The sequence below is a fragment of the Tachypleus tridentatus genome, chromosome 7 (genome assembly GCF_004210375.1).
Source record: "Tachypleus tridentatus isolate NWPU-2018 chromosome 7, ASM421037v1, whole genome shotgun sequence".
Taxonomy (NCBI): domain Eukaryota; kingdom Metazoa; phylum Arthropoda; class Merostomata; order Xiphosura; family Limulidae; genus Tachypleus; species Tachypleus tridentatus.
Genome location: NC_134831.1, coordinates 47,612,231 through 47,832,402, shown reverse-complemented (window position 1 = coordinate 47,832,402; position 220,172 = coordinate 47,612,231). Strand labels below are relative to the sequence as shown.

Here is a 220,172-nt window from a genome sequence, read left to right as displayed (position 1 = left end):
GGGCACCTATATATATGTCATAAAAACATAAAGTGGTATGTCTAAACAAAAACTAGCAGATGTATTTAATTATAAATTTAATTTATTGTTTTGTTTCATTGTGTGTTGTTTTAGTTTGACTAATTTACACTGTAAGTTGTGGCTTACCCGTGTGGTTATGCATACGTATTTGTTTGATCTACAATTTACATAGTGGAAACTTAATGGGCTTTAAACTATGACTTGTACAAGACGACTCTCGATTGACCTTTAGAAAAACTAACTAATGTATCACTGTTATTATGTTTACACGGGCCAAAACAAATTTCTACAGAGTTCAAAGTTTATTAACGTATTCCTGGAGCTCTAGACACGTCGCTTCACGTTTTTCTTTTTAATATTACGTAAGGCATAATCAGTTTAACTTATAAATTAATTATATGATGTTTTTTTCGTATTAGACCAAATATTTAAGTTGTAGCTATGTATCAACCAAACATTAACTAAAGTTGTAAGTCTAACTAAAAACAAACAGTAGATTATTTATTGAATTCGTAATAATAAAGAATGTGTTTGAATCAGTAAACATTAATATTTTGTTTCATATCATTTCACAATTTGTACAGCATACTTTAAATCTTACTTATTTATTAATTTAATTGCAGGCTAGTCCTGAAGATGACACATATTCCATATTAACACAAAACAAAACTTTGGAATATTAAACTTTATCAGAAAATCACTCTTGTTACAACTAAATACAGTAACACAATATTAATAAATATTGATAAATTGATAAATATTTTTTTATAAGCACGACATTCTGTTAATCAAATTACGATCATTTACCCAAACTTTTCATGTTTTCTATGATAGAAATAAATGTGTGTGATGTGTGTTTTCTTATAGCAAAGCCACATTGGGCTATCTGCTGTATCCAGGTGAAACAAACCCCTGATTTTATAGTTGTAACTCCGAAGACTTAACGCTATCCCAGCGGGGTACTAGAAATAAATAAAAGAAAAGAAAAAATACAGCACTTATCAGTTTTATATTAATATAATTGTTTTAACGATGCAATAGAACATTATAATTTCAATGGTTTTTCAGTATATTGTTTTGCTTTACGTATGTAGTATGAAGCACAGTCTCTTTACTAAATTATATGTGTTTACAAACTTTCTTCAAAAGACACTAGATAGGTTACATTACGAGGCTGTAGGTTACACAACTTGTCATTCTGCTTGCGGATAGAGCATTAGGCAGGTACAAAGGGCCCTGGTCCATGAGAAGTTGTTTTCTATTTATAATTGAACATGAAACGTAAGCTCTATAAAAAATGAATTTTGTCCAATTTCTTTCATTAGAGCTCAAGCCCAGCAGAAAGTGGCAAAATTTGTTTGCAAAGTTTCTATCTATCATTTCAATATTTACCTTATTTCTATAAATATTGTGGTTTTGGGGTGAAGTTCATCTCCTGTGCAATAAATTTACGCACCACTGATGATCTTATGATTGAACATGAAGAAAGTAAATGTGTCTCCCAACGTTTGGCATGTCAAAGTCGCCATTTGAATTTATCAATTTTTTTATATTGTAAAGAATTTATTTCGTCAAGGTTAGGGAAATGTGTAGTATAAGTTGAGTTCTCTATGCGTTACTACGTTACAAAATGTCAGAAAAAAATCTCACGTGAATGTTTTAAGGACGCAAATGTTTCCTACTCATATACAATATTTTGGAAAAGCTTACCAAGACGCAACACATCAATCCATTCATTATGTTCTTCTTGATTTGAAACGCCAATTCCAGAACAAATGTTTCTTAGGACATAACTGTTTCCTGAATGATAAAATTGAAGTGTATGTACCTTTATATGATAAAACTGAAACTTCATCAAAATGAGTAAATATGGTTATGATAAAACTAAAAGGATGTTATATAATTTACACTCGAAACCGTCGGTACTTGATGAAACTTCATAATTACAAAATTGAGAGAAAGCGAGACAATTGTACTCTTTGATAGATTGTTTAGACAGAGTATTCATCTTCAGGTCTGAAAGGCGATAGACTTTCAAAACGTCGTCTTCTACACTTGTGTCTCCACAACAGACATTTGCCGTCCATTCTGCAAAGTTTCATCAAGACAACTGTACCTTTCACAAATACGTAATTTATTCATAACAATGAATATTTCTGTCCGGCACAATCATATCTTCATAATATTAAAGCAAAAACTGGCAAACGATATGGAACCAACATAAAGAATGGAGAAGACTTTTCTGCTTCTATTATAACGTTTTTTATTCTATATTTTCAAAAGTCAATGTATTTTTGATCGATAAATTCACTTTTTCCTTTCAAAAGTTTTTTATGTATATAAAGCCTGCATTTAAATCGTACTGCGTTATGGTGTGAAAGTTAAAAAAGTAATTTAACTTAGCATATTTGAGTAATAGACATGGGAGGTAATTTTGACTTTAATGTTGTCGATAGTGTTGGAATATAAGATCGATACAAAAAACACATGATAATGGGAAGTGTCGAAAAAGGTTTTTCGAAATCAATAACTGACAAATGAAAGCATATATAATATTGATATAATTTTATCAGTCACACGTATGAATTTTGTACAAGCTATAATTTCACCTTATTCTGTTTTCTTCCTTAACTTTTCCAAAACTACTCTTAGAGAGTATTAAAAACATCTCAGTGAGGGGTTAGTAACCCAATTTATATGATTTTATTAAGTTTTCATGAATTTTATCAGTTTTATTATTGTTTTTTTTTTAACATACAGCATCGTTTTTCGTTGTTTGTTTTCTTTCTCCCAAACGTTTTAACTAATCATGGTACTTGAAATTTATTTCTAGGTTTAAGCTTTGTTGTAGACCGTTTACTATGAAACTTGAGCTGATCCGTTTTGAGTGCTTTATCTTATTTTGAAATTTGAACCGTAATTTTAATGTCACCTTGACGTATTAGAAACATCAATGAATTTGTGATATAGTCATGATGTAGAGAATAAACTAAAATTGTTAAAAAAAAAGATTTAAGTAGGAGTTTGATATAGTTTTAATAAATTTATATAAGTCATAAACTCTGATGTAATGCTATTCTTTTACACTGATTAAAATGTAATATATATATATATAAGCCAGTTGTAATTTTGTGTACAAATTATGAGCCATTTTTAAGTTTGCGCTGTTGTTACCGATTTTTGAGAGTATGCTTGAAAATTATTTTTGTTCTCTTACATGATGAAGGGGGGAACTTGATGAACAAAACTCGCTGTAGTTACAGAATATACATTGTTAATGAACTTTATGATTTTTTTGAATTTGAAGAACTAGCTAAACATCCTTATCAGCTCATACAAATCCTAAGATAAGATGACCCAAATATTTAATTTTTTTTCACGAGTGATAACGTTAAAGAAGAATCAGTCTAAACTCTAACAAACTTCAAATATTTTTATAGCAGTACTTTCATACAGAAAATGTCAATATTATTGTTTTCTGTTAGGTCAGCTTATAATGCTAAAAACAGGGTTTCGATACTCACGATGGCTACAGCATAGATAACATATTTTGTAGCTTTGCGTTTAGCAACAATCAAACGTAAACCATCCGTGTACTTCAACGCCACCTATAGAACATAGCGGCAATATACTATAATACTAGCAATTGTCTTCCTCACACGAATAATAAAGCTGCTTGTTATCTGAATATGTTATCAGGTACGAAATATAGCAAGTTGAATGAGAGGTGTAACAAGGTTAGGTACAACGTGGTACCACCACCATATTATTCCTAGTATCTGGATGCTTCTTGAGACAAATGTGGTATCACGAGTAGTTGAAATATTTAAAATAATCTATTCTGATAATTAATTATTTGACCTTCTTTGTTTCTTTTGTTTGTGAAAGAACAATAAGAGCATATTTAAAGGATGATGACAGTGCACTTTCGATTGTGTAATATCGTGTGATTCTTTGTTCTTGTTATTATCACTAAAAGTGACTTGCATGCGCAGTGTTTTAGAAATATATAAATCCAAGTATACGTATTATGCTCTTTATTAAGCGTCCATTTTCACAATATGCTATTTCTTAAAAAAATAAAGAATGGGTTAAAACTTTAGAAATATATTTAACTAAAACAAGGGTAAGATCTATTATATGTGTGGTGTTTGGGGATGTCTATAGCTGCATATTCTTGAAATCCCATACAAAAAGACGTACTTTAAAACGTGATGAGTTTATTTGTTTGTTTGCTTTTGAATTTCGCGCAAAGTCACTATCTGCGCTAGCCGTCCCTAATTTAGTAATGTAAGACTAGAGGGAAGGCAGCTCGTCATCACCACCCACCGCCAACTCTTGGGCTACTCTTTTACCAACGAATAGTGGGATTAATCATAACATTATAACACCCCCACAGCTGAACGCGCGAGCATGTTTGGTGTGACGAGGATTCGAACTCGCGACCCTCGGATAACGAGTCGAGTGTCTCAACCAACTGCCCATGCCGGGCCACGTGGTGAGTAAAACACGTCTCAAAATGGCATATAATGTACATTCCAGGGTCATACACTTGTTTTTTTCGATTTGCTTTCATCGTGGTTACAAATAACGAGTGGAATTCCCTGAAATCTGTATAACTCGATAACAAGTGGTGAATCGAATGATAGATTAGTGTTAGCCTTTGTTGTTTAGTACTTTAAATCACTTGTTAGGTAAATAATTCATAAGAATAAATTAATAACATGAATGAGGCATACTCCTCAAATCCCATATGAAAATAAACAACCCAAAACCAAAGATAAAGTAATGATCTGTTCAGTGCCTGTAATCTGAATTCAAAATTACTAACATGAGCTAAAACTTAAGCAATCAGTTCAAAATCGATTGCTGTTGGACATACAAAACCGTTTAATGTAAGTTTTATTACTTAGTTTATTTTATGACTTTATATTTAATGAGCAGTGTAGAAGACTGATTGTTTTAAAAGTGTTGGTTGTAACAATTTTTTGTTACGAATCTCTTCCGCAAGTCGTACCATGTGTTTGCAATTACTCTGTTGTCTTGCTTTATTAATATTTTAACAGAGTATTGTTAAATCAATCACATCGTGTAGTTTGTAGAAAATTCCAGACCTAAATAAACATATGTATGTTTATATATATATATACACACACACATAAATATAGATGATTCGCTAGCACAAGCAGAATTGAATAAAATTAAGTCAGAAAAAGTTAGAATGCGTGAAGTTAGCCGAAGTGTGAGAGATTAGCTTGTGAGTTTCACAGTTTAATAGAGATAATGAGAATAATTTGTCTTGTTAAAGGGTGTTCTAAAGTAATTGAGCCATCTGTGTAGACTTTGACGAAAAGGAGACAAATACTTAAAATATAAGAAACAAGTGTGGTAACCCACCGAGTAACGTAAGTGAATATATCGCAGACTATATGGTAAGTAAGAAAGCAAAGATATATATTTCGTCTTGTCGATTGGATCCTAAAGTAATTGAATGAGCCTGAGTGAATTTTTAACAAGAAAAGAGAATTATACAGCGTTTTAGATACAACTCTGATATCCTATACTGTAAAGACTTCTATACGTAAGTGTGCCTTGTATTAAATATATCATTTTTAAACAAATGGATTATGTGCTGTTTGTTTATTGTTTGAATTTATCTTCAACAAGTCACACTTACACACCTATCGCGGAAGAATCCTCAGCTCTCTTATACATAAAAACCTGAAAGTTATTTACAGCTATTAACAATAGATTACTTACATCAAAATACTCTCTCCTCTATCGTCATGCTATTTCTGTATTTATAAATGAATAACGTTTAGGCTATTTAGTATGCGTGTGTGTGTGTGTTTTTCTTATAGCAAAACCACAAAGGGCTATCTGCTCATTTAGTATGCGAAAAATAATAACAATGACAACTTTAGAAGTGTATGTAAATATGTGCAGTGAATACAACATTCATTTAATTTATTTTTAATTTAACCTATTTACGCCGAAGAGTATCGAGTTAACAACAATTTGAAACGATACAAAACAAAAGAAAATTTGTCAGTAACAACAGATTTCGCTGAACTTTGATTTACTATCAACTTTCTTTGACCTATACAATAAACCGCTGTTCAAAAAGTCCGGTGGCGTTAGAAATTTAAGCAAAATAGGTGAAACGTTTGGGACAAACCAATAAGAAATATGTTATGAAAAAAATATTATACAAAAAATAAAGAAACACCATTAAACCTATATACAATTCAAACGTTTTCCATTATTCCTATCAGTTTATCTGTTTCTGTGTGGTTATTTCGTAATTTTTTATACTTTATCGAGACTTTCCAAAAATTATTTTATATCCTGTTTTTCTTCTGAATCCCACGTTACGTATTTCACGCAAAAAGTGGAAACTTTTCCCACAAAAAATGGTAAATTATAAATAGAAATGTTAACGTTCATCACTTTTGAGATGGGATGTTTTCCTTTGGTAATTTAAACATTAATGGAAAATAATATTTGATACCAAAAAGGGTCATCACAATATATATGTATATGTATATACACTGAAAATTTATACATGTTGATAAAGTTGAGTAAGCAAAATCACAAGAAACTACTGCGTTGAAAACAGCAAATCCAAACCTCTGACTAATCATATTAGTTTTTATAACTTAAAAACAAGCCCAAACAAAAATAAATTAAACAAAACACGCTACACTAATTGAAAAGATACCAGGGTACAAGTTACATTGTGGGATTATAAAATGTGTCTTTGATAAATGACACTGCTAATCTCATACTCATACGTATTTTACGTGACACTAGGATGGCTCAGTTATTGTTGGTAAAAAGTGTATTACCTATATATTCGAGTTCTGCCACTTGTGAGTCTTTTATTGCTCAGAGTATTGAGAATGTTTTTTAATAACATTTGTTTAGCATCAGACCTAGGTTCGAGACCATTTGTGGTTGGAGAAAAACGTACTCTGCCAGTTAAGGATGTATCGTTACTGTTGAGAAACGATTTGACTTGGGGAAAGTTGTTACCGAACCGAAGGTGCTTAGTAAGCCGATCACTATACCATTTAAGGATGAAGTTGTTGTTGAAAAGAATCCAGAAGTGTTTCCCTCATGTGCTATGACTCGAACTCAAGCTAAGAAATTAAGCCAGAACAAATGATACAGACTTGTCCAGGGAACGATATTACAGAATCCATCTCAGACATTTTTGGAAACAACAGGGATCTTGTGAATAGCTGTCCTACTAATTGGTGAGTGACAATGATAGATGTGATGGATCTGGCTCACCTGGTGAAATTCCATTTTCAGAAGCAGACTTATCAATGAGCAAGAAAGGGATCCACAGATCTCAACACAACTTAAATATGCACTCCTAAAAAATGAACTTAAAAAGTTTCAATTGGTTACTTTTTTTCAAATATGGTGTCCTGATGAAAAGATAACGACTACTAAATGTACCAGCCTCAGAGGACTGGGCTATAGTTTATCAAATTGTTGTTCTTAAAGCATATCATTCTGATATATAGTGAGTGGTCCATGAACTCCCAACAGGAGGTCATTTAGGTATCAACAAGATGTGTAACAAAATTATGTAACATTTAGTTTTGTTCAAAAATTTGGCAAGATATTTCCTGATTTTGTAAAATTTGTCATACCTGTCAATTAGTTGGAAAACCTAACCAGAAAATTCTCATTCTTCCTTTGAGACCTATCCTAGCTTTCAATGAACTATTCAGTCGTGTGATTATTGATTGTGTTGGGCCTTTACCAAGAACACGATCAGGGAACTAGTATTTGTTAACTATCCTGAAGCTATCCATTTAAGAAACATTTCAACCAAAAAATTTCTAAGACTTTGATTACTTTATATACTTTTGTTGGCTTGCCCCAGGAATTCAGTCTGATCAGGGATCAACTTTTATGTCTGGTTTGTTTCAACAGGTTGTTTATCAGCTAGGGGCCAAACAGATTAAATCTAGTATATACCATCTTGAATCGCAAGGTGCTCTTGAGAGATTCCATTATACTTTGAAAAACATGCTTTAAACTCGCTTTTTCGATAACGAGAAATATTGGAATGAAGGAGTTAAATTATTATTATTTGCTGTTCGTGAGTAGGTTCAAGAGTTTTAGGGTTTAGCCCATTCGAATTGGTGTTTGGCCATTCAATGCGTGGTCATTTGAAGTGCTGAAGGAACAATGGTTGGAAGATGACCAGAAAGAAATGCACTTACTGGATTACGTTTCCAAGTTTCAATCCAGATTGTTAGGTGCTTGTAAATTGGCTCAAGAAAACTTGAAGTCGTCCCAAGCTAGAATGAAAAACATTTATAACTGTAAAAGTGAAGAGCATACGTTTCATCCTGATGGCATGGTCTTAGTGTTGTTACCTACTGTAGAATATCCACTCAAAGCGAGATACCATGGGCCCTATAATATTTTTTCAGAGAGTCAATAATATAGAATGGAGGATTGTGTTGATAAAATTATAAAAGACAGAAAAAATCACAAAATATGACTTGCTTAAGAAATACTGGGCTGTTTCTCTAACTGACAGAGCAAAAGAAATCTGCTGTTGCTACCCCTCATAGATTATACCAGTACAATGCAATGTCATTTGGGATGAACAATTATCAGTTAACTTTTCAGCGAATGACGAATCAATGTTTCTACAATCTGTCAGTTGTTTGAATTTATGTTGATAATATTATAATTCACAGTAACACCTGGGAAGAACATGTATCTGTATTACGTGGGGTTTTGAGAGGCTCGTGAAAGCCAATCTCACTGTAAATTTGGCAAAAAGTGATTTTCGTAATGCCAAAGTTGTTTACTTAAGTCATGTGGTAGGTCACGGTGGACTTGCTCCAATTCAAGCAAAGCTCATTGTATACTAACATTTAATTAACTACTAACTTGAAATCAAACTTTCGATTATTTAAGATAATAATATGAAATGTACATAACGTAATAAATTGGAGACACGTCTGAAATAAATAATAATAAGTAAAAATACTCATTAATCCATTCACCGACACGCGTTGTCACGCTTGACAACAACGATGCGCATAACAGGTTTTTTTTTCTCTCCACATCAATACTACACATGTATTCTACTGAAGTATCTATCTTCGCTTAAACTAAAAATCAGGAAATGACATATTATTCTTGAGACGTTAGTAAATGGAAAACATAATTTTCACCGCGTTACTTTAAAACGCGATGTTAACTTAGAAAAATGTCGTGTTTCTTCTTTATTTATCGACATCATGAACATATCACCCTATTTTATGAATTTTTATTTTATGAAGAGCTAATTGCTGTAACTGGAAAATTGAACTCTAACAATATTTTGTTCGGTTTGTTTTGAATTTCGCGCAAAGCTTCACGAGGGCTATCTGAGTTAACCGTCCCTAATTTTGCAGTGTAAGACCAGAGGGAAGGCAACCAGACATCACTACCTACCGTCAACTCTTGGGCTACTCTTTTGCCAACGAATAGTGAACTTGACCATCACATTATAACGCCCCCATGCCTGAAAGGGCGAGCATATTTGATGTGAAGGGGATTCGAGTCAACAACCATCAGATTACGAGTCGAGTGCCTAAACAATCTGGCCATGACGGGCCTTATATTTCTTTATATTGGGAATTTTTTTCATAAGTTATTACTTAAAGATAGAGATTTTGTTTTATGAAGATAAAGAAGCAAGATTACATAAATTATTTAGAGTCGTCAAAACGAAGTTTGTAGTACTTAACTAACAACGTAAAAAGTTATGTGTTGTCTGTAAAACTTTACATCGCTAGTAAATTTGCAGACGTGATTTGGTTGTTAAAGTTATGTTAAACACAACTTATTAGTCGCATAAACGAAAAAATTGAACGGGTTAGCTTTAAAATTTCTATTTTCTGACGAAACTTTTTGTTCTGATCATCAAAATAGTAGCTAATATTGTAAAATATATTTCTAAATTGCAGCTGAGGTACGTGGACATGCCAAGTGTTTCTTTAGTTTTTAATTTATAAAGGAAAATATTTATCATATACTATAATTTTCAAATATTTCTCGGTCTTACATGCATATGGTTCACGTGTTGCACATATAAAGGCCGCATAAGATATATTAAAATGAATTTGGAGTCTCACACGTCATTATGGTTTATTTCGCCAAGTGCGGTCATGTTCTATCTGAATGCCCTGCATCGTAGTTTCTATTATGAAAGCTGCGATGTAACTAGTATCATCAGTCTCTGCCTACTTTCCCTAATCCATCTAGTTTATAAGAACGATGGTTTCCCAATACCTGTTTCAACAGTCCACTTGCACAGAAATCCATAACTTCTACGTCTGATATCTTCATATGCATTAACAAGAACATGCGTTTCAAATTCTATGCCGTGGAAGTAAACTGTGTACAAGTAACTTGTATCGCTTTTCTAGACAAATATCCTTCTTAATTATGTTGAGTAGTATTGCTAGTGGCACAAGGATAGTGTTCGTTGATTATTACTAGTTACATTTGGCTTATTATGGTTGTTGTATGACTTTTTACAGGTCTCTGCCACAAGTTTGTTCACTTTCTTTGCTTTTCCAATGTCATTAATTATAAAGCATATCCCAATCTTCGAAATTCTAAAACTCGATTTGAATACATCTTTATGAATTGTTATATATTCTTCCCACAAAGAAACAGATTTTGCTACTAACGATACAGTCAACAATACCAAAGTGTAGTTCTCATACATCTGTTACACAACGACTTTACACGTGCTGTAGTTGTCACATGATTTGTTTATTTGTATTTTCAAAATCGTTTTAACATAATGTATTTACTTCTTTGTAAACAGTACAGCAGCCAACCGTTTTTGGAAGGTGCCGATCTCATTCTCGTCCTAGTCATACTTTTTTAATAAGTATTTCTGGATTAGTAAACAAAATGTGGTACTAAAGAGTATCTTAAAATTGTGCTGATGTATTTTTTTACAACACCAATTGCGTAGAAATTTGAAAATGCCTGAAGACTGTCTTCTCTATCATGAAGAACTGTAGCAGTTCATAATAAGAATTTCCTATTTGTTTTCTTTGTTATTATGTGATATTGTTCCACCAGCCTTCAGCAAAGTGACTGTGAGTATTGTAATAAACTCTGTGCAATATTACTAAATGTATCTCTGTCTACTGTGCAGGGTAGATTTTAAGTTAATTTGTCCATCTAATAAATAACAGAAGATAAATAACCATTGACACTTAATCATTTTAATTTAATCTATAGTTTATATTGTGTGTCATAATGTGGCACATGTATGTGCATATAGCTGCATTGAAGTCATGGATGTGATTTAATATTCATACGGAAGGCAAGACACATGTACCATAGCGATTAACTTACTGTTGCAACTACAGGGTGTTCGGAAAGTCACTGTGCAGTTTTGAAAGCAACGATAACAGCATTCATTCAGTCTCTTTCAAGCCAGCAACTGTTAGCGGTGTTTAGAAACAAAATAAGAAGGATCCAAGCCTGTATTGATGCCAACGTGGGTCACTTTCAACATTGTTTATAATTGCCATTCATATTTACCTCCTGTATTCTATATTGAAACATGTCTGTTAATAAATATACAAGTGCACATTCACTTTCCGAACACCCTGTATAATGATGTCGCGTATGATCTGTTTATACATAAGGTTCCCGCCCTTCCGAATACATTGATGCTGATGAGATCACAAGTTTTTTATACCACTACATGATCAGTTTGAGCCATGTTGTCTCCCACAACAAAAATCTTTAAGCTGTAGTTTTAAAGATAGCACCTAGCTCAATTTGAAGCATCGGATAGGCAATCATGGTGATAATTGATGGTAAGTGTCGAATTATAATTAACTCTACGTGGTTGCAAATGTTATGGATACTGCAGATACACTAGCCATCATTGAAGTTAAATAAGGAGTGACGAAATTTATACAAACAGGAAATAGCGAAAATGGAAGTGATTCAAGGCAACAGTGAGGCAAAAATTGTGTAACTAATGGGGGTGGACCCCTTGAAAATGTTAATATGATATATCTTTTATTAGGTGACAGAAAAATATGTAAAAGGTATATGTTTTTAGAACAAACTCGACGAGATCTGTTTAAATATGGCCTCAAATCCTAATTTTTAACACTAACTTTCGTAAATACCTGAACTTTTCATGATTTTAATTACATTTGCTCATAAAGTGTTGTGTACCTGCTGTAGTTTCTTAGATATTCTTATCCTAATTAGCTTACAAAATGATCAAACAAGATTATCTACAATAATCGATCATAAAAATACCACAAACCACTTTTATAAGTTAATATTTAGTAGATATTCTCTTGAAGTTTAGTACTGCTTCACATCGACGTGGCATGCTTTCGATGTGCTTGTGCACGTATTCCTGAGTAACTGACTGCTACACTTCTATATATGCTTCAAAAAATTCATCTTCCGAGTTTGGTTTGCGAATTTTCGTTAATCGGCTTAACTCAGCCCATAAATTTTCAGTCGGAATCATATCAGGTGATGAACCTGGCCATTCCATAACATCAGTTCTCTTACTTCTAAAATATATTTTAACGACTCCACAATTTATTTATTTATTTATTTCAGCTAAATATGAAATTTGAGGTTAGGATATACTGAGGTGTATATGTGTTAGGACTTGCTTCATCTTCGGTAGCTGTATATCTGTTTTTCTCTTATTTAAGAGCGGGTTTAATATTATACAGTTTCTAATATTAGTTTTGTATATTTTATACAATTTTAAAGGAGAATATTTACAAGTATATCTAAATAAAGAACAAGCCAGAAAGATAATACTATTAATATAAATAACAAATTTTAATTCTAGAATGTAAATTTTATTGTTCAATGTATCACTTTACAGCTTCTTCAAGAGCGATTTATAACCTATAACTTTTTAACTAAGTTGAGAGCGAAGTAGAACGTAGTCCCCAACTGATGAACCAAGATCATTCAAGGAATAGAACCTCAGTTAACTCCACAAATCATCCATGACCTCCCATCAACAGTATCCACTCACAGCCCCTTTAATCATTGAGCATAAACTTAATAATATATAGTTTTAATGTCATAAACCTATTTCCATAAACTCCCTGTCACGAAGTTATACAACTAACAACCTAAATCATTATAAATTTATTTCCACAAGCCCCTGTCACAAACGTCTACCATTAACAACACATTTTTTATAAACCAATTTCCATAAAACTTACAATGAAAATATGAAACTAACAACATATATTAAGTAGACATATTTCCACAAACACCTTGTAACAAAGCTATACAACTAACAAAACACCTTATTTACTTCATGAGATGTAAACAGCAGAATTTAAGCAAAACCAGAAACGTTGATCAATAATCCCACAACAGTTTCCAGTACAAAGAACAAGACTTTCTCCAGGAACGTGAACTAAACTTGCTTCCAAGCACGTTCATTAACAACAATAGTTTTACACACTATACAACTTTATTACATAAATCAATACTCTGGCTCAGATACGTTGATGCTTTTTTTGTTTGTTTTTGCAGTTTTAATTCGGTTACAGATTTACTATCATATATCTATTTTAATATCGATGTTTGTTAAACTTCTGTTGTTAAATCAGTATTGCAAAACACCAGCCTAAAGTTGTTGAAAATTCTCGAGTGTAAAAATCAAAAATATATGGCTGTATGAGAAAATTAGCGTAGTTTATATTGTTGTGCAGGCTGAAATTCCCAGAAACTTTCCTCACGCTTATACATATATAGGCACAACAATACAACAAATAATTACCCATTTAACTTCCTAAATGTTAACATCACATGGTTTCAAAGCGCAGAAAGCAAATGCACTCAAATAGTTACATTAACTGACTTTCCGATCGTGTAGTGCACCAGAAAATATACACATTTAATAGTTTAACACCCTCACATCACTCTATGGTCACCAGTGGCAACATTACACACCTCACTAAATAATTTCATGAACAAACACATCCTACCACCGTAGATCGTCAAATAAGAAATCAATTTCTTAAAAAACACAAATCACATTATAAACCAACTTAACACAAAAGAACGTGTGTGTATTTTCTTATAGCAAAACCACATTGAGCTACCTGCTGAGTCCACCGAGTGTAATCGAACCCCGGATTTTAGCGTTGTAAATCCGAAGACTTATAGCTGTACCAGCGGGAACAACAAAAGAACGTTGCACAAACCCAATCTACCAATATAATCAATAAGATACAATTTCCTGATAACCTCAATAATCTTTTAACAAAATTCAGAAAAAAAATTAACTTTTAAACAGCATTTGTATGAATACCAGATTCATCATTACCTCAGGAACCAAAATGGAATAAATGTTGACAAAGATACACAATGTATAACGAGTCATCCCACCAGGAAGCATTTACAATAGTGTATGAAACAGATGCTCTGACTTTTATCTATTTAAAATATAACATCCATTAAATATACCAATAAAATAGCAAAAAACTCCTCACACGTGCACAACCACATGTAAGCCAATAAATATGAACCTGATATAAACAAATTGAACCTTTACAGCAAGAATGAATAATTTTAAAATTGGTGTGATCATTCTCAACTACACAAGTTTTAGCGGTAAAGGTTTTAGTACATGAACATAATAAAATTATAATCACAATAAAAACATACACACATCTACACTTCGTTATTGTTACTAACACAAACATTACATGGTCTTGATTTATAGATATCTCTGTTGGTAACTACTGATATAATCACAAATCTTATGCTTTATAAGTTTCTAATACAATTCTGTTAAAAGATTAAATCTGTAGATCTGTAAAACGGTATTGAGTTTTAAGCAAATACTAAATAACGTAACAAAAACCCCATATTTTGAATATATGAGGCCATCACATATATTTATAGTAAATGAAACAGCTATATTGTGTTGTTAGACAAAAGTGAGTAGTACTGCCCACAAGATATTGCCTCACGCTAGCTGTCTGCTTCAGGGCCTCCCCTGTGTATTCTGAAATATACTTTGTGAATTTTGAAGTGATGTTTGTTATGTGTGTAAATATCCTGTTTTATGTATCATTAAATCTGCATTCACTGTTTCAAAAACATCATATTTGCTATGACAATTACCTAGAAATATAACAGTGTCAAAGTTTGACTAAAATGTTACTGAACTCGAATCATAGAATTTTATGCATATTTAGGGAATTTCAATGACACAGAATTATGTTTGCTATGTTTTGTGTTTTATTTGTATTGTATAATTTAAAAGTGAATAATGTATAGAAAATGTAAAAATTTATTTCAAATTTTAGTAAACTAACTGTTTAAAAAATACTATGTGACAATCCTCTAAAACAGTGACAGCCTCTTTGTTCTAACTACTGATGACGTCATCAAGGTATAATTTCATCATTGCTTGTTTATAGCATAAGTGCCCACGTGAACATCTTTAACACATGTTCGAGTTTGTGTTTATGAGTTAGTTTCGATATTTAGTGAATTTTTAACAGAAACAGTGAGTCATTCACTTATTACACTTAGTTGTAGCAAAAATGAATCACTATACCAATGACAAAACGGTTAAAGAGTATGTTTTTTGTATAATTAACATGGTGGTGTGTATTCACCAAGATAATTTAGGCAATTATTATGTTTTTGTGTGTAGTGGTAATATATTCTGATGGAGATGTTTAAGCAAACAAAACCTTTGATGAAACTTTGTAGAATGAATGGCAAAACTGTCTGTTGTGGAGATACAAGTTTAGAGGACGGCGTTTCGAAAGTCTTTCGCCTTTCGTCTTCAGGTCAGTGTGTGTAACGAAATAAAACCTTGGCAAGGGTTTAGTTTAGAGAGAAAGAAGTCTGATAAATTCTATCCCCAACAGGGGTAACGTAGTAGTTTCTCTTCGTCCCCACTCGTGGAAGATTATTTACCTTTATGTGGGATTTTTCCTGTATTTTGATTTGACTTGTTTAAGGTGATGAAGTAAGGTGGGGCAGTATGAAAATGACGGGTGACAAAGGAGAGTGAGACAAAGGCGGCCCAAGGGAAGTAGGTCAGGCAGGAGCCCGTAGTCCAAATAGCCAGTAGGCAGATGAGACGAAACATCAACTCAAATGGCACGATTCGGGGCTGGGAAAGGATGTTGCCTTGGCTGGGATCTAAAGACCTGATCGTTGAGATTTAGTTGTGGAAAAACGGGAGTACCCTGAGAAAACCCACTTTTATGGCCAGGGTGCCAAATAATCTACCCACACCGTGTCCAGAAGTAGCTGGAAAGAAAATCAAGTTTATTAATACATATTGGAATAGAACACATGTGGCTTAAGGCGAGAATGTAGAAGTAGCTAGTTTGATGGTGACTTAGAAAACTACTTGCTAAGGTCTTTTAAAGCAGGGAGGAACTTCTGGTTGAACTTGCATTCACATATGATACCCAGAAGTTACGGGAAAAATGACTCAGACCATTCAATCTAAGTCTGGCTGGTGGTTATATTGCATGAAGTTACAATTGAGGTCTGGTAGGAGCTATCACATGTCTTCTTTGAATTAGTGAATCTTGGAATGTTGCTGGCAGTGGAAGTTGGTTGTGTGTGTGTGTGTAGGTGTTGTCGGTCTTTTATAGTGTCCTGGTGGGTTGTTGAGAGCATGTTATAATTGGTGGGATTATCACTGTTTCTGGTTGGAGGAGAGATTTCCTGTAGATTCAACCAATGACAGCCACAGGCTACTCACCTCTAATCCGAAATCTCTGTTTAATGAAGGTTTAATAGTATTAATATAAAAATGACTCTTTGGTTTTTCTTATCTTCTAGAATTTGTCTGTGTTGATGGTTCTTGTTTTCTCCCAGTTAATTCTGTGTCCAGTTGACGTGGCGTGCTCTGCAATGACTGAATTTTGTGTTTTCATGAGTTTTGTATTATGTTTATGTTCTTTTATTCTTATCGCGAGTTTTCTTCCCATTTCTCCAATGTATGTATCGTTACATGAACACAGAATTTCATAGATGACGTTTTTGAGATTCTCTCTGGTAGGTTGCTGTTTGAAGGATGGTTGAAATCTTACAATACCTTAAGGCCCATTCTGATAAAAACAATGTTGAATTTTTTGGCTATGCATTTGAGTTTTTCACTGAAATGTTGTAGGTATGGTAGGTAAATGGTAGTAACTTTTTGATCTGTTCTTTCTATCAATGAGTTTACAATGAAGAAGGAGGTGTAATCATTCTGTTTAAAACTCTACGAATTTTTGCGTTCTGTTTCGATGAATGTTTTATTGCAAATATTTCTGCTCTCTTGTTTAGGCATTGGATTATGCCACGTTTTATCGAGGTTGGATGATAAGACTGAAAGTGTAGGTATCTGTCTATGTGGGTGGGATTTTCTGTATGCAGTTGTGGTTATTTGTCTTGCTTGTTTGCTGATGAGTATGTCAAAAAACGATAGACTGTTTTGTTCCTCTATTTCCATAGTGAAGTAAATTCTTTTGTCTATGAAATTGAGATGTTGGTAAATTTCATGACCATGGAGCCAAATAACTCCTTGAAGGTCACGACAGAAAGAAAAGATCAGAAAGTCACCACCACTATCACTCTTTACCTACAACACCAACAACATTTCGTGGCACTTCCGTTCCCCCCACAAAAAAATCTGGGGCACTTGGATTTATAGATCCCAGCCACTTTGTGGCCCTGATCACGGGATATTCCACTGATTGATGTGGAGTTGGTCTTCAGCGTGCTTCTTTTCTGCTGGCGAACTTACGACTTCTTCACTTTCTTTTTGAGGCCCTTGTCTCTCTCTCCTTTCTCACCCGTCATTTTCATACCGCCCCACCTCACTTCATTGACTTAAAGAAGACCAAATTAAAACACAGGAAAACACTCACATACAGAGAAATAAACTTCCACGGGCAGGGACGCAGAGGAACTACAACATTCATGAATACCCCTGTTACGGAGATAATTACTCAGACTTCTCTCTCTCTAAACTAAACCCCTGCCAAGGTTTTGTTTCATTTACACACACTGATCTGAAGACGAAAGGCGGAAGACTTTTGAAACATTCTCTAAACTTGTATTTCCACAACAGGCAGTTGCCATCCATTCTACAAAGTTTCATCATGAATACTCTACCTAAATAATCGATCAAAGAAAAACAAAACATTTGTCCTATATCTGATTTAAAAAGTATCGTAAAATAAACTTATAGCTGCTGTTAGATTGATCAAAACTAGCCATTGTCAATTATTTAAAATCTTCCTCTAATATACAGCAATGTTTTAAAACATTAGATAATTAAAATATTAATGAAATATTCCATATTTAAGTAGAATCGATTTTTCATTTTGTTCTAACCCGACTGATACAGTCTGACCATTTGCTGTATGTCGGGTGCATTATGCTATAATTGTATGCTAACCCTTCAAACAATGAGAATACACAGTGTTTTGTGTAACTATGTAATGTACGTATATAGGTTCGAACAATGTTTCATCATTTATAACTGCAGCTTAGAAACGTATAGTTTAATTAAATGCTAAAATTATATTTACAGTAAGCCATCTATTTTAATTGTTTGTGTTGAATTAAACACAAAGCTACACAATGGGCTATCTGTGCTCTGCCCACCACGGGTATCGAAACCCGGTTTTTAGTGTGCAAGTCCGAAGACATACCACTTTGCCACTGGGGGACTTTATTTTAAATGCTTCCTGCTAGAACAGTGGTAAGTCTACGGATTTACAATGCTAAAATCAGAGGTTCAATTCCCCTCGATGGGCTCAGCAGATAGCCCAATGTGGCTTTGCTATAAAAGCGAACACACAATATATTTTAAATATATTGTAAATACAAACCTTACGACAGCGTGTTATAATTAACTTTTATTTTAATAAAAGTTGGCCTGTAAACATTAAATATACTGCAAATACGTAGATAACATGTTATAATTAACTTTTATTTCACGCCCAGCATGGACAGGTGGTAAAAGCATTCGACTCGTAATCTAAGGGTCGCGGGTTCGAATCCCTGTCACACCAAACATGTTCGCCCTTTCAGCCGTGGGGGTATATAATGTGACAGTCAATCCCACACTATACGCTGGTAAAAGAGTATCCCAACATTTCGCAGTGGGTGGTGATGACTAGCTACCTTTCCTCTGGTCTTACTTACACTGCTAAATTAGGAACGTCTAGTACAGAATAGTGGGATTGATCATCATATTATACCGTTCCCATGGCTGAAAGGGTGAACATGTTTGGTGCGACGGGGATTTGAATCCATGACTCTCAGATTACCAGTTAAACACCTTAACCCACTTGATCATGTGGGGCTAAGATAAATACCTTTTTATTTTAATAAAAGTTTCCATAAATATAAATGTTTAATAGAATAAAACATTCATTTTATTCTAAATGGACTGAAACTGATAGTTTTTCGAACACAACATGAATATTATATATAATCACAGGATATTATTTTGTAACTTATGTATAAAGTAAAATAATTAAAATAACCGTAATACTTGTTATGTTCTTTTACGTATTTGAAAAACAACTACGTTTAATTGTACAAAACGTTTTGAAAAATGCAGAAAGAAACATGTAAGGTTATTTTAATGTGACTAATGAGGAAAGATCATCGACTAGTTAAACTAAGTAACATTCCTGCACTGAATTTTTGACCACCTGATACCCTTCATGAATCTTGTCATGACGTCAACATCCACAGTGATTATGCCTTACTTTTGTAATTCTTAAACTTCAGTTTCAAGATTGTATGTATGTGATTTGCTATTGGTGTCTTAACTTTAGATAATCTGAAAGTTCTGGCATTTTAAAGGATAGCCTTGATAATCTGTGTGTATTGGTGATGTCAGTATTTCCAAGGTGCTATAAAGAAAACTTTACATTTGATCACGTGTTGATACAAATAACTGTATACATGCGTATTCTAGTTTGACATCAGATACGGGTTCCTTTGTTTCATGAACTTGTGATAGGCACTTGAAGAAATGTGTGTGTGTTTTCTGATAAACTGTTGGAAAATTATGGTATTCTAAATACTAGTAATCAGTAACTCATTCATTTATTATATTTAGTTGTAGGGTAATTACACCATGTAAAAGAATTTTACTTTTTATTGTTCCTGAGCAGAAAGAGTTATTTCACAATTGCTTATGCCTAAAGTAAGTGGAAAATACCTATTTTTCTCTTCAAACTTTGCTTTTGTAACCTGGGTAATCAAATTTTCAAATTTACCAATTTTCCAGGTAGATTCAGTGCTGAGTAGCTAAAAAGAGAACCTTGTCGAACTTACAAAAATTTTCATAAACTTTCTAGAATGTTGTAGAATTTACGTGAATTTTCTAGAACTTTCCATAGTAATATATATATATATATACAGAAACTCACTACTCACCACTTCAGTTTAGTTCTATCTGCTTAAGTGAGCACAAAGACCTATCTGATTTTATCAGAGATGGCATCAAGAAACTGCAAGCATTCTCCAGATGTAGCCAGAAGCCTCAAAGCTGTACTGCTCCATGACAGGAATAAGTATTTATCTCTTTCCCTGGCTCATTCGGTGCACCTCAAAGGGGAATACAACAGCGTCAAGACATTGCTAGAAGCCTTAAAGTATAATGAGTATGGGTGGGAAGTTATCGGAGACTTCAAAATGGTAGCATTCCTGATAGGTCTCCAAGGAAGCTTTACCAAGTTTCCCCGTTATCTTTGCCTTTGGAACAGCAGGGGCACCGCAGCACACTACAAAAGAAAGCACTGGCCACAACAAACCGAGTTCTCTGTGGAGGGCATAATGTCAAGTGTGAGCCACTAGTGGACCTCCAGGTGTTGTTCCCACCACTGCACATAAAATTGGGTCTTATGAAACAATTTGTCCCAGCTCTTGATAAGAAGTCTGCAGCTTTTGAGACTTCTTCTCTAAGCTGTCTGAGGCAAAGGTCAAAGCTGGTGTCTTCATTGGACCACAAATAAAGATCTTGGAGTTCAAGAATTCCTCAAGCTCAGTAGGAAGGAAAAAAAGCTTTGGACAGCTTTGTTGCAGTGGTTTGAGGCTTTTGGGGCAATCACAAGGCTGAAAATTATGTGGAACTGGTTGAGGCTCTGATGAAGAACTATGGCAAAATGGGCTGCAGAATCTCTCTGAAAAAGTATATCCTTGACGCTCATCTTGATAAATTCAAGGAGAACATGAGAGCATACTCAGAGGAGAAAGGTGAGCTCTTCCACCAAGATATACCGGGCTTTGAATGCCTCTACCAAGGAATGTATAAAAAAGCATGATGGAAGACTATATTTGGGGCTGATACGTAAAAGTGATTTACGTTACAGTCGCAAATCTCAAAAAACTACTCACTTCTAAACATTTTTGTTCATTTTTGTATAACTTTAGTATAAATACATGTAAACCTTGATTCATATATTGTTTTATTCAGACCTTATGTAAATGCGAAATTTGCCGTTTTTACATGGATAAAAAGGTTAATTTCTGAATTCCATTATCCAGATCACAAAAGCACAGTTTGAATGGAATAATGGCCATTTTCTGTATTTTTACAACATAAGCAATTTAGAAATAACACATACTATCCAGAAACAAACTTTGTGTTACGTTGTGTTATTGGTTATGGATTACTTGTGAAATATTAAGTGTCTGTCCTACACAACATTGTTTGTTTGGAACTTTGTGCAAAACCACACGAGGGCTTTCTGCATTAGCCGTCCCTAATTAAGCAATGTAAGACTAGATGGAAGACTGCTAGTCATCACCACCCACTGTTAACTCTTGGGCTACTCATTTACCAACAAATAATGGGATTGGCCATCACATTATAAACACCACCACAGCTGAAAGAGCAAACATGTTTGGTGTGACGAAAATTCGAACCCGCGACCCTATAGAAAATTGTCTGAAAGAAGCTATAAATAGTTTAGAAATGTGTTTCATACTTTCACCAGTTTTGTGTGCGTTTGGAGGTGATAAATAGATGTATACAAAAAGTATTAAGTAAATTAATCATTTATTATTTTTATCACAGGTAATGAACTATAACATAGAGAAATCTAGACCTTGAGGATTCGTACTGTCTTAGTATATTTGTTAAAATCCAACTGTAATCATTATTATTAAGTATATGTGAAAGTTCACCTTTGTAAAGCATGTATAAATTATTTCGTCACAAATTAATTGATGTTATTACGTAATAAACATTTTATTGTCGATGTAAATTATTGTATTAAGTACAAGTTTTGATTATTGTAAGATATTACTATTTTAAGGTGATTTAAACATATAGTCATGTATTGTATGCCTAAGATTGAGTAAGTTGTAGGCTTTTTAGTACAGGAAATGAAATAATTTGGTAGTAAAAATCTTTAATCACTCAACTGCGTAACTTCTAACTAGTGTATTATCCTTGTAAAACATATAAATGATAAGGAAGTTTAACATCATTTTTTAAGGCTCAAACTTTGTAAAACATGAGATAAAGTAACATGTGTAAATTATATAATTATTTTGTCATAACTGGTGAGAGTTTTAATTGTGTAATAATCCTTTTACTCGCAACGTAAATTATTGTACAAAATCATTAATTACTTAATTCAGTAAATTTTAACTATTATGTGTACTGTCCTGGTAGGAATAGTTAACGATAAGGAAATTACTTCGAAAAGAATGATTTAAACCTATTGTTATGTATTGCATGCATGGTAAAAATGTATATAATTGTGATCATGTTACGTTAAAGAGTATATAATATCATTGAAAAACACTTGATTATTAAAAGAGTAAGTCTCAATTAAGACTTAGGACAGGAAATGTAACTCATGAATTAGTGTTAAGCATCCTTATTGTCATTAATTATAAATTATTTAATGAATTAATGTTAAGCAATGTTTTAAGAATAACTTAATTATTAATTATCAAGAATATGAGACATTGTATGAGTCACGACTGCCCAGAAAGATGTTCTTTGATTAGCATTCACCGTCTTTTTAGGATTAACTAATAAGTGTTTAAGCATTCTTTTTTAGGAAACTTAATTATAAATATTTTAATGAATTAATTTTGAGCGTCTTTTTAAGGATAGTTTAATTCATTAATTACTCACATGTACTGTTTAAGCCATAGCGGCCTAGAAATACGTTTCCTACTTTGTGACATAGTCATACATCAAGGCTGTCTGTCTGGTAACAAACTATAAATTCAGCCCACCACAAGTTTTGCATCCACTGGTACCCATAACAGTTGACCTACCAATGCGCCCCTTATGACTTGCCATTTGGTGAGAACATTTGTAGTATGGCACTAGCCCCCCTCCCCTTCCCTAAGGCAGCCAATCAACCTGAGGCAGCATCTTTTGGACAGTAAAGTGAGGCCTTTACTACTAATGTGATTTAACCTACCATTATTTTCCAGCCTATGTTCGAAACTTTAAATACCAAATGTGAATTAAACGTAGATAAAAAAATTCTTGTGATACTACGTTGTAAATTCGAGGCACACTTAAGCGTTTTTAACATAAACTTATCAATGTAAATGAAATTATAGCTTATTCTTTAGTCATACAAATGGTACAAATTGTGTACTTATTAATGAAGTTGCAATTCGATAAAGCAACAGTAGTGGAAAACGCTTCGAACCACATATGACCAAGTTTTTTTTTACATACTTTTATTACATACTTGACTAAAATAACATGCTTTAAACTCAGATAATATTGAACAATACTGGAGAAAAAAAACTGTTAAAACAAACATACAATCACACCTTATACAAAATTACAGATCCAAGCTAATAGGAAATGTATTTAACTTCATAATAATAAAGTTAAAGAAAACTTTAACTCTTAACAAAATATAACTTTTAAAATGATTTCTTCTTAAGGAAGATACATCGTTAAAACGAGATTATGTTAATCTAAACATCTCTGACACACACACACACACACGTACAGATTCTAAAAGTTACCAATAAAAGCACTTATTTAAACTACGTAGGGGTTATGTTTCTAAACACTTGTGCGACTTTATTAATCCCTTCACCAGTTAAAAAGAAATACAGATTAATACCAAAACTACCAATCCATGATCACGTGATCTTGTTTTTCAGATTTATCTTTTTTTTTTCTTTCTCAAGGTTAATTTTCTTCAATTCTCATATTTTCAGTATGTAATACCTTAAAAGGAATACATATTTATTAAAACTAGATCTTTCAAATACTTAAATACAACAACAACTGGAATGTATAACATGGGCGATTAACAACAGCACACAAGTAACTAAAAAAGGCAATAACGGAACTTTTCTTATTCTGATGGGAGAAATTTGGGATTTGGTAGTTAACTGCACTATGGTAATCGAGTGTGGAGGGGAACGTTCATATTATTTGTTTGTTTCTGAATATCGCGCAAAGCTACACGAGGGCTATCTGCACTAGCTGTCCCTGATTTAGCAGTGTAAGACTAGAGGGAAGGCAACTAGTCATCACCACCCACTGCCAACTTTTGAGCTACTCTTTTACCAGCCATTAGTGAGAGCCCGTCACAGCTGAAAGGGCGACCATGTTTCGTGTGATAGGAATTCGAACATGCGATCCTCAGATTACGAGTCGAGCACACTAACCACCCAAAGATAAGTGTGTAAGATAGACAGTCTTGAATAACCGAATTCTCCCTTGTAGGTTGTCATCTTGTATTCATTGCTGAAAAATGTTTTTTGAATTTGCTGAAAGGACGAGCATGCTTAGTGTGACGAGAAACATTCATATTACATGTTATACTTATGGTTTCGGGAAATGTAGTATTTCTTAGTGTATGTATTCTCATATTGTGGGCTGCAGTGTGAACACGTATAATTCGTATTATATCCATGGAAATTAGGATTTAAGTACTTAGCAAACTAAAATCACACCCATGAAAAAATTTTCTACGTGTAATCAAACGTACTAAATACGTTTCGGCATTATTTCACAGCTATAACCAGGAGTGACTTTACAAACAATCGACATTATTTCACAGCTATAACCAGGAGTGACTTTACAAACAATCGATATTGTTTCACTGTTAAAACCGGGAGTGACTTTATAAACAATCGACATTATTTCACTCTTAAAACCAGGAGTGACTTTACAAACAATCGACATTGTTTCACTGTTAAAACCAGGAGTGACTTTACAAACAATCGACATTGTTTCACTGCTATAACTATGAATGACTTTACACACACACACGATAACATCGAGAAATTTATACAAGAAACGGAGTATCTTACTACATGTATGGTGAAAGTAGCAGGTTATATATATGAGAGATTTTAGAATGTGAATCTGTAACTGTAAATAATTACTTGTTGGTCAATTACCTCTTCAGTGAAATTCTTAAAGTTAAGAACATACAACTTAAATCTACTAGACGTTAATGTTATTTGACGTGGTCTCTTTGTTTACCAAAGCCCTAGTAGAATAAGCTATTAATTGCTTTCAAGAAAGGTTAAAGCTTCAGTATCTTATATGGAAAAGACAAATACAATCAATTTAAACCGGACACAAGTCTTAATAAAAGTTAATGATAATTACTATCAACAAAAGACGGGATTGTCTACGAGTTCCCCTTTTCCCCACTACGTTTTTGATCATTATTTCCATAGATTTGAACGTAATGCATAACACTAATTAAAACCCCATCTTTGATGCAGCTACACGGATAACACGTTCTTCTTATGACGACACGTGATACCAGGCTGTAAAACTTGCTTGCTACTTAAAGACCGATGGCATGCACAAATCAGTTCACTTGTAACATGGACCAAAATAACTGTGAGGTAAACAGAAAATCATATCGGTCTCCATGACACCACACATAACATTGTCATTCCATTTCCCAAAACCTTGCCATTTTCCACGCCTTTGCAGAAAGATGAACGCACTGCACCACTAACAAAGTATTCCTAAATATAAGGCTTTAAAATCTACACGATAAAAAACATATCATAACGAAAATAAAACTGTAATAACATCGTGCAGTATAAGAAATTGGAAAGTGTGTGTGATAAGAACACCAAACAGTCAGTTACAAAACTTGAAGGACAAAACTGTGAACATTTCCAGAAAAACATGATCATATCCCTGTTTTGAAACCAATAACAAACATCAAAACATATTTCATATTATAACAAATAAAGTAGAAGTCTTAGGTAAAAAATAAAAGTGTAAATTCTATTATAAGCAAATGTAACAAGAAATACATAGGTCAAATTAAAACAGTTTGAAATGCTGTTTTAACAAAAGGGCTATAAATGCAAATCCTTTTATCTCCATACAAAACATGCCCACAACTCGGGTCAAATACATGAGTAAACCAAACACAGAAATGGAACTTAATGTTCCAGAATCCAGAAAACATTTTTGAATAGTAACCAGCAACACATTAATAAGTAGAGAGAACTGAGCAACAAGTATCTATGTACAGTTACGTCCCCAAATTTTGAATCTGTACGAGAAATAATAATCTTCCAGTCTCTCCCATCGGCGTAAAGATACAATCTGTATCTAGTATAATTGCTAAATGCAGTTGTTAGTGTGAAATGTCACTCCTGGTTATACATCAGCGAAACAATGCCGAAACACATAATTGCAAGTTGTAACTAATGTTTGATTATAGAAGGAAAAACAACAACTTGCTTTTAACCTATGTAAACTTCTACCTTTAACTTTGGGGTTGTGTAGTGTGCAGATTTATTAAATGTTATAACCTATAACGTTATATGGTGTAAACATGTATATAGTATATATGATATTTAACCTATTGGGAAGTGCTGTTGTATTTATTCTACAAGTTATAATCTATGGTGTAGGGTGGGATGAAGTATAAACATTTATACAATATGTAATAATATATGGTATTTCAGAATGTAGTGGAATATTTATACATGTTATAATATATAGCAGTGGAGAGTGTAGTGTGAACATTTATACTGCATATAATATATATAGTGTTGAAAAGCATTGGATGTATATTTACAGCACATTATCACCTACTGATTGTATTGTAAGTACTTACAGACTATGTATATCTAGCCTGTTGAGGAGTGTAGAGTACAGTTGAATAGGTAAACTACATGTCATAATCTATGGTGCTGGGAAATGTAGTGTGAACATTTATCCTATGTTATGTGTAATGTAACATTTATACTACATGTTATAATCTATAATGTTTAAGAATGTAGTGTAAACATTTATCTTTTATGTAATAATCAATAACATTAGAGTGTAGTGTGAAATCACACCACATATTATAATCTGTGGTTTTGTGGGGTATAGTGAAATATTTATATTACATATAATAATTTATGGTGTTAGGGAGTGTTGTGTGAACATTTATAATATATATATATATATTTATTTATTTATTTATTTATTTAAGGCATTTGGGAGCACACTGTGTACTTTTACAAGTAATATTTACAATGACTGGGAGAAACGGTAATAGTACGTCACCTATTCTCCAGGGCTAGTGTATATAGCCAAAGAATATACATCTTTGTAATTTTGCTTTTGTGGAGCTTGAACATATGTCTGCATTCTGTTTTACAAAGGGAAATATTTCATACAAACATGTATCAAATTATTAAACAATAATACTTATATCTGGAAAGACCTAATTCCATAATCTGTTATTTTATTTAATTAAACTAATTATTGATTGCACTCAATAAATATTTTTAACTTAAGTGATATTTTTAATTAGAAATCTATCTTTGCCAAAAAATATCTTTCTATTCTATAAGAATATTATTCAGCTATATAAACAACCAACTTGTAATATCAACTCTTTCACAAAAAATTGTCAACTGGAAAGAATCACAAGTTTTACTTTATGGAAAATAACTGAGTGAAAGTTAATGAAAATCCCACATTGTAATCACATTATTAGTCAAAGGGAAAACAACCAATCATATTTATACTTACATAGGATAACAAAAATTATGTGTGGAAATTATTTAATCATATCCATAACATATTTCAAACAAATTACTAAAATTACTACATCTTCATTTAAGTTGCATTAAGAACAGTAACTTAAACAGATTTTTCATGTTTCACGTTAAATTTTATTTTGTGGCATGAAGATTATATTCTCTTAAATCAGATCTCATCCTCTCAAAAAAAAAAAAGTCACTCTAGTTACCACACTATTGGCAAGCTGAATGTTTATAAAGTTTAGGAAAATATCAAAACCCATCCTAAGGAGAATGTTTTAATCAATATTACGCTTCATGAAAAAGGTTTTTAATCAAACAGAACTCATCCAGCTTTCAGCCAACTCACATATGGTTTGAAATTTTCTAGTTTTTTTAAAGAAATGTTTCATCAGTATTGCACTTCAAAGTTTTTTAAGACAGTTCATGGTATATTCAAGGATATTTTTTGGCAAATCTAGATTATGCTAAAATATTTTTATATATTCCAAATTACACTGAATTTTTTTTTATATGGTCCAGGCTCTATTAAAATAGTTTTTGCCTATGCTAGGTTATATTAAAAGAGCTTTTAGCACACTACACAAGGTTAAGGGAATATTTAAGCAGTCCACATTATGTTTAAATAGTTTTTATCTAGTTAAGATTTAAGTTAACATTTCTTATCCAGTCCAAGTTATGTTAAAATACTTCTCATGCAGTTGAAATTATAATAAAATAGTTTTAAACCAGTCCACATTAGATTAAAATAAGTTTTTATCTAGTCCACATTATGTTAAAGAAACTTTTAAACAATCAAGATTATGTTAACCTAATTTTCAGCTATTGCACATTATGTTAAAGAAACTTTTAAACAATCAAGATTATGTTAACCTAGTTTTTAGCTATTGCACATTATGTTAAAGAAACTTTTAAACAATCAAGATTATGTTAACCTAGTTTTTAGCTATTGTACATTATGTTAAAGAAACTTTTAAACAATCAAGATTATGTTAACCTAATTTTAAGCTATTGTACATTATGTTAAATAAACTTTTAAACAATCAAGATTATGTTAACCTAGTTTTTAGCTAGTGCACATTATGTTAAAGAAACCTTTAAACAATCAAGATTATGTTAACCTAGTTTTTAGCTAGTGCACGTTATGTTAAAGAAACTTTTAAACAATCAAGATTATGCTAGCCTAGTTTTTAGCTAGTGCACATTATGTTAAAGAAACTTTTAAACAATCAAGATAAGGTTAACCTAGTTTTTAACTAGTGCAGATTATGCTAATAGATTTTATCTACTCCACATTATTTAAAAGTTTTTTCCATACCACACTATGTTTTTAGTAAGCTTAGCTTAAAGAGTTTTTCCAAATAAATTTTATAATTTTTAAACCAGAACACACTTTTTGCAATAAATTTTAGGAAGACCACAAAATAACAGAAGTTTTTAGTAATTAAATTTAAAGGATGTTTAGCCAAACAACACTGAATTGAAGGATTTCAAAGCCAGGATAAGGTATTCAAAAGCAATATTTTGTTATTCTATTCCACCTACTATTCTAATTATTTTTTTATTATAGCACTATTTTTCAAAAAGTTTCATTCAACATGCATAACCTTGCAAATATATCTCAGCTAAACTATATCATCTTGAAGAATATCTCAAACAAGTATATAATGGCCTAAGAAAAAAAAACAACTAAACAAGTCCAGAACTGTGAAAACTACACTTATCAAATGCTCATATAAAGAAATAACTAATAAACATCAGGAGATATAAAAACAAATAAACTTTCTATGCTGAACTTCCATAATACTGATTTTCATATACTTCCAATTAAGTTTTACATGCTCATAAAATTTTTAATACTAAAAGGAAACTGAATATTACTTGTCATTTAACACACTTTGTGTCAAAATATTCATATACATCACACAAATCTTTAAAAAAAATAACAAATACCCTAAAAATGATGATGATAATATTTTATCTTCAATCTACTGATACCAAGTAAGTCATGAAGAAAATTTGTATCTTCTAAGCATTACTGACAAAAGTTCTGCATGGCATTATATTTCAAAACAAATATTTTTTTAGATCTCAACTTCCTATGTATTTTTTTTTAAATAAAACAATCACTTGGTCATACAGGTATAAGCATTTTATATTATCTTCCTTTTGCACACACAATAACCAAGGAACACAAAAGCTTTCTTTCAACTGATCCTCACAATTATAAAAACAAAAATTATTAAGTCTTATTAACACTAGAAAACACCCTAAAATTTACTCTGATATAAAATAATTTAAAATAAATAAGAAACAATTAAATGAAATGCTCTGCACTTTACAGCTTTTTCCTAGCATAAACTAATTTTCTGAGAGAGGCTATCACACAGTCCTTCTTGACATTTTTGATTCTGGTTATAAATAAATTATCCATTTATAATACAGGTCTTATGTAAAAAAAAAATTAAAAAAGACAGTGCAATTACACTCCACAAATGTTGGTGTGATCTTCTGAATAAAAAAGTGATATTTTACTGATTTGGGGATTCTTAGTAAGGAAGGATGATGTTTTCTTTCAGTCTTTTATTTCTTCGAATAACTTTCCTTCTGAAGACAACACAATATGCAGGGGAACTAGATGTTAATGCAAACAGAAGTAATTTCTTAATTGCCTAAAACACACTACACAAACACTTAAATAAATCTCAAAATAATGTTTCATATAAAAAAATCCAAAAGTATCACATGTTCATAACTCTCAATATTATTAATTAACACTCATAACAAAAACAAATTTATATAAAACATAAATAACAATATTTACCTCTTAACAGTACTGTCATAGTTAAATGTATTACTTCCAGCCTCTCCTTTAACAGTTAATCATTTCCACAGTCGAAGACATTTTACAAATCCAATAGCTTTCACTTCTTTGAATAAAACTAATACGAGGGCTGTTCAAAAAATACGGACTGACGTCATAAAACAAAATGTACCTTATTTAGAAGTTACAGGTCTGTGTCCCCTTCAAAGTACTCTCCTCCCCAATGCACACACTTATCCCAATGATGTTTCCACTTGTTGAAACAGTCCTGGTACGCTTCTTTTGTAATGTCCTCCAGTTCTATCGTCGCATTTGCCTTAATCTCGGGAATCATCTCAATTCTTCTTCCTTTCAAGGGTCTTTTGAGTTTGGGGAACAAGAAAATATCTCAAGGAGCAAGGTCAGGTGAGTAGGGGGGGTGGGGAAGAACAGTGATCGAGTGTTTGGCCAAAACCTCACAAGTTCTGAGGCACAAATTTCGCAGCAATGCAATGCATCTTCAATTTTTTGGTCAAAATCTCGTAACAAGATCCAACTGATATCCCACACTCTTCAGCAAGCTCCCTGACAGTCAGACGTCAATTTGCCCCGCACCAGGGTGTTGATTTTGTCGACATATGGGTCGTCAGTTGACGTGGAAGGACGTCCAGGACGCTCATCATCTTCAATGGACTGTCGACCATCCTAAAACGTTCATGCCACTTGAAACATGCCGTATGCTTCATAGCAACATCACCGTAAGCCGTGTTAAGCATAGCAAAAGTTTCAGTCGCAGAGTTTCCGAGTTTAACACAAAATTTCACAGTGAGTCGTTGCTCCTTCAGGTCATTCATTCTGAAATCCGCCAAACGAAAAAATCGCACTTCACTTAAAACCGCGTAACTAATACACAAATGAAGATATCTGCAATCAGGAAATGGCGTCGTAATCAGCTGATCTGTGCGAACCTAGCGACACCAAGCGGATTCCCCTGGAACCAACTGGAGCCGCGCAATTCAAACAGTCCGCGTATTTTTTGAACAGCCCTCGTAACTGTTTTACACTTAAACAAGATCACCTTGTAATTCTTGATGATAAGAAACCCACTTGAAATAAAAATGTATCTCAGAATGGCTGATATAGGTATTAACACTTTTATTGATAAGGAGAGAACAACATTTCAAATTTCCTAGGTCATCTTTAGGTTAAGAAGTGTTAATTAATACCCATACCACCCATTCTGAGATATAAGATCTTCTTGTGATTAACTTTCTGTTGTTCCATAGAAAATATTAATTAGACTGGAATTCTATTCTTCAACAGATAATTCTTCCAAACACAACAATTAAAGGACACCTGGAATTACTAATATCCTACACCAATAACCACTGTTGTAAAATAATGTAAATCAGCCTCTCAGTCAAACTTTATGGAAACCTAGCACTTAATGATCCATCATAATCTAAGATACAAATGATTGGTTATTTCACTCCTGCCTATACTCCTAAATGAAATTTCATTTCATAGTTAAATAGTTGTTTCTAGAACATTATTAGTGTTTAAGATCAACTGGTAGGACAAAGTATGTATCTTAAAAGTATCTTAGATGTACTTAAGGGATTTAAGCATATTGTGGATTCAGGTTACACCATTTGGTCGGTTCCTCCACTTTCTTTCAAAAAAAGCATCAACCAGATTAACACACTAGAAGTGGCATTTAACATTTATCAGGTTAATGTCAGATGTAACTATGCTAGCAGAGGGCAGAATTCAGTGTTATAGGATACAGTTCCAATAATGCTCCTATTCTACAGAATTAAAGACTGGTATGACTACACCTCCACTATCACAACATACAACATGCAAAGAAACCAAGCTGAATCTAATACCATATTCTTTCCAAATGAGAATATGTTTGCTATTTGGCATTAGGGTGAAGTAAAAACTTGTATATACAAGAAATACTGGTTCACAACTTGTTTCATGCCTCACTAGATAATTGGTGAATGACTTTATATAGTATTTTTAATAACTAACAGATATCCAGTTGCAGTTACAAACATCTGATTCATTACTGAAGAAAATAACCCAAATTTACAACAAACAGCAATAATCTTCTTCTGTTGTGGTTGTTCTTTACTTTGATGGTACTTCACAAACCCAAAACACCCACCTTATTCATGAGCAATTTACAGCAACTTTACACTTTGTGATTCAGTTCAAAGAAATAAAGTAGCAGGCCACTATGTGCATAATAAGATGAATGACTGTTAGATGAATAGCAATGAGCTAAATTTCATCTTTGTAAAGCCATAATTTTTTTTTATATTACAGTTTATCCTTTTTATAAAAATATATTTTCATAAATTAATTTATCATTCTAACTTTCATAAAATTTTATCATTTAAACAGAGTCATTTAAAATTAAATACTTACAATTTAAGAGTAAAAGAAATATTGTAACTAAAGCTCATTAATGAGATATCCAACATAATTCTCATGATCTAATTAATATTTCATTATTATAAAACCAAATATACACATCAAACATAATCAATATGCTATACAATCAATATTATACAGTTTAGAAATAAACAGAATAAACCAAAATGTATTTGCTACACAATCAATGTTACCTAACATGGTGTGAGTTTCTGTATGAACTTCTTGTATTGTTTTTATTGATTTTAAATTATATTTAAGTTTCATACTCAATCCTCCCAACGTATGTAATTTATGAAATGAAGAAAGACCGTAAAATAGCAGTGAAGCCCTCACAGAGAACTAGAAAGAACTAAGACTGGCCTTTGTAAAGGTTGTTGAACCATATTTTTGTTAGGAAATACAATAAATTAGAAGCTAAAAAACACATACTTGTGTAGCAAGGATTCACAACCAGAAAAACCTGATATAACTGAATAGTCCAACATTACAATATAGAACACTTTTTGAATTAGCTGATTTTAAGATGTTGCATAACAATGCAAACTTACATAAATTAAAGCTTTTAGAGTACACATAAGTAAACCTAAAGTCAACTACAACATAAACTGACAAACTAGCAATACTTGGAACCACATAACAGAATCTTGACAAAAACAGCACTGAAAGACCTTCTTAATGATCAATCAAAATCATACACAGCTGAAAGCTCTATGCGAGGACTGGGTTACTATTTTATTCTCTATTCCCTCTAATGAAGTTACAGACTTGGTGGTGGACTCAACAAAATGGTCTGAAATATCATCTTGAGATCAAGACAAACAGCAAAAGTACACATAAAATTCAGTCTAAATGTTGAAATCACTGACTAAATACATTTTACAAAAATGTTATATAATTATTTGGAGAAAAACATACCAATTGGTTAAAGATTTACCTATTACATAACTAAAGTTTAAAAATAGTTTAAGCAAATAATTCAAATTTGAGAACAACATTATTAAAATTTATAAAACAAAGAACTACAACAAATACTCACCTCAGTCTCCAATTGATGTTGGAGACTGAAGATTAGCTTGTACAAGACAAGCTTTTAACAACTCATCAACTTGTTCTGTATCACACTCTGGATCTATGTCAAAGTCCTGCATTGAAGAAATAGAAAGCTCAGCTTTCATAATGAACAATGTAAGATATTAACATCCCATTAACCTGTCACGTGTAGTGCTATGTCAATGTCCTGCATTAAAAACATGTAAAGTTTAACTTTCATAATGATTTTAATAACTCATCAGCCCATGTTCTATCTAGGATCTAAGTCAAAGTTCTATGTTAAAAAAAAGATAAATTTACGTTTTCATAATGAATGAGGTATAATTTTAACAGTTCATCATCCTGTTCTTTGACATTATCAGGACTTACATCAAAGTTCTGTATCATAAACACTATAAAAAAGTTGAATATCATAATGGAATTATTTTACAACTTTCTGAAGACTAAAGTAAAAATACATTATAAACAACAAATACATAAAAACATGTTTCCATTAGAGTGTATAATACAAGAGAAACAAATTTTTCCTTCACATGATACAAGAAACCCAAATTAAGTATTTTCCTAACATAGTTTTAAATTTCAAAAGTTAATATTGGTAAACTTGCAAGTATTAATTAATGGTATATAAAATTGTTTTTTTCTACATTAAAGGAAGCTCAATATAAAAACTTCAGAAGTTCAACCATAGGGGTTTTGAAGACTAAACACCTCTAACATTTGGTTTTTGTACTGATTATTAAATCACTTTAAAATGTGATAAAACAAAAAACAATACCAGTATATGTTTAATGCTCAAATATCAAACTATTATATAGTACAATATGTTTTCTATTCTGCTGAATTACTACTGCTTTTGTTTCCAGCTTTGACCACATTCTGCCATTTAGAGAATAAAAATGATGTAATAAATAATGGAAATATTTTACCATTCTCTTCAACCAAAGTGTTCGCAAAGTAAAAGAGATTTTACAGCAGTACAAATTTATAGGTCTTTTCTGAAAGCTAGTTTGCACATTTATAGTTTTAATAGTAAAAGCCGAGGTCCACCAAATTTCAACAATACTACATCACAAGATTTTACTTTAAAGAAAACCAAGTAATACAGTATTAACATGTTCTTGAACAAAAAGGAATAAAAATAAAAGTCTTTTGCAACTGTGGTAGAGAAACTATGTATTTGTTTGTTTGTCATCAAGCACGAAGCTATACAATGGGCTATTTATGCAATGCCTACCACGGTTTTTAAATTCTGAAGGAGAAACTAAGAGAAATAATAGAGAGGAAGGTCTTCCACATAGTCTAATGAAGACATAACAAAAACTGGACATTATTTTATGAAGTTTTAAATATATGCATTCAAGATAAACATTCTTAAAAACACTTCATTAATAAATTCTCACCTTATCAATGGTCTTCAGAAATTTGGCAACCAACTTTCGGTTGCTTGCCAATTGCTGTTGAGCTTTATCAGCATCCTCTTGAACTTTGTTTATAAACTGTGTTTGAAAAATAAAAGGATGTAGTGGAATAAAAAGCAGCAATAAATTCAGAACAAATTATTCTCTGTTCATACTAATAACATTGAACCTAATGTCACATTAAACAATACTGTTTTGAAACATCTTAGATGAGATGAAAATGTCATTGAAAAAATAAATCATTTTAAAATTCTATATATAATAAATAAAATGAAAGCAACACAGTAGTAGTTAAAAGTATTACAGAAATGGGATAAGTTATTAAATTAAATATCTAAACAGGAAACTAAGAACAGTAATCTATAACCAGAGCTGAATTATATCTATGGAGGCCAAAGCAGCTAATATATTTTTATGGGCCCATTAATGGTGGATGTATTTTGAGATATTTTTAAGTATTTTGGGAAGCTCGTAAAGCCTTTCTAGCCCTATCTGCCTCTGCATTAATCCAACATTGTCTATAACAGATCTTTAAAGTTTACCTTGTGCAGGCGTTTCTCATAATAATCAATAAAGTCTTCCAAAGGAAACTGTGTTAATTCTTGAACAGTTAAATTACTAATTGTTTCTCTGTCCATTGTCCAATCAGGAGGGAGAAAGAAACAAAGACAGGTCTTGAATGCTTGGGAAAGGTTTTGCTCCCTGGTGAACATACAAAATAATTTCTCATTCTATATAAAAAGGTCGTAAGTATTTCAAATCACAACCACAACTGCATAAAAAGTTAGCAGAAGTATAACAGTGTTTTATGAAACATTTAATGCATTCTAACTTAAAAAGGATGATACATTTATTTATATTTTATTCACATAATCACCTTCAAAGAACATAGCAACAATGATTATAACTTGTGTTACAGAATCATTTCCAACACATTTACTAACTGTACAAAGTGAGAATTGCACTGTGTATTTTTATAGCTCTTGTCACCTTTTGTCTAATCATAGAAAATTACACAAATGATTAACACGTTAGCTGCCGAGAAAATATACATGTGAGTGTTTAGCATTTGTTTGCATGAACATGTGCATCATAAATTAAAAAAAATTCAAAGATCATATATTTTAGCTTTCTTACTATTGCACTGAAACTTATAAGCACTTGCAAATTTTCAAAATGAGACCCAAAACACAAGCACTTCCAAATAGTTGACTCTTCTTCTTCAGGAGAAAAAAGGTTATGTTTAATGAGTGTGATGAAATGTATAGGTTAGGATGTTGATGTCACATTAACCAGATGTTCAATATGAGTTACCCTTGAGAACTAGTCAATCATAATCTGCTGTTTGTATCAGGTTTAGTTTTGTGTAAAGTTCATAATAGTTATAATAATTGTTAACTAATTTATATAAAGATAAAATCAAAATAAACAATAGAAATAAAATTTAAATAACGGCAAAAAGCAGTGGTAAATAGAGACAATAATAACACAGCTCAATATACAGGAAATTAAACCAGAAATTTTAAGGAAGAATAATACTAATAATATAAAGTAAGTTTAATCATAAATTTAGTTTTGGAAATCTTTTCAGACAGTTGCGAAGGTCAACAACCCCAGGATTAAGATTGATACCATTTGGTGTTACTGTATATTGTTTTGGTTTGACCTACATACTGAAAATTGATTGCATTTTAGACTCTGGATTAAGTAAATAACATTTTTTGTAGAGTAGTTTATGAAATTAGTGATTTTGAACTGCTTTTGGTTGTCTTTAGTAGGTGATCCTGTGTGCTAGCACTTACATAGATGGTGCCAAGTATTATGGATTTTGTCTATTGGGACTATTTCTCACAATGAAATATTCAGAAAAATTGTGAAGACTACATATCAGATTTGAAGTTTTTGGAAAAATACAGAAATGCAGACAAGATATTCTATCTATTCCATGCACTTCTAATTACACTGTTGTCTCTGGAATTGGATTTAATAGCTTTGGTTTTACTGACTATATTTTGAATAGCATTAAGAGAACAAAAGGAATTTTATTATATGAAAAACATTTACATTTACTTCTTTGCACATAGTTTTCACACATTATTTTAATTGTTCTAAAAATTTGTTACAATCAACAGAGTAAAGTGAATTCAAAATACAAACATCCATTAAAATCAAAATTCAAAGTGTTATATGCTAACTTTGAGAGTGTGAAACATAACAAGGCTTTATTACAAATTTTTCACTCCTCAAATTTCAACACAGTTACAACCAGAAGAATATTTGAGAAACATTCTGTGCAATATAATACTAACTCTATATAGAACATATTTATGACAAAAATCAAAACTGGCCAAATTATGCTTCATATTTTATATTCATTAAAATACACTCAAAAGTGTCATTCTCTACAGATGTGTAACTGATATAATTCACTGGTCATTCTTATTAGCCCAAAACCTACACATAATGAGAAAAGAAAATAACTTGTCCAAAATAAAATACACATATCACCTGTGGATTTATCTCAAGCAACAAACTTTACAAGATAGACTAAGTTAAACAAAATATCTTACATGTACCAACTTAACCTTTTAAAATATAAAGGAACAAACCTTATAATGTACAGCTGTAATAATTCTTACCTAACTGTACTAGTGCTGGAAGGACTATCTTGTGCAGACTCTGAATGAACCACTGAGCAAGTTGATGAAGGAAGGAGGGACAAATCAGGCTGGTGAATAATATTAATAAATATCAACTACAAATGTTTAAAACACATGATCAAGCAAAAATATTCTGCAGTTTCTATATGTACATGAATATTTAAAACATTACTGCTAAATCATCTACTCTAATATCTACAGAACTTTTCCAGTTTGGAAAAATCAACAATGTTAATCTTAGATTTAGGAGATCTGCTACCTATGCATAAATGGGATGGTGTGAAAATGGTTATTACACAATATATGAGTACTGGTGGTAGATATAAAACAAAGAATTTTAATTCACACATGTAAATTATAATAAAGTCTACCAAGAAAAAAAACAAGGAAAGACATACAACTGTTGCTTTGATCATTTACAAAAACAAATGTACAAGACACAGTCAACTTAGTTTAAACTTTTGTAATTTTCAACTCACCTCAATTATTTGTTTTTGTTTCCCACTCCACTGAATGATAAAAAGATATTATACATAACAGCAGAGGTAGTTCTGACCAGAACAAATCAGCCAATAAAAAACTTCTCATTTTTAATAATTTTATCATTATTGACCAGTCTTACAAATCACACATTTAGATAAGGCTATCCAATTGGTTTAATAATGAATAACATTGAAACTGTGAAATAAATTCTTCTTGTAATTCTCCAGCCAACATTAGGTCACTTACTCTTTCATTTAAAGAATATTTAATGATTGTTTAGATTGTGAGTTGTGAAGTGTCTATTTTTCAACAATACAATGGAAAGAATGTAGGTTGATAAAAAACAGATCAAATAAGTCCTAATAATGAGTAGCAGTTAGTACCTGTAAACTTTCACCCTCCTTCATGAACATTAAACATTTAAAGAATAGGTAGAAAAAATCTACAACAATACTTATAAGACAATGGAAGATTTAAGTCATGGTTGCTGGAAGAGCTACTACAGCATCTATACATAAATGAAAACTTTAGGATATGGGTTACAAGTTCTACTACAGTAGTTACATAATCATGGGTGTCTGCAATAGTACCTACATTTATATGACTGCAGAAATATTTCTCAATTTTGTGCTATTTGCATATAAACTTGTTATGTTTCTTACCTGGGTTGTACAAATGCTACTGCTTTTCTGTGTAGTCCTAATAAAATGAAAAATGAAATTGTAATCTTTTCTGGATGATATTCAAGTGTCACAAGCAGCTAAAAATAGTGTATCTTCTTTAAAGATAAAGAAATTCATATCTCAAGTGGTTCAAATGTTGTTTAAAAATAAGTAAAATATCATTTCAAACCAAAAAGAAATGTCTTAAATCTCTTGAAACAGACTTGGTCAATTTGACCAATCACATAATGTCTTTAAACTCAATTAAAGTCTCTATAGATTTAATACACAATGCTTTCAATATAGTGAGTATATTTTCACAAAGATTGGAAGTATTTCAGTTAACATTATCAAATATACACATTAAAAAATCATACTTTAGGAAGTATTTTCAATAAACTAAAGATTTGTCCATGCATATACTGAGTATTTGTTTTGAATTGTTCTTGTGCAAAGTAATTTTTATGTTAAGATTAAAAATACTTTCCTTCATCTCAAAAACCTTAAATTTTCTTTGTACGATCCCTAAAATCTCCTAAATACATTTCAAACGTTTTTTTCAAGTAAAAATTGGTATAAAAATGTCATTTTCTCTATCCTATCTCTATACAGGATCATTCAGTTTTATTGACCTAGTAACCATAAAAAAAATTGAAACTGATCTAAATTACCATTTTTTTCTTTCTAGAATAACTTCATATTGTACCATGAAACTACACTTGTTTATCCTAAGCAGTTTTAAGATCATAACAGTATATGTATTTCTAATTAAATTTTATTGTTCTATTGTCCTTTGAACTGTGTCTAACTACTATTCACACCATTATAAGTTGCAAATCTTTTGGGGGAATATGTAGCTCATGTTACACTATCAAAATACTTCACTCACAAGCTACTAAGAGTTGCTTGCATGCATGCCTTGTGAAACATTTTTATTATATTATTATTAATTTTACCTAACTTAATCTTAACTAACCTAAAAATATCCCTATTTTTACATTTTAATTACTTTTATAATAATAAATAAAGAATAAACATGAAAAATAAAAAATAAATTACTTTCTCAATTTTCTCTTTTTTTGCCATAGATTGTCAATGGCATTTAACCCTAGTTTTTTATGCTAATGATAGTAAAGCACTAAATCATTTTTAATTAAATAATACTCCAAAGAACACAGACTATTAAAATGCAAAATTATACAATTTCCCCTAACTCTAAATTTTTCTGGCTTTCTAGCTATGTGACAAGAGCTGTTACAAATTTATCTAAGCTAGTAGTTAACTTTTCCATGGAAAAGAAGCTTGTACTCTTAACGAAATTGATGATTATCTATTAAAAACACAACAGACTTTAAGACCCATCTAGTTATAACAGCTAACAGGAATTATCCAATTCATAGTTTAGGAGGTAGGCTGTACTACACTTAAAGGTAAAAATCTCTAGCATACTTCTGTTTGAGAGATGCTTCTATTTGATCTCATAAAAATGAGATAACACTTATCTGAAGTGGAAATCTTTCATATTGATCTCTTCTATTGAGTTAATATTGGGGAATAATAGATATGTCTACTCTATTAGAAGAAAATGCAAGAAAGGAATTTACATGGGGATGAACACTAGAGAGGAATATGAAGTGAATGGAATTAGTTTAACATCTGCATTAGTTACCAAACTGAAAGACTAAACAATGGATTAGTACAAATGAGAAGAAACCTGGACAAGAATGAGAACAGGGAGCCACACCTAGTACTTGTTTAAAAGCAGCAGTGTGGTCTGGCAAATAAAATAGATAAAATGTCAAAGTAATCTTGCAAAAAGCCCCATTTCAATAGCAGCCACTGAACAGTTACAAATGAGCTTAACACCTCCAGTTATAACCTACTAGATGTGGATTTCAGAAGAAATTAACATTCCCTGTGAGGTAACATCAGAAACAACTCTTACTGTTTATATTACTCACCACACTTGTCTGAGCTGGAAACCTGACTGGTTTTATTACCTTCCATCTGATATGTGAGAGCACTGCTACTCGTGCTGCCAAGTTTACATTCCAAGTGACCTGTCAAAGCTCTGTTATCCATATTGCCTATTTTACCTTCAAAGTGACTTATTAAAGCTCTGCTCCACATGCTGCCTGCTTTACTTTCCATGTGAATTGTCAAAGCTCTGCTCCACATGCTGCCTGCTTTATTTTCTATGTGAATTGTCAAAGCTCTGCTCTACATGCTGCCTGCTTTACATTCCATGTGAATTGTCAAAGCTCTGCTATACATGATGCCTAATTTACCTTACATATGACTTGTAAAAGCTATGCTACCCATGTTGCCTACCTCTACTTTGCATATAAATTTTCAGAAATCTACAACCCATCCTGTCTACACCAGACAACAAATAATTTGCAATTGAAAAAATTAAAGTGATTTCAAGGTAATCTCTACATTATGAGATATTGTAATATCTCAATATTTTATTAGCACTATTTGAAATTCAATGCAATAAATTCAGTACAATAAATTTATGCTGTGAAATTACGTTTACTTGGACAGCTTAATGGGTAAGACACACGTTTGATAACTTTGACCACTGACTGTATTTGGTGAAAAATTCCAATTATATTTTTCATTTATGCTATTTGTTCTCAATATTATTATAGCAAATTGCACCACTTTTACTTCACTTCCACCTCATCTGCTCCATCCAGGAATCATGGAAACTGTTCAATTTGCTAGAACATCTGAGAAGTCCTTGACTAAGCATAAAAGGAGTGGAGACAAATGCCTCTCTCTTATTCAGTTTGTTACATCACCACATTTATTGCACAGTAAAAAGTTTGATATTCTTTCTTGCTTTCATACCTGCAATATAACCAAATTCTGCAAAACTTTGTTTTTTATAATATTTTTAACTCCACTTCTGTAAACATAAATTCTTTTATATGTTTAAGAAGATCATTTGAAATGCTGGCTACCTCCAGTTCAAGTAAAGTTCAAAAGTGCAAAAATCACCCAAACAGTTTCTGCTACATTTAGGGAAACTGTATTACAGTTTTATAAAGGAAAAATACCACACACATGATAAATTTAGTTTAATACCACTATTTTGAGTATAAAACTGGTGACCAATTTGTGATGTAGAGTTTGCACATCTGGCTTGACACAATGGCTGAAAAAAAAAGCAAGTATGCCATTTGCAGTTCCCATGATATGGTATGTTAATGCTTGACTAATGTTTCTGGATATTCAAGAGAAATTAACAATATTTTATATATCCAGATATTGCACCTGCAACAAAACCAGTACCTTGTAGGGATGGTCTTAGATTGTCACCTCTACCAGCAAATTTGGAAACAGAAGACAAAGAATAAGCTTCATCTTTTTCATCTATTAATTCTATACCTGTGGTACCTTAACATAAACTGCCTCACTGCATAAAAATCAAACTAAATGATCAGACTCATAACCTGTCTTTATCAAAGCAGCATGAGAAACTCTTTGACTCTCATTTAGAGCAATGGAATTTATTAACTCCAGGAACAAGAGTCTCAATTTACAAAAGTCATCATCACAGTCTTGTTTTTCACTACAACATGCAGCATACTTAGTGTTTCTGTACAAATGTTGATACATATGGAAGAACCAAATATTGACCATCATCCTCATGAATGGAGAATTTTATCAACTCCTCTGAAGTTAGTCTGTAAGCTGTGTTTTTGAACAATAAAAAAATTAAACAATCAATTCCTGTAACTCATTCTATGAACATGAATGAAGCTCATCAAATTATGCACATTATACTTGAGGCCATCAAATATAATCACCATAGGTGGTACATATGTGGTGATCTAAAAGACATTGCATTCATGCTACACCTACAGATGGATTTACCAAACACTGCTACTTTTCTTATCTTTGGGACAGCTGAGATGATAAAATTGTTTCAGAAAGAAAGAACAGCCAGTGAAATAAAATTACTTATCAGGGAAACAGAATATCAATTATCGAATTTTAGCAAATCATCAATATGTGTTTCTGCTCACGCTTCATAGTAAACTGGTATTTATGAAGTATTTTGCAAAAGGAATGAACAAAGATGATAACAGTTTCAGATATTTGTCTGATAAGTTTCCAAAAATCAGTGAAGCAGAAATGAAAGGAGGTACCTTTGTTAATCTTTGTGTTTGAAAACTGCAAATGGATGATGATTTTGAAACAATACTCAATCAGGAAGAACTTTTTGCTTAGAAACCAACCAAAACCAGTTGTCAAAAATTTCTTAAGACAAACAGTGAAATGAAAATTATGTTGTGACAATTGATGATATATACAAGAACTACATGAAAGTGAAGTTTAGAATGCCACAAAAAATGTACTACTTACACTCCCATTTAGACTGATTTACAAATCATCTATATGTAGTGCACAATGAACAGGTTAGGTGCTTTAATCAAGACATTCCTACAATGGAACAGTGATATCAATGATGATGGAAGGTTACTGTTGGTACTTAAAGCATGAAACTGAGAACATTCACACATAAGGCATAAGAAGCCAAACAGAATTTTGTAACAAAACTTAAATCATGATGAAAGTCTTGAACACAGCCTGAATGCATATTTAGCATATAATCCTATGCTTTACTTAATGGTTTTATAAACTTGAATTGCTATTACGTATTGCTTTTATGTAAAGTTATTAAAAAAAGTTACTTTCACAATATAAAAGAATGTATTTAAATAAATCTATTAAAACTCAAAAACTAGATCAGTAATTTTAAACATTATTTTAGAATAAGCATCATCTGATTACATAGAAATATTTGCATTTTTTCTAGTAGCAGATAATATTTTTGTCATTCTTGCCCAGTGATTGCTTTAACTTTCACATAGCTTTTCAGAGTACTGCCACCCATGTTGCCTAATGAAAGAGATTTCCTGAACACTGAACTTCAAATCAAAGGCACTGAGGAAATTTTCTAGACATTTCATTGTTCTAAGTTGTAATGCACTCCAGTATTAAACATAAAATGACATGTTTATAATCATCATAGTTACCACATAAGCAAATTTACATGCATCTATCTACACTATTTAATTAAATGAATCAGGGTTAACCACAATAAATCATTGTGTTAATGTAGTTCCCCCAAACTTATCAACACAGAAGAGCATTATCTTTCATTTTTTTAAAGTTCATGCTTCAAACTAAAGACACTCAAAACTCTCCTTGTCAACAGTGAAATATATTTTGAATATCAACCAATTTACACAGTTTTGCAATTCCTTATGACATGAGACTGAAACCACTTTTTAATTATTTTACAAGCATTTTTGAACATCTTTCTCTTTACTGAATTTATAAAAGTGGTAATCTTACATTGTTGAAGATGTAATGTCATCTTGGTCATCACTAGAGTTTATTACATCTTGCTCTTCTTCTTTATCATCTAATACAATAAAAGAAATTATTTCACCTTTTCTGAAAGAGTACAGAAATATGAAAGACTTTCCAACATATTTTTATATTGAAAATATAAATGATTATTCAATACATGTGATAACCTAAGTTCTCACAAAAGTCTGAAAGATCAAAATAAATGGGATTAAATTAAATATTTATAATACATAGCTAGAGATTAACTAAAATGGAAGAAAATTGCATAATGTCTCAATTCTTCATATTTTTACCAATGTTAATGAAAGAAAATTTGCTGAATATCAGAAAAATCACTATATATACATATATAGTTTGTAAATCAATGGTGTTAACTGCAAGAACTGAACCAATATTCCTTAAATAGAAACAATAATTCTCTTAAAAGAAAATCTTTTCACCAAAAAACAATCTGAAATATAATTTCACTGTTGAGTTTTACTCTGTTTTGAGTAGCTATTTCTTTACAACCATAAAAGAAAAGCATAAGCTGTATTACACTAGATGCAGCTAAAACTTTTAGATTTATACAACAACTTGAGTATGTGGTATATAACATGCAAGCCCTCCAAAATGTGAAAATGAAATTCTCAAATCTTGTAGTCTTGAATGCAGCAGTGTGTGTGTTTTCTCATAGCAAAGCTAAATGAATTGAACCCCTGATTTTAGCTTTGTAAGTCTGTAGACATACTGCTGTACCAGCAGGGGACAAAATGCATAAGTGAACTTGAATACTTACTATGGAAGATAAAGGTTTATGCATCAATACACTCAGTAGCCACTTTGTTAGATACACCTGCTCTTTAACATAAAAAGCCAAACAGCAAGTCATGTGCCTGCAAATCAGACATGGTCAAGAGGTTCATTTGTTGTTTGACTAAACATTTGAATATGGAAGATGTCTGATCCAAGCAGCTTTGACTGTGAAAAGATGAGGCTACAGTGGGCACGTGATCACCAAAAATGGACGACTGAAGATTGCAAAACCATCATATGGGCTAATGAATCTTGATTTTGCTGCAACATGCAGATGGTAAGGTCAGAATTTGGTGTAAACAGTATGAATCCATGGATCCATCATGCCTTGTGTCAATGCTACAGGAGAGTGGTGGTGGTGTTGTAATGACATGGGGACCATTTTCTTGGCACACATTAGGCCCATTAATGTCAATTGAGAATCATTTGAATGCCACAACATACCTGAGCATTGTTGCTGACCATGTGCATTCCCTTTATGGCCACAGTCTACGTATTTTCCAATGGCTACTTTCAGTGGGATAATGTACCATGTTACAAAGCATGCATTATCTCAAGCTGGTTCTACAAATATGAAAGTGACTCAAGTGTACTCCAATGACCTACACAGTCCCAAAATCTCAATCCAATACAGCACCTTTGGGATTAGATGGAATGGGAAATTTGCAGCATGAATGTGTGGCCAACAAATCTGCAGAAACTGCATGATGCTATCAAGTCAGCATGGACCAAAATCCCTAAGGAATGTTTTCAGCACCTTGTTATATCTATGTTGCAAAGAATTTAGGCTATTCTGGTGGCAAAAGGGGGTCCCATCTGGTACTAGATAGATGCACTTAATAAAGCAGCCACTGAGTGTATATCTCCAGATAAATATAAATATACTACTATTTAACATGGTTTATGATCTGGTGTGTTCTTTTGGATTATGTGGAAAAATTAATGCTAAATCCAATCTATATAATGATAAAAATGTATTTATTTAATTGATAAGCATTTGCTTCAGTCACATTCACTCGTAGGTCTAATTTCTTAAGTAAACTTTACAACCCAAGCTCAAAAATTGATGTAGGCCTAACTTGAAATACAATATTTCAATAACAATTCCTCTAAGACTAACAATAGGTAAGTTTTACTTAGTTTAGATTGATAAACATCCTAACTCCCTGAATAACTTATCAAAAACACTGAACTGACTAAATCATCACTAATTACCCTTAATTACATCATAACCTTGCTTATTATTACAGGAAGCTTATAAATTCTTAACTTTTGTGATATTTAGTTTGGACCACCTGTCCTTCTCAATTATGTAGACCATATCACTAATTATTTACACTGCAGAATATGGCTCTTCCCACTATCTGCTTAACTTTGGAGATTTTTCTTTTCTTGCACTGGGGATTTAACAGCCATATTATGTCACCTTGTTACTATCCAGTCTTATGAACATTAAAATAATAAAAGCTTTTAATTTTATTACAAGCTGATTTAAGTCTTTTACAGGTGAAGTCATGCACAACATTTTTATTCTTCAGTTTCATGAGATCTTTTCCAGCCATCTGATCCTCAGGAAATGCTGGAGTGTTTGGTACCAATACACCCCTGGTCACTAGATGTAGATTTATTCCTCATATCTTTCAATACAAATATTTCATTTCTTGGTAATATAATGACCATTCTCCCTTTTTTTGAAATCCAAGCTCTTGTGTAATAACTTTTATGTAGTGAATGTGAACTTCCTGATGTTAAACTGTGAACTTAGCCTAACCTAGCACCAATGTCTCTGCATCAAATCAGTTCCCAATACACACTATTGATGTCACTTATCCACTCCTCCTGAAGTGCAGGAAATCACTCTACAGTAAGGGAATTTCTTACACTTTCCTCTTGTTCATCACATCAATCTCTTTTTCTTTCTTCATCTTTAGAAGCAATTTCCTATGTTTTATTGCTAAGTCAGACCAAAATATTCTGCCATACAACCAATGTTGACCAATAAACTGAAAGGCTTCCTATAAAATAAACCCATGGACTAGTGGACTGGTTTCTTTAAATAACGGATTTCTTAACTCAACTGGGTCATGTGCAGTATTCTCAACTGAGCTTTATCCCATAATAAAAACTAAACCCTTTTTTCCCAGTGTCTGCTTAGATCTTTGTTGTTTCTTTGATCTTGTTGGGTTCAATGACTCATCCTTTTGGTATTTTCTCCTTGGCTCATTAAGAGCTGTTGATTTCTCTAATTCTCAACTATACTCTTTCCAATATCCTTTGAAAGAAATTTTTATCCTAGTTAGCATTTTATCTACAGTTCATGACAACAGCTCCTTTCATGTAACACTTTAAACATCTGTTATCTTGTGGTATATTTCCTCCATGCTGTTTGACTAATCCTTTTCAGTTGTTAATTATTTATGTACGATTATGATGAATTCTAGTTTGATCACCAAATTAAGAGCTTCCTTTAACCCTACCAAAATTGGTTGGGTGAGATTCACCAGGCTCACCACCACAAAAGTATCCATAAGAGTAATTATTATTCATAGTGACAAACACTCAAGATCAATTTCATTTCTTATCCAAGATGCCTGAACTGGAAACATCCTACCAATTTTTGTTACCTACCATAGTTGTTTTTGTTGTAAACATTTCTGATAGGTTTTTTAGTTACCTTATCTGAGCTGTAAACATTCCTGATTGGTTCTGTTTCTTATCATATCTCTCTTGACTAGAAACATCCCTTACTGGTTTTCATCGCTTACTATACTTGTCTGGGATGGAAACATTCCTGACTAGTTTTCTCAATTATCATAACTGTTTGGGCTAAAAGAATCTATGATTGGTTTTCTTATCATAAATGTCTGAGGTAGAAACATTCCTCAATGGTTTTATTACTTACTGTATTTGTCTGGGCAGGAATAAAACTAGACTGAATTTATGAATTACCATATTTGTTTGGGATAGAGAAAACCCTGACTGGCTTTATTACTTACTACACTTTCTTTGGCTAAAAACATTTGTGACTGGCTTTCTTGGATATTTTCCTGACTAGTTTTATTAACTTGTTTGAGCAAATCTTTTATAACTTTTTCAAATTACCCAATTTATTATGGTTAAAAAATATCCATGGCTGATTTTACTGTTTATATGACTTGTTTGAGATAAGCATTCAAGTTAATTTTATCACTTTCCACACTCATATGGACTAGAATCATTCAAGACTGATATATGACTTTTCTACACGTCTGGACTGAAAACATCCATGACTGCTTTTAACTACTCAGCAAACCTGTCTGAGACAGATACACTTATGACTAATGTTATAATCTACTTGACATTTTCTGAATGTTTTTAGAATTTACAAGACTTGTCTAAAATTGAAATGTTCAATGACCAATTTTATTGATTATCTGACTTTATTGAAGCTAGATGCTTCCAGAACTGATTCTACTACTCTTTTAGCTTTTATGAACTAATAACATTCATTATTTGATCTATAACTTACCTGACTTATCTGGACTGGAAATATTCATGACTGGTTCTTCGACACTCACACGCTGCCGACGTTTTTTCCTTCGATAACGGGATTTATTGTTTTTACTGGATGGTACAGAAGATTTTACTGTTTGCTGCTTTTGTTTAAAGAATATTTGCTTCTTACAACTCAATTTCTGATAGCCACGATCATGGCTGAAATTTTCTCTAGACTTAGGTTCAGCTTCTTCTTGGGTCAACTGTCACAAAGTTGAAAATAATCATCATGAGTTTCAAAATTTGAAACTGAAATCAATGTTTGTGAATAAATCAAAAGACAGTGCATCAAAATATTACACATAACCTTTATTAATACACAATTATTTCACTCTCCAACAAAAGATCAACTTCAGAAATAAGATAGTCTAGAACAATAAAAGTTCATTTGATTAAAATTACAAAAACAAGTAAAATATAAGTATCAAAGTAATATCACCATTAGAATGAGTTTATATTTCAATATGCAATTAACTACACATAGCATGAATGCATATTAAGTCAATTTATTGTTGGAATACCTGGGATTTATCAACTTCTTTTGGATATAAAGGTCAAATTATGGAAACCAAATTAACACTTCAGGGCTCAATAACTCACACTGTCCATTTCCCCCAAAAAGTTCATTGCTCTGAAAAAGGAAAATAAATATGATGGTGTCTAGTATGCAATACTGAGTTGAGAATTTGGCTTCTGGGTAGCAGAAGGAGGGTTCCTATCACTTTCTCCTCAAACCCAATGAGACAGAACAAGAATTTAACTTCCAAATTTTAAAAGAATGAGGAAATACATTGTCTAGTCTTGTGTCAATTCAACACCAGACCAACTGGGAACCCAGCACTGTGCAACAATAGGATGGAGGAAAGCCAGCTAGAGGGTTGAACTATACTACATGTACAGTACACCATTGCCCTACACTGTATAAAGTGGAATTGGTCACACTCAGGAGGAACCCTCTATAGTCCTCCACCATCCCAGTGGTTAGAAGTTGGAAAGTGGCAGGGAGGTGAAAATGCATTGTTTTTAATAGCAAGCCAGCACCAGATTTTAAACTAAGCAAGGAGTGTGAGCAGGTATCCCCTGCCTGCTTTACTCACAATAGTCTATGAGTGGGTACTGTCTAGATAAGGCTTTATTTAAGATGATTAGCATTATAAGAAAACTTCAAGCAGCCTTGCAAAACACTCCATACCAAAAGTGAATGCTATATCAAACCAAGAAGACTCTGCACTGTGTGGATTTTGTACAAATGTATCCTTGAAGGTGACACTTACCACTGAGCAGGATTTTTTGAGGCATGAGAGAGCCCAGAAAAACATGGTAAAAAAGTAAGAAATTTAAAGTCAAAGTATGAGATACAGAGAACAGTGACTGAAAGCTGTCCATAGCTCTACAAAGAAGAAATGACCAAATGTAGACAGAGTTTAACAAAGGAGCAAGGGGTCTAGTGCATGCCAGCACAAATAATCTCCTCTAACAGACAATAAAAGCAAGCAGTCATAAAGTAAGTGAGATGGCAAATGTAATAAAAGGACACCTAAATGTGGTGACTTGTATTCCTGGCCAATGAAGAACATGCTAAACAAATGAACTGATAAAGCCAGCCAGTGAAAGTAAAGGTAGATAAATCATGAGTGGATGAGCATTCCATGGAATGAAAACAACAGAATTTGGAACTATGAAAGAGAGATGTACTGGCCAAATAACAACAACCTGCATGGGTATGAGAGAGGAGGCTGTTGCTAGTAGTAAGGCAATATAATGTTAAGTTGTATCTAGAGAAATGTTAAATACTAGTTTATAAAAGTTATAATTTCATTGTATAGGTCATGCTTAGACCACATTTGAAATAATGTGTTTAGTTTTTGTCTTTTTACTTCAGGAAACACGTTGAATTATTGGAAGAGGTTCATAAGAGAGCTTCTAGAATTGAGCATGAAAAGAAGAGTTTGTCATATAAGGAGAGGTTAAGATTGCTGAAATTGTTTTGAGTAAGAAGAGTTAGAGGGGATCCGATTGAGATGTTTATGATTAAGAGAACTGATTGTATTCATACAGCATTTTATCCATACATAAATATGAAAATAGCATTAGCAGGGAACACAAAGTGTTAAATTTCCTATACTGAAAATACATTTTTGATAGATACTTCCTCTATTCACAAGACTACCTAACTTCCTCTATTTACAAGACTACCTTTCTCATCTAGTACTGCCCTCTATATGCAATTTTTTCTTTATGCATTCCACAAGCCTCCTGCTAAACCCTAATGGAATTGAATGATTCTAACATGTCTTTCATGTAAAACAACAAGTGTCACATTAGTATGACCATGAAAGAATGGATGGGCAGCTTTCCCCTTCTGCTTCACCTATGAACTCCATGAGTGGTATGGCTGAGAATAGGCAAGTTTATAAAGCAATTACTTCATGAAGTTACTCACCTACAAGAGATCTTGTGGAACATCCCATCTCAACAATGAGCATTATGAAGCCACATACAAAATAAAGTGTAAGTCAATATGGCTGTACAGCACAGATTTTAAGTTAAATAATAGCTAGCCAAGCAACACTTGCAACTGAATTGGATCCATATAATGAGTAAATCAAACAAGTCTCTGAAAGGAAAAAAAAAGTTTAAATATAAACTTACACAGTCAAAGTAGAAGACAAGTACCTGATGAAGAAGAAACCACAGTATGGTGTATGTAAGGAGAGACAAATATATTAAATGTAGTCCACATTCCCACCTGTAAGATTTCTTCCAATGGCCAATGAAGATGACATGAGGGAAAAGGCAAGATGTCAAATCTGTTGAAAAGACACCTAGAACAAATTCCAGAAGACAAAGAGAAATAAGCCAATCAAATCAGGTCAAAACCAACTGGTGAGGGTAGAAAGGGAATGATCTCAAACAGAGAAAGACTGTCAAGGAATAAAGATTGGAAAAAGGTACCACAGGAGGATGCCATGCAGCCAATACAACAATTAAGAGTATGAATCAGACATAGAAGTCTCTCCAGACTTGGATGAAGTTACACATGAAAAAAGCAAGGAAGGGAAATAGGGAAAAAGGAGGAGTTACTCTTCCTAGCTATAAAGGTCTTTCGAAGGAAGAAATGACCCAGATAAAGGAGAAAATAGGTAGGGTGGTAAAGTGTATGTGAAACATCAATGGCAAACAAATCAGACCTTTAATATAGACAGGCTGAGAGAAGAAGGAACGGCATTTTATGGGGAAGGTGAAACATGGAATATGAGGAAAGTGGTTCAATTGGAGGTAATATGAAGGAATGAGGACCACATTAATATCCCAGTGTGGATGATTAGGCCACTTGGGGGAATGATGCACCCAAGAGGAACAAATTAACATGGTACAGCCAAAGCAAGCAAAAACTCTAAAATATGGGGAGGAGGCATGGGATAAGGCTGTCTGATAATCTGAGAGCGAGAAGACTGAAAACATCCCATGAAAAAATCCATGTGAGAAGCTCTGCCATTCAAGCCATAGTAGGTCAGTCAGTGGGGATTCAACAAGTCACAGAACAACTATGGAGCACATTTCATTTGCACTGATATACCTCCATTGAAAAAGAACATGTGGAATGAGCTTAAAGAAAAACTAGTTAACAGAAAAAACCTGATCTTCTCACCATGGAATATATAAAACCTAGGCATGAATGGTTGGATGTAAAACCAGTGATTGAAGTTGATGCTGAAGGAATGGAGATAAAGAAAGAGGTACTGGAGAGAAAAGTTGCAATTGTTGTAACTGCAGAAGCCTCGATTGAACTGATCAATAACACGAGTTCTGATCAGAAAAACTTGACAAGGGGTCGTATGGATGAGAGAGATCAATCAATAAAATAATCAGATTGGAGTATAAACATAAAGGAATTTGAGAGACCAATCCTGGCTGAAGGAACTGACAACCAGGGCCTAAAAATGAAATACGGGAGAACCAAAATAGGAATAACTTGTGATTAAGGTATGTAGCAATTGCATCTGCATGGGGAAAACCATACTAATTGCAAAGCTACTAGAAAATAATGAAATCTAAAGACCACACCATCAGATATATTTGTTATGAGCAGAAAAGATGATTCACTACAAGATTGAAAGCATCTGGAACATGATATGCAATGAGATGAATATGGTATGTGTGGATTCACTGTTGTAGATCCCAAGTTCAACAGAGATCTTAACCAGTGCCCACTTGGTGATTGATGTGTGATACCACTAGAGAATTGTCATAATGAATCATCGTCAGGTGAGAGAAAGAAAGTGATTCAAAGCCCAAAGATGTTGATGTACAAAGATCATTTATATACAGAACAATAACCTGAAGCTTCCTGGTGATTAATACATGCACCCTAACTCTGAAGAAATGCATCTGTGAAAATATATAAATAATGATGAGGAGGAAGAAGTGAGGATCCTAAAGACATATAGGCTTTGTCTAACCACTAATGCGGATCACCTTCAGAGTAAGAGAAGGGATAATTTTGAGCTGACAAGGGATCCTCTGCAGGGTTCCATTGATGGCAAAGAACCCACTGAAAGGATCACATATATGCATGAACAAGAGAAGCCAGTGATGTTATTGAAGGCCAGATCACCAAAAGTGACAGAGCCTCCAAGACAGAAAATTATGGACATGGCAAACTAATAGTTCCATGGAACAAAGTCATAGACAAGAAAGGCCAGCCTAACTAAGTCAAGTGTTGAAAAAAAAAAAGACTCCCAAAAGGACAAGATACAGAGTAGATTGGAGGAAAGACTTCTCAAATTTGATTAAACAGACCACCCAAGCAGTTCAGAATAAGCCAGTTGTCCATACAAGGATGGAATTGCAACCCCATTGCATTAAGATGGCAAGCAAAAGTTCTTACAATCTGACAGACAACATAAGAGACAGAAGCAAGCACAAAGGGTAGGGTGCAAATTTGATTAAACAGACCACCCAAGCAGTTCAGAATAAGCCAGTTGTCCATACAAGGATGGAATTGCAACCCCATTGCATTAAGATGGCAAGCAAAAGTTCTTACAATCTGACAGACAACATAAGAGACAGAAGCAAGCACAAAGGGTAGGGTGCAAAATTGATAAACCTCCCTGTGATGGACAAACTGGAGATAGGAACAAGGTCATGATGATAAATGGATGTGGAGATAAGAATTGGCAATATCCATCTTAGTCACCCATAAGCATGAAGGCAGAGGGAAGGAAATGGGCATAGGAGACACACAAGGTGGGTAAAACAAATTCACGAATTCTTTTGAAAAAACTTGAAGAAGCCAATAAGCCTTGATGAAAGTATGCCAGTGGTAAGAAAAAATGGCAAGCCAAGCTACCAAGGTAGTCACTGATGCTGTTGTTGACTTGACATGCATCATTGAAGAAAATGATGATATGAGGCACCCCAAGAAGGGTCAAGGAGAGGAAGGGTAAGGGAATGGAAAAAAACAATAAAATCTAAATTATGGAGGTTAGAAGTACAGGAAAGACAAAAGATGGAAAAGGAATGTAAGTTTATAGTATTGACTGTGGAGGTACACCCAACAAAATTGGTAAAACCAAAGAAAGTAGAGAAAGCTGTTCAGTAACCAGTAACAATCAGAACATATAATTACTGGCCAAAGAGAGCCACGTGAAGAATTCACATAGGATATGGATGGGCAAAAATATATCATTTTTGCTGATAGACCATAAGGATCCTCCCAGACACATCATATGGGAAATGAAGAAGATTATTTCATGAAAGTGAAAAACATCATACAAAGGACTGTATAAATTCAATAAGTGAAGATGGAGCAGCAAGTTGATTGAATGAATAAAAGTATGAGGCTGAATAAGAAGAAAGTAGAAGAAAAATGGGGGGGGGGGAATGTCAGAAGGCACAACAGAACAAACCACAAGTAATGCAGCCAACAGAACATGACCAGAAGTACCAAACATGGACTGTCCTAAATGACAGAAAGAATGAAAGGGAGGAAACAAACAAGGAGTAAGCATAGAGAAAGAGGTTAGACCAGTCCTGACTGAATATATCCACCTCTATTGCTGATGGATAGGAAACAGACCAAAGTAGAAAAAACCTGACACTGTTGTAAGTGGCAAACACATCAATGTGAAGGGTGCTCAAATGAGAGCAAACCCATTGAAAATAACAAGAAATATTGCACCACCCCATGAATAATACCTCACTGGGCACCTGGAACATGGCAGGCAACAAAGTAGACTTGTAGAAAAAGGGCTAAGAAGAGGGTTGGCTTATTGTTATGTTAAGTTGTGTGAATATATCATATACAAACAACCTCATACAACTAGAAGAATATTAATAGTCACTTCCTTTAGGTTTACTTGACTTGAATTCTCAAAAGAGTTGAGACAAGTAGCCTACCCCACAAGGAAGCATTTGTAAAAATATGAAGACCCAAACATGAGAATAAAGAAAAACACAATGTAATATTGGTCCTGTCAAGCCACCAAATGAAATCACCACACAAAAAAGTGGGAAGATAAAAAGGGAAGACAAAGAATTCTGAGAGATGTTTCATAGACCACGTAAAGTCTTTTGAAAAAAGATGCTGTGATAACATTTCAAGAGTATAAGAGGTTCCATGGAGCCCAAGTTTCCAAAAGAGAGATAACATTTCATACAGGAATAAAAAGATAGAAAGAGCTATGGAAACCAAACTATCCATGACTCAAACAAAGCAGAAAAGCAATAGCCTTGTTTATATGGAAATTGAAGGACATGCCCAATTAAACCAGATATTGAAAGGGTGTTAGATGAGACTTTTTCCAGCTTGATTAGCTTACCTAGACTAGTTGCCTTCTGAAAGACAAGAGTAAGGTCAGAAAAGCTCTGTTGGGATGGGGTTAAAAGAAGCTAGTTGTCCTAAGACAAAAGGTCTGACACTGTCTTGGAGAGATGTCAGTGGAAGACAAGGTCCTTTTGAGAAGAGAAAGGAATGGGAACAGAAGACAAGGGTGAAGGAAAGGAAAATGAATGGAATCTGTAGCCCCAATGGTTGCCTATAAAGGTAATCTATAATTCGAATAACAGGCTCCCAAATGTTCCAGAGTCCAGAGGGTATTAGCCAATAAAACTGTTGGTACTGAAACCTACAGATAGTTGAAAAACAGATGACAGGAATAGGATGGAAGAAAAGAGAGAAGAGTTGGGAAAATGGAAGACAGCAATTGAAACAGAATAACCTTGGGAGAGAGAGAAACAAGGGTAATTGAGGAAAAATGTTGGCAGGTAGCCTTCACCTGTGACTACAAATAATCAAGTACTGAGTATTCGAAAAAAGGAGGAGAAAAACATGCTTGGCAAAGAAGTGCATCCCTCTTCAACAAATCCCAGTAACAGAATAACAGAGTGAGAAGGGACAAGAAAAAGGAATAAGAATGTGTCAATGTTAAAAAAGAAGAAAAAAAGTGTCCACCAAAAATGCCTCAGAGTAACAGCTAATCGCTTCAAGATGAAAATGGATAGAACAGAAGCAACATACAAATGTAAGGATGGTAAAGCAAATATGAGAAAAGTGAGCTAGAGAAAGATAAACAGAAGGTAAATATCAACATTCCAAGACTGAAGAAGAGCATCTTAAGTCTGAAAGTTCCAAGAAAAGGTCATCAGTTCCATTGTAAACCAAAACATTTTTTCAGCATGGATTCAGGTATTGAGAGAAAATGAAATAAAAAGAAAATATCCTGAAGAAGGAGCTGAATGAAGAAGAGAAAGTATGAAGAAAATTAACATACCAAAAAATAAAAATCTTAGAAAAATGTAAAATGTTGAGATAGATTTACAACTGCACTGTAAGAACTGTTTGTAAACTTAAGCAGTGAAAAAAACAAAACCAATAATCCATACCTCATCGAATAAGAAGTACCAGATACCATTTTGTTAGTCAGTCGAAACAGAATGAACAGTCCTGATGTTCAATTCGAGACAACATGGAAATGACTGTCCTTGTGTAATCCATGTTGTGCAAAACAAGAGCCACATAGTCTACACAGGCAAAACTGTTTGCAAGTAAAAACAAAAAATATTTCCAACACAGTTGATTTTATAGATACTTCAACAAAAAATTGATGTTATTAAGAAAACAAAAACATGTCTGAATGCACGCACATATCCAAAATTGAGAAATGATGAATGAATAATCAGTACAGAGTGTTTCATACTGTATCAGAACTGAAATGAATTTCAAATATGTACATACTTGTGAAATATATTCTCATCCCCTTCTCCATACCCAAGAGATATTTGACATTCCATGACAACTACAACTATGAAATCTGAATTACAGTGGGAAAGCAGATCTTATACAAGTCCACTTAATCAATTTAGTTCTAAAAACTTTACAAACATGAGTTTGCCATTAATTGTGAATTTAGTAATGGCATACTAACTTTTCTCAAATTATTATCAAAATTAATTTGTCATTGGATTTCTTTCCCTTGGGGCTGTGAATTGCAGATAAGAAAAGAATTTTCCAGATAAATTCTTGAAAGAACACTTGTGACAACTAAATCAATTAAAAAACTTTCACTCATAACAAATAACAAAATAATAAAATTTTTGTTAAAATATAAGTCTGTTACAATCCTTTTTTTATTTTGTAATATAAATTATATTTTTCTTTTAATTCTATAGTGTATGTTGGATACACAACTGTGGCAAAGTAACACCAATACAGAAACAATCATTAACAAAACGTTTCATTTTAAGTAGCTAAGTTATTAAAAGAGACCAATGTTCAATGATACACAACAAATATTTAACCTTATTCCAAACGTACAAAAAAGATGCATTAATTTAATCTTGTTGATCAATGAATCTCATACCGTGGACTGATAAAAATCCAATAACGTTCTTTAGAGTGATTCTGGAATGCACACTTCATCATACAATATTGCTTATATGTACAATGTTTTACAACCAGTACACACTTCCAGCTATAACAAAAACACTGAGATACAAAAATATGCAATAATGATAATTTTGGAAGATTTTATGTATCATTTCTCATAAATAAACCATTGGTTACAACTATAATGGCTCATACTTAATTGTTTAATATATATCTACCCTAGTGGCAGCTTGTAGAAGAAGGAAAAGGAGACCATGCCTCCTTAAAGATTTAGAGTTAATAAAATAAAAAAATAAATATTTCTTATATCTATATTTTCTTTGTTTTTAGTGCAAAAAATTTTGAAAACTGCTTATTTTTGTAATGAAAATCTCAAACTTCTTCTTGTCCCACACAATGCCATTCATCAAGGTGACACCTCAAGGCAATTAACCACAAAATTAATACCTCATGCCACCACTGAAAGAATTTTCTGGATGTGCCAAGCCTTTAAATAAAACTCCCATCCTTACATATAATAGCATGCACTGCTCCCTTCTATCATGCTATCAACATTAGCCAATGCCTCTCCAAAAATAGGAAGGTGATACATCCTCCATGCACAGTACTTTCCTTGAACTCTGTGTATATACTAAACACTGATACTTGACAAAGCAAAAGAGATGCACTGGAAGAAGGAGAGAAAGGTAGGTATTTCTGTCAGAAATACATTTTCTGGTACAACACATGTTAATTTCTGAAATGATACTCACTTCTAGAATCTCATATTAAAAAGATGATGAACTCCTTTCTGAGTATGTAGTGATAGAAATGGAAAACTAAAAAGAAGTTGTATTTGAAAAAGAACCTCCTGAATGATGCTACAGTGTCATGAGGTCTGTATATCCTGCTGGCTGGCCACATGAATTTTCTATTTATTCAAATAGTAAAGAACAATCAATTCAATTCACGTATGAAATTGAGAAACATAATAGCTTACATTTTCTATATGTACTAGTCAAAACAGAAATAGATGGTAACTTGGAAAGATCAGTTCATAGAAAATCTTCTGCTGTTGTTATACCACCACACTGGGAACCATGTCAAATGAAAATGCAAAAAACTCTCTGCGTATTACACATGTCTATAGAGCTTTCAAAATATGTTCAAGAGGGAATATTTAAGGTATGAATTGTTATTAATTAAATATGTAGCTGTTGGAAAAGGATTTGAACCAAATATAGTAGATACAGCATTTAAAAAATTTAACAAAGGTTTAATATTGGTTAAAAATACTATAAAAGTACATTATATTCCAGAATTAACAGGTCAATTATTTTAAAGCTTTTAAGAAACAACATTTTATCTTTAAACATATAAACAAAGTTAAAAAATTGTTGGGGAATACTAAAGATAAAATAGAATTGTAATATAAAATTGGGATTTAGAAAATGTCAGGCTTTACTAAAGTAATCAAATTGTTACTGATTTCATTTCTTTCAAATCTTTCTTACACTATCATGTCAGTGATGTATTATATGTTCCTTTTATGACTAGTGTCACTGGAACTGTTTTTTAATGCATTACATTTGTATGATAAAAATAATTTATTTAATGGAAAAGCTTATCTCTAAATAGCAATTTATTTAGGGATTCTAGGCTCTAGTAAAATGATCCTCATGATATTTAGTAAGATGAACCAAACTACTAGTTATGTATCAATTATGGCTGCCTTCTTACTCCATAAAAATTAATAGTAAATAAAGAAAATCAATTAATTAAATTAAAACAATGAAAAACATAGTTAAAATGCTTTCTTCACTCTCACTAAATGTATTTATTTTGCAATGTTTTGGCTGCAGAAAAAATACAACTGGCTGAAACAATGCATTCTATTTAGTAACAGTGTAGAATTCATTTTAAATCTACTTCTTTCCATTGTTTTAAACCTATTAATGAATTCCACTTTTAAAGAGCACTATCTTTGATTGTTAAAGAAAAAAGATCAAGGTTTACACATAAATTGTGTACACTGCTTTCCTTAATGAGACAGAATTAATTTTATACAGCTTCTTGATGCTAGTCAATCGTTTTTGTATTCATGTCTTATGAGCATCGTTGAATCAAGTGAAATTCCCCAACATTTCTCAGTATTCATCCATAAAATGAAATTCCTTAAAGTCTGCATTGCCAGCAACACAAAATATAAAATTCAATGTCTTTTCCAAGATTCTCTGACCTGTAGAACTGAACTGTATTATATTGATACTATCTGTGACCAAGATTAAAATTTTGAAATATCATGAAGGTTAAAATGAGCTGTCACCAGAATAACTTTTATTATCATTGTCACATCACATAACTACTGATACTTAACTGGAAACACGGTTTTTGTACTTTATAAATTGTGATACAATCAACAATCTTCATCTAATAAAAAAACACCTCTACATTAGATAACATAGTACTGAAAGTATACATAACTACAACTTACCTGATCTACCACAGTCTCTTCACCTTCTTCAACATTGGCAGCTATATCCTGATGGCACGTCTCTACTGATGTAGCGGACTCTGTACTGAAATGCTATAAGCCGAAACTCTTCATTAAGAAAATTCAAAGATACAAAAGTCAGTATTATAAAAATTGTATATATATATATATATATATATATTTAACAGTTTCTGTAACATCATTTACTTAGCCATTGACATAAGAATGGTGAAAATTATATAATTAGATTTACTACTAAAACATAACTAAAATTATTGCAAAAACTTCACAAGAACTATGCAAAGTACTTCTATTACACAGCGTTACTCCAACTGATAAAGAGGGTGTATAAAAGATACTATCCTTCAAGGACATGATTAATGTGTTTGTACTTGTAATATCTCATGTCACTAAAGAAAACTGGTTACAGAGTTATCCACAAAATCTTTACACACATTAATTTTTAATTCAAGAATGAAGAAACCAGAATTTTTGTATGTGATATTTTTATCCTGAAAAGCACCTTATGTAATACATGGGATTAACAGTTACACCTGAGACCCATAAGGTTTAGGTACAATCATATTTAATACCATATGCTGATCACAGGAATGACACCCAGTCATCAGCACCTACTACATTTATAGCTACTCTTATTCAAACAACAGTATTAATTCTATAGTGCCTCCACAACTACAAAGTACAATGTGTGTTCAGTGGTATACTGTGACTTAAACCTTGCCTTGAACCTTCTGATGCCAAAAACCTCACATACTTACCAATCGGTCATGTGCAGCCCACGTTTGTAGTGTCAATAAATAATACAGCATGGGAATGTGATTTTATATCTACAATGTGGAAATATATTTTTGCATGGGTAGGTAAAAAACTTAAATATATACATTAAAAGTTATCTTAAAATCTCAGTCTTAATAATTATAGAATATATCAGGAAGCTCAGTAGAATTTTAATTTTTCTATTAACTCTTTCAATACAGGTTTTGTCAGTTTGAACAACCATGTAACCTTTTTGAATGCTTTTAAAGTTTTTATAGATTTAATACTTCTAGCATTAATATACTGTGTACATCTTCACAAAATTTGAGTCTTTCACATATAAAATATCTTATTTTTTAATAAAGTATTTTAATAAATTAAATAAACATTTGCCTATGAATAAATGGAGTATTTGTTATCAATAGTCTGTGTGCAAAGTAAATTTCATGTTAAGATTTAAAATATTTTTCCTCTTCATAAAAATCTCCAAAATGAATTTCAGTGATGTCGAGAAAACCCACTTGTAAAGAAATATATATGTAATTTTAATGGCTCGAAGAAGGTCGAAACGTTGTTCACTCCTCTCCGTAAAAAATTTTCTCAACCCAAACAAGCCATTTTTACATATATAAAATGAATTTCAATCTCTTTTTCTTGGTAAAGCTTTATATTTTACCTGTTACTTTCTCTACCCTAACTAAATCTGACTTCATAACCACCAAAAAAAAATTGAAAGGAATTTAAATTACTATTTATTTATTTCTAGAATGACTTCAAATTGTAACATTAAGTTAGAGTCATTTATCCTAAGCAGCTTTAAGCTTGAAACAGTATAAATCTATAAATATATATTATATTATATGTAAATTTATAATTAAATTTTATAGTTTTATTGCCCTTTGAACCATGTCTAACTACTATCCATACAATTATAAATTGTAAATCACTTGTGAAACATGCAGCTGACATCACACTATTGAAGTAGTGATGTCACAAACTACTACATGGTGTTCACACATGTGCCCCATGAGATGTTTTCACTATATTATTATTATTTTACCTAATATAACCCAAAGAGATCCATGTTTTTACATTTCAGTTACTTTTATAATAATTAATAAAGAATAAACATGAAAAACAAGAAATAAAGTGCTTATTAAATCAAAGACACTGTTCAATGTCAAGGATGAACCCATGGTAAAAATATGTTTAAAATAGTGCCATCACTCCTGATTGGAATGACAGCAAAATGAGGGTTATTGTGACCTGAGTGTCACACAGACCACACACTGGTGCATCAGTACCACATAAAAGAAAGTGATAAGTTAAAAAGTTATAATCAATGCATGGCCTAGCAAGAACAACTTCCTCCTTCCAATCATTAAAGAAGCAAGATGGCCAAAGAGCAATAGAAGGTTTTATCTGGAAAAGCTTGTTATCATGTTACTCACTCCAAGTTGACTGCCAACTGGCAAGGAGTTGAGTCTTGATTGCAGGACCATACTTCATGTACAGGACAGGAATGGAGGTAACAGTACCAGAGCAGACAGACTTAGCTGTGATGTCAGTCAGCTCATTCCACCAAATACCAAATTGTTCTGGTATCCAGAAGAACTGGATAGAATTAAATGATAGAGAGAAATAGGCCAGTCAGTTTTGAATATCTGTGAAAACTGACATAAGCAATTCCAGGGCCAATAAAGAGCTAAGCCAGTCAATATAAATAGTACAGTTTGTCTAAAACATAGCTTCTATGTGATGCAGGGCAAGAGAAATGGCATACAATTCAGTAGTGAACACAGAAAATGGAGAGGGGATTCTGTGTGCAACAACCAAATCACAATAAACCATGGCAGAGCCCAGACAGTCACCTGATTTTAAACCATCAGTATAAATGGAAATGGAAGGATGGTTAAATAGAAATCATACAGAAGTTATGCTAGTTGTGAACTTAATCCAAGATTTCTTCTGACTTTGATGTCTTACCCACCTAGCATATGCATGGGCCGCTGGAAAGCGATGTGGTTTGAAAGTGTAGGATATCTACGGAAATTATCCCAGGCCCGTTTTTGAGCCTTTCGTGCCATATGGCAGGCAGGATTCTACCACAGACGCGGATATAGTGGAAAACATGTTGAGGTTTTAGGAATACATTGTGCAGCTGCTTGTATAATACAGTCAGTTACTGCTGCCACACAGTCATCTATTGATGGCTAACAGACAATGGCAGGATCTAGTTCTGTGAGAGCAGTGAAAGTGAACCAGTCTGCCTGATTCAGCATCCACCATGGCACACGGGTAGGGTGGCATTGACCACGGCCAGTCTCTCTCAAAAGTACAGGAGAATGATCACTGCCTCGTGGATTATTGTCAACCCTCCATGAAAAATGGGAAAATAACGAAGAAGAGCAAACCGAGAAATCAATAGCAGTAAAGGACTGACTAGGTGTGTGAAAATAAGTAGAAGAACCATTATTCAAAAGAGGAAGGTTGTGATCAGAGAGCATACGCTCTACAGAGTGACCCCTCTCATCAATAACAGCACTTCCCCAGAGGGGATGATGTCCATTAAAGTCCCCCAGGAGTAGAAAGGAAGACGGCAACTGTTCAACGAGAGCATCAAGGTCTCATTGATCATATGTCTCTCCAGGTGACAGGTAGAGAGAACAAACAGTGATGGTATGACCCAAGGAAACACGGATGGCTACAGCCTCCAAGGGTGCATTGAGTCACAAAGACAGGGCACATGCTGATCAACCAACAGTGCCACCCCTCCATGTACTTTTCCATCACACAGCCTGTCATTTCTGTACAGAGAAAACTGTTGAATGGTGACTGTATCTGCAGGTTTTAGAAATGTTTCTTGTAAGGAAAGACATACAGGATGGTAGGAAGCAATCAGTGTTTTGATAACATCCAGATCAGAATGTAAACCTCGACAGTTCCATTGTATCAAGGTGGCCATTTTTAATGATGGGTAGGCGAAGTGGCTGAAGAACCCTTCAGTTTACGACCATGTCTTTTTCCTTACTGTCCTTATTCAGAGGAGGTCTATCAACCTCCATGGATCCTGCCCTGGGTCGATTGGGCAGGTCTTTGTTGTTGGAAAAAGATTCCAGTGACTGAGGATGTGAACAAATTATTGTTTTGCACCTTGGGGTGGGAGAAAAAGATGCATCTGAAAAATGAAGAAATGCCTGTATTTGAAACCAAAAGATGCAGATCTTGGGGTTTGGTGGAATGTATGGGAGGAACAGAGATGGGTGTACAAGTTGATTCATCAACCTTTATAACCATGGAGGTCAAAAGACTTTTCATTGGTTTTGAAAACGATTCACTTGGAGGCACAGAGAGATGTTTGCATTCCCACTGTAGTTGTGGAACAAAGTGCAGCAGCATATGTCCGAGATGAAATGGTGGACAGCAATTTCCAAGCCTCAGGATAAGTAATGTTATGAGTCATTTTCAAATGCTGCACCTCTTTTTCCTCCAACCATTTAGGGCAAGAACAAAAGTAGGAAGGGTGAGAACCATTGCAGTTGACACAATGTGGGTCCATTTCACACTCATAGGCATCGTGGTCCTTGCCACCACAACAAGCACATCAGGGAACCACAACATGACGTCTTTGAGTGGCCAAACCTCTGACATTGGAAACATCAGAGAGGGTTTGGAATGTACGGCTGTACCCTGCAATTTAGATAACATGCCTTGACGGTGGCAGGTGCACATGGTGATGTAAATGTCAAATGAGGATATTTGTTGGCAGTGTAACTCCATCTTTACAAGTGGAGATGCGTCTCACTGCAGAAACTTCTTGAATGGAGACACAAACGAGAATCTCCGACTCAGGGACGTTCTTCAAATCCCTCTCAACAATAACTCCTCATGATTAATTCAATGTAGCATGAGGGGTAACTTCAATAGGTAGATCCCCAATTGCCTTTGAATTAAAGAGGAGTTCACTGTGTTGGGATGTGGATGTTTCAACCAATATGTCTCCAGATCGAAGCTTCTTTACTGACTTTGGAGAGCCAGCAAGTCCCTCAAGTCCCTTCTGAATAAAAAAGGAGGACATTTGCTCTAAAGGATTTTCTGAAAGAGTATGTTGGATGAGAAAATGAAGTACAACTGGTGGTACAGACATTGAAGATTGCTGATCAGAGTCTTCAAGACGTGGCTGTTTACCTGTTGACTGTTTTTTCACTATTTTACTTAAATTTTTATTAGGAGGATCCATGGAGCACTACGAGGGGACACACTACAATGTCAAGTAAGGACATTGCAGCAACGCCAGGGTTTCGTGAGCACTGTACTCAAATACCAGCATAAGACACAATGTCCATAACACCTGTTGAGAACTTCCAACACTGGTACTTGATTGACTCTAACCCAAGTGCACCAGCCGATTGACCCAAAGGGGCCACCCAAAGGCTGCCCATCTACAGGAATTCAAGGCCAAAGTGGTGTGTTAGGGTTGGACCCTTCAACCACCAAGATCCTCTCCTCTCCTTCACGGGTCGCCATACACAGCAAACACTAGAGGATGTTTAGATCCCAAAGGAGGTAACCTGAAAGAACAGAACCTTACCTGGGAGGTCATCTCACCATGTACAGGAATCTACACCAAGGAAATAAGGAATGGAAAATTAGAAATCAAGGTACAGAATCTGATTGTGATGTTGACTTTTCAGCATGCATGGTGATTTTCCTATGTTTTTTTTTTCAAATTTTTCCTTTTTATTTATTTTTTCATAAATGGGGTATCCATAATAAAGATGTTACATTTCAGTGACCACTGAACCCACCCACCATGGAGCCCTATGAGGGGAAGCACTACAATGCCAAACAAGGACACTGCAGCAATGCCAGGGGTTTGTTAGCACCATACCCAAACTCTATTATCACACATAATTGTCCATAAGACCCATTGAGAATGTCCAACACTGGTACTCAGTTGACCCCAGTTCAAGTAGACCAGCTGACTGGCCCTGGGGGACCACCCCAAGGCTGCTAGTCTGCAATTATTCAAGGTCAAAGTGGTGTGTTGTAGTTGGACCCCTCATCCACCTTCATCCTCTCCTCCCCTTCACAGGTCGCCATGCATGTCAAACATGTGGGAAGATGTTTAGACTCAACCACTTATTTGAGTAGAGCTTTGAAAGATGAAAATAAGAAAAGGGAAAGTAAAAATAAAAACATATTTTAGCATTTAATAGAGAAAATGTGAACTCTATGAAATTAGCTTAAATACTGTGTGGTTTTCTAATAGCAAAGCCACATCGGGCTATCTGCTGAGCTCACTGAGGGGAATCGAACCCCTGATTTTAGCATTGTAAATCTTTAGACATACCACTGTACTAGCGGGAGGCAGCTTAAATACTAGCTGGTCAAAAGTTCAAGACCATACTGAAACAAAGCATTAATCTGTAAACACATAATGAAATTTAGTCATTTGTGTTCAAGCATTAGCATTGTCAACATCTCCCACTGACATCTCCTGTGTTACATTGGGTAAAAACATGACAGAGGCTAAAAGGTTGACAGAGTGTGAACGTGGCAGAATTGTCGAGCTGCAAAAGCAAGGTCTCTCTCAACGTGCCATCGCTGGTGAGATTGGGTATAGTAAAACTGCTGTTGCAAATTTCTTAAAAGACCCTGAGGGATACAAAACAAGAATTTCAAATGGTCGGCCCAAGAAAATTTCACCGGCATTAAGGAGGTTGTCCTACAAGACACTAGCCGATCGTCGAACCAGATTAAGGCCCTTATGGATGCATGATGCAGCTTAAGAACAATACGACTGCATCTATGAAAGAAAGGCTTTAAAAACCATAAACATCTACAAGGCCACTCCTCCTTCCACACCATGAAACAGCTCTGTTAAACTTTGCTGAGAAGCACCAAATGGAATGTAGAAAAGTGGGAGAAGGTTTTGTTCTCTGATAAGAAAAAATTAACCTGGATGGTCCAGATGGCTTCCAACGTTATTCGCACGATAAGCATATCCCACCGGAGACATTTTCTACACAACACAGTGGAGGAGGTTCCATCATGATCTGGGATGCTTTCTCCTTCCATGGAACAATGGAGCTTCAGGTTATACAGGAGCATCAAACAGCAGCTGGCTACACTGGCATGTTGGAGAGAGCATCCTTATTGAATGAAGGCCCTTGCTTGTATGGAAATGCTGCAATCCACAATCAGGACAAAGGACTTTTTCATGGCAAATAACATGATTATTTTGGACCATCCAGCGTGTTTGCCTGAAATGAACCCAACTGAAAATGTTTAAGGGTGGATAGCAAGGGAAGTCTATAGAAATGGACATCAATTCCAAACAGTACATGATCTTCGTGAAGCCATCTTCACCACTTGGAATAACATTCCAGCCAGCCTTCTGCAAATGCTTATATCAACCATGCCAAAGCGAATGTTTGATGGTATTTGCAAACAGCTGTGCAACTCACTACTGAGACCTCTTGTTGGGCATTTCCTACCCTGTTTAGGACTTCTTTTTGATATGGTCTTAAACTTTTGACCAGTTAGTATTTAGTTTCATAGTATTCACATATTCCCTATTAAATGCTAAAAAAGCTTTTTATTTTTATTTTCCCTTTTCTTATTTTCATCTTTCAAAGCTCTACTCAAGTAATTGGTTGAGTCTAACAACACAAAATGCATATTTTTTCTTTATGTTAATTGGCCTTAAGATTTTGGACAGCAGTGTATTTTCAGAAAATATTAGTTTCCAATATGATACCTTACCTCTTTTCACATAATAGCTAGAATCCAACATTAAAAAGGCAAAAGGACCAATGCAAGGGATATAGATAAGCATGCTTTGAAAGTGTCTGAAAAACACAGATGGAATATGAATCCTTGATGAGAGAGGAACACACCTGGTAGACCACATAACTTTTCTGTTCCATGCACACTCTTTACCAAGTGTGGTAATAAGTGTTGCACAAAAAAATGGAAATAGTGAGGAGAATATCCAAAAAAATGAGCTTAAAAAATCCAGGTTGGTCTTATCCCTCACCCCACTGAAATCTCTAGAATCATAGTTTAACCCTAGTACACACACTCAAAAAAATTACGTTGCCCACACTGGGGTCATTTTTGACCCCCACCAAAAATATTAACAAAAAATTTATTTTCATATAAGCAAAGTATAAATTTGGACAAAATATTTATTCTATACAATTTATGCATACACTCTGGGTAACTTTATGGTCATTGCAAGCCATTTTACTACATTTGATACACTTTGAAGAAGTTTTTTTCCTTGAATCACGTGCTCATATTTGACACCATTTCCTAACGTTCTCTTCAGCAACTTTTTGTCTTTTTGGAGGGATCACTTCATTTGTATCTTCTTCAGGCAGTAATTCATCAGTAAGCAACTTCAGAAATTCACGTCTTGCTCTTTTTTGGTACTTTGATGCGAATTCTGGATGGTGCTGGCGATAGAGAAGGTAAGCATTGTATGCGGCAGCATCAAGAATGTTATAAAATAGTGCCATTGGCCACCTTCTGGTCTTTCTTTTTGTGGAAAAGAATCTAACTATTTGGTCTAGTGTATCGACTCCTCCTTTGGTGGAGTTATAGTATGATATTATTTCAGGTTTTCCTGATTCATCATCGATTGAGGGCTCTCTATGCAATGTAGATAAGAATATTCTAGAATGCTCAAGAACATTTATAGAGTGTTCTAGAATGTTCTAGAACACAAAATTTCATATCAATATATTATTTGATTGTTTACCAGACATGTAATTGAGTTTTTTAAACGAGGGTCAAAAATGACCCCCAATGTGGAAAACGTGAATTTCGACATTAGACAAGGGGTGTAATACCCCATTTGCATAAAATACATGTTAAACATATTAGTATAGTATGTTATTAGTATAGATTAAATTAGGTACATTTTTAGGCTCGAAAGTCACACCTTTGATATTTCTATAACAACTTAAACACAAGTGGGCCCATTTTTTACCCCCACCGTGTGTATGAGGGTTAAGAGAAGAAAGAATATAGGGTTCCCAGTCACAGACCAGGTTTTTGTGAAAGCCGAAAAGGATATGCTCCTTGGTGTAGAATGGTTAGGTCATGACAAACTCTACTTGTTAGGTCAGCTCCAGTCCAAAATCATGGAGCATCAGGCATACTTCATCCAACCTTTGGTAGGAGAAAGATTCCACAACAGCTTCACCCCAAGTTCAGTAAACCAAGAGGCAAGAATTTTGTACAAGTCAAAACAACAGGACATGTGCACAAATCAATATCAGCCATCCAAAAACCTGACATCTAAATGATGGTAAAAAGGGGTGTGCAATTGTGGCAGTTCACTTCAAATCCAAAACCAATTGGCCCAGTTACACTTTGCACAATGTCATTCTCTGAGAGTGAACTTCACTGAGTTGGAGCACCAGAGGAACTACATTTCCCCATGCAATATCGTCCTCTGGATAGGACTGCAGAGAAGCTAAAATGCATGGAGGAATGGTTGACTCCTCAAGCAATTACAAACTCATGGCAAATTGAGCCAGATCTCTGTAACATCACCCTATGGGACCCACTGCATAAAGCTGGAGCTAGAGGCAAAATTCCATGATTGAGGTAGGAGGAATCACATCCAACATGTGTGAAAACTTATGTAAATGATCCTGCTCAAATAAAAAAACTGCTATTTGGAAACTAACATCCAAGCTATGGTATGATGATGGATCTCAATCAGATAGGTGAACTGCAATGTGTCAAATTTAGTCTATATGTTTCAATATATGACTGTGATGCATGTGAAGGATCTATGCTACTTACATCTGCTGAATGCCACCATCCATACTCTCTATTAAATGAAATTGAGCACATTCAGGAGTTTACCTACATGGCCCAATGGCTAAAAACTGGTAAGTGGCAAGAACTCCCATACTCTACTAGAAGGAAATGGGGATGACATAGTGGGAAGTCCAAAGGAATGCCTATATAAAAGACTGCAATGAGTGAGCATAAAACTCCTCTTTTGAAAAGCAGTCTCCCACTGATTTATTTAATCAAAGGAATGGCAGGGATAGACAGCAATTCCATTTGGCTTTACCCATGAAAGTCCAAATATTACTACAGTTTAAAATAATGAAGCAAAATACCATAAGGAAAACCTACTAGCAGTCTTGTGAAACACTCCATCTTAACCATCTGTTATTTTTCTATGGATGTACATCAAGATTGGAGGAATCAACCTTCTTTTGAAAACAACTTTTTTGTGACATTCTATCAACCTCACCACATCACCCTGTGCAACCATCATATTCTTGAGCTGAACCTCATGAAGGTGAATAGCCTGGAGTAGCAAGGTATAAACCACACATCATCATAAGCTGGAAAGGACTGCACACAGTCTGAAATGGAAAGTGTTATGAATATCCCAATCCAAATAAATTATTGAACATTGAGGTCAACTAATGTGAAGGGAATGCAATAATAGGGAAATGATAAGAAGATGAAAACACAGAACAGTACTTGGAAAAACAGAAGGTATTATACAAGTTTACATGATAAGCTGCAACATATGAACAAAAGCACCATGATCAAACAGCCAAGTAAAGAAATCTGCTAGAAAAGGAACAGTGGGCTGAGAAGGAGAAACTGTATGATGGAATGACCAATGGCAGAAGACCTTCCATATCTAGTGATAACTGAGAGGAAGGATGGATGAATGGAATGGAACAAAAGGGATGCTTCATGAGTGGATAAACTGGATCTCCTCAAAATGGATTGAAGAAATGTTACATACATGAGAATACAAAGTGTTTGAAGGCCAGGATGAAGGGCCAATGACCAAGGCTGTTAAAATGAGAGATGATGTGAAAGGTAAAGGTAATAGAGGAGTTGTTTCAAACTGAAGGAAGAGTATAAACCAGGGTTGTGCTGGCCAGAAAGGAGCATATATATATATATGTGTGTGTTGTGTTATGTTATAGCATGCCACATTGGGCTACCTGATCTGTCCACAAGGGGAATTGAACCCCTGAATTTAGCATTGTAAAGCCAAAGACTTACTGCTGTCCCACCAGGGAACAGAAAGGCTAAAAAAACCTGAGAGGAAATGGATTGAATGATTTAAATCACCCTGGAAAGAAGCCAGACTTGGGTAAAGCATATAGGCACTGGTTAGCCTAATTCTAACCAAGAACCTCCACATACAAGGCTTGGGGATAAAAAACTGGAGACAAAAAGAGGTAACTTGGTATTGAAACGAGTGGTAAAAGCATACAGCTGAGGATTACCACACTGAGCGTAAAGCCATCTGAAAACCTGAGGGTCTATAGACCATTTGATGGGATGAACTTAATCAGATCAAGAAAGACAGTTTGCCACAAGGAAAATGGCACCTGGAACATGACACATAAAAAGAGACATATGAAGTGTGTGGACTCAATAAAGGAGTTCTAATGTCTGAGAACAAAGCAAAAGAGAATAGGTGCCCCTTTGGTGGTCTATATTTGAGACAAGGGTGGAGTTGTTAAGTTGAATCATAACCAATTTGATCAAAACAAAGTCAAGGGAAAGATCCACATTACAACAAAATGTCAAAAGCTCCAATATGTTGATATGGAAGGGTTGTTTGACTGAAGACCACTGTCTGGAAACCTTCTTATTATCAACTCACTTCCCCAATCCCAGGGAGAAGAATCATTGAACAGAAGCAAATCCAGATAAGAAGGAAGTGGAATCCCCATCATAGTGTTGAGATTAACTAACTTCCCCAATTCCAGGGAAAAGAATTAGTAAACAGAAGCAAATCCAGATAAAAAGGAAGTGGCACTTCCATCATAGTGTTGTCATTCCCAACCACAAACACAGATCATTTAGAAGAGAAGTAGGAAGGGTAATGCAGAAGTCCAAGAAATCCCAAGCTAGATTCCACTGGTCATTCAATATTCATGAAGAGAACACATATATGTACAAGATGAGAGAATGATGTCTGTCTTGGAAAGCCAAGTCTCCAAATGCAAAAGAACTTCACATGCAGAAAGTAAGGAGAGAAAAGAACATAGAAAACTAAAAGTTCCATCAAATGCAGACACTAGGGAAAATAGTGAGCTTGAATGAGTTAAGTGTTTAAAAGCATTTCCAAATGAACAACTTATTGAGTAGGTACAAGAAAAGACTTCTCCATTTTGAGAAACCAACCCATAAAAGTTGCTTCAGCTAAAACCAAGCAAGTGAGGTGAAAAGCTTTAAATTCTGAAGAAGCTAATAGAAGCCAGTAATCTATGGAATGGTGGAAGCAAAGACCTCTAATGTGTCTAAGTTTGGCAAAAACACTGGCCACTCAACAAAAGGAATAAGGTGCCAAGGTAAGCTCAATCTTGGGACAATACAAATACTAGAAAACTGATATACTCTATAGCAAAGGAGTAGAGTCTGATCTGCCTCAAAAAGACAATGGTATCACTGGGATACCAAAGAAAAGGGAAAGATGCTTGATCAGGGTCTACGTAAATGAGGAGAAGAGCCACAGAAAAATTCTGAGAGTACCCAGGTCACCCATGAGTATGGAGTGAATTCTTGCAGCAGGAGGACAAAATTGGACAGTCACTCACAGGACAGTCAACATAACTCTTTGTGATGGATCCAAAAGAGAGCAAAACAACACATCACTGAAAGATGTAAAGAGAAGGTAGCAGATAAGGCTTGAAGCTGGAATGGAAGCAGGTTGAAACAAACAAGTAGCCAAAGAAAAATGGTTAAGTGCTGTCTCTCAGACTCCACACACAACTCTTAAAGAGTCAGCAATATGCAAAAAAAGAGTCATCTGCAGGTCATGTAGATGTGTGGATAGCAGATACATCTAACACAAAACAGTTTCTCCATCCAGGAGAACCCAGCAGCAAAAAAGACTCATCTGAAGGGATACGGCAGAGAAAGATAATCGTGTCAATAAGGAGATAGTTAGAACATGGATATCCTTCAAAAAACCCTCAAACGAACAGTTGATAGACTCAGAAAGGAGAAAAGGAAGTAAGGGTAAGGTAAAGGCAAAACACTGTGTCTGGTAAAAAACACACACAGAACTCTCAGTATCAGCCCACACACAAAGGCATAAAGAATCTTAAGCTGTTCAGAGTACAGAGTAGGAGAATGAGACTGATGGTAAGCCATGTTATTATCATTTGAAGCCAGTGAAAGTCAAGTTATGCAGGCCCCTGTCCTTAATTACAACAGGAAATGATCAGCATGGAAACAAGTATACAAAGAAAGAGGAAGAGAAAAAATACAGACAAAGTGGCAGCATTTCACAGTGGGATACAGGAAAAAGGTAACATATATGCAAAATCAAATTCAAGAAGGTTCAGGAGTGATGGGCTACTTCCTCAAGAGAGGCACTGGCTTGCAAGGCAAAGGGTGGAAGAAACAAGTTGTCAAACTCTCATAATTACGGATGGATTTGACTGGCACTGGAAGCATCTGTTCATCGTTGTAAGAAGAGAGATAACTCATATGAAGTTCAATCTTCTGACAAACAACAGCCAAAACATTCTCAGCTGAGATTCCTGTACCTGAAGCCTGTGTCACAACATTCTAGGTAGTAGTTACGCTAGTAGAAGTCACAATACAAAATTCAAAAGTCATACTTGACTGTGAACAAGTTGAGAATCCAAGAGAAGATTTTCAAAAAATGTCAAACCAGAGTAAAAAAAAAAAAAAAAACTAAAACAAGAAAAGTTAACTTGATAATAAATGATAGTTATCAAACAACAATAGCAATTTGAAAGTACAACTCTGAAAAGAAAGTATCACATAATTTTACAGAAAATTATGAAACCTCTAAATTCAATTCAATGACTGCCTAAAAAGAAGTAATGGATAGATGGAATCAAACAGAGAGAGTAAGTAGTAATTGTCAGGAGGGTTGCCACATGATAATTTACCTACTAAGATGCAGTGAACCATGTTGATCATGAGGAAGGTAAGAGTTTCAAAGTTAGTGACACGTAAATAAATTTCCCAGGTAGAGGGCAGCACTGAACAAGTAAAACTAATTTGTCATATTATATAACATTGCTTACTGTAAAAAGAATTGTTTGTTTCACTTCCAATTAAACTTTATTCCAAAAGGAAACACATCAATAAGTTTAGCTAAATTTTTAATGGCTCTTACTGTGTAATTAGAAAGCCATAACAACTGTAGTAGTTATTGGACATTGTCTGTTTTCTGTATATTTTTATTATGTATTCTTAGATGCATTAATTAATTAACCAAAAACTATTTAGTGCAGCAATACTGTTAGTATGAACAAGTAGGTTTAAGTGTCATTGACAATCAATAACAACAACAAAAAGACACAGATAAGGACTATATTTGTTATTTTTATTTGCATTATTTATTTATTATTATAAAAGTAACTAAAATGTAAAAAATTATTCTTCACTCATAGCATTCAGGACTCTGATTCCATATATTTATGAAGAAAAATTTAAAATACTTCATTAAAAATACTGATTTTCTATTTACAAAAATAAACTCTTAATGCTTACTGAAAGCTTGTGAAATTTCATGAAGGTCAATATGAGGTTACAAAGACAGTCTGTAGCAAGAGTGCTAAAATAGATTAAGAACTTAGAGATTAATAAAAAAAAATAGCACAAAAGGGTGAGTTGTCTGAAAATAGATGCTAGATCCAAGTTGAAAGTAAAAACTTTTTGTCTAACATTACAATATTCTCACATATCAAGAAATCTATTATCATTCTGAATTGTGGTTGTATGTTTCTTTCCATGCCATTGGATGTTTCATAACTCAGTACATACACAACAGCTATTCCATAAAGATCAAAATATGTAAGTAATGATATATTTTCCTCATAAATAGAATTAAAATATATACTCATACAAGACCTAATTTCAAACAACTGAAATTTTGAAATACATACATTAGACAAGAAAATCTAATAGAAATCTCTTAGAGATACAAATATAAAAATTCTGAAATAAGATTACTCTTTTCCTAGGCTTTGCTAGAACTGCACTGCTTGATTCTGACAATTCTTCCCAGCTTGAACTACGATGTCTATCAAATGATGAGGACTTGCTTGATGACACTGGTCCAGAATCTACCCTCTGACGTAATTTGCAGCCAAATGAAGATTTCTCTGGTACTTTTCCTCCCTCACCAGTAGATGTGACTAAGGGACTTTTGTCATCCTACCAAAGAAGACATGTTAGAATGACTTAAACAGAATCAATCTACCCTTCACAACAACTTTCAATATTTACACAAAAGAAGAGACCTTATGTAAGATAATCTTACTCTTTGGTAAAAGTGTCCAAAAGATAATAAAGTTTTTATCTAATAAATTAAGAAAATTGTTTGATTTATATATATATATATATATATAAAGAGAGAGACAAACAGACATAGAATAAAATTTTCTGTGCAATATATTTTGAGAATTTATATGAAAGTAAAGTATATATGTTGGATATAAGTATTATTCCAATACCAGTATTAACAATTCCTGAGTAAATTGGAAAACACAGGAAAATATTATTGTACAAAAGCTCACAGTAGCACAATGGTACATCTGTGGACTTATACTGCTAGAAACCAGGTTTTGTATACCCATGACGGACAGAGCACAGATAACCCTTTGTACATCTTTGTGCTTAGTAACAAACAAAAAACAAGATATTGTACAAAAAATAAGCTTTTCAAACTTACTTCAGTGTTTGCAAGTTCAGTCTTTTCACAAGAGCCAAATGTTATAAACTTCATATTTCAGTAATACAGAATTTTAATTAACAGATTCTATCAAAGATGAAACAATTCTAATAGTAGATGAATACACAATACTGTGTAATCTAAAAAAAAGCTTATATCCACTATTACTGCACAATCTACAAATTTGTATATACACAAGTTTTGACACTTTCATGTAAAGGCATCTGTCCAACTAGTACTTGTCCAAACAAAAGTTAGATGGAAAAGATCACTGAAATTGCATAAACTTGTATTTATATAAATTCGTGATTATTCTATAATAATGGATCTGAACATTATTAAAAACAATTCATTCTTTGTTCACAAAAGATTTTTTAAATACTTATAGAAGGATAAAGTAATATAAACGTTGCTAGATTATTTAAGTATCTGAAAATAATAATATTATTTATTATGTGCTAAGGGTGTAGTAAGAAATCTTCTATTTTTAAAGAAACATAAACTGTTTAAATTTCCTTTTGGTGAAATCAAATGATTCTGCATGGGAAGTAATCTAAATCAACCTTTCAACTTTGTTAGAAAATGTAGTCATTCAAATATCAATGTTCTCTGACAAATAAGGTGCAAAACATTAGCCATTAAAGTGTTTATGTTTTACAAGAAGTTTTTAATGTTACAAATTATGCTTGGACTAATATTCTAAATAAGTACAAAAACCACAAATGAATTGAAAACTCCTATTTCTTTTCTTTTCTTTTCTTTATGTTTCTCAACCTACCAATAAACAGTAATTAGGTTGTTGAGACTAGGTTAGAAATTTTGATTGCAAAATCTTTCTTTAAAAATAACCTATAACTTTTCAACACATATACAAACATGCTAAAATTATTTTGTCTAAATAAAACATAACTAGGAGTAAGAATAAAGGAAAATATCCTCTGTGTACTTGAGACTCACTGTTTAGACAAAAAGTATAACCACTGTAGCCTGACTTTAACTGATAAACAGCTTAAAGTTTCATTGTTTTATTGATCTAGCTGACAATGCCATTGTACTTTTGTAAAGTGAAATACTTAAAATCTATAAAAAACATATTTCCAGGCTAACTCTACATGACATGATTATTCAAGTTAAAGAATGAGCTTGATAGTTCATATCAACTGCAAAAAAACTGTCTGAAAGTAAATTGTTACAGGTTTTCCTTTACCTCACAATTATATCAAAAAGTTCCTTAAAAAATAATAAAGTAAACACTGTTAGGAATTTCTTACCACTCTTTCACACTATTTTTTTTTTTTTTATAATTACAAACATACACTTTACTACTTAATGAACCAAGACAGTAAAACCCCAGCTAATAACAGATTTAATACTACAGAAGTTGCAGTTGAACCTCATGAAAGGATAAAATCACTTTGCTGGAAAATTTTGTGACAATTCAAAATGACCTTAACCATTTCAGAATTTGTTGTCTCTGTCACAGAGCTGACTGCAACTTTAACTACTTTCTTTTGTGAAAGCCCATTAATCAGCAAATGTATCATCTCTCTGGCAGCTGTAATCTGTACAAAAAACACACCATGCAGCTCAATTCCTTGACTGATAAAAATCTGTTCTAAACAACTATAAAAAAGAATCTTCCCAATGAGATAAAGGAACTATTAAGATAACTAATATATTAGAGGATATAACATGGAGGTAAACAGGTTTCAAGGAAACAATTCAAGAGAAACAAAGAATATAACAAATAGTAGTACTGTTCAAATATTGAGCTGTCACAACACCTAGGATACAATACTTCTTTTCATCAAAAAAAAAAAGTGACTAATATATTGATGATAAATACAATATGAAATGTTTTATGGATAGACGTGGCATCATTACACCAAAATGCTAAATAAATATATACAATTATTTTATGTTTTCACTCAAGTATTTCCATATTAATATAGAAACCCTGCCAAATATAATTGTATATTTTTAATTTCTCATCCAAATAATACTTTTTATCTCTCAATACTATGATAGCATATCTGTAACATGCTATTTTTACAAACAAACGTCTTCAAATTTAATCAGTTATATATTTCTTTAAAACTTCTTAACTTCTGATGAATGATGGTCTATGAATTGGAAGGCTAGAAACAAAAATTAGCTTGTTTGTTTAACATTATCTATACAGGCTCTTTCACTTTGGCCAACCATGCAATCACTTTGTAATGACAAGATAACTATTACAGCACGTACACTATAATTTTTAATGTATTAAATGTATCTTCATGAACTTGCTTTTTTGAATACAAAAAATAACATTTTTAATTAATTCTTTTTACTGAAGATTTATCTGTGAATACACAGGAATAAAGCATGACAGAGACTCTAATTAGGCTAAATGCAAGGTAATTTTTTAAGTTGAGATCAAAAGTACTTTATTTTCATCTTACAGTTTACAAATGAATATAAAATTTCCAAAATTTCATATCTTAACACTGTACAGACTTGTTTGATTTGACCAACCTTCTAACCACCATAAAAATATGAAATCTAACTTTTTTCTTTCTAAAATGTCTGTATACTACAATAAAAACTACAATTATTTAACCTAAACAGTTTCAAATTTCTAACAATTTACTTGTGTTTTTATTTAATTTTATTCTTTTACTTCTCTTTGAACTACACTTAACTAATAATTTTGCAATAGAAGCTATAAATCAAATGGTGAACATGTAGCTTAAGTTATGGTAGGGAATAATGTAATCCATGAACTACTTGTGATCTATTCATAAGAAACAAGAAATTTAGTACATATGTTTAGGTTTTCGTACTGTTGTGTTTTAGTCAATCAATGAAACTTAAGCCTGTTCTTTTTTGTAATGATTGTGTTGGTACACCAAATTTATTTCAAATATGCACTTAAAAAACAAAGTAATAGCAGGCACAAAGCAAACAATGTTCGATAACCATTACACTTTTACTGGCTTTCTAACTAAGGTTTGACTATCTAGTTTATAATGCTTTAACCTTATGGTTACAGGCATCTGTTCTGCAAATGTTACAAGATTTTATTCTGTTACATTTAAGATTTAGTTAAGCAATCCTACAATCACTGTATGCCAATGAAATTAGCATTAAAATTTACATTATACCTGAAAGTCTTATAGTATCTAAGTTTTAATTCCTTAATTTTAAAAGAAACCTTTAAAAAAATCTTAAACTTCAGTTTGATTCAAAAGTTCACAAAATCTTAACTTCCAGGCTTTGTAACTTCAATATTCCTTCATGTACATTAACCTTTTAGACACATATAAAATCTAAGTTAATTGTTCTCTTTACCCATTTTTTTCGTGTTCCTTGGAGCATGTTCAGAGAAAAGAAATTTCTTGGAACTCTTGAAAGATCCCAAGTCCAGTTTATACACATAAAGTTGCTATTACCCAGCTAATTATATTATGAACAATAAAAATACTATATTTTAAAACACAATCTCCTAATAGTTATTTTGAAATTGGGATAACGAATTCCAAAGAGAACTTGTCAAACCACTCTTAGCATTGTTGTGGCTTTTATCCTCACTAGCAATTCAGTGTTGTTTATCACCTAGAAATATGTTAGTTAGATAGACTATTGAATTGAATTTAGGTTTTAGTTAGATAGACTATTGAATTGAATTTAGGTTTTAGTTCTATATTTTAGTTAATTATGGCTTATTTATATTTTAAAATGTCTATTAGAAAAGGCTAATAATTTTCAAAAATGCTTCAAATCATCAAGCTTGGTGTTTTAGGCAAATATCCCAACATTCTGAGAAAGGTTAAGGTGTGTCTGCTTAATATTGCCTGTTGACATGTGTCATGACAAGTAATAATGCTAAAGGACAGGAAAGGATAATGAAAAAAAATCAAATTATATGTGAAAAAGTAAAACTTACAATTAAGAATATTTTTAATTTTTAACATTTCATTGCACAATACAACAGTGATAATACTTGAAATATTCAGGGTTAGAGTTCAAATAACCATAACACAAAAATAACAAATATTTCATTAGAATCTCGTTGTTTTTGTACAAAATACTTGTAACTGTTAACAAAACATTACCAACTGTTGTGAAGATATGTGAGGAAAGCTCAGAGTTATTGCAAGTATTGATGAACTGTGTATCATTCTACACATAAGTAGCAATGAAATGAGTTCAACCTTGTAACCATAAGGTTAAAATCATGTTATACAGGTAAAGGGAGATTGAGAATTTTAATTTATTATATTAAGAAATTAGAATTTGTATTACAATTTAACTAGCCAATTTTTATGATACCAAGTTTATTGTTAACAATTGGTAATAAAGTATAATGATACCTGGTAATAAGTAATCTAATTAAATTTTAAATGTAACTATGTAAAAAAAAAATGACAAAATGCAAATTTCTGCCTACCTGTTTTGAGAGGGTAAAAGACAGTAAGAAACACCATACTACTGCAACCTATAAGAGGCTAATTACAGCTGTGAATATAATGTACCCATTTAGTGAGTGTTAAGATGGAAGTGAAAAATATGTGGATTGATAAATCCTATTACTCACTAGGTCCAGGTTTCATAGCACACTGGACATGATTATGTTACATCAGTGAGACAGAGTGAGTAGAGAATATTAAGGTGTTGTCTAGGTGTTACTGGCACATTCAATATGACTATGTTGTCTCATTCATGCTAAGTGGCTAGACAGTAACAAATTAGGGTCTATTTTTGAGTGCTTTAATTTAGTCTATTAGTAAAAGTTAAGAAAAAACATTCTGGAAAATAATTCCATTGATGGAAGGATGGTTCCCCTTTCAACATAATAAAAATATTCCACATCATTTGGTACAACTACAAATGGTTTGAGATAGAGAGCAATCACAACCTGCCTTGAAAAGCCCAGAGCTCCAGTTTCAATATCAATGAATCATTTAAGAGTGTACTGGAACACCAGACACAAATATGATACACTTTTCACATATCAGTAAAAATAATTAAAACATTTCTTCAGAAAAAAAAAAGGCTTACTAAATAAGTTAACCCTTTCATGACAGGTCATGGATCAAAAGCCATGTCATCAATTTGTAGACATGCATTATTGAACTGTTATAGTGTGAATTTATGTCAATAAGTTTGGAATCAAATTGTAGATTATACTTCAAACTTTAATATTACATACAAGTTAATTTCTTAATTTAAAAGTAAATATTAAAGGAATACATCCAAATATAAATTTTAGTGAGTCACATGGTATGTTAAATGCAGCACTGTTTAAAATCAGATTTGTAGTTCCATACAAATTAGGAACTCAAATTCCTTATATTAACAAGCTAGAATATCAAAAACGAACTTCATATCTTTTTACTTTGCTGAGATATGGCTTGTGCACTGAATCAAATACAGTGGACCCCATTCACATCTTTCCATTTTTTGAAATAGTCCATTACATACACTTACTTCAATATAAATCAAGTGAATAATCAATCAACAGCTTAGAATGTCCCCACAGTGGTTTTCTCAGAAATTTTAATCATTGAAAAGGCAACCATGTTATTTTGATCCAAGATTTCAACAAGGTAGGTTGAGTCTTTAGTCTGCTTGAAGTATCTTATTTTTCTAAATCTAAATACATCTTAGTTACTAAATCTAACCTGTTCAGTGCTGTAGACAAGATAACTCATCCAAACCAATCGGTAACACAGTGCCACTGACGAGTTATTGTTTCATGTTTTGTTAATATTTCTTTATTTTGTGTACTACTATAAGCTTGGCTTAGAGAAAAAATAGTATTTGTTGCTTATTTCCTTTGTTTTAAAAATTACTCAGTTTTGCTGAAAAAAACCCAGCATAGGAGCTGCCGTAGCAGCTGAAATACTTGGCAGTCAACAGGTTAATAAATTATAGTGAAATCTATGACATCAATGTAGTTATTAGTTGGTCAAGTGGCAGACCCCACAGAGTTATAAAAAAACAAAGTCCTTCTAAAAACAAATAGTTGAAATATATTTAGGATGTCTTACAGATTACGCAAATAAAATGCAAGATCTCTGGGACAAAGAATAGTTTTTTTTAATCATAATATGAAATCAATTTTCACTCGGACTAATAATGAAACAGACTCTACTTTCACAAACAAATCTTTAGTAAAAGTTTCATTAAAAGAAAAATTGATTTTTTGTGTACAAAATACATGTAATCTTTACTAAAGATCTACAAAACTTTGTGAAGATACACATGTTGTAACAAAAGTTATAATGTAAACACTTAACGTGTGCAAACATGTAGACAAACTTGATATATCATATTGATTGAGTAGCAAAAGAGTTAAATAAAATTAGAGAGAAAATCCTCAGTTGATCTCTTGAACACCCATAAATAATATTTATGTAGAGGAAAGTGTTTCTTTAATCTCTAACATAAAAAAAAGATGGATTAACCTAAAATCTATAAAGACAGGTTCACTAATTAGTCAATAAAAATAACGTAAATTAATATTTTTTTATCTGATGGCAAGTTTTTGAAATCCACCAATTAAGAATTAGAATTTTTATCACTCACAAATTGCAAATAATAAATATATAAAAGTTTTAGTGTCTAGAATTATAGTTACACAAGCTTTAAGGTATTACCACACACAAACACTCAAACTATGAACTCACCACTTTCTGCAATCTTCTCTTTAACTTGGCCATCTCCTAAAGAAATACAAATTTACATTACTTACTGAGTTGTTATTTGTGAATGAAGCATTCACTGTACATGCAATTTTTATTTTTACTTTATTAACTCTTATTCATCATTAAATAGGTAAATCACACAGAATTTTATAAATACTTTATGACTTAAAGCTTCTTAAAATAATAAAGATGCTTTCTGACAAAGGTATTCTAACTCCTTACTTTTTGTATTAACTCCCTTTGATCACATGTAGACTTGGAAATTTTGACTAGCTTTCCTTCTGGAATATGAAGTTTTTCCTCCACAACACTGCACCTAAAAATAAGGTAATAAAAATAATCATAAATTGGTGATAAAGGTAAAAAACAGAAATCAATTTTGGAATTTAAAAATGTTTTACATAAGATTTTAAAAATGGATAAGTTTCAGTGTTTATGCAAACAATGTTGTGAGTATTGTAAAGCAGTAATTGTTGTCCAATAAACAATCATCAAATCACTATATATTGTCCAAAAATTTTAGTCATAATTACTACTTTATCAAATGTCCTCCAATTACTCCAGTTAACAGATCTACATAATTTGCCAGATTAAAAATTGTACTCAACAATATTTTATTTTAAAACAGCAAAAGTACAAAGCTTTTATCAAGTGAGGAAGATCTGTTGAAAAAGTGAAATGTTCTTTTTTGTGATTTATTATCAGTTACAGTACTATGCAAAAGTGTTAGGATAAGAGAATATTTTGGTATTCTTTACATTTTATGGGACTAATTTTCCATGCAATTACAGAATGTAAATTTCAACACCATAGTAATGCTTCACTAATCCATGTTGGCAACTGAATGAGCCAAGGAAAGAATAGTTAGTTACCAAGGGTATGTCATAAGGGTTCTGCTTCAATGAACATTCTGATCAAATTTATGGTCTGAAATAACTGTTATGGTACCCCACGTACTGAAATTATTAAGCTTCGAAAAATGAAGAAGATATTTGGACCTACAATTTCATACTGTACAACTGTGTTTTTAAAGTATGCTAATTCTCAATAAAATAACCAGAATACAAACTCAATTTTTATATCTTGATGTTCATTAACCAAAGAAAAAAGAGACCAAAAGTTAATGATACTACACTATCCCACTCTTTACATTAATTATATGAAAATTAATGTTTTTCCAATACTGAAAATGTATTTATAATATATACTTACCTCACCTCACATGTTAACTTTTCACAATTTTCTTTATGCTCTTTATATAAATGTGCAATTCTTTGCTTGCCACTAGCCTTGATACCCCTACCTAAACTTGTGTTACTGCTGTGCCTGTAGCTTGAAAATGAGTATGAGACACCCCTCCACCAATAGGAGTGTGAATAAACTCTCTTAGTGCAGCTGACGTCCTCTATACTGATTGTTCAATCATCACTTCGAGATTAGGCAAAATGCATCAGAAGTGGAGGATGACAAATGGAAAATATGAGCAAGGGTAAAAACTATTGGAAATACACTTTCACTATTGGAGATTGTTAACTTCCAATACAATACCTAACCTAAATGGTGAAGGGACAGGTGTAAGAGTTACCTAGAGGAAGAACTTCAAAAAGCACCCAAAGGGAACTTATGGAGTGTGATACATTATACAAAGAATAAGTATAGGACACACCTGTGGGAGACTGCATCCCTCCTGTATCAGGGTATGCTCTTCACCCATAATAAATATATGTGATACAAAGAACATCAGGTTAAAGACTCAAATGAAGGAAGGTTAGGAAAAAAATACCCAATTCAGGTCTCAATCAGGAAGTACTACAAGACGAGAATGACAAATATGAGAATAAGAGCATAGAAAGGAGAGGATATGAGAATACCTGATGATAGCAGAAAAATATGAAAGAGTTGTTCAGAAAAATGGGGAAAGAGGGAAAGGGAGAAAGCTTGACACAGAGATCAACTATGGAATATACACTATTTTTATTGATAGACAAGGAGGGAGGAAGGAAAAAAAATGGAGAAAGAAAGAAAGCTACATATGAATAGATTCTAAAAAGTCTTACAAAGGATCAGACAAAACCCATAAGTTGAATCTGTAGGGAGAGTGACAGAGATAGAGAAAGAGGAGGATAAAAAGAAAATTCAATAGAGGAAGTCACAGCTGAGATGGTCAGGAGGACTCAGCACAGAGTATCATGAATGAGAGATAGCACATGATCGAGAAGAAGAATAAGAGGGTAGGCAGAGAGAAAAAAGGTTGGGCTAGTCAAAACTGAATGCATCCACAATTAAGGCTAATGATGAATGAGAAATAGGGGACTATAAAAGGGAAAGATTGGTATGGAAATGGAAATGAATTTATAAAAGGAGTGCATAGATGAGAGCAAAGCCACATGAATATCAGAGGATCAAGAGACCACTCTACAAACAGTATCTTGTTGAGACTTAAGAGACAGTTCACTTAAGAGATAGAGAAAGGAAAATGGTAGAAGACAAGGAATCCCATGCATGGTTCCATTCATCATGCAAAGACCACTGTAGACACTGCAAATGAGCACAACCCAAGAGAATAAAAATTTTATGGAAATCCAAGTCCTCTAAAGAATGAGAACCTCCATACAGTGAGAGAATGAGAAGATGTAGCATGGAAAATTAAATGTTTCATGTCTTTCAAATGAAGAAGAGAATGCTGGGCTTATGGAGATGCAAACTGAGAAACACCCAAATGATAAAGGTACACGGTAGGTATGCAATGCAACTAATCCAGGTTGACCAACCAAATTAAGACCACTGCCTCCTGGGAAGGGAGAAGAGGATGGCTGGAGGAGGCTAGTTGGGACAGAGCCAAATGTGAAAATAAGCATCTAAGACATCCACCTCAATCTATAAAAGCCCTGGAGCAAAAGACTACCATATCATGGAAAAGTCTTCATGGTAAATTGAAGAGGATTGCAAAACTCACAAAGACTTCTGCCATCAAGTTATATATATAGCTGAGGAAACAGTAAAAGGATGAGAATAAATTTTGAAGATAAGATGGAAGACAAGCCTGTCCAACAGTGTCTTTAAACATTAGATCACTACCATTAGCAGACACTAGTAAAAAACAACATACATTGAAGAAGAGAAAGGAATTGGACCATGAAATAATGGAGGAGGAGAGGACAAAAAGACAACAGGTAAGGTTCTATGGCCAAACTATCAGTGCCCAACAATCAGCAACTAATGGAAAGCAAATATCTGTAAACAGAACTAAATCGACCTTAATGTTTTTCAGCCTATAGGAAAATCACTGCACAGACTAACGTACTGAAGTCCACATGCTGTTGAAGGACAGATAAGAAAAAGAGTAATAGGAAGTGGGGACAGGGATTGTAATGGAAACAGGAGGAGAGGGGACAGAAAGAGGTAAAGAAGAAAAATGGGAAAGATAGGAAACAGTGAGTAAAATGTAAAACATAGGCAAGTAGCACCAATTTGTGATTCCAAAGAAACAAGCATTCCAGTAAAATCACACTGACAGAGTAAGGAAGCCAGAAGAAGGAATCAGAGATAAATGAGTTAGAAGGGTGTTTTTGCTCTTAAAAATTGTAGTAATAGGTCACCCAAATATGAAATGATGTGGCTAAGATAGATAATCACACCACTACAGATATGATAAGTGAACAAGTATCTGCTAAAAACCTTTAAGGTGAATGGTGGATTACTAACAAAAGAATATTAATGGAACATAAATAATTTAAGAGGGTAGAGATTGTAAGAATAAAGTGGGGAAAATTAAGCAGAAAAAGTCAAACAGTATATCTGACTTGCATATCTGAAGAAGTGACTCCAGAGTTGAGGAGACTAAGGATGATAATACAGATCAACGTGATAACCAGGAATGTAAGGTAAGAATGGAAGAAAACATGCATGCACCAAAAATGGGTTAAAAGCAATCAAAAAACATTGACTAGCATATCTCCAGAGGAAGTAAAAAAGATAAAGGTGCAAAGCAGGGTGCAAATTACAAAGTGATAGAGAAAGAAAATGTACCTGAAAAAACCCTGCCCTAAAATTATGAAAAAGGCTCAGGTGTAATTAGTGGAACTAAGACAGCATGAGTACAAGATAATGCACAGGTAGGTGTTGTGAAAAATCCAGAAAATCCTTTCCAGTTAAAGGAAAGAAAAGATGCAAAGGTATTTCAGGTTCAAAAGAAGGTACAAGTCTCATGAAAGATGTGACCACCTGCTACACAAAAGCTATCACTTCCCCAACAGATGAACCCTAAGTAATTTTAGATGTCAGTTTATAAACAATGTCTTGTTGACCCACACCAAGTAGAGTGAAAATTACTCATACTTGTGAATTAAAAACGTGCAAATAAGAAGCCACAAATTTTGCATAAGCATAAAATTTTGAAAAAAAAAATATTCCACAACAACAAAAAAAAAGCCTATAGCTGAAAAGCTTACAAGCAGAAAACCAAAAGACATATCACTACACATAAGTGTAAAGTAATATTTGAACAATCAGTATAGATGGATTCAATTGTGCTAAGATAGTATTGCTCACATACTCATGAAGGTTTGTCCCATGCTCATTTGCACACTACAATAAAAAATAGCATATAAAAGCATAAGTTTAGGTGAGAACTTCAAAGGCTAGTGGAAAGCAAAAAATTGCACATATGGAGAAGGCAGTACAAAATCAGGAAAAGCTAGTATGTGAGAAGGAGTAAGGTATCATAAGTATTAATTACAAAGTTGAAATAAAATACAGTTAATTATGTCTTTGTTAGACAAGATTAATCAAGTTACAGAAAACTGTAACTATACTTATTTCTTTGGACATCAGGGTTCATACTGCAGGTCCATTCGCCACTGATCTCAACATCTACATTCTTAGATGAGTAAGGTAATCGACGCCACTTCAAGCAAGAATCTACAAAATTCATAAAATTAAGGTTTCATCTATCCCACATTAAAAGCTACATTCTTGGATAATTATGATACCTGACCACTTCAATCATGTACATTCAAAACCTTTATGCTGCAATACCATAAAAGAAGTAGCAATAGACACACTGACCGGAAAGAAAAATCATGTGGAAAACAAGATTTAAACCATTATGCATTTCCAAGGTAAAACAGTTTATTAACAAATATAAATTTAGGCTGTGATAAAAGTAGACAAATTCTAAAAAAGCTATAAATACATTGTTTTACAAGTGAGTCTTTTCAGAGCTGTAATGGCATTAAACTAGACACGCACTGTCTAATGATGAAAATATCATTTATATAAAAGTTTTCAGTAAAATCACTGTTCAAATAGAGCTAAAATTACATTTTTAATCTTAATTTTTAAATCTGATATGGTACCCGAAGTTGCTTGTCAGTTCTGACAAGGTTAAAGATTTTTCTATCAAAGATCAATTAACAATAATGAGTGAATAAGGAAGATGATGCCACTTCAGTCACATTACAATACAAGCTTTTATATATCACAGATCAAAAATGAGATTCAATCACATTAGAACAAAACCCATAAACTGAAGTTTTTATCCATGAAAAAAAATCAATCAAAACTGATGATGCTAATGTAACTTCAACTCTGTTATTAGAAAATTCAAAACATTGACTTACACATAGGACAGATTAAAACCTATATAGTAACTTAAATAAGGCAACTAGTGCTATTTCATGCAAGTAGTTACAAAACACACAAATTTAAGCAATCACAAAACATCTAATTTACTAAACTGATTCACCTTTTAAACTATAAATAACTAATAAAATAACATACTGTGGTACTGCACCACCTTCTTCAGATTTGATTGTCTCTTTAATTTTAGGTAAGTATATGTTGTAAGATTGCAAGTTTTTCAAGAACTAGTTTCTACACAAAAAATGATTAAGGAAAAATGGGATTCACATAAGCTACTCCTACTGTCATGAACAGATCAAAGTGAACAAGTCATGCCTTTTTAGAGTTACTTCCAAAATTTAACTAAAATAATTCGTTATTAAGGCATACAAATAAACTTGATATCAAAATGTAGATAAATAAATAAATGTTAATGTTATATAAGTTTCAAACTTTTTAATGAAATACTTCAACAAATCATCAATCTCCTCCAGCATAAGAACTGACATTTATTTTCTAGGTCTTTCTTCTTTTCTAATTAATTTACCACCCCTCTGAGAAATACAGAATTTAATGTAAATTACTCACTATAATAGTTATTACTCAAAGTATATCTACAGCCTTCAATCTTCTTTATTTACAGAACAATTAGCTAGAAAATCACACCCATCTATCACATCCCACCTATCACAAATTGCAAATAGTTCTCTCTGATCTGTTATGCTGTTTATTTATAACCAATAGAAAGCAAAGTTTTAATCTATCAAACAATATATCATATTACATTGTTTTTAGCATGTGCTTAGTTGAATTTTTAACAGCTCTTATTGCATAATCAGAAAACCATAAAAATTATTTCATGTATAGGACACTGTCTGCTTTTTTATATTATTCTTTGCTCTGAGGTACATTATTCAGTTAAATAGAAACTATTTATTATTGTATTACCATTAGCATAAAAAAGTAAGGTTAAGTTTCATTGACAGCAAAAAAATTGTTTATTGTCATAAAAGTAACTAAAACAGAAAATTCAAACACTTATAAGGTTACATAAGGTTAGCTAAGACAAAGAAAAATAATAATAATAATTTTTCAAAAGCTATGTTCATGAATAGGCTATGCATTACATAATTCAACAGAGTAACATGAGCTACACTTTTGCCAAGTCATTAACAACTTGTAGAATTATTAATTAGACACTATTAAAAGGACAATAAAATTTAAGTAGAAACAGATGTATAATATTATGAGCTTTAAGTATTTAGGATAAACAAATTTATTTTTCTGTTGCAATTAGCGGTCATTCCAAACAGAAGAAAAAAGGGTGATATAGAGGTATTTTGTAATTTGGTTGATAAGAAGTCAGTCAAATTAACTAATTCATACAGAGTTAGGGCAGAGAACATAATAGACACCATACAAAATTTTAGTGAAAAGTGTGTGTTTTCCTATAGTAAAACCACACTGGGCCATCTGCAGAGTCCACCAAGGGGAATTGAACCCCTGATTTTAGCGTTGTAAAGCCCAAGACTTACCACTGTACCAAGACAATCACTTTGTACTTGGAGCAGTCGACACTTTGACTCCATATATTTATGAAGAAATTTTTAGTAAAACTATTTTATTAAGAATTCAGATTTTTTTTCTACAAAAGACTTATAATAATTACTGAACCTACACAAAACAGATTAGAATTTATAATATCAAAACTCTACATTTCAATTTGAGGTGACAAACTTTATCAAATTAACCAAGTTTGTAGTGAGAGTGTTAAGAAATACAATTATAATTGAAGGATAAAAATTCTTAACTCTTCCCACCCAGAGGTGGTGAGAGGTTAAAAGTGGTTCATATTTTCATTGATGTAACAATTTATTAGATCACCTAATTTTTCACACTTTTTTTAAATTCTTTGTTTAAGACCCTAATGCATGTAGATGCAAATGTGTTTCACAGATGGTGCAATACTGTCTAATGACTACAACACCAGGTTTATAAACTGTCTGGATATTGCATCAGCCAACTGTTAGCTATAAAAAGAGATTCTAACTGAGAGTCAGTTTAGAAGCCTATCTGTTACAACGCGCGTGTGTGTGAGAGGGATGTTACCATGGTCAAGAGTTGTGAGTTAACTCCAAGGAAAAAAGTGGTCATTCTTCTTTTGAGCAAAAATGGACTTTTGACAAGACAGATTGCTAGAATAATTACATTGAATTAGTTTAATACAAGACACTTAACGCAGAGATACAGAGAGACTAGTGGCATGGATTGGCAGAATGAAAGAGGTTGGAAGAAAGCTTTCACAGCAGCTGATGATCATGTTCTGAAGTGTATAAGCCTGCAGAGTTACTGACTATCATCCACAGATCTCAAAAGATTATAGCAGGAAACTTTAATGGTCAGTCACCATGCAAACAATCTGGTCTTATCTATATTCAGCCAATCTCCCAGGAGTATAAGGCTCAACTAGGCAAAAGAGTCTGAAGTAATGTATAATAAGATGATTTTCTTAAACAAATAAAAGTGCAACCTGCATGAGTCTGATGGGAAGCACTTTGTATAGCATTGATGCAGAGAAGAGTTTCATCCAGTATATTTGAATGTAACTGTGAAGCACATGCAGAGTGAGATGATATGAGGATACATCTCTGGCATGTCTACATTTTATGAAAGACACTTTTAATACCAATAATTAAACTGAGACCTCAAGTCCCAGAGAAATCCAGAAATTCAGGACCACTTCAGTGGAGCTGACCCATACATATTCCAGAATGATTCTGCTTCATACCACAGAGCTAAAACATTTAGTAAAATTCATGCATTCTGTGCAACAGACATGAAAAAAGAGGAAATTTCACTCTATGTATATTGAAAAAAATCATCTCAGGTTTTATTTCATTGCTTCAAATGAAGAACCATCATTAAAGAGAAAGGACCAAGACAACAATCCAGTTTTCAATTATATCAAAAACTGCAGGAAACAAAGTACAAGAGAATAAACAGAGATACATCTTGGAACTTTTGCAGGAAGCCCTAATCCACATGTCACATTATTAAATCACCTCTAGTTATATTTAGTCCTTCATCCACTCTATGCTATGGTCATATCAAGAAGTTATCATAGCCAGAGGAGGTTCAACCAAATATTAATCTATTCAATGTGACTGTCATGAGTCAAACTTTCTCTTCTACATACTGCAGCTGTGCCACATATGGAATTTCATTGACATTGGCATCATAAAGGGTAGTAACAAGAAAAGACAAAAATTGATTGACCCATTGTTCAGTAACAATAACAATGCTTTGGTAGACACTCATATAAATACCTCTTATCAGTTTCAATCACTGTAATATTCTAAACCACAAAACTATTGTCTGAACATCACTTTTAAATGCAAAATTATTATTATGAAACCAGTTTAAAGTGTTACTTAAGAATTCATAATAAATTACTTTATAATTTCTTACCAAACAACACATTCCTCCTATTCATAGTTCACATCTATGTGAAAAAAATGCTTGTGGATAAAAATCCCACTCACCACACTGTACAAACGTGTTCACCTGCATGGCTCTCATCTTCAAGTACTTTACATCATTACTTGGAGGATCTGACCAGGTTGAGCTAAAGTATCCAAAGCTTTCCCTGTACAAAAATTGCATGCAGTAAATTTTAATACACAGCAATTAACATAAAATTAATCAGTATATTCTAATAAATGTTAAATGTTCTAAATTTTGGCATTCAAACATGGAGAAAGAGTTGAACCCAAATAATAACCATGATTTATTTTTGTTTTTCATGGCAGTAATTGGATTTAATCCACAGGTTCACAGTCTGACACCTTAATTCCTGAGTTGCATTTGGCTTGAAAGACAAAATAAAAACATTAGCTTTTGTTACATTTCTTGGATGTTGCTGTTTTGATACAAATATATTTCTAACCTTAGCTTATACTTTTCCAATAATGTATTTCATAAAAAATTAGAAGTATTTAAAATATACTCACCAAAACTGGTCAATTTCTTGATCATCTAAAAAACAAGTACAATTACCTTAGTTTAATTTTCTTTTGACAACACAAACTGGTGATTCATACCTAATTGGTAATTAATTATCTGTAAAAATCAAACACATTAATTTCCTAATTGAAAATATATACGAATCAATGAACCACATAATTTATGAAATTAAAATTTCTGTTTAAATGGTATTATTAAAATTAAAAAAAAAAAATTTAGATTTAACACTTGTATGAAAACCAAAACTGTCATTTCATATCACTGTTTTTTAACATCAAACTTACAATGTGATTGTAACATTAAAGAACAAAATAACAAGTCTAAAGCAATCTTTATTAAGTCTTTGAGCAAATGTAGGTCAAAAAGCACATCACAACTTACACAGAGCTACATTCAAATTATCTTCAATCTATATCAATAAACTTAAATAAAAAACAATTTATAATTCAACTTTTAATGTTATACAAGTTTTAATCTTTCTTTTTTTACTTTCAAAAGGAAATATGTAGATAAATCATCAATTTTCACTTCACTGAGTCATGTAACACTCCAAATTCCCTATTTCAGATTTACTTTCCTTCACTATATTATTCTGCAAGTGTCCAAAGGAGTACATACTTATACTTCAGGCATCTCCAAGTGAAAATGTAAAGATATAACCTCTACACTTGCAAAATGTAAACACAAGCTAGAAAATCAAACCCACATGTCACCATTTCTAGTGCATCATATGTTTCAAAAACATCAGTAACTCTCCAGAATGTTTGCTTTTGTATTATTTACAACCAATTGAAAGAGAAGATTCTAATCACTTTTAAATGTTCCAACATTTTTTTCTTTGTCATCAAATTATGGAACTTTGCTTAACCAGGTAGGTGAATTATTTAACCAATTAGTAGCTTAATTAGAAAGCCAAATAAATAAATCTGATTTTTTGACATTCTATTTTATGTCAACAGCAATATTTTTAAGTTGTATATTTCAATTTAAATAAAAATAATTTCTGAGATCACATTAAAGTGCAAAAATTAGAAACTTACTAGGTTAGATAATAAAATTTAATAGGCAAAATAATCATGTAGCACACACTCAAAATGAGTAAGGTCGTATAACTTAATAAGTGTTTGCTAGTAATTTGATATTTCAATAATTCAAAGCTATTCCGTATAATAAATTGTTATCACCTAATCTTAAAGGGTCAATGTGCAATTCTAATAAAATAAAACTAATTATAATTGTATTAGTGCTGACTGTAAAAATAAATAGTGTATAATTGTCTATTACAATGTGCAGTCAGTTCAGAAAGAAAAAAGTTAACTTAGGTTTATTTCATATATTTCTGTTACATGGTGATTACAAGTCAGTCAAATTAAACAAGGACACTATAGGTACTGTTAGGATAGAGAATATAACAGACAAAGTATAAAGTTTTATTGAAATACATTTTAATTATTTATTTAGAAAGTTCAAAAGGTTAAGCAAATGAAATCTCAAACTAGTAAGATGAAAATCACATTGCACTTGGATTGACTCATTAAAGGATTTAAATTCTCAGAATTTTTCACAGAAATTTTTACTAAAAAATTGTATGTGTGTGTACAAGAGACTTGTAGCTCTGAAAGCTAGCTAACTTGTATAACGATACATTTGCTATTTTGAAATTTATAACATATATCGTTTCAAAGTTGCACGATAGTTAAAATGACTGAGCCTGCATACAGAGTTAAACAGCTGCTGTTAACTCTAAAGTTTAAAATTATGGGTAATTTGGGTACTACAACATATATTAACCCTCTCACCCCAGGTATCCTTGACTGTACATGACACAAGGTTTTATTGTCTTGTGATTGCCAGACAAAATTATCTGCTTTTTTCATACTATTGGTCTAGGTTCTTTACTGCATTATTTGGTTCAATAAAAATTATTTAATAGACTTCTACCATTAGTTTTAAAAAGTAGGGTTAAGTGTCAGTGATAGTTGGGAACAAAAAAAAGAATGCACAAGTATTCTATTTCTTGTTTTTTATGTTCATACTTTATCTATTATTAAAAAAGCATCTAAAATGAAAAATAGAGATCACTTTAGGTTAGTTAAAGTTGGATTAAGTAAAATATATAATAATATAATAAAAATATTTCAGGAAGCATGCATATGAGCAGTTTGTAATAGTTCCTGGGTAAGCTAATTCAACAGCATAACATGAGCTGTACATTCCCCAAGTGATTTACAACTTATAATGGTACAGATAGCAGTTATACATGGTTCAAAGGGCAAGCAAAAAGAGTAGCTTCCTATAGCAATTTTTATCCACTGTAAAGCAAGTTTTAATAGATACAACTGTGAAGCTACTTTTCTTTTCTTATCACAATGATCATTGAAATTAAAGTATAATAATGCTTAAATAACTTGGATATAACATTTTAAAACAAACTTTTAGTTTACTGGTTTTAACATACTTGCCATGAGCAAGCCAAAGCTCACATGTCATAACTTTCTGAAGAGTTCAATTTAAAATTTAATTAAACTACTTTACTATCATGGTATACAAACAACTATAACATTAACATTTGATAAATAAATCAGGTTTTGATATTATTTAAATTTTAAGTTGTTAATTTCATAAAAAAATATTTAAAATATCCTCAACCTTCTCTAGTACAAGAATTGTGAAATTTGTTCCCTAGATTCTTCTTCTTCAATTTACTTAACACCTTCCTGGGAATTACTGAATTTAACAGAGAATAATTATTAAAATAAAGTTATTACTCAGACAAACTATAAGTTTTATAGCCTTTAATCTTTTTAGTCTACAGTGCATTAAACTAAAAAATCAGACCCACTTGCCATATCCACCTGTAACAAATTGCTAACAGTTCTCTTTGATGTTTTATACCATATTATTTACAATAAAAAAAAAATAAAGATTTTAGTCTATCAAGTGATTTATTATATTATGTTGTTTTCCATTCAGAGAATTTCTATTTCTCACATCAATAAGCTTAACTGATTTTTTAAGTTTTTTTAATGACTCTTATCACATAGTTAAAAAGCCAGAAAATTTATAATAGTTGTAGGACATTGTTTGCTTTGTGCTTGTTATTATTAAGTGTTCTTAGGTGCATTACTTCATTTAATAAAAGTTATTTAGTGTAGAAATATGACTAGTATTTAAAAAGGTAGCTTAAGTTTCATGAACAAGATAAAAAAATAAGATGACTCAGGTAAATAAAAAATTTCTTGCTTTTCATATGTATTATTTATTTATCTTTTTATAAGTAACAAAAATAAAAAGTTTAAATATGTATTAGGTAACAAAGATAAAACAAAAAAAAATAACAAGTTTTTACATGGTATGCTCACAAACAGGGTGTAACTTGTGTAATTCAAGTGAATAATATGAGCTTTACATTTACCAAGTGATTTACAACTTTCATGGCAGGATTATTAGTTAGACATAGTTCAAAGTGTAATAAAATAAAAAAGTTAATTAGAAATATATATTGTTATGATGTATAAGATATTTAGTATGAATAAATTTAGTTTCCTCTTCTAATTTGTGGTAAGTCTAGACAGACAAAAAAGGTAATTTAGAATCATTTTATATTTCATTTTGGTAAATATAATGTTCATCAAATTAAGTGATTTCATATATAGTTAGGGTACAAAAAATAGCAGATAAAATATAAAACCCACTATTCTCAGGTAAAAAAGTACCCTAAGAATTGGCAGTAGGTGCTGATGATTAGCTGCCTTCCCTTTAATCCTATGCTGCTAAATTAAGGACACTTAGCACAGACAGCCCTCTTGTATCTTTGCAAGAAATTCAAAAAACAAACAAAATATGAATGTTACTAAAAAGAAAAAACATTTGATATTTATTTAAGAGGCTTTAAGAGATTATGCAAATTAAATTTCACAATTTTTAGATGAAGTAAAGGTTTTAAATCTTAAGAAATTCACTTTACACTTGCAACAATTAACACTTTGACTCTGTATTTTCAAGGAGAAAATTTTGGTGAAAATACTTCATTAAAACTTATTTGTTTGTGTACAAAATACTTGTAATGTTTATTAAAAACTTGTGAAATGTTGTGAAGATGTACAAAACATTAAAATTTTTAGAATAGAAATTATGACACTAACTTTGGAGTCAAAAACTCAGTCAAATGAAATCACCTAGTAAAAATATTGTTGTCACAACTGCAAATAGGTGGACAATGAAGCTAAGTTTCCTCACATATTTTATTTAATGAAATATATTTCACAGAAAATGCACCATCTGATGTTTAATGTTTGCAACACTGCAAATTGGGAGTGGCAAACCTCTTTATATGAAGCAATTTGCTCTTCTTTATTGGAACAGCACAACTTAATATCAACTGTGGATACTGCTAAAAATGAACTAAAAATATGCCACTTCATAATTCAAATAAGATAATTTATGTATGATTTTCTTTCTTTGTTTAATGAATATAATAGGAAACCTATTAGGAAGTTAAAACTTAAACATACACACATTTTTTCAGAGTTGGAAAAAGTCTAGTTACAGCTCCATAATTTTCAAAATTTTCAGCAAATCTTTCAACCAAAACTCTTCAAAGCCAAAATCAATATACAAAACAAAAACTTAGACTACATCAGTGTTTAAACCAGTACTCACTTAACTCACAGTCTCTGTAATATTGTTCCACATAATCTAAAAGTGTCTTCTGCAAGAATTTAAACTCCTTTGCATTAGCAAAATCCTGTTTATTATGAGTTGGTTCCAAGACTGTGTAAGGAATGTCAACAATCCCTAAAGAAAAAGAATACACATTATCTTTCATGAAATTTCTATCCCAATTTCTTTCTGAAAATCCCTCATGTTTCACTCTAAAGTGACAAATAATTCATTCTAAATTTACAACTGACTTCCTTTAAATATAGCCAAGATTTAAAGGATAACAGATTTTTTTTTACTACAGTGACCATTTCTTCTTTAAATAAAAACTTGAAATTGCATGTTTTATGTTGGAGAGCTTTATTTAAAAACTGAATAGCACTCACATAATTAATATTTATTTTACTATCTGAGTGTATTCTTTCAAAATATATGCCTCAGTAGCATTTCAAAGTTAATTGTCTCACATATGAATATTATTTAAATTGATTAGCAAAATATGAAGTTACTTACCTACTAAGCCACGGTAATTCCTACATAAGAAAGAAACATGTTCATACTCAATACACATTCTAACACGGTAAACCATTACATTTCACCTTATTCTTTATAAACTATTTTTATAACTTTACAATTACCTTCTAACCTATGAAATAAAAGTAAGTAAATAATTTTCTTTAAGTAAACCAAAACTTTTATGTAAACAAAACACCACTTGTCAAAGATATGTAGGTATATAATTAACAAAAAAATTCATAATTCCTTTCTGGATTGGGTTTTACTGAGAACTGTACACTTTTTGAAGCAAACTCTCTCTCTTACTGGTGTTAAATAATAGAGCATTCATAACCTGTGTATCTACATTCTGATAGCTTGATATATAAGTAACAGTGTACTAGTACATGATTCATGCTTTACACACTGGAAATAATACTAAGTAACCAGAAATATGATTCAGTTAATTGCTAATAAAGCTGCAAAAGTATAACAAGTACATAATGTTCATTTCTTAGTTAATCACTAAAATATCTATATCATATTGCTGATTTATATATTGAAAAAAAGCAACAGAAGGTTCACAGATGTTGTTTTTCTGATTTTTGGAAACTTGTATAAAGTTACATAAAGGCTATTAGTAGTAGTCATCCCTAAAATTTAATAGACTAGATAGAAGGCAGCTAGTCAACAGTACCCATGAAGAACTCTTGCACCACTGCAATCAAATGATGAGATCTGACCATCACTCTTACAATTTGCCTAAAGCTACAATGTAGGGATTATGTTTTTACAGCAAATGGAGATGAACCACAGACCATCAAATTAACAGTCCAGTACCTTAAACACTAGGCTGTTTATAAAACAGATGAATCTAAAAATAATCTATCATTATTGTTGTTACACAAAATGTATTCTTTGATTTCAACACATTACCACTTTTTGTATTCTCTGATTTCAACACATTACCACTTTTCTTTCCCAAAACCAGAGTGGTTGAGTAACAAAATTGATTATTACATTGTGAGTACACAAATGTAGTTAAAACTGTAGGCAACAAAAATATTAAAAATAACAGGTTCAAAAATTGCAAAGCTTTTATATATTTTTATTTAAAAAAGGATGACGTTTTGTGCTAGTATTCTTCATCAAATCATACAACTTACAACCTTATTCTGTTGATGCCAAAATCCAGTATTCTAATATCCTAAAAGTGCATCTCAATGGAAAATCTGTGCTATTTTATTTGATACATAATATGTAAAATATATAAAAAATGAAACTGCAAAAATCAAAATAAAATATTCTGAAGTAGATTGCTTGTGACATGAATGAATGTGAGATTTATACCTGAGTGAAAATTCAGTCATTTCTATAAGCCAAAATTAGTGGCACATCATAAAGTTGACATTTTCTATTTTCATAGTCAGGGTTGAAAGATGAGAAACAGTGGACCAGAAAAATAAAGAGTTGTGGCATCAAGCTCAGAGGCAAAAGCAACTAGAAAAGGAGTGCCCAGATGAGAATACAGTAACATGAATACCAGAGGACTGAGAAACCAGTCCATAGGTAGTAGTTTGCTGGACCTTAAGGGATGATCTATGACAAGATGCAGGGCACTAAGAGTATGACAAATCGTAAAACATGTATGCAAAGAATGGGCCCAGAAAAATAAAAGAGGTTAAGAATTTAGAAACAGAGAGAGAGTGAGACTAGGTGTCCCCTTGGCAAATGATACATGAGACTACATAAAGTTCACTGAATGGATCGTTACAAGATGTCCATGAACCGTCATAAGAAAATTATTCAAATTTCAACATATTGTCAAAAGTTCTAAGGGAATTGTAAGAAAGAATGACTAATTGTGAGGCCACCATCCAAAGATTTCAAGAATACGTCATAGATATCCAGACAAAGAGAAGGAAAAGGAACATCTGGTGAGCAAGATAGAAGAATGGTAGAGGACTAGGAATCCTAAATTTGGCTCCATTGTTCATACAGAATCCAAAGCAGACATTGCAAATAAGCATGAAGAAAGGAAATAAGGGATTCCATGGAAGCCCAAGCTCCCCAAAAAGAGAGAATCTATTTCACAGTAAGAGAAGGGGAGAATATGGCATGGATAAAACTAACTGCGTCATGTCCCAAAAATGCAGAGGAGGAGGCTAGGCCTTCTGAAGATGAAAATTAGATACCCCTAAATGAATGAGATACTGAGTGAGTATGAGATGAGATAACTCCAGGGTGACCAACCAACCAAGATCTGCTGCCCCCAAAAACAGGAAAAGAGAATGACTAGAGGTGACTAGTTAGGTTGGAACCACAGAAAAAATGTAGCATCTGAGCCATTCAGACAATGTTTTGCCCTTCCTAGGTCATCTGCAGGTGTTTTTTCTTAACACACTATGTTAAGAACCTGAAGATGACCTAGGAAGATCAAAACATTGTTCTCTCCTTATCAGTAAAAGTGTTAATACCTATACCAGCCATTTTGAGATACAAAGTTTGGTAACAGAACTACCAGTACCCAATAACTGACTGCAAATGAAGAGTAAAGTCCACAAATCAAACTAAATGGACCTTACTGATCCTGAGCTAATAGGCTAGTCACCACCAAGAATGATCGCATTGAAGTCTGTGAGGGATGGGAAGATGACTAGGAACAGGGAGAAAAGAGGAAGCAGGAGGATAACAGATTGAAAGAAGGAGAAGCAAGGATGAGATGGGAGCCAGTGAGGGTTACAGAATATCAATGTATGGCCCTAAAGTGTGATTCCAAAGAAATAAACCCTCCAGTTGAAGGTATAAGAGATAAAAGGGAGGCAAAAGCACTTGTGTAATAAAGGCACCTGTTTCAATAATTTCTACAGACAGATCAACCAAATAAGAAAAAGTAATGTTAAAGATAAAAATACCATTGTAGAGAAAATAAGTGAACAGGTATCCACTAGAAACCTCTTACAGAGTGAGAGATTACCACAAAAGAAGGCAAGTGGAGGAAAATATTATGTAAAATGATAGATAATGTGAGACTAAGTTGGGAAAAAGTAAGCCTAAAAAAGACAAACAAAAGACAGAGGCTCTGATCCTCAAATCTGAAGAAAATACTTTATAACTTAGGAGTTGCAGATAGGTAAAACAGGTATTCATAGGAAGTAACAAAGGAAGAAGGATAAGGCATGCATGCACCAAAGTTTGGTAGAGCCCAAAGCAAAAATAAAAAAATAAAAGTAATAAGCAGAGAACTAATTACAAAGTGAAGGAGAGAAAGAAACATATATTTGAAATCCTCTCTAAAAATTATGAGAAAAGCATGGTAGATTCCACATAGCATGTGCGTAAGATTAAGCAAAAGCAAATGGTGAGAAAAAACTGTTAAAATCCCTTCTGTCTCAAACATAAAAGTAGGTGGATATATTCCTGGCAGTACAAAAGACTCCACCACCCAACGCACCAAAACTATCAATAATCGCAACAGACAAAGATATATCTATTGCTAATGCAGTTGTAAGACTAGTGAGAACAACATCTTATTGTATCGCATTAGACAAAGTGAAGTTATTAACGCTTATGAAATAACAATGTGGAAATAAAAAGCCACAAAATCTGCGAGTACAGAAAATGCTGAAAAAATGAACATCCAACAACAAACATTTCCACATCAGGTAATATCTTTGCAGGTACTTTCACTAAAAAAAATCATATATCTGTAAAGTTCATGAGAGATAATAAAAAAGATACACTGCTACACACAAGTGCCAAATCAAGAAATGATGATTAAACAATCAATAAAGAGGCAGTCAGCTGTGCTAAGACGATGCATCTTGCTCCTATTGGTAGAAGGTTGGAGCATGCTTATTTGTATGCTAGAGTGCAGCACTAGTCATGTGGAAACACATGAATTTAGGTGGGAATCTTAAGGCTGTTGAGAAGCCAAATATTGTGCATGTGAAAGGAAGCACAAAATTGGGAAACGTCAATGCGTGCAGATGTAAGGTACTGTATCAGAATTGTATACTTCCAGTGCTTTAAGCAAAGAAAAAAAAAGCAACCAACTTTGTCAAAAAAACAACTGTAAATGTCACAAATACTTCTTCCTTTAAATAATGTTCTCTATGTTTATTGTTGTAGGTGATTCATTATTGACATTCAACAACATTTTACAATATTATGTTCATGGTTATAGTGGTTCCAGGATATCTAAAAAAAGATACTTGGTAAAGGAATGTTATAAAACTAATCAAAATAGGTTCACCATGTCACATATTATAATTTAGTTCCAATAAGTCTCCAATGTATTGTTACGTACATTAACATATTAATATTTCAAATAACAGGAAATTTGAATTTGCAAGTTAATTAACTGTTAATATGTATGAAATTTATGGTGTTTGCCAACAGAATGATACCACAATTTTCTATTTTAACACATATATTTTTTTTAATATACAAAAAATAAATACAGTTATAATAATGGGTATTACTAATAGTTAGTTCAAATAATGACTTATATACAACAGTTTTACAAACTTACAAACAATACTGATTCTTATATGCAGTCTAGAATTGAATATTTCATGGACAATCTAAGTCCACAATAAGCAAATTAATTTTGAGTTGATATTGTCACACACCTTGCTTAAGCTAGCTAGTTTGATTGACCTCACACCCTTACAAGGTGACTTTTACTGGTGATGATATTTAATGTCCTCATAGAAATTCTAATGCCCGAAATAACTCACTGAAGTTAAAAAGTTTGTAATGTTCTAAATTTATAAATGTTCTGGTCAAATTCTGTATTTCTCCAATTAACAGAGATTAATCACAATTATAGCTTTCTAGGCCTATAGCACACTTATTGTAGCTGTACAATAATAATAATACTCCTTCCTCTTGTTAGTTGGCACCTTGATTTATATATCAATCATGCAAGACTAGAACATTCACCAAAGTTGGCTTGCAACAATTCCATCAATCACTAGTATTACATACATACCTAGTATATTGTTGATTCTTATGCACAAGAACATTCTAAAAATTTTGAGAACAGGTGGGACTTGCACAAAATCGTAGTCCATAATATACATCACATGCAAAAAACGAAAATACACTAAAACAAATAGAGGCACTAAAATAAATGTATAATGGTAAATTCATTATGACTGTATGCATTTCCATCAGAAATACTAAAAATTATGAAACAACAGGTGCAGTGCATATCAAAGGCCAATAGAGCATTTTATACTGTGCTGAAAGCAAATAATTTTATCCATTGATATACAAAAAAAAACAAAAGGTCTGACCATACAAAGTAATCTGATTTTTCCAAATGTTGTACTTGTTATTAAACCATGACAACAGCAAACATAAAAACTCCAATGATTCATCTTTGTGCCTTACAAGGTCTGCTAGCAGTGATATCAATAACATCAGAACCAGATTTAACTTCAATATCTTTTTCTGATTCACCATCAAAATGAAAGAGTACAAAATAATAAAAAACCCTATAACCAAAGGAGTTTCAAAAGGTGGACCTTTCTTCTTCAGGGAAAAACTGGAAATGGTAGTTTAATGGAATGATAATATATAGAGGAAGTTGAGTGATATCATGAAGGTCAACTGATCTTTCAGGAAATATTTAGTATATTTTTCCATTTAGTGTTTTGTGTTCAATTTCCAGTACAGAGGCTGGTGGCTGGTGACAAGAGCATTATGTAAGGAGATGTTGGAAATATCTTGCTTTAGAAATAGTTAAAAAAGAAAGAAATAAAACCATACTTAAGTGTTTAAATAAAATAAATTTGACACCATGAGACTGGTTTAAAAAGAGATGCTAAGCTAATTGATTCATACAACATGTATGGAAAAGTAGATAGTAAGTTTCAGAAAAATCAGGGTTCATGCTGAATGGAAGAAATTAACAAAGAATAAAAACTATTTCTCTAACAGAGATAAAACCAATGATTAAAGATTAGATTAGCAATCCAATACACTTCTTTCATCTTTCCTTCAGCTTTAGTTTTTAATCCTGTTTCAATGCCAATGAGAGTAATATCATTAATGGAATGACTAGGTTGGTTAAAGTGTTGAGTAACAGGGAGATTTTTTTTTGGTGTTAACAAAAGACTAATGGTTGTTGAAACATTTTCTGAGAGTTGTTTGCATATGTTTTATATATAGACACACACACACATTTGTGATTGCATTTTTCACACTGTACAAGGTAAACGGTGTTTTGTGTTCCACCGTTTGTGTTCCACTGGAAATCAGATTTATTTCCAGATATTAAAGTTTCTTTGGTTGTGCTTGTCAGAAAATGAGTCAGTAGTTTTTATTAATGTGCAAGTTTGACAATGAGCTTTATTGCACGGATGACAACTATTTTTCGGTGTAATTCACTTTTATGTGAACAAAGATATCTTTCAGAGTTCTGCATTTTTGGAAAAAGACAAGGGGAACTTCAGGATATTATGTTTAAGGTAATCATTAAGTTATAGGAGATGAAAATCTTTCTTTAAAATTTGCAAAACATTTCTAACTTTAAACTGATAAGTAATAATAAGAGGAATTCTATTTGAAACTTTAGTGCTGCTCTGTTTCAGGATGTTTCTCCACTGAGTGCCTTTTCAATCTGTCTGTCCATTTCGATGTCTTTATATTCTCTTTGTAACATGATTTGTTTTAGATCCTTGGCATGTCTTCTATAATTTCTTTCATTTGAACGTATCTTTTTATTCTAGGAGCTTGACTGTAGGTAATTTTCCCAATTCCATGCAAACAGGATGACAGCTTTTATAGTAGAGGTTTTTTTGTAAATTCAGCAAGTAAATTCCATCATTTATAAAGACAATGACACCAAGAAAGCCAATTTGGGTTGGTGAGTAATTAAAAGTAAAATTTATTGTTTTGTGAAAGAAGTTTGCATGTGATATAAATTCTTGAAGTGATTCAAGATCAGCTTTCCAAATGAAAAATATGTCATCTATATAATGTTTCCATGTACAAGGTTTTACAGGGCTTAGTTTTAAATGCTGGCTTTCAATGTGCCCCTTAAAAATGTTGGCATAACTAGGTGCAGTTTTGATATCCATTGCAGTATCATTAACCAGAAGGTAATGTTCCTTACTGAATCTTAATTTGTTCAGAGTTAAAACAAGGTTGGCAAGATCAGTCACTGTTCAAACTTCTGGTATGCTAGAAAAATTTAATGCAAGAGTAAAAATAGATGTTAAAACATCATGTGCATATATATATATATAATAGAAGAGGTGAAACAGAATTTCATAAACATCTTAGGGACTTCTAAAATTTGTTTTGTTTTCATGAGTCATATACTAAGATAAGATTAAATAAAGGACTTAAGGTTCTTCAAGTCCTGTGTTGGTTCTTTAAACGAGTAACTATGACAATTCTAAATTGATGCAAACATTTCTCACACTTATTTTTATGAAATACATACTTATAAGTTCTCAAAGTACCTCACACACTGAAAACTTGCAATTATTTAAATCAACATAATAACAGTCTTTAGAAAAAAAACTGAGTTTATCATTTATTTCAGATTATTTCTGAGTATGACACAGACAAATCTTGGGAGGTAACTGAAGATAAGATACATTCAACACAAATAAAGATGAATGCCAACTGGGCTAAAGTAATTAAAGTAAAGATGAAATAGCTGTAAAAATTCTCATTGTAGCATAAATTTACATTCTGATATGCAAAAATAAATTCAGTATGTGTACTTAAAAAATTAGATAAATTTGGTAGATAAAGTCTTATTCAAGTTGCAACCAAAAATTAGTAAAAGTTATTTCAAATGTATAAACACTGATGTAAAACTTTTATAACATAACAGCCTACAACAGTACCTAGTAGCTATATATGAACTAAATTTTTTCTCCATGACTGCAATTTAGTGAGGTATATTTATTCTGAAATTTTACTTATTATGTACTACCCTACCCAAAAGATTTCGGATAGAACACATAGCTTACTCATTCTTCTCGTGTAGACACAAATGTTTCACTAATCTTCCACAGTTGTAAAAATATATTCCATCTTCCTTTCTGTTCATCAAGTTTAGTCCAAAAATAAATAGTAATTCTTTCTTATCTTTCAGTGATCTTTAAGAAAAAAAATAAGGGGTGGTTAATTAAAACAGATCACATTACATAGATCATAACTTATGGTTTTACTGCAACATAACAAGTTTTACAGTAAAAACAAAACTCCAAGGGTTAGAACAATGTTTGAGGTTTTGAAGTTTCATTTTCTAGCCAGGAATTTGAAGACAGTTCTAAACATTTAAACGTTCTTCAGAGCATTCAAGCAGTGTCAGGTTTGATTGTTTTCTCTTGTTAGCAGAAACGTTTTGACAATTCACAAATGATAATCACATATTAAATGTCATTCACATATAAAAATTTGATTTTTTTTTTACTTGTATAATGCCCACTACTTAAACCAAAGGTATTGTATTAAAACGCACACACAATAACAAAATGTAATACACAGCAGCACCTTCTATACACTGGGGCAGACATTTATGATGGAGCTCATGAGGTTACAATTAACAGCTGTATTGCTTCAGTAAAATGTACTTGATGCCTAATGATCAAAATGTAAGAAAAGTGTTTGTTTGTTTTCAATTTCACATAAAACTACACAAGGGCTATCTGCATTCCTAATTTAGCAGTGTAACACTAAATGAAAGGTTGCTAGTCATCACCACTTACCACCAACTCTTGGGCTACTCTTTTAAATATGAATAGTGGGATTGACTATCACTTTGTAATACCCCATGGCCAAAAGAGTGAGCATATTTCATGTAACAAGGATTCAAACCTGCTACCCTCAGATTGCAAGTTCAGTGCCCTAACCACCTGGTCATGCCAGGCCTAAGACAAGTGTTATGATGAAACAAGTACAAAACATAAACTATATACCAGCACTAATAAATTTCATGTTAAAAAGGAAACACTACTGTAACTATCCTTCCCCTCCACAAGGCATTTGTTTAAGTTAATCAACAGTGTTGTTAAAAAAAATGTAGTACTAACAATCTTTCTTGTAATTTTTTGTTACAGCTAAAGGTCTATGTTTATTTCCTAGTCAAAGTGCTAGTGTTACTGTTTTCCTTTCTACTATTTATCTATTATTCTTATTAATTATATTTAATTAATCAACAATCTTATGTTAAAAACACTATGACTTTTTACTTGCTTGGAATGGTGACTGCTAAATAAAAATTTTTTTACCTTAGCTCTCTTGCTATAGGTTTGGTCAAATTCTTGACCTAAAATTGACCTTTATGCTTTTCAAATCTTCACAAAAGTTCTCAAGCTATTAAGGGTCATTATGTCTTTTGTATACAAAAAATCTGAATTTTTAATAAAATATTTTCACTAAATATTTCTCCATGAATATTTGGAGTCAAAGTATTGACTGCTACAAGTGCATAGTGATTTTTATGTTAAGATTAAAAGTACTTTTCTTCATCTAAAAAATCTCAAATTTCATATGTGTAATCTCTAAAACCTCCTGAATAAACTTAAAATGCTTTTAAAGTAAAACCTGACACTTTACCTATTATTTTCTCTACCTTAACCTTATACAATGTTTGTAAATAAATAAAAATTACCATTTTTTCTTTCTAGAATGACTTCAAACTGTAACATGAAACTACATATATTTATCTTAAATAGCTTTAAACTTATAACAGTATATATCTGTTTATGTTAAAATTTTATTCTTTTATTAGTATGTGTAACTATGTCTCACTAATATTCTCACCATAAAAGTTATAAATCACTTGGAAAACATATATCTCAGATTAATCAATTGAATTACATAATGCACAGACACATTTGTACAATATTACCTGTACACTTTGAAAAAAAAAACTACAGTCAGGACAAGCCTGTAAAGGACAAACATGGACAAACTGTCAGCAAAAAATCAAACAAAAAAGCAAACAAACAAGCTAAATGTATTTAGTACTTTAATGAGATCCTCAACAGAGATATCTCTACACAATGCTCAACCACCTAACAATTGAGCTATTGAATGTCAACACTAACTTCCCAACAAATCAAGAGATTAATTATGAATGCACTTAAACTCCTGAAAAGTGGGAAAGCAGCAGTTCCAGACAGCATTCCACCAGAAGCACTGATGACAGCCATCCAAATTAAGACATAAATGTTTCATCAGTTTTTCAGGAAGATTTGGGAACAAGAAAAAATTCCAATGTAGTGTAGAAGGGATATCTGGTAAAGTTACCAGAGAAATAGAACCTTATAGTGCATGGGAACTGACAAGGCATCATGCTACTTTCAGCCTAGAAAGGTGCTCACCAAACTGAGCCTGGCAAGATTGAATGCCACCTTGGATAACAGAAACAAAGGTGAACAAGCAAGATTACATGCAGACAGATCATGCACAGATCAGATAACCATACTCAGAATTATCATTGAGTGATCCAATGAATGGCAGACACACTACACACCAACTTTGTAGATCTAGAAAAAGCTTTCAACAGCATTTGCAGAAAAAAAAAATCTGAAACCCACTCCAACACTATGGGATCTAAACAAAATTCATGATCATAACTAATTTTTTTCAACAAAGAGTCAACATGCAAGATCAAACACAATGGAAAGCTTTCAGAGCCTTCACAGTTCAGACAAGTGTCAGACAGGGATACTTGCTTTGGTCACTGATCTTTCTGATTGTGATCAACTGGGTAATGAAACACATTAATAATAACACAAAGACAGGCATTCAGTGGACATTCATGAAGCACCTGATAAATCTCAAAATTAAGGATGATCTCTATCTCCTATCACACAAGCAGCAAGATATGCAATCCAAGACTCAATGATATTCTGACCAAGATAATGAGAATCAATAAGAGACATCAAGACAAAGTGCAACTCAATGGTTGCAGTACAGAAGAAGTTGCCAAGTCTGTGTACTTTGGAAATGTTATATCAAAGAACAGAGACATAGACAAAGACATCAGTTGAACATCAATAAAGCCAGATTCACCTTCAATTCTTTCCAACCTATATGGCCTTCCCCATCTTACTCCCAGAAGACCAAAATCAGATTGTTCAATACCAATGTTAAATCAGTCATACTTTATGTTTATGATTCGGAGACAATGCAAGTCACCAAAACCATTACAGCCATAATCATACCTTTGTCAACAAGTGTCGCTGTACCATTCTGTACATTACATAGCTAAATGTTATTTCCAGTGTTTACCTATGAAAGCAGATACACCAGTAGCATGTCCAAGAAGAAACTAAAACTAAAAAATAAAAGTAGTTTGGACACACCCCCAAAAAGCCTATTAGCAATGTGACAAGACAAGTGCTGAAATGGAATGCACAGAAGAAAAAAAGAAAGTTTGAAGACCAAAAATGACCTGCAGGAGATCAAGACTGTTGAACTCTCTTGGGCTCAGGTAAGAAAGATGGTTCAAAATCAGGTCTGATGGTATGGAATGGTTGTAGTTCTATATTCCAATCAAAACTATAAAGAGCAAATCAAAGTCAACACACTACTCATGAATGTTCCTTGTAAAATATTTTTATTATTATTATTCTTTATTGTGCCTAATCTCACCTTATCTAACCTAAAACGTTTCTAATTTTTACACTTCAGTTTCTTTTACAATAGTAAATAAAGAAATAAAGTAATTACCTGGATCTTTTTTTTATGTTGATTGTCAATGAAAATTAACTCTTATATTTTTATGCTAATGATACTACTGCAATAAATTTTATTTAATTAAATAATACACAAAAGAACTCAAAATACTAATATGCAAAAGATAGATAATTATCCAGAACTGCCAAACTTTTTCTGGCTTTCTAATTGTGCAGCAAGAGCTGTTAACAATTAAGCTAACCTTGTTTTCCATGGGAATAAAGTTTGAACTGAAAGCAAAATATACAATCCTCTGTACAGAAAACAATGTAATATTAAATTCCATATTGAGTGATTAAAACCTTGGCTTTCTATCTGTTATAAATAATTTCATATTAAATGTCAGAACTATTTGCAATTTGTGAAAGAGAGGGTATGAGAGGTGGTTGTGGAAAAAGGGGCTTTATTTTCCAGTATATAGCTTATACTAAGAAAAACTGAGGATTTTTTTAAAAAATACTGTCTTATACAACTAAGAACTTAAAACACATTTAATAGATATGGATTACCAGCTATGTTTTCGTGAAAAGTTCATACGTATATTGTGATAATAAAGTAATTTAATTAAATTTTGAATCTATGATAACTCACTAAAACCTCATGACACCCACAGAAAAATATATCCATAGAACTGTGTTAAATCAATTGCAGTTCTTTTAATTAATGGCAAAAAGGAACTCTTAAAATGCGTGGTAATATATATAACTTGGTTTAATTTTCTTAATCTATATAATTTTACATTAAACTGCTATTTCTCAAGTAAGGAAGCACATTATGCTAATATAAGAATAGGTTGGTAAATTAACCTAATAATAAATTAGCATAAGGAAAAGTCTTATTAATGGACTTGTATCAAACTTCAAAACAGTGAAAAATATTATTTTAAATACAACCTATCACCTCTCAACAACACAAAATATAAAATTCTTGCATTCCCTTTTGTGCTAGAACTTGCTTAAAAAATTACTAGCCCCTCTAATAATTTGAGAATTGATGTAAAAACTGTATCCAAACTACCACATAAAATTAACATCTTACTACCTCACCTGAAAGAAATCCCATTAAATATTTTGCATCATTTTTCAAAACTCTGCAGCACATTATCCTTATTCAAGATATCTAAAAAGAGGCCATCAATTTCAAGTGCAAGTATTATATCCAAGAAAGTATGGTAAAGAACTACTTTGGATGTAAAACTTGATGTTTTGAAGAGGTTTGATGTAGAAAGAAAACTTGATTCTACTGCTAAAACTTTAGGGTTTGCTATCTCTACAGTGAGAACAATACACAATAACAAAAAAAACACAAGATCACAGTTGACAAGAGGCAGTACAAGGTGGTGAGTCTGACATTTTGTTAGAAATGGAGAGATTTAGTCAAATATCAAAATATAAAATGATAACTTTACTATGAAAAGGATATCACTTTTTATAGCTTTCACAGTATTGATTGCTCGACTTTCTGTCACTGTGTAAAAGTTTCATTTGTTGTATGTATGTTTGTAAACTTGTAACAACTTCAACTAACTTTTGTGCAGCAGATGCATTCTGTATCCAATCAGGTAGAACAAAATCTCAGCACATAGATAAGAGGCCTAGTAATTTCTCAAAGTCTTCCCTCTTCAAGTTAAAGTACTGAAGGTGCATATCAAGTTAGTCATTTTGACTTTTTACCATTTAAGAAAACAAAGTCTGCTTATTTTCCAAGTTTCTAATTCAAATTTGTCAAAATTTTCCTTTTGTTAATTTAAAACAAGTCACATATAAATATGCACATCTTTTCTATCTGCAAGATATCTTGGATGTGATTTTACTATTTGGGAACAACTTTTTAAACAGTTCATTTATTCTTCACTGCTTTTGTAACTTTACCGACTCAGGACCCACAAAATCTTCTTTTCAAACATATTATTCCAGCCTGCCCTATAATGAATAAATTACATAATGAAGCACAGAAACCAAGACAAAAATAAGTAAATCACCCAAAGACTAATTGCAAAATAACACTACTTTATTAAATTGTATTGCACTTTTGCTTTAAATCAGTGAGATTTAGCAAATGCTCTTTAATATTAAATTTAATTTAGAAATATTATTTATTTACTTGCTGGACTATGGAGTCATGTTAATTTGTCACAGCAGCAGGCCTAATTGTTGACTTTCTATCTGGCATTGGACTATATTCAGATGATATCACACTTCCTATGGCTGGCATGGCTGCAATTTATGCACTTTGGCTTCATGCTTTTTTCTCTTCATATGGCTTATCACCATCGACTTACTCACACTGCGAACACTGAACTTTTTATAGCACAAATTGTAACAAGTTCTTGATGATGTGCACTAATAACAAGCCATTACTTGCACTCATCCTTCAGAAGCCATATATTGTTAAATACACGTTTGCCCAGCATGTTTTACACAAGTACACATTCAAATCATTACCAAAGACACAAAAATAATGACACAAAAATGCCTGAATCAAAATTACATAAGTGCTTGAATGGTAGTGTTAAGATATTCAACCTTGTACTGCTGATGTAATTAAAACTGTTATTTATACATGTGCATGTACAACACGTTCATAACTAAAAGGAAACATGAAAGGCTCACCCAGAAGTTGTCATCACTGGATATTAAATCATCATCAAATAAATAAGTTATGGAAAACACTACTTCATAATAATGTCAGGAGAAAAGTTTTATTTTCCATGATTTTTCCAAAACCCTAGGGTGAAATCTCATCTTTCCAAAACTTTCCAGATCCTGGTAATTGCTTCAGCAGTTTTCCAAGACTTTCCAAAACCCACACAAGCTCTGTTACATTTAGTGTTCAGCTAAACATACTGTTTGATTTATTGTATATTATGCTTTTATTATTTAACTGATATTTTTTTATTGCATTCAAAAATACATATCATATCATGTTAGAAAAATTAATTCCTGGTGATAGTGGGGTGAGATTCATGGATTGCATATCAGATTGAATCACTACTACAATCATCACTGAGTAGTTAGTAAAGTACTAGAGAAACCTGGATCAATACTGCTGAATTTGCAGCTGATTTATGGCAAGAATTTGAAGCTGATAAGAACACCTTGGCAGTAGCTTTAAATCTGTAATATATTTATAATAAAATCCAGCTGTCTGTTCTTTTTGACTAAATACTCAGAACAGGCACTAGTGTAAAATGAGTAAGTTGTGCTTCACATCCTTAACAACATTCTGGTACATAGTACGCTCTAGCAGAACTAAAATAGAAAACAAGTTATGACCATCTCTCAGCAAGGTGAACAAATAGTGCAATGATACAATAACTGTCACCAATTTTACAAAAGACATAACCATATTAAAATCTACAAATGTTTAAAAATACACAATTGAAATCTTTATTTAAACCAATCAACAGTTGTAAAAGCATATAAGTAGTCTTTAATGAGTGATAAAACATTTACATCATTAAAAATTCCATAGAATTTATTGAACCAATACGTATGGCAAATATAAATTGTAATGATATGCTTGTGCCTTTTGAAATTACCTACTAATACAGTTATCAATTGTTTTGAATACAAATTATGTATAAGCAATGCACCACACGCTGAAATTTTAGACAATTAACTTGACAAAACCTTATGCTGAAAACTCGTATTTTCAATTTAATAATAAGTTATATAAACAAACTGAAGATATAGCCATAGGTCTGCTACTATCTCATTTGTTGTGTGATCGTTTTATGGAGATAGATTTGAAACTGATATTTTACAGAATGCCAACTTAAACCATGAATATAAATTACCTATGACAATGACACATTCATGATGTGGCTGCATGGTAAAGAGACTCTGTTTGAGTTTGCTAATTATATAAATAGCCTCAGACCCTCTATTTACTTTACTCACAAACTGAAAGAAACAAACATAATCTTACTCTTTTTGGAAATACTGGATAAGAAAACAAGAATAAGTTAGAAACTACAGTCTATTATAAACCAAAATGTCAGTTTTTTACTCTTACATTTGCAGGTCTTTACAAACTATATTTTAATTCAGTAGATTTGAAAAATAAACTGTTAATTATTAATAAACAGGTAATATTAGACAGATTTCTCACTTCAAATTGTTGGTAAAACGACAAGGAACTTTAACAAAATAAATGTTAACAAAAGTAAATTATGATTAACATTTGGTAAGATATATAAAAAACTAGTGTAAAATGAGTAAGTTGTGCTTCACATCCTTAACAACATTCTTTAGAATGTTAGAAACAAAAGCAAAAACTCTGCATTAGCTGAACCTGCAAGTTATACTGGACACATCATCTAGTAAACTAGCAATCACGACCTTGGCTTTTGTCCTTATATAGCACACACTAACTGTTTTTCACACTCCTGAAGATGACATAAAGCCATGTTGAAATATGTACAATGTCCTTTAAATCACTGAATGGTTTAAATAAAAAATTTAATTATGCATTATAAAATGTTGTTCATTTGTAGATTTTTAATATTTTAAATATGGACATAAGTTCCTTGAATTTTAACCTTTTAACCTACTGCTACTAGTCACAAGTCAAAGGCCATATCACATTGTGTTTGTTGACTCATGTTTAAAATTTTATTGAACTACTATTTTATGAATGCATGTTAAGTTTGGTATCAAGCTGTACATTGTAATTCAAATTTTCATATTACATATTACTTAACTTCTTAATTTAAAAGTAAATATTAAAAAAACATACTTAAACAATTGACTTTTGTATGTTATGTAGTATGTCGAATGCAGCATTGGTTCAAATTAGATGTGTGGGATGTACAAATACAAAGTATATAGTTTCTTATGAATTAGGAAGTCAAATTACTGATATTGGCAAGCTAGAATATAAAATAAAAACCTCCTTTCTCTTCTATCTGTTGAGATATTGCTAAATTTACTGAATCAAAACAGTGGCCTAACCCACCTCTTTCCATTTTTGAAAACTCTTACGTATACCTATTTCTATACACGATGTATGAATAATCAATCAAATGCCCAGAATATCCCACACATGGTTTTGTGAACCTTTTCAAAGTATTTGCATGGGAAACCCTTTTTTTTCATGGTAGATTTTAAACAATAAGGTTAGTCTTTAGTGAGCTCAAAATTTCATACTGTTTTTAACCTAAATAAAGTTTATTTACTAAGCATGATAAATTATAGTGGAATTATGTGGTATTGATATAGTAATTTATGATATTTTGTTTATTTCAAAATGTATATAGAAAACCTAAAAATATTATTTCATTTAACATCCTCCACATGCAAAATTTTATGAGATGCAGTTACCTAGAGCAAACAGCAAATACGTTCAAAGTTTGTAACTAGAAGAGATAGTTATTTTCTATAATTTTTTACTTACTATTCTAAGCTTTAAGAAAAAACTAAAATTTCAGAACTTATTTTAAATAGTTATAATGTATTAAAACTGAAATGTGACAATTTTACAAAATACTAATCCACTAAAACACAGCCAAAACACGTGACTTTGTAAAAGCTAGTTTTACATTCTTGTATATAGTAACATGAGTGCATGCGCACTATGTCATTGCAACTTCTATAATGTTAGCTCGGCACAGCCCAAAGATGTTAATATAATAAAAATAATAAATATACATAAATATATAATGTTATGACATTCAAGCTATTTAGACTAAACATTTGTTTTCATGTTATAATCTGTAGTCAATCTAGAATGAAATAAGCATAATTTCTATTTATTTCCTATTATTTTATGGAGGATACAAACCAGGTCAAATTTAATCAACCAATACAAAGATACAACAGAAAAAGAAGGGATGAAATATAATGCTTTTTTCTGGATTCTACCCAGCACATAATGGAAGGGCTATTAAGCCATAACCATGTCCTGCATACTCAAAAATGTACATGTTGATAAAAGTAAATAATGATAAGCCACCACCATTCCCTGTTAGCACATCCATCCCTCTGAAAGAAACACTGTAGATCAAGATATATAGATAATGAACTATGTTTAACTTTCTTAAAACAAAAAAGGATATACTACATTGTTTTCAAACTAAGGAGTGGTTGCTATCCAACATGCTTAATAGTGTTATTTCTTAAGATACAGCTGTAGATAATATGTGATAAATTTATAGATAAAAACTAAGGCACGTGTAAATTTGTAAAATTCTATAGTAATCATGATTTCATAAACTTAAAAATTAAGATATATACTGAATTTGCTTCTCAAACCAGCTTTTTAAAAACAATTTGAAAATGCTTTTCTTTGCTAAACATTATTTGAAATTTATATATATATAATTTAAAGCTATTCTCTACTGAAGTTGTCATTTAAAATTAGAATTATAAATCCCATAATTTAACTTACTTTTGCTTACTGTCTGAATGTAATTTCTTCAACTTATGCTCTTCAGCAATATTAGCAGCTGCCATCTGAGCTTTTCTCAGCTTGTACTGAAATACATATACCATTTCTGAAAATTGCAAAGTCTGCAACACTGCACATTCATAGTACATAAAAACCATACAAGTAACTAAATGTTGTTTGTGTGATAACATGATCAAATCCTTGCATGTGTTTAATATTTCCTACTATATTACAACAGTAGTGCTTACTGCCTGAATGGCTTTGTTAGTAATGTAAAGTATCTTGTCATTGAATCATATCCAAAAGTAATCAAAGTTGTGTTTCTATAGTAATACATGTACCAGCTTTTACAAATGTAGTGAAAGCAAACTAACTTTAGAAATATTCAATAAACGATTTACCGCATACATATTATTACTGTTTATATCACTAAATCTTTAAAACTTATTTAATATTCAAGAACATTACTTACCTTGGATAAAGTCTGAGCTCAAAGTTTACATTTCCACAGACCCTTATATATATGCAAGAAAGGTTACAAGTAATAAAATTTTAAGCTTATAGAGAATCCATTGATGATTTTAACACAACTGTAAATTTACTATTTCTACACAATTAGTGAATGGAGCAGTTTGAATTTTTGTAATTTCTTTAATATGCTTTAATAATAGTACTTTCAAACATTAAAAAAATCCATTAAAGTAATTTGTTCACAGAAATATTTCTGACATTTAAATTATCTGTAATTTTCAAGTTTTTATGACAACAACAATATATTGTAGACATTGTATTTAGAAAAAAATAACAGTTCATTAATTTCTTCCAAGCTCCTGCTGAACAGGCTAACTACTTATCGTTTAAATGTTTGATATATAGATGCTTGTTAAAAACTCTAGTATAGAAGTGAAAATCTCACAATAAACAAATGTTTGAAGCATAGATTCTTGTTAAAAACTCTGGTACAGAAGTGAAAATCTTACAACAGACATATATTCAATGTATAAATGCTTGTTAGAAACTCCAGTATAAAAGTGGTATTTTCACAGTAGATAAATGTTAAAATGTGGAGAAAAGTCACAGTATCTCATCTGATTGTAATCATTTGTAATTTACATAAAGGGAAAGTGTTATATGTAATCAGGACTGATGCTCTCTTTATTTATTTGTATACAACAACTGAATTGTTATTGTACTCTCTGGATATACAAATTTATTTTTTAGCAAGTAAACAATTGTCTCTGAGTTTAATTGTGCACAGAAACTTCCTTAATAACAAGGTTCTTTTAAGTTTTGATTCAAAGGTACATCTTACCAATACCTCTATCACATTTAAATTATAAAAAAAAAAATAATAATAATACTGTCCTCCATTTCCAAACATATTGCACCTTATGTCTATTGTGCATTTGCAAATTTTGATAACAGTTCAAGAACAAAATAAACAACACAACCAATCATAAGTACAAGAACAAACAAATGTCACTCACTCTTAGATTTTTTTCATGAAGTTTACAATCATAATCTTTTTCCAAATGTCTACAAACCAAGAAAAAATATACATATAATTATGCAAAATCTGACATTTCTAAATAAACAGTTCTCCTTCAAAACACATCACTAAAAGAACATCACTTCTAGCACAGTTATATTATAATGATTATACAAACATAACTTTTCATATAGTTTCTGATCACACAAACTTGCTTGAAATATTTTTGCAATATCTTACCTTCACTACATAGAGAAAAATCAAGAGGTTTTTACATTTAAAAAGATGGACTGTAATTGATGGTGTGATTTTAAATAAAAAAACAATTAAAATGTCTTTTATAAGTAAGAAACTTCTTATAAGTTTTTATTCAAAATAAAGTCATTTTAAGTTCTTAAAAATAAACAATGCACAAATCTTTTATATGGCTGAAAACAGTACTTTTAGTGACACTAATAGACAAATCATCAAATACCCAAGAGCATATGTGCATAAAAATAACACTCTGACATTAATCTTTCAATTATCTAATATACTTTAAACCTTCTGAAGTTCTTATATTGTTTTCTAACAAAACTTTTACCTTGCTTTGCTCTCAGCTTCTTTAAGTTTCATTTCAACTGAAAAATATACATTTGTAAGATTAATTAATCTAAAAGGCTTCATTGGTTTTTCACTTATTATTTATCAAAGTTGAAACATTATTTTCTAGATACCAGACCTCAAACAATTAATGAAACAGAATACCAAAACACAAATTTTCAAAAGTAATACTCACAAGAAAAAGAAAGAAAACAACAAGATATAAAAAATATAACATCTAATGAAATATGCTTCCATTTTCTTCATGTCACTTATGAGTAGAGCAAATGTAAATAATCACATGCATTTATAATTAGACTTGCTATCTAATTATGTGTACTTATTCTCTGAAATTATCTTAAAGAACAAAAAAAATTACATGTTATCCAAAATACAGCCATAAATGCTATTATTTTAAATGCAGCATTTAATATTGTACACTACTGACAAAAGCCACTCCCCTAGCAGACTATATGAATAAAGCCATAAAACAGATGATAAAAGACAAGCAATTTTATTCATATCTTTAGTTCATTTCTTTATTTAATGAACAGAAAAATTCCACATACCAGAATGAGCCTCTTGTAAAGCCTTTTTTGCATCCTGCAGAGATCGAGCTTGAAAATAAGAAGAAACGTACCAATAACAACGTGGCTTATACAGCTCTTGAGTGAGCTGTCGGCTTCGAACTTTCTTACCCTGTATTTTTATTTTCATGCGAGGGTCACAGTACAGAATGGAAGTGTATGCTCGAAAGGAATTCCATTCAATTCTGGCTTCACCTGCAGTCATGCTAAATTTATATAAAAAATATTTAATTAATCCAGTAATAGATATGAAGTGTATAATAAAAATGTAAACATTTCTTACATCATATGATAGTTCTTTCAATTTACAAAATTACCTTACACATTTTGTCACAAGACTTTAAAAGGAATGAAGCAAAAATGCAAATATATGACATTAGTATTTCACTTATGCACAGATGGTAAATGTTCTCTATTGCACAGTGATAGCAAACTAGAACTAGGGTGAACTCAGTCTACCTCCTATTAGTTAATCTAAAATAAGTGGAATAATAGAACTAGCAAGAAGTAACTCTATTACCTGTCTATTAATCTACAGTGAGTGTAATATAAAACTAACATGAACTAAGTCTAACACCTTGATATGTAAAAATGGCTCGTTTGGGTTGAGAAAATTTTTTCACGTAGAGGAGTGAACAACGTTTCGACCTTCTTTGGTCATCGTCAGGTTCACAAAGAAAGAAAGAGATAACTGACCGGAAGCTGACCACATGTTTGAAAGGGGTTGTGTAAATGAGTGTCAGAATGTAGAGGGCGGGCTTAGATGTTTGAATATATAATTCTATATTATTGATTTTTATTATTATTATTTATTATATTTTTTAATATAGGTATAAAGGTATTCCTTTGTATTGGTTTATTTTGGGCTTAAGTTGTTGTATAAGTAAGGCTTCTTTAATTTTGCATTTGTTTATGTTGCTTTATTTAGTATTTGAGTGTTTTCTATGGTTATGTTGTGTTTATTTGACTTGCAGTGTTTGAAAACGTGTGAAGGTGACTTTTTATGTTCTTTGAATCTGGTTTCCATTTTTCTACTTGTTTCTCCAATATAGAAGTTGTGGCAGTTATCACATTGTATTTTGTAAATAATGTTGGTGTGGTGTTTGTCAGTGTAGTTTTTACATAGTATAAACCTCAGTTTTGTGCCTGGTTTTTGAATAAATTTGGTATTAACTGGAATGTCATATTTTGTTACTAGTTTTTGGCAAATGTTGGTTATTTTTCTGCTGATGTCGGGAATATATGGTATGCAGCAGTATATGGTTTCGTGATTTTTTGATTCGTGGTGAATTCACCACAATGAAGACTAACTTCATGTTCAACAACCACAACTATATACAAAAAAATTGCCTAAGCATGGGCAACCCAGTATTACCAGTTCTAGCCAATATTTTTATGACACAAGTTGAAACACAAGCAATTAACACAGCATTACATCCACCACTATACTGGTACAAATATTTAGATGACATGGTTGCGGGATTCAAATCTACAGAACACACACTTAATTTTTTTAATCACATTAACTCTATATATCCCAACATTAACTTCACATGTGAACAGGAAGAAAGCAATCAAATATCATTTCTTAACCTCAAAATTACAAGAACCAATACACAATTTAAAATAGAAATCCACTGAAAAATTACCCATACTGGACTATACATCCCTTGGGACTCAGCACATGAAACAAAACAAAAACTCAACATACTAAGAAACCAAATAAACACAGCCATAAAACTATGCTCACCAGAAAAAATTAACAATGAATTAGACAAAATAAAACAATACTTCATCAACATCAATAAGTTTCCTCCACAAATCGTATAAAACATTATACGCACACACCTAGACAAAAAGCAAAATCAACTAACAAAAGTAAATATACCCATGATTTAAAAAATCACAAAACCATATACTGCTGCATACCATATATTCCCGACATCAGCAGAAAAATTACCAACATTTGGCTAAAACTAGCAACAAAATATGACATTCCAGTTAATACCAAATTTATTCAAAAACCAGGCACAAAACTGAGGTCTATATTATGTAAAAACTACACTGACAAACACCACACCAACATTATATATAAAATACAATGTGAAAACTGCCACGACTTCTATATTGGAGAATCAAGTAGAAAAATGGAAACCAGATTCAAAGAACATAAAAAGTCACCTTCACACGTTTTCAAACACTACAAGTCAAATAAACACAACATAACCATAGAAAACACTCAAATACTAAATAAAGAAACAAACATAAACAAATGCAAAATTAAAGAAGCCTTACTTATACAACAACTTAAGCCCAAAATAAACCAATACAAAGAAACACCTTTATACCTATATTAAAAAATAATATAATAAAAATCAATAATATAAAATTATATATTCAAACATCTAGGCCCGCCCTCTACATTCCGACACTCATTTACACAACCCCTTTCAAACATGTGGTCAGCTTCCAGTCAGTTACCTCTTTTTTTCTTTGTGAACTTGACGATGACCGAAGAAGGTCGAAACGTTGTTCACTCCTCTACGTAAAAAATTTTCTCAACCCAAACAAGTCGTTTTTACATATATATTTCTCCACAAGTGGGTTTTCTCGACATCACTGATTAAGTCTAACACCTGTTTATTAACCTACATTATGTGTAAAGTAGAGCAACATCAGCCTACTGAATGTTTACGAATACAGTTATTGTAAAGGAGAACTAAGTCTACCATCTGTTCATTAATGTACGGTAAGCTTGAAGCAGTCTGTGTCAGTATTGACAGAACTGACACAAATGCTAACATGCATAGTGAATGTTCTGCTAGCATAAGAAAAAGTCACAAAGACATTAAAGGATATAGTTTATCACTCAATATTGTTATTGATATTGAAAGGTATTGCTGGAATATTGTTTTTGCTGTATTATGTTTTGGAATTTCTGGTTTTCTTTATGGTTCTTTTTCCTGATTCAATTATTACTGATTTATTAATATTTATGATAAATTGTTTGTTAATACTGGTATGAAGTCCTGTGTTTTAGTAAGTGTTGAAGTTTCTTCTGAGTGTTGTTATGGTGAATAAATTTTTTGTTGCTGTTGATCCCTGACTGTGGCTACATGTTCATTTTAGACTGTTATACTGGTGCCAAGACAGGGATGTTTTCATAAAGATTGAATTTTACTTTGGATTTTTTTTTTCAGTTTGTTATTAAGTGCTTAAGTTTATCTGTCCAAGCATAATGTATTGCACATCATGAGCTTTTAGTGACTTACATTCAAAATTTTATTAAGCTACTTTTTATTTATGTTATAGGAATTACCATGGCATAAAATCTTAGCTAATAATTCATATCTTAATATTATATTAGTTTTAAGTTCTTAATTTTATAAGGCAATATTTTTTTAAATCCTGAATTTACCCTACTGTGACAAATATGGCATATTTTCCTCGGCATCCAATATTCTGTATTTTATTCAACACCCCTCCAGTAAGTATGAAATCAAATATTATTTACTAACTATAAAAGTATCATTGTTCAGTCAAACCATAATTCTTATAGCCTTCAATTTTGTTTTGGTGCAGAACATCATATAAAACATCAGACTCCTCTTGCCTTGCCAATCTATCTCATCCTCTCTTTCAGGATTTGTTAATAGTTCTCTCTTACATTTAATTCTATATTATCTACAACAAAGAGAAAGCCAAGGTTTTGCCTATCAAATAATGTATTACATTTTATGTTGTTTTCAGAATGAAGAACTGACAATTTTTCTGTTAGTACAAGCTCCATTCCCATGAGGAAACTAACAACTAACATGGACAAGTTTCTAACAGGTCTTATCACATAGTTAGAAAGTCAGAAAAATTGTGATAATTGGAGAAAATTATTTGCTTTTTGTAGGTTGTTATTCTATGTTCTTTGGTGCATTATTTAAATAAATTAAAATTATTCATTGCATTACCAGTAGTATAAGAAAAGGAAGATTAAGTGTCCTCGACAGTTGACAGCAAAAACAAAGAAGACTGGGTAAGTATTTTATTTCTTGTTTTTCATGTTTATTCTTTATTACAGAAGTAACTAAAATGTAAAATCAGGGATCTATTTAGGTTAGTCAAAGTTAGATTTGATAAAATAAGTAATAACAAAATGTTCCATAAGGCAAGCATGTAAGCAGCTCTTGGGTAACATAATTCTATAGCCTAACATAAACTCCATGTTTCTAAAGTGATTTACCACTTATTATAGTGTGAAGAGTAATTCGATACAGTTCAAAAGGCAATAAAACAATAAAATTTAATTATAAATAGATGTATATTGTTAAAAGTTTAAAGCTACTTAGGATAAATTAATGTAGTTTCATGTTACGATTTAAAGTCATTCTAGAAAGAAATAAAAAGAATAATTTAATTTCCATTTTTTTGTAGTTACATGGTTGATCAATTTGACCAACCTTGTATAGAATTATGGCAGAAAAAACAGCAAATAAAATGAAACGTTTTACTGATAAAACATTTGAAATGTGTTTAGGAAGTTTTAGAGATTATTCAAATGATATTTGAAGTTTTTGAAATAAAGAAAAGTATTTTAAATCTTACCACAAAAATCACATTTCAAATGAACTGTTCAAAACAAATACTCAATGCATTTATAAAAAATCTTTTGTAGTCTACTTAAAATACTTCCCTAGTAATATGAATTTTGGTGTGTGAAAGACTTGCAATGTTTACTGAAAGTCTGCCAAAATTTGTAAAGAAATGCAAATGATATTTAAAGTTAATAGTAACTAATGTATTAATACTTAAATGGGTACAAAGAGGTCACATAGTAGATCAAATTGAACAAACCCATGCTGAGAGAGTTAAGTTCAGTTAAATACAAGTTAATTTGTGTTTGAAAATAAATGTGTCACTGTGGGTGTTAGTGAATCTAGTGTGGTACATTTGAAGCATCAGTAGTAGCAGAACAGGTGGAAATACTAACATGTTGACTGATCTCCTAGTAAGGTGAGGTGATGCATGATTATCTGCATGATAGGCATGTAGAAATCTTGCATTTCCAATAGATGGGAGAATTGTGGCATGCATAAAGAAAAAGTCTGCATATAAAGGGAAGCACTGAAGGGGTTAATCTTATAAAAGGAGGTAAGTACAATATTGGAATTCAATTTTTTTTTAAATCCTCTTGTATTGTATCTAATATTTACTCTTCTCTACAATGAACTATTGCTAAGTCAGCAATGTATGGTAAAATGAACAGTTGATAACTCTGATACCAAATACATAATACCATACTGAATGGTATTCTGTAAAAGGCTATGGTATATGCACATTGACCTCGACCCATGCACACAGGATTAATGTAATTCAGCTAACACACAGCTATTACTATCTTCTGTACTACAAAATAGCTCACCTAATCTAATCTTATGTTTAACTTTTACAACAGTCAGCTAAATACTGTTACTAATCCTTGTACTAAAAATGTATAAAGCCAGTTCACTTTCCTCAAAACACTACCCTTTACATCTTTATTATCATTTGAACTTACCCAAGATCACTTCCATCTTTATTATAAATCAAAATATCCAGAGGATCTGTGTGTACATCAAGCTCAGGCTCTCCATTGTTTTGAAGCTTTATGTTATAGATGATTACTAATGTCCCAGAATCACCTTTGATTTTAGAAAACTGTTCAATCAGTTCCTCTTTTGTCTTGAAAGGTGAGTAATTATGGATAATGTCCATTTCTTTTGAATGCTAAATTACCCATACATAAAAAAACAGAATTACACATTTCATACGATCAAACATTTTAACAAGGCACTGTTTTGAAATCAATGAGTAATCATAATATGTGGATTGCTTAAGCTGACAAAACGTTTGTATTGCATATTTCACATAAATGCCTAATAAATAGCTTTATTGCCTTTGAAATACATGTATTTATAATATAACACTGACATCAAACATAAATTATAATTGCGAGTAATATCTTCCATTAAAACATACCTTTCCATATTATTAGTAACATTAATATATGTTTATTTTCATACACAACTACAAAACTGGACATGCACATTTAATAAACATTTATAACTCTCTATCCAAAACTACGATTTCCAAGGTATCAAATGTAATAATACAGAAAGAACTAACTTTCTTTGTTAACCTGAAGTTGACCTAGGAAGATCGAAATGTTGTTCTCTGCTTATCAATAAAAGTTATAATACCCATACCAGCTGTTCTCATATACAAAGATTAACCTTGTTGTCAGGACACTGTAACAGGGGTGTGTAGATTTATTTCCCACTATCTGACTATTCTACATTTGTTTTGAGCAAGGAAAATTTAAGAAATATTTTCACTGAAAAACTCTTAGCAAATATTTATAATAAATTATTTTCTGACAAACTGTTAAAACTACTAAATAGATCTCAGTCAGTGACTGTAGAGGGCACAACTGAAGAGGAAGGATATTGTAGATTTCTGAGAGTTATTTAATATTAATATTACAATTTGTAGTATTTTTGGTTAAACAAAACAATAATACCTAGATAGAGTAAGACTCATAAATAAAAGTAAGATGGTCAAAGTTTTAACTTGAGAGTTCAGAAATGTAAATTTTTCTACAATGTTAAAAAAGCCTAAAGTGCACGTAACAGTACCTTAGGTTTAGGTACATTTCAACTTATTGGTAAAATCATAAAACAGGATAAATACAATATAAAAAACAGTTTATTGTCATTTGACCTTTTAAGAATTAATTTACTTACTTGAACTTAGATCAACTGGTTTAAATTCAGTTTATAGGTATAGGTAGGTTATAATATAAACCAAGCTATATATATTTTATTTTTAATGTTACATACATTGTTCTAATACATTATTAAGTTGAGGAACTACTTGAGGGAAGAAAAACAAAAGGGTCAGACAAGGATGTGGATGATAAGGAGGTTACAGTCATAGGTGATTCCTTGACAATGCATGATGTAGGGAAAAGTAGGTCAGAGGAGTTAATTAATATGTACAAGGGGTTGATAAGGGCATTTAAAGGAGGAGTCCATAACATAATTTTGTCAGGGATACTGCCCAGAATTACCAATGGCAATAAAATTATAAGTCGGTCGTTAGGGCTAAATACTATGGTAATATGTAAGGATGAGCAGATTGGCTGGTTGAACTTGAAGGATTGGTTCAGTGGAAGAAGAAAGTTTTTTAGAATGTATGGTTTATATTTAAATAGGATAGAGAGTGGTTTGTTTAGTAGAGCTATTAACTCAGCTGTAAGATAAATTTTAATCTAGGACTAGATGGTGGTGAGGGACGGGAAAACTAAATGAAATGAAAAAAAGAACAAGAGGCAGAGAGAAGTTTAGCAAAAGAAATTAATGCAGTAATTTTAATTACAAAGGTAATTGTTACTATTATAATGCAAGAAGTATAAACAATAAAATGAATGATCTTAGAGCACTGGTAGGAATGAAACATTTTGATATAATGAGAATAACTGAAACACAGTTAAACAAAGATGATCTTTACAGCAAATTTCTTTAAAATACAGGGTTACAGACTATTGAATAGGGACAGAGTATTAAAGGTGATGGATGGCTTTATGTGTAAAATGTGAGTGACATCTTGTCAAAGTTAGGAATATCAAAAGACACCAGCAAGGAGAACGTATCCAATTGGGTTTCTATTAGAGGATATAAAGGGAAAAGGCTCTTAGTGGTAATTTGTTACAGAACACCAAATGATACTGATGACATTAGTAAGCAACTTTACAATGAGATTAAGATTTCAACTGTTACTGAAGTCGTAATTATGGGTGATTTAATTTCAAGCATATAAACTGGGAAGTTCTGTAATCAAACTATGAGGGAGAAAGGATTTTGGAAAATATTCAGGAAGACTCTTCACCAATTAGTCAAATATAGAAATGATTGAGAGGGTACAAATTGAGGAATATTTGGGGAAACAATCATTGATCTCTTTGGTTCAGTGTCTTGTTGCACATTGAGATCAAGAATAAGATATTTTGGTTACAAATTTCAGAAAAGCAAATTCTAAAAGGATGCAACAAGAATTATCTGTTGTGAATTGGGCAGCTGAATTATTTAGAGACACTGATCTGATGTAGCAAAATTTTTAAATATTCAAGAAAAATGTGTCCCTTACAGAAAGAAAAGAGTAACTTCAAGCAAAAAACCAGGTTGGTTCACAGAGGGTTTAATTGATAAAGTGAAAGAAAAGGATAAAATTTAAAAAATGAAAAATTGACTGGTATTACAGGATATTTAGAAAATTATGGAAAATCAAAAAGGTGGGGAAACAAGAAATTGGAAAATGCTCAAGGAAGTATGAGGAAAGGTTGGCTGAAAATGTAAAAAAAAATAACATTAAGGATTTCTTTAAATACATTAAAGGTAAACAAAATGTTAGGATGGGATAGGATCCCTGAGGGATGATAAAAGAAAGCTACTGTCTGATGGTTATGAGATAGCTGGATTATTAAATTTTTGCTTTTTCTTTGGTTTTTACTAATGAAGATTTAAGCAGTATTCTACATCTAAAACAGTTGATAAACTGAGAATAAACAAGGTGAGTACAATAATTCTGAGCTGGTTAAAAAAACAGAAAGTTTAAAAAATTATAAAGATTCTCAGCCAGATGATATTTTACCACAGGTTTTAAATAAGGTTAAAAATTGGATATGTGAGCCACTTGCCACTATTTTTTGTCAATCCTTGAATAGTTTGTAGGTACCAGAGGATTGAAAGTTAGCTAATATAACTCCTCTTTTTATGGAATGTGATAAAAACTATCCCAGTAATTACAATCCCATTAGTCTTAGATGAGTTGTGAGAAAAAAAAGTCTGCTAAAACATGCTTTGCAAAGTCATTTAAATAAAGTTTAAAACTTTATTTCATAGTCATAATGGTTTCACTGAGGGAGAATCTTGCCTTACATATTTTTTGACATTATTTGAAAAGGTTATTGCTTATGCAGAAGGGGATAAGGGTGTAGACTTGATCTAGCTGGGGTTTTAGAAAGCATTCGACAAGGTGCCACATGAAGCCTTGTATAAGAAATGATCTCTATAGGTGGTAGAGATAAGTTATCAAATTGGAAAGAAGAGAGTTTTTAAAAATGAAGTTCAGTCAAAATGGATTAATGTCACAAGTGGGGTACTTCAGAGATAGTCTTAGGACCTTTGCTCTTTTTTATTTACTTCGATGACACAGATGAAGAAATAGTCAAAAAATTACTCAAATTTGCAGATGATATCAAGATCTTGGGTGTTAATAGCTGTGAAGAGGATGCTGCTGATTTACAAAATAATTCAGATAATTTATAAAGTTAGGCAAATAAATGACAGATGGGGTGTAGTTATGATAAATGCAAGATAACTCATGGGTTATCATAATTTGAATTATAAGTATAATTTGAATGGGAGTAAACTTAACAGTGTTATGAAAGAAAGAATGTACTTTCAAAACGTCTTGTATAGGGATTAAAACTTTAATTAAAATACAGTACAGAACAATATTTTGACCTTGTTACGTTATTTTCAAGTTAAACAGGACCTCAGGTTGCATCTACAAAAATACTGAACACAAGTCTACAGAGGTTATAATTTAATTGTATAGGTCACTAGTTAGAGTACATTTGAAAAATTGTGTTCAGTCTTGAACTATTTATCTTAGAATAGACAGTGAACTGTTGAAAAGGGTTGAGGGAAAGTTTACTAGAATGGGATGTAGAAGCTGACAATTGAGGAGAGACTGAAATTTCTCAAATTGTTAGGAGAGATCTGACTAACGTGATTAAGATTCTAAAAGAAACTGATAGTGTTGATGTTAATGCATCATATTTTTTCATAATTAACAATGTGAATAGTTGGGCAAGGGTAAACAAATATAAATTTTGGCAAAATAGGAGTCATCTTCAAATAAGACAGTTTCAGTTTTCTAATAGAGTGGTTGGCCTTTAGAATGGGTTGTCTTTGGATGTTGTGCAGGCAGTAAAGTTAAGTGAGTTTAAGGAAAATCTTAAAAAGTGTATGAACGATAACAGTTGGCTTTAGAATATATTTTTTAATTATTTTGATTTAGTTAAAAGGATGGAACAGTTAAGATATACTAATAGTTCCAATGTTGAACCAAAACATGTTATATTAAGCCCTTACCTTTGTTTCTGCCTTGCTTCCTTCAACACCATAGGGCATTAGTGTGTCAGCATGAAAAGAAGGGATAGGTACAACAACCTGTAAAAGATGCAAGCAACACAAAACAACCAATTTTTCTTTATATTAATGATTATTACTATTCCAATGTATTCTCTTTAAAAGTTTTCATTAAAACTTGACAACTTTTAACATTTTACATTATTAATGTTTTTTTTACAATGCTTTTGCAATAATTTTAAGAAAATAATATTACATAAAAAATTAACAAATAAACTTACTAAAAGAACTATTTATTTATAATGCCAACTCTTACAAACCTTTTAATTTGTTAGACCCACATAAAATAACCCATTTACATGTACAAACATACTATTCAAATTATCATAAAACTTTTTCTTATCATTCTACAAAAGGATACAGCCACTGAAGTTGTTTTACTACATGTTTCTTTTTTTCTTTACATAGGTTTTAACTAAATTTTAGAAAAATTTAATTAGAATGTAATTTTATTTGTGTGTGTGCTAAAGTACCCAATACATTAATTAATACACAACTTACTCATACTTAGCTTACAAAACATGCTAATCCTTACTTGATAGGAACACTGAGAACTCAGATTTACAGACTAAATTCCAATATACTGTTAAATTACACAAAAATATTATATTGAGACTAAAAATAATTTACCTTCAAGTAGCTTCTTCAAAACACAATATGTATAAGGGAATGATATGACCTTACACAAAATAGGTTTTTCTGTCTTCCTGGTATTTATAGCAAAATTCACTCAGAGGTACTATTTCTAAATTGTTAGGTTCATTTAAATATTGTAGCTTTTATTGCAAGCACTGAAAAATAAGGTTCTTGTTCAACATATATATCAATACAGGAGGTATTGAGTGGATGGGAGAAAGGGGGTATGTATCTCCTCTCAAATAAATATTTTTAAAAAGTTATGGTCTTCCAAATTTTCAAGTTGTGATACACAAATATACAAGGCATTTTAAAGTCTGAAACAGTATTGCAATGAAAGATGTTGAATAAAGTCTGCTGTAAGATGACACACCGACTTAAAATTCAGCAAAAAACTGTAAAATGTTGCCTGATATACAGCTGCATTTTAGTAGTACCATATTTAGTTCATGTTTTTGTTGTCCAATGACTAATATCTGGTTTTATTACAGATTAAAATAGAATTTATTTCATATATATTAATTACAGTATTTATTATTAAAGATTTCTGAAATAACGTAATTGAATTAAAAAATAATACATCGTATAAGCATTATACACTGCTTAAATATTTTACTGGTTGCATTAATATTGTATATACAAAATACATTTTGAAGGTATTATGGATTTGATTACTATATGAAATACCTATGATAAAAATGTAATGAGAGTCAAAATATATGAACAGGACAGTATTCTCAAGTTGGCTGATGAGGATTTTATTCATCTGTGATTGGCAGTCAGACAAATAATTTCCTCAAACAAAATGTAACTTATAGATGTCATGATAATGTTACTTAATTTTTAAAAAAAAGCATGTTCAAACATTTACTTAAGTGTTCATTTTCTTTGAGACCAAATTTGTATATAAAGCTAAAGTAAAACTGATATACAATTTGATGTGTTACATGCAAAGGTGGATTAAGTACACTAGCTAAAAAAGATCATACACCATCCCAAGATGTTCAGTAAGTTGGAAAGAGGATAGATATCAATATATATATAACATCTGCTGAGATCTGTATGTTGATATATTTAAATTTATTGGTACATGCAACTGTTTCCTTTGATATACAGACATGATATATCTTCACAAGCATAAGGATTTTTCTATTAAGGTAATTTTAACAAAAAAATGGTGAAAGTTTCTTTTATATACATCTGTAGTTATACTACTATTTTAATATATTTATATTTTAATCTTCAGAGTTACTCAGATGAGAATTAGTTTCAATTATTTCCACTTTATTAATTTTCATTTTTAATAACAAAACATTACAACACATTTACCAATCAGTAAGCTTATCAAAATTCTAAGCCCACACCCTAAACATCCCCATGCTAGCATGTGATTCTGGAACTTCCCAAATTTGCATATAATTCTGGACTCCACCATGTTATCTTGTTGTTCTTTATTTTCTCATGTCAACATCTGGCTCTGGACCTCCCTATTTAAGCATGTGATATTTGGACTTTCCAACACTACCATATTAGTTTGTCTTGAATTAGAAGTACTTAATTCTTATTGTTCTCTTAATAATACTGTTTAACAGGTGACAAGTTTCATAAATGTATGTTTATAAACCAATGAATTAGTAACAGAAGAAACAACATCAATATAATTAATTTTGTTGTAATAAAGCTAATGAGGTGCATCTAATAGGGTTTGAAATCAGATCATTTGATATAAGCTTACTTACTAAGCACATTCAATTAAATTATATGCTAGAAGTAAAACCAAACTTTACAGTAAAGCATTCTTTTCACTAAATTTTATCTTTAGAACTTTATTTCCTCCAATATATTTGTTATGTACTAATTTTATTCTATCTTTTAAAGAAAAGCTTTATGCTCAGATTCCTCATATTTCTTATTTTCTTCTAAATTCAGAGTTTGTTCACATAATTCTCAGAGAAAAAAATACATACCTGTTCTAGATTTTTTTCTTCCAGAAATGTTCGACTCATCAGTACACTAGTCACAATTGAACCTTTCTTTGTGAATAAAATCATGTCATTCCCTATCCTCATGGAGCCACTGATGGTAAACATAAGTCATATGTATACATATACACACACACATATTAATAACAATCAGTAATGAAAAATCATATCATTAATAAAAAAAATAGTTTTAATTACTTTACTTCTTTAGATATTTTAAAAGCTTTTAAAATTCTCACTATACATGCAGGTGTCTAAGAGCTGTATAAGGCATGATTGGATCACATAACAGTTAGTACTTATTATATTTAAATTGTGTTTGTTTCTTTGCATTATTCAAGTTATTTTGATGTTCTCAAACAACAACACAATACTTAACTCCATGAGTATATCTCCTCACATGCAGTTCTGTGTAGTGGGTAAATCAATTAATCACCACTGAAGTAATGAGACAGGGTAATAGAGTTCAGTATGGACATGTAAAAATTCTTGATAGATATAATTAAGTACATCTTCGATTAAGTAAAATTATTCTGTTTTGTTAGAAATCTTCAATTTATAACTCACAAGCCTTAACCCTTTTGCACTCTGTATGTCAAAATGCACATATCATAACCTTTTACAGAGTAACATTCAAAATGTTATTAAACTATTTTACTATGAGTGTATATGATTAAACTTGTGATAAAAAATTAGTCAATACATCAAATTTTATTACTGTATAAATTTTAAGTTTTAATATTACATTGAAAAAGAATTCTTGAATTTTCAATTTACCCTTGTGTGAAAATTGTTACATTTGCTCTCTAGATCTTCTCTAACTTACATACCACCTTTCCAAAAAGGATGGACTTTAAGATAAGTTACTTATTATAATATAATTATTACTCAGCCAAAGCATAATTATTATAACTTATTTGATTACAGAACTATAAAGTAGAAAATCAGACACATGTTGCTACTGACACACATCACATCTTCTTTTTCAGAAACTGCCAATAGCTCTCTCTGACACTTTATACTGTATTATTAAAAATCAATAGAAAAACCAAGGTTTAAATTTATTAAATGATGTAGTGTATTGCACTGTTTTCTGCATAGTTCAAACGTTACTCCATTGGAAGCACACTGACAAGCTTAGCTGAATTTTTAATGGCCCTTTTAGCAAATTAGAAAACTAGAAAAATTATGGCAGCTATTGGATATTGTCTGCTTTTTACAAGTTCTTATCCTATGCTTTTATGTGCATTATTTAATATAAAAATAGTGTTAAGTTCCTTTGGCAGTCAAAAGTTAAAAAAAAAAAAGAGAAATACTTTATTCCTTCTTTTAATGGCTATTCTTTATTATATATTTAAAGATTACATAAAATGAAAATAATAACATAAAATTTCCACAATGTATGCTCATGAGCAGCTTAAGAGTGGCCAGTGTATTATGTAATTTGAATGGGTAACATGAGTTACTCATCAGCCAAGTTGTTAACATCTTGTATTGCAAGATTATTAGTTAAACATAGTTCAAAGGTCAATAAAACCATAAAATTTAAGTAGGATTAACAATTGTGGTTTCCTGCTGCAATCTGCAGTCATTCCAGAAAGAAAAGAAGAGTAAGTTAGAATTATTTCCTAACTTTTTATGGTGGTTTTGAGAATAGCAAAATTGACTAAACCTTGTATACAGTTAGAGTAAAGAAAATAAAAGATAAATACAAGGTTTTTCTAAAGAAAAACTAAAAACATGATATTTATTTAGAAAGATTTAGAAACTAATAAAATTTGAAAATTTTTAGATGAGGAAAAGTACTTTAAATTTTATCATGAAAATCACTTTGGTTCCACATATATGGAGATTCCATGGAGACATTTTAGTTAAAATACTTCATTAACAATTCTGAATTTTTGTCTGCAAAATGACCCTTAATGATTACTAAAAGCTTACAAAATATTGTAAAGATACACAAGAAATATTAGAAGCTATTATACAAAAACCATAAAAGGTCAATTTGGTATTACAAGTTCAGCTGAGCCCATTAATGAGAGAGTTAATTATATCAAACTAAAGTCATTAGCTACAGTTAATACTATACCAACAAATGCAAATATACACTCACGATTTCAACCCATTTCCATACTGGCCAATCATTGAATCAACTCCTCGTTTTAAAGATTTTCCAAATGTTATCACAGTTGTTGCTTCCACTAAAAATGTAAAGAAAAGTTCTATCACCCAAAACAAAATTTCCAGGTTCAATTTCTTGAAAATAAGATAAAAATAATGTTCTAATGAGAGAAAACTGTATATCATAATGTTCACAAATATTAAAAATGTTTGAGAGATATTTGAAGGAAATTTAAAACTTAAGTTGTTCACCGAATAATTAACACACAGGCCTCCAAAAATCTTGCATTAGCCTTCAGACTGCTTCTATCAATAACTACTTAGAAAAGTTATTGGAAAATATTAACCTTAAAATAAGTGATAAAAATCACACAATACATAAATGTCTTATCTTTGTAATTTAATTGGCAAAAATTTGTCAGTTTCACTTTTGTTGAGCTAAAATATTATTTCATACTGTTAAAATGCATTTCCAACAGATAAATCCTCTACACATGGAAAAGCTATTTCTCTTGCATGCATGTATATGAAGTTTGCATGTCATTGGCCTTGAGCTAACTCCCACCTCAATTCTCATGCTCTTTGTGAAATATTTGGTGCATGAAGACATCCATCACGTGAAACAGCCCTCCAGAAAATAAGTTGGTTGGTTGGTTGGTTTAGTGTTTTATGGCATAAAGCAGCTATGCTATCTGCACCAAACGTCCAGTAAAAAGTTAAAAGTAAATTCAGTAAAATTCATAAAAGGAAATTAAGGTAAAACAAAACAAAGTTTAAAAAAAACATAGATAGCATAAAACCAATGTTTACATCTAGTCTACAATGTCAAGAGAAAAACTGCAGTAATTCAAGTTGTAAAGATCTTTCTGTAGTGCAACTGTAATAATCATAACTCACCAGGAAGACTAACATTTAAGTACAAAAACCACCATCAGTCACCTGAAGTTGGCCTTTCCAGTTCTGGTTTCGAATTATTTAATGTTATGGCCAATTTCTAATTTCAAATCGAGCTAGATGAACTGTGATTTTTAAATGGGAGCCACATTAAAAAGGTATAATGTATAAATTAAAAACCATAAATGGCATTTAAAAACTAAAAACTTTACCAAAGTAGACAGTGTCGCCATCACAAATAACACTGTCTAACGTTATGGACAAACCTTGGGACAGAATATGGTGAAAACTAAACAAGATAAGCATTAACCATCCTCTCTAAGGTCTTACAGAGACAGCTCGTCAAAGCAATTGGATGGTAGTTTGAAAGAATCTTGGGGTCTTTCCCAGGCTTAGAGAAAAGTAAGATAATAGACTGGTGCCAGGCATCAGGAAAAACATTCTCCTGCCAGATGTTGTTAATAACAACGAGAAGGATAGAAAAGAAGCAGGAGATAGATGGCACAGCATCTCATAGTGTATATCATCAGGTCCAACCAATGTACTGCCAGACCGATGAAGGGCCAGTTTGAGTTCTACCAGTGTGAAGGAACGATTATAGTCATAAAGACAATCAGCTCAAAAGAAAAAAGGTGATTGCTCTGCCCGAGTCTTGATGGCTAAGAAGGTGGAAGAAAAAGCAGAAGTGCTAGATACCTGGCAAAAGTTTTCACCTAGAGTATTGGCAATCCTCTGGATATCAGCCACTTCCTGGCCATCAGAGAGCAAGAGTGAGAGAGTGACAGAATTATATTGCCCACTGACCTTTCGAATCTTGTCCCATATGACTTTGGAACTGGAAGAAGAAGATATGCTGGTTGTGAACTTAATCCAAGATTCCTTCTGGCTTTGACGTCTTACCCATCGAGCATGTGCAGAGGCCCACTGTAAAGTGAAGTGGTTCGACAGTGTGGGATATCTACAGAAAGTATCCAAGGCTCGTTTTTGAGCCTTCTGTGACATGTGGCAGGCAGGATTCCACCATGGATGAGGATATAGTGGAAAACATGTCGAGGTTTTTGGAATACATTGAGCAGCTGTTTGTATAATACAGTCAGTTACTGCTGCCACACAGTCTTCTATTTATGGCTTACAGACAATGGCAGTATCAAGTTCTGCGAGAAAAGCAAAAGAGGGCCAGTTTGCCTGATTCAGCTTCCACTGGGGCACACCGGTGAGGTGGCATCGACCACAGCCAGTCTCTCTCAAGATTAAGGAAAATTATCACTGCCTAATGGATTACTGTCAACTCTTTATGAAAAAGCAAATGAGAGATTAATAGCAGTAAAGGACTGACTAGGTGCATGGAAATAAGCAGAAGAACCAGTATTGAAAAGAGAAAGGTTGTGATCAGAGAGAATATGCTCTACAGAGCAACCCCTGCTATCAATATCAGCACTTCCCCAGAGGGGATGATGTCCATTAAAGTCCCCAAGATTAAAACAGGAGACAGCAACTATTCAATGAGAGCATCAAGGTCTGATTAATCATAGGTCTCTACAAGTGACAGGTCGAGAGAACAAACAGTGATGGTATGACCCAAGGAAACATGCATGGCTACGGCCTCCAAGGGTGTGTAGAGTGGCAAAGACAGGGTGGGCACACACTGATCAACCAATAGTGCCACCCCTCCATGAACTCTTCCATCACACAGCCTGTCATTTCTGTATAAAGAAAACTGCCAAAAGGTGACTGTATCGGCAGGTTTCAGAAATGTTTCCTGTAAGGAAAGACAAACAGGATGGTAGAAAGCAATTAATGTTTTGACGTCATACAGATTAGAAGGTAAACCTTGAAAGTTCCATTGTATCAGGGTGGCCATTTTTATTTATGTGTAGGTGAATTGGGTGGAGAACCCTTCTGTTTACAACCACGTCTTTTTTCCTTACTGTTCTTATTCAAGGGAAGTCTATCAACCTCAATGGATCCTGCCCCGAGTGTGTTGGACATGTCTTTGCTCTTGGAAGGGAATTCCAGAGACTGAGGATGTAAACAAATGATTGTTTTGCATCTTGGGGTGAGAGAAGAAGATGAATCCAAGGAAATGCCTGTACCTGGAACCAAAGGATGTGGCTCTTGGGGTTTGGTGGAATGTATTTTAGGGACAGAGATAGGTGTTGAAGTTGATTCAACTTTTTTAACCATGGAGGTCAAAAGACTTTTCATTTGTTTGGATAATGATTCTTTAGGAGGCAGAGAGAGATCTTTTTGCACTCCCACTATAGTTGTGGAATAAAGTACAGCAGCATACGTCGGAGATGAAGTAGTTGACAGCAATTTTTGAGTTTCAGGATTAGTAATGTTATGAATCGTTTTCAAACACTGCACCTCGTTTTCTTCCAACCATTTAGGGCAAGAACGAAAATAGGGCACCTGAGAGAAATTGCAATTGATGCAATGAAGATCCGTTTCACACTCGTAAGCATCATGGTCCTTACCACTACAACGAGCACACGCCAAGGATCCACTACATGACGCTTTGAGTGACCAAACCTTTGACATTGGAAACATCAAAGAGGGTTTGGAATGTATGGCCATACTCTGCATTTAAGATAATCTGCCTTGATGGTGGCAGGCGAACGTGGTGACGTAAATGTGAGAATGAGGACATTGGTCGGCACTATAATACCATCTCTGCGAGTGGATATATGCCTCACTGCAGAAACTCCTTAGGTGGAGAAATCAGTGAGAATCTCTGACTCTGGGATGTTCTCCAAATCCCTCTCAACAATAACTCCTCATTATGAATTCAAAGTAGCATGAGGTGTATCCTCAATAGGTATATCCCCAATTGCCTTTGAATGCAACAGGAGTTCACTGTGTTGAGATGTTAATGTTTCCACCAATATGTCACCAGATTGAAGCTTCTTTACTGACTTTGGAGAACCAGCAAGTCCCTCTAGTCCTTTCTGAATGAAAAAGGGAGACATTTGCTCTAAAGTTTTGTCTGAAAGTGAATGCAATATAAGAAAATGAGGCATGACAGGTGTTACAGATGTTGAAGATTGCTGCTCAGAATCTTGTTTACTTGAAAAAAAAAACTTCAGATGTGTTACTGTATGCCAATATATCCATACAATTTTGAAATAATTTATGAAACCCATTGTAATATTCTAATCAGCCTTTACCATATATTCTTACATCTCTGAATATGATCTTCAAAAAATTCAAGGTTGTGTAAAATAATAAATTATCAAATTTTAAGTGTCTCTGATATGTACCACTGAGCAAAGAAACACATTCAGGGCATTCAGTTCTTTCTTGTTAATCAGGAATCAGTCCTGCAGAATTGTGTAAAGTTTGATCTATTTGGGCACTATTAAAAATGCAAAACTGTGGCAGGTATTAGGTCACATCATAGCTTTATTCTCCACTCTATCAACAAATTGTATATGAGAAGGCTATCAGATGATGATGTGTACACAGTTGTAACTGTTGGTAGCAGCAGTGAAAGTGATGCTGCAGCAGCTCAAATAGTGTCTAATGATAGCAATAACAATTATCAGCCATGGAAATATGTGGCATGCATATACGATCATGAATGGTATTTGGGAAAGATAAAAGATAGATCAGATGAACATTCCAATGTGTTGGTGTCATTTATGAAGAAATCAAGAAACGAACTGTTCTCATGGCCTGCAAGGTCACTTAAAGATGAAAGCTGGATTCCTTTCCAACATATTCTTTGTCTGATAAGTGCACCTACCGTGCAAGGGAGTAGTGCTCGCCACTATGTTCTAAGTCAAAGTGGTCTCAACATAATCAAACTTGAATTTCAAAAAATGTATTCAAGCTGTCTGAACACAGCAATGTTTATTTGATGTTGTTAAGGCTAATTTATCACCAAAGCAGTTTTAGAAACATTTCATTGTCACGATTATTGCAGTTTGGTGTGACTATAATCTTTCTCAGTTATTCCCTGTTGTAGCACTGTGCTTTTTTGCATCCGATTTACTTTTGTATTTATTATATTATGAATCTTAAACTCAGCCATAGCTGCATAACTGTAATACATACACAATATATTTGCATTGCCATGTGATCTAACCAGTTATGTCAATAAACTTGTTCAGAAATGAATTAATTCTTTCTTGTTTCTTACAAATTCATTATTTAACATTGTAGAAGGCTGGTTAGAATATTTCAGTGGGGTTCATACAATCTGACAGGTATTTTTCAAAATTATATGGATATATTTGCACATAGTAACACACCTGAATTGAATTTTTTTTAAATAAAGAATGTATGGTCAGATGATACTTTAAAAAAGTATCAACTCAAAATGTAGGTTGAATACCATCCTGAATGTTTTTGTAGATCATATTCAGAGATATAAGAATATATGGTAAATATCTGAAAAGGCTGAATAACTGGTGACATGGTCAAACTGTGGCCTGAAGTAGGGCTATTTTTAGCTAAATCATAAAAAGTTGCATGCAGCTAAATTTTTTGCAGGAGATCTAACAGACTTTTAATTACAACAATTGCTGATTTATCAACGTATATGTTATAGAAAAGTAGAAAACAAAATTCAGCTTTGTATCATATTAAGTCTAAGAGCTATGGCTTATTACACAAACCAATGTTTTTAACGATTTTGGGTTTTCAGGAGATTTTACTGCCTCACTATGCAAATCCTATGAGAGATAAACTTGGTTTGAGACCATTTTTGAATTCTGTGAGATTAATTCAGTCAGTGTAGCAAATTTCAGCCTTCTATCATCATTACTCTTGCAGCTTTAAGCAGGCAAAGTTGCCCAAAAATTAAAAAAAAATTAATTACATTTTACAGGGCTGTAAATCAGAAACTATTAAAGATATTGATCTAATCTTTGGCAGTTTTTCATTATATAGGTAGATGAGCACATGTGAATTTTTTCAAGGAATTCTGTAGGGTTCACCTGCAGCCTGGATGATTTGACCCCATGACAATTCCTTGAAAAGAGAGAAAGTTCACAACTGAGAACAGTAGATCTTAGAAAGGAATCCATTGTTTCTACAACGTTCACTGGAAAAGGCATCTGTGTGTGTCCCAAAGGATTCAGTGTTGCAGGGAAACCATAGTCTCCAAAAGTGAAAGAACTTCTCAGACAGGACAAGGAAAAGAACAAATCTTGGTAACAAGATATTCAATACATAATACCTTGCAGGCAAAAAAGGAGAAGGCTGAGGAAAGCTAAAACTGTAGTTGAAGATGATGCCCAGATGTATCAAATACTGAGTAGAAGTGAACAAGAGTTTGAGTATCTTGACAAACAATGCCAACTGAACAGCCTTCTGTAAAAGAATGCACATATGAGAAAAGAATACATACTGAAAATGGGTAAAGAGAAGCCAATTGTCTATGTAGAAGTGATATCTCAGTTCTAAGTCATGAAGAAAGCAAGCAAAGATTTTTATGAGTTGACTGAAGACATGAAGGTCTGATATTATGCTGAAAGGAAAAGTTTGAAATAGGAAGACATTATTTTGATGGATGAAATGTAAAATCTGTGAAGCAATTGGTATATGGAGGAAGGAATCTGGAATGTTGGCCTTGACCATCCACAATGCAGTTGGCCAGGACCATGGAGGATAAAATTCTCCATCCAGAAAGTTACTGACAGAGGAGAGGTTGATTATTAGTAAAAACCTAAGAAAGATTATACACATTTTCAATGGCTAAAAGAGCCAATACCTCATCCTTGAGACTCTGAAGACAGAAGGAAAAAGGTTAATGTGTAGAGGAGAGAGAGGAAATGGAGAAGAGAAGCAAAGATACAGATTATGGGTAAGGACTTGAAAAACTGAACTTCCAGTAAAACACTGTGAACAAAAGCTGGCAAACCAGATTGGTGCCAAAGGGCCCTGAATTGACACAATAGTCAGCAATGAGATCTGCAATGGATCTGAAGATGGGCAGTGAAGGGGACAAGAAAAGAAGTTTGGAAGATGGAATGGAAAGAAGGGTAGGATGACCCATTTGAAGAAAAGGGGTTGAATAGTAAGGTTGTAACAGATAAGAAACTGGAAAAGATATTGAAGATTGGTGCCAAACTATATTAGTCATGGACTCAGTTGAGTTGAAAACACTTCTGAAGGTGTCAGAACAAAGAAAGGAAGCCTGACAAAGACCACACTATAAGAAGCATGTATATGCGATTTAGTAATGAGTTCATCCCTGCCTAACAACTTCCAACAGCAGAGGACCCAAGAAAGCAGAGATATAGCAGAAAAAATGGTACAGACCATAGTGACAAAATACAAAGAATCTCACTTAAACATTCAGCTTGAGCATAATAAAGCACCTCAAACATAAGAGAAGTAACTAAAAAGAATACTGAGATAAAGATGAACATATAAAACTGATTGCTTGAGATTAAAACAGAAGACAGGAGGTTCCACTTCTCAAATAGGAAATAGAAATTCCAAAAATTGAGAATAAAGAAAAAGAAAGGAAGACTGATTGTATGATAGTATGACACAATGAGAAAGGTAAGGATGATAAGTCATATGGTGACAGTTATGAAGTTTTTCAAGGAAAGATTCAGCATGAACCTGAACATCAGATGAAGAAGACTAAATAATCTCATGGATTAGGGTCATAGGACAAAGATTACAAAATTATAAGTTACCTGTGAAAAAGGAAAAAGACCATACCTAAGAAACATTGTGAAAGGCTGTGGACTTTCCTCACCCAGTAAGGAGGTATGAAGTGGAATTCTTTCTCTTTTTAAACTCATAATTAAGGGAAGGAATAAATGGGTAGTAAAAAAGGCTTAGTTTTGTTGCCATCTTATCAGAAGGTGAATTTAGTCACATGATGACTTCATCATGCATCAATGTAGCTCATACATTAAATACATGAATCAAGGCTAATTGTATGTAAACCTCATGTGCAGATGTATGAGGAAGATAACATTTCTTGTGCAAAAGTGACTTATTCTCTTGAAAGCAAAAATTGCTTTGCATCCAAGCTATATTTATTACCCAGAAACCTAATATTTACCTTACGGTTGTGAAAACATATATTACATGGCTTCATAAAAAGACATGCATACAATCTAGTGATTTTGTTTCATAAAGTGATATAAAAAGTTTTTAGCATATCTTTTCATTCTTAAAAAACATTTGTACCATATTATATTTCTGATTTAAGTACCATCTATTACAAAATTCTATACCACTCACCTGGATCCATTCCAATACCATTATCCAGAAAACAAAGCAAGAATCCACCCCGAACATTCTCACATGGTGCTGAACCAACAAGATAAACAATGTTTGATTTTATTTTTCACATTCATTAAAATCTTCAAAGAACTAGAAACTGATATTCATGCATAATATGATAATCTAAGCAATCTCAAAAAATAGATTCACAAAGAAAGGTATATTTTTCAAAAAATGTTCAGGTTTCCTGAATTTTCATTTCACCACCAGTTACTCCAATGTATGTTCTAAATAATTACTGGTAGAAACCAATTAATACTTCACAGATATGTTCCAGGTTATGCACAATCACAAGAATGATGTCCTATACATCCTATTACTGAACTTCAACATTCATAACAATGAAATATTAAAAATTGTTCAGATGTGACAAAGACAATTTTTAGAATGTTGCTAGTTAAAATGAAAAGCTGATCTAAAATCTTTAACTGATCAACTGTGAATATTACAAAAACTAAACACAAACATTTTTAGTATCCCATACAGTAAAATCTGTTATTAATTTTCATTCATTCAATGTTTTCCTATCAAAGTTATGAGACTTCAAAACTGAATGTGGATACATTTTCTATACACCATACACAATAAATTTAACAATATAGTCAAATATTACAACAATATTAACCCCTCTCACTACACATTTAATCACTGTAATCACCCTTATAACAGTAAAGTTACAATCAGATTTTCTGTACAAAAGCTTTCAACATGGTTTGTGTGTATGTTAACACTTTTTTCATCTCCACCTGTGAATCTACACATGCTAAGACATCAGTTCAACCTGCATATATATGCCAAATGTCTCACATTTCATTTACGTGTCTTGAGCCTTATTTGATGTGGTCAAAACGTTTACTACTCATGAGAAAATTTTATGCTCAGAGGCTGGCTCATTTACCCCAAAATCATGGATAGGAGATAACCCACATGCAGCTTCAAAGACAACAAACTTGAGGAAGATTTGTTCAAAATAGATGATAAGAAGGCATGCAATCAATGATGGGCTAAGAGAGAACATGTAGCTTAACAGATAATGACCACAAGTGAGCTTTATTCAAATAAATGATGATGAACCAAACAATCCACTTGACAAAGACATTAGTGGTGTTGCTGTGAAGAGTGACGAGATAGATGATGGGCTTTTAAACAGTGACAGCAAGTAAGCAAACATAAACTATACTCTGACTATCATGAGTGAAAGACACTGTTACAAGCTGACCTCCTATACACAGCTGTTTGATTTCAGTCCCTTTCACAAAGGCATTTCAAATAATGCAGGAACAAGTGGTAACAGCAATAATTAATGCTATTTTTTGAGTACATACTAATAAAGGTAATAGAAACAGAGTCAAGTAAACATTATTTATTTAAGAGAGAAAATATCACTATTGTATTTACTTAGGTAGAAAGATGAAAGAGTAAACAAATTGTATGTTTTTTTAAGATTGTGCACCATAATGTGATACCAAAATCATGTTTTCTCTTGATTCTATAAATGCTCCATTTTATGACAACTCTGTTCCTTCAACAGACAAACTACAGAAAATAAGATCAGTCTTTTCTTGCCTGAAAAAAACATTTTGAGCAGTATTTTATTTCTTCAAAAATGTTGTAAATAATGAAAGCCTGATCATATTCAAAGAGCATCTTGCATTAAAACAGTATATTTCAAGCAAGCAACATCATTTTGGCATAAAAATATTTTTGTGCAATAGAAAAAATTAGTTTGTGCTTGTCCTCATTAATTTCACTTGAACAACACAGATATACCATCTAAAAGCCCATTTTGGGTTTCTGGATTGGTTGTAAGATACATGATGGATCCATATTTTGATAAAGTGCACAACTTATTTGTTGATAATGTGTATACAAGTCCACAACTTTTCTATTTTCAATTTTCAAGAAATATTGGAGCTTTTGAGACTGTTTGCTCCAGTAGAAAATTCTTCACTAACCAGGACCAGTGTCAAGAGCAGAATGCTCCACTCTTCATGCACATAACACTTCAGCTACAAAACAAAACGATAAATATGAAATGAATATGTTAATAATACTCCACAAAGGAAACAAAGGTTGATACTGGTAAGAAAGACAGAAAAGCTAGTGAAAATATAAAGAAGTCTGACATGATAGTGAAATATACATATAATATGAAACTTGCTGACAAAGCTGATATGTTATTTAATTGGAATTGTGATCTAAAATTCATACATCTTACTGATAAAAACAGAAATGTAACTCAAGTATTGTATCTTTCATCTTTGTACCATAGGACAAATATCTGAAAGGTTTTACAATGATGTTCAATCACCAAAGTCAGGGAGATACGACACTGCAGAAAGGCCTAGCCCAAATAGGCTGTCACTTCACTTAGGTTACTTCATTAGGCCTCTTCCCAACACAGAGAGAAAAGCATGCTTAAAAACAATGTTTGTTTTTGCTCTACAATTTCATGTAGAATTCATGTGTACAAGGACATGGGAAAATTTGCAGTGTATGCAATGTTTCACTCTGTTACTCAATGCTTTGAAGACTACTACACCCTGAAAAATTTGTAGAGCATGATCTTGTTGCTCATGTATTATAACCATTGGATCCCACAGATTTTAGCTTACTTGAATAATTGCTTAACATATATGATTTTTATGCAGCTACCTTTTACATATATTCTGTAAATATGTATTGTTCACTATCTACGTGTGTTTGATCTTTCAATCTTCCTGAATAAACTATTTGAGTCTAAAGAAAAATGAAGAAATGGAGAGATTGTAAACATAGTGAACAGGATATTATCTGCATGTGATGGCAGCCAGAAAGTAGACACTACTGCTATCAACACAAATATAGCATTTGAATAAATTATCTGTATGTGTCATTGATAGCAATAGAAAAAATACTCATAATACAATAAAAAAAAAGAAAATATACATTAAATTTGGATGTACAACAACATATATAATAAAACAAGCATCACCAGATATGGTAGCAAGCATCCACTAATAAAGACTACCCAGGATAAAAATAGAGTAATCAGTGGAAAATGCAGGTGCAATTCTACACAATACTACATTATTGGTAGTTGTCAAAATGTATTTTTTTCATTCATTTTATTTATTGTAATAAACTATAAAGACAAAAATACTTTTTACTGAACTTCATAAACTTGAATTGTTATAGTACTGGAAAAAAAAAAAAGCCTCATTCAATGATAAAGGGTTAGTGAAATGTGGCAAACTTTAAGTAAACATTAAAGTCTTTTGTACATGAAAAAAATAAATATTTTTACTAAAAGTCTGTCAAAGTAATGACTACTCTGAATGCAAAGTTATTTTCATTATTAAAGTTAAACATACTTTTCTTCATCTAAAAATTGTAACATTTCATTTGCATAATCTCTAAAACCTCTTAAACAAAATATAAAATGTTTTTCACAATAGTACTTTATAACATATACAACCTTCTTTACTCTAACTCTAAATGCATTCCATCAATTGGATCTCTCTTGTCACTGCCATACAAAACAATAAAACAAACTTAAATTACTCTTTTTATTTTTATAATAACTGCAAACTCTAGCAAGGAACCACAGTAGCTTATCCTAAATAACTTAAAGTTCACAACAGTAAATATCTATTCACACTTCATTTTATTGTTTTGTTGCTATTTGACCTGTTTCTAGTTACTAATCTTGCCACATAAGTTATAAATCACTTGACAAATGTGTAGCTCACATTACTGTATCACTCTGCACAATACACATTTTAGTTACTTTAAAAATAATAAATAAAGAATACCTATGAAAAACAATAAATATATCACTATTGTATTTGCTGTCAATTTCCATTGAAATTTAAAACTGCTGCTTTATATCAATGGTACTTGTATCTGACTTTCTAACTACAGCATAACAGCCTTTTAAAATTTAGCTGTGCTTATTGATTTCAGCACTGCAAAAGAAACTTTCAAACTGAGGAAGATATAAACAGAACTCTAACAGAAAATAACAACACATTATTCATATATTAAAGTCTTGGCTTTCTATTGGTTATAAATACTATAGCATAAAAAACATTAAAAAGAATGTCACATGTAGGCATGGCAAGTGGGTCTAATGTTTTAGTTTGTGGTTCCATACACAAATATGATTGAAGGATATAAAATTATACTTTGCCTGTGTGTTATAAACATTCTAAAAGACATTTACATTAAATTCCATACTTCTTGAAGGGTTAATAAATAAATTATAAAAGAGGAAAGACTTTAAGAACAAATGTCACAATTTTCAGTATAGGGGAGATTATGATTTATTTAAATGCTTCCTTATAAAGTTTAGAACTTAAAACTCATATATTAAAAATACCTTATCTGAAAATACATTTACAACAGATACTGCTTTCCACTGCTAACCCTTCAACTATAATTCAGCTTTATATTACCCAAGTTTAAGTCCTTTATTTCAAATGAAACCCTAAAAAAAAAAGGAGCTTAAGATTTTAGTTTTGTTGTCACATTATGCATGAGCATACAAAAACGTTAATTCTTGGTTTCTATTACTTGAATAACACTCCATCTGCACATGTATATCTGAACTTAAAACTATGCCAACAAAGCTATTTAACCATCACTTGTTTAAAATTCTTTCAGGTCAATTCAAAGAACAAAGAAATAAACATTTCCACTCGCTGAAAGTAGTCACACCCACATTATGTAGTAAAATAATAATTCCAAGCTATATTTATTAAATAAATGTTATAACCAATAACAAAAGCTAATTTTAAGCTATAATTCCTCAATACTTATTTTAAAACTGGTATGCAGTATTCATTAACAATTGTATCAAACCACTCTTTAGCATTGATATCTATTAGTTTGATAGTTAAATTGTATTTAGGTTTTGCTTTCATATTTTAGTGAATAACACATTACTTTTGTTTGAACATTCATATTTAAAGCATTTAATAATTTTCTTTATATAAGTGAAACTTCACCTTGCTTTGTGAGGCCTATGCTACTAAGCAAGGGTAAAAACATTTTGCCAGAGGCTAAAGTATCTCTGCTTATGATACTGTTATATTACTCATGGGCATCCATTAATGTGTGTTGAGACAAATAATAAATGTTAAAGAACAGGAAGGGAAAATAAAATATTAAAAATAAACAATGAGCAAAATGATAAATATGTGAAATTATACAAATAACCAAAAATACATTTAGGAAGAATAAAAAAGTATGTACATACTTCCATTTCTTAATTTTAAACATTTCCTTGCACTGTAAGTTTATGATAATAGCTACAGTTAGTGATATGGTAGAAAATGAAAAATATATTTACTTTTAAAAAAATTTGATGTTTCATTAGGAGGTTCTAGAGGTTATGTAAATAAAATTTGAAACCTATAAGATAAGAAAAAGCACTTTTATTCTTAAAATGAAAATACACTCACTTGAACTGTTCAGCATCTGAGTTTAAATAAATTCAATAAATAATGAATTTTTGGGAAATATTAATACCCACAGCTATAAAAACTTTATATAAAAATAATCCTGTTTCTTGCTTCTTTAGAAAGCCTTACATTAAAAAAGTTTATTAATATGGAAAGAATGCATGAAATGACTTGTGGTCCATTAAAATTATTTTAACAGTGCCCTTACTCCCATTCGTAAAATAATGCTTACTGACACATTTTTTTAAGTTTACTGTAGGTGTTTAGGTATTTAAATAAAACATTACCTTAATTGGTTGTTTTGTAAGGATTCTACAGTAATTCTAAATCAATTGTGTATTTATAAACCTTACAATGGCTAAGTAAGAAAAAAAATGTTAGAAAATATTTATTTGCATACTCACTTGTATAAATATTCAGGCATGTGGATCCAGCATCTCTGATTATATAAATGACAACAAAAGTTGAAAAAATTAAGAATACCAAAACCAACAAGTTTCAAATTTTGTTTAAAAACCACTGAAATAACTTAAGTTAAAATAAGCAAAATCTATAGTCTTGCAACCAAACTTAAGCTTAATAGACTTTTATATATGTGATAGTTACAAAGATGTAAAGCTATCTTACTTAATTTCTTAGGCCTAAATAGCAAATGTGTTGATTTGACTGTAGGCATGAAAATTATATTTGAATAAAAAACAAGAAAGTTACAATTTTCTTATACAGAAAATGTATTTATGAAAAGTGGTTACCTCCTTACACATGATCAGCTATTCCTGTTCAGTTCTGTACCCCAATGGTAACAATTTCTTTATACATGCCCCGCTATTGCAATTGCTTGATTTTAACATGTCTCTCATACAAATAATGAATTATCACATCCTTACCAAATAAAGTATGATATACTCACACCACATGTAATTCCTCTACACTCCTCTATCTAACTATTAATTCAAAGTTTGGCAGAAGATGTCAGCACCAAAAAAAAGTGGGGAGGATAGGTAGAAAGTGTGTGTGGAAATTTGTGTTGCCTAGCTACCACAAAAGAGTAGCTGCTAAGTATGATTGGCTGATTCCTATTCAGAATGAGGCACAAAAAACAGTCATCAAGGTGAAAATAAAATCACAGCCACAGAGTATGGAAATAACGTGCAAGAGCCCAGACTATTCAACCAAGCATGTAAGGTGTTAAGGCAAGCCTGAAGAGGAAGGTCCATAATGCATACATCACCCCAAGATGGATGAACTGAAGGTAAGGATGACACTGAGGCAATATCGGGGTATCTAGATAAACATTCAAAACATACATTTTTGTCATCCACAACCCTGTTAAAAATGCCCATCTCAGGGTGAGAAAAGACTCAATAGTGAACTTGGCTAGTGATATGAAGCAGTTGAGTTGAGATTAATCAACTACTGGCTAGCAATCCCTGGTGTTCTTGGAAACAATGAAAAGACAGGAATACAAATGACTTGAAATATTGGGAACAGGTTCAACTGCCTGCTGCAAGAGCAATTTCTAAACTGCTTCTAACAGATACTGGCTAGTCATATGATCTTGAGAAGGAGAGAAGGAAAAGGGGAAAGGAGAATTATAACATCCAAATAACAATAAAAACATGTATGTACTGCCATATCCATAAATGAAAGATGAGTTAAAGTGGAACAAAACTCCTCAGGATGTCTGTGGAAAGCCTTAGTTAGATGTATAAAAGAAAGATACTGTAAAAGGTTAATAAGGGTAAGACACAGATAAGACTGACATTTGGTTCAGAAGCCACCCCCCAAATAGGTAACAATGAACCTAACAACTACTGATCTAAAAATGAATTGTTCACACAAAGGTAAGAAAAAACAAACTAATCAGAAAAATCCTGGAGGATGGGGATGGTATGATAATCTTCCCCCTTAATTGCAAAACAAATTGATCAGCGTGAACTCAAATATAAAAGGAGAGGGAAAAACCTAAAAGGGTTTGGAAACTTGTTTATGCAATAAGGAAGGATGAGGAGAATAGAAAACAGGTGAAAGGGATGAAATATCACAAACCTAAGACACAATATCCATAAAAGTATTGAAGATTCCTCAGGTTAGGAATAAAAAGGAACAGCAAACTGTGGAAGTGGAAAAAGACAAAGTTCTCATCAGCCTGAAGAAGCTCAGGAGGAGCCCGGCAATGTTTGGGGAGAAAGGTTGTTCCATGTGACATTCAAACTCTAAACATCAGTGATGTCGAGAAAACCCACTTGTAGAGAAATATATATGTAAAAACGGCAACCAAGTATCACCAGTTCTAGCCAATATCTTTATGACACAAGTTGAAACACAAGCAATTAATACAGCATTACATCCACCACTATACTGGTACAGATATGTAGATGGCATGATTGTGGGATTCAGATCTACATAATACACACTTAATTTTTTGAATCACATTAACTCCATACATCTCAACATTAACTTCACATGTGAACAGGAAGAAAGCAATCAAATATCATTTCTTAACCTCAAAATTACAAGAACTGACACACAATTTAAAACAGAAATCCACTGAAAAATCACCCATACTGGACTATACATCCCTTGGGTCTCAGCACATGAAACAAAACAAAAACTCAACATACTAAGACACCAAATAAACACAGCCATAAAACTATGCTCACCAGATAAAATTAACTATGAATTAGACAAAATAAAACAATACTTCATCAACATCAATAAGTTTTCTCCACAAACAAACATTATAAGCACACACCTAGACAGAAAGCAAAATCAACCAACAAAAGTAATATGTCACAAATCAAAAAATCACGAAACCATATACTGCTGCATACCATATATTCCCGACATCAGCAGAAAAATAACCAACATTTGGCAAAAACTAGTAACAAAATATGGCATTCCAGTTAATAACAAATTTATTCAAAAACCAGGTACAAAACTGAGGTCTATACTATGTAAAAACTACACTGACAAACACCACACCAACATTATATATAAAATACAGTGTGATAACTGCAACGACTTCTATATTGGAAAAACAAGTAGAAAAATGGAAACCAGATTCAAAGAACATAAAAAGTCACCTTCACACGTTTTCGAACACTGCAAATCAAATAAACACAACATAACCATAGAAAACACTCAAATACTAAATAAAGAAACAAACATAAACAAATGCAAAATTAAAGAAGCCTTACTTTTACAACTTAAACCCAAAATAAACCAATATAAAGGAACACCTTTATACCTATATTAAAAATAATAAAATAAATAATATAAAATTATATATTCAAACATCTACCAAAACCCTCTGTATTCCGACACTCAGTTACACAACCCCTTTCAAAGATGTGGTCAGCTTCCAGTCAGTTACCTCTTTCTTTCTTTGTGAACCTGACGATGACCGAAGAAGGTCGAAACGTTATTCATTCCTCTATGTAAAATATTTTCTCAACCCAAATGAGCCGTTTTTACATATATATAAACTCTAAACATATAAAATCAGACAATTCTACCACTGGATCACCCACAAGTGAGGTCTGAGTAAAAAATGCTGTCTCTTCATGTAACCCCCAATGTGTTAAAATTATCCTTGTAGAGAAAAGATTCACCAAAACTGAGTGCAGAAATAAAGCAATTAAAATTAACTGATAAATACTAATATAGGAAACAGGTTGAGTGAAAGCAAATGAAGTAAGAAAAAAAATCACTTCATGAGTAAAACAAAGTCAAATATTAAACATTTAGTACACAAAAGAGCACATCTAAGCTCAAATACTACCAAATGTGAAGTGATAGTTTGGTAGAAAGGTGCAGAGGGAGCCACATGCTTCACCTAAGTATGTGATGCTCCTATTGGTAAGGATGTACCACATGATGATTTACATAAGAGACTTATTGGAAACTTGTAATTTCAATAGGGGAGAGAGGAAGGCTTGTGGCATGCATAAAGAAAATGTAAGCACATAGTGGACAACACTGAAATATGAACAGCTACTCTTGTGATTTGAGGTAAGTACCATATAGGAACTTACAATTCATAATGACATTGTTCTGCACTTTTTTTAAGTTAGCAGCCATCTTTAGAACTTGAAACTCTTTCGTACAACCAAATATATCTTTTGAAATTCTACTAATTTACAAAACCAGAAAAACATAAACTACATATTTTTATACAATCAATAGTAATAATCATTTTTTCTATACTCTGAAACTTTGAAAAACATAAACAATTTAATAATTAGTTTGTCTATTCCACAAGTGAGGCTTTATTCTCTTTTTAATGTTACTTCAATTGACAGTATTGGTTAGAATGTTTAATATACTATTTTTACAATTTTGTATTTATTATCATTATTAGCAGAGACTCACAAAATGTTTGTTGTCAAATGAGTATCTTTACTGCAGCAGTTTTTGGAGAATAAAAAAATGAAGTGTAATCTTTTACACAAAAATATGCGAATCCACTTGTATTTAGGTTGTACTTTATTTATAAAACCTTAACTGATGTTAGGCCTATATTTGATAAAGAGATAGATTAATACTGTACCTTATATGTTTTTTACATTTTCTTAGTAAGGACTAAACCATACTGTTCTTAATAATATATACATATGCATAATGTTATAATGTTATTTTAGAGCCTAACATCAGAACTTTTGAAATCTTCAGTTTTTGATGTTATTGTACTAAATTTTTAATAAAGAATACTTACATACACATTTTTTATTATTCCTTCAGTCATAGAGCAGTTATAGGGACTTGTTGATTAAGTTTTCCACCTCTCTGGCAGAGGCAGGTAATTGCACTGTTTTTTTTTGTTAAAATTCTTACTGTGCATGCTTATAAGTCATTCTGTTTTTGTAGTATTCTAGAAACTCTACATTTAAAGAATAATTATTTCAATAAAGACATTAACCTGAGTACAAATGTCATGTGGGTTTCTTGTAGTATAATACTTAGTTTTGGTCTGTCATGATAATGTGTATGCACCTTGCTACATAAATATGCATGTGCACACACACCATTTCCAAAACAGACACAAACAAGGGTATTATCACACAAATAGGTTATTTTGTTACCTTAATGTATCAATTTAGGACTAACCTAAATCTCTGTTAAGCTGGCCAAGCCTTGCAGTATATTACTGCAGCATTTCCTAAACTTCTATCATCCATACCCCCTTTAATAAATATAATTTCTTGTGTGCCCCCTTTCTTTAAATCAAGTTAAAGAGCGAGTTAAGTAACAATATGTAATACACAGATATACATTAAAATGCTATATGTGTTGCAGTAAGTACTTACTATTTTATTAATAAATAATATATCAAAACAATTTTGCATTATTAAACTATTGACTTTACCCTAATCACATGACTCCTGTCTGAAGTCTGAAAAGTCACATGTACAAGCAAATGTAATTAATTTTGACTAAACATGAGATGTTAATTCTGTTAACTCCATATGCCTATGCATATCAGACTCAATGAATAACTTTCCTTAATCTGGTTGCCAATATTCTCACTGTCTAGTTAAGAAGCTAAGTGACAGAAACATGGGATTGAAAAGTGCAAACACTGATACTTATTAGTCCTTAGAAGTTATCACACTCCACCAGTAAATATTTTTAATGTCAAATTGCCTTTCTCATATAAAACAGTGACCTTCATTTATATTAAATGCTTAATGTTCTAACTGTTAAATATGATAAATACAAGAGCTCATGGTTACTCTTCTACTGCAGAAAGTAATGAAAATATTTATTTAAATACATTTACAACATTAAGAAAAAATCTATTCAAAGAAATACAAATATTACATCAAACCAAACAACTTCTCCAACAGGTTAGAGAAAGTATTATCCACAAAAATTCATAGATTCACAAATAAAATAATTATACATTTATACACAAAAATATATTTTAATTCTGGTTGGTGTTTGGCTGATTGAGATTTAACTTATTATCATAATTAAGATATAAACAGCTTTCTGCTTGAAAAAAAGACACATTTTGAGAAATATCATAATGAAATATTATTTGTTTAATTTTATATTTTTAAAAATAAAATGAATTTCAAACTGGTATTTATCTTCAAAATACTGAAAGCCTTTCATGCTGTCAATAATATATATGATTCAAATTTCCAAATATCATTTACACATATGTAGCATGTGTGTCACCTTCAATTTTCCACTCCCTTATTTTTCATACAACTGATTCATACATGATCGTGGTCAAATTTCTAAAAGTGGAAAAATGTGTAGGAAGCAAGTGAAAGATGGAAGGTTTTCCAACTTTCATGGTAGATATTTTTTTCTGTCCTGAAATCAAAATGATGCATTCTAAGACACTTTTAATTGATCAATAATGAAACAAATGAAGCACAATTACATTAAAGAATATTAATTTGTACTATACAATAACTTGCCTAACACATTTTTTTCTTCCCATTAAAGTGTAACACTGGTATCATTTACAAGAAGTTATTGACCACGTTGCAAGGCGTTAATGTCTATGTTAGTGGCAAAACTTCATAAAAAGCATTTAATTTCTACTTCACACCTATAAAAATTGAAACTATTTTTGTTGCTTAGGGTGAACAATTTTAGGTACTGTCTCCTGTTCAGCAAATAACACTAATGATAGTAGTATACTTAATAATACTATTAATAATAATGAGCTTTGGCTGTTCTGTAGAATAGCCTTTGACCTTTCAACTATGTAAGCAAATTGGCTGTCAGAGGGTGTGTTTGTGTTTTTCTTATAGCAAAGCCACATTGGGCTATCTGCTGGGCCCACCGGGGGGAATCGAACCCCTGATTTTAGAGTTGTAAATCCGTAGACTTACCGCTGTACTAGTGGGGGGGGAGGCTGTCAGAGGGATTACATACAAAGTATCAATTTAGCCTGATTAAGCTGTACTTTGATTGATCTTTCTACATTTTTTTTTCACATTTCAAAATATTATTACCTGTTCCCATGTTTTAAAGTGCTATATTAACATTATCGTGTAGTAATTCATATTTCACAAATGACATTGGCATTTCCAAATCATAAAATGCTGTGGCAACAAAGATAATACACAAAGTGAATAAGCCTAACAATAGGCTGAATAATTCCTGCTGCAGAAAACCAACCACCATATAAGAAATTCTGAAGTGAAAGTCTTGAAAGAAATCAGCTAGTCAACACTATCTACTAATAATACATAGTCTATTCCAACTGAATACTAGGAATTCTATAGTCACTCTTATAATTCACTCAGAGCCTAGAAGTATAGAGCTAAATTTGTTTGGGATAACATGGTGAAAAACACAGAACTACAGATTCAAAGTCAAACATACATATCAACCACAAGGTTGACCCAATTAAATAGGGTGCAAGATTCCTAAGTTAAAAAATTCTTTTTTTTTTTTTTTTACAGATTTGTGTACATGAAGTAAAATCATGCACAAGCTCATAAACTCATAAAAATTAGTGAACAAGTGTTAGGCAGAAAAGGAAAAAAAAAATCACCTTTTAATGATTCCCTCAAACTTAAGAGAATAATCACAGACAACAAACAGAATTCTGAGGTTTAAAAGACAGCAACATGCCCACCAAAAACATTGCTGTCAAATGAGTACCTTTATTGAACAGTATTTCTTCAAAATCTGTAAATAAGGCAAATTAGAAAACAATTTTATCTATATGTTGGCCTGCAAGATATTCTCTGAAAAGTAAGAAAAATGAGACAAAAGACATAGCCAAAATGCATCAAATTTGATTAAATGTGAACCAAAAATGTATTATGTAGGAAGACCCTATGATAATATATGTATAGAGCTGAATACAAGATGTATCAATAGAAAAATGTCTGACTATTTCCTCCCTAAAGCGAATAACAACAGAAAATATATCTTCAGAGAAAGATGCCATAACAAATACAATACCAAACGTTTCAAAGAAGATGATATTAAATGACCCAAGGTCAGACTTGAATCCTAAATGTCTAAGTGCACGTCAATGACATAAACAAAAAGCTCAGAAAAAGATATAAAAAATGTGAGGATAAGAAAGGCATATGATTTAATAGCAACTGAAAGTAGTGGATAGTCATTTACAAAAAGAAGCAAACAAGTGTTGAAATAAATAAATTTAAAAGAAGACAACCTATGGAAGAGTTGGCAAAAGACAAAAAACATTCTGCTGGCATCAACCACAGAAGACAGATCAATGACACTAAGCTACAATGGAGCAATACAGGCAACAATGTGAAAACATAGATGTTACCCAAGAAAAGAGCCCAACTTCTCAAACAAAGGACCACATAATACTCACCTGTGAAGCTCAACCTGAAAATGCCATTGTAGAAGATAAACTTTCAAAGCTAGCTAAGCAAATGATTTACTACCATTCCAAATGTAATGACCATAGTATAACCAACCTATACAAAACCTAACAGCACAACCACTGGAAAATCAATATGAGGACAAATCCCACCCTGATTGTTGATATATGTCATTACAGTTGAATTACCTGTGTGCACCAAAACATAACAGTTTGTAACAAAGGCAGGAGCTACTGATATGCTTCCTGAACTACCAAAGCTCCACAAAAGGATATAAAACTAGTATTCCTGAGTAAGTCACAGGCCCAAACAATTATGTTTCCCTAATATGGAAACCCTGCCCTGGAGAAAGGCATCAATGATCAAAACACAACCAGAAAAGGAGAACCTACAGTGATAAACTTGCAACTCAGCACCACCTGAAGGCAACTTAAGAGTATTCTGAGTTAGCAAGAACAATACAGTTGTCTAAATGATGATGTTACTCAATATGTAGTGTGTGCAGAATAGCAGCAAAAGCTTTCACTACACATGTGAAACCAGACAAATGAAGACTGAGCTGATAAACTACTATCCAATGTGCAAAACAAAGAATTGAATGAGAAGACTTATTTAAAATATGCAAATAAGCCTCTTTTATATCAACTTTTATCATTCAACAACCTTGATAAAGAAACTTCTTGAAAGAAGAAATATTGACATAATGACTGAGACAAAACATATCTAGAATCTTTTTCCAATCTCCTGTTTTCTTTGGCATTAGAAAAAGAGAAGATTAAAACCTCAGAGAAACTAGGCATAGCTCTTTGTTAGCCCAAAACAAAAGGTATGAGACTTTTTTTATCCAAAAGTTGAACTTAAAGTGGATCATATGGAAAGAAGAATTAAACTGAAAGCTGCAAAATAGGAAGAAACTATTGCAATTAGTAGTCTCAAAGCCAAGAATTTCACAGATGAGTGTTAAATCCTAAATAGCCTCCAAAAGTTTCAGAGGAGGAGCTGTCTTAAAGAAAAATTTATAATTTATTTCCTTACACTGAAAATGTATTTTTGATAGATACTTATCCACTATCACACAAAGCTATCTCAATCATCTCTTTGCCCTCTAAGCATTGCTAAATAAAAAGGAAAAAAAAATGTGGACAAGTGTAATTCATTCTGAGAGGTGCAAACCTAGTAAAAAAAAAAAAACTCAATTTTACTACCAACCCAAAACTATCCAAACTCAACTAGACAGGTGAGGTTCCATAACTCGTCCTCAAAAGGCTGAGGATTAATCAGATGAAAATAATTAAAGAGTAACATAAACATTGTGGCTGGGCATGTTTACATGTACACACGAGCCCAAACTATGAGTAAACGGTATCACTCCTCAAGGAACCAGAATTACAAAGAGGAAGTTGGCATGTGGTTAAAACTGGACAAACTCCCAACATCAACACAGGAGCAAGCATTACAACAAACTAAACTCAGCATTATGGGTGTCATGGAATTGCTTCAACTCAACTGTAAGGACAAGGTAATATCTGTAACCACAGTTAAGAGCAGAAATCTTAACTCACCCAACCATAAATGCAGGGAAGGCAACTGTTTACCAGGGAATAAGTGTCCAGGGGAAATGGAAGAAAGGAAATCAGCTTTGCCTTCTTCTCACTGAGTCGAAAAAATATTAAGTTAAAAGTCTACAATACACTCAGTAAGAAGCCTTCATGGTCCACCACCCCAGTGGCAGGAAAGTGGGAAGAGGTAAGGACACTCTTACTCCAGAGAGAGAAAAAAAGGGAATAAAGTAAATGCAATGAGGAGTCTAGAAAAACATCTTACAAAGAAAGAGCAATAGGTATCCACAATTCCCTATTTTGAAAAGCAGACCATTCCCAATATATTTGATCAAGGAGTCAGCAGGGATGGGCAGAAATCTTCTTTTGATTTACTTATGAAAGTTCATGAGTGACAGTCCACAATGAAGTGAAACTTATGGATATTGAGAAACGTACGTACTTGCCACCATTGGTCTGGTAGAGCATCCCATCTCTATACTGAACATTATAGTGCAACCAGTAAATAATATAGGATTGAGGCAAAGCATACCTGGCCAGGCAACATCTTTAACAGAGTGGGATCCCATTAGCAGTGGTAAAAAAGAAAGGGTTTCTAAAAAGAAAACATAAACAAAATGATGTGATTAGTCTTAACTCAATCAAAGTGAATAGACATGTGTAAAATTACCACAGGAAGGATACAACATTCATTTGAGGAAGATACAATCAGATCATGCACATGATGAGTGATGAAGATATTAAGAACAGTCCCATGTTCAGGCCTGAATGATCTCCTTTAATAGAAGGTGAAGGTGAGCAGTTAATGACATAAGTAATAAGAACATTTGCTGACAAGAAGTGTTGTGAAAGTGGTGACCTTTCATAAGTGAGTCAAAATATGCCTAATGAATTGAAAAACCCAACCAGTTAGTATGCCAGGGGATAAATCACAGGAAAGAAAAAGTCAGAAACATGAACTCTGAAAAGAGACACATACCACATAACATAAGGAGCAATCTGGACAAAAGAAGCCAACCTGGATCAGAATAGAAGTACAAGTGGGAAATGGAAAGTAAAGAAATAGGTGTGAAAGAAAAACAGCCTTCCAGGGCAGCAGAGGTCGTAGGAGGGAAGGACTGGTCTGGTTATAAAATAAGTGGAATGGTAGAGGATTTTAGTTATATTGATGGCATAATGATGTCTGAAAGTGAGAAAATTTTGGCCTTAATTGAAAAATATTATATCAAACACATCAACAAAGGTTCAAAGGAAGGATAGGAAGGGTCATAAGGAACCACACTGAGAACCCAATCAGGCAAATCAAATAATTTGTGAATGCATGACCCAAAAGGAGCAGAAAAGGAAGAAAATGACATGGGAAGACAAAACTTGGAGAAAAAGAAGGTAAACACAAGGCCACTTCATAGCTAGACACAGTTGCAGTGAAAAAGCCTTTGTCAAATAACCAAGTGAAGAACAGGAAAAGATTAGGAACAGAAGGATGTAAAGTATTGATACCATGTTGAAGAGACCAAAGGCAGAAGGTAAAGCATTGCTTTTGGTAAATGGACATCAAAAAAGGTCTTTTGGATCTGGAAAGGAAAAACATAAAGCATGGAGTCAGTCCCTAGCCTAAGACAATAGATGCATGAAGATGAAGGGTGGTGATATCTGGATGTACAATGTCTGACCAAGGTGAGAATAGAAGAGTCTGTACATGTAAATATTAGAGCAGTGGGAGAAATGGTTGTGCTGGCCAATACAGGAGGACTAGCAATAGAGTAATTTGAATTAAAGATAAAACTCTGAGGAGGAGTTGAATAGGAAGGTAAACATAAATGTGATGATCCCTCCAATATTGACTGAATGCACTCACTCTCAGAATACTGGGTGTAGAATGAAAGAACAAAAGAAAGTAATTTTGGTGTTCCAGTGAATAACAAACACATCAACATGAGGTATTCCCAGGTAATAATACACTCACTGAAATACATATGGATCAAAGGATCATTCGATGAGGAGAACTTTGTTGGGTCAAGATAAATGATCTGCAACAAAATTCAGGGTATATCACAAGCTACAACCATCATATGGTGACAGTGGACCCAGAAAAGGATATTCAGGGTCTGAAACTGCAAAGGCCTGAATTTGGTAACCCCCTCATCTGGTGATATAAATGACCACTGTGGAATTGTCAGTGTACCATAACCATGCTTTCCTACAGGAGAGGAAGAATGTGTGACAAAGATTTAAGTTATTGGATGTTAAACCATAAACTGGAAATATCCCAAGTATTGAGGTAAGCAAACCAACCTTCTAAAGATGTGTCCATAAACAGATGTAAATCTGGACAACAAGATAGAGGAAGAAGAAAACCTGCCATGGTCTGGTTGCTGTCTAGCCATCAAGACAGGCTTGCCCTGACTGGGAAAAAAAAGATAAAAGGATGAGCCAAAGGATCTGAGTAGAACTTTCATGGGTAAGGAGTGTCTGCTACAAAGAATACATATCAGTTTGACCCATGAGAATTAGAGTTTTCAGGAACCCAACATTCCCACAAAGAGATAGAAGCTCTTGAGCTGTGTGAGAATGTGAGGTAAGAGCCTTGCGAACTGCTTGAAAAGGATAAAGAGGAGATGGCTGGGCCTAACTGAAATTTGAATTGAAGAAACCCCCTTCAAAGGAACAAGGTACTGAGTGATGGGGTAATGATGAACTTTCCACCTTTATCAGGAATCCCACCCATTCTGCTTCTTGTAGAAGCAAATAAATGTGGTATCTGCTTTGTGAATGAGAAGAACTAGTTACCTATGTAATGATGATTATGAAGATTCATCAATTGTAGATCTCAGGTAAAAGTTCATACCACACCACAAAAGAATGTAGGAAGCCAAGGTTAATCCAAAATGTAGGGCCCTTGACTGGAACACTTAACTTCTAGCTATACATAACTGTTGACGATGTAAGCAGAGAACTGCAGATTACTAGGAGAAAAACTGGATTCTAGTATTAAGAACATACAAAATATAGCTGAAGCAAAGCTCAACCCTGATGAAAATTGGGATTATAAGATGAATATTTAACAATGATGAAAAACAATTATTCCGATAAAACAATAAGTTAGAGGTTACTTGTAGGAATGATATGTAAAAGTACAAGCTATCAAAACACACCTAATCAACATAGTACTCATTAATAAGAAAAATAATCAAAATTCACCCAGCCTACAAAGTACATAATAATAACAAATGTGTAAACCAGTTAAAATTACCTAGAAAATAAGGTAAAAAGCAATACCTAACTTGTAATAAATCTAAATTAACTTAGACAACATAGGACATAAACATCTAACACAAAGTCTGAGCACTGACAAAATGAAATACTTAATCATTCCATGTGTAAAGAAGAACAAAGCCACACAAAGGGCATTTGAGCCTTTCCTATCATGAGTATAGCAACCAGATATTAAATGCTCAAGCTGAAAAACTTACCACCAATCCACTGAGAGACCTGGAAGAAACAGGAATAAAGATGAAGAACAAAGTTCCATCAAAGTGAATGATTTGGAGGCATGGCAGCAGGAAAAAAAAGAAAACTAGCAAAATCACTCTTGTCTCGAACATACAGGAAAAACTGAACAAGCCATGACCATCAACCTGAACAACCAACTGTAAAAAAGGGTTTGTTTGTTTATTATATTTTGAATTTCACACAAAACTACATGAGGGCTATCTGCATTAACTATCCATAATTTAGCAGTGTAAGACAAGAGAGAAGGTAACTAGTCATCACCACTCACTGCCAGCTCTTGGGCTACTCTTATACCAATGGATGGTGGGATTTATCATTAACTTTTAATGCCCCCACAGCTGAAAGGTTGAATACATTTGGTGTAACTGAGATTTAATCCTACAACTTGCAAGTTGAGTACCCTAACAACCTGGCCATGCCAGCATGTAAAAAAAGGTGCAAAAGGTTAAATCACCTAAAGAAGTGTAGAATGTGACAGACCAAAATAAGAAGGTACCAAAAAGTGAGTCCAAACTGTCTTCTTGTTGATTGTATTCTTCTCCAGCAACATTTTCAGATTGAAAAGAAGAAACCACTGGCCAAACATATGAATCTATCTACCTTAATTGGAAAATTAAGGCCTGTACTTCTGCAGATAAAGTTGAACCAGATTCCTGGGCAGTCATACCAAGAGCACTGTTGACTGTAATGAAAACAACCATAGATGATGCACTGAATCAGGAATTAATATCAAGTTCTTGTATAATTCTGTAACAAGAAAACAAAAATTAAAATAACTGATTGTAAACACAATAAAAACAAAACTGTTAAAAACATTGAAATGGTAAATAAATACAATCATAAATGATAACCTATGCAGAAAAGCACATCTAAATGAAGCTGTGTCAAACAAGAAAGTGAGAATTGAGTAGGAATAGCAGAAAGAGCTAGCTGTGCCAACATAGTTGATAATATGTACATGTTCAACAGAGATGCAAAATTGGTAGGGTACATAGACTGGTGTGCTGAGTGTAAAAATGTTTTAGCAATACTTAAGAGGGCAGAAAGAAAGTCAAGGTAGCTTTGCATAAGAAGTAAAACTATATCAGAAGAAATCACTGTTTGGAATACATTGCCCCATCCCATGAGTATCTCTATTTTGAATATAAAAAAAGAGCAAAAACAAAGAGAAATGTTTAAAGTAGAAGACTGAGATATATCAGGAGAAGAAGAAGGCAATGCAGGAAGATGACCAAAAGTAATACATAAAAGCCACAACCCTATTAAACTTCACCTGGCACAAAAAAATAATAATTCAAGAGAAACATCAGCATAAAAAGCAAGAAAAAGTCCCATTAGCAGTCATTAGTAATACTGGGGGGAGAAAGAATCCCATGAAAAATAGTTGTATGAGTAAATACATCCAAAGAACATGAAAGCCACATGGCCACAGAAACCAATTCAATAAGTGTTACAGCTAGAGAAACATGTGCATCCAATATCTGGTCCTGAGAAGAAAAGAAAACCAAGAAAATATGAACAGTTTACAAAAAATACCTTGGCTTAAAGACAAAGCACAAGATTATCATGATCATGGTAAAAAATGATCTAACTGACATGAAGACAACAAGAATGAGCCCTCCTAGAACCAATAATAAGATCTAGTTTTAATTGAGAAACAAACAAGACTTTCCTGAGGGACCAAAAGAATGAAAAATGTATAGTAAGCATATACCTACCTCTGATTTAACCCTGTTCATAAAAGCATTAGCTGCAACATGTTAGCAGTAGAGAAAAAAAAAGACAGCAAAATGGCATTCTACAATAACATATCAGATCCCATAGGTACAAAAGAAATATGTTCAACATTTAAAATGTTACATATTTTAAAACAAATTCAGCAGAAGCTTTATCAGGATTATGAGTAACTGGTAAACTTTACCCCTACAACAGAAGTGAAAAAGCTTAAGTATAAAAAAAGAACCTGCTTCTTTGTAAGTACAAGAAAAAAGTAGGTACTAACCCAGGACACCCATCAAAACTTTCCATGAAGGGTATGAATGTGCAAATTGATAAATATGAACAACACAGTAACAGGAATTCCATGCACATCATGGGAAGACTGCTGAAATAATGCTTCAACAGAAGCAAAATAATTATTATCATTAACACAAACAGTAGAAGGAAGTATTAACTTCATAAGATACACACACTTTAGAATTATGTAACATCCTCTAGTACTTGTATAATAAGTCACATTAATGCAAGAGAACATAAAATTGTGTGTGACTCATACTTTACAATGCATAAAGGAGATTATGAAATTCTGAGCCATATTTTATTGTCATTCTGAGTTCAAACTCAACAAGGAAAGGATTTCAGCATTTCAGAGGTAAATCTACTTATTTTAATGGTTTTCTCATAATGTAGTCTTTTTATCTGAACAATATTTCAAAAAATACATAAAAGTTTACATTGTATTTCTAAATAAATTATAGGCAAATCTTGATAATTATTGTAATGACATAAAAAAGGCAAATACCATTTTCACACTACATGTATTCTATTCAAAAAATGGCATTTATTTCCAACTATTTTCATGTCACCTCTTGCTCTTATTATTAATCTTAAATACTGCAAGCATTTTCACGCTACTGGTTAACTTACTTAATTCAACAAATAAAATGTGTGTAGTCAACAAACCTGGCATTATCCACCATTTCTGCCAAGGCTCCAAATAAGAACTCATGAGTTGTCCTGCAAATAAAAATAGCACACTTGTAAAGATGCATTCTTACATATTGCAATTGTGGGTTTACAATATTTCTAGTGTCACTAGTTTTCAGTAACACACTGCATAGTTAATTCAACTACAGGTCTGCAAGAGAATCTCCAATAAATTAATAGGAAAACTTTTACACACCCAAAATAAGAATAACTTTGCCTAATTGCAGTGACTATTCATTTCTATTAAAGTTTAGGCTTATAATTACAACCTTCCATGGTTAAAACTGTAAGTTTCTTAAATGCAGTAAGTAGAGCATTCTATGAAAAGCTTTGCCTCGTATTCTGTCGCTAAGTGCAGCTTTTCATAATGTTGTATTTACAAAACATTTCTTTAAAAATTAAATTATTTTAACTCCTAAATAAATGGAAGACAAATTTTTGAAGTCCTTACAAAAACATGACATTCAGCATTACATGCTTAAATTTTAAAATGTATATTTACACACTTTAATATGTGTTTCTGTAAACAGCATCACAGCTACATGAACTTGATGAATAGGTTTAGATTTATTCTATAATCAATAAATAATATGGACAGCAAGACTCAGTGATCTCACTCTGAACTATTATTTAAATGGTAAAAAATTTAATGCTGATCAATGTTATGTTGTTGTGGCCTTAAGAAGACACTTTACCCCACATGTGCCAGAATACCCAACTTTATGATTGGAACCTAGCTGTTACTGGAAGTTAACCTGTGATGGACTAGCATCTCATGCAGGGAGAATGGGTCACCATTTTCATCCTTTTGTGACCTCAGAACTAAAGTTTAAAAGCATTGGCTTTATGTGTCTTCTAAAGGCAGTAAACACATATAACTAACCAATAAATAATAACAACACAACAAAAGTTACTCAGTTGGAGTTTCAGTTAAAGTAACAGTACCACTAAGGTTGAATCTGAAATAGAATAAAAAACATTTCAGAGAAAACAAATGAAGTGTTCCAACATTATTCATCAGTCATCATTATATTCCTAATTTCAAAACATATGCAACAACATTCAACATTTAAAAATGCACAATAATTTATTGTATAGAGTGAAATGTAGAATATAGAATTAAAAACTCTACATCAGTAGTGCACAAACGTTTTGAGTCAGGGACCACAAACAGACTTCTTGCAACCGTTGGGGACCACAAAAAAGTGAAGATTAAAATCATCCCACAGTTGTTTCACACAAGATGGACATCACATTTAAGAACACAAAAATAACGATTACATCAAAGAGTTTGCACATTATTCTAAGAAATGTATGATACGTCAACTGTCACAAAGTCAGTGCGATGGATGGTGCCACATGTCATCTTCGAGCTTAGAAATGTCCGGCTTGATGTTTAACGTTAAAATACGCAAGACTGCTTCTAGATGATCATCAATCAACTGATTACAGGTGTTGTTTTTGTTCAGTTTCACATGCGAGAAATCCTGTTTGCAGCAGTACGTGCTACCAAATTGCTGGTGTGGACAAGTACATTCTCTTTCAAATTAGCAAATGCATCTGGCAATGTTTTGTAGGAGTCAAGCAAACTGTTTTCTTGGTAAATAGCATGCAGTTCATCAGATGCCTGAAGATCAGTAAGTTCGAGCTGATATTCTGCTGACAAGTCATCCACTAACACACTGAACGGATCAGCAAAAGTTTCATCAACAATATGCATTGGTTAAAGTCATGAAACCGTAAGTTGAAGGATTTAATCAAGGTATCTAGCTTCCCAACATAAACTTGTGTGTCAATGTCTTGATTCTTCTGTTGCTGTGACTGAAAAGTGGGAAAGTGCACAAAGTTGCTTGATGCTGCTTGCTGCCGAAACAACTGCAACTTTGTCCTGAAAGCTGAGACGTGATTTGCAAGCTGACAGACAAGCTGATTTTTGTCTTGCAACTTCAAATTCAGATCATTCAAGTGTTGTGTCATGTCAACCAGAAAGGTCAAATCAGCTTGCCATGTTGGATCAGGCATGGAAATCACTTCTTTGTTTTTGTTCTTGCTTCTGAGTAATTATATCACCTCATCAATCAACTCCCAGAATCTTTTGAGCATCTTCCCTAGACTCAGCCAGTGTACTTCACAGTGATACACAAGGTCACCATAGTCTGAATCAATTTCTTCAAAAAGACTTTGAAACTGACAGTGATTGAGCCCTTGTGATTTGACGAAATTAATGGTTTTCGTCACTTATGCCATCAGTGCCTGAAAACCTAATTCTTTACTGCACATGTTCTGTTGGTGAATAATACAGTGCAACTTCACCAACTGTCTGTTCTGCTTTCCTCGATGCTTCATCAACACTGCCACCAGCCCTCTACTTTCTCCGGTCATGGCTGGTGCTCCATCAGTTGTCACACTTAAGAGTTTCGTGAAATCCAATGAAACACTACTACACAGTAGTAATGTCTCCTCGAATAGCATGCTGATTAGTTCCTCTGTGATATCAAAGAATAAGGATACACCACGAACCAAAACTAGAAGCTGTGCTGTTGAACTGATGTCAGTCGACTTGTCTGCTGCCAAAGAGAAGTAGACAAAGTTGGCTGCTTTATTTGTAAACTGCCTTGTCACATCTGCTGAGAGGTGTGAAATTCTTTGCTGAACTGTCAAAACAATTCAAAGCCATCAACTGTAGCTTGCGAACTGCTTCTGGACACTTTTCCGATGCAGTGATCATACATTGCTTGACAAAATCACCATCACTGAACGATCAGCAAGATTTCGCTATAATCAATGAAATATCATAACTGGCCTCACATGCTTCACCTAAATCTGCTGACTGCTTTGAGAAAACATTCTGCTGGTGATTCAGCAACCACCACAGAGATCCAATTCAAGCTGTTCATTAATCACCAATAATGTTGTGGAAATCTTTATGCTTCAATTCATAATGACGCTTTATATTGGATACCTTTGCCACTGCTACTGTCAAATGACACAGCAGACAAATCACGTTCTTCTGTTGTTGAACAAAACAGTATTAAGCAGTCCAATCATCATGACACTGTGGTTTTAATCGTCAACTTTTCTTTTACGATTAGCTGCCATTTTTGTTTCAAAATAATATAAAATAGGGCTCATAAGTAAATCTTGAGGAACAAATGGAACGCGTGAAATTTCGTAATTATGGAAATATTACGATACGTCAATGATTAAATGCCTATGCACTAACAAGATTTGCTAATAAAATTTTCTTTATTTCTCAACACAAATATGGAACCATCCAGTATCTAATCTAATGCATATTCTTCTATAGCGCTTAATCTTCGTGCCGATGCAAACTTTCAATGTTTGACTTTCCCTTTGAACATCGCAGGCGACTCGGCGTGGGCCGGACTTTGTGCACCACTGCTCTACATCTTTAGGAGAGCAGAAAAAAAGAAAACAATTCTTTTATACATACACACACACACACATTAAACATGAAAATTTCTGCTAAAAGGGGTGATAATGGTTTCACCTTAAACAAAACTTTATTCCATTTATAAATTTCCTCACCCATCATAAAATTAATATATGTGCATAATTTTGTTAAATTTAAAACATCTACTTCTAGATGTGAAAAAATTTTGCTGACTAGTAACATTTCCAAAATAGCATAGTACTTCTTCTATTGGTACATTTGTTAACAATAAAACTACACCAAATGATGCTACTCTATCATTTTCCTCTAAATTGATATTTTTAATTATATTAATAAATTCTAAAACCTTTTTAACTGTAAACCCATGAGAATTTGTTAAAAAAGAACATTCATAACAACAAACTTAGAAATCAATGATGTATACAATAATCTACGTTTTTAACAGTAAGACTGTATGGTATTCTAGTTTTATGCACTGTCAATAGAGCATATGAATGAGGTAAAATCTAGTAAGATTGTATAAGATTTATTTGTTCATTCAATTTTTAGAAATAGAAGAAAGGGCTGGTTGAATTTTTTTATGTTTTGATGAAAAAAAAAAAAGAGAATGATTTCCAGCTACTTCAATATACAGATAACCATTTTCAGTTTCCATGCTGCCACATGCAAGATCATGTCACCCATTTTCACAAAAAGTTGCAATTTTCCTAGAATGAAAATGTATTTCTAACAGGCTTAGTTCTGCTCATATACACTGCTGTTCTCATTTACTACTGCTCTTTATTTTTTACATGCCACAAGCTTTTCACTTCCACACACCCCTCAATTCACATTAACTGATTCTTACATGAAAATTATCATGTGACAAACCTCCATCGATAGTAAAACCACACACCCACGACTCATGTAACTACCTATTTCTTATTCTACCTAACTCTAATTTTTGTGTTTAGGCAAAAATGTAAGCACCAGTTGACAGTGGGGAAGAACAATGGTGTGGTCTCAAGGAAGTAAGTTCCTGTTAAAAATATATTTTTAGCATAGAAAAATTATAAATTTTGACCTTATACAAAGTTAGAATCCCACATTCAATGGGTGGAGGAGCCAGTACAAGGGAGAGAGTAGAAGCACCCTAAGGACACTAATAAGGGGAATCTTTAATAAAAAGAGACTGTGCCACTTCTGTATCAGGTTATTCTTCACTCTGATATGGAATAGGTGTAACAGATCCAGGCATAAAATTGTAATGTCCCAATGGGAGAGAAAATAGCTGGACAGTAATTCTAACCACAATACATTATAATTTCAATATTTCTGATGAATATAATGTGGATAAAATAAGTGATGTGCCTGTAGAATAACTAGGGAACTAACATTCATGCATGGGTAAGAACATGGATTACACTGTCTTCACCAAAAGTTCAGCTTATCAGAGGGAAAAATCCTACCATCAATCTATAAACAACACATGTAAACAAAGTGAAATAACATAAATGCATATTCCATTTAAATCAGACAGACTGGAACACCCTAAATACAGTAACATCATCTGCATAAAGTTATTAATGGGGAGTGTAAGAGAAAGAAGAGGAGCAACCAACAAGTGACCCTCAACACTGGACTAATGCCACCTGTGGTAAACTGAGAAAGGGACCAGAAATACTCTGAACATATGTGAAGACTTCTGTTGATTGGTTCAGCTCTAAGTCCAAAATTCAGCCACCAGGAACTGACATCTATACAGATATAGAATGAGAAATCCCAACTGAAAGTTGGGATTTTGTAGTGTGAGAACATCATGTCAATTGGTTCAGTTGTAAATCCAAACCTCAGCTGTCAGGAACCAGCTTCCATAAGGTGGAATGGATGAGGAATTCCAAACATTATGATGGCACACTCCAAAGCTAAAACCTTCTCTTGAAAAATCCTGTGCAGCAATGAAGAATCCACTTGGAGAGCATCTCATTATCTCCACCAGCAGAAAACCATCACTTAATGAGATCTTTATTGTCTGTATTGTATATCTCTCATTCTGGAGGATACTGTAAGAAATGGAGTCAAAAGAAAGAAATCTTAAAAGCAAAAAATCAACTCAGGTCATTTATGAAGCAGAAAAAGTCATCCAGATCTAACTGCAAATAAAGGTGGAAGATGGCAAGGAACAAAAATGACAAAGAGAATATTTACAATAGTTCCCAAAGTGTAGATTAGTAAAACAATTCACAGCAAAAATGAACATTTTAAGCCAAAACAGCCAAGAAAACCAAAGCTATGCTGGTCAAGAAGGATCAATTAGAAAGCCCTGATCCAGAATGACACAGATGTTCAAAATCATCTTTGGAAGAAAACTGACAAGAGGAGAAAAACTAAAGTTATAAATGAGATCTAATCATGTCTGGACACAGAAACAGCAATGGCAAATTAGTAATGAACCGGAGATCAAAAATATAAGAGGTAACATGGAATCTAGGAAAAAGTCAAACGCTTTCTGTGGAGCATTACCCCACAGGAGACAGAGCCACCATATGTGCAAAAACTGAGAAGCTACTCCTTGGAAGAAAGTCAGGACTGGAAAGGTGATCTGCAATGAAGGCAAAAGCATCTGTAAAATGATATGCCAGAAGACATATGTCAAGTATGTGGGTCCAGAAAGGGAGGGCCACTATCTACCACAAAGAAAAGAAGAATGAGTGCCCCTTTAGTGAGCGCTATAAGCCACCACCATCAAACAGGTGGAATGAAACATGAGTATTCAAACTCAAACATGAGGAAGATTGATTGATTGATTTAGTGTTTTATGGCACAAAGCAGCGAGGCTATCTGCGCCAGACATTCGGTAAAAATGTAAAAAAAAAAATAAATAAATAAATAAATGTAGTAATAGACATAAATGGAAATGAAGGTAAAACAAAAAAGTATAAAACCAATGTTGACACCTAGTCTACAATGTTAAGATAGAAGGCAGAGTATAAGAAGTTGTAAGGTATTTACTCTAGCAAAAAGGTAATGATCATAACCCGCCAGGAAGATTAACAGGTAAGTTCAAGAACCACCGTCAATCACCTGAAGTTGGCCTTTCCAGTCCTGGTTCCGGGTTATGTGTCATAGCAGCTATTATCAAAATGTAAAAGAATAAAAGTTTTAAAAGACACTCCATAAAATCGTAATAATGAGTAGCCAAATGTCCAGTAAAAGATAAAGTCAAGTAAATGGAGTAAAATTTGTAAAAGTAATTGAAGATAAAAGCAAAGGGCAATTAAAACAGAAAATGGCGTAAAACCAATGTTGACATCCAGTCAACAAAGTTGTAAGAACTACCTGTAGCAGAATGGTAATGATCGTAAACCGCCAGGAAGACTAACAGGTAAGTATAAAACCACTGTCAGTCACCTGAAGTTGGTCTTTCCAGTCCTGGTTCGGGTTATGAGTCAATATGGCCAGTACTAAAAGTAAAGTAGTAAAAGTGTGTATTGATATGCAGCAAAAGTATAATAACAACTCGCCAGGATGACTAACGAGTAGTTCAAACGGATAGTTCAAACAGGAGCGTTAGTCACCTGAAGTTGGCCTTTCCAGTCCTGGTGTACAGTTATTTAATGTTCTGGCCATTGTCCAATGTCAAATTGAATGAGAGATTAAAACTGTAAAAAGGAACCACAATTAAAAGGTGTAATGAATAAATATGCAACACTTAAATGAGATTAAAAGATTAATGGCCATTAAAAATTAAAAACATTATCAAGGTGGACAGAGTCACCATCACCAATAACTCTGTCCAATGTTACAGATTGACCCGGGGAAAAAATATGTTTAAAATATTGCCGTCGTTGAGAATTGTAACGATGGCAAAAAAGTAAAACGTGGCTGACAGTGATTTGAGTGTTACACAAACTACACATTGGTGCATCAGTTCCAGATAAAAGAAAATGATGAGTTAAAAACTGTGACCAATGCATAGCCTAGTGAGAACAACTTCCTCCTTCGAACTTTACGGAAGCTAGATGGCCAGTCAATTTTGGGTTTGATTTGAAAAAGTTTGTTGTCACGTTGCTCATTCCAAGTGGACTGCCAGCTGGCACGAGCCGAGCCTTGAAGACAACACCATAGTCCATATGCGGAATAGGCATAGGAGTGATGGTGCTGAAGCAGACATATTTAGCTGCCATGTTTGCAAGCTCGTTCCAGCGTGTAGCGATTCCAAGGCAAGTATAGAATACCAACATGGCCTGGTATCCAGAAAACTGGATTGAAGTAGCTGCTAATGAGAAATGGGCCAGTCGGTTTCGAATATCAGCGAGAATAGGATGTGAGCTATGCGTGTAGCGATTCCAAGGCAAGTATAGAACTAAGCGAATCAGTATAAATAATGCAGTTGGAGTACTGCTCAGCTGCAATATGATCCAGGGCAAGAGATATGGCATACAGTTCAGCAGTGAACACAGAAGCTGTAGAAGGGATTCTGCGACATAACTACTGACCCATAGCAAACCATAGCAGAGCCCACTGAATTACCTGATGAGTGTAACTCCATGTTGTGTCAGAAGGGTGGTCTGTGGTGGAGTGCTGTTGACGGAACCCACTCTGGGTGGCGAGAGGAGGTTGTTTGATTCAAGGAACCAAACAAGACGAGCATTAACCATTCTTTCTAATGTCTTACAGAAACAGCTTGTCAAAGCAATTGGACGGTAGTTTGAAGGAATCTTGGGATCTTTCCCTGGCTTAGAGAAAGGTAAAATAATAGCCTAGCACCAGGCATCAGGAAAAACATTCTCCTGCCAGATCCGGTTGAAAACAATCAGAAGGACATCAAGAGAAGCAGGAGATAGATGGTGCAGCATGTCATAATGAATATCATCAGATCCAACAGACGTACTGGCAGACCAATGAAGGGCCATTTTTAGTTTCACTAGGGTAAAGGGACAATTATAGTCAAAGAAACAGTCAGTTCGAAGGAAAGAGGTGATCGCTCTGCCGAGTCTTGATGGCCAGGAAGGTGGAGGAACAAGCAGAAGTGCTAGATCCCAGGCAAAAGCTTTCACCTAGAGTGTTAGCGATGTTCCGAACATTAGTCACCTCCTGACCATCAGAGAGTAAGATCGAGAAAGGGATAGAATTGTAGTGTCCATTAACCTTTCGAATCCTGTCCCATATGATCTTGGAACTGGTGGTAGAAGATATACTGGTTGTGAACTTAATCCAAGATTCCTTCTGGCTGTGACGTCTTACCCACCTAGCATGTGCACGGGCCTGTTGGAAAGCAACCCGGTTTGAAAGTGTGGGATATCTACGAAAGGTATCCCAGGCCCACTTTTGAGCCTTCCGTGCTAAGTGGCAAGCAGGATTCCACCACGGACGAGGATATCGTGGAAAACGTGTCGAGGTTTTAGGAATACACTGAGCAGCTGCATGTGTAATACAGTCAGTTACCGCTGCTACAGAGTCGTCTATTGATGGCTGATTTACGATGGCAGGATCAAGTTCTGCGAGAGCAGTGAAAGTGGACCAGTCTGCCTGATCCAGCTTCCACTGGGGCACGAGGGTAGGGTGGCATCGACCACGGGCCAGTCTCTCTCAAAAGGATCGGAAAATGATCACTGCCTAGTGGATTACTGTCAACCCTCCATGAAAAATGGGAGAATAATGAAGGGGAGCAAACTGAGACATCAATAGCGGTAAAGGACTGACTAGGTGCATGAAAGTAAGTGGAAGAACCAGTATTGAAAAGAGAAAGATTGTGATCAGAGAGCATACACTCTACAGAGCGACCCCTCCCATCAATAACAGCACTTCCCCAGAGGGGATGATGTCCATTAAAATCCCCTAGGATTAGAAATGGAGATGGCAATTGTTCAACGAGAGCATCAAGATCTGATTGAGCATATGTCTTTCCAGGGGACAGGTACAGAGAATAAACAGTGATGGTATGACCCAAGGAAACACGAATGGCTACAGCCTTCAAGGGTGTGTTGAGTGACAAAGACAGGGTGGGCACGTGTTGATCAACCAACAGTGCCACTCCTCCATGTACTCGACCATCACACAACCTGTCATTTCTGTACAGAGAAAACTTCCGAATGGAGACAGTATCAGCAGTTTTGAGAAATGTTTCTTGTAAAGAAAGACAAACAGGATGGTAGGAAACAATCAGCGTTTTGATATCATCCAGATTAGAACGTAAACCTCGACAGTTCCATTGTATCAAGGTGGCCATTTTTAAGAACGGGTAGGTGAAGTGGCTGGAGAACCCTTCGGTTTACGACCACGTCTTTTTTCTTTACTGTCTTTAGTAGGAGGAGGTCTATCAACCTCCATGGATCCTGCTCTGTGTCAGGTGGGCAGGTTTTGTTATTGGAAGGGAATCCAGTGACTGAGGACTGAACGAATAATTGTTTTGTCTCTTGTGGTGGGAGAAAAGATGTATCAGAAGAAATGCCCGTATTTGAAACTGAAGGATGTGGATCTTGAGGTTTGTTGGAAGGTATGGGAGGAACAGAGATAGGTGTGGAAGTCAATTCATCAACCTTTTTAACCACGGAGGTCAAAAGGCTTTTCATTTGTTTTGAAAACATAGGCATCGTGGTCCTTGCCTCCACAACAAGCACATGTCAGGGAACCACGACAGGATGTCTTTGATTGGCGTGTAACCTCAATAGGTATATCCCCTTGATTGCCTTTGTCAAAATGAGTTACACTGCCAATTGGCAGTGTAACTCCAGAGATGCCTTACTGCAGAAACTCCTTAGGTGGAGAGACCAGCGAGAATCTCTGACTCGGGGCGTTCTTCAAATCCTTTCAACAATTGTGAAGAATTGTGGATGTTTCAACCTCAATATGTCACTTTGAATTCAAGAGGAGTTCACTGTGTTGGGATGTGGATGTTTCAACCAATATGTCACCAGATCGAAGTTTCTTTACTGACTTTGGAGAGCCAGCAAGTCCCTCTAGTCCCTTTTGAATAAAAAAAAGAAGACATTTGCCCTAAAGGTTTTTCCGAAGAGAATGTAATATAAGAAAATGAGGATGCGTGTGTTACTGATGTTGAAGATTGCTGTTCTGAGTATTCAAGATGTGGTTGCTTACCCATTGACTGTTTTTTACAATTTTATTTAAATTTTTAGAGGATCCATAGGAAAAGAAAAAATTTCGGTACCCACTGACCCCACCCACCATGGAGCCCTACAAGGGGACGCACTACAAAGTCACGCAAGGACAATGCAGCAACGCCAGGGTTTCGTGAGCATTATACCCAAACACCACCATCAGGCACAATGTCCACAACACCCACTGAGAACTTCCAACACTGGTACTTAATTGATTCTAGCCCAAGTGGACCAGCCGATTGACCCATGGGGGGCCACCCAAAGGCCGCCCGTCTACAGGAATTCGAGGCCAAAGTGGTGTGTTAGGGTTGGACCCCTCAACCACCAGGATCTTCTCCTCCCCTTCACGGGTCGCCACGCACGGCAAACACGTGGGTGGATGTTTAGATCCCAGAGAAGGTAACCAGATAGAACAGAACCTTCCCTGGGAGGTCCCCTCACCACATACAGGAATCCACACCGAGGGGAACATGAGGAAGAAAGCAAACTAAAGCACATCAGGCCACTAGAAATATTAGGGTCTTAATCTGGTAAAACCTTTCCCCATAAACCACTGTTCGGAAGCCTCCTGTTGATCGACCCACATCCTACAACTTTCCACACGAGCATCAGGAAATTTTGTTTGATTTGTATTTTTAATTTTGTGCAAAGCTACACGAGGGCTATCTCCACTAGCCATCCCTAATTTAGTAGTGTAAGACTAGAAGGAATGCAGCTAGTCACCACCACCCACTGCCAACTCTTTGGCTACTCTTTTACCAATGAATAATTGGAGTAACCGTCTCATCATAATGTCCCCACAGCTGAAAGGGTGAGCATGCTTGGTGTAACAAGGATTTGAACCCCCAACCCTCAGATTACAAGTCAAATGCCCTAACCCACCTGGCCATGCCGGGCTACATCAGGAAAGAAAAACAAATCCAGACGAGAGGAAGGATTCAGTAATCTCAGCAATGTGGAGTATATGCTAAACCACAAATGCATATAGTCAATAAGGGAAGAAAGAAAATTAAAAGAAGAATTCATACGACCTCTAGTAAGAGAGCATGGATCATGTAGCCTCCTCTGTGAAGATCACAATTGTGCCAGACCTAAAATAAGAAGTGCTTCTACAGAAGCCATACCTCTCAATGCATTATAATCTTGCTGGCAGTAAGATACTTAATCATAATAGTATGGATAATAGATACATTCAATGCAATCAAAAAGGAAAATGGATGGTCCACCCATAGGTAAGTGTTGAGAAAGGCACTCCTCAAGTAGCTGAGATTGTTAGGTATGTAACAGGAAACTCTTATCCAACTGAATCACATGATGAAAATTGCCTTAGATAGCATCCCAAGGAATACAAAATAAAGTTGTGTACCATAGGCATTTTCAGCCCTCTAGAAATTGCCCACATGATTGTGATCAAAGCCTACATATTAAAAATGAGGTAGGACTGACTGAACCAGAACTCCAATCAGATTACCTGACAAAAGACCAAAACTACTCCAAAGGGTAATTAACAAAACTATACCTAATCACATGTTTAAAAAAACTGATTGAACCAAAATTCCAGACAGCATTGAACAAATACAATGAACAGAGAAATCCATAGGTAGGACAGGTAAAGAACAGGAAGGTGCTGGACATGGAATCTAAATAAAAAGGGCAAAGACTTGGAATAAAACAAAAGAGCACAAACAAAAAAATAAAATTTAGCATACCAGATACCCCATATTTTGCTAAATGCACAATACTAGCCCCAAATAATGGACTACAAAAGAAAAAGAGCCAACCAAAAGTTCTTATTAGAAGTTAATGGGCAACAAACAGAATAAGACAATGTTCCATCCAAGAAGATCTTAAAAGCAAAGAAGCCACATGTGAAAGGAAAGAAATAAAGGTGCAAATGCCCCAACATGGAAGGAAAGAAAAAAAGGTATCCCACAAAAATCTCCTAAATATAGGTGAAATGCTTAAGAAAGAAGATTAATGTAGACATTTCCTGCAAGAAGGTTGACAGTGTAACATGAAGCTGGGAAACAAAATGGGAAATAAAATGGATATAGGATTAATAAATACTGTTTTCATACAGGCAACAGAGATTTTAAGCACTTTTAATCAAAAAGAAAATCTACCTGATGATAAGCTAAGTCAAACTGAACCAAAGCCTATGGAGGCTAAGGCATACAAGTACCCTCTCCAAAGAAAGACAAAAGAACTCATTGTGAAACAATGTTTGGAGGAGGAGAAAAAAAGCATACTCAAAAGCTTATCAAAAAAAGGTGGATGTACACCAAGCAGGTTCTGCAGTAGAGACCTGGAAAGGCAAACCATAATCATGTAGAAAAAAACTTACAAAAGCTAGGTCATCATAAAGAGGTTTGGTAGTTGCAAGGTGAACAACATTGGAAGAAGGTATGGTAGACCAAGGCTACCAGGGGTCCCCACAAACTAAATTAATCATATAAACTATTAAGAATTATAAAAATGAAATCATGAATAAGATGTTAAAAAAGTGCAGTGTATAGTGAAATAAATATATGTATAAGATGTTATGTATGAAGAAGAGATGAAATTTAACCTAATTATCAATTTTTTCAGATGATGAACTACAACAGGTAAACCAATAATAGTAGACATTTGTCAAGCCTATTCAAACTGTGCAGAACTGTGTAGATCACTAAACAAATTTAAAATCTCTAACCTAATGATAATACGTACAATACTGAGAGAAATTTGTGTGGCTACAAGAGTCCGTACAAAAAAATTAATGTGAAGAAGTACAAAAGATAAATAATAATAATTAAAATGAAGTAGATGTTGTAATATAAAATCAAGCAAGTGCATATTAACAATAGCATATGCATGAAATATGATGTTTTGAAGAAAAACAACATACAAAAATATCTCATTTACCATTGAGGAATGGTTCCTTAGAACAGAGCTCTAAATAAAATCATTTTGACATTACATATATGAAATATGTAACTGAAGGTACTGTTTCTTACTTGTGAATGATGTATGAGTGCTTTATTTAGGTTCTGGCAAATTTAACATAAATTACTCACTATAATATTGTCACTGCTGGAAAAAACTAAATTCTATTTGCCTCCAATCTTGTTTGGTTAAAAAGCTATCAAACAGAAAATCAAACCCTTCCTACCACACTCACTTGTCACATCCTTGCTTTTAGGATTTGTCAATACTTATGTTTACAACTATATTAATTATAAGCAATATGACAAGCAAGGTTTTTTCTATCAAATAACATATTATGTTGCTTCTCGAGAAAATGTTTCTTTGTCATGAAAACAATACTGTAGAGACAAATAATGTTTTAATTATTCATACTACACCACAAGAAACACCATACAAATTGTGATGTCATGTGGCATTGTCTCCTTTTTGCAAGTTATTATTTTATGTTCTTTGATATATTATTTTATTAAATAAAAAAATACTGAGTGCATTACTACTATTAGAATGAAAAGGTAGTGTTCAGAAAGTTATGGATTTTCGTAATTATTTTTCTCACTTGTGAAAAAAAATCTCTTAAGGATTACAAGGGGTCTATAACAAATCAGCTTCAAGCAAGATGGTGCTAACCAGGGTCTTAGTGTACCTAATTTAATTCATGATGCACCAATAAGATGAATTACAGGTAATCCTAAAATCCTAATATAAAGTTATAGGACAAAGGATATAACTAATTTCAAACATGACCAAAACTATGAGTACTGACCAATCTCATACAACCCTCGTTATTGAACCCAAATATCTACACATAATAATATTAACAGTAAAAAACATTCAAAAACCATAAAAATATAACGCCTTATCTTTCCAAAGTCGGCAACCTGCATTTCAAAATGTGTGGATCCTGAGACTTAAGTCAAGGTATGATGAAAGTCAAATCACTGGATGATCAATATCCCACAGAATTCAATAATTTACTAGATGAGGACTGCCACCTGAAGCTTGTGTAAATGTGCTGATAGAAGATATAACCTCAGAAAGAGTAAATTATAATTTAGGACTCATATCCAAAACTACTTGTAATGAAGTATTTAATCCCATATCTGGGTAGAAATGTAAAATGACTTCACTTTGGAATAAGTTACAACTATAACTATCACAGAATAAATAGTGAACTTGATGAGATAAATTGGTAGAAAGATAGAAAAAAAACAACAACTGAAGAGAGCACAAATAACACAAGCATTTCCAAATGAGAAATGATAATTATGAAGAATACCATATAGGGAAACACAATTCATATGGATGTGTGATACAACTATTGGTGGAAGTTTGTTGTATAATAATTTGTATGTGAGAATCAGTTAAACCATGTAAATCGGGGGATGCATGGGAGTAAAAGGCTTGTGGCATTAGAAAAAAAGTTGTGCTAATAGAGAACAGCACTCAATGAGAATAGTTATATATGTGTAGATATGTGAGCAGAAGTAGGTACCTTGTCAAAAATGTCTCCTTTTTCATTATATATTCATACAGCCATTAAAGTATCTTCACATAATGAAGACATTATGCACAAACTAAATTATTCACAGTTATACAGTTACTGATAGAAATTTTGAACAGTGTATCATAGATAGGATTTACATGAAACACTAATTAAATTACAAATTTCAGAATACACCAAACTACTAATAACAAGTAAGATTAGTAATGAAAGAATTTTCTTTCCATATGTTTTGTCACTCTCAACAAAAATAAGCAAGATGTTCATGAAATATGACTTGTCTATTTGCCTTTATTCCTAAATCTAAACTGATGAATATCATCAATGGTTTAAAACAGGATTGAATTAAAGGAAAAATGTGGAGTAAGTAAAATCTCTTGCAGTTGTAGCTTGAATTATATCAGACAAGTATGTAGGAATTTGAAATTTTGAATTAATGAATACAAAAAATTTAAACTGTTGATTCAATCTTTGTGAACATGTGACAAACTCTTTTCATTACACTGAATTGGATATGGTTCAAATACTTAAAGAAGCTAAAAATGAATTAAACTTGAGTAAATTTCTTGAAATTATTAAACATAAAATGATTTTGATTAAAGATCTAGGCCATAGGCTCTGCAGAAATGAATTTTTGGAAATCTGTTCTGTATATGGCACTTCCTAATATGTAAATTATACAAATACACTTGGCAGTATAAAAAAAATAAAATTTCCTGTATTTCTTCTGTGTTTTGTTAAAAGTTGAATATTCTTACTTATTTTATGAAATCTATGTAAAATAATCATCATACAATATACTGAAATGCTAATGCTATTTATTCCAGATCAACTACGGAATTTATTTATTTTTTAAATATAACAAAACTTTTGATTTATATCTTACATAATTTCTACTACACAAAATACCTAACACTGTAATTATTTCAGTCTTAATGTTAATGTAATAATATGGCCTGTCTATTTTGAGCTTTCATGGTAAAAAATAAAATATCCACTTTGAACTCAAAAACTACAAGAATCTACTGAGTATAGTCATTATAGAGTCATCGCCATAACATAATAGTTAAGGCGATAACAGGAAGCAAAGTTCCAAGTATATATATTTAAATAAATAACATCTACTTACGAGTTGGCATGAAGATATTCTACACTAAGTTGGGCTCGGTTCAGATCAGAGAAGTCATCCATTCTTGTGGGATGCTAATAAATAACTGTGATTATCTGTTAAAGAAAAAACAAAAGTACAATTTAAAAAATCTTTGCTTTTTTTAAAATACTGAACAAATTAACAAAGCAGTAGCTATTAAAAATAATGAATTGCCTGGGGTATAAATATATTTCATGAATATAGATATCCAAGCAAGATAATTAGATAAACATAAATATGTATCAATTACAGTTAGAATGATAGTGTCAAATGGGTGTGTTGAAGGTTCTAAAACATTGTGAAGCAATGCAAGAGAACTGATGTTTATAAAAGCTCATTTGTCAGAAAATGACATACAAAACAAGCTCAGAATAACTTTATTAGCCCTAGTGTGGCCACATATAAATGCAAAAACATCTGACAGTTCCATGAATGTGGAAGTTTAGGATGATTTGAACACATGAACTCCATACCACTATCAAAATTCTCAATACCATTTTGCTAAGTGTGATCCCTATGAGTACTAGAATTTGTCACCTGCTCACAAAGTCACAGATTTAAAGTGATGATCCACTTGCAGGATTACACACAGATTTCCAAAGTGAAAAACTAGAACTTTGATTTCCAAAGTGAAAAACAATCTGACATTTACTGCACTGACTTTAAAATGTGTTCAAATATTTGTTTGGTTAAAAAAATAACAAATAATAAAATAAAAATTACAGCTAAGTTGTCTTGAACCTACTCAAAAGAAAAATGTTGCTTCCTCACTTCATGTTTTGCAACTGGGGAGGTTTTCAAATCTCAATTTCTGTGACTGCCCAATGATAAAATAGGTTAAGAAAGTGTAGAGGAGAATGATGGAACACCTTACTACACAATCTTTGTTTTGTGATCCTCAAAACACGATTTAAAGATGCTGTGTATAATGGTAAACCACACACATTAAACTCACACTAATATATAAAGAAAATGAGATGTATTAATACTTTTACTGTTTCTGATTAGGACTCAAAGCTGAAATGATCCCAGTTATACTGGGATATTTGGTAATCTTACTCATTTAGAGCTAGAGACAGAAAGATGAACAATCTAAATATAACTGTGTCATGGTTATTGTAAAGGTTTATGGAAAAGGTATTATCCCAAGATTTCCATCTTAACATTAACCACTAATTCAATAAATGGATTGTCTGCATAATTTACTACCCAAAAGCACCACATACTTAATAATGATCCCATTGTTATCTGAAACTTGTTTTCAGTACATAAATAATGTCTTGAAGTATCATAATTCATATTATTATCCTATTTACCCACACACATTAGGTTAGCCATAATTTTTCCCACAAGTATCAATGATCAAACTTTTTCTCTCTTTCACTATGTGTCACTGATATTTCCAGTACTTTGAAAAATAATTTTAAATATAAATGCATCATGAATTCATGATAAAATTATCTTAAATACAAAACTTTTCATCATCTACTGCTGATGTTGTCACAATAGTCAATGCTTTCTTGAACACAGAAAATCATATGAAATAATAATGTGGTAACTTACCATAACACATTTGCAATACAAGTAAATATTTATAGGATGAAATTTATTACTGTTTTTATATATTATTTTAATAGTTTCTGTTGGTGGATGGGGTTTATAAGATTATCCAGTAAAAAAAAAAAAAAAGATATTGCAAAGTCCAATCCCCTTAATGGCAACAACAATATACACTGCTGGCCAAAATCTTCACCACTTGGAATAACATTCCAGCCAACCTTCTGCAAACGCTCATATCGATCATGCCAAAGCAAATGTTTGAAGTTATTCGCAATGACGGTCATGCATCTCACTACTGAGACGTCTTGTTGGGCATTTCCTACCCTGTTTAGGGCATCTTTTTGGTATGGTCTTAAACTTTTGACCAGCTAGTATTTAGGCTAATTTCATAGTGTTCACATTTTCCCTATTAAATGCTAAAAAAGTTTTTTGTTTTTAGTTTCCCTTTTCTTATTTCCATCTTTCTAAGCCCTACTCAAATAAGTAGTTGCATCTAACAATGCAAAATGCATATTTGTTTCTTTATGTTTATCGACCTTAAGATTTTGGCCAGCAGTGTGTGTGTATATATATATATATATATATTATTATTATTATTTATTTACTTATAGTTCTAATAATTACAAGTTCCATGTTTAACAAAACTAACAATAGGCCTAACTTGCCAAACTAAAAAAATCTAAACACAAATCCTACTTACTGGCCAAATTTTCATATATTTTGGAATTTGTCAGTAAAATTGCATTGAACTAATAAACTGGCTGATGACAATAAAGTGACTAAACCATGCCTGAATTATTTGTTAACCTCTAGCCTAATTTTCATTTTATACTTGGCTCAAACTGTTCTAATCCTTTGGTGAAATTTACTGACATTAAAACAAATACTCATTAATAATAATAAAAATGTATAAATTTAAAAATAATATAGCTTATAACAATATACTGTCTTAGTTGAAATTACTCTTAACATCACCCCTCCATAACTAGTTTAAAAAATATCTGTAGTAATGTATATTAAGGTAATTATTCTAATCTTTAAGTTAGTGTTCTATACATAATGACTTCCTTGTAAACCACATGTCAAAAGATAGTAACTATATAATAATCCTTTTTCTTAGGTTAAGTTTATATATGGCAAAAACTATCTTGAAAAAGCTTTTACCAATCTTATTATTTGTGTGTGTTACTTGGAGAGCAATAAGCCCATATTCAGGGGATGATACACATACATGTACAAAGTTCTTATGGATTGTGAAATTTTTCATTTGAATATATATATATATTATGTAGAATAATTGTTAACATAAATAATCTAAGGGCTATGGGAAAGTGACATACTGAATCAATAGCCCTGTGTATAACTTAAAATTCCAATGTTTTATTATTCTCCCACTCCTTGTCTCACATATATGTATTTGAATAATCTCTCCAAGTCTGAGAGATTATTTACACAATCAGTGAGAAGCCCAAACAAAAGTAAGAAGCCTACTAAAGCCTACTAGTTGGTTGAGTTTGGTACAAGATGATAATACTGTGGGTTGTGAAAAAGTTACTGACTCCTCATTGTGATAACAAGATGCCATGGAAGAGGTGGAAGAGTTCATTTAATGATGCTGCTGGTTCCCTTTTTGGCGTGTGCTGTTATAACGTTTTTTCATCTCTTGCTTTTCCTAGCTACATCATATGGTATTTTGTTTCCTACCAGCTTCATTCAATTTAAATGTCAAGGAAAAACTTCCATGGTTATTGTTCACACCTTACCAATTCTGAGGAGTCTAATATTTTATGCTAAAGTTATGCTGAATTTGATTAAAGAGTTTTTCTTGCAAGCTTTTCAGCTTCCTTGTTTAGTTTTACCTCTGCATAGTCTAACACATATCCATGTGATGATAATATCATATAGTTGCTTGGTTTTCTACTATCTAGGAACAAATCACTCCAATTTTATGCAATCGTGGTTGTGAGTCCACCACAAATATTATGTTACTGGCACTGCAAATCATTGCTTTCAGCAGTACAGAGAAGAGCTTCTTTTATAACTTCAAGTTATATCCTTGTACTGCTTGTGAAAAGTCTGAATGATCTGCCACTTCTCATCATCTTTAGTGTAAAACCATCTGTAACTGTGATAACCATGGCCTTTAAATCTGCTTCACCCTCTGTCCAATACTTTTTCTGTCAGGGCTGACTTTCACAAATCCAAATGGTATCAGATATATATTCCATGTGGAGAGATCTATAATTTGATGGTGATAAATTATTTTGTTGATTGTATAGCACCTATTCATGTTTGACTATCTCCTTGGTTAGTGTCTGTGAGGTCATTGTAAAGCTGGAATCTCCCAACTGCAAATGGAAATGACTCAATGATGGAATACATTGTCTTTAAACAGCAAGGCAATGGTGAATAATTCTTCTAGTAAATGCTACTGAGGTTGTGAGGTGTGATAATGTTTGATGGGAGTGGTAGAAGTAGATTCCATAAATAGTCTTAAACAAGTACTTTGCATCTCTTCAATCTTATACAGCAGTGTAACATTCATAATGATCATCAGCAGCACATAATCCAGTATGTAAATAACACATTGGTAGAGTATTAGCAGATTATATGCTTCAGCTCTTTTTACTTGCTCTAACTTTCAATGCACTGAAGCCTTTGATAGATCTGGTTATCAAGTGTAAAGGTTTGTCTTAACAAGTATGTACGTTATTCAGTGGGTGGAGCATGGCAGTGTCTTTGGCAGAATTGTTGACTATACCTGTGCTATTGCACCATTTGCTCACCCTGCTAAGAAATGACTGCAGTTCACCAGTTGTACACCAGAATGATGTCACCAAAAATTAACATACAGAAGGTGGTTGAACTGCTAAATCAAGCTAGATCCATGGTGCAATTATTGAAGACTGCTGAAAGAAAACTTGTTAGATATAAAAGACTGTTTAGTGTAGATGGAATTATTAATTTATTTATTTTGTTTTTGTAATTAACTGATGTCAAGGCTATCAGACATTGTGTTTCCAATTCATTGATGTTGAGGCTATTAAACATTGTGTTTGTGATTTATTGATGTTAAGGCTATAAAAATTTCTAGAAGACCAAAGTAATAGATGTATAAATAACAATGACCAGACAGCCAAAAAAAGAGAGAATGAAAGTAAAATCATGCAAAACAAAACATTGGTCAGAGAAAAGTTAAACATAAAGCTGATGATAATGGAAATAAAAAGATTAACAATTCATATGTTAGAGTGAGATTAACAATTTTGAAAGAGATAAGAAGAACAAGTCATCTCATGAAAAGGTGTTCTACAATAACTGAATCACCCAAGTGCACTTTTGACAAAGAAACAGACAAATTTTGAAGGTACAAAGACCAGAAAATTATTGGACGTTCAGGATATAACTACAGTAACCCAACAACAACTTAAGTGATCCATACACAGACATTATAGTGATAAGAAAAACAGAAAAATAGTTCAACTTGTCAACTGAATTCTAAAGCAATGGAATTGGCCTAATTGGATTTTTGACAAGAAAAATAGAGCTGTAAAATGCTTAAGATATAATTACAACATCCATAGTGTAAATAATATTTATACACATGCTTAACTTGTTTTGCAAAATGTTTATTATTTTAAAAACAATTGGAATACATGCTGTTCATTTATCGTGAAATTTATTGTCAACAAGTTACAAACTAATATTGTAAAAGAATTCTTAGCTCAACACACCCATATACTGGGTTGGGTATATATTTAATATATACTACTAAAAAATAAGTTTCCTGACAAATCTGTTACTTTATGAGTGTTAACTCTACATCCTGTTAGTCACTTTGACTGAGCTCATAACCATCATAAAAATAAAGAAACAAATCCAAATCACTTTTATTGTTGTTTTTCTATAATAACTGTAAAATGTAACAGGAAACCAGAAATGTTTACTTGTAGCAGTATACATCTATTTATGTTTATTAATTTTTATTTTACTAACAATTGTACCCTGTCTGAATATCTACCAGACACAAGATGAAGAGCACAAAATTCACATGCAACTTACATTGCATATCAAATAGCATAACACAAAAGACTCTGGTGCATATAGACCATGAAGATTATTATTATTTTTTGTTTATTATATAGGCTTCTATTCTTTTACATTTTAGTTATTTTTTTGAATGTGAAATGGTAAAAACAAATGAAAAATACATTTTTTTTTTTTAGTGAAGCTTTATGCTTTATCTGTTATCACTATGTAACACAAATTTTGTTCTTGGATAGTATGTGTTATTTCTTAATTGCTTTTGTTGTAAAAGTACAAAAAATGGCCATTATTCCTTTCAAACTTTGCTTTTCTGACCTGGATAATGAAATTTAGAAATTAACCAATTTTCTATGTAAAAATGGACAAATTTGCACATTTTCATTTACATAAAGTCTGTATAAAACAACATATGAGTCAAGATTTACATGTATTTATACTAAAGTTATACAAAACTGAACAAAAATGTTTAGAAGTGAGTAGTTTATCAAGATGGCTTTTCTCTCTCTGGTGGAGTGGATACAGAGAGCTCAGGGCAGTGTGGCAATGGTGGCAATGGATGATGGAAGGTCGAGATACCGGAAAGCAGATGCACTCTTGCCAGCCTGACATTTGGAAGGGTCCACCATGCAGAAGTAGCAATTGCTTGAGTGGTCAATGGGTTCATGCCAAATTCTTGGAATAGTTAACTTCATGGCTCTCTTTTCCCCTCTGTACCATCCTGCAAAAGAGCAAAATAAAATTTTTATTATGACGAATAAGTTTATTTCATCCACAACTAATGTGCAAGAGGTTCATGCAAAATATTTTATGTAATATTTTTTCTATACTATTGGAAATTAAAAAAATAAATTAATTAAAAGATATTTAAATTTTAAAAGGACTAAAATTTGTATAATATAAAATCTTACTATTCAAGCAAGCAAAAATTGTCCATCTTACCTCCTAGAGTTTTTCTGCAGTGCTTGCAGGTAAAATGAGGTGCCCATGGTTTGTCTTGATCCCTGACAGGCATGCCAAAATATGCCTTGTAGGGCTTCACACATTTTAGCAGATGATGTCACAGAGTATCTTTTATGCTCTTGTCTTGATAAATTGGCCACATACATAGCAGAATGCATCTGGAGAATGCTTGCAGCTTTTTGATGCCACCTCTGATAAAATCAGATAGGTCTATGTATTCACTTAGGTAACTAAAATTAAAGTGAAGTGGTGAGTGGTGAGCCCCTGTATATATATATTACTATGGAAAGTTCTAGAAAATTCTAAAAGGATCTTGAAAATTCTCATAAGTAGTACAACACTCTGGAAAATTCTACAACATTCTAGAAAGTTCTTGTAAGTTTGAGAAAATTCTCCATCAGCTATTCAGCACTGAATCTACCTGGAATATTCTGGAAAATGGGTAAATTTGAATATTTCATTATTCAGGTCACTAAAACAAAGTTTGAAGAAAAATAGGTCTTTTCATTTACTTTAGGCATAAGTAACTGGGATATAACACATTTTGCCCAGAAACAAGAGAAAGTAAAAATTTTGTTGCACAGTGTTATTGTTAAATTATACTTGATTCTTCAGGTTCTTGCAAGTAATCAAAGTATAATGAAAATAAAGATTGTAAATGTAAATTAACATTTATAGTATTGTTAGCATTGATCACAAAGTTTCAAATTACTTATGATCAGGGTTTACATTTCTTACATTTTCACACTTATTTCCTATAGTAATTGTATTGCTACCAGATGGTTTAGAGATTAAAAGAAGCAAAATGAATAGCACTGTCTGTCCTTTTCAGTATGGACAATAAAGTTCCCATGTAAATCCCCTGAGAGTTTCTTCTAATCTTTTTGAACCTCTTTCCTCTATTTATTCTACATTTAGGGGTTGAAATAGACACCTAACATGTATAAATCAATGAATAACCATCCTGTTTTGGTGTTCTCATACTCTGAGTATTTTGACATTGTTAGTATCAAATAATCTTTGAAGTGCAATTTCTCCTCCTTTTAAAACACAGTGGGGTAAGATTTATCAACTTATTCACACCACAATTACAACAAAAATTATCTAAATTATTATTAAATGCTTGTGCAAAGGCTTTGTAGAAAGCTTGGGCTGATCTGGTAAACTTGATAGACATTTAAGTGCTAGTTGACAAATGGACATTTCCTACAAAATTTATTCAAATCTCAGTTTTAAAAACACAGTGAGGAGTATTTACTGGCTTGCTTACATAATAAAATAGTTGGAATAAGAACTGCCTAAAGTATATATGAAGAGGAGAGAAAATATTTATGGTTACTCTGTACAAGGTTGTATCCAATCCATTAAACATTAATGGTTGGGATTTAGTGGTAATATAGGTATGAAAGTACCTCCAAACATCCTGTTTCCTATTTTACCATACTCACACAGTAACCAGGAAACTGTAATGTCCAATATTTTGTAAGGTACAATGAAGTTTCAGTTATTATATATATACACACACACACACACACACACACACACACACTGCTGGCCAAAATCTTAAGGCCAATGAACACAAAGAAAAAATATGCATTTTGCATTGTTAGACTCAACCACTTATTTCAGTGGAGCCTCGAAAGATGAAAATAAGAAAATGGAAAATAAAAATAAAGAACTTTTTAGCAATTAATAGGGAAAATGTGAATACTATGAAATTAGCCTAAATACTGGATTGTCAAAATTTTCAGACCATACTGAAACGAAGCATTAATCAGTAAACATGTAATAAAATTTAGTCATTTGTGTTCAAGCATTATCGTTGTCAACATCTCCCACTGACATCTCCTGTGTTACATTGGATAAAAACATGGCAAAGGCTAAAAAATTGACAGAGTTTGAATGTAGCAGAATTCTTGAGTTGCAAAAGCAAGGTCTTTCTCAATGTGCCATTGCTTATGAGATTGGGCATATTAAAAGTGCTGTTGCAAATTTCTTAAAAGACCCGAGGGATACAGAATAACAATTTTAAGTGGTCGGCCCAAGAAAATTTCGTTGGCATTGAGTAGGAGGATTCAACAGGTTGTCCGGCAAGACACCAGCCGATCGTCAAACCAGATTAAGGCCCTTACAGACGCAGAATGCAGCTCAAGAATAAGAAGATGGTATCTACGAGAGAAAGGCTTTAAAAACCATAAACGTCTTCAAAGGTCACGCCTCCTTCCACACCATGAAACAGCTCGATTAAACTTTGCTGAGAAGCACCAAACATGGGGCATAAAAAAGTGGAAGAAGGTTTTGTTCTCTGATGAGAAAAATTTAACCTGGATAGTCCAGATGGCTTCCAACGTTACTGGCATAATAAGCATATCCCACCAGAGACATTTTCTACATGACACAGTGGAGGAGGTTCCACCATGATCTGGGTTGCTTTCTCCTTCCATGGAACAATGGAGCTTCAGGTTATACAGGGGCATCAAACAGTAGCTGGCTACATTGGCATGTTGGAGAGAGCATCCTTATTGACTGAAGGCCCTCGCTTGTATGGAAATGATTGGATCTTTCAGCATGACAAAGCTGCAATTCACAATGCCTGCAGTACAAAGGACATTTTCATAGCAAATAACATGATTCTTTTAAGCCATCCAGCATGTTTGCCCGAACTGAACCCCATTGAAAATGTTTGGGGGTGGATGGCAAGAAAAGTCTATAGAAATGGATGTCAATTTCAAACAGTGCATGATCTTCATAAAGCCATCTTCACCACTTGGAATAACATTCCAGCCAGCCTTCTGCAAACTCTTATATCAACCAGGCCAAAGCGAATGTTTGAAGTTATTCGCAATAACGACCATGTAAATCACTACTGAGACCTCTTGTTGGGCATTTCCTACCCTGTTTAGGACATCTTTTTGGTATGATCTTAAACTTTTGACCACCTAGTATGTAGGCTAATTTCATAGTGTTCACAGTTTCCCTATTAAATGCTAAAAATGTTTTATATTTTTATTTTCCCTTTTCTTATTTTCATCTTTCAAAGCTCAACTAAAATAAGTGGTTGAGTCTAACAATGCAAAATGCATATTTTTTTCTTTATGTTTATTGGCCTTAAGATTTTGGCCAGCAGTGTATATTTAGATACCAAATAATATAAATGACTATACCAGTACCATAAAAGTTATTGTAATTTACTAGGCTCTCTAACGACGGAACGACCCTTCAACCATTTTTGGCCCATGCCAAGCTAACCCAAAACATTTTACCCTCACCTGTTGCTCAGACCAACACCCCCACTAAAATCTGCTGTGAACGTTCTCGTTTTTCTTTTATGTTTTTTTTGTTGTTTTTCTAAATATTCTGATTAAATAAGCCACCATGGTGTCAAAGAAGGATAATGAAAACAGCAAACCAAAAAAAAAAAAAGTTGTTAGAGCCACAATAGAGGTGAAAAAAGATCTCATAGCAAAGTATGAGAGTGGTGTTCATGTGTCTGACCTTGCTACACAGTTTAGTATGTGAAGTCCAGTCTGCACCATATTGAAAAATAAAGAGGTCATCAAAGGAGCTGATGTTGCAAAAGGAGTGACAGTGCTTACAAAACAAAGATCACAAACAATGGAAGAGGTAGAGAAACTACTGTTGATTTGGGTAAACAAAAAACAGTTAACTGGTGATAGCATTTCTGAGACCATCATTTGTGAGAAAGCAAAACAGTTGCATGCTGACCTCCTGAAAAACACTCCTGGAATGAGTGCTGATACAAGTGATGCCTTTAAGGCTAGTAAGAGGTGGTTTGAAAAATTTAGGAAGAGATGTGGCATACATAGTGGCAATTTAGGAAGAGAAGTGGCTCATTAGACAAGTTTTTTGTGAGAAATAGGTCCAGTGAGTCTCAAGCAGGTTGTAGCGATGCAAAGAGACAGAAAAGAGAAAGAACCCCAGAAGAGAGTTACCTGACGTTCTTATGGAAGGTGACTCCCATTCCAAACAACAATAACCCTCCTACTCTCCACGTTCCTCACCACCTTTCACTTATGCCATCAGCTCTCTTCAGCACAGGTAAAGTGCAGTTAAATTTTCATTTATTGTTTTTTATTGTGTTTATAGTTTTTGTGGTTGACTTTATACATGTAAGTATTATTATACAGGTATAAATAAGCAATATTTTTAATTAAAATGCTTCATAATGCATAATTTTTGGAGGTCTGTAATGGATTAGTTTAATTTACAGTATTTCTTATGGGAAAATTTGATTCAGTTTTCAAACAAATTGGCTTTCAAACAGCCTTCTGGAATGAATTAAGTTTGAGAACTGAGGTACCACTATATTATAATGGGTTAATTTCTTAATTTAAAAGCAAATATTAAAAGAACACGTCTTAATATAGATGTTAGTGAGTCACATGGTATTTTGAATACAGCACTGTGTATAATTAGATTTTTGTGATGTCTAAAAACTAAGTCTGTAATCTCATACAAATTAGGAACTCAAATTACTTATATTGACAGTAAATCTCTTTACTTTGCTGAGATATGGCTTATGTACTGAATCAAACACAATGACCCTGTTAAACTCTTTCCATTTTTTGAAACAATTTCTCATATACTCTTACTATATAACATATGAATAACTAATCAACAGCTTGGAAGGTCCCCAGAGTGGTTTTCTCAACCATTTTAATCTCTGAAAAAGCTACCACACTCTTTTGGTCCAAGTTTTCAAGGAGATAGGTTGTGTCTTTAGTCTGCTCAAAATTTCATATTTTTTAAAATCTAAATAAATCTTTATTACTAAGCTTAATAAATTATAATGGAATTCTATAGTATCAGTGTAATTACTTATGATTACTTGGTTATTCAACTGTATATATAAAACCTAAATTTTAAAAGGCTTAGCAACCTATATCCAGCAGCACCCAGGTATTAAGGTTGTAGTGAAAAGTAGTAATTGTTTGCTTTACTTTGTGATTCATTATTCTATATTCTTTTAAAAATACATTTAATAATTTATTTCTAAATAGTAATAATCTATATACATGTATATACTGTATAATAATTGAAATACGACTTTATATTATAAAATACTAATCCACTAACACACAGCCAAGACAGGGCATACAAAAGGTCATTTTTATGTTACTGGGTGTGTAACTTTGATGCACATTAAAAAGTCATACTGAGAGAAAAAGGCTGATCCATTTGGTGTTAATCACAAACATTATTGTTAAAAAGGTTTGTTTTACTTGTTAATTTGTGTTTGTGTATATTTCTTTTGCTATCCATATTCAGTTTATCCTTTATATAAAATTACTTGAATCCATTTTTAGTAGAAACTTTTGGCACTTAAACAACATTAATATAGTTCATCTGTTTTGTGACATACCAGCAAACAACTAAGAAAGCTAGAATAACCATAGCAGTCTTTTTATTTCTCAGTAAATCATTACACTTGAAAAAGAAAATTAACATATATTTTGATAAATAGTAATTATTTAAAAACAACTGCCTGACCTGTAAAACCACCATGCAGATGCCAATTGAAAGAATTCAATACTACTTTTCCTGAAAGACAATGATGAATAATTAAAACATAGTCACCACAATGCCTTGGATCATAGCACACACACAATGTGATTGTCTAGCAGGCCAGTTACAATTACCTTTTGTCATTCCATGTGTTATTTCAATAAGGAAAGTTGCAGCGTGTTTTATTTTAAGCAAAGCACACTGAAAATAATGCATTGTTAGAAAAAATGTTTGATTTATTTGTAGTTAAGCACAAACCTGTATAATGGGCTATCTGTGCTCTGCCTGCCACAACTATCAAAACTCACTTTCAAGCATTTTAAGTCCAGAGATGTGCCACTGGGGGAGTAATATTTGGGTTATATTCATTGGGTCACTATTTCATAATGGACCTTGGTCACTAAATATTGTAGACATTAGTCACCACATGTGTCAGGATAGACTTTTGTCACTAAACTTTTCTGGGTATCTAATTATCACAAAACATTTAAGAGCAGACACTGATGAGTAAATGTCTCAGTGTTGTCACTAAACTCTAGTGTTTCAGAGTGGACTTTGGTTGCTAAATGTTTCAGATGATATTGGACATTAAACATTTCACAATGGACACTGGTCAGTAAGTACTTCAGAGTGAGCTTTAGCCATTAAATGTTTCAAATTGGACTTTGAATCCAATTTGAAAGACCACAATCCTCTTTCCATACATAAAATAACAACAATATCAGGTTAAACATTAGCAACTTCTATGTAACATAAAAACCATTGTTGCAACTCAGCATTACCTAAAGACACTGGCTTTTGTGTGTATTACATATGAATAGTTAACCTATCATGAAATAACTAAATTATCATCTAACTTCTCACTGAAGAACATTTGATGGCATAATTATTTTATTTAATTAAATATTTTGTATAACTGAACATTTACTTTCTACATATACCATTAATGATATATACATATACAGTTCAAAATTCTAATTTTAAGCCTATTCTATAGCTTAGGCTACATAAACCAGCCACTTTATCATGATCCACACACACACACAATTATAAAACACTCCTAGTATTTCTGTTTGATCCCTGTAAATACATTCATACATTATAATATCATGATTAGTTTTAATTACTATGGGAAAAAATAAAGTTCTTTTTTAATTCTGAAAGAAGCATGATGTTGCTTGAAAGGAGTACTATTATCAAAGGCTGCTTCTTTAGATCAACTGTTCAAAGACATTCAATACTAAGGTCTGCCAGTGACTATCAAAATGAAATGTATCAGGCAAAAAGAAAAATGCTTCTTTTAAGATTGATGGAAAAGGACAAATAGACAGGCATATACAGTACAAGAGGTCTGACTGTTCACTGACTGATGGATTAAATCATTTTCAAATGTTCATAAGTTCAAAATATCCATCTTCACAGTGTAAAAAATACTTAAGAAATTGTTATCTGGAAGTTAAATATTACTCTGAGATCCACTTATCCTCCAGCCAAACAGGAAAATATGGGGTAAATAATATATAGAAGCACAAACTGTGGATAATAAAATAACCAAGGCATGTGATGGCTTCAATAAATATTTCTCAGATCTAGGAACCAGCCTAAAAACTCAAGATCCAGTTGTGTCGAACCTAACTTCACTACTGTTTGTACCAGGAACCAGGGGTTATGTATAATTATTACCTTTCACAGTAATAAATGAATAATAACAATTATGATATCAACAACCATTTAATAGTATTGGCTAATTAACTGCAATTTGTCCTGTATGAGTCTAAACACACATTCACACACACTGATTGGTTTAACTGAGAGAAAGAGGAAGAATGAAAAGGTGCAAAATTAGTAACATGCAATTGCAATGCCTGACTCCTGAAAAAAATATGAAGTGCTAAATTTACCATTAAAACCCTGCTAATTTTAGTTCAGTTTAGGACTCAAAGATTGAGAAAAAAGTTCTGGACTTCCAAGAGTCCAGAAAAGTTCTAAATTCAAGTTCTATTTAGTACAACCCTATGTATGAATAAAATGGAGAAACATACTATGTACCATGAAGAACATTGAATCACCATGGTGACCTGACACCTAATTTGTCAAGGCCTGGCTTAATAAGTCATGTTTCATGCTTTTCTTTACCTGGCACTGAACTCTTTAATGACAATATAAACTGATGACAGTAGTGTACTTCCCAAAGACAAGTTTCCCAGAAACAACTGATTCCTTTAACTAAGTGAGTATTACCACATGCACCTGCTTACAACTACCAATCATACCCTTTAAATGCTAGATTTTCTTACTGGAAGACATAGGCTCTTCCATAACAATAATATAACAGCCTACTGCACTTATTCTGATTTGTGTTTTATTTAGTCATCACATTGAAATTATCATTATAAAACATCTTATTGTGATTATTTCCACTTTCAAAGTGTTACAAAAAATTGATGTTTTTTTGCAGCATCTAATCCATTTTTGAGATATTAATCTCTACTTTAGTCTTTTATGCTTTTGTTCACTATTCATTTATTATTCCTATTATTTAGTTCAACAAAAAAGTTTTTGTTACATCAAAGCTCTAAGTCATCTTATTGATGGAGCACATTGTATATGTATATTTTTATTATGATACTAGCACAAGCTTTTTCTATCAGTAATGTACAGATGTTAATGTTGTAAAATATGTATATAAAATAGTGTATGTGTGTGTTTTCTTATAGCAAGGTCACATCGGGCTATCTTCTGAGTCCACTGAGGGAAACCAAATCCCTGATTTTAGTATTGTAAATCTGTAGACTTACCACTATACCAGCAGGGAACATGTAAGACAGTCACAAGATGTAACCTGATAGATTAACCATTAAATAACAACCCTGCCTTGATCTTAAATGAGGCAGTTCATGAGATATAATAAGAGCAAGTTACTGCTTACTTTAGCTCAATATTGTTATTGATCTTGGTTAGTGGTTTAAATTGGAAATATTGTTTTTTTTGAAATTTGGAACTTTTTCTTCTGTGACATGTACAATGAAGTTATAAGCTTTTTAGACTTGTATTAAGTACTTCTATAGATATAACCTAAAATCCTATTTGCCCTGCCACTAGCAACAGCTCACTACTTCAGTGACTTAAGAAACTGATCAACCATTACATCAAGATACCTTTCTTTCATGACACTGTTAAAAGTTATTTCCATTCAAATTATACTTATAGTTCAAATTATGATAATACACATATATTATCTTGTAATTATCATAATTGAAACCCATCTGCCATTTATCCACCTAAATCACTAAATGATCTAACCCCTTTTGTAAAACAGCAGCATCCTCTTCACAGCCAGCAAACCCAAGACCTTAATATCATCAATAAATTTAAATAATTTATCAACCATTTCTTCATCTATGTCACTAATATAAATAATAAAAAAACAAAGATCTTAAGACTGAGCTCTGAGGTACTCCACTTGTGGCATTGGTCCAGTTTGACTAAACTCCATTTATTTATAACAACATTCTGCTTTCTTCCATCCAGCCTCTCTTCTATCCAATTAGCTAACCTACACCTCACACCATGTTTCTTACAAGCCTTTTATGTGACACTTTGTCAAATGCTTTCCGAAACTCCAGATATATGAAATCTACACCACTACCGTTATCTACATAATATACATACTTTTCAAAGAATGTCAAAAGATTTGTAAGGCAAGATTTTTCTTCAGCAAAACCACCTTGACTATCCAATAAAATTCTAAACATTGTTAAATTACTTTGCAAAGCATCTTTTAATCTTTTATTGGGCTTTCCAAAACTTTTCCAATGACAGATGTAAGACTAATAGGCCTATAAAGACTGGGACAAATTTTATTACCTCCCTTTGAAAGAGGAGTGACATAAGGTAACTTCCAATCCTGATACCCGCTCACTATTCACAAACTTACAATAAGCAGTAGCAAGTGTCTTAAATATATAATCCTTAACCTTATTTAAAACATTTGGGGAAATATTATCTGGCCCAGAAGCAGTATTATTTTTAAACCTTCCAGTTTGTTTTACTTAACAAGCTCAGAATTAATGTTATCTGAGCTTATTGCCATCTGTCAACTGTTCAAGATGAGGAATACTGCTTAAATCTTCTTTACTAAAAATTGAAGATAAATTATAATTTAATAACCCAGCCATCTCATAATCAACATAAAGAAACCATCCTTTTTCCATTCCTCAAAGGACCTAACCCAATTAATTGATCAGCAAGTTTTGACAGAGAATGAATGTCATAAGTTTAAATTTACAAACATGATATACAATTTAAAAATTACAGAAAGCAAGAGCTTATGAGAAATAGCCAGCATATAATACTTCAACAGACAGTATGAACTGTTTAACGCATAATTAGGTAAGAAAAATTGTAAAATGGGGATTAAGCCCTTAATGAATGCTGGTGGCAAAGATGTTGAACACTAGGAAATAGCTAAGTTTTTAAACACTCTCTTCTGTTTTTAGAAAATAATGGGTTAGCAATATTCCTGATTTGTAACATTTTAATGGATACACTGAAACTGAGTTTAATAATAATAATAATATATATATATTAAACCTTTGATGGTAAATAGCAAAAATTTAGAGATAAGTCATATATAAAACATCCAAATTACACAGGAATTTCACTACTTATAAGAAAGCTAGGCTAACAATTAGATATGCAAACCCTTCATTACTTTTTTGGTATGTCAAGAAAGAGAGGAGAGGTGTTAAGAACTGGATATTTTTCTCTTGCTCCTATTTTTACATAAGGTGATAAGAGTTACCTTGAGAATTATTGGATATTTAATCTTATTTCTGAAGTGAAAGGAATTATATGCAGAATGATAAAAGAAGTTTTGTATAAAAGAAAGCAATCAAGAATCCATTAATGGAAAATATTGCTTTATTAATTTTATTTCTTTTTTTAAGGTGTTAAATGTCATCCACATGATGGAAAATATTAACTTGGTTATTCAGATTTTCAACAAGTCATGAAAACACTTATCTAAGTAAGCCTTGACAAAAATATAGTTAACTGAACTGAAATGTGACAAGTTGAAAGAATTAAAAAGATTATTAATGGAATCCAGTCATACTTGACATTTGTTACTAGAGGAATATCTCAAGGATCATTTCTTGAGACTTACTGTTTGATAGGGACATAATTAGTAAAGTTTGCTGATGGCATTAAACTCATGAGTGTTTATAAAATTAGAGCTATATTGAGGTGCTACAGAATGACCTGATCTAATTGGCAAGTTGGACAAAAATTTGGAAAACAAACTTCACTCAAATAAGTATAAAATAACACATTTGGATTCATATAATTTAAATCACAAGTTTACTTCATACAGATAAGAACCCACTTAATAGCACAGCTAACATGGAGGATCTTGTCATATCGGTAGTGAAGCTTCTCAAGTCAGCAATGTAGTGCTCCATTACTAGTATGAAAGCCAACAGAATTATAGGGTGTATTTGTAGATATATTGATTACAAGTCATTAGTTTGGCCTTACTTAGATTAATACTATGTGCATTTCTAGTCTCGTCATTTAAGAAAGGATACTGACTTAATTACTGAAAATGGCAAGAAGAAGATTACTTGGATTTATGTTTTTACTTGCTCTCAAGAATGGATATGCCTGTACAGCCTTGAAGGACACACCAAATGATCCCTTATTCTATTCATGTTATGATGCATTATCACAAAGTGTGCATGTATGTGCACAGTTTTTATACCAAAGTGACATAAGGCTATCTACTATGTCTCCCATGGAGATTGAAATGTTGATTTTTGGGGTGTAGATCCACAGACCTACAACCAGAAGACCACTGTCAAAAGCACTGGATAAATTGTTCGTAGCAAGTTCTGTTGGAATAGTGTACAATAAAAGGGTGAAAATGATAGCTTGAACATTAGTACTACTAGAAAGTATAAATTTTGGATCCCTGCTCCCACTTTTTCTTTGAAGATATTACTTTGGAATGGTTTGTGTTATAATGTGGTGCATGCTACTGATTCCAAATTAGTCGTTATTGGTTAAAGGAGCTATCTTTGGATTAGGTTAGTTATTTTGCTTGCTAGTGGATACTCTGATGACTGGAGGAGGAACACCTCCAATGAGACAAGTGAGCCACTCTCACTTTTTTATGTTTAACATTAAATAATTAAATCAAGTAATTGGAATATTACAGTTTCCATTAGATTTAGATTTTCTTACATTACTGAAGAAATACTGAGGTCTATTTCCATGTGTTTTCCTATGCTTACAATTAGTTTAACTTAAAACAAGAGTAAACTACCCCCCTCTGTAAAATTTTCATACATACACAGATGAGTTCAAAGTTTACGTTAATACTATACTTGCATCTAACTAGAGGTCCTGTTTTACTAAAATTTTAGTATTTTGTCTTAGCTTGTTTGTTTTCAGGAACAACTTCATAAGCCTGCTTTTAATGATTAGAATAATACTATTCCTCTCATACAGCCTGTAATATATATATCAAGCACTTTGCGTTTCTTACTATTCGAAACTCTACAAAAACACTTCTACCATACTCTAAAACATCAGGACTCCTTGATAAGTCCTGAGCGATGTCAATTATTACGCACTCATATCAGTTATTTTCAGTAATATTACAATAGAGACAATTGTAAAATTTATACGTAGGTTTTGGAAATTCTCTTCTTGAATACTTACATAAAAGTTCTAAAGAAGAGGATTGTCATTTATATAAAGGTGAGCAGTTTCTTTCATCAGGCACAATTGAAGAAACGAAAAACGTTATTGTAATATTAAAAAACAGTCCTATATTTTTTCGTTATCAAGTTTTGTGCATGAAAATATTAATATTAACAACCCAAATGACCTCTAGTGATAAGTTGAAACAAGTGATTTAATAACCCGTTTCAAAGAGTTTATCACAGAAATTCCGCCAGTAACCTTACGATTGTAACATTACTGTTATTACTGTTCAAAGCAATATAAAATGTTCTTATTTCTCTATGCGTTAGTAATTAAAAAGAACAAGCGGCAGAAACAAGAGTTTTCGTAGCATGATGGAAAATAACTTGAAATACTCTGTTGCACATTCCGAAGTTATTTGGAGTGCACTGACCATTACATTAGCACCAATCAAATACTGGATGGATAGTGGAGGATAAAAATATTATTAAGTTGCTAAAATCACTTCGGTTTACCAGCGTCTGTTCTTTGACGAGGTAAAAATGAATTTAATCAAATCCACTTATACCAGCAAAATCAAAATAGGTAGTTTCACATTTAAAGTTAAAACGAGTATCACGTTATCTTTATTGATATCTAAAATTGTTGATCATGTGTAAACATTACCTTACGAAAATAAAACAAAGCATATTCAACCAGCTTTTATCATACTCTTTCAGTATGCTTCAAAGTAACGTTTAGAAACTCTCATATTATATTCAGATGAATTATCCTTTATATATATATATATATATATAATATGTCACCTTCAGTGAAAAGTTTGTTTGTGTCTTTACAATTAAGCACAAAGCTACACAATGGGCTATCAGTGCTCTGTCCACCACGGGTATCGAAACCCGCTTTCTAACGGTGTGAGCCTGCAGACATACTACGTGCCACGGGAGGGGGCTCAGCAAAAGGTAATTTTGTTTGTCAACAATCTCCTTTTTTACTTTAACTGACAAAAAATAAAGTTTATAAACTGTCTCTTACTTATCGACTAAAAAAAAGTTATTGCAAATTTCTAGTAGCCTTTTTTTTTATTTAAATAGAATCAACAGTTTGCTGAAAGTAAATGTAGAAAGGCTCTGATCCTCCACATGACAGGGGTTCATTCCCCTCGGTGGACTCATCAGATAGCCCGATGTGGCTTTGCTATAAAAAAAAAACACACACATGCTTCGCATGAGGTGTATTTGTTTTGAATTTCGCACAAAACTACGCGAAGGATATCTGCGCCAGCCATTCATGATTTAGCAGTGAAAAACTAGAGGGAAAAAGCTAATCATCACCATCCACCACAAACTCTTGCGTTATTCTTTTACTAATGAATAGTAGGATTGATGGTACATTATAACACCCCCATAGCTGAAAGGACGAGCATGTTTAGTGGAACGGGGATTCGAATCCGTAACCTTGAGCGCTATAATAACATGACATGCCGAGAGATAGAGGATTTCATTTACTGGTGTTACAAGCGCTTTCTAACAATAATCTGGTTGTATGCTTTTCTATTAATCCTACATCTTTTGCTTCTCCTAGCTACCGTACCGTTCTTTGTTTTGATCAGTTAGGGATAACATTCCGTGAAAACGAACTAACAAACTAACAAAAATAAATGTAATTTAAATTTTACTAAGTTATCTCATGAAACACAAAAAACAAATTCTTCTTTCAGAAGTTTTGTTCGTTTATAGTTATGTGGTACATCCAGACGAAATTAAATTAACTTTAGAGCTATAACGGATACTTCCACTAAATAACAGTATATTCGCTCAAGATATCAATGACTAATCTTACTAACTGAGCCGATGTAAAATGAAGTAATGATACTGGACACAAAGTGTAATAAAGAAGGAACAATATTCATTAAGACACCAAACACAAATAGAGTCTATATACACTTGGTTAAATAAACCAAATGGCATGTAAAACTTACTCAAACACAGAACAGAAAATAAATCCTATAATACTGCATGAACATAGAAAAAAAGTCATTCGAACACCGTCTTCCTGCCTATTCTATTCAGGCTAGTCTTCAACCTGACAATTAATTTTAGTCATAAAAGGTCGAAGACTGCATTAATTCCTTCGTGTTCCTCAAACATTTACATGTTAAACAGACTTCACGACTCTTGAACAATGAAAAAATGCAACAACAGAAAAGTGCCTTTAATTAGAAAAATTACATCATTAAAATACTTCCTTTTTATTTATTTTTTACCGTAATATTTAATGAAATTGTGAAAAACTTTTAGTAAAAAATAACACACAATACAAAAAGTTGTGTTTCTTCATTATTTGTTGGACGTTAATCACAAAGCTATACAGTAGGCTTCTAGTATTGTAAGTCTGCAGAAATGCCGCTATGACAAAAGTTACAAGTACACACAATTACAAAAATAGTCATCAGGAGAGTCACTTGATCTCCCACTTGAGAAAAAAATCATACGCGCTTGGAGAGAGATTAAATTTAAAAAAAAAAAAAAGAAAATGGGGAGAAAAGTTAAGAAAAGGAAAAAAAGAAAAGTAAAAGAAAAACGGAAATAAAATATGGAAGGAGTAGGGAAGAAATATGGATCGGATAGAAAGTTTGTTTGTTTTGGAATTTCGCACAAAGCTACTCGAGGACTATCTGTGCTAGCCGTCCCTAATTTAGCTGTGTAAGACTAGAGGGAAGGCAGCTAGTCATCACCACCCACCGCCAACTCTTGGGCTACTCTTTTACCAACGAATAGTGGGATTGACCGTCACATTATAAGGTCCCCGCGGCTAGGAGGGCGAGCATGTTTAGCGCGACGCGGGCGCGAACCCGCGACGGTTGGATTACGAGTCGCACGCCTTACGCGCTTGGCCATGCCAGGCCCGGATAGAAAGACAGACAAGAGTCACTTGATCTCCCACTTCGAAAAAAATCCTACGCGCTTGGAGAGAAATTAAATTAAAAAAAAAATGGGAGAGAAAAGGTAAGAAAAAAAAAAAGGTAAAAGAAAAAAGGAAATAAATATGGAAGGAGTAGGGAAGAAATATGGATCGGATAGAAAGATAAAAAAATCAGCGTAAGTTTTTGTTTTAATTTCGCGCAAAGCTACGCGAGGGCTATTTGCGTAAGCCGTCCCTAATTTAGCAGTGTAACACTAGAGGGAAGGCAGCTAGTCGTCACTACCCACTGCCACTCTTGGGCTGCTCTTTACCAACGAATAGTGGGACTGACCGTCACATAACACCCCCACGGCTGAAAAGGCGAACATATTTGGTGTGACGGGGATACGAACCTGTGACCCTCGGATTACTAGTCGAGTGCCTTAACCACCTGCCCTGTGTGTGTGTGTGTGTCTGAGTAGTTTAAGGTGTTTTCGGCTCGAATAACTTAATAAGAATTATACATTTGTATTTAAGGAAAAAACATACAGGTATTTCGTATATAGAAAGTTTATATTTGATTTGTAATATATTTAGAGCTTTTAGGATATTGATGTAAAATCATGTTTCAATTATGTTCTTGTTTTGCAGTAAGCACAAAGCTACACAATGAGCTGTTGTGTTCTGCCCACCGCGTGTATCAAAACCTAGATTTTAGCGTTATAAGTCCGCAGATAAAGCGCTGTGCAATGGGTGCGTGTATGTGGGGGGGGAGTTTTAACTGTAATACCGCTGATATATTTATTCGATGTTAGTCTGCTTTCAATTTTAATGCGGAGTACATTTACTATTTCAGTGACTTCTGTTATGCTTTTTGGGGAATTTTATTTAATGTGGACCTGTTTTATTTTTTTTCGTGCTTATCCTATTATCCTGTTAAGAGCTACGAATTCATTTGTGAATATGACTTTGTTTTCTGGCATGTGTTTGTTGACTGTTTGAAATCTTTATTAAATGTATTGGGGTCTAGCAGCAGGGGTGATTTTGGTTACTCTAAAGCTCCTGGCAGAATTCAGTTAAAGGGGCTCCATAATGATAAGAAAACTCAGAAGTAGATTAAAAGGCATAGTACTGTGGGCCCTTAGTAGTTGTCCAGTTTGCTTATTTCTGGTAGTGAGAAAGCTGTATAGTAAGTGTTATATAAAATGCTGTTTTGTCTTTTAGTGTTGTAGCAGTTTAGGGTTAGTTAATTATTTAATTTTAACCCAGAATGTAGCTGTGAATTCATAATAATTGACCTGACGTTCGACCTTCATAGCCTACCAGAAAAAACAAAACAAAAACTCTCTAAGTCTAGAGTTCATAAACATTTTTTCCTTTGTATGTCAATCGGTGTTGATGTGTGCAGATTGTGGATACTCCATGTGTGTATTTGTACGAGCACAAACAAGTATTTATCAGCCGCTTGGTGTACGTTGAAAATCTGGCTTAAAAACGCAAGTACTGTAATTAAAATGGAAACAGTAAAGATATCTTTAAAAATAATGCAGTGTGTTTTATTTGAAAATCGTGTGGCTCTTAAGAGCATAGGAGGTCTTACCTATTGGGTAAAATGTGCAATTGCTGAGGCCCCACACATAGAAGGACCGATGATGCTATGAGTTTTAATATAATTATGGAGTCCAAGTTTCTGGAATAATTCTGATTGCCTTGCTTAAGTGTAGGTTAAAGATGATATCTTTGGATATGGGGTAATTTAGCCTGGTTGCTATGCTTAAATGTGGTGTCACACATAGCAAGATCGTGTAAATGCAAGGGTCCTGTATTTAAAAGAAACATTTATTTACCCCACCTAGAATATGCTAAAACGCTGATATCGCATGAAACATTTAAGAAATATATACATCACTTGGAATCATGGGGTACAAGCCATAACGTTTCATTTTACAAAAACTATAATAACGAAGAAGCGCGCCGATGCCCAGTTTAGCTTATTATGTCGCCTTAATACTCCTGGGATTAAATAAGCAAATGTGTTTAGCTTATTTTTATTGCCATTGCTTTTCTGTTCCCTGAAAACAAAAGTCGCGTCCAAGATTGCCTACTGCTAGTGTTACATTAAATTTAAGGATTGGCTATTTTTTTATATCGTGATGAGACTACGCACTGCCTTGTATGGCCATGCGTGGAAATGTCAAATTAGCCTAGGCTTAATCTAGGCCTAATATAACTTGTTTTTATCCTCTGATATACTATTTTATGTTTTGATGTGCAATAAATCAGATCAAATAAAACCTACGGTAATTAGACATTGCATAAACATGATTGTATTTATTTATAGGCCTTGGCTATTAATTCTCACCCTAACTGTCAGAATTAACCACTGATTTGAACTTTAACTACCCCATTTAAATGAAAACTATACAATTCAAAAAGCTCCCTTCTCCAACTGAATGAATCCACAATTAATGACGCACAAACTTACTTATATCAACTGACACAGACCTTAACCATCTCACATACTTATGTAAACACTGTGTAATGTGTGTTATAGGTGGAAGGTCATATGTCACACCTACAGAGAACACGACTTCTTGAACATCAATATGTTTAGCAAACAATCTTATGGATCTCTGTTCACTTACAAGACATACCATCATGACATAGAGTATTTGTCTCAGTTCGCTTTGTTTGGGTTAACAAACATAGATTTGGTAGGCTGTATCACCCTTTCCACTAAACAATCAGACTTAGGTGATAAAGTGAAAGTGTAATGTATGTCCACACCACATACAACTATGTAGATCTCTCTAGGTATTCCAGACAGAGTTATTCAGTGCTCAAACAGTGCATCACCCACAGATTATGTGGATTTATCGATCAATGAATAAGCGTCTGTTCACGAATATATAAGAGTGATTTTTCCCTTTCTAAAAACCATCCAATAATATTCAGAAGTAGAAAAAATAACACAATTATTTGCTGGAGTTTATCCTGTTTAGGTCGACTTTTCTCTAGTTGACATTCTGGACAACGTTCATACCAGCACTAAATGACTTGAGTTGAATATGGCCACAACTAGCATCAAACATTAGCATGTGACATATTGGTGCCTTCCAGTCTTTGTGCGTTGCAAAATATGAAGAATCTCCTGTGTTAAAGCTCTGGATACCACTATTTGTAACGTAGGCTGAAAGCCATTGTTTGTAGTTTATAACAGTAGTACAGTACACCTCACTAGGTTGATCAGTCTGAGCTGGCCATGTTTGTTGTGTGACCATGCTAGATTTGAATTATTGAGTTCTTCCAAAGGCATTTAAGATGAAAGTTGTGGAATTCACCCACTAGAGAATTCTTCTGCTATATAACGTTTGTCATTATACTATACATGGTCTTAACTCATACACAATGTCAAGAATCCAGACAATTAATAAACGCACAGAGTCTCATGATCCGCAAGACAGTTCATTTGTTTCACACTTAGGTGTTATCCAATATGCTATTATCCATTTAGAGCTTATAAAGCTCATTATTAGTAACGCTATATCCACCTGAACAATAAACTTTTTACCATGCAAGTGTATAACAAAGATAATAACTGCAAGCAGTTTATTTTTATCTCAACGTATTTGCATTTTTGAAGTGATAACCATATAATTTTCGTAAATGATTATGCTCTTTATTGTCCTGCAAATTTGATAATACTACTTTATTTATATCTCAAGTGATATTGGTGTCTGGCAGAAATTAACAATCCTATCATGGACACACAAATATTGAGGCCTTTACTAAAGTATATTTCAGGCATTTTTATATCTCTTGGAATATCATTTTCAAGTTCTAAGCAATTTTCTCAAACATATGACCAAACACCCAAAACGTCATTGAAATATATTAAGTACTCTCCCAACTGCAGCATCTTTAGTGTAAGCTCTAATGATCTCTAAAAAGTATGGGGTGAATGATACCCAAACTGAATGGGATGAATACAAGCTCACGCAAGCAATCTTAGGTCTGGTCTCGTCATACATGTGGACTTGGTGGTATCCAGATACAAGGCCTACTTATTAAACCGAAGGACCCTTTTCAATACACCCACACATTCATTTTTCATAACGATAGAAATACATAAAATAAGGTAATGCATTTTTCCATCTAAAACTAATGCATAGTTTTATGCATTAAAATGCATAAATTTTAATTTACCTTCTTCCTGAAAACCACTGCAGAAAATGACCATATATTCTCTGAAATCCGAATGATTCTGTCCTTTAATATCTACTATTTCAGCTTGTATACACGTTTGTAAGATTTTAATTATACATACATTTTTTGCACTTATGTGATGTTATATGACTGTTGTTTAATCCAGTCAAACACTTGGTTCAATGAATATCTTGGCATAATATGCGAACACGTCACAAAGTTGCTGTTGTTCTATTGAATTTAGATAATTTACACAATCATAAAGGAGGAATCTCAAATATGCTATTATCTGTGTATTCAATTTTGAAAGCAGTATAGTAATCAAAACCTTGATATTAACATTACTGGATAACCAATCTTACATAAGTGCAAAACAATAATAGAACTTCATCCTCCTTTTGGCAAACAATAGTTTAAAAGGTAGTGTCACTTGCTTTCTGGACAAGATACAGCCTATTTCATGTATGAGCTCAATAACTGTGTCACATCTCCCGGAAGCACAATATATTTCTTATTAAATCATATGGCATTCCTTGTTTACGTGGGGGTACTGTGACTTCATCTCCTATGTACAATAATGCAGTAAAGTATTCATGAAATCGACCTGGATTACATTGAATGACGACTTCACTATGATACATGATCATCCATTGTACACGCAAAACTGACAGTATATCCATTAAGAAAATGCAGTTCTAGTTCCAAGACTGAAGATTACTACTTTCATCCTCTAAGTGACATTTTTTAAACAGAATTCAGAAATATACATCTCTTTTGAAGTCTAGAGTTAGAATGATGTCAGTATTTATTGGTTAGGGTGTGGTTTTACTTGAAGTGCTTGATATAATATAAGGTATTCCAATGTTTTGACTGTTGTTTTATCAATTATAAACTTAGCCTCTTAACTTTGTACCATTACAAGTTTCTATCAAGCTCTAGCCAGCCTTGAGAGAGATAATATTAACGCTAAACTCTTTGGTGCGACCACTTTACCATGCTCTCAAAGCTGGTGGTCAGGCTCAACTTGAACTCCATCAGTTTCGTGGAGTATTTGCTACAGCATCCACAATTTAATGCTAGTGATTCTGGATATGCTGAGCCAATGGACAGTAATGACAACCTTACTTACGTTGCTCCCTGACAAGGTACTAAATCTATGTGTTGGATAGCATCTACTAATCCCTCAACTGAAACTGATAGCCCTACTGTCTTGCTGTTTGACAAAGTATGGACAGTTCAACTGCAGTGCCCTACCAATCCATAAGAAAAGCATGTGGTTCATTTTGTCTTTTCTAGACAATGTCCAGCTTATAGTATTATTAACACTTACTATAGTATATATACCACAGGTAGATCTGGATAACCCTGCCCATTCACTGGTAAACAGTGTGATTGTATTACAGTCTTGGGATGTGTGGGCAGCTGCTGTACTCTCGGTACAACTCTAGCTCAAGGTAATAGAAGTACCTGAGTAGGACTGGTTGTGATATAGTCACTACAGCTGCCATTGCAGGTATATTAGTCTTTAATGACTGACTCAATGTCATTATTTCATTCCCAGATCATAAGGGAAACTTCCTCCGTTAAGATTAAAATACTCCTCACAACAAGATGATGCCTCATGGCTACACTGGGAAGCTCCTGAACAAACTGTTCACAATAATGTTTCTCGATCTGCTGCAATTGCAGGGTAACCTTACAGTATAATTGGCACAGATCGTTTGTGTAAGAAATCAGACACTTGGTACCAGTACTTTCTTGAAACAAACCAATGAATCTTTTTATTATCCACAGATTTGATATGGCACTGTAACACAGTTACAGCTGTAGTCAAGTCCTCTTGTTGCTCATCACCCCGGTGCTCAGTGGTATCCAGTGATGAACTATAAAGACTAGCAATTAGGAGTTAGACTGTCTGCTCCAATGTACAGTTATTCCAATCATTTATCTGTTTGAAATATTTCAAGAAATGGTCCAGATCTCCTTTCACATTAGCATTCCTTTAAATGTTAGACCAAAAGCTACATTTTTTACCAATAGTAAAGTGTAGTGAGGGCCCAAGATCTGCTTTGTCAGTTCTCGGCCAGTACTTGGCCAACATGCTGCTGGTGTCATAATTGTAGAATAATATACACACTCCATGATTCTACACTTGACAAGTAATTTGTTCCTGGTACAGAATATTAAAATAATGAGTTGCTCTTAGCAACTCTTTTTCTGCAAACCATGGTCATCTTGAAAAAATACAACCAGATTAGAGAGAATCATCACTGCCCCATGATTCATGCTGTTTATCCATGAGGACCTACTCAATCACTTACCAAGGAAACAGTTCTGACTGGCAAAGGTCATCTGCCAGCAGCATTTCCTGTCTTTCTTAGCTGGTCATAAATAGTGTTTATCAGAGCTGGGATTGTGGTACCTTAGTTAAAAACAACCTGCGAGTCTTGTAGAGGCTTCACCAACTGACCATAACTCATCAGGTGCCATTCCATTTTGACAAACCTCAAACAGTCTCACTTTCCTTACGCTACCGTTGATGCTCAAGGGTGGTGTGATATATCAGCCAATAATTCTGCATCTGCGCCTGTCAGTTGCTTGATGACAAGAACCTACACAAATTTAGTAAAACTTCCATGTCCAAGAGAGAACTTCTTAAGGTCTTAACGCCTCACTCACACAGCTGTCTCCCTCTTTCTACAGAAAAACTGTTCCTCTTCGTTATGAGTACTTCTTTGAAAATAAGCCTTCATGTAGTTAAAAACATTCATTTAAATTCTTATACTCAAAAGACTAAGCAAGAGCCAATATATACGTTATCGATAACAGAAAATTCTGCAATACGTCATATGGTCATGACATACAATTTCTCTTTCTTATGTACTCTGTAATTATTCTTATTCACTCTATAGTACTATCATGGTAAACTAATTTCTGCAAGAGTATTAGATAGGGCTACTTTATAACAGAAGATCCTTGCAGTGTAATTAAATAGTAAACCTGAATTTAGTTAATCAAATAAAATGATAGACTGAACATGTGATGTAAAGTGTAAAACAATCTTTATTTAGAATACAAATAAAAAACAGGTGCTGAACATGTCCATAGACATTGAACAACCCGCCACCCAACTACATTAGTGAACTAATGATAAGTTTCCATCTACTATCACCTCGAACCAAGTCACAAAACTTTGTATTCTGGCCATTCCCTACAATATACAAAAATTGTAACCTATATACAGCATATACTTGGCTAATGAATAGTATTGGTGTCAAGAACCTATTCTAAAGAATGTGCAAAGCTATGGCAATATTTCAACAGGCAAAGTAGATTCTATTTGCTATAGAACAACAAAGAAACAAACCAATTGTTTTATAGAATACATGTTAATGTCAAAATTGTATTTAATGAAACTTAATATCACATACGAAAATAAACAATCTAATCCAAAACTAAATTATTGCCTTTGTTTATTTCATAGTGTAACTAATACTATTTTCTTTTTTATACTGTCTTAAACTTCAGTCACAATAAATAAAAAAATAAAATAATAAATAAATATATACACATCTTATGATGATTTCACAATAATTATTTAGAGCTAATATTTAAACAGATTATAACTTAAAACGTGATTCTGGGTAAGTGTTTTCTTGTAGCAAAGCCACATCGAGCTATCTGCTGTGTCCACCAAGGGTAATCAAACCCCTGATTATAGCCTAGTAAATCTGAAGACTTATCACTCTCCTACTTGGGGGAAAACGTGATTTTGCAAACTAAGCTAAAGTTTTAATATATTACAACCGTTTGTTTTCCTGAATTCTAAAATAATTCCCTTTAGCAACTTACTATAAACACTTGCTTCCATGTGTAAAATTAGCAACAGTTGGAGAACAATAGACAAAATGTAATTTTTGAAGTTATGTTTAAGATATTTATTATTTAATCAGAAATAATTTTATTGTTAAGACATAATATCAGTGAAAATTCAACTTTTACAAGTATTCATCATCTTTCAGAGAATAAGTACACATAGATTTATTATCATTGTTATGGTTATAGACAATATGATTAAGTCAACATAATTATCAGTTTTGGTAACTAACGTTTTATAGATTGATTAATATTGCTGAAAATTATATTACCAATATTAAAAAAATTTCAATTCTTCTAAAGTGTGACACATGTTCTCTTAGCATATCATCATCTGCATTTTATATACCAGCCGTCGAAAAAAAGAAATTAAACATAAAGTACTTTCTACAAAATCATCATTGCTCAGACAAACCACATTATATTCTTAAATTTTGTTTGGTTACAAACCTACGGAATAGAAAATCAGACATATGAAGAACATGAGAATCATTCAAGACAGAACAATTTATTGGTTAAAAGGCTTAGAGTACCTAACCAATAATCTTGAGAGCAATGTCAATAATCAGTAAAGGAGGAGAAGTTTAAGATAAACTATTTGGAATGTGCAATTACAGCAGGAAAGAAAACACAAGGAAGTGAAAAATAATCATAGTTAAATTTAGTAAATAGAGAAAAGATATTGACGACAAGAGAAAAGCTGAAAGGGACCAATATATGTTTGAACAAATATTATACACTGTAAACGAGGGTGATACAAGCGATGTTATGTCAGATTGTCAAGGAAAAGGAAGTAGAACAAAGTTGGGCATACAAAAACTGTGCATAGATGGAAAATGGTGGAAGATGAGTAAAGGAAAAGGAAAACCCAGTGAAGGAAGAAAAGCATAGATCTTTTTGGGGACAAAATAAAAGAAGATACACAGGAAAGTATGGATCACTAACCAATGAGCAGGAACCCAACATCTGATTGAATCCTTTGAATAAATTAAGAAAAGACTTTTGAAACAAAACAGCAGGAACAAAGGCTTGCAGGCTTTAACCTGGGATACAACGAGAAAGTTACTTTTCTGGAATGATGAGAGACTTTAGTACAAAAATTACAATTTTGGGACTATATTTATAGTTTTAATATTGTCGAAGTTGAAACCTAGAGTAAGAGGAAAAATGAATCAACATGGGTGAAACAACTGATGGATATTATTGGTATTTTAAGTAAGTTATTAAAGAGAAAAGTAGAAGAATAGCAAAAGGTGGACCACTGTTTGGAATTGTTTCCATTAATCTTTCGCAAGTCACTGAAGTTAGGACTTAAAATAGGAAATTTCCAGGAGCGGGATAAATGGAAAATAATTAGTGTGTTTCCCAACCTCGGGATACGAACTTTCTAAGGCTTGGACAACAAACGAACACTTTGAGACACGAACTTGGTGTAGACACAATGAAAATGGACTACACCTGCATAAGATAGTCCAGTGTCAGACATACTAGTGAACTGTTATTGATGATCCATGCTCCAAGATAAATAATGAACTTAAGTAAATACATGCACCAAATGAACCAAAATGAAGGACAAACCACTGAATGCCAAGTTAGAGAAAACAAGAAATGAAGGAAACACACCATCAAGTAAAGCCATTCTGGTTAAGAGAGTGATCCACCAGAAATCTGAAGGCACTCTACACATAACAGGATAAACAAACTTGGCCATTGGGGGCCAAAAGGAAATATGAACCAGACGGTAGTCAGATTTAAAAATGAATAAACAGTGCTAAGAGATAGTAAACAAGAATCCCAAGCCCAGCAAAGTGGAAGGAGCTCTGGGGCGATTATAAGAAGAGAACGTACAACTTCAAACCAACAGCCTGAAGCCAGAATAATCAACACTCTCACCCGAACCCTGAGAGGGCACATCTGTAAATAGAAGAAAAAACTATCTATGAAATAAGAAGCATGATTCCTACAGAAGTATGAACCAAGACTCACCACCAAAAGAGGTAGTCAATATGGTAGTAAGTGATAGAACCACTGGAGGAGGTTGGTTGATTTAATGTTTTATGGCACACAGCAGCCAGGTTATCTGTGCCAAACATCTGCTAAAAAGTTAAAAGAAAATTTAGTAAAATTCATAAAAGAAAATTAAGGTAAAACAAAACAAAGTTGAAAAAACATAAATAGCATAAAACCAATGCTTATATCTAGTCTACAACGTTAAGAGAAAAACTACAATAATTCAAGTTGCAAAGAATTTTCTATAGCGTAACTGTAATTATCAAAACTCGCCATGAGGACTAACAGGAAAGTTCAAAAACCACCGTCAGTCACCTGAAGTTGGCCTTTCCAGTCCTGGTTCCGAGTTATTTGACGTTATGGCCATTTTCAAAAAGGAAAGTAATAAAAAGGTTTTAAAAGACGTGTAGCAAAATTATAATAATAACTCGCCAGGATGACTAACAGGTAGTTCAAACAGCAGTGTTAGTCACCTAAAGTTGGCCTTTCCAGCCCTGGTTTAGAGTTATTTAATGCTTCGGCCAGTTTCTAATTTCAAATTGAACTAGATGAACTGTGAATTTTAAAAGGGAGCCACATTAAAAATGTGTAATGTATAAAGTTAAAAAACTTAAATGGCATTAAAAAACTAGAAACATTACCAAGGTGAACAGTGTCACCATCACCAATAACACTGTCTAATGTAATAGACAAACCTTGGAACAAAACATGTTTAAAATGGTACCGCCGTTGAGAGTCGTAACAACCACAAGAAAGTAAAATGTGGCTTATTGTGTTCTGAGTGTTACACAAACTACACACTGCTGCATCAATTCCACATAAAAGAAAACGATGAGTTAAAAATCTGTGACTAATGCATAGTCTAATTAGAACAACTTCCTCTTTTCGATCCTTACGGAAGCAAAACGGCCAAAGTCCAATATAGGGTTTTAGTTGGAAAAGCTTATTTTCGCGTTGTTTACTCCAAGTCGACTGCAAGCCGGCACGGAGCCGAGCCTAGAATACAGAACCATAGTCCATGTATGGGACAGGCACAGTAGTGATAGTGCCAGAGCTGCGGTGTCGGCGAGCTCGTTCCCGCGAATACCAACGTGGCCTGGTATCCAGAAAAACTGGATAGAAGTAGATGTTAAAGAGAAATGAACCAGTCAGTTTTGAATATCGGCGACAACAAAGTGTGAACCAACGTGAAGCGATTCCATTGCCAGCAGAGAACTAATGATCCAGGGCAACAGAAATGGCGTACAGTTCAACAGTGAACACAGAAGCTGTAGAGGGGATTCTGCACACAACCACCGAACCACAACAAACCATGACAGAACCCACACAGTCACCTGATTTCGAACCATCTGTATAAATAGGAATGAAAGGATAGTTCGAAAGATGTTCAGCAAATAGCAGACAGTATTTCCAATCAGAGTGTCTGCTTTTCTCAGATGACTTAAAGATAGGTCACACATTTGGGGACTGTAAGAAGCCATGATAGGACGGGCTGACCAGTGGATACAACAATGTTATCCAAGGACAAACACAATTCATCCAACTGCACCTGGATATGAAAGCCAAAACGAACAATGGCAAACCATCTGTTCTGAAAAAGCATGGCCCACCGAAGAAGGAAAACACAACCCCAGGTGGCATGCTTTGGTAAGGAACGAAGTTTCGAAGTATATAGTAAAGACAGTTGCAAACGGCAGAGGTGCAAAGAAGGTTTGTGAGACTATGTATAAGCTCTGTACTGGGGAAGTGCAGAAAGTCCCAGTGCAGAGCCGAAGTCCTTGATGATGAATAGAGTCCAGCATCTTTAAGGCCGAGAGTCTGGCAGAGCCATAGACCAGTGATCCATAATCGAGTATTGATTGAATAAGAGCACGATATATCTTTAGCATAAAACATCGATCTGCTCCCCAAGTGGTGGAAGAGGGGACACAGAGGATTTTCAGTGCTCTTGTACATTTTGACCCATAGCTGCTTGATGTGTGGTATAAAGGACAGCTTAGGGTCAAAGATGAGCTCCAAGAACTTTGTATCAGGGACCACAGGCAGCACAACTTCACCGATACGGAGTTCAGGATCAGAGTGAATACCACTTTGATGGCAAAAATGCGTGCAAAGAGTTTTAGAGAGAGAAAAGTTAAAGAAGCCATTTGCTGTTGTCCATTTCAGTAAACGATTGAGGGCTGTCTATAGCTGCTGCTCAATATATCTCATGTTTGACGAATGACATGAGATGTGAAAGTCGTCGACATAGAGCCCGGTTATAACAGTGAGAGGGAATTATTCAGTGAGGGCATTAATTTTTATACTGAAAAGTGTGACACTCAGAACACAGCCTCGAGTGACTCCAAGTTCCTGTCGAAAAGAACGGGAAAGTGTTGAACCTATACGAACTTGAAATCTCCTGTCCATTAACAAATTTTTAATAAAAATGGGTTTCAAGTCGAATTAGGTGGTTCATGGTGAAGCGCTGTCGACGGAACTCACACTGGGTGGGCGAGAGGAAGTTGTATGATTCATGGAACCAAACAAGATGAGCATTAACCATCCTCTCTAAGGTCTTACAGAGACAGCTCGTCAAAGCAACTGGACGGTAGTTTGAAGGAATCTTGAGATCCTTTCCAGGCTTGTTTGTTTGTTTTTGAATTTCGCACAAAGCTACTGGAGAGCTATCTGTGCTATCCGTCCCTAATTTAGCAGTGTAAGACTAGAGGGACAGTCATCACCACCCACCGCCAACTCTTGGGCTACTCTTTTACCAACGAATAGTGGGATTGACCTTTACATTATAACGCCCCCACGGCTGAAAGGGCGAGCATGTTTGGCTCGACGGGGATGTGAACCCGCGACCCTCAGATTACGAGTCGCACGCCTTAACATGCTTGGCCATGCCGGGCCTCCTTCCCAGGCTTGGGGAAAGGTAGGGCAATAGCCTGGCACAAGGCATCAGGAAAAACATTCTCCTGCAAGATCTGGTTAAAAATAATGAAAAGGATAGTAAAAGAAGCAGGAGATAGATGGCACAGCATCTCATAGTATATATCATCAGGTCCAACCGATGTACTGCCAGTCCGATGAAGGGCCAGTTTGAGTTCCACCAGTGTAAAGGGACGCTTATAGTCATAAACACAATCAGCTCAAAAGGAAAAAGATTATTGCTCTGCCCGAGTCTTGACGGGTAAGAAGATGGATGAAGAAGCAGAAAAACTAGATACCTGCGAAAAGGTTTCACCTAGAGTATCGGCAGTGATCTGGGTATCAGCTACTTCCTGGCCACCAGAGAGCAAGATCAAGAGAAGGACAGAATTATTTTGCTCACTGACCTTTCGAATCTTGTCCCATATGACTTTGGGACTGGTGGTAGAAGATATGACAGTTGTGAACTTAATCTAAGATTGCTTCTGGCTTTGAAATCTTACTCACTGAGCACATGCATGGGCGCAGTTGAAAGTGATGCAGTTCGAGAGTGTTGGATATCTACAGAAAGTATCCCAGGCCAGATTCTGAGCCTTCCACCATGGATGAAGATATAATGTAAAACGTGTCGAGGTGTTAGGAATACATTGAGCTGCTGCTTGTATAATCCAGTCAGTCACTGCTGCCACACAGCCGTCTATTGATGGCTTACAGACAATGGCAGGATCAGGTTCTGTGAGAGCAGTGAAAGATGGTCAGTTTGCCTGATCCAGCTTCCACCGGGACACGTAGGTCGGGTGGCATTGACCATGTCCAATTTCTCTCAAGATTATTGGGAAATAATCACTGCCTCGTGGATTACTGTCAACCATCCATGAAAAATGGGAAAATAATGAAGGGAAGCAAATTGAGAGATCAACAGCAGTAAAGTACTGACTAGGTGCATGGAAATAAGTAGAAGAACCAGCATTGAAAAGAGAAAGGTTGCAATCAGAGTGAATACGCTCTATAGAGCGACCCCTTCCTATCAATATCAGCACTTCTCCAGAGGGTATTATGTCCATTAAAGTCCCCAGGATTAAAAAGGGAGACGGCAACTGCTCAATGAGAGCATGAAGGTCTGATTGATCATATGTCTCTCCAGACGAAATGGTAAAGAGAACAAACAGTGATGGTATGACCCAAGGAAACACGGATGGCTACAGCCATCAAGGGTGTGTCGAGTGGCAAAGACAGGGTGGGGACATGCTGATCAACCAGCAGTGCCACCCCTCTATTCACTCATCCATCACACAACCTGTCATTTCTGTTCAAAGAAAATTGCCGAAAGGTGACTGCATCGGAAGGTTTCAGAAACGTTTCTTGTAAGGAAAGACATACATAATGGTAGGAAGCAATCAGTGTTTTGAAGTCATCCAGATTAGAACGTAAACATCGACAGTTCCATTGTATAAGGGTGAACATTTTTATATATGTGTAGGCGAATTGGGTGGAGAACCTTTCTGTTTACGACCACATCTTTTTCTTTACTGTCCTAATTTGAGGGAGGTTTATCGACCTCCATGGATCTTGACCTGGGTCGATTAGGCAGGTTTTTGTTGTTAAAAGGGGATTCCAGTGACTGAAGACGTGAACGAATGATTGTTTTGCATCTTGGAGTGAGAGAAGAAGATTTATCTGAGGAAATGCCTGTACCTGAAAGCAAAGGATGTGAATCTTCGGGTTTATTGGAATGTATGTAAGGGACAGAGATAGGGGTTGAAGTTGATTCAACGTTTTTAACCATAGAGGTCAAAAGACTTTTCATTTGTTTAGAGAACCATTCTTTTGGAGGCACAGAGAGATATGTCTGCACTCCCACTGTAGTTGTGGAACGAAGTGCAGCAGCATACGTCCGAGATGAGGTGGTGGATAGCAATTTTCGAGCCTCAGGATTAGTAATGTTATGAATCGTTTTTAAACACTGCACCTCGTTTTCTTCATTCCATTTAGTGTAAGAACGAAAGTAGGACAGGTGAGAGCCATTGCAATTGATGCAATGAGGGTCCGTTTCACACTCGTAGGTATCAAGGGACTTTGCTGCTGGAATGAGCACACATCAAGGAACCACGATATGACGTCTTCAAGTGACAAAACTGCTGACACTGGAAACATTGGAGAGGGCTGTACTCTGCAATTAAAATAACCTGCCTTGATGGTGGCAGGCAGACGTGGTGAAGTAAATGTAAGAATGAGGACATTGGTCAGCATCATAATTCCATCTTTGGGAGTGGATATACGCCTCACTGCAAAAATTCCTTGAATGGGGAAACCAGTGAGGAAATCCGACTCTGGGATGTTCTTCAAATCCCTCTCAAAAATAACTCCTCGTGATGAATTCAAAGGTGTAATCTCAATAGGTATATCACTGATTGCCTTTGAATGCAAGAGGAAATCTCTGTGTTGAGATATGGATGTTTCCACCAATATATCACCAGATCGAAGCTTCTTTACTGACTTTGGAGAGCCAGCAAATCCCTCTAGTCACTTCTGAATGAAAAAGGAGACATTTGCTCTAAAGGTTTGTCTGAAAGTGAATGCAATATGAGAAAATAAGGCACGACAGGTGTTACAGATGTTGAAGATTGCTGCTCAGAATCTTCAAGACGCGGTCGTTTACCTATGGACTATTTTTCAATATGATATTAAGATTTTTAATTGGAGCATCCATAATAAAGAAATGGAAATTTCGGTGCCCACTTACCCCACTCACCATGGAGCCCTACGAAGGGACACACTACAATGTCAAACAAGGACACTGCAGCAATGCCAGGGTTTCGTGAGCACTATACCCAAACACCAGCATCAGGTACAGTGTCCACAACACTGGTTGAGAACATCCAACAGTAATACTTGGTTGACCCTAACCCGAGTTGACCAGCCGATTGATACAAGGGAAGCCACCCCAAGGCCGCCCGTCTACAGAAATTCAAGGCCAAAGTGGTGTGTTTGAGTTGAACCTCTCAACTACCAGGATCCTCTTATCTCCTTCACGGGTTGTCACGCACGTCAATCACGTGGGTGGATGTTTAGATCCCAGAGGAGGTAAATTGAAAGAGCAGGACCTTTCCTGGGATGTCCCCTCTCCATGTACAGGAATCCACACCGAGGGGCACTGGAGGAGAAAGGAAGGGGACAAACATGATATACCATATAGCCAGTACCAGAAAATAGAACAAAGAGGAGAAGGCTATGTCGACTTCTAAGAGTGGCTAAGAGTCCTTCAAGAACGAGGGGCAGAGAATACCAACCCACTTAGTATTGTCAATAAGGAGCTAATGAGTATGACAGGCCAATGCTGGCTTGAAATATTGAGAAGAAAACAGTCGTCCTATGAAAAGGGAAAGTGTAATCTCAGAACACAAAGAAGCCAAAGACGGAAAGTGCCAAACTCATTCCAAAGCAAAAGGCATAGAATCAGTACATAATCCTATGATGGACAAATTAAAGAAAAGGACAAAAACATCCTGACATGGAATATGGAGATAAACATTAGGGATTTCATTCATATACATATAAAGACCCTTATCAAAGAGTCACTGAAAGGATGATAGGATGCCCTGGTGAGCTTAGGGGCACAAACAGTTGGAGTGATATAGGAGAAATTACCAACCAGTTCTTAGTTCCCAGTTCATTTGGGAACCCAAAACACTAGGGAGGTCTAAAAGCCTGTTGAATGAGAAGGGATCAACTGACAAAGAAACATGCTTGTGTGACTAGGGACTCTGAGGATGAAGAATAACAGGCAAGTTAGGCCCAGGAAGAGGAATAAAGGGACAAAAGAACGAGACACCATTTAGATATATAAGGGCTACATTAATGAAGAGTTAACAGGTGAACTCTCATAGGCAACCTCTAGAACTGATTTTGGTAAGCCTTACTTCATTAGGAGAAACAATAAACTATAGAATAGTGAGAAGAAGGAAAAGCAAAGACAAAGATGGAAAGGTCTGGTAGACAAAAAAATAATAGCACACATTGTGTAGACTAAAAAATCAGGAGTTGAAAAATGTTGAATCGAATAGACTGGAGATACTAAGGGCTATAAAAACATGATAGATATGTAACATCACAAAAATGGGACTATATATATGATCTGTAGAAATGGTCCATGAAATAAAGCATCATGACAAAAAAAAAACTATGGTTGCAGTACCAGAGCTGAAGATTACAGGTGGACAAGTGGGAAAGTTAAGATGGAGAAGACATATAGGGATCCCAATCAAACCCTTCTGGGATCTCTATATGAATCTCAGACAGAAGTCCAAATGAGAGGAACTGCCATACTCAGTGTGAGAAATTAAAGATGGGAAAGCAGTATTCCTGTGAACCAAAGAAGAATTTGAGAATATGTCCGACAAAGCAGTAAAATACATCCAGTATATGTGGGTCCATTAAGAACATCCCATACTATGGAGAGAGAGCAACTTAACCTGAATACTTGTGGGGTACAAGGGAAACTAATGCAGTTTTCCAAAATGAGGAGTGTAGGGAGAGCCACTTGTGTTACATTAGCATGTTAAGCTCCTATTGATTAACAAGTGATGCATGAGGGACATGTTGAAATCTTTAATTCCAACAGGGTGGGTCCATAAGATAACGTTCACAATTAGAGAGCAGCACTAAATGAGAATAGCTCATCTTGTGAGAGAGAGGTATGTATCTTACTTGAAACAAAAGTTGAGCAAGTCAACTATAATACATTGTATATGTTATTATTTATGACTATACACTTATTAGTAAGATGTAAATATCACATATATTTACATTATACTTAATACTGAAAATTAATTGTTCAAACTAAATTATTTATTTTCAAATAATTTCAAAAACAGTACTTTTACTATTGATGGTTAGCTTCTGTAAGTTACTAAATTTAGGAGTTAGTAAACACAGTTTATTGGTTCATTCACTTTATACAGTGATACAAAATACTAAACGTGTATTGACAATACTCCGTTTTTTAATACTTGATGGGTCATCTATATTTCAGTCACTGTACAATTCTTGTGTACTTTTTATTCAGTTGGACATTATTAATTGATTATTGAAAGTTTTAACAAACGTATTACACCATTTAATACAAGTCTCCACATAGGTATTCTATTAGCAACATGTGTAAGTAAAATCACAAACTCAAAATAAGACTGTTGACACACATACTGAAACAGTTATTTACAAAATTATGTAAAATATGGGACTTGAAAAGCATTTTGAAACATATATTTACAAAACTTTGAGATCTGAATCCATTAAATACGGGATAAGCTTTCATACAACTTTTGTACATTATGCTTATACACCATTTCATTTCAATATACAAGATTTTTAATATAGTTTGTTAAAAAATTAGTGTAAATTTTTTTCTTTCACTGAGTTCACCATACTTTATGCCAAAAACATTTATCTTCACTGCTCAATAAAATTAAATTGTGCTGACAGCAATCAGCCAAAAGTTCAGATAGGGTCAGTCAGAAAATATAACTTATTTTAATAATTCACCATCAATCAATGTAAGTGCACACTGTTTGAACTAAAGGTCAAATGTCAGGTAATTACATGTCTAGATTAGTTTTTTATAATATAGTACACAACACGAATAGAAGTTCCTGACAGTTATGTCTGAGCAACTAATACAAGTCTCAATTTATGTTTCTTATACAAAATTCACATTATACCCAATATGTTATCATTAACATATGTAAGTAAAATCATAGACTTAAGTGTTATACATATTCAATAATTTATTAATAAAACTTCATGATACATTAATATACTATTTATGAAAACATGTTAGTTTAAAAAGTACTAAACTATAGCTCAATGTAATGATATCAGTAATAAGTAATATTCTTTCCATTTTTTCTATATTTGTCCTTGATGGTCTCTAGATACTTAATTACCAGTATCATTTACACACACAAAAATGATGTGTACATTATCAATAGATTGCTGATGCATCCCAGCTAATGGCATGTTTAGAAAGCCAGCTTTACCTCCTGCATAAAGCTAAGTAATGTGTTTGTCTAAGGTTAAAACATTGCTTGTTTTTGCAAGGTGATTGGCTGCCTTGATGAGTATAATTAATGACATAATTGTTCTTTGATACATTGTTCCATTCTACAAAGTTTCATCGATGTAATTGTTCC

General features: G+C 33.1%; 1 protein-coding gene and 1 long non-coding RNA gene across 4 annotated transcripts; both read right to left on the bottom strand.

Annotated features, from left to right (window-relative positions):
- Nucleotides 1-809: 809 nt before the first annotated feature.
- Nucleotides 810-3,674, bottom strand: LOC143257988 (uncharacterized). Its single transcript, XR_013032074.1, has 3 exons — nt 3,546-3,674; nt 1,732-1,821; nt 810-983 (listed from the first exon to the last, which is right to left on the bottom strand). It is a non-coding gene; the product is annotated as an uncharacterized LOC143257988 (long non-coding RNA).
- Nucleotides 3,675-30,652: 26,978 nt separating this feature from the next.
- On the bottom strand, nt 30,653-198,493 carry LOC143255598 (ATPase MORC2-like). Of its 3 annotated transcripts, XM_076511479.1 has the most exons (31): nt 198,094-198,493; nt 179,257-179,351; nt 163,121-163,174; nt 147,435-147,469; nt 141,545-141,613; nt 133,434-133,521; nt 131,306-131,414; nt 128,646-128,723; nt 124,007-124,215; nt 118,441-118,664; nt 117,873-117,909; nt 117,288-117,336; nt 115,801-115,886; nt 105,690-105,818; nt 97,711-97,730; nt 97,198-97,332; nt 92,523-92,547; nt 92,055-92,158; nt 87,705-87,810; nt 83,113-83,206; nt 82,873-82,908; nt 75,478-75,681; nt 60,694-60,786; nt 49,305-49,533; nt 44,984-45,053; nt 39,611-39,647; nt 38,445-38,533; nt 36,348-36,507; nt 35,788-35,883; nt 34,371-34,476; nt 30,653-30,720 (listed from the first exon to the last, which is right to left on the bottom strand). In XM_076511479.1, exons 2-30 carry the CDS (start codon nt 179,316-179,318, stop codon nt 34,372-34,374), a joined length of 2,832 nt encoding a protein of 943 aa, XP_076367594.1. In that variant the 5' UTR covers nt 179,319-179,351; nt 198,094-198,493; the 3' UTR covers nt 30,653-30,720; nt 34,371. The 3 variants fall into 3 exon arrangements, with proteins under 3 accessions (XP_076367594.1, XP_076367595.1, XP_076367596.1); XM_076511480.1 differs by lacking the exon at nt 105,690-105,818; XM_076511481.1 differs by lacking the exons at nt 147,435-147,469; nt 163,121-163,174; nt 179,257-179,351; nt 198,094-198,493 and adding an exon at nt 143,542-143,595.
- Between the last annotated feature and the right edge of the window lie 21,679 nt (nt 198,494-220,172).

Coding starts and splice junctions, on each gene's coding strand:
- LOC143255598 (XM_076511479.1), bottom strand. CDS start 179,318: ATGGATGACTTCTCTGATCTGAACCGAGCCCAACTTAGTGTAGAATAT. Junction 141,614..147,434: donor ATGCCTGAATATTTATACAA/GTGAGTATGCAA, acceptor TTGTTGGTTCAG/CACCATGTGAGAATGTTCGG. Junction 115,887..117,287: donor TTCATGAAAAAAATCTAAGA/GTGAGTGACATT, acceptor TATGTATTTCAG/TACAAGCTGAGAAAAGCTCA.